We start from the raw sequence: 282,230 nt of genomic DNA on the forward strand, positions 1-282,230 counted from the left end.
GAAACAAGTCAACAACAACCCGACAGTTACGAAGTTACCGATTTCCGTCACTTCGGAAACTCAGCCGAAGCAAGTGAACGAAGTAGTACCGAAATCTGACACGCACACTGCAAAATCACAAAAAAACCAAAAACAAACGGTGACTGACTCCTCTCGGAGATACAAATCTGACGATATAACATTTAAGTCCCCCAGCCTCCAAGCACTACCAATTAGTTCTGGAGACTCACAACGCAGACCAGCACCCAATGATATCAAAAATGATGGTAATGACACAGATCGATCAACGACCTCCACTGGTAGCCGACGCTCTCTCCGTCGTCCACCAGGAAAAAAACCACGGCAAGACGATGGCGACGAATCGCCTGAAGATGATATAGCACTGTGATGGAGAACAACAGTTACAACGTCGCAACTATAAACATAAACACAATAACCAATCCCACCAAACTAAACGCACTTCATAGTTTTCTACGAACGTTGGATATCGACATTGTTTTCCTACAGGAGGTTGAAAACGAGCAACTCTCGCTACCTGGTTATAATGTAATATGCAATGTTGACCACGCGAAAAGAGGGACAGCTATTGCCTTAAAAGAACACATTCAGTTCTCCAACGTTGAAAAAAGCCTCGACAGTCGCCTCACATCGCTGCGTATAAATAACACAACCTTGTGCAATATATACGCCCCATCTGGTACGGCTATGAGAGCTGAACGAGAAAGGTTTTACAACAACACACTAGCATACTACCTTCGGCACCCGACTGAGCACGTGATCCTGGCAGGAGATTTTAACTGCGTACTTCGGCAATGTGACGCAACTGGTAGCAACACGAGTCCCGCTCTGCAAGCTACCATACAACAGATGCAGCTACATGATGTGTGGGTAAAGCTATGTCCACAAGTACCCGGTTACACATACGTAACACACAACTCGTCTTCAAGGCTCGATCGTTTTTACATCAGCCCGAGTCTTCTTAACCATCTGAGGAACGCAAATACTCACGTGTGCTCGTTCACGAACCACAAGGCTGTCACGGTGAGAATATGTCTCCCTCATCTCGGGAGAGAACCTGGTCGCGGCTATTGGTCTCTCCGCCCACACCTTCTGACGACTGAAAACATTGACGAATTCAAAATCAAATGGCAGTACTGGACTCGCCAACGTCGGAATTTCCAATCATGGACAGAATGGTGGCTAAAAATCGCCAAGCCAAAAATAAAATCATTTTTTCGATGGTTATCGAAGCTGGCGTTTGACGACTTTCATCGTGAACACCAGCGATTATACAATCAACTTCGCAGAGCGTACGATTGTTACTACCAAAATCCGAGTATGTTAAAAACGATCAACCAGCTTAAAGCACAAATGTTGGTGCATCAGCGGAAATTCACTCACATGTTCGTCCGCAACAACGAAACGTACATTGCAGGAGAACCGATGTCTACATTCCAATTAGGTGAGAGAAGAAAAAAAAGAACGATCATCACGAAACTGCAGACTGAGAACGATAATATGCTAGAACGCTCCGAAGACATCGAGCAGCACATGTTGGAATACTTCCGAAAAATGTACGCAACGGACGAAACACCAAACGATCGTGACACAGACTTCGTTAGCAACAGGGTGATACCTGAAAACGATGAAGCGAACAATGTTAGCATGAGAGAGATAACGACGGCAGAAATTTTAGCAGCAATTAAAACGAGCGCCCCGAAAAAATCTCCAGGTTCCGACGGACTACCGAGAGAGTTTTACTTGCGAACGTTTAATGTGATACATAGAGAACTCAATCTCGTGATGAACGAGGTTTTACAAGCAAACTTCACGGCCGAATTCGTGGACAGTGTCATAGTGCTCGTCAAGAAAAAAAAGACAGGTAACTACGCATACTCATATAGACCGATATCTCTTATAAATTATGACTATAAGCTCCTGTGCCGTATTCTCAAAACAAGACTAGAACGAATAGTAAACTCTCATCGGATTTTGGGAAGTGTACAAAAATGCTCCAATTCAGACGGTAACATTTTTCAAGCTACTCTCTCATTGAAAGACCGAATCGCACAGCTGATCGTTCGTAAACAGAGAGCCAAATTAATCTCGTTCGACTTAGACCACGCGTTCGATCGGGTGAACCGAAAATTCCTATTCGGTAACATGTGCTCACTCGGTATCAACCCAAGATTAGTAGCATTACTCGAACGTTTAGCTGAATTGACGTCGTGTCGGCTAATAGTAAACGGACATATTTCGGTACCCTTCCCAATACAACGATCTGTCGCCCAAGGAAACCCCCTGTCGTCTCTATGTTTCTCGCTCTACATTGCCCCACTACTACTGCAACTCGAACGTATCTGTGGAACTGATCTAATTGTAGCTTATGCCGATGATATTACTGTCATTGCTACTAGTGTGGAAAAAATCGAGAGAATACGCAATGTGTTTACACGTTTCTCTCAAGTGTCTGGAGCAGTACTCAACCTCGCGAAAACAGCATCTATTGATGTAGGGCTTATTGATGGAAGATGTCTGGCCGTACCATGGCTACGGACAGAGAATACGGTAAAGGTACTGGGTGTGACGTACGCCAATTCGATCCGACTGATGACTAAACTTAACTGGGATGACGCGGTGAAAAAACTTACACAACTCCTGTGGTTACATTCGATGCGAACTCTTACACTACTACAAAAAGTAGCATTACTGAATACGTTCGGTACATCCCGAATTTGGTATCTTGCGTCCACCCTACATCCGTCAAATGCGCACATAGCTAAGATAACCTCAATCATGGGCACATTCCTGTGGCGAGGATACATAGCCAGGATACCAATGCAGCAGCTCGCTCGTGATCGTAACCAAGGCGGGCTAAAACTTCAGCTTCCGGTGTTCAAATGCAAATCGCTTTTGATTAATCGTCATCTAAAAGAGATCGATTGTATGCCGTTTTACAAATCTTTTCTAGAAAACATATCTCGACCAAACACTTCACCTGCCGACTGCCCCTGTCTCAAACTGATTCAACAGCAACTGCAAAACCTACCCTTAGAAATTCAGCAAAATTCATCCACCGATAGTATACACAAACTTTTCATAAATAGCACTGATGAACCGAAAGTAGAACGAGAAAACCCAGAAGTTGATTGGCGACGGATATGGAACAACATTCACCGCACACATGAACTATCATCACAGCAACGGAGCGATATATACCTAATCGTCAACAGAAAAATCCCTCATCGACATCTGCTTTTCAACATGCGACGAGTAGATGGAGAAAGCTGTCTTCATTGTAATGTAGCTGTGGAAACAATACAACATAAATACTGCGAATGTCGGCGAGTAGCGGCAGCATGGACAACACTTCAAAGAGTGTATACAAGACTATGTAGGGGCTGGAGAAGATTCTCGTTTTCTACACTGATCAAACCAACACTGGAAGGAGTGTCGAGAAACATGAAAGCAATAGTTCTGAAATTATTTGTAGCATATATAAATTTTATTAATCAAAGTGAAAATGATGTGAATATCTCAGCTTTAGAATTCAATTTGAAATTAGAATTGTAAATCTTTAATTTTAAATAAACATGACAATATCAATTAAAAAAAAAAAAAAAAAAAAAAAAAAAAAAAAAAATCAACCGTTCGAACACATTGAAAAAAGTTTAACCGATTTCTAACAAAATTATTTTCGAATCTAAAGTTGATTTGTATTCAAATCATAAATTTGTGTTTTGCATAAAACATTTAGAAAGCATAGCAGTATAGTAAAATGCTGTTTTTTTTTTCTGGGGAGCCCTATGAATATATGTGAGGTTCAAAGTTTTTACGCATCAATTTTACATCTATTCAGTACTTCATAAAAAAAACGCCATGGGTTAACATGCTTTATTGTATATTAAATGCATGATTTTACCAATGTAATATATATGTAGGCTATCGAAAACATGATAAAATTGCAAGAAAAATGCAACATATTTTTCGCAGATAGTACTGATCGGACTGCTTTTTTTACTTTGCAGGAAGTTTAATTTGAAATTTTCATTTACGACTTGAATAAAATTGGTCCTGAGTACGACATTTATTTATTATGTAGCATTCGTCCTTTCCTTGATGCTTGGAATCTTCCTATCAGAGATCATGAACTTTCTACAAATGACATAAAAATTTCAAGAACTGATAGTTTAAAGTTGGATGAGCGTTGTTTTTATGCATGTCCGATGTTTAAAATAGTGATTGATTCGAACGTAAACGGGAATACGAATTTGATATAATTTCGAACGTATCGCATACGGCCGTAAACAAGAATGAGGGTGTATAAAAGAAACAGTACAGAAAATTTTCTTCAAAAAGACTTCTTCACTTATACACTGATGATGAGTGCAAATAGCATTCGAAATACTAGTATCTGTCTGTTACTATTAATTTAGTACTAAACGAAATAGTCAAAACCTTTCAGTGTGAAATTTTAGTGAACTTATTTTTTTTGTTTTCAAAAACGGTATATTCGGTGAGTTTGAGAATAGATGCTATAAACCAAGTCCCTGCTAGGCCGCCATGTTTTCGTGACCATCATCTTTTCCGCAAAGAAGAAAACAACGAAGAAGTATATAAGTTCGTTGTTGCTGAATATCTGTGATATTTAGCTGTGAAAGATGATTTTTTTATGTTTGATTATAAATGTGATATCGTTATGAAACGTGCGCTGCCAAATTGTAATACTGACTTTCACAATCAATGAAGTGTTGTATTTTACTTCATTTTGTTTACTTTGCTCTCACTGACTTGCTAGCTTTGATGGCCCCAAAGGACTGAGATGTTGGTTACGATAGCACTAGCTGGAGCGCCTTATTGTTGCCACCGCGCTGCTATAAACCGATGGCGACTTTCGGTTTATCGATATGCTTTGAAAATGGTTAAATATGAGTATTTCTAAACTGAATTAGACTGTTAGATATCAGAAAACAACATTGGAAGTCATTTCAGAAACAAAATGATTGTTTCCGATATTCTTTCAAACTCGTATATATTGAGTATTTTCGAAACGAGTAGTGCTTAATTAGGAACAATATGTATTTTAAGTCGTTACAAAATTCGATGTTCTGAGTTCTGGGCTATCGATATTCTTTGATTCGGAAATCATACCGAACTAAACATGTAACTGGAAGATTGTGTTTCTGCTGAAAGTGTAAAACCAGAGCGTTGCACGAAACCAGTATTTTTCAGTTTCCGCCGTAATTAAAATCAGTTGAGAAAATTTTGATAATCGGTTATGATTCAATTTGACCAGAACCTTCGAGGCCCTGTATAGAGGAATTAAATAATCAATGGGACTCCCAATTTAAAACAATAAATCATAAACATATCAAAAGTATTATTTATTATTCTTAGAAATTCAAAATACAGAAACAGCGTAAATAAGAAGTATGGCTGTGAGAATATTTTATATATCTACAAAAAAAAACGAACAACACTAAATCACCATCTGGCGAGATGGGCCCATTGTGGCCGTAGCCAGTCATCTAATGACAGAGCAAAGAAAAAAAAAATAAATCACCATAATTTATATCGTTACATTGAATGGAATCATATAAATCCTTTCATCTGCATACAATTTACAAAACATCTAATTCCGGTGGAAGCGGAATTTTGTTGCTAATAGCAAACTTTCGCAGTGCTTCATATTTACTGCGCATAGTTTCCACTTCATCCTTCAGCTTGAGATTATTCTCGTGCATATCTTCCATATCACGCCACTCTTGTGATTTTTCCGTTTCAAGCTCGTCTTTCTGTTCGATTCGCTTGATTCTGCAACTAGCCGCATAACCCCGGTTTTTGAGAGTCCTTCTGCGTTGTTTCATACGAACGATCTCGTCTCGCGTGAGGCCTCGCAGCTTCAGTGTGCGGTTTAGATCTCGCACGGAAATCGATACCAGTTCGTCATCACTAATATCCGGAATTGGGCACGGCGATAAAGGAACCTATAATGATACAAACGAACACTGCGATGTATTTCTGTATCTTGACTCTAACTGGCAAATAATTACTTCATTCCAGTGACTTCTTTTTGAAGACATCATCGACTACAAGAATAGAGAGGGAAACTTTATTCTATCGCCACTGATCAACTTGCAATAGTAAATGACAGTGTAACACAGTGAAGTGACCATGATAAGTTTACCCCAAATATTGCACTTCTTCAAGGACATTCAGGAACACAATGCAAACCCCGTATCTGTGTTACGACGGTACTGAATAAATATGCTTACCTGGGTACTTTTTCGTTCCCGTTTGATTTCCTGAGGCATATTGATGACTGCTTTTGTAAATATGTTCGTGCAGAGCTATTCAAGGGGAGTTCTGAAAATGCACACAAAGTAAAAAGAAAAATGCAAGTCATTTTCGATCAATTAACTGAATTCTAGAAATTTACCTCCCGTTTGCGAGGACAGCAGATAGTTTTACGAAACTTTTGAAATTTGATATCAATGTTCAAATTGTATATTGCAAGAATAGTATATCAGATTCCTAACACAGTTTATTATTGTTTTCACTGGAAATGAATTATTAATGACAAATATTACGCGTTTCTTGTTTCGTTCGCACAAATGCAACTATCTCCTTTAGGAGGAATGAAATTCAGAGTAAATGGTGTATAAAGTGGTGCCAGGTCGAATTTTAGGAACTCGTATGTGACCTATTTTAATGAATGTGTTATTATCAATGGATTTCTAGATCAAATATAGTGGTCCACGAAAATCTTTTTTTTTAATATTGGAGAATGTACTAGTATTCGAAATTATCTGTTAAGTGAAAAAATAAACATTGCAACACTTTGTAGAAATATTTGAATATCTATCAAATCTGCAAAAGTGGCCTCCCTGCCTCGTTTGTATAAAAATCACTGCTCACATCTTTTTGAGTGGTGAAAACGGTGCAATTTATTTTACACTTCAAGGGGTAGGCGAATATAATTTCACATTAGAGAAGCTTTTTTATGTTATATGAAACATAAAATCTTCTATTTTTATACCAATGTACAATAAATTCAATTGTAGAATCGTAGAAACAATATATTAGCGGCCCTTACACGATCATTAAAAGTGTCATTACTAAAAAGTAATGACACTTTTAATGATCGTGTAAGGTCTACGAGTTCAGTAATGACACGAGTAATGATGGAATTCCGGATTTTCCATCATTACCAACATTATTTCTCTCTTCTTATTTTTTGTGTGGAAGTGCTGAATATCTTTAGAACTATACGTGAAAAAATGACAAAGTGTAGATTTAAATTGTTAATATTTCATTAACCTTAACGTTTCAATGGCAAATCAAATTTATTTTCAGCTAAACGAAAATAAAAATATTGCTATTGCTATTGCTGGAGTAGTTACAAATACTCATCATTAATAATGAACGTGTAATGCTAAAAAGTAATGATGTATAGTAATGCAGTAATGACGAGCGTTTGAGCAGAAGTATTATTACTTAGTAATGACACTTTTAATGATCGTGTAAGGGCCGCTATTGAATCGTTGGAAATGAAAAAAATCTTGTCAAGATACAATAAAATGTATTGTAACCCATAGATCTAGTTGTGAATCAATCAATTGGCTAGAGTATTGAAGTAATTAATAATGATAAAAGAATTTTATTCCTTATGTTATTTACACACGCTCACACGCCTGGGTCGATTTACCAAGCAATGATGTAGGGAATGCATTAGTGAACATGTGTGCCATGTAACTCGTTTCTAACTTCAACATCTTGCGGGATAGTCTGGAGGTTTCGAGGTTAGCTATTAGCAGTCCTAAGAAATACTATAAACCAGATAGAAATCAAGTCTAACGTGTCGAATTTCATCAGCGTACGAACCAAAGATAAACTCAAGATGGAATACTCTATGGTTTTTCATATACTTAGTTACAGTACAATTCTTATTTAATCCGTTATGTCCTATAGCGTATGATACATCGTACGAAGAAATATCTATTTTAAAAAATGTTTACTGTGGAACTGCTTATATCTTATGAGAAAACGTTAACAGAGGCTCTAAAAAGGTTATATCTATGAAAAATCCCAAATAATGTGCTAAAAAATGTAAAATTGGACTCGATGCGTTTCACCACAAAAGGGGGAAAAAAGAGAGAGAAAAAAAGAAGAGAGTTAGATTTCGATCGTCTGAGCGGGAATCGGAGAGTTGCGTAATTCTTTGGACTACTTTCACGAAGGCACGACGTGATATTGGTTATTCCATAATTTGGACACGACAGCTAAGAGACCTTTTTTTTGCTCACCTAAATGAGCTTTGGTGACATTTCCGTAACCTTATGCTGACGGGATTCTGATACCGAATACCGATATGGTACAAATAGATTTTTGTGCGAACACAGATTTTTGGAAAAAATGACCTGGCAACGCTGAGTGACGGTTTACCGTCACTGCTAACCTCAATCGGATGAACACATTTTGACAGTTCAGCGGTACTGATTGTAAACAGACTATTTTTTGTTTGTCTGTTGACAAACGGATGAGACCGTTCACGATCCATATCGCCTAAATAGAGTTTAAAAACCTTTGTTAACGATTCGATACTGTTAGTTTCAAAGATTCATTAAATAAAAGTGGATAGTTGTGAAGTGTAAAGATGATTGTTTGAGATATATTCCTCGATTTTATTCAAGCTTGTTTGCAAACAGTACGCTGAACGGTCAAGGATGAATTTTTGTTCATTTGTGACGCCACGATAAAAAATCTAATTGTAATCTTCACGCTCGTTCAATGTTACTCTAAAGTGAGTACAATTTCACTCACTTTCGTTAAAAGTGGAACTACTCTATAGTGAGTAAAGCTTGTGTACTCACTTTTGAGTCAATATGTCATTTGTCAAATTCTGAGTAACATTTACTTAGTGCTACAAATAGGAAAATCAGCTCGAGTGAGTAAATATTATTCAACATCATTCGAAATGAATAAAGAATTCTAATAAGGAATTCTTTGCTTTAAACAAATACTGACTCACTTCCATCCAACGAATGAAGGAAGCCGCTACCTGTTCATCGGTCATAGGAAATGATCCGTCTGCTTTCCTACGTTGCCCACGTACTGGCATTTTGTACAGCATTCGTAGAAATGCTGATATATTCTTGAATAGAAAATATAAATAAAATACTTGCTATATGACTGAACACTTTCTTACCGTCTTCTACCTGCGTGAATTGCTTTGAGGTGTATAGTAAGCATTTCGATAATCTGGTTCCGTCTCCGACAAATTTTCACACAACATTTTCAAAACACTGTGAGTAAAACTAGTTGTCAATTTAAAAACTGAGTAGAAGTTACTCAATCTTCTAAATCAATATTACTCACTTTCTGACATTTGAATTAAATAAGCAAAAGTGAGTACAAATTGCTCACTTGAGAGTAACATTGAATGAGCGTGTTGAGTTTATCTTTGTATGAACGGAACGGCATATTAGGTTTTTTACCGTCACTGCTAACCTCAATCGGATGAACACATTTTGACAGTTCAGCAGTACTGTTTGTAAACTGAAATTTCTTTTGTTTGTTTATTGACAAATTGGATCAGACCATTTACGGTCCGTATCGCCTAAATAATGTTTTAAAACATTTGTTCACGATTGAATACGGTTTGTTTTTGATATTTATTAAATAAAAGTGACTAATTGCAAAATGTGAAGATGATTGTTTTAGATGTGCTCTTCGATTTTTGTTTAAGCTTGTTTGTAAACAGTACCGCTGAACTGTCAAGGATGAATACTTGTTCATTTGTGTCGTCACGATAAAAAACCTAATTAGGTCATCATCTTTACACTTTGCAACTAGTCACTTTTATTTAATAAATATTAAAAACGAACCGTATTCAATCGTGAACAAATGTTTTAAAACTTTAGTTAGGCGATACGGACCGTAAATGGTCTGATCCAATTTGTCAATAAACAAACAAAAGAAATTTCTGTTTACAAACAGTACTGCTGAACTGTCAAAATGTGTTCATCCGATTGAGGTTAGCAGCAGAGATGCCAGATATTTTCATAGAAAATCTGTATTGCTTTGAATAAAAATCTGTATTTATCTGTAGTTACTAATGAAACGAGATCTCTACAATAAAATGATTTTTAAAGATGTTATACCAATAGATTGTTGTTATAGAATGGTAGATTCAATGAACATTCCTTCATATACTTGTCCGTAATTGACGCATCCACAAGAACATTCCACGACGGAATTTAATAGTTTTTGTTATCAACCACAATTGAATTGTAATTCCATAATCCTTTTTTCGTTTGAAAATATTGACTTTAAAATTCAATTCAAGTCAGGTCATACAATTTCTGTCTGAAAAAAATTTCATGATGCCATGACTTCCTTGAACATCTGTTCAAATTGGTTCAAAATTACAATAAAAATGTATTTCAGTGTTCATCATCAAATAGCTACACGAAAGATTTCAATTTTATTGTGTGCAATCAAACACTAATAGATAGCTCAGATGGAAAAATTTCATTATTTCTTGCTTCTTTTTGTGGTATCTGTACAAATCTGTATTAAACTTGGGAAATCTGTATAAAATCTGTACACTGTATTTAATCTGTATGCGCATGTAAAAATCTGTATAATACAGATAAACCTGTATAAATGGCATCACTGGTTAGCAGTGACGGTAAAAAACCTAATACTATATATGGTGTATCTAATAAACGGTGTAATAGCCAAACCCAGGTGAACAAGACATTAGCTGTCACAATTAACCATCGTTAATCCTCTTGTAAAAAATGTCTCCACTGTTTTGATGTCTCCTCCCATGTTAGGTAAATTAGTGAAAAAACTGTTTCTAACTTTGCATTTTAATTATTTTACTCGATTGTGTTCAATATTTAACAATTAACTCTTCGGCAGTTGCATTTACGAGGGACTGTGTGCCAACATCCGGAATCGACGCGTAGATAACGTAGTTTCAGCAGCCATTCGTGTTTGCAAGAACAATGACAAAATGAGCTCCAGCGAAGCCCACTGGGAACCTCTGGCGGAAATTTATTTATCTTTTCCCAGTACGCAAGTTTCGCCCCCATCAAATACAGGCCAGGGAAGAGAAAGGGAAAAGAAGAACTGCACCTACTGCTTATGCAGCCGTGTGTTCATTCGAAACTACTATGATGTCTATGTGTCGACCCTGGAACGGGGAGAACCAAGTAAGTTCAGTTGATATTAAGATTTGTTATATACTAAAGTTGCTTGTTGTTTAGGTATGTCTGAAGCATCCGGATTTGATCAACAACAGCAGCAGACTTTGACGGATGCTCCTAAAGAAGAAATTGTGAAACAACCGCCTGGAAGTACTGTCGATGCTAGTGAAGAGATCGAGGATGACGTGTTTAGCGAGGAACCAGTGCGGAAGCAACTTAGTTTCGGGAGAGGGGTAGCTAAATGGGAGAGAGATGGAACAGGAAGTGAGGCTAGCTGTTACTTTAGTGCAAGCGCTTCCCATTCGGACACCAATTACTGCAGCACCGATGAACATGAGCACATTTTGCACGGATCTGTTATGGCCCAGCATGGATTACATTCTAGTGATAGTGGAGCGGATCTATCGGAGAAAAATTTTGAACGTAAAGGTGGTTCTAAGGATGATTTCTTTAGTGAGATTAAAGAGGTACTGAGAGATGACGCAAAGACTGTTTCGAATATTCACGGAGAGCGTAACAATAGTCTTCCGGAGGTGTTTGGACGTGAAGATCTGCAAGAAGCGTGGGAAACTTTTTGGAGTAAGCATGGTGAATCAATTATATGGGCTTCGTGGATCGAGAAATACAGCGATTATATCAATCCGGAATATATGGAAGAGGCTTGCCAGCACGAAACAAATGAAAACTCATCACATTCCAAGAGTGGAACAACTCCGGACACTACTTATAATGCCTCGAAACACTTTTCATTCGACACTATGGATGCCGATTCGACTGATCCAAAAGCGACCATGGAGATCGTGGTATCGACTTGTTCACCACACCATTTCAATCGTAGTGAAACTTGGAATCCTATGAACACTATCAGCGGCGAAATGTGGACGTCTCATCGATCCGCATCCGGTGAAAATGATGCATTGTTGAGTCCTCGGTGTGATTCGGTCACTTCAAGCATTCCTTTGACCATCGGTACAACCGACTCGATGACGAATGTGACAAGAATGACAATTTCTAGCTACGATTTTTGCAGCTCCAAAGTCAGCTCTGAGTCTTCTAATTTAAGCGAGACAAGCATTAGCGAGCAGAATTCATCCAATAGTTCCAATAGTTCCGATATGTTGGAAACAGAGTATCTTGTAGGAGGCAGTGGTGGACAAGCTTCGAAATTGGCCACTCTCGCCGCTGCAGCAGATGCAATTCAAGATGACGAAGCTGCTATGGATGGGGAACAGTACTGGCAGATATTGTGGCAGAAGCATTTCCAGGAGCTGTATGCCAAGCATTATAATACTTTCATGGTTGACCGAGTTGAGCAGCAGAACGTCGGAGGGCTGCGATCGAAGCTATACAAACGAAAACGCAACAGCAGTAGTGGATCGAGTGGATTTCATAAGTATGTACTGATTTTGTTAACTTTGAAGCCTTTTTATTGGAATATGTTTGTTATACACTAAGAATTTGTTTCCTTTCAATTACATTACATTAATTAGCTATTGATATGATTTCCTAACTGGTTCCAACAACCCAGTACTAGACGCTAGCGAAATTGAGTGAATTGATTTGAGTTCGACAAGTGCAAGTGATCACTAAATAGACGTTTTTCAAGCTGCTTGGTTGTCCGAGCAGAAACAAATTCGTTTAACAAAGATACCTTGTTGATGAGAGCTGTCTGTATTGCTCAGAAAATCCCAAAGATTTCTGCTTGAAATACGGTACGGTTTACACAAGCAAATAACTTTAGTACAAAATTCAGGGTGGTGCTAACTCAATCGAATTTCGATTACCCATTTCGAATACAGAGTAAATCGTGTTCCGAGGTCATCGTTCGATCGACCACTGTTTTCTAAATATTATACCACTAACGCAGGATGGAATAACATCCAGTCGACGTCGTGCTGTTGACTAAATGTTATCAGTAACACACGGGGAGGCCTGAAATAGGAACTGGTGAGTACTTATTCACCCCGATTCTGCAATCCAATGGATTTGTGATACGAACGAATCTACACTTTCGTTCGAGTTCGAATTTTGCATTCTTTATTCCGTTCGACTTGTATGATTCGATCGACTCTCGTTCGGGAACACTTGAAATTTCGAACACTAACCATCAAAGCTGTCAACACTACTTACACGTTCTATATTATTTATATTATTCATTTCTTAGTAAACGAAACTGTCAGACTTGTATAAACAAATTAGAGCGATTCTAAACCGAACAGAAGTAATACGTACACAAGTACGAGTATTGTTCGAAAATATAACAACTCGAACGAATGATATTCGAGTTCATACCCAACTCGAATGGAATGCAGAATGAAAATTGAATTTCATTCGATCGGAATACTTGGAATCGATCGGCGTACAGAATAGGGGTAATCATCTCTCTCTCTGTGGACCGGCACTTGTCTTATGGAGCATTGTTGCAAAAATCGTTATTGTGTGTCCTTCATACTTTGTCAAACAAAGATTCAGTGCCGGTTTAAATTTGGTTACCAAACAGAGAAATAACTTAAATATTAGGGGAAGGGAATGAACTAAATGACGTGAACACGCATAAAATTATCATTAAACAACGTGTTTTGGCATTACATTTCTTTTGTGGAATTTGGCCTTTCTGTTTCAACAGACAGATCATTGCATAGCTATTACTACGATTCTACTGACACTAAGAATCCTTGGAGGTCGGGGCTCGAACATACGACCACTGGCTTGTTATATACCAGCACCCTGTGCATTGAACCGCCAACAGGAACAGGTGGGGCAGAGCATCAGGTATGCTACTGTTGGTGACCGAAAAAAAAAACAAAAAACAATCTAGTCTTTGAAAGGAATTACGTCATACATGAAAAACAGATTTGTGCTTGACGAATATAGCACAATAGATTGCGTGAGTTCGTGGTTTTCCCGTACTAGAAACTGATGAAATGCAAATAATTTGTGATCGGGTATTGAAAGTTGGCTAGCACCAAAAAGCATTCAAAAGCGTGTAGTATTAAATTAAAAATTTCTAGCAAGACTTTTTACATGACGGCAAACTTTTCAAATGAATTTGTGAATTTCATTTTGTATTTGTGAATTTTTGTTTCCTCCAACATTTTGCGCATGAGCCTTATCCAGGTGTGACGATGAGGTGTGCAGATTTTGGACGATGTTCAAGGTCGTTTGCAGCTCTCGAAGGTAACAAAGGCGATATGATTCGGTCAACATATGGTCAAAAACCGAACCTGCCGAGTTTTGCATTTGCGAGCGAATTCTGTTAACCTTTGTCTAGTGACCTATGAATCAACCGGCTTGGATAAATCATTTCCACTCGTTTCTACTATATTTTTTAATTTGGTAAGTTTTTGGAAGTCCATTTTTGTTTCGCGATAGCATTAAAATATTTTATGATACAAATATCTTCCTCCCGTGACTCGAGCAGTCCGCATATATGGTGTGGAGTAACAGCCCTTTATTTACCCGTTCTATTTTCGGACCTGGTGGGCGCCGTTAATGATCTTTCAATTCCGGCGATACCAGAAGATGTACATTGAAAGATGATTTGTCAATCCCAGAACGAATCATCTAGAAATTCTTTGTACAAGTTCAGCTGATCCCGACCAGTAACCGAGTGGCAACCAGGGTGGTCGGTAAAGTTCAAAATATCCATGACTCTTTATTTTATGTTTAAAAATCACTGAAAAAAGGTTAAACATAGAACGTTGAAATAGTTTTACTCGGTGGGTAGTGGAAATGATAATATAATAATGGGAAATATGATTAAGCTATACTAGTCACATTCTACCTATACATACATACTCGATCACTGATGAAAGCCATAAGTAGTGGAAAACAAAGCCTTAGTATGAAATAAGTATGCACAACGTTTACTCAATCACTATTAATTCATACATTTATTACACCGATGTTAAATTATTATCTATAATCGATTCTTGGTCTTCCAGGGCAACCGGCAGTGATCAGCTTCCGGAAATGGTTGCCCAATTGAAACTTGAGCTTTCTGCTTCTATCGAGAAAGAGCAACCAAAAATCGTTCCCGTTGATGGTGATTGTGATAAACAAAAGTCGACTGAAACAGATACAGGTTCCAACCAAAAACAGGAAAAACAGCAATCATCATGCGATCACATTGTAGAAGATATTACCAGTGCATTGGAGGCCTACGGTTTGCCAACGACTTTCGGTAAATCCGGCAAAAAATTATCCGCTCGTGCAAATAGTGAAGACGATGAGAATGATCCACCGGACGACCGTCCGGTCAACCTGAAACGTAGTCATGAAAGTGACACCGAAGAAACACCAAACGATCGACTGAAGGCTGCTTTCGAATTGATGGGCTATGCTTTCTCCGATCCTATCCCACGGGCTCTAGATCTAGGAAGTGATAACGAGCAACCAAAAACCAGTTCGACAATTATCAACATTACTGGTGAGGTTGTGTACCGAAAAAAACACATAAGACTGCACAATAGGGTGCTGAAGATGAAACACCATAAGCCTAAGCATACATACTTCGATGATGATGGGAACGAACTACTAGGATCGGAAAAGGACGAAGCACCCGCACAAGAAGCTCTAATGCACACATCATCGGACGACGAAGATCGTAGTGCCACCGTTCCTCCGCGCAGTGTTTCGTCCAGCGTTAGATCCAGCACGATACTGGAATATAATCAATTACAAGGAAAAGAGTCTCAAGATGAGGAGAATCCAAATGAAGATGAGCACAAAGCTGAGGAGATTCCGACATCTGCAGAGGTAATCGGAGAGGTTGATATTATTCCGGTGAGTAAAATTATTTGTGCTTTTCATAAGCAATTTGCAGATCATTTCTATTTGATTTAATCATTTAAACTTCACATTTGTCATTTGGATATTCACTACTAAAATTAGCTTGCAGTAATCCTATTTCAATCTGAAAACCAACATTTTTATTGCAGGGCCCTACCAAAAAAGAGAAAAAAAAGAAACGCAAACCCAAATTCGTGGCCAGTCTGCCACCGGAGATCGCCAACGATAAATCATTGCTCAAATATTGGTATAAGCGGTTTTCGCTATTTTCCCTGTTCGATGTCGGAATTAAATTGGATCGTGAGAGTTGGTTCTCCGTCACCCCAGAAAAGGTGGCCTCGCACACGGCCGAACGCTGTCGATCGGACCTAATCGTAGATGCGTTTTGTGGTTGCGGTGGAAACACCATTCAGTTTGCATTCACTTGCAACAAGGTGATAGCGATTGATATCGATCCGAAGAAGATCGAAATGGCCAAGCACAATGCCATGGTTTATGGTGTTGCTGATCGCATCGAGTTCATAATAGGTGACTTTCTGCAGCTGGCGGATCAACTTCGAGCGGACGTTGTATTTCTGTCACCTCCGTGGGGAGGGCCAAGTTATTTGAAGGAAGAAGTTTACGATCTGGAAAGCTCTTTGATTCCTGTGCCAGCATCGGAGATGATGAGTAAGGCTCGTCAGGTGAGTCATAATATTGCCATCTATCTGCCACGAAATTCCAACACACAGCAACTAACAATGCTGGCCGGGCCGAACAATGCGGTGGAAATCGAGCAGAGTTTCCTCGATCGGAAGCTGATTGCCCTGACCGCGTACTACGGAGATCTCATCAACGGATGAGTGGGAAACGATGAGCACTCAAAAGTTACTTAAACGGAACGGAAGTTTTAGACTATCGTAATTGTAAGATTTTCTTCTCTTGTGTTATTACAGTGTACTGTATTTTTTTACAGAGAAAGGAAACTTGTTTCCTTTTCCATCAAATCAATAGCAATAATATCGATAAATTTTATTTTTATAGTATAAATATTTTAGCAAACGCACGGCATCGTTTAACACCACTAATTTCCGATTATTCACTAACTAATAGTCAATTATTTAGTTGAAGATAACGCATTTAACCGCTGAGTTGTTTTAGTTTCTTATATTTGCTTTGTCAGTTTCCAATAAACATGTTTTCAAAAACAATATAGTTACTTGTGTGGTATTCAAAATTGAATGGTTCTTTGCAGCAATAAAGTGCAACAGGATATAAACGAACGAACACTAATTTGTAAACATGCGCGTATTGATAGGGCTAAGAATGAAAAATAAAGGATTACACTAACCGAAACTGTCGTTTAATTTAGTCACTATTATAAACTAGTTTGCAATGTACTTTAAGATCAATATTATAGAAAAAGATGGGGAAATGAAGAAATGAAGACCCTTTAGTATTTGTCAAACTAATCTAACGCTCAACGAATTCGAGAAATCAAAGAACACTCTGATTCGATACGTCATTCCGTTTGTTGTTCGTCAGACAAATTATTAAAAAAATGCCGTCTTGTACTGTTAAAGGTTGTGGTTTAAGCTTTTGCGAAGTACGAAAAAATGGTTTATCAGTTAGTTTCCACCAATTGTCAGGAAAAAAGGAATTAAGAACAAATGGTTACACTTCAGCGGAATCAAGAAAGCCAAGAAAGTATTTGTTTACTCCTTTACTCCTTTGTATATTCATAGAAGGTGCTCGAAAAAAGCTAAAATCAACTGGTGAATGAAATTGATTTTTGCTTTACGCACTTATACTAAATGAAAGATAATGTTTAATGATTTCTCAGCGATTCTAACGATACCTAATTTTTCGGAGAGCAAGAGAACAGATCGAACTAAGCGGTTCGAATCTGAAGCTCGATCGGAACGTGTATTCCAATTGATTCAAGAATATAGTGAACAAACTGATCTTGTATCTCTACAGAGTGCAGGGTATGCGGCCAGTAGCATATCTCAAGGCACGTATGAAAAATCTGAAACGATTTTTGAAAACGAGATAAATGGAGTGTATATCCTGTGTGAAGCGATCGATCTTAGAGATGAGGGAAACGTTTCGTTTTCATTACTTCAAGAAGTTTTATTTTCTGTTCAGAATGTTGTAAGTTTTCCCTGAAACAACATAAAATAGGAGAGCTAAGGAAGGATATCAATGCTTAGAAGAAAGATTCAAAGGTCGAATCAATCGGTGGCTCTGAAGCTTTCGATGAGGAAGAATTTTGGAGTTACATGCCAAAAAGAACGATCGCTCGAGGAAGAAGATGGGGCCGAATATGTATCTGGTTACATTACTCGTAGCCTTATGAATGATTTTCCAACAATCGCAAAACGAACGGAAGAAGTTCTCAAAAATTCTAAAGAAGTAGCTAGTAACGAAACCTATATGAAGGAACTTTCTTTCGGGAGACTACTTCAACCTTCTCAGTAATTGATGGATGTAACCAATAAAATGTATAGTTATTTTCAACTATCTACATAACATCAAATGTGGTGTTCCTGAATTCATTGGGTTTAGAAATCCTAGAAGCGAATTTTTGAACATTTAAAAAAAAACAATTTCCTTACACTCCTGATAAGATTTTGCACACCTATGTTTCTAAAAGAATAAATATTATAATAAGGCTCATGCGCAAAATGTTGGAGGAAAGAAAAATTCACTAATACAAAATGAAATTCACAAATTCATTTGAAAACTTTGCCGTCATGTTCAGTTTCGATTCTTGGTAAAAAGTCTTACTAGAAATTTTTAATTCAATACTACGCGCTTTTGAATGCTTTTTGGTGCTAGCCATAGATTTCAACTTTCAATATCCGATCACAAATTAAATGCATTTCATCAGTTTCTAGTACGGGAAAACCACGAACTCACGCAATCTATTGTGCTATATTCGTCAAGCACAAATCTGTTTTTCATATATGACGTCATTCATTTCGAAGACTAGATTGTTTTTGTTTCGGTCACCAACAGCAGCATACCTCATGCTCTGCCCCACCTGTTTCTATCACATTGCCTTAAGATGGAGATGACTTCCCTGTTCATTCATCATTGAAAAATCGTGGGTTAGTATTGGATTTCGGAGTAACGTCTTTTGCTCATGAATAGAATAACAGATCGGCTGAAAAGTTCGTATCGTTTCTATGAGAGGGCGCCACTAGAATTAAATCCATACCATTTTCAGTTAGTACCAACCTTCAAAAGATACGTGTATAAATTTGACAGCTGTCTGATTATTAGTTTGTGAGATATTGCATTTTGAGTGAAGCTACTTTTGTTATTGTGAAAAAAATGGAAAAAAAGGAATTTCGTGTGTTGATGAAACACTACTTTTTGATGAAAAAAAGTGCCGCTGATACCAGAAAAATGGCTTGATGAGTGTTATCCAGACTCTGCACCGGGCGAAGCAACAATTCGTAAGTGGTTTGCAAAATTTCGTACTGGTCATATGAGCACCGAAGACGATGAACGCAGTGGACGTCCAAAAGAGGCTGTTACCGATGAAAACGTGAAAAAAATCCACAAAATGATTTTCAATGACCGTAAAGTGAAGTTGATCGAGATAGCTGACACCCTAAAGATATCAAAGGAACGTGTTGGACATATTAATCACGAATATTTGGATATGAGAAAGCTTTGTGCAAAATGGGTGCCGCGTGAGCTCACAATCAATCAAAAACAACAACGAAAAACCATGCTGAAATTGAACGAATTGGGCTTCGAATTGCTCCCTCATCCACCGTATTCTCCAGATTTGGCCCCCAGTGACTTTTTCCTGTTCTCAGACCTCCAGAGAATGCTCGCTGGTAAAAAATTTAGAAGCAATGAAGAGGTAATCGCTGAAACTGAGGCCTATTTTGAGGCAAAGGACAAATCGTACTACAAAAATGGTATCGAAAAGTTGGAAGATCGCTATAATCGCTGTATCGCCTCTGATGGCAATTATGTTGAATAATAAAAACGAATTTTGGCAAAAAAATGTGTGTTTCTATTAAACGATACGAACTTTTCAGCCGAACTGTTAGATGTTGTCTGGGGGTTACCGAACTTCATATTAAGGACAGCTTTGCGTAACAGCAGACCCTGTCAGCTTGGAACGAAATCAATCTTCAGTTCAGCAACGCCATCGCACGGCATCACATTCAACATATCATGTCAATTGTATGGGTGCGCAGTGCTGCTATTTTCGCGCGCACGTGTTTGACATTTCTCTCCCCTACTTCTATGTACGAGATTCGATGCGGGCACGGCTGAGGGCGCCATACTCGCAAAAAAGGATGTTGCCAATCATTTGTTCGGGAAATGTGAGAGCTGGATATCTTGTTAATGTGGTGTCTTTGGTAACAGATACGCAATTGCCTTTAATTTGTGCCTTTCGATTTTCTATCCTACAAGAAGAAAAGGTATCTAAAAATAATGGAGTAGCAAAATATTGAATCAAAATATAACAATTTTAGCTGGAGCAGTTTTTCCCCAAAGTATTAGAGCACATTCAGCAGCTTCAAGCTTCATATGGGTGGTATATAATATAACTGAAACTAACACAAACGTATCCCCAGCAAGTCGTTAGAGCAAATTCATCAGCTGGAAGTTTCATATGGAAGATTTATAATAGAAATGAAACTGGAACACGATTACATTAAAAATGAAATAATTCTAAGGTATCCGTAATAAACACAAAAATAAAGATGATGGTGGATGCACTAAACAGTGACAAATTACAAACTTACTTTACTTTAATGTTTAGATTTTTTGCGAACAATTGATTCTACTCCATTTTGATGCCTTCAACAAATTTTAACATTTGAAAATTTTACGAAAATATCCTTTTAATTGAAGGTATGATTATGATGATTTCAAAGTTACTTATGCCGTTTTTCATTGAAAAACACTGGTGGCGTGGATTGGTGTTTCATTGCGATTTCTGCTCGAAAGTGCAAAACCAGAGCAATCCACGCCACCAGTGTTTTTCAATGAAAAACGCCATTAGAAGATCAATTTTGGATACGAACAACCTCAAGATATAAATGTGGACAAATGAAACGATTTTATATCATAATAATTTTCAAGACAGAGAACGTACAAACTTAATCATTTTATGAACAGCGATTAAAAAAGATTTTATATATGTGAATGTGAAAAATGTGAATAACCGTCAACCAATAAACTCAGTAATAGTGTAATTTTAATGATCCTTCGTTAAAAAGCGTTCATAATCTTCGGAAAGTGTCTGAAAATAGAAAGGCAACAATACAAGGTAGAAAATATGTGACACAGTCCGCAGAACATATTTTGATTTTCACTTTTGCATATTAAGGAACCAATGCATACGCAACAAAATTCCTTAATTTTTTATATTGTAACTTGATTTAATTAATACATGAACGAACATTGTCATAGTTACAACGCACGTAGTGATAAGACACTTGTTCATGCGTTGTTTGATGTAAATGATAATTTAACTGAAACTGGCAGTGACCCGAGTTTAGTGAGGATTCAAATTATACATGCAAAATCGCAGATCAGCTTATATTGAGTTTAATTCTAATACTACATTTTATTGCATCTGATTATTTTATATATGTGAGTCTGTGCAACTTATTTGTACAAAGTTCCGAATCTTTTGAAACGTTTCCTGGTGGGACAACAGCTTGTTCAAATTGATACTGCATAGAGATTTGCATTGCATTGCATTGTTTTTGTGACACTTAATCTGGAAATCTTCTATGAGATTCTTGGAAACAAGATTAGACCAAAATATTACGCTTTTTAAGACTAAATCAATTTCTAACTATTCAATTAGGTTACACGATTATTGTTTGGTTCAATAATCGGGTCTGAGGGATTATGCTGAGAGATAGTTCATTGTGTTTAGCCACATTTAATGAAAAAGAAGTACCTATGATTATCATCATAACACAACTTTATACTGAATCTCTACCGTGTTGTTCGTATGTAAATGGAGATTTCAGTATGCACACTACCCGTTAACAAATTAAAACATTTTTTAACTTTTTCAAATCAAGTTAAATGAGAAAAATCCATCAACAAATCACAGAGATACAAGCGCTTCAAATTAGGTTCGAAAAATCTATCACCGATAGTTCTAAATTGGTTACTGGAGAATCAAGATAAACAGCTAACTTGTATTCAATACCAGTGAATACGGTATCAACATACCGCACACATACAAAAGCAACAATCCATTGAGCGAATGAATGTAACTTTCAGTTTTGTCGTCCACTCATCTCGCAGGCAGCCATGGGTAAACTAAAGCAGAAATGTATTCGGGCATATATAGATTCCCTTTTGTGCTATAGTTCATACTGCGTAAATCGGACAAAAGTTTGACATCATTCACTGCGTCTGTCATTGGCTTGTGAAAACATAGGTCAATTCAAAACCAATTTTTCAATGGTATGCAATTGAAATACTTAAACGACGTTACCGCATAAGTTTAAGTTAAAAGTTTCCGAATCGATGGGTTGTTAAATTATATCAATCCATAAACAAATGACTGAGTTATTAACGGTAAAAATTATGACACAAAAAGATTACGGGGCTATTTTTGTAACTTTAAATTGATCCCGGCCCCGTATAGTGAAAAGTAAGGCATTTTTAATGCCAAAAGATTTGGTTTACGTTTGCTTAGCGGTTTCTGATGAACCGCGAGATGGCAATAATAATCCAACATAAATGTTCCAACTGCTAAAAAACTTAAACTGGTGTACAGACTAAATAATATATGATATTGATTCGTCCGCACAAACGTCAATGCGATCGGGATTTGTATTATATGTGTATTTGAATATTAACTACACTTTTTGGGATAAATTTCTTTTACTCCGGATATCTGTTGTTTGAACTTTTCGATAGTTATAAGTGGAAACAACTCTTGGCGTTGTGTTGGAGGCTAGGCTCTCCGGTGCCAAAACGACAATACCATTGCACCTACAATTCATTGCAATGCCGATTTTATATCTTGATATACAATACAATGTTTGCAATAAGTAACCCTTTATTCTGACGATGACAATCGTTTGCTGATTTCAGTCGCCCTCGTGTGTGATCAATGAGCCGTATAAACGTGCACAGGGGAGGATAAAATTGAGATTGATTCGCGCTCCAGCCGTAGCGATCTCACGAGTTTACTAACCTACACTTACCTTTACCTGCTGTAACGAATCGCACGACTCTTAATAGCGTTCCAACGGTCAACTACGCTTGGAGCACTTCGTACACAGCCTCCTTAGTAATCAGTGGTTTCGTTGCAAATCTGACGTGAGCAGAACAGTGCATTAGTTGCAACGGTATGGTATAGATACTTGTTGTTTATCAACTTGCGATCAAAGTGTGCCCAGGAGCTCCACCACCAGTTCTTGTGTCAACCGAAGTTGTATTTGAAGTTCGCGAAAAGAATCAATAAGGTAAAACAGGGTAAACAAAAGTAGTTTCTCCTTTCGATTGGCACTCGCGCCTGTAGGAGGCAGTGGAAGTGTTTGTGTGGAAAGAACATTCAAAACCGGCCCCATTGCATTGCTTCCGTTTAGGGAAAAGCGTTGGCGGTGGCTGTTGTGCGCTAGCAGGTTCCCACTTGAATTACACTTGGTGAGAAAAAGGGTGGAAATGAGGCTCAATTCCTCATCGCGTTCACCAGCTGAACAGTTAGTACTGTCGTTCACGTTGCTTTGGTAACGTCAAAAATAACACATACCTTTGATTACGAAAGGGTGCCATGTTTTGGGCGATTATCGTCGTCGGTTGTCCTGTGTTTTACTGTGATCAATTAAAATTCGTGTGAATTTGATCGATCTTTACGCGTTCTGAGTAATCATACAAATGAATCAAATAAACAAGTTTATCTTACTCAACTGCTGCTAAATAATTGCGAACGTGAGAAGTATGAACAGAAGAGAAAAGCTATATATGCGCCAATAATTACGACGAACGAGATAACAGGTAAAGTCTTCGGAACAATTTGATTGCACTTCCAATGACTTGATGCTATACAGGTTTTTGAGTAAAACAAAGTGAGTGTTGAAACAACAACAAAAAACTGCTTGTCAAGTCAGGTTACGAAGTAGTTCAAGACAAGAAGTGTTCCTACTCTCAGCAGCTGTGATTATTGATTGTTCAAATCGTTCAATGAATGTCGAATGGATAATCGGCAGCAAACTCAGGAAACAGTGTCGATCTGAATCGGAAATCGATTACCACTCAGGTAATAATTGTTCTTTTAATAAAAAAACAGTAGAGAATCTTTGAATTTCGTGGTAATATTCTGGATCACGTGACCTTTTAATTTTAATCTCAACATTTTGCGGAAGTATTGTCATGCACATATTCTTCTAGTAAAACTGATGTTATACTTGAATTGCTTTAGTTCAATTAACTACCGTTTATTTGTTATCAACATCACGATATCTTGTATTGAAAGTCTTGATATGGGTCATTGTATCAATGTTGATTATTTGATCAGCAATTTACGCTGTAAAGTTTGCGAAAATGTGGAATAGTTGTTATTCATTAGAAGTAGTAAAACTGATATCGAACACATCGCTTGTCACCGCTATTACATCTAAAGCTGGATAAGTGCGATGTTTAGGTACGAAAAAATATTTTTTTAGCGGTTTTGAATTTAAAATAAATAATTGTTCTTATATCCATTGCTATGTCTACTCGATGAAATAGGTTTTGGAATCATCATACAACAGATAAAAGTTTTAATATGAAATAATTTTACTTGCAAAAGTTTACATATTTTATATTTCCAGAGATCCACAGTCGATGATAATCATTTACCCACAGACATATTCTACTAGAAAAAAAACAAACCCTCCAGCATCGTCAACCGTTAAACGTCCTTTCGGCCTTGCCCCAAGCGCATAATGAAGGAATATGAAAAAAAATCGATGGCGTGGTCACGTTTTTGTTGGCCCATCCATCTATGATTATCGTGTAGAAGTTGACTGCTCATTTCGATTAATATACTCTCGAGCAGAAAAAAAACCTGCCAGACACAGTAGTTCTGATGATGGCTGGCTGTGTAATGTAACTTGCGAATAAAAAATGACACATGAATTTATGATGATTAGATCGGAATGACCAAGAAATAAGGTAGGAATTTCGACTGTGCCCAAAAATCAAACCCAAATGAACTGGGACAATGATTCAACGATTCCATCAACAGTATGTTTTGACTAACAGGTTTCTATTGAGAATTATTGATCAAACGATTCTCGGTTCTACCATACGAACTGTAAACAAATTCAAGAGTCTGTCGGTGTCCAGGTTTGGCATGGAAACACAATAATATGAAACTACTTTGCTGTGGGGAGTTCGTCGAGTCTTAGTTTTATTGATTTAATATTCCTTCAATAAGCTTGAGATTTCTCCCTCCCATGGTTGGTGGGATTGACGGTATTGCAAACATCATCAGATACAATCAATTAGCGTTACAATTTGATAAAGATATGTGTTAGGGCTTTTAGTTTCATAAGATGGATAATGGAATGAGGTTACACTCCAACTCCGGGGCTGGAGCGGCCGGTAAGGCTTAACTAGGCTCTGTTGTATGTTTCACTTTCATACTACCGGCCCTTATTACCAGTATGAAGTGGAAATTAACTGCAGAGAACGAGTCCCAATTGGGTTTTACACGATGACAACAAATGAACGGTAAATCGAGTCCATCTTTGACGTTTATTGGTGGTTTGTGCAATGATTCTGTACCTTATAAAAATCGACTGCGAAGTCTGTTGAAACAGAAAGGCCAAATTCCACAAAAGGAATGTAATGTCTAGACTTTGCTTTGCTGTTGTCTATGTTCGGTAGATTAACTTCAAGTGTAAGATGAAATTAGGAGCATTCTATTTGAGATTTCGTGTCGCTATAACAGCATTATTGAACAATTTTCGAACTACTTTTTCGTCAGTATTACTTCACAGAACCGAAGCAAAGTATTCCATTTTGTCACAATTAATTGATATTCTCGAGTATTCTGTAAAATAATATGGTGATGAGATAACTATTGGTACATTAATCCTAGTTAGAATCTATTAGAATAGAAATAGTAATCTAATGTGTGTATGTATGTATGAGTGTATGTATATATATATATATATATATATATATATATATATATATATATATATATATATATATATATATATATATATATATATATATATATATATATATATATATATATATATATATATATATATATATATATATATATATATATATATATATATGAATGTTTGTATGTATGTATGTATGCAGAGCTTTTTTTCACTTCTCTCTAAGGGACATGCTAATGCACAATTTTTCGTATCTCCTCCATCATGTTTTAAAACAAAATATTGAAGTCATTTCTTGTTTCATACCTTAAAAATATAATATTTGAGTAAAATATAATTGCAGAATCAGATTTTATTTTTTGTAAAATAATCAGTCATCATCAAGTTAATCAATTTTTATTGGTAATTTGATAATTATGTTGATCCGGGGGTTTGCGTCAGCAGTTCAACATAATCTGCTGACGCACTGATGAGTCGAAGACGAAACGTAAACTTAAGCAATTTTTATTGTTGTAAAATAGTAGCTTTTGTTTACAACATACGTAATAAATTTTGAAGCAGCCTCCAAAATCGGGTGTTGAAAATCTTAACCTCAATATGGTTGAAGACGCAAAACAGGGAGGATGTCATCAAGATTGATATCAATATTATTCCGATTTGTTGTTCTGGTCAGTTGATGATCAAAGCATTTACGAATTGATAAGCATGATATGCTTCAAAATGCCCAGATGAGTCACGGTGATATTTTCAAAATTTTCTTTAGGGGCACTGCGTGTCCTCGTGTGCTTCCACAAAAAAGCCCTGTATGTGTATATGTATGTATGTATGTATGTATGTATGTATGTATGTATGTATGTAAGTATATGTTTATGTATGTATGTTTGTGTGGATGTATATATGTATGTATGTGCAATATACATTATATGAAAAACAACAAATACTCGATGATGATGCAAACTACAACTAAATTCATAAGACACAAACATGAACACACTTTACAACAATTTTATAAAATCTGTTTCAATCAGCACAAAAAACAGTGACCAAGTGGGAACAATAGCCTAAGAACACCTGTGTGTTGATTTAAAATAGAAGCTCATAGAAGAAAATTTATCTTGCCAAGTTAACATTTGCATCAATAAGGCCGGGGACTAACTAATAAACCACTTTTTGGGAAAAATAGAAGCAAAGCCTTAAAGGTTTTTATTAAATTAAATGAACTAAAACTCTGGATAGATCAAAGGCAATAGAAAAATAAACCTGTCTTAATCCACCTAGTGGTGTAATGATGCCTTTCTCATGTACATATAATATTGTGGTATTCTATTCAAAAATTTTCTCTTCGATTTTTGAAAGAAACCAAGTGATTGTTTATGCATAACATACAGAATAAAACAGTGCTTTGATTGCGTAAGCCATCCTTAAGAGAACGAAATGGGTTCACTATTATATGCACTTCCGGCACCGGAACCCGAGAACCGGTATAGTCAAAGTCGGTTCGTACGGCCACCAACTAACATGACACACAAACTCTTCTAGTACGCACTCTATAACTCCGGATTCGGAAGTCGGATCCGGATGAAATTCAGGAATTCCGTATGGGACCAGAAGACCTTTCATTTGCATATTAGTTTGTGGAAATTGGTCAAACCATCGATGAGAAAAGTGAGTGAGAACCATTTTGGTATATATGACCACTATTTCCGGTACTTTCGGAACCGGATACCGGGAACCAGGATAGCCGGAATCGGTTTGTTTAGTTGCCTACTGATAATGACTATCGATTTGTGTAGTTTTGAGACCAGTTTAGAAAAATTTTCACGTTTTTTGTTTCGCCGGTTTAAGTGACGGTGTACAATATTGAACACACTTTACCCTATAATTCCGGAACCGGAAGTCGGATCCAGATGAAATTCAGGAATTCCGTATGGGACAGGAAGATCTTTCGTTTGAATCTAAGTTTGTGGAAATCGGTCAAACCATCGCTGAGAAAAGTGAGTGAGATCCATTTTGGTATATATGACCACTATTTCTGGTACTTCCGGAACCGGATACCGGGAACCAGGATAGCCGGAATCGGTTTGATTAGTTGCCTACTGATGATGACTATCGATTTGTGTAGTTTTGAGACCAGTTTAGAAAATTTTTTACGTTTTTTGTTTCGCCGGTTTAAGTGACGGTGAACAATATTGAACACACTTTACCCTATAATTCCGGAACCGGAAGTCGGATCCAGATGAAATTCAGGAATTCCGTATGGGACCACGAGACCTTCCATTTGAATCTAAGTTTGTGGAAATCGGTCAAACCATCGCTTAGAAAAGTGAGTGAGAACCATTTTGGTATATATGACCACTATTTCCGGTACTTCCGGAACCGGATACCGGGAACCAGGATAGCCGGAATCGGTTTGTTTAGTTGCCTAATGATAATGACTATCGATTTGTGTAGTTTTGAGACCAGTTTAGAAAAATTTTCACGTTTTTTGCTTCGCCGGTTTAAGTGACGGTGTACAATATTGAACACACTTTACCCTATAATTTCGGAACCAGAAGTCGGATCCGGATGAAATTCAGGAATTCCGTATGGGACCACAAGACCTTTCATTTGAATCTAAGTTTGTGGAAATCGGTCAAACCATCGCTGAGAAAAGTGAGTGAGATCCATTTTGGTATATATGACCACTATTTCTGGTACTTCCGGAACCGGATACCGGGAACCAGGATAGCCGGAATCGGTTTGATTAGTTGCCTACTGATGATGACTATCGATTTGTGTAGTTTTGAGACCAGTTTAGAAAATTTTTTACGTGTTTTGTTTCGCCGGTTTAAGTGACGGTGAACAATATTGAACACACTTTACCCTATAATTCCGGAACCGGAAGTCGGATCCAGATGAAATTCAGGAATTCCGTATGGGACCACGAGACCTTCCCTTTGAATTCAAGTTTGTGGAAATCGGTCAAACCATCGCTTAGAAAAGTAAGTGAGAACCATTTTGGTATATATGACCACTATTTCCGGTACTTCCGGAACCGGATACCGGGAACCAGGATAGCCGGAATCGGTTTGATTAGTTGCCTACTGATAATGACTATCGATTTGTGTAGTTTTGAGACCAGTTTAGAAAAATTTTTACGTTTTTTGTTTCGCCGGTTTAAGTGACGGTGAACAATATTGAACACACTTTACCCTATAATTCCGGAACCGGAAGTCGGATCCGGATGAAATTCAGGAATTCCGTATGGGACCACGAGACCTTTCATTTGAATCCTAGTTTGTCAAAATCGGTTCAGCCATCTCCGAGAAAACCTAGTGAGATTATTTGACACATACACACACACACATACATACACACACACACAGACATTGCTCAGCTCGATGAACTGAGTCGAATGGTATATGACACTTGGCCCTCCGGGCCAATTTTCACTAGTCGGTTTTTCAAGTGATTGCATAACCTTTCTATATGAGAAAGGCAAAACATAAAGGGTTTTTTCCTTTCTCATATAGAAAGGTTATGCAACCACTGTGAAAACCGACTTTTGAACCGAGGCTCGGAGGGCCGAGTGTCATACCATTCGAGTCAGCTACGCAAAATGTCTGTGTGTGTATGTGCGTAACGTTTTTTTGCACTAACTTTTCTCGGAGATGGCTAAACCGATTTTCACAAACTTAGTTTCAAATGAAAGGTCTTGTGGTCCCATACAAAATTCCTGAATATTATTTGGATTCGACATTCAGTTCCGGAATTATGGGGTAAAATGTGCAAAAATTCAATTAGTTTCAATAAGTGCACCAACTTTTTTCGGAGATGGCAAAACCGATTTTCACAATCTAAGATTCAAATGAAAGCTCTTTAGGTCCCATAATAAATTCCTGAATTTCATTTCGATCTGATTTCCAGTTCCGGAGTTATGGGGTAAAATGTGCAAAAACATGAAAATATGTTTTCTAACTTTTCTCATAGATGGCGCGACCGATTTTCACAAACTCAGGTTCAAATGAAAGGTCCTGCGGTCCCATACGAAATTCTTAAATTTCATCCAGATCTGACTTCCGGATCCGGCAATATAAGGTAAAATGTGTTAAAAATTTTATACCATCGCTGAAAAAGGTGAAAAACTGTACAAAATTTTCTAAATCGACCTCAAATCTTCTCCAATTGATAGTCAAACAAATCGATTTCAGTTATTCTTTCAAGAATCGAAGAAAATTATTTTCAAGAATACCGCAGTACTATATATGATAGTATGATTGAAATGAGAAAGGCATCATTGCACCACTAGGTGGATTAAAACAGGTTTTTAAAATAAATATTGATTAAAGTATGAGTTAAACCTAAATCATTAAGATTTCTATTCGGTGGTGACTTTTCAGCCCTATTATGTACATGATTTGGTTATTATTATTAAGACAGGAAGGACCGCAATTCTGTGATTTTTGTGTAGGGAAAATTGTAAACCTACTTGTATTGTGTAATGGGAAAAAGGAGCTTATATACTAACTTACTAACTAATACAGAGAGCGAATCGATTCAATTGAAGATTGCATCGATTTTTGTCGGAATTTGCTTATAATATTATGTGACATTACATCTAATGATTCTATATTTGTGAGTCTGTGTAACTCATTTGTACTAAACCATACACTTAGAAATATTTACATCTTAATAGATGCACATAAAAGAAGCGTCGCGATTCACTTACATTCACAATTCAAAGCATGTAAATACATGCTTGGAGATGTAATATTTTGTCATCACCGAAGAATTTGCGGTATGCTTGAATTTAAATCAAGCGTAAATTTAATTTTTTCTAAGAGTGCAGGGAGGACGCTTCAAAATCATTTTCAGAATTTTATTCTGAATCCTTTGAAGCGTTTTCTTCCTGATGGAACAACAACTTGGATGGTTGGTCTGAAAATTTGTTTATAAATTAATAATTTGTTTTTTAGACAGAGCTTAGAATTTCAGTTTTTAAGAAGATATGAACATTTAATATATTTATTACACTTTGCCTGGATTCCTTCAATGTGATCCTTAAAAGTGAGTTTTTTTATCATACGTTAAACCTAAGTATTTTGCTTCTTGCTCCATTTGGTTAATTTTCCATTTCGACAGATAATCGCTGAAAATATTGATAAAGGAGTTTAATTAGCAAAAGGACTTCAAGCCGAATTACTTGACCTATCAAAATAGTTTTCAATATTTTTTTGCGTTTCAAACGAGTGATTATATACAAACAAAGACATCATATTAACAAGATACCCAGCTGTCGCATTCCCAGAACAAATCATAGGCAACCTTCTTTTTTTGCGAGCATGGCGCCCTCAGGCGAGTCCGCATCGAATCGATCCCTCCAGAGATGGAGTTGAGGAACCTTTTATTGCTTACTAAACTAACGATGGGGTCGGCAAATCCAGGTGTGCCCCGGGCGCAAATTTTCCTAGTTACGCCACTGGCAACTTATCAAAAACTTCGTTGTTTATGAGTAGTACGTTCTGAAAACGAAATCCAGAATGCTGCTGTAAATAAAATGTACTCTTAAGGTAAATTAGACAAAGCAGCATTTCTTAATACCTACTGAATTATTTATTTTTTATTTATGTCTTTCATTTAACCGCCGAAAATACACGATCTCTGCGTTAAGTATCCATGCAGAGATCGTGTATTTTTACGGGGGCTGCAGCAAATCAATTACTTGTACCGTTTTTGTTGATTTACTGAATTTCAGTTGTATATAGGGTTTTTTACCGATTATCCGGTATATTTATATCTGTGTTAAGCTAATTTCGGTGAAACGGACGATTACTGTCAAACCCGACAATTTAAAAATCCTTATATTGGTAATTCTGATTATAATACTCAATCAACGGAATATTTTTGAAAATGTTGTTTTCGCTGCTATTTCGGTTAAATATCGCTGCACCGTAATTAATTGGAACGATTTTCCACCGAGATCAAAATAAATTTTCGAATGTGTGTAGGACGAAAATTGGAAACACATCAATATCAATACTATATCCTTTTTATGCTCAAATGCTGATGACTTGGCGCACCAACAGTAAAATGTTGGTTGTGCAAATCTCGATACTGTTTTTATGTTTATTGTGTGAAATTCGTTTGATCGACTTCACTGGCATGCAGTTCAGTTATTGACCCAAAGTTTCAACACGACGTTAATTTTGATCATACTTTTTCAATTGGAGAACATATTAAGAACTATAGTTGAAACGATCATCAAAAAAGAAGGAAAAGGATTCCATTTCTTATCAAATATTGCAAGCTATATCATTTAATTAATTAACTTGAACGCCTGATTGCAAAAATCGGACAGGTGTACCATTGTTTGGAAAATTAAATGTTTTTGAATGCAATATTCGGATTAAGCATTGAGTGCAAAAAACATACTTATATTCTGATTGTGTGTTTGATTTGGCAGATGAAGTTCAAACTCATAAATTGAATGCTATGAAATCGGTCATTAATTGAAACAGCTGTTGAATGATAAGGAGAACGTTTCGCAATAGCGAAAAGAATACCAACGCGATTTACTTTTGATAAACATTGTAAATTGAATAATAGTACATTACACCGCATCCGCGTTCATCAATTATATCACTTTTTTGGTTACCGAAAAGACAAATCAGAGCTCGAAGTATTTATTGAAAGCTAGATTTCATTCGTTCCAGTGAACGCCTAAACAAAATATCGAATAATGCTATTTATGGCATAATACAATTCAAAATATTTTTGATAGATATGGAAATATTCAATCAGATCTGTCACAAGATTTGTGTGCGTATCAGAGGACTCATTTTTCATTAGCCAAAAGTATCATTGTTTTTTCTAGACTGTTGCGATGATTTGTTGTCAGCAAAACACCCACAAGCTCAACACACACCCGAGTCCATTAGAATCAAGTAATACAAACATTGAACGGTGCTCTAAAATTACCCGAATTCGATTGGATACAAGTGTTTCCTGATACTACGTTACAATACAACAATAAAATTAAAAACTGCGTAAAAGTTACCACAGGGACGGAACTCGAACCCGTAACTTTCTCCTAAATCAAGAAATCGGCAACTTTAGAGCACAGAACAGTAGTTAATGCTTCAAGTTTAAAATTTTAGATTGGCCTAGAAATTCTAGGCTATGGGACGTTGGGCGGGCTCGCCGACTTGGGTACCACATCGATATTCAGCCGGTCCATCTCCTCCCACGATCGCTTCGAGTAGTGGGTCGACGCCAGATTCGGCCAGAACACCGCGTTTTCGCCCTTATGGTTTTGCTTGATGAACGACGCAACTTCCGACAGACATTTCGTACTATAAATTTCACCGTTCACGGTCAGTCCGGAGCGAAACCCGCATAGCGTTTTGGCTACCTGGGCAGCCATGGCCACCAGGCGGCTACCAAAATTGATTCAGTAACGGTTGTCAAATCCTATTTGACAAAACAATGTCGCCTGTATCTAAGTTAGCCGAGCGTTTTCATCTTCTCACCTTCGCTGAAAATGTCAAAGATTTCAATGTGGAAAAATCCTGGTGGATACGGTTGTATCGTTTGAGTTGTATAACTGCCAGCGGTGAGGCAGTCGGTCACCAGAATGTCTGCCAGCTATATTTTACCAGCTGGCAGCGTTTAGTCAGCCGTCTGACAGCCATGCATATGCGGGAAGAAGAGCGGCCGGGTGGTTAATCGGCGTTCACAAAGTGCCGCAAGATGTCCGTTTTCAACGTGGCGGGGTGGCGTTCTTTGGACGCGCACATTTCTGAACAGAGTTGAATCACTGTTTTTGCCATCATGGTTAGAGTTCGACTGATAGAGCTGTCAAATTTTGTCAGCTGACTCATGGGTTACTATGATTGATACTACATGGGTAGTTTCGTCAGTGCGGGTTACGGTTAACCTATGAAAAATCGACTATTTTTGATCATATTTATTTTAAAATCAAGCGTGATTGACTGGTATGTTTAATTTCAACGTTGTTGTGTGAACATCGATGATGTATTAGGCTCTGGTCGTAAAAGTAAGGCTGTCATTTCGAAAAATTTCTGAAAAATTCACCATATTGTTATAGAAAATCGAAAGACAAAGTGGCAACGTAAAGATTTCACAATTTTGCGCGAACATTTAAAAATGAATATAATTGGTTGCCGCGTTTCCTTCCACCTGAATTGCTCCCGTATTAAAATTGAAATTTTCCAAAAGAAGTGTTGTTTTTTTGGTAAGAGTCATAGTGTCACAGGTGACAATGGAGCATTGTTGGAAATATACAAAAATGAGAACAATTTTTTAAATAGTAAATACCTTTTGTGATTTCATATAGAATGATCTACACTAATAATTTCCAGTTAACTAGATTTCTACACAATAAGTAACATTCCGTCATTAATTTTTCGTTCAGAAATTTTTGTTTTTAAGCTTTACTACTAATATATTCCTCTACTCGGACAGCAATATCTCATGACAATGGTTCGCAACCTGTTGTTGGGTGGTTCGCAGAACGCACCTTATGTTGGCTTGACTGTTAAACCACCTCGGCGCCGATGCCGGCACAGCCCGCACCGCTTTGCCCCGCGGCAGGTCATCGCATCGCATCACATATCGGGGTGGTTCCTCCTATGCGATCCTGCTTACACCACAGCTTTTTGCCACAACTCTGACTCTGATACGTGATGATATCATTCTCATCGGGGACGTTGGTTTGATTCTCTCTTTACAGCCCGTGCGCGCGGATTCGATCGATTCGTGGCCTACCAGGGCTGCCTACCTGTTTTCGTGCACTATTATGGAATATGGCGCGGCGGAGCGGTAATGATGACAGTGCTGTTGTAGCGAGGACTCGCCGCGCATCGCTGTTCGGGGAAGGTGTGTGGAAGTCGGATTGAAGTTACGGCTCCTGCGAGGTCGTTGGTACACAGTCAGTCATTTAACTCATCTGCTAGTGGAAGGAATTATCGTCGCGAGTGAGCCTTGCTATAGAATAGGGCTTAAACGGAAAGTGACGGGTTCTTACTATATCTTATCTCGAACGTCCGGAACGTGAATGCACACATGTGACCGGTTGTGCCACCGCGGGGAAACGTGTCGGAATTTAACGAGCACCGATTTAATTTCGAGTGATAAAAATTGGTACCAGATACTGAGAGTTTCGTTTCTCGATGACCGAGTGAGGGTGATAAAATAATTTAATTTTTTATCGTATTCGTGCGGTCCTGTTTGTCCAGAGGAGTGAAAGGTTTGATCGAATTGAGTGAATGTGATTGTTGTTGAAGCCATATTTAAAAAAAAATCAAATTGAATGCAGTCTTGATTGGTTTGTTGATAACAAGTGAAGTGAAATGTGAATAAAAAAAAAATAATTACATAGAATAACATAGCAAAGTGAGGAGAAGAATATATTTATATAATCAATCATTCGCAATGTCGATGGAACGTGACGAGTATCTACCGAACATGGAACAAAGTCAGACCATAATAATGGATAACGATGGAGCTGATACGGATACGACCAGCATAATGCAGAACAAGGTAGACTATGATCGGCCACAATCAACGGCCAGATATACTGAAGGGGAAGACAGCGAGGAGGACATAGCCGGTGACTTCAAAGAACATAACTATGAATGTAAGTGATTTGCTAATTTGTTTTTAATCGTCTCTTATCCACATCGCCGAAGACTTTGCTGTTGCTGTCATATTCCTTCAGAATAATGACGTGTTGATGAAACGTATAAGTAATTTAATCAAACCGACCTGAGTTGAGCCTGATTGAATTGCGTCGCGTGAAAGGGAGAAGTGCCAGAGAAACAACCAACTATTTGTCAGATATGTGTAGCGTTTTGTGCGTTTCAATATCTTATCTTGTGTTGGGACACATATAAACAGAGGTGCCTATGAAATTATTTCTTATCTTAAATTGTTGATCTTGTATGTTAGTATCTAATAATAACATCCACGTTCGTTTCAGCTCCTTCATTAATTTTAATCATTCGAAACCCTCAATTCAAGCTGCTCTGATAGAATGGTAATCTGGGCTCTACATTTTTTTTCTTTTTTTAAGATTACTCACTGTTACAGAGGGACTATAGGTAATACAAACATAATAAACAATTTCGATCAACGCTTTGTCGTTAGCAACACAAATGGTACAGATGCATTATCTAACATATTTGTGATAGCTTTATAGATGACACTCTCATAACAGAACATATTGGGCTGCTGGGATAAAACATTACAAGCTTAAGTTTCAGTAGTAACTGTGTGAAAAACATTTGGCATTCACTATCGAAACTCAAGCCTGCTAGGTTTTATTTATTAGGCCGATTGTCCAACTATCATGTTTATTGCCAATGAATAACATAGCCACATTTAATGCATGCTGTCATTTTAAAATCTCAAACAGAGTTTGGATGAACGAGGCAGTGAAGATGAGTAAACATGCTTCACGGCGTGTGATATTCATGAATATATCTGCTTTATGAACGAAGTCGCTTTTGAGGAAGCGTAAGCCTTGTTGTTTCATTGGAATGGAAGAGAACGAAAAATGTTCAGCCATACCACTGTTGCTCCTTCTCTCGGTAACAGAGAATGTCTAACCCCACAATTCATGGCAAGCAACTATCTTCACTAGACCGGATTGTGCTGAAGATTATCAGTTTTTGTCAACAGACTGATGACTGGCTCTTAACTGTCGAATGTTTCTCCAAGGTTCGAACGCGCTTCACTTTTCACACTTTGTGCACTGTCACCTCTAGCGTGTTTATTCGAGTAAAGGTTTTGCTGTAATGAGGACATGCGTTTCTGAAGCTCTCAACAAGCCATAGTAATACGCAATGAAAATTCAATGAAAAAATACTCCATGTTGGATATTGATTACAAGACTTATTTTCTATCGAGCTGGTTAATTTGCTCTCATGCACTATTTCGATTAAATCCAATTTAATGCTATCTAGCAGGAATTTGATATTTAGAAGTACCAAGAGTTACTTTTTCTTGAGCAGCCAACAAACGGAGCGCTTGTTTGTTCGCAGTATTTGCTGAGATCGCCAAATCGCCATCACTAATCCTGCGCTCCTACTACTTTTGTTTATAATATTCATGTATCACAAAGAATGCTTACCCTCCGTCAACTTGACACGAATTAAATAAATGATATACAAAAATTTCCGTGGCATAAAGTCATCATCAAGGGGAAAGACACCTTGCAAGCGTATAGGTAATGTCAATAATGATAATACTATAAACAATAATCATAATTGTTTATTCATTCACACATTCGAAAAACAAAATAGAGTTATTTCCAGAGTTCGTGCAATTGTTTCTGTAAGTTTTATTGAAATGGTACGTTTTTTGAAAGGTTTATTTTAAATCACACATATTCATTCTGATTTTAATTTGTCATGATATGTAATCTCTGTGTAAAAACAGATACATGGTAAATAAGATGTAATGCTTTGTTGTTCCCAAAACCTGTTGGGAGGTGTAAAAATGTTCCTTCATTATACCCATCTGAAACAAATGATAACATATGATTCTAAAATAAAACAATAACTGGCAGATAAAAATTGATTTGTTACGACACTTATATCATCATATCTCTGTAACCGGAAAGGATAGCTACTTGATCTTCGAACTTCATTCAAAGTAGCTTTCAAACGAGTCTAAGTTTAATGCAATTGGTTCAGTCATTTCCAAGATAATTGAGTGATAATCTTTCTAACCCACACAAACAAATACAAACACACACACATAAACATTTTCCGATATCGTCGAGCTGGTCGTCTGGACGATTAATTGTGGTTAATTGTTTTTGTACGCGAGTTTCCTTAATTGGGAAGAAGTAAAGATATTCAAAAACAGGCCCGTGCGGCCGGCGGGGGAGGGGGGGTTGATGGTTTTAACCCCCCATGTAAGATTTATCAACATTAAATTCCATGAACATTAGTACTTATTATATAAAGGTGCAAATAACTTGACAATTCATACTTCAGAATTTGTTTTACAATGTCAATTCCTCCACCCCCCCACCCCCCCCCCCCCCCCCCCCCACCCTCATCCCTTACAAGAAGTCGCTTTAATCATTATTTTGAGATGTGCAGTTAGCACAACGAGTTCCGTTCTACCTATCTCCAATTCTCATTTCCGGAGTTGTGGTTAGAATCTTCAAAATGTAACTCATTTCGTTCTCCCATAGACTACAAGAAATCTTCAATATTGGCTCCTAAACTATTATTATTTGCTGATTCCCAAACATATTTTGTGGCTTCATTTACGAATCCAAAAAATTGTTTCCGTTAATCCTACAGTACTATTTATGAGAATATGAATAATATCAGAAAGGAATCGTTATACCACCAAATGATTTAAAACAGATTTTTAAGGCACATATTGATTATTTTTCACCTTTTCTGTTGAATAAAACGAATTTTTAATATTTCATACGTTAAACTTAAAAGAATCGGAAAAGGCCAGTCAATGTGTTTAGTTCAAAATCCAGAATAATGAAAATTCAAAATAATTAAATTCAAAAGATGATGAATGTTGGATCAAGTAGATATTTTGATGTAGCTAGAATCAACAATCGATTTTCAAATTATGGAAGAATTGATAAAGCGACAAAATTAATTAACCACAAACCCATGATGCAAACAAAACAAAACATTTCAAGTGCACTCTTGCAATTATCGTAGTGTTTAATGTTTATTGCTTGAAGTTCATTGCTCTCACTAACAAGCAACTAGCAAAGAACTGTTGATTATAAAGCCGACCTTTACTGACTATCGTAAATATGTACATCTGCTACGACATCAAGACATATGTCACCGGTATGGAAGTATCATACTTGTGTAGTAAATTCACTCCATTCGAGAAATCGTGTGATCAGATACAGAACTTGGAGCTGCTTTGAGTGACGAGAAGACAACCTGCAAACGATGATAAGTCGGAAAAGGCCACGAGAATGTCGAAGTGACTGATCTGGATAGACTGAGGTCCGTTCCAAGGTAGAATGAAATTAACAAACAATGCATTGGCCACTATGGTCGACCTTTTGTCGATTTGTTTAACTTGGCATAACCTACTTGGTATAATCTACGGTCTTGGTTCAAGGTGCGATGAGCTTGTAATGTTCAATCCCACCCGGAAAGCTTTTGCTGGGTGCTTTAGATACTAGTATAGAAACGCATAACATAAAACGTGAGCCATGAAGCAAGCTCTATTTACGGTGGCGTTTATATCCTGTAGCAATGTTCAAAGTCACGTTACTATTGGAAGTGGATGCCCTACATTCCTCGCCCGTCTCGCACAGCGCTGACGAGGATCTAATATGACGTTATGGTAGGCACTTAAGAATGTACAAATTTTTTGCCTTTGGCAAACTTTAATCATGAGACAACGCATACCAGTCAATCTCATAGCGACAGCTTGGATGCTACACATAATCTTTTCGTGATTTACATCATACAAATTACGTTAGTATATATAATTGCACAGCAATTAAAAAAATATCGTTGTTTTATCCGTCGTTCTTGGTTTGAGAAGCGGAAAGAATTAGAACTACCGGCAAAAATTCAAAATTAGATACAAGTTTTCGTTTCGATAAGATATGTCATCGTGCTTATTTCGATCAGTGTATTCCATGTCTTTGTAGGATCATTCCTAATTATTTAATAATTTTGACATTTCCAGTACATTTTGCAATAAGTGACTCCTCAATAAGTTAGAATTGGGATTCCAAAACTCTTGTAATGCTTTTTAACACCTATAACTTACAAAAAGTTACACATATAACGCTTTTAAAATAAAATACATACGCCTTTAACTAACAAAATAGTAACGCCTCTAACTTACAAAAATGTAACGCATGTAACACTTCGTAATGCCTGTAATTAACAAAAGAATAACGCATGCGTTTCGTAACACCTGTAACTTACAAAAAGTAACACTTCGTAACGCTCGTAACTTACAAAAGGTAATGCTTCATAAAGCCTAAAACTTACTAAAAAGTAACACATGTAAAGCATCATAAGGATTGTTACTTACAAACAAGTAACGCTTGCAACTTCGAAAACAGTAACGCTTGTAACACTTCGTAACGTTTATAACTCATAAAAAGTAACGCATGTAACGCTTTCTAACGTTTATAACTCCCGGAAAAGTAACGCATGAAACCCTATGTAACCCTCAAAACTTATAAAAGTACCGCTTGTAACGTCCTAACTCAAAAAAGTAACGCATGTAACGCTTTGTAGCGCCAATAATTTACAATAAAGCATTGAACGTAACGTCTATAACTTACAAAAAGTAACACTTCGTAACGCCTATGATTCACAAAAAAGTAACGCTTCGTTACGATTATAAAATACAAAAAAGTAACACATATATCGCTTCGTAACGCTTATGATTCACAAAAAAGTAACACATGTAATGCTTCGTAACGCCTATAACTTACAAAAAAAATAACGCATGTAACGCTTCGTAATACCTATAACTTACAAAAAAGTGGCACATGATGCGTTTCGTAACGTTATATACCACTTCGTAACAGCTGTAACTTCCTTAAAAGTAACGCATCGTAACTTGTTTACCGCAAAAACCTAGCTCTTGTAACGGTTTTTAACGTTCATAATTTCCACAAGATAACATATGATTTGTAATCCTCAATTTAAGAAAACTATCGTATGCAACACTAATAATATCGAGTGAAACGCTTCGTCAAATGGAACCTTTTTCCATATTGGGTACGAGTATAGCGTGATGGGTAAGTCGATGCCTTTCACGAAATCCGCCTGGGTTTGATTCCCAGCCCCGCACATAGGGTTTAGAACACCGAACTTCCGAAAATTCGCATTAAACTGATATATCAGCACAAATAAACAACTGTTGACAATCAGTACCATAAGGTACCGCTGTGATGAAATGATATTTTTACTGAAAAAATCAGCTACCGAGGTTTGAACAGCTGATATCGGTAATCCAATTTAAGTGTGTATGTAACGTAAAATGGCAGCTTTGGTTTTTGTCATGCTAATTTGTCAAGCCTGGAGAAAACACAGCGCTTATCAGTTCCTTTTCGTGCGAACAAAACGAATGTTAATTAGTCAACTCCAAGCCCTCGGCTTCGTCCTAGGGCTGATGAAGTACACAAACCCTATAATCTGACAGATGGTGCCGACTCGGATCAGGTTCGATGCGGTGAAACACGTATACGTGTGACAAATTATATAATCACTTTTATTCATAAGATCATTTCTAACAATTCCGTTAAGAACAGTGTGGCTAATGATCCCCAGAGGATGATGATGTCATACCTAAATGGTGATTATATGCGACCGAGAATGAGCGTTAGTGATCCGGTTGCAAACTTATATCATGCCTTCGCTGATGACTGCGGGTAAGACGTAGTTTCCCATATCGCTCTCTCTAGAGCTTTGCCGAACTGCGTGAATAAACAACTGACAGTTAGTGTTGCGATGCAAGGTCTTCAAATGTTTGACTTGTTTAATAAGCTAAATAAACTCAACCGCACACGACCTCGAAAGAGTATTTGTGCACTGGCAACTGATGTTGTTCGCGGGTTTACTTCCATCAATGGAATAGTTTATGGCAAAAGCAGATGATTAAGAATAGCATGCGAAAAATCCCAACTTGTTCGCTAGAACTGGTCAGAGGTTTGTAGTGACAGCAATTTATTTTCTTTGGGATTAGTATAGGATTGTTTTGCACGCTGGTCGTAGTAGCATTTATCTATTCGATTTCTCAACTTATTTTCAATAGACTGTCCTATTAAATTAAGTTCAATTCAATTAAACTAGGAAATGTCACACCGTACTCTTATCTGTAAAGAGGGCAGCACTAATGAGATCTTAAATTTCTTGAAACGCTGGACATTCGACCCTGTTTCATTTACCAAGAGCTTACGCAGTCGCACTCAACGTTCCATGCTAGTGCCAACAAGTCTGAAATTTCGATAATCTAAATTTCAATGTTTTGTAGAACAGGATTGAATGTTTTGGTGACTTTATTCACCAAACTTCCTAAACGATTCCACCATAGCGGCTGGGGTTCACTAGGAGATTGATAATACATATTATATTTCTCCGGACAGGACCAGCCTAGATGTCGTGTGGAATCCGGTGAAAATTTTTTACCAAGATCCACTGCGACAATTTCAGGAGTTTCTTCTTTCCTTAAGTTATTCGATTTTTTTTCAACGTTTCACATCTGATTACTCTATTCTACTAAATTATCTCTTCATTCAACAAACAGTTTTTTTCAAAAATACTTTCTCGTTTTTGATTTAAAATGATTTGAATATGTCAGTTCAATGATTCAACTGAAAGGACAACCGAAATCGGTTTGTTTGGCCGTCTACTGATAAAAACAATCAATTGGAGTAGTTTTGAGCCCGTTTTGGAAAATTTTGTACGTTTTTTCGCCATTTTACGTGATGGTATAAAATTTTTAACACACTTTACCCGTTACTATTGCCGGAACCTAAAGTAAGTAAGATTTTTACGGTGGAAAATGCCAATTGTATACGTTTTATCGGTTTTTATGGTTTGTAGATAGAGGACGCTTCATTTTTTATGTTTTTTTTGAGAATTTATCCTGTGAAAATCGACTTTTGAACCGCCAAGGGCCGAGTGTCATATATCATTCGACTTAGTTCGTCAAGTACGAAAAATGTATGTGTGTATTCGTGTGAGAAAAATGTGCACTCATTTTTCTCCGAGATGGATGAACCGATTTTCACAATCTTAGACTCAAATGAATGGTACTATTGTCCCATAGATTTTTTTTTTAATTTGGGCTGGATCTGAAGTCCGGTTCCAGAATTGCAAAGATAAATGTACAAATAATTGCATAAAATATGCTCTCACTTTTCTCCGAAGTGGTTGAATAGATTTTAACAAACCTAGGCTCAAATGAAAGGCACTACTGCATCAGAGATATATTATTTAATTTCAGATCGATCTTACTTTCGATTCCGGAATTACAGGGGGATGAGTGGAAGAACTGCAAATTTAAGAGTTTGCCTTTATAGAAGAAGATATAAAGATGATCTAGTTTTCAAAAATAGTCTTACAAGTCTTGTAAGTTGAAGGCCAAACAAACTCAAAACGCACGTGTCTTTACAGTAAGTTTCGGAACATGGTTTTTTACTTAAGAAGAATCTTCATACTAAGCTGAGTAATAATTGTGAAGACATCGTGAAATTTTTAAACACGAAAATAACACATGCACTGATTTTTAAAGTTTATAGGGTGATCGCCAGCAAATTTTTTGTAAAAGGTTCATTTTCCCATATTAAATCCAATACAAATTTTAAATTTCGGGCGCGAAAATATAGTTTCACCGATCGAGCTAAAATTTTGTATAGTTCTGATGGGACCCAAAAGGAACACGAAAAGTTTGGTGGTGGTGAAATCAAAATGTTGTCCCACCCTAATATATATCCTTCTTTAAACGCTTGCGAAATAAACGCAAGTGCAATAATTCACTTGATATAATCATTGTTGTTTATAAACAAATCAATAGCTTTACTTCCCTTTAAGAAATGAATCTATGTAACACTGTTTATTTTATTCAATAGAAGCCAATTCACTTATTTTTATCCGCTTTGACGTCAACAACGATAGTAGCTGGCAAAAAATTCTTTAATTTCAGTTTTTCCATTTCAGTCGTTCATATGATGAAGGATGTTTATTAAAACTATAATCATTCATGCCAAATGAAGTTCGTTCTTCCATATATGGAAATACAATGGTTCCTTTTTGTGTTGCATCCCACTGTTTATTAAACGTTATTAGCTGCCTCAAATAGCACCTGTTTAAGACTAAACAAACGATCAATCAGACGAGGGTCATTGCCGTTTCAACCTTCCGAGCGAACGGACGTGATTTGGATTTACTGCGAAAGCATTGAAAACCAGTTGTGTGTGTGTGATAAAGTGGTCGGACGATATTGTGTGATAGACAATAGTGCTTTTTCCTCTGATAGGTTTTTTTTTCGTATTATATAATAGAACAGTGCCTTATTGCGAGCGGTCGATCGAAACGGTACCGTTAGCCGATTATTGTTTCGCCGATCAAGGCCAAGTGTGAGGATTATAAACAAGCGGCCATTGTGTGAGGATTATAAATAAGTGTGCCTTTTCCTCTCGGAGGTTTTTTGCACATCATCAAAGCGGCGATACGCCGATCGACGAAGTCCAGCTTGGTGTCCCCCGTTGGATCTTTGTTAAGTACCTTTACTTCGTTTATTTTTATTTCTTTATTTGACCATTATATTTCCCCCCGAATCATTTGTTTTTGCGCGGAAGTAGTTCCGCTATGTCTAATTTAAAACCTGCCCCCCCCGCTCCCGATGTTCAAATGGAGACTTCCCTTGTCAGTAAAAAGTCCCGCATAAAGAGCTATCCTGATGGGCTCGCACTACCGGCCGGGCCTTACGCGGTCTATTTCCGGACCAAATCAAAGGAAAAAAAACTGAATATTTTAAAAATATCGCGGGACCTGAATTCGCGATATAATACCATAAAAAGTATAGATAGAATACGGCCAGACAAGCTCAGGGTCCTGTTTACCAGCTCAAAACAGGCTAATGAGCTTGTTCAAAATGATCCTTTTACGCTGGAGTACCGCGTCTACGTGCCAGCTCGTGAAGTCGAAATCGACGGTGTGGTCACCGATTCGAGTTTGACTTGCGAGGATATTCTTAAGTACGGGGCGGGTTGTTTTAAAGACCCCTCACTTAAGAATGTCAAGATACTGGATTGCAAGCGATTGCATTCAGTATCGATCGCCGGGGATGGAACAAAGTCTTATCCCCAATCAGACTCTTATCGTGTGACCTTCGCCGGCTCGGCATTGCCCAACTACATCCTCTTGGACCGGGTTCGTTTGCCTGTTCGTTTATTTGTACCCCGGATAATGAATTGTACCAATTGCAAACAACTGGGGCATACAGCTACCCATTGCAGCAATAAGCCACGTTGTGCTAACTGTGGGGAAGCTCATGCGGACGGCTCTTGCGGTAAGGATGCTGAAAAGTGTCTCTACTGTAAGGAGGGTCCGCATGACCTCTCTGACTGTCCCGCTTACAAACTGCGAGGAGATCGGATGAAGCGTTTTCTGAAGGAACACTCCAAGCGTTCCTTTGCCGAGATGGTTAAGAGTGCCACCCCTCCTAAACAGGCAACGAATCCATATGCCTGCTTGTCAACTGACGAGAGCGATTCTGACGACCCTTTGGAAGGTCCATCTTCAGCGGTCCCTCGTAGCTGTAGGAAAAGAATGAATAAATCTTCTCATAAGCTACCTAGTAAGGGTTCGAAGGTGTCTTCCGAAGGGCTTCGAAAAGTTACAGCTAACGGGAATCGGGAAAAATCACCGAAGCAAAAAGCTCCTGGTCTCGGAAAACTCAATTCCGAGATGGAATTCCCACCGCTTCCAGGGACTAAAAAATCCCCAAGCGTCCCTGAAAATCCACCAGAGAACCAACTAGGTGCTGGACTTATAAAGTTCTCTGATGTTGTGGACTGGATTTTTACAACTTTCAATATTTCAGACCCTCTTAGAAGCATTTTAATTGCTTTCATGCCAACAGTAAAAACATATTTGAAGCAGTTGACTGCAAATTGGCCCCTTCTTTCAGCGATTGTATCTTTCGATGGCTAAATCATCCACCGAGGTCACGGATCTAATCACTGTTTTACAGTGGAATTGCAGAAGTATTATCCCAAAAATAGATTCATTTAAATTTCTAGTAAACAATCTGAAATGTGACGCATTTGCATTGTGCGAAACTTGGCTAACTTCTGAAATATTCTTAAACTTTCACGATTTTAACATTATTCGTCTGGATCGAGATAATCCCTATGGAGGAGTACTTTTGGGGATCAAAAAGTGCTATTCTTTCTATCGCATTAACCTCCCCTCGATACCAGGTATTGAAGTTGTCGCATGTCATGTTACAATCAAAGGTAAGAACCTTTGCATTGCTTCCATCTACATTCCCCCAAGAGCCTCGGTTGGGCATCGGTGGCTCAGTGATATCGTAGAGCTCCTTCCTGCACCGACGTTGGTTTTAGGAGACTTTAACTCACACGGTACGGGATGGGGCTGTCTTCACGATGATAACAGATCAACTATGATCCATGATATCTGCGACAACTTCAATATGGCAATCTTGAATACGGGAGAAATGACACGGATTCCTGCACCACCAGCAAGACCAAGTGCGCTGGATTTATCCCTTTGCTCGACATCGCTACGGTTGGATTGCACGTGGGAGGTAATTCCTGATCCCCACGGTAGCGATCATCTACCGATCGTAATATCAATCACCAGCGGCTCAAAACCATCGAAGACAATCAATGTTTCGTATGATCTCACACGAAATATTGATTGGAATAGCTATGCGACCTCGATATCTGAGAAACTTGAAAGAACTCAACAACTTCCTCCGGAGGAAGAGTACACGTTTTTGGCTGGCTTGATTCTCGACACCGCGACTCAAGCTCAGACGAAACGTGTACCCGGCGCGAAAACTAACATCCGTCCTCCCAACCCGTGGTGGGACAAAGAGTGCACAAATTTAAACGCGGAGAGAGCCTCCGCGTATAAAATATTCAGAAAAAATGGAACACCTGATAGTTACCGGAATTACGCGGCGTTAGACGTTAAAACTAAGAACTTGATTAGAGCCAAGAAACGCGGTTACTGGCGTCGGTTTATAGACGGCTTAACGAAAGAAACATCTATGAGTACTCTTTGGAACACAGCCCGACGAATGCGCAATCATAACACCACGAATGAAAGCGAGGAATATTCCAACCGCTGGATATTCGATTTCGCTAAAAAAGTATGCCCAGACTCTGTTCCGGAACAGAAGATCACCCGCGCCGCGACACCAAATACAAACGAAACACCGTTTTCGATGGTAGAGCTCTCACTTGCACTCTTGTCATGTAACAATAAAGCCCCGGGATTAGACAGAATAAAATTCAACTTGTTGAAAAATCTGCCAGACCCCGCCAAAAGGCGCTTGTTGAGTTTATTCAATAAGTTCCTTGAGGACAACATTGTTCCACATGACTGGAGACAAGTGAAAGTGATCGCCATTCAAAAACCAGGAAAATCAGCCTCCGATCACAATTCGTATCGGCCGATTGCTATGCTTTCCTGTATCCGGAAATTGTTCGAAAAAATGATTCTCTTCCGTCTAGACAATTGGGTCGAAACTAATGGCTTACTTTCAGATACACAATTTGGTTTCCGCAGGGGTAAAGGAACGAACGATTGTCTTGCGTTGCTCTCAACAGAAATTCAAATGGCATTTGCTCGTAAAGAACAAATGGCGTCAGTTTTCCTAGACATTAAGGGGGCTTTTGACTCAGTTTCTATAAATATCTTATCTGAGAAGCTGCATCAGCATGGTCTTTCGCCAGTTTTGAACAACTTTTTACATAATCTATTGTCTGAGAAACACATGTATTTCGCGCATGGTGATTTGTCGACAATACGATTCAGTTACATGGGTCTTCCTCAGGGCTCATGCTTAAGCCCCCTTCTATACAATTTTTACGTAAACGACATCGATAAATGTATCAACACATCTTGCACGCTAAGGCAACTTGCCGATGACAGCGTTGTGTCTATTATAGGACCCAAAGCTGGCGATCTGCAAGGGCCGTTACAAGATACTCTTGCCAACTTATCCACATGGGCTCTTCAAATGGGTATCGAGTTCTCTACGGAGAAAACTGAGCTGGTTGTATTTTCGAGAAAGCGAGAACCAGCACAATTACAGCTTCAACTAGGGGGTGAAACCATAGCTCAGGTCTTCACATTTAAATATCTCGGGGTCTGGTTCGACTCCAAAGGCACCTGGGGATGTCACATTAGGTATCTGAAAAGAAAATGCCAACAAAGAATCAACTTTCTTCGTACAATAACCGGGTCGTGGTGGGGTGCCCATCCAGGAGACCTGATCAGGCTGTACCAAACAACGATATTGTCCGTGATGGAATACGGATGCTTTTGCTTCCGATCCGCGGCGAACACTCATTTCATCATGCTGGAAAGAATTCAGTATCGTTGTTTGCGTATTGCCTTGGGTTGCATGCAATCGACTCATACGATGAGCCTCGAAGTGCTGGCGGGTGTTCTCCCATTGAAAAACCGGTTCTGGGATCTCTCATATCGTTTGCTCATTCGATGCGACATTTTGAATCCTCTGGTGATTGAAAATTTCGAAAGGTTAGTTGAGCTTAATTCTCAAACCCGTTTTATGTCCTTGTATTTTGATTACATGGCTCAGAATATTAATCCTTCTTCGTTTGTTTCCAACCGTGCTCATTTCTTGGATACTTCTGATTCTACTGTGTTTTTCGACACATCCCTGAGAGAAGAAATTCGTGGAATTCCGGCTCACGTGCGCCCTCAAGTGGCCCCAAATATTTTTTATAATAAATTTAGAACAGTCAACTGTGAAAAGGTGTTTTACACTGACGGATCAAACATTAACAAGTCCACAGGCTTCGGCATCTTCAATCAAAACATCACCGCTTCTTACAAACTCAGTGATCCGGCTTCAGTTTACGTCGCAGAATTAGCTGCTATTCAGTACACCCTCGAGATCATTGAAACCTTGCCCAAAGACCATTACTTCATTGTCACGGACAGTCTAAGCTCAATAGAAGCTCTCCGGGCAATGAAGCCAGGATAGTGTCCCCCATATTTCCTGGGGAAAATACGGGAACATTTGAGTACTTTATCTGAACGGTCTTATTTAATATCGTTAGTCTGGGTCCCTTCGCATTGTTCCATTCCGGGCAATGAAAAGGCAGACTCATTGGCTAAAGTGGGCGCATTAGAAGGTGATATTTATGAAAGACCAATCTGCTTCAATGAATTTTTCAGTATCTCTCGTCAGAAAACTCTCGAAAGTTGGCAAACTTCATGGAGCAATGACGAACTGGGACGATGGCTACACTCCATTATCCCTAAGGTATCGACGAAACCTTGGTTCAAGGGGATGAACGTGAGTCGTGATTTCATTCGCGTTATGTCACGACTCATGTCAAATCACTATACATTCAACGCACATCTCCGGCGTATCGGGATCGTGGAGAACGGGCTCTGCACCTGTGGCGACGGTTATCAGGACATCGAGCATGTCGTGTGGTCGTGCGTAGAGTATCGCGACGCCAGGTCGAAGCTACTGGAATCCCTCAGGGCCCGAGGTAGACCGCCTGAGGTTCCGGTTCGGGATGTGTTGGCGAGTCGGGATAGTTCATATATGCTTCTCATATACCAGTTTCTCAAACACATTAATATACAAGTGTAATCTGTTACATCTGGCTTAGAAAGTTCCTCCTATTTATCGACGTTGTTTCAACTGTGGCTAAGAATTATTTCTCAACTGCAGGTTCGACACTAACTTCCGCCGATTATCCCGATTCCTCATCTGTCCACCATCTTCATCGGAACTAACAAGATCTTTTTGCTGTCACTAACCTTCGCTTCCCCCCTCCCCGTCTTTTCACCATCTCGATGTCAACTAATTAGATCTCTGTCGTTTTAGTCATTTCATTCCCATATCCCCATTTTACTTCGTTTTCCGCAATATTTACTTCGCTATCTTTTTTTTTTCATTTTCTTCTGTAACAACACCATCATCGCCCACGGAAACTTATCAACAGCATGCGGGCCACCCGCCGGGTATTCGTAACCTGGGGGTGTTTCCCGCGGACCCACACGGACCGAAGAATGCGGCCAACATGAATATTCACCAACGCCATATGGAAGACTCTCATGAAATATTCAGATCACCGGCCGATCACCACATGAAGGCTGGATCTGCCAAAGTCAACCACTGCGACCCAAATATGACATTACTTAATGATACAACCCTAGTTTTAAGTTAGTCGTAAATTTTAAATTAGTAAAAGCCCTTGGCATCTTAGAGCTTAAGCAGTGTGCCTTAAACATTATATTCTTGAATAAAAAAAAAAAAAAAAAAATCAGACGAGGGAATGATTATTGCTACGTCTTTGTCATTCGAAGCCGAACCTGTCTGTTTCCATGTCATTTGTACTATATTAAAACCAAAGCTTGGAACATCATGTTAGGCTTAGTAAAGGTACGATTACATTAGCCAGTTTATCTGCACAAACTTGTGCATTTTGACTGTATAATAGTGTAATCGGTTCGCAGTTGTCTGCAAGCAGTCAAAATCGGCTTGACTGTCCATCTGTATACAGTCAAAGTGTGCAGATTATCTGTGACAATGTAATCACAGTGTGATCATAGTCGACAGACAAACAGTTGATGACTGTACAGACAAATTTGACTGTTTCTGAAACTGTTGTGCAGAAGTTGTCTGCCACAGATTCTATGACAACCAAAAACTTGTTTATTTCATCCAAACACAAAGCAAAACGTTCCAGCACCAGTATAAGAAGTGAGTACACGAGGTTTTCCCCCAAGAGGGTTGGTTTCGTTATCAATTATTTTCTAATGTGTAGAAACCAGATAGTAATAAAAACCCTGTTTTAATCCACCTAGTGGTGTATTGATGACTTTCTCGTATCACTCATACTGTCACATTCTTATATATATATATATATGGTATTCTTCGAAATGATGTTTACTTTTTGAAAGAAAACAAAAAAAAAATCAATTAGCACAACCAACAACCAATAAAATGAAACAGTTTTGTTATTGCAGGTACTTCTGCAACCGGTGTAAATGAGGTTTGTTCGAATGACCATCTGTTAACATGACTTACAAGCTGTATTGATTTTAGTCAATTTTATAAGATTTTATATGATTCGGCCATCGTACTTTAAACGAGGGTTTAAATTTTAAATTCTTATAATTTTAGAAATGGCAAAAATGAAATTTTAAACACTTGCATCCGCGCAAAGTTCAGAGGCTCAGGAGTTTTGGCCTTTTATTCGAACCTGAATTTGTGAATATCGGTCAAGCGACCTCTACGAAATGTGAGTGAGTTCCATTTTTGAGTATATGACCACTATTTCAGGAACAGGAAGCCGGAAATAGCCCAAGGCTCTTTGTATATGGTGCTGTGGCTCTTTAGTTTTATATACAACTATTGTTTATTTTACAAAAAAGTACTTAAAATCGATCGAAATCGATTAACCCCAATTCTATCGCTTAACCACGTGTACTAACTTCTCACCGAACTGCGTTGTCACTGTCGTCATTTCCTGTCGAAATAATGAAGCTTATCGCATATTTCGTAGAATTCTTATCTCCAGAAGCATAGTACTGGAACGTTTTGCTTTGTGCTTGGATGAAATAATTATGAAAAATTAAATAATGAATTAATGAAAAAAGTATTAACTACTCCAAATTAAAAAATGCTGAACGGTAACAGAAAATGTATTTATTTGAATTTTTTTCTAGATTTTGTAAATATTTACCGAATTTCCAATAGCTTATCGTCCGTTCATTAGTTCGATAATTGAATTGATTACAAAGCGTTTGGTAATAAAATTGTGGATCTGTCAAAATCTGAACTCTGCCCAGAACGAATTCATACCGTTATACCATATTTGAAAGAGCTTGGACTTGAAACAACCTTCCCAAAATTTCAACTCTTTAATTGTCATATTTACGGAGGTAGGATGATTCTATCGATTTTCATTGTATTTGATTTTTGAATCTACCACTCCATTTACAATTGATTGAAAATGTATTTGTTGCGTGAAAAATACTCAACAATTTCGAAACATCTTTTTTCACGCTTTCGATCTCGGTGCCACTCTGGATTTTTTAGTAATAGAAGATATACCCGTATGATGTTAGCATTAAGACACAAACGTGTAGATAACGAACATATGATGTGAAAGAATCTCAATTTTTTTGTGGTTATGACATCTGCTAAACATATCAAATATACAACATCGTATATTTTCATCATTTAAAAATTGTCGAATTTTGTATTAGAAAGAGATGATTTGGGGAAAGCATTAGAATTATGTTTGCATTTGAAGAAAAATATTGCAGAGTCAAATCAAAATCAGTTTCAAATTCAGGAAGGATACAATCAAACCACTTGACTGGGAGCTTCTACCTCACCGTCGTATTCATTTATTTCCGAATACTATTTGTATCAAATGACACTAAATCAGTGAACACCAAGTTACAGATAGGAAATAAGAAACAGAACAACCAAAGTACTGTAACAAAGATGAAATATTTTATTATAGAATCACTTGAAATGTAAATCATTCAGAGATAAAAAAGTAAGGAAAACAAATATGAATTTAAATTAAATGACTACCATTTGTTTTCATCGAATAGCCACGCATTGACTTTGCACCATTTCAATTCCTACGAAGAAGTCGAAAATGAGATGTCTGGTTCTCGAGGTATACATAAATTTCCAGAAAGATGATCACTATTTCGACTATTTTTTTCTCATTCAAAATAAACTTTTCATTTTAACAAAAACACGCTCACTTCATATTTGGTTAATAAATGATTTTTAGATACATCGAAGAGCTTCAGTTTCATATTTTTAAAAACTGTGGAAAAGTTCAGTATTTGAAATTGTCTAAAATAATAACCAATCCACCTTGCGTCTCCGGGCCTCGGAAAAATTGTCTAAAGTTCGAGCGATTTCTATACCTATTTTTGATATTGATAAAAAAGGTAAAAAAAAACGGAGAACATTTATATTCCTTCTTTAATTGCTTCGAAACACAACACACCAAGTAGCAACGCAACGAACTTCCGTTTGTGAGATCAGATCGACATTTTATCATAATGCAATATTCCGTGAAAAGTTCTCTGCTCCACAAACTATCTTCAAATGTGATCACTTTGTGCAGAAAAACTGCAATAAACAGCCCACTCCCTATATTTAAGTCTGTAACCAGTTTGATTTGTCTGATCAATGTAATCACAATACAGACATGCTCAAAAAGTCTGTCACAGTCAAACAAAACAACTGTCAAAGTATTGACTGTCGGCAGACAAACTTGACTGTTGCAGTCATTTAACTGTGAATAGTGTAATCACATTGCCAGACCAAATATAAACTGAAGAAAAATTACTTGTCTGTGGCAGATAAACTGTGCCAGATAAACTGGCTAGTCTGATCGTAGCTTAAGAATAATAAAATCTATATTCGCTGGTGCTACCAGCACCTAAGATTTGAACTCACAACTGGTTCATGGAAGGATCAACACTGAAATTCTCTATGCATTTTATTATAATGCAGATACAGCTAATCCAATAAATCAATAAACCCATGCAGTTTTTTTTCACTTTTTAGAAGAGCAGAAGAACACATCAATTTCTCCAATAAATTTCTCGTATAATACTTCGATTCATTTCGTAGCCCGACTACAACTTTAAGACTCCCACGTGCAGTGCAGCAAAGTGAGCTTGCGACGTAAGCCCACTTCTACAGGATGGTATAATTTAATCTAGAAACGATACGTTCATTCATGCATTTGATTGCTCATTCGTGTCATGCAGGAAAGGTGTCATTGAGGTTGCAGTCGAGTACATCACGGTGTAACCTACGCAAACATTTTCCATTTTTTTCCCTACAGACATCGATGACTTGCTTACGATGGGAATGTCGGCATTGAATCTATAATCGAGTCACTAAACATAGTGCTCTAACAGATCGGATAGTGCGATAAAACTCTAGCCCGAGTCGGGCTTTGAATAACAAACTGAGCGCACTTGGAAGGTCTTCAATTAAGTGTGTTGTTTCCGTAATGTAAACTCAGTTTGCATTGTTGTTGTTGTTGTTTTGACCCGCAGGATATGTCGCGCACCACAAACATCCGGTTTCAATGGATTTACATATTTTCACATTGCTTTATTGTCTTTTATGGTAAAGAATTTCTTCTGAGAATATCTACTTTCCAACAGTTGCAGTTATGTAATCTAACCAGTAGGTGTCTACGTAAAAATGTCATTTGCAATAATCTCAGAAAAACAATCCAAGCGCTTTTCATTGCGATTGAAAGTAGTTGACGAACATGCATAATAAACATTCACTTCCTTAGATCCCTAAAGAAGTCAACCACTTTATTTGTATTCATTCATCTTATTAATTCAAAATCACATTTAACGATGTCAAAGATATTTTTTGATCATGTTGATGATATTTTGATTGGGGACGGGTATAGCGTGATGGATGAGTCGATGCCTTTCACGCAGCCCGCCTGGGTTTGATTTCCAATCCGGCACATAGGGTCAGAAAGTTTTTCTTGCCCGAACAGGCGAAGGAATGATCTCAAGGTTTTTTATCTAGATGTGGAGAATCCATTTGCGAACGGTCCAAAAGAACGAGTTCTGGAAGAATGAGTGAACAACAGTTCTTTGTTGAAGAACGATAGTTCTCAAATCTTTTCGAAAAAAAGTGATTGAATTCTAAAAGAAAAAGAATATTTCGAAACGGCCATAATTTTTAAGAATGCACTATAAATTGTATATATTAGCGACATTCAAAATTTCTGAAGAACGAAATAACGGTTCCGGAAAACTAGTTACTTCGGTAGACCTAGCAAGTTCTGAACGGTTCTTTGAAATGAACTGTTTTGCCCATCTCTAGTTTTAACCACTATAATGAAACAAAAAATCGATATTTAGGCATTACTTCTTTCACCTAATTGATAGAATTTGATTTAAGATTTAAGATTAGATAATAAGTGACCCAAAGAGGAATGATATTTAAATACTAAATGTCTTGTTTTAAACTCAAAGATGACTTAATCTCATGTTATTATTGTATGGTTTTGGTTTAAGAGCCGTTCATGAGACTCAGTTCTTAGGAACTCGATGAACATTTTGTACACTAAACAAGACCATAAAAATCATATATAATAAAATACATATATACTAATAAGTAAATTAATTTAGAGTTTCTCTTGCTTTTTGAGAAACTGAACAAAATTGTAGATACTCAGATACACTACATGATTTTTAGAAAAGAGTGTATTTTTATGTTAAAAAAAACATCATGCAAAATATATCTCGTATCATAAACTATTCGAACTTAACACGGCTAATAAGTCCGCGTTCTGACAGGCAGATGGCTTTACTAATAAAAACGTGCTTAATCCACCTGCTTAATTGCTTAATGATACCTTTTTTATCAATCAGCATGTGTTTTTCGCGTGAATATTCTTCATTGTTTTTAACTTTCATGATATTATTTTAATGACCGTCGTTTTAAATGCATTGTAATTAAAATTTTGAAACTACAAGACGAATTGAAGATAGAAATCGTATGAAATCTTAAAATTATCGGTTCAGTGACATTATTTTTATTTCATTACATATATCATCCAGTTGATCCGGAACCAGGATTCGGATTCAAATAAAATTCAGAAACCTTATATGGGAGCATAGTACTGTTCATATGAGTCAACGTTTGTGGAAATCAGTTAGGCCGAGAAAAATTAATGAGATTATTTTTCACACACTGATTATCTCGACGAACTTCTTCGAATGGTATAAGAACTTCTTCGAATGATATAAGTGTAAGAATTTGTGTTCTTCCAGCAATTATTATTGCAAGCAGCATAAATCAATATAAATATCAAATTGTTTTTAATTTCAAAATACTGTCATCTCTCTAAAACATATGTCATGTCCGAACGATTATGTTGCCAAAAACGAGCCGTGCCAAAATCGAAACGTCATAAAAAAGGGTACTGTGCATAGTCTTTGGGGTTCTGAGAAACAATAGCATAAAACAGTATTGAAAATGGATAGCTATTGCCGTAAGGAATCTAAGTCTAAGAACAGATTCTGTTTTCAAGGTGGATTGTGACAAAAAAACGGCAAATTTTGACATAAACATTCGTATAACTCAGAAAGTAATCATCAGCTCTAAGAGCAAAAACAATAGCGTAAATACTTTAAGAAACATCTTTCATGTGCAACGAGTTTAGTCAAAATCGAGTCAAAATGATTTTTCAAACATGACTACGACACCAGATTTCTTGACGTGTACAATAAATTAACAGAGAAGTAGTGTGACTACAAAATGATCCCCCATTTCTAAAATTATTATCATATCTTTTGTATCTTCAATTGTGTCATTTAGTATATGGAACTTGTAAGACATTTATCATACTCCTAATTTAAATCTATACCGCCAGTGTCGATGAGCTGGTATTGCTGTACACTTTTTCCGACTCAAGAAAATTCAAAATACATCAATAACTGCACCAGCCGGCATCTCTATTGAATGTCGATATTCAGTTGCAACACACAAGCAAATGAAACCGCTTGTTCACATCAAACAGAAAATTATTTATCTACCTTGGTGTGACTACTCGTAGGATGGGGTCAAATAAACCTCTGAGATACGAACTAGAAGTTTTTTAAAAACTTGCTGAAGATTTGTTTTTATCAAGCTCAAAGCTTATTAAGAATTATTTTTATTAGAATATTAAATCACAAAAAAATAACAGACTGTGTAATGTAAAATGAAATTCGTTCATTTCACGCAAAATGTTTGAGTCTTTATTCAAGATTATAGAATCAGCGTGTTTCAATCAATGCTCAGAAAATTTGTTTGAGTTGTATTTTTGTATTCAATATATAGCAATATATTTCATTTGGGATGCATTTTACCCCCTATTTCTTCTCCTGTCTATCGTTTGATTGCACAAATTCACCAACAATCGATTCATTTAACAGCCAACTGATGGGCACCGTAGTTTACTCCTGTCGGAGATCGTGATTTCTCAAGGTGACGTTCGCATTCGATCGTATCTATGAGCTTAATTAGATTCTAACTGGTAGTCAATTTGCAAACACGTCGTGATTTGTTTGCTTTAGCTTTGAATGATATTCCATGCAACTCGCAGTTAGTATTCTACACGCATCGGGTTTTTACGATTTTAAACTGAGGATTTTTTGGGAGGGTGACTACTGCCGAGTGTAATGTGTTTTTTAACACACAGTAGCTCATAATCTGTTTTTTTTTGCATTTTACAGATTCGATATCTGCTGCTTGAGAGTATCTCACCCGATTTTTTTTACATTTCCTGCATATTCGAGGCTCGTTCATAACGTAGGTCCAACTTTTTTGTCTTTCTCTATAGAAAAGTATTAAAATTACTGGAATACCCGACTATCGAACGGAGCCTCGGAGACCCATAGTGTTATATACCATTCGACTTCAGTATGTATGTGACGTACCGACAAAACGCGTTGTATTTCTACGCGCTCAATTGAAAGCTACTATTAGACCATTGATCAAGTTCGAAGATCAAAAGGCTGTGACTTTTGGTTCAGAAGATATGATGGTATAAATGGCGTAACCGACAAAACGTGTAGTTTTTTACCGCGCTAGTTTCTCGGAGATAGCTTAACCGATTTTAACAAGTCTAGGCCCGTTTGAACGCGTTTATATAAAAGGGTGCCAATATTTTGGGATCACCTTTAATTTCGTAAAGCTCTAGTGCTCAAAAGTTTGAGCACGTCGAAAAAAGTCCTTATGCGAAATTTGAGCCAAATCGGACATGGTTAAGGGGTGCTGCCCAGTGGTTAAAGTTTGAAAATGTTCGATCTTGAAAAAGCACCATAGGGGTACATGAAATTTCCGAAATCGAAAATTTTTTTTGATACCGAAAATCTTAAAATTGCATGAAACGTCGAGATTTAGTGTTATCTCAAAAAAAAATCGAAAAATTCGACTTTCTGGGGTTTTGATATTTTTTCCCATAGTCCCAGAAAGTCGATTTAAAGAAAAAAAAATTTCTCGAGATGACACTAAATTTCAACGTTTCATGCAATTCTAAGACTTTTGGCATCAAAAATATTTGTTCGATTTTAGAAAATTAATTGGTTGGAAGAATGATGCCGACTACGTGACATAAACACTGTAGCATGCTTTTGTGAACTACTCGAATCAATCTGAATCAATTGGTGTCAAAAGTGAGTCCAAAATAGTGTCCGAAATTATTAAATAAAAAGTAAAAAAATATTTTCATGAGACTGTGAAGAAAGAGAAAGGCATTATTACACCACTAGCTGAATTAAGAATGATTTTCTTTTTATCGTAGAAAGAAACGCATAGCATACAACGAAAAAGAAAGCCCGGGGGCAAGATTTATTTGTGTGCCCTTAACTAACTTAAAGACCTTTTTTTGGTCAGTGGTTCCCATCAAGGGCCCTTTAAACCCATGGGCCCGGGGGCACATGACTCTACTGCCCCTCGATATAAGAGGCCCTAGTATATATTTCTGTGAAATACAGCTTGTTTCAATGCGTCAGCCATTTTATCTACTTTAGTTTCCTGGTATTTGAAATACAATTTAACAAAATGTATGCGACAACGGGAAGGAATCCCGTCTTACATGACATGTCATTAGAGCGAGAGGCATCCTTGTAAATCTCAGGTAACCTATGTAAAGGGTAATTCGGAATTAAATTTCTAGTTCTAGGTATTGAAACAGTTTCAAATAACTACCGTTTTTTTGCACAGTCATTCTTAACGAAGGCTTTACATTTTTTGAACTCATCATCCTACAATACTAGAACCGGATACGGATGCAATTGACCAGTCACGTATGGGATATAGGATATTTTATTTGAATTTAAGTTAATAGAAAATGCATAAGCTATCTCTGAGAATTCGAGGTGAGTTTCATTTCGGAACATTGATCACTATTTCCGGTACTTTCGAAAACGTTAACGAGAAACCGGTTTAGCCAAAGTCGGTTTGTTTGACCATCATCCACCGAAAAACACAAATTGGTACTGGAACAGTTTACGTTCTTTGCCCCGTCATTTTTAATGACATCATTTGGAGTATCGAGCGCATATTTTATTCATATCAACCTGTAATTACGGTATCGGAAGTCAGATCCATATGAAAATCCAAAGCTTTGTACATGATTATAAGACATTTTGTTTGAAACTATGTTGTAGAAAAGCGGTACTGACATGCTGAAGAAAATTGAGTACATATTTAATATATCACTCTATAATTCCGAAACCGGAAATGGATGACAATTTACTCAGGGAAAACGAGACCATATGAATTTAAGTTTAGAACCAGTTTAGTTTTTACCGAGAAAATGAGTTAATAAAAAAATGAGTTTCACAAACTCGTATCATTAGCGATCCCAACAAACTAAGTCGAATGGTATATGAAATTCGGCCATCCGTACTTCGATTCAAAATCACAGGGGTTCGATACTGACCGCAATTAATGCGTTTGAGCCGAGCACTGAATAACAATACAATAACCGGTAATAACAATGGAAAGAATGATACGATAGTAGTTCTCCTGCATGACCATACTTTGCAAAAGTGATTAGATAGAATTTGTTTCGATTGATGGCACCCAATAAACACTGTGTGGTTTCATAAACATTGGTTATGTAAATGTAAACAAAATTACGCCCCTGGAAAAGTATCGCATTAAGTGATATTAGTCACCCTGTTCATTAGTGCTACTGAGCTGGGTGGATTTATTAATATCCGGGGAAATTTTACAATGGCTTGGAAGACATTTTGTACGACAAGGATCAATAGCTCGATAAACATTACAATTTGTTGTTATTTTCGGGTTTGATACAAGAATATTCAAATGCTTTCTGAATAGAAATGGATTCTATTTTGTTTTCATTTTTTCGATGTAGAAGTACTGTCAGCACGATACTCGAATTCGGTCGTACTAATATTTAACCATTTGAGACAAGCGTAATACAATATTAGGTGGACAATTGTATTGTTTTCTGTGGAAAAAGAGTCTGAACATAAAATTTAAACGAGATAAGCATTCCTCTTTAGAAGAAATCTGTACTCCTTTAATATGCTTGTAATAAATCACGATTGCCATTTGGAATAATAAATCACAAATAGCCTGATCATTAACACTAGGGAAGTGATTTGCTAGGCTACTCATAAACTTATATGAAAGAATCAAAACTGAAAGTTAGAAATCTGTCCATTTCAACAAACACTTTCGTATTCATGCCGGTGCTAATCGGATCGGTAAATCACCAGTCAGGGAATTAATGAATGGCCCTCGTTTCACTAATTTATTTGGTTGAAAAGCGCAAAGTGCATCATTTTCAATCCCGGAAATCGCTGATAGATGAATGTTGCTTTGCTCATGTCTTCATTTTTATTTGACTTCCTTCTCCGAACACTATACAGCTGAGATAAATCACTACTAACTATTCACCGCCAGCCGAGGTCTCCGCAGGCATGTGATTTTGAAGTGTAAATACAATTTCAGAGATGTGAATATTTGGAAGTGCAAATTTGAACACTCTTTAGATGCTGTCCATAACTTCGAGGCAGGTCGCTAGTTTTTCTCACTATAGAAATAGTTGAGTTTAATTGTCTTACGATGGAGGAAAACATCAACCTTAGTTAGAGACTTACCAGATGACATTTTCATTAAAAATTTATTTATGTATTGTTTACTTTTTCAAATAGTACCAGCTTAGAAAGGAATATGCTTGGAGCTGCATTGTACAACAAAGTAATTAAGTAATTAAAGCACTTCCTACAAGATAACTTTGAAATAATTTTATTATTTCTAGAAGATAATTAATGTTTGTTCTCCTTTTTTATATAAAAACGTTATGAAAACACTTTTTACGGAGAATCTAGTATATCTTACCGGAATTGCAGCGCCTGAAGTTTTGAAAGATACTATTTCGATTTATTTGAAAACACGCTCGAATGAAATGAATGCTCCATGCATGTCTTTCATTTTGTTTCTTCAAATCAGTAGGCAATATGACTTATCGTTTCTACGATTCAACTTATTCCGACTGTTCCGGTTACTGGTGGCCAAGCGATATCACATTCATACACTAATCGATTTGACAAGGCAAGCACGCCGTAGTCGGTATTTCAGCACTCGTTATAAAGGTAATTGTACCCATTATAGTATATGTATTAGACCAATACGTTAATTGTTTTATTTTCAAGCAACGCACGTATTCGGTGTCAATATTTTTTAACACTATTTTTTCGACATTTTGAAGCAATGTAATATTTCAAGTTTCCTAAAAAAAATACAAGTAAACGTATGAATAGCATTGTAGCTGATGAGCTCAATCCCACCGCATCCCTTCCATATGTGGACTTGTAAGTTGTACTATGTCAGAAGAATTTCGCAAAAATATGTGCGATAGATCTATAATAATTTAGTTTATGTAATATCACAAACTTGAAATCTATTACTCTAAAGGTCTAGATGAAAGGCTGTTACTGCTTAGCGATTTAAGTTGAACTGTTAGGCGGAGATTGCGGTTCAATTTTAAATGCTTCAAGCACTGATGAGCCGAAGGCGAAACACGAAGAAATCGAAACGAATTATGTACATTTTGCACATAACAAAAAAAACCCTATACGTTCATGTTATTTGTCATCTTGACCTAATTATTATGGAATAAACCTTTCATGATAAATATATTAAATATTCTCATCAGCCACATGAATCTGGACAACACACGAATGAAGTCCCTACTCACATCCAGCCCCCTGAACCATGCCTTTGTCGATATTTTAGGAATAATTGAGTGCATCCACCGACCCAGATCATCTCAAGATCCCAAGAAGCTTGCCAGCTGGCAAGTGTTCTTTGGCGAGACGCGCTATAGAATTCGTTGAAAGCAATCGGTCGCTCATAAATTTCACTCTCAATAGCACCACGTTTGGCTAAACTATCGGCTCTTTCATTGCCTGGAATGGAGCAATGAGCCGGGACCCAAACTATTGTGATTTGATAATTATTATTCAATATGTCGTTCAGACACTGTTTTATTTTGCCCAAGAAAAACGGTTCATTTTTACCAGCAGCATTTGAGCGAATGGCTTCAATTGCACTCGGACTATCTGTGAAGAGAAAATAATGGTTTGGAGATAATGTGATTATCCCGGGTTGGCGGTTCAATGCATAGGACGCTGGTCTTACAAGCAAGTTGTCGTATGTTCGAGCCCCGACCTGGAAGGATTCTTATACCGTTTTCGTTTATTGATCAGAGCAGCCCGAGAGCTGACCCAGAGTCGCCAAAACAACTTTTGATGAGTTTTTTTAGCAACCTGGTGTCGTTCTAGATCGGACTCCAATCGCGTAGTTTCGCTCTGAAAATTTTCTCGGGTCGCACCACGCATCCATGCGAGTTTGTTTATTTTTTCTTTTTTGTATGAGTTGTTGTCTAGGGCGCGTAACACGTGTTCGTTTTACTCGGATTCAGAGTTACCCGCGTGTAGGTTCTAAAACGAAAACGGTATTAGTGTCAGTAGGATCCATAGTACTAGCCATGCAATGATTCTGTACACTAAAAATCGACTGCGAAGTCTGTTGAAACAGAAAGGCCAAATTCCACCACAGGAATGTAATGCCAGGACTTTACTTTGCTTAGATAATGTGACGATTACACTCAAACTATAATGAACCGCTGCTAACTCTGCTACATAAACAGATGCGGGTTCTTGAAGCCTAAATGATGCCGAAATATTATTGTTGAATATACCAAACCCAGTAGCCTCTTCAATTCGTGATCCGCCCGTGTAAAATATTTTCTCAGAGTCAATATGCCTGAACTTACTTGTAAATATTTTAGGGATTTCCATCAAGCGTAGGTGTTCCGGGATTTCACGCACTTCGCGCTGCATGGATGTGTCGAAAAATAAAGTTGAGTCAGGGACATTTAGGAGGCTGACACGGATAGGAATATATCTTGAAGGGTTGATTTCCTGTGGCATATGGTTGAAATGAATCTTGTTTGAGATTAAAGCTCAACTAGCCTTTCGATGTTATTAATAACCAGAGGATTCAGTACCTCACATCTTATTAGCAGTCGCGATGAAAGCTCCCAGAACCGATCTTTCAATGGAAGAACTCCCACCAGAACTTCAAGACTCTTTGCATGTGTCGAATGCATGCAGCCTAAGGCAATTCGTAAACAACGAACCTGAATTCGCTCAGGTTTGATAATATGAGAGTTTGCACCGGAACGAAATCAAACGCATCCATATTCCATCACTGGAAGTATCGTTGTCTGACACAATTTTAATAGACCTTCCGGATGAGCACCCCACCAAGATCCTGTTATTGTTCTTTGTTGGCATTTTGTTATCAGATACCTAATGTGTCCTCCCCACGTGCATTTGGAATCAAATCACACCCCGAGATATTTGAAAGTCAAAACCTGTTGGGTCATATGGAGCTGAAGCTGGGCGGGATCATGTTTTTTGAAAAGACGACCAGCTCTGTTTTCTCCGCAGAGAATTCGATACCCAGATGAACATCCCAAACGGACAAGTTATCGAAGGTGGTTTTTGCAGATCAATAGCTTTAGGTCCAGTAACTGAAACCACGCAATTATCTGCCAATTGTCTTAGTGTACATGGGGTTACTAGACAGCTGTCAATGTCATTCACGTAAAAATTATAGAGGAGCGGACTGAGGCATGAGCCTTGCGGGAGACCCATGTAGCTAATTCTGAAAGTTGCCAAATCGCTCTCTTTCGATCCTACGCAGCGTGCAAATCCTGGTACCTACATCGGAAATTTGTGAAAAGAACACACACACACACAAGATACAACAATTCCACACAATAGAAACTTAGATGAATATAGGTACGGTTACCTTGTGAATTCGGAAACGCCACTATTGCCAATCGGCCTTCAGTTGCTAATCTTTTAATTCAATTAATAAACAAATTCGCTCGTCTAACGAATGCACAGTGGTCCGGATCCACAATTTAGGGGGACACAAACATTTGTGGCTTTGCCTTATATTTTAGAGCTATAATGTCTTCAGAACAAATGATCAGTGGATGATAAGCCATGTTTTGAAGCATATGGTATTAGGGTGGTTGTAATTATTAGGGTGATTCAAAAATTATTTTCCGTATGTGTTGAGATAGAGGCTGCATCCTTCGGCAAAATTGTAGGAAAACTTATATCAAGCAACTTTGCCGAAAACACTATTGTAGTATCTCTAACGGTTTTAGTGTTACAGCTATTTTAATAGAGCAACTTAGGGTGTTCCTAAAAAAAATCAGATTTTTTGCTCTAGCTTTCTTAATTTTCACTTCTCGATTTTGGTGTCTTTGAATATCTTTTAGAGTTTGTTGAAACCAATTTTTTCATGACTAGCGCATTCAGGTAGCATTTTCTGAACCGAAGTTATGAGCAAAACTAGTTCAAAAACAGATCATTTTTAAAATGCTATATCTACATTAGAGCAAATGAAAAAATATCGGTTTCTTTCATTTGATAGAAAATACTTTCGAGCATGTTTATAAAAAAATGGCGGAGGAGATATTTTTTTAAATTCTTTAAATTGTGTTCAAACATTGGGTTTTTTCATTGAAAAATGCTCTTTTATGTAAGACATTTATTAGCTATATATATCAAAATAATGTATTGCTTCTTCTAGCGTGTTAAAACTAATTCAGCTGCATAATCGGGAAGATGGAGTACACTCACGTTGGTTGTTACTCTATTCGATAATGCTATTACAGGATCAGACGTTAAAATAAATCGTTTGAATACATCCTATAGATTCACTAAACGATTGAATTTCTGCGGATGGAACTGCCTATACTTGCGAATTGATATATTTCGACTCTCTTGCGCTTCCTTACTGTACATACCAATAGGAAGCAAACGATGTTTTATAATTGCAGTTCAATGCACCAGAAGTTTATGCACGGTTGGCGACAGAGCATACCATCCATACAGCTTCACAAAACGAATTCTTGTTTGTTCAGCAAACTCCTGGAAAGCAGGTACCGAAATCTTCACATTGCTGTTTATCAACGTTAAGATTATGAATAACCGTTCAAGTATATTTCCATTCAACTCGATGATTTGCGCTACTGTGTTATATTCTTTGAAAAATCTACGGGCCAAGATACCAACATTCGAGTTGCCGCCTCCAGGTGATGGCTCACCAATGCCAGACCCTGTCAGCTTGGAGCAAAATCAATCTTCAGTATAGGAACGCCATCGCACGGCATCACATTCAACATTTCATGTCAATTGTGTGGGTGCGCAGTGCTGCTATTTTGACGCGCAAGAATTTGACATTTCTCTTCCCTATTTCTATGTACGAGATTCGATACGGACTCAACTGAGGGCACCATGCTCGCAAAAAAGGATGTTGTCAATGATTTATTCTGGAAATGTGAGAGCTGGATATCTTGTAAATATGATGTCTTTGCCAATACGTAACCCTAGCTGCTCTTTTAATGCCGTTAGTATGTTTGTCTCTTGCTCCTTGACATGCTGATTTTGTCGGGACACGCGCCATGTCGGTTTTTCAATGTGCAAACCATAACTCACTTTTAGCAAAAGTTCCATAGATCAAATCATTGCGTGTAGAGGCGAAATTTCAAATTGATATTTGTTTGGATTATTCTCATTTGTTTCAATTCTTGAAAAATTCAGAGCTTTTCCTGAGCGCTTGCATTTGTACCAAGCTTGGGAGTGTATGCCTGTTATGTCGTTTAACACTTTCGTATCGTTCAGGCAGAACACTAGCCTCGTTGATACAAATACTTTCCCCAGTACTGTGGGAGAAAGTTCTGCAATTTCTGCATTTACTTTGTCCACTTCCTGCTGTTAGTTCCGTGTTTTCCTTTTGAAAGATTATTATTTTGGGCAGCAAAGGGAAACAGATGAAGGATAATTGTTGTTCCAGATTATCCAGCCTTCTTGCTCAAGAATTAATCGCAAGGGAACCAAACAGATAGCAAATAATGTACAGTAAGGAAGCGCAAGAGAGTCGAAATAAATCAATTCGCAAGTATAGGCAGTTCCATCCGCAGAAACTCAATCGTTTAGTGAATCTATAGGATGTATTCAAACGATTTCTTTTAACGTCTGATCCTGTAATAGCATTATCGAATAGAGTAACAACCAACGTGAGTGTACTCCATCTTTCCGATTATGCAGCTGAATTAGTTTTAACACGCTAGAAGAAGCAATACATCATTTTAATATATATAGCTAATAAATGTCTTACATAAAAGAGCATTTTTCAATGAAAAAACCCAATGTTTGAACACAATTTAAAAATTTAAAAAAAATATCTCCTCCGCCATTTTTTTTATAAACATGCTCGAAAGTATTTTCAATCAAATGAAAGAAACCGATTTTTTTTCATTTGCTCCAATGTTAGATATAGCATTTTAAAAATGATCTGTTTTTGAACTAGTTTTGCTCATAACTTCGGTTCAGAAAATGCTACCTGAATGCGCTAGTCATGAAAAAATTGGTTTCAACAAACTCTAAAAGATATTCGAAGACACCAAAATCGAGAAGTGAAAATTAAGAAAGCTAGAGCAAAAAATCTGATTTTTTTAGGAACACCCTAAGTTGCTCTATTAAAATAGCTGTAACACTAAAACCGTTAGAGATACTACAATAGTGTTTTCGGCAAAGTTGCTTGATATAAGTTTTCCTACAATTTTGCCGAAGGATGCAGTCCTCTATCTCAACACATACGGAAAATAATTTTTCGATCACCCTAATAATTACAACCACCCTAATACCATATGCTTCAAAACATGGCTTATCATCCACTGATCATTTGTTCTGAAGACATCGTAGCTCTACAGTATAAGGCTAAGCCACAAATGTTTTTGTCCCCCTAAATTGTGGATCCGGACCACTGTGGAATGGTCTAGCCTCCGCTTCTTCGTTGTTCTTCATGCTACCGATTAGCAAAACAAAACAATAGGTATCTGCGAAATGAAATGGAAAAGCATTTGAAATGTGGATTAAATGAAGAAACTAAATGGTGTTACTCCGCCAAAATGTTGGTGTCAATATCGGTTGTAAAGCATTATGAGATGGGGGAAAGTTGAGGTTAGAGAATACATGTCCAGTTGGTTGCTAGGTAGTGGGAGTAAAAACTAAAAGTGTGTAACTCGTACAAACAAAACAGACACTCATGCCTACGCCTAAAACCGCACACCGGATTTGCCTGCCCGTCTCGTCTCACTCTCCATCCGACTCATACGCAGGTTTAGCGATGATGTACAATTATCGGAAAGCTGAAACCAGGCCTTTCCTTATTGGGTTGCATCGGGCGTAGGATCAATTATTATTATTTCTGCTCGGAGGCACTTCGGATATGGCACTCTACATGTAGTGTGGCTGTGATCAAGAGAGCAGCGTTTGGTAGTTGAGATTAAATGTGTTTTACAACCGATTGAAAAATTTTCAACGAGCGGAAACGAACCCACGCTGTAAATTCTTCGGAACAGAATATCTTCAATATCAGAACAGACGAATCAGTTGTAGTAAGGTCGAATCTCAGTCCGGCATAATAGAATTGAAATATAGACATCAATATTTAGGTGTGTTTCAAGAATATGTTAACAATTTCAAACCGAAGTTTATGTATCTTTTTTGTTCGGTTTAGCCCCGCACAGACAATTCATTTTCGAGACATAATAGTAATTTTGTTTTCCATGTTAACAGAAGCACTCAGTAATCACTGGATTCAGCACGAAATGAACATTTGAAAACAGTAACCAGACTGTCATTACAATTCACAGAAATCAAATACACCAAAAAAATTAGAAAATTAAAAAAAAATCAGTAAAAAACGTTTACTTTTTGACACAAATACGATTGACACCAAGCTGAATTGACTCAGCGTCACCTAGCTAAGTGTTTGTCTGTCACATAAAAGCGCGTTTACAAAGTCAATCCATGGATCGAAACAATTGCTGATTTATAAGATACTTAAGCTGTCCGGTTTAACCCCGTGTCCGAACTAGCCCCGGTCTCCCCTATACACAAACTAACGGCAAGTGTTTTTTTTATATCTGGGTAAAAAATTCTATCATTCAGAAAAGACTTTCCGAGTTGATCCCATTTCAACCAGAATATTAGTTGATTTTCTGAATTCGATTGGTTAAAATTGGTTAACAACTAATCGAATGTTGTTTTAACTAAGCTGTCATTTTTGTTTTTCGATTAGCAGAAACGATGGTTGAAACAACTAATTCAACTGTTTGAAAAAAATGCTGTCAATTAGTGAGGACACATACCTTTCATTTTCAACAAATATTTTAGTTGAAATAACTGGTGTTGTTATTGAAACAAAATTCTGTTAGTTGAAAAATGAATCGGTTTTATTTGTTTGTTTGTTTTGAGATCAGTAAAGATCTAAATTCTAAAAAAATACTTCTGATTCTATCGGAAATGATTGATGTAGAAAAACGTTTTTAATCAGCAAAAGTGCCCGGAGGGGCGAGTAAATTAGCGAAATTATTAAATTTACCTAAAATGATGCCATCAAACGGTTGAACTAAAGTTATGCACTGATAATTTTAGTCAATTTATGAGAGCTTGGGTGCATCAACCGCTGGGAATTGGAATTTGGCGACGGCAATTCAAACGCGCCATTCAATCGCAGCGCGTTCTGTGTGTTTGAAACCCTTCGCTCTTGTTACTTTTATAAATTAAATTCATGTCAAAAAGCGTTTTATTGCTAATGCATGAACATCATCATCGGTATCAAACAGCTGGAAGTAAAATAGTCTGCTGGAAGTAAATCAATGATCGAATTTGAAGCATAAATTTTTGCGCATACCTGAAAGAATACGAGATGATCAATCATTAACATTATCTAATTTGTCACCAAATCTTTTTCATCTTAAACAAGGTTAACGTTACCACAACACCGCTGTTAGATAAATATTTGTTATCATAAATTTCTCAAATCGAATGAACACAATTTCACCAAACGCTTCAACCATCGATGTGGTTTTCATTGACATTTTGAAGAGACGCGAACAGATTTCAACTAAAAAAGTTGTTGATTTTGCATTGCGATTATTGTTTTGCTTTCAACTGTCTCCGGCATTTGACAGCATTCAAAACAACATATTTTTCAACTACTTTTTTTTTTTTTTTTATTCAATAATATAATTATTTTTTTTTAAGGCACACTGCTTTAGCTCTAAGGTGCCAAGGACTTTTTCTAATTTTATTAACGACTAACTTAAAACTAGGATAGTATGATTGGATAATGTTGTATTGGGGTCGCAGTGGTCGACTTTGGCTGATCCAACCTTCAGCTGGCGGTCGGCACCGGCCGGTGGATGGAATATGTCATGAGTCTTCCAGATGACGTTGGCCGCATCCCTCGGTCCGTGTGGGTCCGCGGGAAACACCCCCAGGCTACGAATACCCGGCGGGTGGCCCGCATGACTAGAGCGACCTTCCGTGGGCGATGATGGTGATGTAAATATAACGAAAAAATATAGAGAAGTAAATATTGCGGAAAACGAAGTAAAATGGGGATATGGGAACGAAATGACTAAGAACGACAGAGATCTAATTAGTTGACATCGAGATGGAGAAGAGACGGGGAGGGGGGAAGCGAAAAGGTTAGTGACAGCAAGAAGATCTTGTTAGTTCCGATGAAGATGGTGGACAGATGAGGAATCGGGATAATCGGCGGAAGTTAGTGTCGAACCTGCAGGTGAAAATAATTCTTAGCCACAGTTGAAATAACGTCGATAAATAGGAGGAACTTTCTAAGCAAGATGTAACAGATTACACTTGTATATTAATGTGTTTGAGGAACTGGTATATCAGAAGCATATATGAACTATCCCGACTCGCCAACACATCCCGAACCGGAACCTCAGTCGGTCTACCTCGGGCCCTGAGGGATTCCAATAGCTCCGATCTGGCGTCGCGATACTCTACGCACGACCACACGACATGCTCGATGTCCTGATAACCGTCGCCACAGGTGCAGAGCCCGTTCTCCACGATCCCGATACGCCGGAGATGTGCGTTGAATGTATAGTGATTTGACATGAGTCGTGACATAACGCGAATGAAATCACGACTCACGTTCATCCCCTTGAACCAAGGTTTCGTCGATACCTTAGGGATAATGGAGTGTAGCCATCGTCCCAGTTCGTCATTCGTCCATGAAGTTTGCCAACTTTCGAGAGTTTTCTGACGAGAAATACTGAAAAATTCATTGAAGCAGATTGGTCTTTCATAAATGTCACCTTGTAATGCGCCCACCTTAGCCAATGAGTCTGCCTTTTCATTGCCCGGAATGGAACAATGCGAAGGGACCCAGACTAACGATATTGAATAAGACCGTTCAGATAAAGTTCGCAAGTGTTCCCGTATTTTCCCCAGGAAATATGGGGGATACTTTCCTGGCTTCATTGCCCGGAGAGCTTCTATTGAGCTTAGACTGTCCGTGACAATGAAGTAATGGTCTTTGGGCAATGTTTCAATGATCTCGAGGGTGTACTGAATGGCAGCTAATTCTGCGACGTAAACTGAAGCCGGATCACTGAGTTTGTAAGAAGCGGTGATGTTTTGATTGAAGATGCCGAAGCCTGTGGACCTGTCGATGTTTGATCCATCAGTGTAAAACACCTTTTCACAGTTGACTGTTCTAAATTTATTATAAAATATATTAGGGGCCACTCGAGGGCGTACGTGTTCCGGAATTCCACGAATCTCTTCTCTCATGGATGTGTCGAAAAACACAGTAGAATCAGAAGTATCCAAGAAATGAGCACGGTTGGAAGCAAACGAAGAAGGATTAATATTCTGAGCCATGTAATCAAAATACAAGGACATAAAACGGGTTTGAGAATTAAGCTCAACTAACCTTTCGAAGTTTTCAATCACCAGAGGATTCAAAATGTCGCATCGAATGAGCAAACGATATGAGAGATCCCAGAACCGGTTTTTCAACGGTAAGACGCCCGCCAACACTTCAAGACTCATCGTATGAGTTGATTGCATGCAACCCAAGGCAATACGCAAACAACGATACTGAATTCTTTCCAGCTTAATGGAATGGGTGTTCGCGGCGGATCGGAAGCAGAAGCATCCATATTCCATAACGGACAATATCGTTGTTTGGTACAACCTGATCAGGTCTCCTGGGTGGGCACCCCACCAAGTTCCGGTTATTGTACGAAGAAAATTGATTCTCTGCTGGCATTTTTGTTTCAGATACCTAATGTGACATCCCCAGGTGCCTTTGGAGTCGAACCAGACCCCGAGATATTTGAATGTGAAGACCTGAGCTATGTTTCCACCCCCTAGTTGAAGCTGTAGTTGTGCTGGTTCTCGCTTCCTTGAAAATACAACCAGCTCAGTTTTCTCCGTAGAGAACTCGATACCCATTTGAAGAGCCCATGTGGATAAGTTGGCAAGAGTATCTTGTAACGGCCCTTGCAGATCGCCAGCTTTGGGTCCTATAATGGACACAACGCTGTCGTCGGCAAGTTGTCTCAGCGTGCAAGATGTGTTGATACATTTATCGATGTCGTTTACGTAAAAATTGTATAAAAGGGGGCTTAAGCATGAGCCCTGAGGAAGACCCATGTAACTGAATCGTATTGTCGACAAATCACCATGCGCGAAATACATGTGTTTCTCAGACAATAGATTATGTAAAAAGTTGTTCAAAACTGGCGAAAGACCATGCTGATGCAGCTTCTCAGATAGGATATTTATAGAAACTGAGTCAAAAGCCCCCTTAATGTCTAGGAAAACTGACGCCATTTGTTCCTTACGAGCAAATGCCATTTGAATTTCTGTTGAGAGCAACGCAAGACAATCGTTCGTTCCTTTGCCCCTGTGGAAACCAAATTGTGTATCTGAAAGTAAGCCATTAGTCTCGACCCAATTGTCTAGACGAAACAGAATCATTTTTTCGAACAATTTCCGGATACAGGAAAGCATAGCAATCGGCCGATACGAATTGTGATCGGAGGCTGGTTTTCCTGGTTTTTGAATGGATATCACTTTCACTTGTCTCCAGTCATGTGGAACAATGTTGTCCTCAAGGAACTTATTGAATAAACTCAGCAAGCGTCTTTTGGCGGGGTCAGGCAGATTTTTCAACAAGTTGAATTTTATTCTGTCTAATCCCGGGGCTTTATTGTTACATGACAAGAGCGCAAGTGAGAGCTCTACCATCGAAAACGGTGTTTCGTTTATATTTGGTGTCGCGGCGCGGGTGATCTTCTGTTCCGGAACAGAGTCAGGACATACTTTTTTAGCGAAATCGAATATCCAGCGGTTAGAATATTCCTCGCTTTCATTCGTTGTGTTATGATTGCGCATTCGTCGGGCTGTGTTCCAAAGAGTGCTCATAGATGTTTCTTTTGTTAGGCCGTCTACGAACCGACGCCAGTAACCGCGTTTCTTAGCTCTAATCAAGTTCTTAATTTTAACGTCTAACGCCGCGTAATTCCGTTAATTATCAGGTGTTCCATTTTTTCTGAATATTTTATACGCGGAGGCTCTCTCCGCGTTTAAATTTGTGCACTCTTTGTCCCACCACGGGTTGGGAGGACGGATGTTAGTTTTCGCGCCGGGTACACGTTTCGTCTGAGCTTGAGTCGCGGTGTCGAGAATCAAGCCAGCCAAAAACGTGTACTCTTCCTCCGGAGGAAGTTGTTGAGTTCTTTCAAGTTTCTCAGATATCGCGGTCGCATAGCTATTCCAATCAATATTTCGTGTGAGGTCATACGAAACATTGATTGTCTTCGATGGTTTTGAGCCGCTGGTGATTGATATTACGATCGCTACCGTGGGGATCAGGAATTACCTCCCACGTGCAATCCAACCGTAGCGATGTCGAGCAAAGTGATAAATCCAGCGCACTTGGTCTTGCTGGTGGTGCAGGAATCCGTGTCATTTCTCCCGTATTCAAGATTGTCATATTGAAGTTGTCGCAGATATCATGGATCATAGCTGATCTGTTATCGTCGTGAAGACAGCCCCATCCCGTACCGTGTGAGTTAAAGTCCCCTAAAACCAACGTCGGTGCGGGAAGGAGCTCAATGATATCACTGAGCCACCGATGCCCAACCGAGGCTCTTGGGGGAATATAGATTGAAGCAATGCAAAGATCCTTGCCTTTGATTGTAACATGACATGCGACAACTTCAATACCTGATATCGAGGGGAGGTTAATTCGATAAAAAGAATAGCACTTTTTGATCCCCAAAAGTACTCCTCCGTAGGGATCATCTCGATCCAGGCGAATAATGTTAAAATCGTGGAAGTTTAAGGATATTTCAGAAGTTAGCCAAGTTTCGCACAATGCAAATGCGTCACATTTCAGATTATTTACTAAAAATTTAAAAGAATCTATTTTTGGAATGATACTTCTGCAATTCCACTGTAAAACAGTGATTAGATCCGTGACCTCGATGGATGATTTAGCCATCGAAGGATACAATCGCTGAGAGAAGGGGCCAATTTGCAGTCAACTGCTTTAAATATGTTTTTACTGTTGGCATGAAAGCAATTAAAATGCTTTTAAGAGGGTCAGAAATATTAAAAGTTGTAAAAATCCAGTCCACAACATCAGAGAACTTGATAAGTCCAGCACCTAGTTGTTTCTCTGGTAGATTTTCAGGGACGTTTGGGGATTTTGTTGTCCCGGGAAGTGGTGGGAATTCCATCTCGGAACTGAGTTTTCCGAGACCAGGAGCCTTTTGCTTCGGTGGTTTGTCCCGATTCCCGTTAGCTGTAACTTTTCGAAGCCCTTCAGAAGACACCTTCGAACCCTTACTAGGTAGCTTATGAGAGGATTTATTCATTCTTTTCCTACAGCTATGAGGGACCGCCGATGATGGACCTTCCAAAGGGTCGTCAGAATCGCTCTCGTCAGTTGACAAGCAGGCATATGGGTTCGTTGTCAGTTTAGGAGGGGTGGCACTCTTAAGCATCTCGGCAAAGGAACGCTTGGAGTGTGCCTTCAGGGAACGCTTCATCCGATCTCCTCGCAGCTTATACGCAGGACATGCCATTAAATCATGCGGACCCTCCTTGCAGTAGAGACACTTTTCAGCATCCTTACCGCAAGAGCCATCCGCATGAGCCTCCCCACAGTTAGCACACCGGGGCTTATTGCAGCAATGAGAAGCTGTATGCCCCAATTGTTTGCAATTGGTACAATTCATTACTCGAAGTACAAAAAGACGAACAGGCAGACGAACCCGGTCCAAGAGGATGTAGTTGGGCAAAGCAGAGCCGGCGAAGGTCACACGATAAGAGTCAGATTGGGGATAAGACTTTGTTCCATCCCCGGCGATCGATACTGAATGCAATCGCTTGCAGTCCAGTATCTTGACGTTCTTAAGTGAGGGGTCCTTAAAACAGCCCTCTCCGTACTTAAGAACGTCCTCGCAAGTCAAACTCGAATCGGTGACCACACCGTCGATTTCTACTTCGCGAGCTGGCACGTAGACGCGGTACTCCCGCGTAAAATGATCATTTTGAACGAGCTCATTAGCCTGCTTTGAGCTGGTGAGCAGAACCCTGAGCTTATCTGGGCGTATTTTATCAATACTTTTTATAGTATTGTATCGCGAGGACAGATCCCGCGATATTTTCAAAACATTCAATTTTTTTTCTTTAGCCTTGGTCCGGAAATAAACCGAGTAAGGCCCGGCCGAGAGTGCAAGCCCATCGGGATAACTCTTTATGCGAGACTTATTGCTGCCAACAGAAGTCTCCATCTGATCATCGATAACGGAGGGGTCGGGATTCAAATTTAACATGTCGCGGAGCTACCTCCGCGCAGAAATAAATGATTCGGGGGGGTAATGAACGGTCGAATGAAGAAGAAAAAAAAATATACAAAATAATAGTACTTAACTTTTAATCCAACGGGGGCCACCAAGGCCAAGCCCTCGTCGATCGGCGTATCGCCGCTTCGAGGGTGTGCAAAAAACCTCCGAGAGGAAAAAGCACACTCACTTATAATCCGCACAGTATAATCACAATGGCCACTGAAATCTGGTTTTCAACTACTTGAATGTATGCAAATCAAAAACCATATTGGTTGAATCAAAAAGAAATTAGTTAAATCAACTATCGCAAAACTCAAAAACTGCGATATCGCAATTTTATGATCGAAGGGTTCTCCGTGTATAAGCTTGTGAAATTCGATTTGGCCATCTTAAAGAAAACTGAGTGAGATCCTTTGGCAGTTTCTAATCACTATTTCCAATTCTTCCGAAACCGAATTCAGATGAACGGTATAGCCAAAGTTGGTTCGTTTGCTACCAACAAATATGACCTGCAAATTGGAACAGTTTTGAACGTAGTTAAACTTATACTTACTATCTCATGCTCTATTTCGATTAAACTAATTAAACGAAATCTAACAAACGAAACGAACCTGCGTTTCTGTTACTTCTGCATATGTAAGTCAAGCTAAACAGCAGGAATCAGCAGCATAAAACATGTAGTAGGATTATTATTAATATTATTATTATTATTATTATTATCATTATTACTATTATTACTATTATTATTATTATTATTATTATTATTATTATTATTATTATTATTATTATTATTATTATAATTATTATTATTATTATTATTATTGACATTACATGTGAAGTGAAATTATACGTTGTGTACGTGTACGAAATAGAACAAAGCACGCTCTGTTCGTTTTGTGTTTTCTTCTTCTTTCGGTGTTGTACATATTGTCACTCTATATGGCGATTTGAAAACTTTGACACTCATCGCCCTGTAACTGCGGAACCGGAAGTCGGATCCGGATGAAATTTCACAGTAGCTTTAAAGACAGTATGAACTTTAACTCAAAACAAGATTTGTGAGAATCGGTTCAAGCATCGCAGAGAAATCGTAGTGAATTTAGTTTTAGGAGTTTTTATTCTCCAGTTTCAGTGCTCTCGGAACAGGAAAAGAGGGGACCAGTAGTGCCGAATTAAGTTTTCATGCCCACAAACTAACAAGCTCTGCAAACTAGAAAAATTTATCAGACAGTTTTATGGGATTTGATCCTGTTTTTAACCATCGTTCGTGGAAAAAATACTAATAAAAGTGATAATTTTCCACTTATCACGCTTTAGTTCCGGAATACCTTTTATTTGAATCTTAGTTTGTGAAAATCGGTTCAGTCATCTCTGAAAAAAGTGAGTGCATATATTTTTACATTTTTTTTGGTACATATCATCCCTTATTTCCGGAACCGGAAGTCGGATCGAAATGCAATTCAATAGCAGGCTATAGGACAATTAGACCTTTCATTTCAATCTTTGTTTGTGAAAATCGGTGCAACCATCTCTAAGAAAAGTAAGTGCATATTTTTGACTCACACACACACATACACTCACACACACACACACACACACACACTCACACTCACACACACACACACACACACACACACACACACACACACACACACACACACACACACACACACACACACACACACACACACACACACACACACACACACACACACACACACAGAGAGAGAGAGAGAGAGAGAGAGAGAGAGAGAGAGAGAGAAATGGTATATGACATTCGGCCCTCCGGGCCTCGGTTAAAAAGTCAATTATCACAGTGAATGCATAGACTTTCAATATGAGAAAAACAAAAAGAATTGTAGCAATCTCAATGTGATTATCAATCGTTGTGAAAAAATATTAGACGTACTGAACATCAAATGCAATAGTTTTCTGTTCTAAAGAAATATCGCAGATAAATCACACGTTATTAAATCGAAACAACATATTGAGTTGGTTACATCAGCTCGAGTGAATATTGTATATGACTCTACTCTGTACTATTACAACCTTTAGAGTGACACCAACACTTTTGTGATATTACATCAAAATTGTGCACATCACTACTCACTACTGATGTACCGCGATTACGATATAATATTACAACAATCTTGGTGTCGTTTTAAAGGTTGTAATATCACACGAAAAGATGCATAATTTTATATCAGAATCATATACAGTATTCAGTTAAGGTGGTGTAATGTACTCAATACATTGTTTCGATGTAACAACGTGTGATTTATCTGCAATATTTCTTGAAAACAGAAAATTATTGTATTTGATGTTCAGTACGTCTAATTTTTTTTTACATCAATTGATAATCGCATCAAGATTGTTACATTTCTTTTTTTTGCTGTGCATGAATTTGTTATGCCACCAGTATACGTATATTCCTTGCCACATAAATTGCACTTCGCCTTTCGCGACTTTTGGTCAACGTCAAAGAATTTCCGCACGCGTGTGTTGATTTCTCATTTCACTTATTTTTTCAACAATTTTCACTAAAAGCCAGTTCCTATTGCTATTATTTCATCACTATTAGGCGCACTGAAAAAGAGATTGTAATGACTATGAAAAATTTAAATGATTGAATCCTCTGAAAGTATGACTCTAATTGCACTCTCTTTCAGCGCACCTGTGGGACGAAGCGAGATTGTCGAGAATGAATTTCAACGACGGCTAGTCCACGCCGTACCAATACACGAGCGAGCTTGGCGCTACGCCGAAACCGAAGAAATAAAAATATTCCATTGGGGACGGGTACAGCGTGATGCCTTTCACGCAGCCCACCTGGGTTCGATTCCCAACCCTGCACATAGGGCTAGAAAGTTTTCTGGCTTAAAGAGGCGAATGACCTTAAGGGAAAAGCCTCTATAATTGAAACAAAACAAAATGTTCCGTCGTAATGGGAATTGACTCCAATCTGTTGCGATACTGTAAGTATTGAAACCAAAAGTATCGATACTAACAGTATCGCTTTAATGCGATATCGTTTCCAAAAATACCCGATTCTTGAAAAAAAAGTATCGAAACCTCAAAGTATGGACGCGGTATCGGACATCCCTACTACCTAATACATTTGTTATTCAACTACGGGAAATCGGCGCCAAATAGTGCCGTCATTTGGTAGTATTTATTTAAACAAAATTAAGAGCGCACCTCCCGGTTTCTTCGTCTACCGTTGATTGAGTATATTTTGTCACACGGGAAGTGTGAGTCAAGTGTCGAGTAACATCCCAATGCAGCACTTAAAAGTGGCAATCCGGAACAACTGATTTCAAGGGGAAAAGCAATGGAGAAGTACGTATAATGGGAAAACCAAAGGAAATACTCTCCAGTGAGCATCGATGAAACATCCCGTATATGATTTTAAAATCGTTAAAACTAACTCTTCCGTATCGAAGTGTCATTCATTCCAGCCATTTGCACTGTCTTGTCTAGAAGTTTAAGTTAGTATACAATTTCTCGGAAACGAAAAAAGAACGAAATATATACAGGACTAATTATCCGGTTGTGATTTTTGACGGTACACTTTTGAAAGTGACTCGCCACACAGAGTGGTAGGGATGTCCTTGATTCAATATTCCTCTCACACGAATAACCATTAATCGGAATAATTGTTTCGAACGGTATCATAAATGGTGTAATTACGCTTGATTAATCTGTTAATTAATCAATTAATGTATGCTTCTGTGTATGACTGATCATTCAGTAATCGGAAATGTTCATATTGCTTGAGCCATGTAGAATTAAGGTTGACATCGGCTTGATTTTAATACCGTATCGATACCAAAATAAGTTTTTGCAAATCTTCAAACCTTTCCTAGTCCATGGGACTACTTTTCCAATTAACTACCATGCAGATATGGGTTGCAACAGCAGCCCAACATATCGAAATCACGAAAAAATATAATTATTTTCCATACAACCAATATGCTAAAATGAAAAATCTCAGACAAAAAGTTGTTATCTTTGTTTGCAAAAAGAAGTAATGTCAAATAAATAATTTCCTCAGAAATGTGTGGCTTACTACATTATAATGATTGTCACTTGAAACTGTTAAAACTTAAGACACGGTAACTTGGCAGCAAAAAAAATTGATGCATCTCCTCTTTCAGTTTCACTGGTCCTATCGCACTCATTATGAATAATCGATTCCGTAACATTATTTATCTGTAACTACGAGCAAATTAGCAAATGTTCATTTTAAAACTTTTGCACTTAATGTCTACTTAATATCAACAAGCAAGCATCCAATACAATAGCGAAAACCATAACGGTATTACCGAAAATATATGCAAGTTTTTCAAATGCCCACCACATTCCCAAAGCGTTTTTTTTGAACATCTCAATATCGATTCAAAACGCAACGCAACGCACAAAGTAGAACGAGCAATCATTTAGTTTCGTCAAATAGGGGATCTTATTTTTAGTTCCTTATTCGTTGCCGCGGGAAATGAATGATCACTCAAAACTGAAATGCATCATCTTCTCGTGTTCTACTTTCGATGTCTGTACAAGTGCATTACTGCATCTGTGTAATTCTTGTATCATAGTTTCGTGGCAAACACCAAAATAGAGATCAATTTTGCGAGTCACATGACTTGGCGAGTAAGCATTACTATTTACATTTTGGTTGTTACCCAGACGATTTCTTCTCAGAATTTTTAACTGAATAAAGGGTGGTACGCAAGGGGAGAGTCGCTTAACACAAACTATATTGTGCCTCTAAAAAAACACGTGATATACTGTGAGTCTAAGTGTGCCACGCTGTTCCCCATGAAACAGGTACTTGTCAAAACTGAGCCCTTTGTGTGCCGCAACTGTGCAACTGTATGAAAACGAAAGTGCCAATATTGATAAATGCGCCAACGCATTGTGTTAATGTGTGATTGGCACATTGTTCTAAGCGTCCTCCCCTTGGTGGTACGACTTCAACTTGACGTGGGTGGTCAACTTCAACTTGACGCATTTTTTCCAACGTGCATTAGATAAATTTGCACATCCCTCTCATTCTGAAAACAGTTGTGTAATACCATGCCTATTGTTTGATTTTTACATCTGCTCTGCAGTTGTGAAAACGTCATCGAAACTAGAGGAGCGAGGTGTCATCATTTTGCTGGCGCATCTTTTAAATCCGAGCTACTCACCAAAATAATGAATGTGATCAAACCAACTATCAGCATCGTAATGAAAGTAAAAAAGTTATGATTCAAATTCGAGACGATAATCAAAGCAGTTTGACCAGAGTACGATTGTGGTAGCTTTTGATGAAACGTGTTTCTAATCAGTTTTCTTGCTAGGCAACTGGAGGAGAGAAGATTTTTTGTGCAGGAGTTTGTGTAAAATCGCGTTTTCTTACGCGACGCAAGTAGTCCTTTTTATTATGGTAGGATTTGGCATCTTGCCATTACAGAAAATGACAATGGAACGGTATGCCGCGGAAATGGTGCACAATCACATGAATCAGGAAGTTACGTTCTGCGACGAGGAAAGCGACCAAGAACACCTAATTAAAATGTTCTACCAAGAAGACTTAATGAAAAGGTTCAACTTAAAGCCCATCAATTCGCATTCTCAACAAAAGGAAACTTGAGTGATTTTTTTATATTCAGCATAAATTGAACTAATAATAAACAGTTAGACTGATTTACACATATTATTGTTTGACAAATTTTAAATCGTAACAAGTCACGGTTTTTCTTGTCTCGTAGTTTTAGAGCCACTAACGATAATTCAACGGAACGATTTTCATTAACTTAAATTCAAATGTAGTATTTAAATGTAGTGTATTATGCAAATGGAGTCTTTAAAACTAAAATGCTTTTTTGAATTATAGTATTTTGATTATTCTTGATGTAATGTATAGGAGATAATATATAATATAAGAAAGGGATCTTTACACCACTAGGTTTACTAGATATATTTTGGTTCTGAGAAAAACGCTTTTAATGTTTTATCTAAGTTTTTACTATCTTATCTATTACTTACTATCAGTCTGCAATTCTTGCACCAGACAATAATCCTTCTGACTTCTCGTAGAAGTCTTATGCTGCTTTTTTCGATTATTTTGAACCGAAAGTCCCTGTTCAGGATAATTTAATGTCGTCTGAAACAATCGTTACAATAAGAATCGCTAGATGCCACAAAACGAACTTTAGACAATAGGCTGGTTGCATACACACTTGGAAAAAATGGTGTAAATTTATATCATCTAAAACCGACATATTCGCACATCTAAAGTGACACATTTTTCAATGGATTCAACTCATGATTCATGAACTGTATGGATGTATGTATTTTTAATTTAATTTTACGTATGTGCGTGAAAAAATGTGTATGCCATTTAATGAAAACAGTGGTTATGATTTGCGTCACATGTAAAATTCATATTTTTACCTTTTACCTTTTTAAAAAATAAGTAAAGAATTGGCTCAAACTCTAGAAAATTTTTCCGATGCCCGGAGGACGGAGTGCCATATACCAATCAATTCAGCTCGACGAACTGAGCAAATGTCCGTGTATGTGTGGTCAACAAAGAGGTCGAGATCTCAGAGATGACTGGACCGATGTAGATCAAACTAGTCGCAAATGCAAGGTCTTCCCGCAATTTTTCTCGGAGATGGAATGATCATATGGGTCTAAGTTTGTAAAAGTCAGTTATCTTTTACAAACTTAGACCCATATGATAATTCCTATGCTCCCGTATATGGTTTCTGAATTTCATTTGGATCCGACTTTGTTACGTATTGCTTTGTACATACACTACTGGTGGCTGCTTTTCAGCTCCGGACCACCAGTTCAGGGTCGTTTACCTTTTTGGTCTCCGAAGAAATTTCACTTCACTACTCGGTTTTGGGCGGACTTTCTTCCCAAACTGTGGTCACTGAGTAAATCGTTTATTCGGCGGAAACAACAGGCGGAAACACACAAAAATAAACAAAATGGACGACACAGCTTGTGAAAAAAAGACCGTACAATTTTTAACTTTTTAAACACTATATTGTATCTATTCACTAATTTTTTTACTTGCGCCAGTTTATTTTCTGGTAACCTCTCATCGACACTCCGTTGCGGCCGTGATGATCGTTGGTCGACTTGATGATCTCGGCGAACGACGACGGGCGGGACGGCACTGGCTTCGGGGCGGTGGGACAGCAACTCGTCTTCAGATGAAGCAGCAACTGTCTGTAGCGGAGGCCTTCGTTCCGAGGATAATACCCGGAGAGTGTTACTGCACGTACTATTTTCTTCGTTTCACCGCAAAGGCACACACGGCTAACAGCAAACGAACTTATCCGGCAAACTTAACCGGTCTATTGCACTCGTCCCGAAAAAAAAACGTTCGTGGGATACCTTCGGTACTTAATACTGATCCCTTTGGATCCACTTAGACCAGAATTCAGAATTCAGAATTTGTCACTTTTGGGTAGGTGACACGCTGCTGCAACCAATACTCTCCCGGGTCTACAAAATACTAGCTGCCGCTCAAGGGTTTTCCCGCGGTTTTATCGGCTTGCTGTCCATTTTCCATCCCAATCCCACCGCCACCTTCAAAGCATGCCATCGCGCATATTATGTGCAGGTTACAATATTTTATAAGTTTATTATGGTTGGTGTCATGAATTTTGTATTTGAATTTTAGTACTTGCAATTTTATATGTGTATTTGCCATTTTGTTTCCTTTTGCCGAAATAATCATAATTTATTAAATAAATTTGTATAAAGAAATATATGAATCTACGAATGTAAATAAATGAATAATATAAATAAATAAATAGTGTAAATAAATGATTGTAAATATATAAATAAACAATAAATAAATGTAAATAAATAAATAGTAAATAGGATAAATAACTAATAAATAAATAAATGGAAATAAATAAATCAGCAAAACCCTACTTTTGACACCAACCTAGGCTATTAAGCAGATTGACATTTAAATTCTACTTAGACATTCACTGACAATTGATATAAACAAAAATATTACAAAATTTGACATATAGTTATGGACTAAGTTCATGCAAACTAAGCATCTCACGCACTTGCCAACAGACGACGTGGCGTGAGACAGGAAACAACGTAAGCACTATCCCGGTTAACAACGAAACCAGAGACCAGGCACATTATCTGCATCATCAGCACCCTTGGTCCAAACAGGTTAGGTTAGCGGCAGGTAGCTTAGGCAGTTTTCAGTTAGTCTTTTATCAGAAGTGTACAAAGAAGGTTCCTTTGTAAATAATAATAATAAAATAAGTTTTTTAAAACTCGCTCCCGCGAACCAATAACGTAATTATATATATATATATATATATATATATATATATATATATATATATATATATATATATATATATATATATATATATATATATATATATATATATATATATATATATATATATATATATATATATATATATATATATATATATATATATATATATATATATATATATATATATATATATATATATATATATATATATATATATATATATATATATATATATATACAAGCTGGACTCAGTGACCAAAGGAACAACATTGTGACCAAAGAATAACAGGTCACAACTTCTGGTTCCGGAACTACAGGATCTTATATGTAATGAAATTGAAATAATGTCACTCATTATGCTAGTAGATGGCTGAACCGATTTCGTCCATCTAACATTTAAATAAAATCTATTTCGTATCTAATGAAATGGTTACACCGATTTCCGTTTCCGAAAGTATCAAGAATAGCGTTTAGCTTCTCTTTAGGCCAAAACGAATTTAATGAACAAAAATCCAAATAAAAAAACTTATGACCCCATACGAAATTTATGAATTTTATCCGATTCCGACTATCAATTTTGAAATTACAGGGTGATAAGTTTTTAAAATTCAAACCGTCATAGACAATACAAAAAATCTTCAAAGTTGGTCTCGAAACTATTTCAAATTATTCGTCATACTAATTCATGGACATACGAACTATTTTTGGTTATGCTGGTCTCTGAATAACGTTTCTGAAAGTACCATAAATAATGATAAAAACTTTAAAGAACTTAAACTAAAAACTTTAAAGAACTTAAACTACATCTCATGGAATGCTTAATCGATTGTCAGACGTTTAGATTGAAAGGCATAATTTTAAGGTTTCATACAATTTCTATCTTCGATTCGTCTTGCAATTCCAAAATTTTAATTACAATTCATTTAAAACGACGGTCATTAAAATAATTTCAGAAAAACTAAACACAATGAAGAATATTCATGCTAAAACACATGCTGATTGATAAAAAAGTATCATCTCACTGCTAGGCGGAGGTGCGTTTTTTACTGGGAAGGTGTTCTATTGTTGAAGATTTGAATCTAGTTTGGAATAAACTGAACATAATTTCATTTGACTTACGCATCGTCACAGAACAAATATCGTTTGACTAAATGTAAAACATGATCATTCAGTAATAGCCGTTCAACCGAGAAGGTTGTGTATAGAAGCGTACAGTTTAATAACGCTGGTTAGTTTACACGCGTTAAATACGACAACGGTTGAACTACAGGTAGAGACCTGTTGGCAGCAGCCGTTAAAACGTAAAATCGTGCTGCATAAGAGAGCCCTAGTGCTGGGCCAAGCTGGTGAAGGAAACAACAAAGGGCGTTTCCCAAGCTCTACCCAGGCCACAATATACAGCCACAAGTGCTGAGCAGGAGAGTGCAAAGGCACATTGAAGAAGAAGAGTGCAAAGGCACACAGAAGCAGGAGAGTGCAAAGGCACACCGGTGCGAAGGCACTTCGGTGCAGAAGCATATCGGTGCGGAGCACAAGGAAGAAGGAGACAAGACAACTCGGTCTTTCCACTGCCATACAACACGCAGGTATACACCGGTGACCTGCGCTGGTTGCAGCTGGCGAAGACAAAAGTAAATCGGAAATCGAGTGGTGCTGGATGTCAGGTAGCAGTAGCATCACATCCAACAAGAACATCTAGAGCAACGAGGATCTACACGGCAGTGCAACGGAGATAGACAACAATTTCAAGGTAGAAGTTTTTTCTTTTCCTTTTGATTGAGTACTGTGTAGTGTTGGTTTCATTTTTTATTTTAAAGTTTGATTAAAAATTTTAATGTGATGGATGAATCCATGGACGTAAATCCTAGCATGAATCCTATACCCCCACGAACGAAAAAATATCAGGAGAGCTCTTCTGGGCCTTGGATAGTCTTTTTTAGACGTATATCAAAGCCATTAAACATTTACCAAATTTCTAAAGGTTTGACATCACGATTCTCTTCAATCAAAGAGATCATAAAAGTAAATAACGATAAAATTCGTGTTGTGGTAAATAATTTGAAACACGCGAATGATATTGTCTCTTCGGAACATTTCAATAAAGAGTATAAAGTTTACATACCCTCCAAAGATGTCGAAATTGACGGTGTTGTTACCGAAGCGAGTCTTTCGGTAGATGATTTACTCAAGCATGGTGTTGGTCGTTTCAAGAACTCTATGCTTGAGGGTGTGAAAATACTGGAGTGCAAACAACTGTACTCAGTAGTTTATGAAGAGGGAAAAAAAGTTTATCGCCCATCAGACTCGTTTCGAGTGACATTTGCCGGGTCTGCGTTGCCGTCCTATGTCTATGTCGATAAAATTCGCCTCCCTGTTCGGCTTTTTGTTCCAAATGTAATGAATTGTACGAACTGCAAAAAATTCGGACACACAGCTACTTACTGTAGTAATAAACCAAAATGTATTAAGTGTGAAGGACCTCATAAAGATAATGATTGCAACAAGAAAATTGAAAAATGTATTTATTGTGGGGAAAGTCCTCATGAGGATATTTCAGTATGCACTGCATTTAAAGTGCACAAAGACAAAATTAAGCTTTCTTTAAAAGCACGGTCTAAGCGCACATATGCAGAAATGCTTAAAACGGTCATTGATGTCCCCCCTTTGGAAACCGAAAACAGGTTTTCAAATCTAGAGGAACCAGAGGACTCTGACTCTGACGAAAATAGTGAAGGTAATTCGTTTATCACTACCCAAGGGTCAGTTAAGAGAAAGAAGTCTTCTTCCAAATTACCAAAAAAGACACCTAAAGTTTCATCTTCAAAAAAAGATCCCCGTGTTAAACAAAAAAAGTCAAAACCAAAGACTGTGCCTCCTGGTTTGTCAAATTCACAAACCAATCCAGGATCTAGCACAGAAAAAGGTAATAATCCTGTGGGCTCTATTTCACAGCCACCAACAGGATTACTGAAGTTTTCGGAAATTGTTGAATGGATTTTCTCAGCATTCAATATATCTGAACCCTTAAAGACCCTCATAATGGCATTCCTTCCAATAGCTAGAAATTTTTTGAAGCAGTTATCAGCTCAATGGCCAATTGTCTCAGGTTTTGTATCTTTTGATGGATAATTTATCACCCGCCGCAAATGATACAATCACTGTCCTGCAGTGGAATTGTCGAAGCATCATGCCAAAACTTGATTCATTTAAAATTTTATTGCATAGTCAAAAATGTGATGTATTTGCTTTATGCGAAACATGGCTTACTTCAAACATAGCTTTAAATTTTAATGATTTTAACATTATACGTCTCGATAGAGACTCTCCGTATGGTGGAGTGCTTTTGGGAATTAAGAAATGCTGTTCCTTTTATAGATTAAACATCCCTTCAACTTCTAGTATAGAAGTTGTTGCTTGCCAAATAAACATTAAAGGCAAAGATATTTGCATAGCTTCGGTTTATATTCCTCCAAAAGCACAAGTTGGACAGCGACAGCTTAATGAAATGGTTGAAGCCCTTCCTGCTCCACGATTGATTCTGGGGGATTTAAATTCGCACGGAATGATGTGGGGTTCCGTTTACAATGATAGCAGATCATCTTTAATACAAAACATTTGTGACAATTTTAGCATGACGGTATTAAATATGGGTAGCATGACACGGATCCCAAGACCTCCTGCACGCCCAAGTGCATTAGATCTATCTCTTTGCTCAACATCAATTCGACTAGATTGCACCTGGAAAATATTGCCTGATTTACACGGTAGCGATCATTTACCAATCATCATCTCAATTAGCTGTAACAAATGTATTGCTAATTCAGCTAGTATTCCATATGATTTGACAAAAAATATCGACTGGATTAAATACCAAAGTAGAATCTCTAGTATTTTGAATTCAATGGAAGAGCTCCCTCCACTTGAAGAATATGACTTCCTCGTTTGTTCGATTCTGGAGGCCGCAGAACAATCCCAAACTAAACGCTTTCCTGGGCCAACGACTAACAGAAGGCCTCCCAACCCCTGGTGGGACAAAGAGTGCTCAGAGGCTAAACTCGCAAAACAAAATGCTTGCAAGACGTTTCTAAAACGGGGAGGAGGAACTCCTCAGAATTTTGAAAAACTTATGGTTTTAGAAACCAAGTACAAGAGCATACTTCGAGCCAAAAAATGTAGCTATTGGAGACATTTTGTCGAAGGTTTGTCAAGAGAAACCTCAATGAGCACTCTTTGGAATACGGCCAGACGAATGAGGAATCGTAACGTGGGCAATGAGAGTGATGAATACTCGAACCGTTGGATATTTGACTTTGCTAGGAAAGTTTGCCCAGATTCTGTTCCTACGCAGAGCATTATACGGGAATCTCCTCCAAATAATGGTTTTATTAATAACCCATTTTCAATGATGGAATTTTCTATAGCACTCTTGTCTTGTAACAATAACGCCCCTGGGTTGGACAGAATTAAATTCAACTTGGTGAAGAATCTGCCCGACCTCGCAAAAAGACGTTTGTTGGAATTGTTCAACAAGTTTCTTGAGCAAAATATTGTTCCACCTGACTGGAGACAAGTGAAAGTAATCGCCATTCAAAAGCCGGGGAAACCAGCTTCCAATCACAACTCATATAGACCCATTGCGATGTTGTCCTGCATCAGAAAATTGTTCGAAAAAATTATTCTACGACGTCTCGACACTTGGGTCGAGACGAACGGTTTGTTGTCAGATACTCAGTTTGGCTTCCGTAGAAATAAAGGGACGAATGATTGCCTTGCATTACTTTCGTCTGACATCCAAATTGCCTTCGCTCAAAAGCAACAAATGGCATCTGTATTTTTAGACATTAAAGGAGCATTTGATTCAGTTTCCATTGATGTTCTTTCAGACAAGCTCCACCAACATGGACTTCCAGCGGTTATAAATAATTATTTGCACAACCTTTTGTCAGAGAAGTGCATGTATTTTTCACATGGCGATTTGGCAACATTCAGAATTAGCTACATGGATCTCCCGCAAGGCTCATGCCTCAGTCCGCTCCTCTATAATTTTTACGTGAATGACATTGACAGCTGTCTAGTAACCCCATGTACACTAAGACAATTGGCAGATGATGGCGTGGTTTCAGTTACTGGGCCCAAAGCTATTGATCTGCATAAACCATTGCAAGATACCTTAGATAACTTGTCCGTTTGGGCTGTTCATCTTGGTATCGAATTCTCTGCGGAGAAAACAGAGTTAGTCGTCTTTTCAAGAAAGCATGATCCCGCGCAGCTTCAGCTCCATATGATGGGAAGAATGATCCAACAGGTTTTAACTTTTAAATACCTCGGGGTGTGGTTCGATTCCAAATGCACGTGGGGAGGACACATTAGGTATCTGATAACGAAATGCCAACAAAGAGTAAATTTTCTTCGAACAATAACAGGATCTTGGTGGGGTTCTCATCCGCAAGATCTAATAAAATTGTATCAAACAACGATACTTTCATTGATGGAATATGGATGCGTTTGTTTTCGTTCCGCTGCAAACTCTCATATTATCAAACTTGAGCGAATTCAGTACCGTTGTTTGCGAATTGCCTTAGGCTGCATGCATTCGACACATACAATGAGTCTTGAAGTTCTGGCGGGAGTTCTTCCATTAAAAGATCGATTTTGGGAACTTTCATCACGCCTGCTAATAAGATGTGAGGTGCTGAATCCCATAGTAATTAATAATTTCGAACGACTAGTCGAGCTTCGATCTCAAACAAAATTTATGACAGTATATTTTAACCATATGTCACAGGAAATCAACCCTTCAAGATATATTCCTATCCGTGTCAGCATCCTAAGTGCCCCTGACTCAACTTTATTTTTCGATACATCCATGCAGCGTGAAGTGCGTGGAATCCCGGATCATCTACGCTCGACGGAAATCCCAAAAATATTTTCAAGTAAGTTCAGGCATATTGACTCTGAGAAAATGTTTTATACGGACGGATCGCGAATTGAAGAAGCGACAGGGTTTGGTATGTTCAACAATAATGTTTCGGCCTCATTTAGGCTTCAAGAACCTGCATCTGTTTATATAGCAGAGCTAGCAGCAGTTCATTATAGTTTGAGTGTAATCGTCACATTATCTCCAAACCATTATTTCCTCTTCACAGATAGTCTGAGTGCAATTGAAGCCATTCGCTCAAACGCTGCTGGCAAAAATGAACCGTTTTTCCTGGGCAAAATAAAACAGTGCCTGAACGACATATTGAACAATAATTATCTAATCACTATAGTCTGGGTCCCGGCTCATTGCTCCATTCCTGGCAATGAAAGAGCCGATATTTTAGCCAAACGTGGTGCTATTGAGGGTGAAATTTATGAGCGACCGATTGCTTTCAACGAATTCTATAGCTCGTCTCGCCAAAGAACACTTGCCAGCTGGCAAGCATCTTGGGATAGAGATGATCTGGGTCGGTGGATGCACTCAATTATTCCGAAAATATCGACAAAGGCATGGTTCAGGGGACTGGATGTGAGTAGGGATTTCATTCGTGTGATGTCCAGACTCATGTCCAATCACTACACGTTAGATGCACATCTCCTTCGAATTGGGCTCTCCGAGACTAATCATTGTGCTTGCGGAGAAGGTTATCGGGATATTGATCATGTCGTTTGGACATGCGTGGAGTATCGTGATGTCAGATCTCAACTAATAAATTCTTTGCGTACCCAAGGTAGACTATCCAATATCCCAGTTCGAGACATTCTTGCTTGTCGTGACCTTTCATACATGAAACTTATTTATCATTTCATAAAGAAAATTGGAGTTTCAATTTAATAAAGGCCCCTTCAAGACTTAGTTCTGATCCCAGCTGCGTCCATGAGTTCAACCAATAGCTAAATTAGAATAAAAATTGTGTAATGATACAAACAAACTCGAAACAGTTTATGAAATTATCAACAAAATGTCTGAAAATAACAGCTTATTTTATAATTTATAGAAGTTAATCGTTTGGTTCAAATAATATTTCCGAGTAGATTTCATAATTAATGACGAGTTACCTAAGATGATATTTAAGCTATAAGAGAATATGTTTTAATAAATTCAAAACGTTGTGACTATGTTAGAATTAAATTAGGATAAGAATATTATGTAAAAGTGATGCTACGGCGAAGAAAAACTTATGTAAACTGCCTTAAGAAATAAACGAATTTATGGAAAAAAAAAATGTAAAACATGATTTTTTTTCAAAAAAAATAGCGGTTTCTCTTATTTTATACTATATTAATTACCGATAGATACATAGAGAGCATTTGACAGTATTTGACAGCCTCCCACTTATTCGCTCAGTACAGCTTGCATCAAGAAACGGACGACAAACTTAAAATAGAAACATAAATATACCCACGATTCCACCTTTAGGTCCACTCATGAAATCTGACTGAGTGCCTGACTGATGTTATATGGTTTGTTTGGATTGCGTCTCATTAGGAAAATGTAAATTAATGCACGCACTGCGGTGCAATGTTAGTTTAACCGTTCGACAATCTCGAGAAAAGCCGTTCCCTTTCCCTCAGTACAGATCGGTGGTACCTTGAAGTGTGCTACTTTTGGGGTCGATTTTCGATTGGTACCGTTCGAATTGCGTCGGGTCGTGAGATAGATGTCCGCGCTTGTGTGGCAGTTTATTTTTAACAACAAATTGACAGTTTTTGGCCTAATGAGGTTGTTTTTGTCACTCGGTTACAGTTGGCTGGGTTTTTGCTCTTTAAGGTGAAGGGAACAAATTGGTGGTAATAAACATGGGAGTAGGTTTAAGTGAACGAGTGTCTCGTTTGGAAAGATTTGCTGTTGAATTTGACGTATTGAATTCAATTGCACCCTAATAAGAACCACACCTGCAAGTATAATCGCTTTCAACCAGGAATGGGACGCACTTGGATGCTGCAAACCTTCGCTCGGGTGTCGGTGGTTCAGAGTTTGAATTGAGTCTCGACCTGGAAGGATTCTTTTTTGTACGTAGGATCAGTAGTCGACTGCGAAGTCTGTGGAAATAGACGGTCAAGTTTCACATCGGAGTGTAGTATCCTGATTTTTCCTTGTTAATCTAAAAAAAACATTAACGTTACTACAAAATCGTTGCAGTTTCAAACGATTTTCCAGAATATGTTTGAGCATATATTAAACCTGTCGTCTTCGAAATATTGTTTTTGAAACCACTTTCACTATTGCATGCAATATAAGTATCTTTTAGCAATTTGGACAGTTTTTTCGACCAATAGTGTTCCACATCCACATGGGTTTCCTCTATGCTACACGGTGTTAGATTCTAGTCGTAAAACATATCTGTAATCAGTGATCAAACTACTAACCATTTGTGGTGGTGTAGTGATGCCTTTCATATAATACTAATATATCATACTATAAAAATATTCTCAAATTTAAACAATATCATCTATTTGAACATCAAACTACAAGACATACAAATTAAAGTAGACCTGTTTTTCAAGTGACCTATTTTTATGTGACGACGCAAAAACTTACGAATTAATTACGAAACTTCCGGATGAATGAATGATGAATGTATTTATACTCGGTTTCAACCGTTAGATCCCTCTCCGAGGAATAATACTGCTGGGACCTATGGGGCAATAGTACGTTTCATTTGATTTTAAGTTTGTTCAGCCATCTCGATTAAGGGGGGAGTATGGTATAAATGATGAAAAAAAAAATTTTCACGAATTTTTTTCAGAATTATCGTTTAACAAAATAAATTCGAATGTTTTGCATGATAAAAAGCATAAATCGAACAACATTTTGTAATTTGTTCGTGGCAAAATATTGAGAGATAAATCGGTGAAGAGGTATTTTTGAGGACGTTTCCTGAAAATCATGATTTGTGGTGTCCACTGTATCTCAGCGCAGATTAATCAGAAGTGAACAAATCAAAGCAGCATAGCTATAGTAGAAGTTTTTCTAGACCCCAAGGTTTCAGTATGATTTATTTTTATTTTTTTTTAATTTTTGGTGGTTACTACGATTTTTCACAAAAAACACCATTTTGTACACTCTAAGAAAAAAATAAATTTTCGCTTGACATAACTTAAAACATGCCGTAATTTTTTCGCTGACATAATATTACATCTACTAACATGTAAAAAAAAAATTTGCGTCTGTACCGCCGTAAGCTTCAGCTTAATTAACTGTGAAGTTAATTATATGACTTGTCTTTACATGCATTGAATAGTGATTGTAAGTGAATCGCGACGCTCCTTTTATGTGCATCTAGAAGGAGGTATTTTTTTCTAAGTGTGTAGTTATAAAACCTCCCCAAAGTAACAAACAGCAAAAAGGAAAACGTTGGGGTCTGGTTTTTATATGTAGAAAGCGTGTGCAAAATATGAAAACAAAAATGGTGCAGTAGGTTTTGAATGACGATGGACATGGATTTTCAAAACCTGCTTTCGAGTAAACGCGTTTAAAATTTGTTGTCTATAAAATCAATGGACACAATTTTTTACTCAAGGAAGCCCGTAGGGTCTAACATTTTACAAAAAAAATCATATTTTTTCTTTTATAATTTTTTATAATGAAACATTTCAAGAATGTTTTGTCAAGTTTTTAAGTCAATCGAAGTAGAAATCTTGGGCTTGGGCGCCGAGCTCTTACTTCTTCGCAGTATGAGCAAAGCCATCTAACACCGGTTTGAAAGTATACGTATTACATTGAGCCCTTCGCGTTTCGAGCCCCAAACACTGCGATGTTTTGATACTCATCGCGACTCTCAAATTGTGAAAATTATCTCCACTTGATGTCCCAAAACACTGTCTGCTATATTATAGGTAAATCGACAAGTTATTGTGAGAGAGTCGACCCAAAATTCACTAATTTTTGTGCACTAAACAAGGTAAACGCGTTAAACAAATGCCTTACTGTTTGTTTGTTTACGTTGCAATCAGCTGATTTTGAAGTTCCGATTTTTATCTCATCAAGATGGCGTCGTGACAGGAGGCCGATAAAGACCCATAACTTGCTAAGTTTTGTTTCGATAGGCTTGATAATTTCACAGAATATTCTTGAAATGTTTTACTACAGGAGAATACATAGAAAAAAAACCCGCACCTTATTAGCGTAATAATTTCATATAAATATGTGTTATAATTTCTAGCTTCATTCTTGAATTTAATGAATGAGATATGGAACGACTTGAATAAGATGTTAAATATATATATATATTCTTGTTTACAGACGAATAGACGAAATGTCGTGGTTTCGTCAGTTTTTTGTTGCGAATCAACCGTTCGAACACATTGAGAAAAGTTTAACCGATTTCCAACAAATTTACTTTCGAATCTAAAGGTGATTTGTAATTAAATCATAAATTTGTGATTTGATCAAAACATCTAGAAAGCATAGCAGTCATAGTGAATTGCTGTTTTTTCTGGCGAGCCTTCGAATATATGCGCGGTTCCAAGTTTTTAAGCATCAAATTTTACATCTATAGTACTTTATGGAAAATATGCCATGGGTAAACATGCTTTATTTTATATTAAATGCATGATTTTACCAATGTAATAAATATGTAGACTATCGTAAACATGACAAAATTGCAAGAAAATGCAACATATTTTTCGCAGATACACGGATAAAAATCTAATGCTAGTACCATGATTTTTTAATAATGAAATCATGAGCCATGTCTTCACATGAAATTTTATGAGCAGAATGATTGGTATCATGAAAATTTTCATGAAAGATGTGTTATTGTTCATGATATCATGAAATCATGACTTATTATTCATGATAGTCATTATTCATGATTTCATGATTTTTAATCATGGTACTGGTAATGGATTTTTATCCGTGTACTGATCGGGCTGCGATTTTCAATGCTTTTTTAATTTGCATGAAGTTCAATTTCAAAATTTTGTTTATTGACTCGAATATAATTGATCTTGAGTACGGTATTCATTTATTATGTAGCATTTGTCACCTCTTTGATGCTTGGAATCTTCCAAATAAATTACATGCGGTGCCGATCCATTTTGTTGCACAGGAATCCATACATATTCGAGTGAAAACAAGAATGGCTTATCCGTTCGAAAATATGTGTTTGTCGTATAGTCGATACGGACGTAAGCAAGCATGATGATACAAAATCAACGAAAAAACAAGTTAAATAACAAATGATATCAAATATTTTTCATTACAACTTAAGTCTCTACCAGAACTGATAGTTTAAAGTTGTTCTTACGCATGTACCATGTTTGAAAGTGTGATTGATTCGAACGTAAACGGTAATACGAATTTGGCATACTTTCGAACATATCGCATACGGCCGTAAACAAGAATGAGAATTGATACTTAAATATGAGTACTCAGAGTACTCCATAAAGGGAAAAAAATTAAATCTGTCGAAATTCGGCGTTCGATAGGAAACATTCTAGGCTTATTTACTTCAAATAACATCTTCAAAGACGATTTGCTGCTAAGCACCTGATAAATACACGTTTTGGATTGCACAGTTGAATTATTTGTCGCGTTTTATGGGATTTTTCTTCAGCAACTGGTTAAGTCTCTCAGACTTACCCAATCTTCGAATCGTTATAATACTGCGAAAATCCGCATAATCAACACAAAATCAGACACCCAGCAATCAATTCGATACAGATATCAACCAACTTCACAACAGTGACCGAAAGCAGATATATGTACAATTATCGTTCATTCTTACACTTTAAGAGTAGAAGCCGACTCAACAAACTGCTTCAACTTGAAGTTCACATTTACAAATCCAGAAATGTACAGTGTAAAAAGGCCTTGCTGAACAACGACATTCATTTCTGCATTCCTCCGACCAAATTGGGTCACACTGAAATGTTAATCACGTCATAGATCTTTATGGTTCACCTTGAAACTTGTTAGTAACGACTTGTCGAATCTGATACTGACTGTGGCTATCGGTACTGTCTCCAGTATCTCATCATGTTTGTGTCATTGGTTCCGTACAGCTTCATGGTGGACTAACTCGCATTATCTGCACCGACAACGCGCTGGGTTTAGTTTTAATTGAATTGCAAATCGGTAACTAATTGAGTTTAATTGTCGGCAGTTTTAAGCAATAATTAACCTTTACTGGAGCTACCTCCGCTGCGGAACTCTCTCAGACATATACATAGCATTATAAAATCGTCTTTCAAAGGGACCGCCACTGATTATGGCTCGGGTCGCAGGAATTAAAAAAAAAACTTAAACCAACATCTTTGATCTCTCGACCGATCCTAAACTAGAAGTGATGTTTCCGATCAAATATTATGCATATGGAAGAAAAACAACAATCCTTACTATCTATTTCAATTCTGCGTCCATGACTATGCAAAATTAGGCGATATTTTACGGGTATGCCAATCGTTGATCCGTTGTTGAACCGTTTATGGGTTTCTGATTTAAATTTGACGGTCAAACGGGCGGACGGCATTTCAATGGGCTTTCGGTTAGTAGCTTTGCATCTCATGGCACCAATTTGTCCTCCAGCTTTATTGCCCCGTCTCAATGGTGGACTGGTAGCGAAACAGCCACAGACATGACATGGTTTATTGACTTTAGATGAAAGATTTGACATCGAGCGTTGAATAAGTTTAGTGCAGATTATCTGCTATATTGATATTCAGTACACATTCATTAATTTATGTTTTTTTATTATCCTTTTCGCAGGTCGATACGATGGCAGCTGGTCTGGTAAGTGATATAAGATCATCTGTCGTACCATTTTTGTCTAACTTGTTTCTGGAGAAAATGAAATTGTCATTAAAATCACTTCGAATAAGAAAAACGCGAGGTGATGTCATAAACTTAACCGGATGACGTAAATTCTAATAGAAAGAATTGTTTAAGTTATTTGATGGTAAACACTGTTGAGTGCATTTACCTCATATACGATTAAACTGTTGAGCCTGGACTTACCATATTAGTGGTTGCAGTCCAGATCAAGATTCTGAAACTAGTCTCACTACATATGATACTAGATCTGCTCTAGTCATATGGCAAGTCCTGGTACACTCCCGGTTTCAGTGCTAGGATCTGTTTTTTGTCCGATTATATAGTAAGTCCAGATCCTGATCTACTTACAGGTTCAAGTTTTAGATTACTGTCCCAGATCCAGGGTTCAAGTTCATGACCAGGATCTAGATCAATAATATGATAGGTCTAGGTTCACTTTCAGGCCCAAGATCTGGATCAAGATTATAGCCTGGAACTGGACTAGATATATGGTAAGCCCAGGTTCAGACCCAGATCCATAGTACCTTGAAATTAATTTCTGAACCTTTATTCTCAAATTAAATTTTGGAACTGAATTCTCTACCTAGACTTTGGTCTTATTCTGATTTTAAGGTCCGGAATCCAAATTTAGAATTCAATTCCCGGGTCCAGTTTATGAATCCTGAGTTTAAAATATCATGGATTCTGGAACTGAAACTGGCAGAGTCAGAATTCCGGAATTCGTGTATCCGATTGCATGGAACTAAAATTGTGTATCAACATCGAGTACAACCAGAGACATCCATGATTAAGAACTTTTCATCATAGTGAAATAAAATCAAACAATTCTTCAATTTCTACTACTCTCTTGTTCTGGACCAATGCGGAATTCGCCTACTACTTGTAAGTTCAGTGTCTGCATGCGAATTCTAAATAAAAACTAATTCAAGATTTGGTGTGTTATTTGATTTATATATTATCCCTATCTTAATTTCATTTTTATCTTTTTGCAGGGGAACTTGGGTTGAACGGTACTTTCTCCGAAGTTACCATTTTTTAACGCAGAAATTTGAATGAAGTTGAAAAACCATCATCATGGCAAGATATTACTATAAAATTTTGGTATCTATGAAATTATCATATCTGGAAAAACAATTATGTCTCTGTTATATGCATGCATTTTTGTTGGTGGTTCCAGAATAATTTGCAAGTGTTGTGAAGAAGATTTTATTGAAGTTACCTGTGAACTTTTTTGCCAATCCTTCGTTTTTTTTTAATTTATTTCTAATGCAGATGATGTATTTGTAATTTAATTGAACAATACCCAAAATTATGGTGTCATGTTTACGAGGCAAAATGACCCAAATTGTGTGGGACAAATTGCGTAGGAATTCGTTTAAGAAAATGATGTATAAGTGATCAATTCAAGGAATAATATTAAATAATTGAAAATTCTCCCTGTTAGCCAGAACACTATTAAATGTTTTTAGATTTAATGTTTACTTTTTGAGTTATATACAGTTTTAAGTCAAAATTTTCATTTTCTTGACAAGGTCAACAAAATATGTTTCGAGACTTAAATTCCACATGGTAACACATATCCATCAGGCCATATGTTGTAAAAATCGGTTTTATGAGTAGGAATCGACATTTACGCCTCATCGTAGTGTAGGAGTAGTGCAGTAAAATTTTATTTTCGAATGAAATTAAGTAATAAAAATGAAATTTCTTACCTTTCACTGTCAGTATATTTCCTACTCATTCGATTGACTTTTGTTGTCATACTCAAATGAGAGACTCACTAGATTCATTGTCAATTGAACATCCATGACTAGTCATTTGAAGTTTTGATTGCTCCGTTTCCGTGCCAATGAATCTTTCTGTTTCACTGTCTCAGGCGTCGACAGTGAGCAAGTTCGAATGAATGAGCGGTAACATCAATACGATTAAATTATTTAAAAAATTATTTTAGCGGGTCTAACAAATAAAGGATGGATGTTTACATTCATGTTTCCAATTATCTCAAGCTTAATAATTCTCGATTTTTTTGAAATGTATTGAGGCGTGTATTAAAGTATTCAACATTAGAATTGAAAGAGAAAGCAATAAGTTCAAGTTTAGGCGTTATTTCACGGGAGCATCTGACGACGGTTGAACTGAGTTTCGAGTAGCAGTACAACGGATAAAGAACTGAGTGCTGCCCATTAAATGCATCAGCGTACGGCGTACGTATTGAGTGTGAACAGTACCGTACCGAGAAAATTTGCCGCCCCCGTCGTTGGTTTTTATTGAGTAAAAAAGTAGAAAAAAATGCTGAACTCCGGAAAGATGCCACTTGGACTTGGACTAACTTTCCTCGGAGATGGGTGAGCCAATTTACACAAACTTCGATTTAAATGAATTTAAATAATCTTCTGAATTTCCACTGGATTCGACTTCCGGTTCTGAGATTACAGCATTAAGAGTGTTGAACATTTCAAGCAGTTACACAGAGCAGTGATGCAAAACACGGGAAAATGAGGTTGCTGGGAGCTCAAATCAGTTCTAATCGATAGGCAATGCCAGTTGACGGCCAAACGTATCCAGCCACTGAGGTACGGGAAATAGTGCCCAAAAACTCTTAAATGGAACTAACTTACTTTTCTCAGCGATGTCTTGACAGATTTTACAAACTTAAGTTCAACTGAAAAGTCTTGCGATTCCATACATAACTCCTGAATTTAATCCGGATCTGACATTCGGTTCTTGGCTTACAAGGTGATGAGTGTCCAAAATTTCAATCCGTCTTAAAAATGTATGGGTCGGAATTGCATGCTTCACGATGTACATGAAATGTTTACAACCGGTTGTACTGTAATATCGTATCAGTGAGTGGTGTAGTGATGTCAATGAAAACTGTAAATAATATTTATTAGAGTGCTTATAACCAGAGTGACGACATCCCATTCGTATTGATGGCTAGTTTCGTTAGCTCTACATTGTATTTGACAAGTCGTCTGCAGCACGCTTAAAAATAGTTACTCAAAAATGAGTAGGATCCCACTGATTTACAGAAAAAGTGGAACAACTCTAATTTATAATAACTCCTTAGTAACTCAAATTTGAGTTTTTCAACTAAAAACGATGTTTGAATAAAATCTTTTCATTTACTGAGTAATGCTTTATTTGTACATGAGCCAAAAATTGAGTAATTAGCACTTAAATTTTTAGTGAAATTCGATTTCACAAATATCAAATTTACGTAAAATTGTCTTTTTCGGAGTATATTGTATCTGAATATTAAGTAATTGACACTGAATACTTAAAGTGATCCTACTGTGTTCATTTATTATTCAGTTCACAACAATTTCTAACTTCGAGACATCATATCAAATGGTGGTCGCTTGGAGTAATGTGTACATCGCAGCTTAACACACATGTCAGTAATGCTCAGGCACCAAGACACTTATTCCTCATGAATGAGCACACATGACACACACGTTTCCATTCTGAAGCACAATATGGAGCACTCCTGGCGTCTCTTGCTACAAATCGTTATTATGACTATTAGACTGATCTCTCGAATAGTAACCTAAAAACAAGTTCTTGCGTTCAACTCATATTTAGAGTAAGAGTTACTCATTACCATTGATGGTAACTACTCAATTTTTTATGTTTCCATGTATCATTTGAAAATGAGTAACTAGTACTCAAACTTTGAGTAACTTTTTATAAGCGTGAGGTTTGAACAAAGCTATCATTCCAAACGAACAGCTGTCGTCACTATTTGGTTATCAGAGTTACCATGTTATTTTTTTCAAAAATCTGTCTCTGACTCAAAAATTTAGAAAAGGTACAAAGAAAATTTTGACCGGGCTTCATTTTCAGTGAGCAAAAATAAGGTGTCACCACCTATCGATATGGTGAAATCTGACAAAATCTGGTAAAATTTGTAAAATCTGGCTAAAGATCTGGTTTGCTAGCGTGTCTGTCGAAACGAGAAAAATCTGGTATTTGCCAGATAAATCTGGAATAATGGTAACGTTGTTAGTTATAAACAATCTCATATTTACATACTAAAATTGGTTGAAAATTCGGTCACAAAATAGGTTTTATGAAACTGATTAAAAAATAAAACCCGTTTAGCTCGATTTTTCTATACAAAAGAAACAGAAGCTCAGGATTTTACTTTGTTTTTGAATAATTGGTTTAATCGAGAGGTTAGAGGTGATAGATGAGCAAACCAACTGGAATTAAAACAAAGACTTTATAGAACATTCATTCATTCTGAAAGACTTTTTTGAAAAGTCGCAAAAATGTTGTGTAACCGGTTTCAGTACCCTCTGGAATGGTTGGCCAAATGATTAGTTTATTCAAATTGATGCGTTTTAGTAAATCTTGCACATTTCAGATTGTTCCAGAACTGTTCCCATATACATTTTTAGTTTTTTAGATAGAATACCCCAAATGGCAAAACCGACTTACCCCAAGGCGATCTGGAATAACACCGGTGTTTTTGGACCATATCAACACCGATTAAGGCAGAATGAAATTAAAGAATACCCGGTTTTTCTGACACCAAATGCATCAAGATCGGTCAATTTATTCAGTAGTTACAGATTCTTGAAAAGATGAAAATCCCAACCCGAGCGTTTGAGTGTTATTGATGCGGAAATTATGCGGTATGTTTAAAAAAAGTAACATTTCCCAATTAGAGGCATACAATGAAACGGAAGAATTCATAATTTACAATGCTATCTATCAGCTGCTCAAAAAATATAATTAATATTAGTAGGACTCATTTTAAAGAATAGCTAGCACACATACATAGAATTTTTACCGAATTTCCAACAGCTGAAGGTTCGGTAATCAGTTCGGTAATTCAATTGATTACTGTTGAACTGTAATCCAAATGGAATCATCTAACGAATGGTCCGGTAAACATTTTGTTTTTGTTTTTATTTTTTGATAAAATTCTGAATTTAAATGGATTGTAGTATTAAAAAAAACAACACAAATTTTCAAGTTACGATTGTGTTTTTCGGGTTTGGATATTTTTCACAGGAACGAGTGAAGCAAATTAGAACCAGTGGTTACTAAGTGGTAGCCAAAAAAAAAATGTTTATCTGTAGCAGCCGGTGAAAATTAGGAAAAAATGGCGACTTACTGTCATGGTTGAATTATGAGCGTTTTCCAGAATACCGCACAATCCGTCGAGTCCACCGTAAGTTACCCTCGAACGATATGTGTTGACAGCAAGTGGACACAGTGATATGAAGTTACATTTTGTCTATAAGCAAAAAATAGCTTTAAAGAGCTCTAATGTTTTGAAAACTTGTGTACCGGACCTACCGGTACCTCAATCCATTCGACGAACCCCTTAAAATTTATTTAACGTTTGGTCAATAGAAATACACTTATTGAAAATTTTAATAACTGTTTGACAGCTAGTTTTAACGACAGCCGGTATTCACAGAAGTTCGGTAATTGGAAGACAATTTTATCATACGGACAGTATAGTTTTTACCGCACTCGGAGACTATTCCGATTCACTGTATGAATTGTAATATTATTAAAAGAATTTTACAATGAAAACATGCGTAAAACTGATTGTCCGGTAAACATTTGCATAATTTTTGTAAAATGAAATTCATGTACCGAAACATCGGTTATTTCTAATGATTACCGTAAGTTTTGTGAGCTGACAGCTCACAGCTCTTTTCAAAGGAACCGCAGCTCACCAGCTCACTCATTTGCTACCCAGTTCACTGCATTATGACGCAGGAACACGCTACGAGCTGATCGGATCTTCGGCTCTTTAAGAGATTCAATTTAGTCGACATCAATTAAAGATAAATTATTTCGCATGGCATTCATTGCATCATTGCAAATCAATGATTCAATTTCGATCATGCATTTGAAAAAAAAACGGTGCATAAGAAACACGGCGCACAAAATGAACCTTAAGTTCAAAATAAAAGAGCTGATGAGCTGATACATCGAATCGATTCACTTTGATGAGCTGATCGGTTCGGAGCTGTTCACCAAAATGAGCTGTTTTGCACGCCTCTAATTCACGGCTTTTACCGTCTGGTATCGGAGTACAATATTTTGTTCTCTATTTCCGTGTATCATCAGTTATTGTCATGACAACTCTACTTTTGCCAATTTTCATTTATGCTGTGCAATAATTTTGCCAACATCTATTGTTCACTTGATGTGGGTAAATTATTTTCACTGAGTTCATTGTGAATAGAACGGCGTAGAAAAAATGTCGCGTCATTTCTACGTTCATGTACCATGCTGCCCACCAGACGATTTCGTCAGCTGCAATCCAATAAAACTGAGCCCATGAACATACATAAACCGCAAAATACGTTGATTTCTATAAAACTAGACCAATGTTTGACACGAATGATCGATGATGGGAAGTTTTACATGCATAAAAGCGATTGCATCAGAATGTCAGCGTTTCTGTCATAAAATATTAAGTATGCGGGACTATTCGGGCTGAAATATTGATGGACCAATTTTCCGAAAGCATTTGCCATACGTAATAAAAAAGGCATGAAGAGCCAGGATGATAAATAAAGGGTGGGAGCGTAACGAATTTTTAGCTGTGTTAGTGAACGGCGAGAAAAGAGCCAAATGATATGACGTCATATAATTTTAAGGATTGAAGTAAGTTTTCGAAGAGGAATTGAAAAATACCAATTGCTCATTTTTAAAATTTGAAACAGTTCGTTTTGCATCATATAAAGCATTTATTTTAAATTGTTTTGTCATTAGGTTCGAAAATGTTTCAATTTTTCTATATTTTTACGAACCACTGCACTTCGTTTATCCGTTTGCTTTCGATTCATTTTTGATTTAAGAAACTTTTGTTCTTTGATATTACGTTTCAAATTTCTTACACGAATGTTAATCTTAGTTTTAGTAAACTGCTTGATGACCTGGTTATTAACATTGGGAAATCTTGCTTGCAAAACTTTAGCACTAACTTGCCTAACATTTTTCTTTTGCCGAAATACTGAATTTTGAGAGTCGTGTAAATTGTTAAATACTGAATCCATATTTCTTGCTAATTCTAGCCAGTTTTCTGTTGGTTGTGTCAGCCCACCGTGGGACAGATCAGTTACGTAAGAGTTTTTGAAGCCATTCACAATCGATTCGCCTTGTGATTCTTCTATTTTGTACGTGTATGATCCAATCTGAGGATGGGTATGTTTGAGCGAACGAGCTACGAAACCCATAGCATATGTAAACCCATCTTCTTCTTCGAGTGTACGATGTTTAGTTTTTTCTACTTGGCTGCAATTATGAAGATAACTTGAAATATCGACATCGTCTGATTCCCCATTTTCTGAAAAAATACGAGCTTCTTTGAATATTCGACAAATGGCGAAATCTTCTTGAATGCGTATTTCCTGGGAATTTTGATTATTACTAAGTTGATACTTTAAGCCTCTCCCTAATATTATGAGTCTTAAGCGGTTTAATGCGTCCAACGGTGATGGATGATTATTTGGTCCTCCATTTTGACGTATTTGTCCAAACAAATTTTCCAAACAATCTTGATTGACTTTGTAGGTCATGATGAAACGTATTCCATACCGATATTTCATATCGCTAAAAAGACATTTAATTGAGTTGATCGACATTAGCACTGCTTATTGAAAAACCTGCTTGAATATAAAATGATTAGAGTTACATATAAATCGAATAGTTTGTCTCTACCTGAACAGATCGTTGTGCTTGTTTATGAGATTTTAACACTCTCATTGAAGATATAAAATATGCCATATTATTCAGTATTTTTTGTTGTTCTTGAATAGCTTCCCCAAAACATTTCTTAGAAATTATGGACTCATTTAAACTATACGAGTTCATTGTATTAAACCACGAATCGATAAGATCGATTACGTTTGATAGTAATGAAGCATCTTCATGCTGTGGGAAATGTCGTCTGACATTAACGGCGGTAGTGTGGCTAAGAAGCTCGACAGCGAGTCTCTCTGTTCCGATGCAATGAACATGGCGCATAGACAGTTTAAACAGAGAATTATAATCTGACGTATGCGAGACGGATGGATTCGTATCAGTCGCCTTAGATATGAGTTTATCCAGTAACCCTCTAGTAATTAATTTACCTAAAATTAAAGATAATTAATTGATTGGTTTTCATAAATGAATACTCATTGTAATGTTTTTCGGGGAAATTCATTGTTTAATTACCATTATAAACAAAACCGTGATCTAACAACCAATTTCGTATCAGTTTGAGTAAATGAGGAACATCCGGAAAAAAATATATGTCTTCACCGTTGATAGGATGTTTGATCGACGTATGTGTATGATCTCTCATTATATCAATACCACATTCTCTCCAGAGGCCTTGATTTGATCCACTGCAGTCAGATACACATCCTACAACTGTATATCCTAGTTTATGTAACTCAATTATCGCATTATTCAGTATTTCACGAGTCATTTTTGTATCAAAAGCAGCAAATATTGGTTGCTTCCAGTTTGCAAACAAACCGCGGGCCATTTTAACTTGCAAGTTTTTGTATGGACCTACGATACGATCGTTTCTAGAATCGTACTCAACAGTTTCTTCAACGGACATTTCATCAAATAATAAAACTGTTATTTTTTCCACTGAGCTCATTTTTCCTGCAGCAACCTTCATCAGTTTCAAAACGTCATCCAATAATCCGATGTCCATACGAATTCTACTACTCCACTTACGAAGCGTTTGAATACACGGTAGAGGTATTTTCAATTCTTTTTTAAGTAGATTCCATACATTTATTCCATGGTATCTGAAAATAGATAGTAAATTTCTACAAAAAATTTAAAAATCATCTTGAAGAGTGTACCTAATTGTAAACGATAGCGCGATTTCTTCGGACGACCAATGAACTTTTTGCTTGCGTCCCATCAATAAATCGATTTGATTCGCAGTAAATACTTTACTCAGCTCAAGCCTAATTCGCCTTATAATTTCTTCCTCTTTCATTTCTTGAAGCGAATCGCAAGCTTGACGAAGATCTAGGATCGCCTTATTCTTTTCATGTACTTCCAGGCGAACTGCTTTCATAGAAAGTTGATGACTTTTTTGTTCCTGATAATAGCTCGTATTCAGTTCCTTCAGTTGTTTCTGAAGCTGGAATATTTCTGTACGTTGCATTGCTAGCTGAGCTTGTAAACGGTTTGTTGGATGCTGCGAATAGTCCCTACTCTCCTTTTCTGATTGATCGGGCGCTTTCACTGAATATGTGTGATCAGATTTTTGGGGCGAACAGAATGATGCAATGGAGGTGATGCTAGTGTTTGAAGGATACTCATGTAGAAGCTCACTAGTGTCCTTTTCTTCATTGGTGAATGTAAACTCTTCACTTTTTTCACTACCGTAAATTGTCAATGGAAATCTTTCAAAAGTATGACTGAAATTTGAGTCATCAAAACCAGCAAAAGGTTGTGATGGAGGTGGTAATGCATTAACGGATAATTGAATATTAGTTTCTTTATTCTCCTTACACGATGCATTCAAAAGATCTGCAATCAATAATTTCTTATGTCTTCTTTCAGCACGCTTAGTGCGCATCGAAACAAGATCCGGTACTCGGATGGTAGGAAGAACTGAAAACGTAAACATTATCTGGGTTTCGTGAAAAAGAACAGAATAATATACATACCTCCTTTTCTTAAAATACGACGAAAATTTACTTGTCCCATTGCTAGTTGCAGTTCTGAGTTCCGTTCGAAGAATCTTCACTAAAATGCTTGGAGCAAATGAAAATTTGCCTTTTCGTGTACGAAGGAAGACGACAGAAACGCAACCAAATATTTCTTTGATTGTTTTCCTTCGGGGCCCGGTGAAACGAAACGGAGGTAGAAGCTGTTTCTTTTCCATTGGATGCACATTTTGGCACAAAACATTTCATTTTGTCAGTGGTATTATCTCACGTTTTTGAACTTTTAATCATCATTTAGATATGAACACTTCTGTGATGAAAATTTGTTGTGACGACACATTTTTTGTTGTATTTTTTTAATTTTGCCGAAAAATTGACAACCACACCACCACATACGCATATGCTCCCACCCTTTATTTATCATCCTGATGAAGAGCTATGTTTTTGAGCTGAATTCTAACACACACACTATCGTTCAAATCGTACATTGAAATTGTGTGGTGCATAATGAACCGTTCAAATATAAACAATTGTATGCGTGTGAGATGCTGCATTATAAACCATAATCAAATATTGCAGCACTCGCATACGGCAACTTGCAGATGACTATTATTTGATAAAAAACCATCACTTTGAACTATGAATTTTAGGTTTATTTATTATTTTCATTTGTTACACAAAACTCTATTGAATTTATATATTTTGTTTGAATGATTAGCAGGATATTTTCACGAAAAGATCATTTTCCCTTAAATTTTCGTATGTCACTATCCTATCACTGAAGCCGTCATGAACATAGTATGACTTTTGTCAGTACCTAACGAAAACATTAAGTAAATTTTCATTCTCTTTATTTCGTAATCTAATCATCAATCTGATATTCGTTGGGTACGTTTTTTAAATGCCTAGGGCGCTGGTCTGGATGAATTTTTAGTGTCGAGGCTAGTGCGCCTTGGTTCCTTATATCAGATCAAAACCTTTTATATACCATATTAAAGGTTATTCATCTGTGTAACTTTCTATGTGTTATACCATTTTATTCATCAAAGTCAAAGTCCTGGCATTACATTCCTTCCGTGGAATTTGGCCTTTCTGTTTCAACAGACTTCGCAGCCGATTCATAGCGTACAAAATCATTGCATGACTAGTGCTACGATCCTAATGACACTAAGAATCCTTCCAGGCCCAGACTCAAACATTCGACAACTGGCTTGTGAGACCAGTGTCCTATACTTTGAACCACCAACCCGGGCATACTTATATACTTTTAATAAATATTCAATTTATTGCTTCTTAGCTGTAAAATCATGTATTTGTTGAAAAGATTTTTCCAGTGGTGTTATGATGCTTTTCTCATGTATAATATTGTGGTATTCTATGCAAAAATTTTCTCTTCGATTTTTTAAAGAAAGCAAGGGATTGTTTGTGCATTAACTAGTATAACATACAAAATGAAACAGTGCTTTGCTCGCGTAGGTCATCCTCAATAAAACAAAGCGGGTTCACTATTATTCACCCGAGAACCGGTATAATCGAAGTCGGTTCGTGCGGCCACCAACTAACATGACCATAAGACCTTTCATTTTACTCTAAGATTGGGAATAACGGTTTTGAATCCAGTTTACAACATTTTTTTACGGTTTTTGTTTTATCCAATTCTGACTACCGATTCTGGAATTACAGGGTAATGAGTTTTTAAAATTCAAACCGTCATAGAAAATGACAATCACAAAAAGCTTCAAAGTTGGATTCAAACTATTGCAGTTTATTTGTCATATCAATTTATGGCCATACGAATCGTTTTGGGTTATACTGGTTCCTGAATACCGGCTCTGGAAGTACCGTAAATAATGACGAAAAAAATCTAAAGTGCAACTTACATCGACATCTCATGGAATGTTCAATGGATCGTGACACGTTTACATCCAAATTCGATCCGATTTGCAGTTTCGACATTACAGTGTAATAAGTGATTTAAATCTCAAATTGCCGCTTAAAACGACGGTTATTTAAAATGTATCATGAAAACTAAAATACGAAAGAATATTCATGCAAAAAACACAAGCGGAAAAAAGGTGTGATCTCCCTGCTAGGTGGATTGAGCACGATTTTCACTTACGATTCACAGGAAGATAATTAATTTCGCCTACAACCAAAGACACTAAGTTTCAGATGTAAACATTACAATGGAACAACAAAATCAAGTCAAGTCAAGGTTGTTAAGTCACTAATTGTTTCTGAACATGTAAAATAAACACAAAAAATTGATTTGTAATGTAAGTTGATTCACAAAACGCTTAAAAAAGAACATGCGAACTGAAAACATTTGAAAATACTGATTCAATGAATATGTAAGAGACGGATATTGCGTGTTGGGTTTTAAGATGCATTCTACGAAATTTGCCTGAGTACTAAATGTAATTTCTGTGAATTTATTTCTTGAAATTTAGTTAAGTCAAAACGTGCATTACCTCGGCTCGATCGATTCTTGATAACGCCCAAGGGCAGCTGTAACGTTTCAGTGAAGACTCACATCAGGATTGAGCAAATCATTCTTCGTCAGTGATTCGCATCATAAACTAGTAGCTGCAACGGCCACATTTCCGCCCCCGGGGTCTTCACCCACCTAAATCCTATTATAGACCATTCACGTCGGCATCATCCATCATCACTTCTCGGAGGCACATCGCATAATGAATAGGTTACTGCGCAAGAAAGCTAATTGCTAATTCCACCTCCGCTGGCTGATGACTTTACACAAGAAGCCGTTCATTTAGCATATGTGTGCTGTTCTGCATGCATCCCTGCATTCCGCGGCAGATGATGAGAACGATCCGACTATAGAGATGATTATTGTTATTACCATTATTATTGTTATTATTATTGTACTTATTATTAGTATATTAGTGGAAAGAACACAAGTCTTGCGAACTAATATCGTACGCTAGGTGATATCAGATCTTCGATTTGATCTCTTCCAAGTAAATCTGCCGAAGTTGTCTGAATGATGATGGGTCCCGGCGGGATTTCATCGTTGCCGTTCCGCTCGATGTTGGTCACGCATTGCTGGTCTCAGCTACATATAGGTTTAGCGGATCTTCTAGTAAAAGCTTGGCAGATTTATTGCACCAGGCCCTTACAGGCCGTGCACTTCCACTTGGGTGCGCGGTAGCAACTATTGGCAGATTATTTTTGGTTTTGAAGAGAGGAAAAATAAGACGACGACGGGTACGGGAACGTGTGTATGTAAGAATATGCCAACTTGCGTTCCGAAACTCATTCAGTGGAGTTGCAAGTAGTTGTAATTGAAGATTTGTACTCAAAGAGAGAAAAAGATTTCTGGCGTTGAAACTATTGATAGATCATAATAAATTATTAGTATATAGAAATCGATATAATATTATTGAAACGGCTATTGAGTTATACAAATGTTAACTAAATCTCCACCTAGCGACGCTCCTGAACAGAGCGTAGGTCTATTTGTACTACTTGACGGCAAAGTCGCTACAGTAGCTACCGATGCCGATGCTAATGCAATTGGATGCTTTTTGCTGCATTTTCACACTCTTCTTTTTCCTAGTTTCAATACCCACCCACCATTCTACTCGATCTGCTTAGCTTCACTTTATGCAATCTATTGAAGTGAAACCGACTGAAAACGAAGAACAATACCCACAGGAAGCCAAATCGACATATCGTAGGGTGCTGAAATCGGAGAGCATATATGATTCACGGTATGCTTTCCAGCTCACTAACTTCCGTCGTTGCGATCACCCGCTATTGCAAATACATGCCGATAAATGGCAAAGTTTCAAAGAAATCCAATCTTGGACTGACGGAATGATGGATAGCTTTTCATGCATGTTTCGGCTCTGATTGCAATTTTGAAAAATATCACTCCGACCTTAATTTCGCAATGTAACCAAAATCAATAGCAACTCCAAACTGCATTCACTTCGACAAACTGATTTTATTTATGTTCAGAAACTTTTCTATTGAATTCTATTGCTGAGATTTTTCAGTAATTATAAAATTCCAAAATGAATGGTAGGATAATTAAAATAAAATTTGTTATAATTCAAGTAGTATATATGTCAATATGACAAAATTGGACCAATTCACCTAGTGGTGGAATGACGCCTCAGATCGCATAGTATATGAAGTTTTAATCCATAGACAATTTATAAAAATGACAATTTTCTTTTACATTTCAACTTTCCCTGAGAGAAACGATAATGTGCAGTTTTTTTTTCAGATTGAGTATCATGTACGCAACGAAAAAATATCGCAATCAAAGTAACTTGTAATACACCGTTTATTTCATTTTAATTTTGTTGATACATTTTATATATCAGAAGTGATCTGCCAAAAATCGCTCTCATAGGCTAGGCTTCTTTTCAGCACTATTCATAACAGCAAAGTTGAATACTGCTTCATAACTCTTGAAAGTAAAGATGATAGGTCTAAAAAGCGTAATTCTACTTTATTTAAAGGCGATATTTACTTTCGACAGAAAAAACACACTTCAATATAAAAAAGTTCACACCTCTATATGGTCATCATGCTCAATTATTTTTGACATTTCACTTCTAGGTGCACGCTAAACGCAAACTGTTTAATATGACTGAACTAATATTAAGCCTTTTTCGTCACGAGATGGTGTTACAGTTATGTTTTTTTTCGATTTGTATTGGATTCGTTAAAGTGATCCATATTGATATATAATATATTAGGTTGCACGCTTTTTGGCCACAAAGTTTTGCTACATGTTCTGAACCGGCTTTGTACAAATTGTATTTTTCTTTGGCAAGAATGTTCCGTTCCGTTTGACAGTTGGTATTGTATCATCTTTCAATACCTTGCTGCGGAATGGCACCTCAATACCTTGACGATCCCAGTTTTTTCGTAGGTCCGCTGATTTCTTTCTACATTTAGGGTTTCCTTGTAGGTTTTGAGCACTCCATACGTTGTTATGCTTTGAATCGGACCACTTCGGAGTTTCAAGATTTTTATGCACAATATTTTTTCTTCTTCCGAGCTTCGTTTTACGTTATTTCTGAACGCGATCGACTACTTTGATCTAACATCTACCAGTTGTTCTCTATAGAAGTGTAAACTAACTAACTAACTGTCAATGATTTTCGATTCCCAACTCTAACAGCACGCAAGGGGCGTACCAAGTTACCTTTAAGGAGCAAGACTCTTTGCAAGCGTATGAGTAATGTCAACAATGTGTGCGTAAAAACAAATTCCGGCGCTTCTTTCCCTGATTTTAATCAATAAATCTTCCATATGATTGAAAAATAAACCAATCAGTTCATTCTGCTTAAAATTGTAATACAAGAAAAGCGAAATTCTTAGTTTAAAACTTTTCCGTTTTCCTTAAAACTGCATTCGTCCAGGGCGCAACAATTTTAGGGGAGCGGCAAAGTAATCCTTGGGACTTATTTTTTTTCCTCACTCAAGTCAGCTTCCGGAGATGAAGTTCAGCTTTGTTTTATTTGCTCACTAAACCAACGATGGGGGCGGCAAATATCTTATTTTGCCCCGGGCGCCAAATTTTCTCGGTGCGCCACTGCTTCCACTAACACATTTGATTAGCAACAAACACATTTTTATATGGATTTCCTCTTGCAGAAATTCTTTTGATATAAAGATTTACGTACCTTCTATAAGCAAACCCGCTAAATAGGACCTTTAATTTAACACACGAAAGGCAATGGATATACAATGTTGTCGTAAAACTATTTATTTTCCCGGAAAACTGCTTATGTAACAGAAAATATTTAGTTTTGTTAAGTTTGTGTAGGCGCAATATAATACAAATGAATTGAAGCAGTGTTGCTAACGTTTTTATTAAGACATTAAAATCTACATTCATAAAATGTAAGCAATTTTCCATAGAACGTTGGTAAAAAATTGATCAAAACTTATATGTCATCCAAAAAGTCAGGCTTAACATTCATTTAAGAATAAATTATTGTTAAAAAGATTGTTTGAAACTCCATCGTGCAAGTCACTTTGATGAACTGGTTGCACTACATATATGAATACATAGATCTATGACCTACGTATCAAATAAAATGTAATGTAATACACAAATTACCAACACAAGTAAACTTGGTTTACTCTTGATCCTTAATCAGCCTTTATTAGATTTTAAGTGATGAAGTGGTGAAATTGATTCGATAGTTTTCATAAAATCCAGTTCATTCTACACATTCAACACCCTAAAGTTCCATCTTCATGATAGCCTAAAAATTTATAATTTGAAACAGTCGGAACCTAAGCCATGGAACTCACCACAAATCACAACAGACTTTTTTAATTGTTCAATCGCAATGTGAACAAGCGCTCGAAATTTGTCGTAGGAGTGCAGTTCTGGTTGTGTTGAACAAAAGGAAAAATGCCTCGCGGAAGCGAAGGAATCGGTTTTCACAGTTTCGAGTCGACTGCAACATTTAGCGTAGGCATGATCTAGCACAGCTGCACAATACGAATGAATAATTCATGTAAATCAATCCATTCATTCATTCATTCATAAGTCCGCGAATGTTCGCCTTCGACTATGCGAAGTGATCTGTGTCTCTTGTGCCGTGCATTACCGGTCCAACACTCCAAATTGTTTTGAATAAACAAGCCGTAAATCTACGAACCGTTCCCATAACTTCATCAGACTTTTGGTGGGTTTATAATGAATTGGCGTGGACAAAGGTACAGAAAACCAAAAATTATGTTTTCAGCATTCAATACCTGAATATAAGACATAAGTGTGTAATTATCTGTTAATGCTTTTTAAATAACCTCTTTATTCATTTTCAGTTCAGAAAATTTCGAGTTCAGCTTCACTAATCTCAGCGTAAAAACCGATCGGATGTGTCGTACTTTAAAAACAGAAAACCCCGTCAAAACAAAATGTAACCAATATAACACCTACACATACGAAAAGTTCATCTTTTGCTTTTGGTTTGCGACACGAGCCGCAAGAAAGTATCAAATTATCCAATTCTTTGTCATCATTTGTTGTTTTCGTAAAAATGAATGACGCAACCTACGCACCGTTTGATCGGTGTTTCCGCTTTTTGAAAGGCTCCTCGTTATCCCCGTAGTCTTTTAGTGTCCACATATTGCTTCAAACATGACTACAAAATAAAGCAATAAATTCGCTTCTAGAAACTTCAAATACGCAACTGTTTAGAAGACTACTAACTACTACTTCTTGGATAAATTTGACGTTAAGCAACATTGATAGCTGCACTTGACTAACTTTTGTCAATCACTGAATCGGTTTTCGTTTAAAGTTCTACTTACAATCTTAGGAAAACAGCAATTGTTTAAAGAAATGCAAAGTAGTCCGTTATTATTTGATGAATAATCAAGAGAAAAACATCATTTTATGTAGAAAAATATACCAAACCAACTGACATTGGCAGGCGCGTAGCCAGAGAAAATTTTCGGGGGGGGGGGGGGGGGGGGTTTAGAACATGGTGATAAATCAACACATGTACAATTTATATCACAATGTTTCCCATGGGTTATAATTTTTTGTTTCGGGGGGGGTTTGAACCCCTAAACCCCCCCCCCCTGTGTACGCGCCTGGACATTGGTCTTTTTTTTAAATTTCCGTTCATCGATAACGAAGAAAATTGCATTTGCGTTGTGCAACAATGGCCGTTTTCCTAAGAACGTAAATTACTCTTTAAGGGTCAACTATATCAAACAAAAACAAGGAAAACAACACTATTTGTTCAGTAGAAAATTTTCTCTAGATTTAATCATGAAGTATTTTTCTTTGGCAAGAATGTTCCGTTCCGTTTGAAAGTTGGCATTGTATCATCTTTCAATATCTCGAATCGAAAGACTGGGAATGGTACCTCAATACCTTGATGCGCAGCTGACGATCCCAGTTTTTTCGTAGGTCCGCTGATTCCATTGAGGGTTTCCTTGTAGATTTTCAGCATTCCATACGCTGTTATGCTTTGAATCGGACCATTCCGGAGTTTCAAGATTTTTATGCACAATAGTTTTTCTTCTTCCGAGCTCCGTTTTACGTTATTTCTGAACGCGATCGACTACTTTTATCTAACATCCACCAGTTGTTCTCTATAGAAGTGTAAACTAACTAGCTAACTGTCAATGATTTTCGATTCCCAACTCTAACAGCGCGCAAGGGGCGTACCAATTTACCTTTAAGGAGCAAGACTCTTTGCAAGCGTATGAGTAATGTCAACAATGTGTGCGTAAAAACAAATTCCGGCGTTTCTTATCCTGATTTTAATCAATAAATCTTCCATATGATTGAAAAATAAACCAATCAGTTCATTCTGCTTGAAATTGCAATTTAAGAAAAGCGAAAGTCGTAGTTTAAAACTTTTTCGTTTTCCTTCAAACTGCATTCGCCCCAGGCGCAACAATGGGACTTTTTTTTTCTCGCCCAACTCAGCTTCCGTTTTATTTTGCTCACTAAACCAACGATAGGGGCGGCAAATCTCTTATTTTGCCCCGGGCGCCAAATTTCCTCGGTACACCATTGCTTCCACTAACACATTTGATTAGCAACAAACACATTCTTATATGGATTTCCTCTTGCAGAAATTATTTCGATATAAAGATATATAAAGATTTGTAAACCCGCTAAATAGGACCTTTAATTTAACACACGAAAGGCAATGGATAAACGATGTTGTCGTAAAGGTGCAATATAATACAAATGCATTGAAGCAGTGTTGCTAACGTTTTTATTAGGAAATTAAAATCTACATTCATAAAATGTAAGCAATTTTCAATCAAACGTTAGTAAAAAAATTGATCAAAACTGAAATATCATCCAAAAAGTCAGGCTTACCATTCATTTAAGAACAAATTGTTCTTAAAGATTGTTTGAAACTCCATCGTGCAAGTCACTTTGATGAACTGGTTGCACTGCATGCATGAATACATAGATCTGTGACACACGTACCAAATAAAATATACGTATAAACTCGTGTGAAAAAGAGTTGACTGTACTGTGGAACAAACGCATCATCGAGTCGACATCAAGAAGCAGCACCAATCTGTGGCAACTATTTTGAGTGATGTAAATATAAAACACGCATTTCACAGCGTGATCACCGAATACCCTACTGTCTATTGCAACCAACCATCCTACCTTGTGCTTGTGGACACGATTAATGGTGATGCATGCGCCGGCTATAAACAGAATCAGTGTGTAAAGTGCGAGTTGATTCCCGTTCCTCCGAAATAGCACTGCACTCTGATCCGTCCCATTGAATGATGAACCACAATGACGACGATCTTCAGCAGGGTTCGTGAAAGAGGTTCCTATCTAAGAGCCCCTTTCTCTCAAATGTAACAATGTTAGTGTGGTGCTTTCGAAAGATTCTACATGAGAGTTTGTGATCCGATCACTGAACGATAACAAAATTGTAGTCTTTTAAATATTCACAGTAGGTCAAGGATATGAGGTGTTATCGATTGAAAAACTAAAATTACAATAAAACTAAGCTAAAATGTTCATTTGATTTTGTGAAAATCGTGATCTCGACGAACTGAGTCGAATGGTATACGACACTCGGCCCTCCGTTCAAAAGTCGATTTTCACAGTGATTGCATACCCTTTCTATATACGAAAGGCAAAACCACAAAAATATCATATTCCGATTTCTGCAGATAAAGAAGAGGTAATTTTTAAACTGTTATGATAGTAAAAATTGGAAGTGTTAAGAACCAATACAAGAAATCTAACTCTCTATCATTGACTTAATATGAAATTCATTTAGAACTCTTTTTAAGCATCTTATATCAATCTTATCTTACCGTGTAGGTACACGGTTATGTAAAATTGAGTGTAGTAAATCAAATGTCATCACTAAAAAAATAAAATGTACTCGTTGTGTACTAGCATCACATATGGTTGTTCTAAGCATCTATATATTGTATATCTGTAAAACAAGTATGAAACGAGTTTTGGAGTTCATTTACCCTACTGTTTGTTTTAGCGTTATTGTATGATTTAGTCTTCTATAGCACGCTTCCCGGTGAACGACCATAGTTAGGTTGAAACCGGGTAAAATGAACGATATAATAGTAATGATTTTATAACAAGTTTTATTATCTCTGAAAATAAATAATTTCGCGCCAACTCTAACAAATGTTGGCAGCACCTTTTCAGATTTGAATGAAACTTTCTTGACATGTAGACTTTGTCACAAAATGCCACTTTCCATACTTTATTTCAACAAAATTGATCTAGACTGTCTTTTGAAAAGGGCCAAACCTTTTTACCATTTTTTTTCAAATGATTATAGTGAAAAAACGACAAATTCTACCTAAAAGGTTTGTACTAGTGATTTTCACAAAATGAGTCAAATCTTCGAGTAAAAATACTGAGCAAACCATTATCAAGGCCCACACTGGAAAAAAATGACTTTAAAAATTTAATACCGATTGGGAGAACAAACTATTTTGATTTCGATAAAATTTTGTCCGAAGATAGGTGATTGTGTTGCCTACCAACCGTTCATACATTGCCAGATGCGCTTCGAAGGAAAAAAATTGTTTTCTAACCAAGACTATTTCTTGTCCAAACTGCATTTTTTATTCAATGGCTTTTTATCGAAAACTAAACTAAACTCAACTGAAAGTCATTATCACCAAACTCAATTCGTGCAAAAATCATATCGAATACTCTATTGCTAGTTGCCCGGATTTAGCTAAAAGTATCAGTGCTGGATAAGAAAAAGTTTTTGTCAGAAAAACCTTTTTTCCATAAATAATTGTTTTCAGTATATTTATTCAAAAATTAGACTACTTTTGAGAACATCACTTGTTGAAAAAATTGTTTTTTTTTTGCAAAAAAAATATAGTTGAAGTTCTTCTAGCCCATTTCAGATTAATTATGGAAAAACAAAGTAAGCAAATTGGCTTTTTGTGATAAAATCTATATGTGGAGAAAGTTTCATTCAAATCTGAGATACAATTCAAATACAATTTAGCGCGAAATTCATCTATTCGAATCCTCCACTGAAAAAATAAACGATTTTCTAAATTTAAAGTCGGTTTACAAGAAAACCCACATTCGATTTCAATGGAATGTTGTCCCATCGTTTTTGTTAGAAAAATTTTTTTTCCATAAAAGTGCCCATCTTGCAATGTATGAACGGTTGAAAGGGAACGTAATCACCTATCTTGGGACAAAACTTTATCAGAATCAAAAATGTTTTTGTCTTTTTTATATAGAAAGGCTATGCGATGACTGTGAAAGCCGACTTTTGAACGAAGAGCCGGGTGTCGTATACCATTCGACGTCGAGATCATAAAATGTCGTGTATATGTGTGTGTATGTGACAAATAATGTCACTCGATTTTCTCAGAGATGGCTACCCGATTTTCACAAACTCAGATTCGAATGAAGGACCCTATGGTCTCATACACCGCCGGTTTCGGATTTACAGGGTGATATGCACCAAAAAATGAAAAAAAATATCACTCACTTTTCTCAGAGATGGCGTGACCGATTTTCGCCAAACTTAGATTCAAACGAAAGGTCCCATGATATCCCATAGCTAACTATTGAATTTAAATCTATGAGAAAATGTGCACTTAATTTTCTCGAAAATTTCTCAACTGATTTTTACAAACTAATATGCAAATGAAAGGTGTTGAAATTCCCAAAAAGTTGATATATATATATATATATATATATATATATATATATATATATATATATATATATATATATATATATATATATATATATATATATATATATATATATATATATATATAATATATATATATATATATATATATATATATATATATATATATATATATATATATATATATATATATATATATATATATATATATATATATATATATATATATATGGGGCATTTCACGCAAAATCATATATCTTTCTATGTGCGGGGTCCAGCCAGATACCATTAGTCAGACCGAGGGTAATGTTTCAAACCATCCGTTTTTCGTCCTTTTCGAGGACACTGTCTATAGCCAAACTAAATTTTAGGAAGCCTCACGTCGATAGATAAATTATGAATATGTAAAATTGATGGTAAAAAACGAAAAAGGTTTGGCTGGACCCATTAGTCAGACGGAGGGTTAATAAAGGTTTTTTTTGTGAATCTATTTTAAATTGTTGAAAACAATTTTTTCACAGTGTATGCCTGGAGAAAATTTTTTTTATTGTATTTTTATTCCAAAATTTGACAGGTTTTGTAAAAATCACTACACTTTCTTTGAACATAACTCATGGTTTGAGTTGCGACTACTCAGATTCATAAACTGGAACAATGTCAAAAATTGAGTTTGGATTTAAGTAAAATTTAATCAGGCCATGAGTTCTCTCGTATTTATTCATACATTTGAGTAAACGTTTAGTTTTCAAACATTTGAGTGAAAAAACGCTTCTTGCAGTTCAGTGCGTTTTCATTATCGGACTATTCTAATCGAATTTAGGAATGCAAGAATACGCCGTTTTTCATTGTCGTTTCTAGATCTGGTTTTTGAAACCAGGAATCATCAATCATAGTTGTTTTCAGTAGAAATTTTGTGATTTCAATTATGCTAAGTGAGACGTCCAACATAAATACATATCAAAATCATTCAATTTTGACTCCAAACCAGTCAAAAGAAAATGGTTTTAAATCACTTTTTTACGCTTCCCATTTAAAAGAAAGAAGAATGACTTTAACTAGAAATCCATGTATATAAACATAAGCGAAGAATAATTTCTTTATTTTGAATTCAAGGAACTCAAATTTTGAGTTAAGCTCACTCAAATTAAAAAAAAATATTTTATATTTATTTTGTGTAAAAAATACTCACATTTTGACAGCTTCGTCCTGGTAGGTGGTAAATCAAGGTTAGAGTACGTGCACTTTTTATGAATTTGGGTGGTGTGTTACTCTATTTTGAGTAAATCAATTCAATGAGGGAATAAAACAACGCTTTTTGTAGGGTTTGTCAGTTTTCGACAACAGCTATTTGAAAAAAAAATGGTTGAAAAAGTTTGGCCCTTTCCAAAAGACAGTCTAGATCAATTTTGGAAAAACAAATTATACAAAGTGGCTTTCGGAGACAAAGTCTACATGTTCAGGAAGTTTTATTCAAATCTGGGAGAGTGTTGCCAACTGGGATTAGATTTGTCGCTAAATTCGTCAAAAAGTGATTTATATTATTTATCAGTACTTCACATTTATTTTACAATTACAATCAATTTACATTTATATCAATTACATTACTTATGTCATCTTGATCGTATCTGCTCAGTACCGTACAAATATGACATCTCTTGCCAGTTTTACTCTCAATTCATCTTCATTTGATGATCTTTTACTTCACGGGGCACATCATACCATCACCAGCAGGGATTTCTCAAACAAAAATAAATAAACTGTTTTATCGCGCGGCACATTACAAACAAACGCACAATCTCCGCGTACCGGTCCCATTAGTTGAGGAGTATCTTCGTATGCATACATTGAGCAGCATCATTGGAGAGCACCAGCAGTATCAAACCACTCAACGAACTCATCGCTCGCCTGGATACTTCCTCAGCAGCATCATCGTTGTAGTCATCATCATCATCATCATCATCGTCGCCACAATCACAAACACGTACGTAAATCGCCGACCCCCCCTCAGCATATCTGCTCGAAAAGTAAATCGGGTGATGGAAGCGGAGCTCTACGAATACAGCATAAAGTTTTTGAGTCCCGCTCCCACTTGAAGTTGAAGACGGACGGACGGACAGACGGATGACGGCCGGAGCTCGCCTATAGCAGATGAAGTTGGCTCAGTAATCTCGCGACTTCAACACTGTCAAGATCACCGCGCCCAGGATCTTGGGTGCGCAAAACAAACGAACGAAACGAATCGAATGTAACCAAGTAATCCCCGGGCCGTGTGCTTCGGAATGCAGCAGCCGGTCGGAGTTTGTTTTTTGAGCTGAATGTGCAAGTTTCATTGCGTTTTTCTTCCGAAATCGCGCGTTCGTTCTATTCTAGTTCTTGCTCTAATGGCAAAGTGTCGTGTGACTAAGATTAGAACGAATCGCTTTTATTTTGTTTTGCCGGTTCGTGTGTAGGACACGGTTCAACTGTTTCGATTGCCGTATTTTTTGTTTGTGCATTGAAGAACTGGTGGTTCATGATCCGAATCGAAATAGTGATTTGATGGTGCGTTCCGATGGAGTACGGGACAGTACGAGACAGTGGCAATTTGTGAAATCACTAAACTTGCTATTAGGCACGAGTTTGTGTGTGTTTGTGTGGTTGGTTCCGGTGGGCGGTAGTTCGAAATGTTAAGGCACGACTTAGCGACGGCCGTTTCCGTCCATTGAATGATGATTGATGAACTGGATGTTCCTTGGACGGTGGATTGTCTTGCAACTCCTCGTTGTAGCCTTCTGAGTAGTAAAATCAATGACAAAACCGTGTTTTGGTGTTTTGTTCTGCGCGTGGAAATGATCTTAATCAACGTCAACATATGTGAGCAACCCTTCTGTATTTTGGAATCTTATAAGGCCCAGCATAAATGTAAGCAGCACATGTTTGGACTTGGCGCGCAATAAAGGAATAATTTACGATTTTTTTTTCTGTTAATACCAAATGCACATGATGGCTGACGGCCTTCCATTTCGCACTGTTCTCGTTGGGAATCATGATCAGCAACATTCATGTTCATTTGCTACAATGTACAGTGGATTCGGAGAAAGGCGTGCTCAAACCGGAGATGCCTTCGAGCATAACACTTCGACTTTGACACAGGCTTAAGGAAATGGGAGGCTGGCCGGTTGATGGAACGCATTAAGAAAATCACTATGGGCCGAGATCGCAAACACATTGAAATGAGGCTAACAGATATGTTCATGTACAACATACAGATCGAACAATTATAATGTTCACTAGAGCGAAGTGGCTACGTTGTTTTCATCATTCCATACTGAGAGAATCTAACACGGTGATAGAGCCAAACCACTATTACCGTAAATTATCTCACATCTTTTTTTTTTGGTATGCAGTTTCATTGGCCGTGAAAATATGGCCGTAAACATAGATATACTCCACGTGAGATACTGTCGAATTGTTAGGTTCCGACAGTACTTTTTCATGGTGAATTGTACTGTCAATGAACTTTGATTTTTATATAATTAGGTCATCATTGCAATTATTAGTAGTTTGCTTTTGCTTACGTAACAATTTACTTTCCTTCTAGTGAAATACGAAAAAGATCAGCGAATCTGATGGGAATCAAAAGCAGCTCTTAACTTGGAAATAAATCTTACCGATGCGTTCAGTGGCAAGTTTGGGTTTTGGTGAAACAGAAAACCATGTTTTTTTCGCGGCTCTGAAATTGATTTCTGAGATAGAGAGAGCCATTGATGCGAAATAATCAAGCTTGTGAAATTGGCACTTTAAATCGAAACTTTAAATAAAACACGCCGAATATGCAACAGATTAGATGATTGTGCACTTTTGCCTACCAATTTTTCGACAGTGAAAGTAAACAATTTTCCATCGCTTCTCTTCTTCTGTGTGATATTTCCGATCCGTGAATAATGGAGCTAAGGTGATTGAGCCTTTGTTTAGTTTATAGACTTACGGTGTGATGGTGAAGGGCTTGTTATGTTTTGTTCGTCACATACGTGAAAGGTATCCAGAATATTTATGCGTTTCAGACAAACAGCATTTTAAAAATAACTTGCACTATTCGACTGGAATGAAATAGCCTAAATCAAGGTGATCCTTCCGTATTACCGGCGAACCCATAGCATCGCTTATTTTTCGACCATACCATTCATTGTACAATTCAAAAATTATACACCGCAAAGCTCAGTCTTTCGTTTCACATACCAATAAAAAATATTTGAACACGAAAGAAGAAGACGCAAATTTTATGCAGAAGCGAAAGTGAACATGAATTTCATGTGATTCGCGGATGCCATGCAGGATGTATTCCTTCAATAAGACAATATTAACAAAGCCCAGTTATTAAAATTCGATGTAAAATTTTATGTTCTTTTTCGACCGACTTCGTCGCCGTTTCTTAGTGTTCATGACAATTGGGTGACTAGCGATTTTTAGATCCAGTTAATGCTAGGATTTCTAGAAGTAAGGGCGAACTAACGACATTTGTCTATCGAGACTAACACTCTACCTCCTGAGCCTACAACTCAGCCAATATTATCGAGTTCTTTTTTTTACGTGAATACGTCTTACTTTACTATGGGGTATCTTTTCGAAATTCGTTCAGTGAAAGAATGGGTAGAACTTAATATCTCGAGGTGTACTAAACGCTACAACATAATTCTTTCGCCATACCATCAGAAGTATAATCAACAATTTATAATTATCTTTACTATAGCGTGAAATAACCATAATAAACTTAGAAGTGTAGTTTTTTCGAACTTTTGGAAATAATGAAGAAACGCTTGTTTGCATCTTTCGCACCATGGTCTAAAATCAATTAGCCAACACTTGGATTGTGGCCCACCTGAATTCTAAGTTTAATTTAAGGTTTGAAATTTAGTGTCATATTTCAGTTTCGGAATACAAGCTCAAAAGATAGAGCTGAAACTCTGGAACTGAATCCTAATTCAGGATCTAAATTTTTGGAACTGGTTTCCTGACTAGATTTTGAAACTGAATTCGTATCCAGAATTCTGATTCAGGAATTCAGCTTCAGAGTTCTGGAAAAAATTCAAAATATGAATACTAGATCTGAATTCTAGAACAAAATTATAGATCTGAACTCCATAGCAGAATTTTGGAACTAGCTTATGAACCATAACTTGATTTCTGAATTAGGTTTCAGAATTTACTACCTGAAATCAATTTCAGAATTTAATTCCTTAATTCAGTTACATAATTCATTTTCCAGAAGAACCTGCATGCTGGAAATGGGAACTTGGGTTCTGAAACGAGATTTTGTAAATGAATTCAGTTCTTTATTTCAGGTTCGAAATTCTACACACTTAGAAAACGTTACATCTTTATAGATGCACATAAAAAAGGAGCGTCGCGATACACTTACATTGGCAATACAAAGTATGTGAATATAAGTCATATCATTAGCTTCACAGGTTATTTAACTGAAGCTTACATCGATACAGACGCAGCATTTAAATTTTCATGATAGTAGATGTAATATAGTGTCATCACCGGAGGAATTACGACACACTTTAATTTACGTCAAATGTAAATTTAATTTTTCCTAAGAGCGTAATTCTAGAATTAAATTCAGAGCTTAGATTTTAAAATGAGCTCAGTTCCAGAATTCTGGAACTGGAATGCAAACATGAATTTTGTAACTTCAGTTCCTAAATTCTGGCGTACACCGATAAAAATATTTTGTGAATTTAGGTCTATTTTCATGAACATATTTGGAGTAGAAAATTAAATTAAATTAAAACTAATTACTTTACAATTCTGTATGTTTCAATATAACTTGAACACAAAACTGAGCGTTGATTGAATGATACAGTTTTATTCATGGAAAATTCAAAGCAATCCAATTTAGTTTCACATCGATGATAGTTTTCATTCAAACTTTCGTTTCAATCGATGTCTATTCCATAATACTATTGATTCACACTTTCTGTGTACATAAATAAATGGGGGCGAAATCCTTTTCAATTGCGAAACTTTCCTTTACTGAGTATGCGAATCTACAAAAAAAAACAACAATAACATTGCTTTTTATAATGTTTAACTCTCATTGGTTCAGCATATTTGTGTGGTAGAATATGTTTGTCGTCAATAAGCCATACTTTAGTATAGATGCCCCATTACAGTTCTGAAAGCGAAGTAGTAAAGTGGCAAAATTCACAGAATCGATCAACTAATACGAACGATTATTGATATTCGGAAGTGCTAGAAAAGCATGTCAGTTTTATTCTGCTTCACGTCCTTCAGTTATGTCTCTGACATTACCCTCCGGCCTTTTTGAACTATTCTCATATTATTAGGTGTACAACTTTGCTTCCGCCGTTTTGTTTTCCAAAATTTAAAGCTTTATTGCGAAAAAGTGCTTACAGATGTATTATTCAAAGTATTGTCCGTCGCTAGCGACAACTTTCTCCCATCTTTCCGGAAATTTTCGGATCCCGGCTAGAAAAATGGAGTCCTTTTTTGACGCTATCCATGAAGCAATCCATTTTTACATCTCTTCGAAGGATTGAAAATGTTGATCTGCAAGGCCGTGTGCCATCGAACGGAATAGGTGGAAGTCAGAAGGGACGACATCTGGGAAATACGGCTTGTGGGGCAAGACTTCCCATTTCAGCGTTTCCAGGTACTTTTTGACCACTTTTGCGACGTGAGGCCGAGCATTGTCGTGTTGGAGGATGACTTTGCCATGTCGCTCTTGATACTGTGGCCGCTTTTCTTTTAGCGCGCGACTAAGGCGCATCAGTTGCGTTCGGTAGCGATCTCCTGTGATGGTTTCACCCGGTTTTAAGAGCTCGTAGTAAATTGTTATTCATCTTTGAAGGTTTTTTCTCTTCCACCATCATGTTTGTCTTCGACATCGAAATCACCATTTTTAAAACGTTGATACCACTCCCGACACGTTCTTTTACTCAGAGCAGCATCACCGTAAGTTTCTGAAAGCATTCGATGCGCTTCAGTTGCATTTTTTTTTAATTGTAACAGAAAAGTAAAACTTCCCGCAAATAGCGAGAATTGGGTATATAAACAGACATTTTCGAGCGTGAATAATACGAAAACAAGAACAACTGTCACTGAAACGGCGATTACAATTCGTTAGGCACTGTACACACTCACTTTAAAGGCATTATCATCTATGTATGTTAACCAGCCTTAGCCGGTACAGCCACCTATCGGAAAACGGGGGAAGCAAAGTTGTACACCTTATAATAAAAGCAAACTGTTTTGCGTGAAGAAAAAATGGCGATTTTTTTTTAATTTTCGTGTATAACGAAAGTAAATTGATAATATTCCGTGTCATTGAAAACATTCACACCAAACATTCTGAAGTAAATGTTTTTTTTTTGCCTTCTTTAAAATGATTTTACTGTTCATGTTCAGTACATTGTTACACGGAAAATCTCCTGATTACAATATGGCAATTGTTGTTTCCTTATTTTTAAATAAAAAATTTATTCAGGCCTATTCGCGTACCAGCTTTACCTGGCCAATTGAGCTTTAGCTATGATATAATAATTTCTTTATTATTGGATCTCATTGTCAGCCTTTTTTCTTGGGGGAAAGCAGGATTTTGAAGCACATCGTTTGTACCTCGTCTTATCATCAATTGCTTAATCGTTGCTATTATTGTCTAACGTATTATTGTGGGTGGTTTCCGCATTGTAGCTTTCAACAAACCTCGCAGCCGATTATTAACGTACAGAGTCATTGCATGATCCTATTGACACTAATAATCCTTCGAGGTCGGGTGTCGAATAGACGACAGCTGGCTTGTAAGACCAGTGCCCTATGCATTGAACCACCAACCCAGGTCTCTACCTCCAGCTTACTGACGTCTGTTTGTCACACAAAAGCGCGTTTAGAAAGTCAGTTCATGGATCGATATAATAGCTGGTTTATAAAATATTTTAACTGTCCGGTTCAACCCTGTGTCCGATCCGAAAATTCAATAATAAAAATTACCGCATTGGGCAGGGTACACTCTTAGAACTCCACCATTTTTCAACCGGTTTTGAAAAAAAAACAAAATTTATTTATGGTATACAATGTCGTTTATTAACAATTTACTAACCTCCTCCGACCCTGTATCGACCCTTTTTTGGGAATTTTGCATCGTTTGTGGCAAAATTCGGGCGCAATAGCAGCAATTTCTGTTGTAATAGTTTATAACCTTTTAGTTCTTCAATAGTCGCCGTTAAACGATTGTTTTTAATGTACTTCGAACCAATATATCTTCTGATATTTTTTTAATAATTATTTAGTAAACTCAATGGTGATCGTGCGTGCAGATAAATCTTTGATTAAAAAGTTTGATTAAAAAGTTTAAAGTTTAAATACGATTATTATCGTATGCATGTGACCAGTTAATGCTCGTAGGTTACAAGCGATTTACATGGATTCTAACCGAAAGTTACTCAAAAAGATACATATAAGCTTCTTTAAGTACATGCTTAATAAACGTATGCCGTTGAAGATACCGAAGAAAATTTTTCGACACGTATTTTTCGATGGAATGAATTTCTGATAGATAGTTCAGATCATGCACAAGTACTTCTAAATGGTCTGTTCCTAAAAAAAATCAAAACCCGTTACACCCCTCCCCCCCACCCCTCCATAAAAAAGTCTTCATCCGTACCCGTCCCGAATCCGACAAAATTTCATTTCGAAACCCGAATCGGACCCGAACCCGTAACCCGTAACCCGACCGAATTAAAATTTCAATGTTTAAACCGTAATCTGATCCGTTCACGTTTGAAAATAAAAAAAAAACGAAACCCGTACGCGAAAAAAAATGTTTCTCACTAAACCGTACCGGACCCGTACCTGTCGGTCTCGGGTTACGGATAAAAATACTCGAAACTCGACCGTATCTGTTCTAACTTCTAAATCACAATCATTCACATCCACTGGTATGGTGTATTTCGTGTATTCATATCATGTTGGCATATTGTTGTTGTCATTATCACATCCCATTGCCTAGCACTCTTTATAGAATATAATGAATAGAAATAGATAACACTATTTGTTTTATTCTTTTGAAGCAAATGCACATGTTTTAGATCGAGGTGTATTTACTACTTAACGGGTTGTATCTATTTGTAAATTTATATATTTTATTATGAATATTAAATTGCATACTATAAGAAACGAAATGATCTGGAATATTCATTACAGTAAAATTTCAGCTACAACAACGTACTATGTGGGGTGAACTATAACACTTTCTAAGTAGACGGAGCGAGCTTTGTAACCATTTGCTTTCCTTAAATCGTTTTCTATTATTAAATACAGAAGCATTGACAATCATTTGAATATTCTATGCATCCGACTGGGTTGGTTTTGAGCCCTAAGAGCCCGTATTGTTGAAGCGCTATGTCTTTCCGTGAGATTAATAAAAATTTATCGTAATTTCAAGATTTAAATTTTACTGTCATTCGTTTTTTAGATCAGAAAAAAACAGACGTGTTGCGTAAAAAACGTTTTTCGTATTAATCACGCTATGCTAATTCCATACCCGCTTTGTTTGATTCACCCGGGTTGGCGGTTCAATGCATAGGGCACAGGTCGTATGTTCGAACCCCGACCTGAAGGATTCGTAGTGTCAGTAGAATTGTAGCACCAACCATGCAATGGTTCTGTACACTCTGAATCGGCTGCGAAGTCTGTTGAAACAGAAGGTCAAATTCCACTACAGGAATGTAATACCAAGGCTTTGCTTTTTATTCGATTTGCGGTTCACGATTGTGGAAAAAATGAAATTTATAATTTCTGTTGCAAAAATGTTAGAGTATTCCGCTTCTCTCAAAGAAGTTATTGGTTAGTGGGTGTTTTTCCTAATCTTCACAATGTGATAAAAAAATGTTTTATGTGATATCGGTTCGTCATTTCTCCTTACAAGGTTTGTATTTTTCGAATGTGTTTGAGGAATACATGTCAACAATTATAATTATAATCAAATATGTGTATTTTGCACAAGCCAAAGAGCGGATGTTAATAGTTTTTTCAAACGTGGATTTTAATTATACTCTTCTATTTAGTGTGTTCGAGGCTGAAAAGTGGTTCGTTAATTTCGTACAAACCTTAGGAAAACCACAAGACTCCTTATTGGTTTTATTCTACAATTTCGATACACCAAACAACATATCCAAATTTGAATTCATTCACCGATCGAACATAGGAAGACAAGGTGACTCAATATGATTCCGAGATCTGTGATTTATTTTGCTGTCAAACGAGACTAACGATTAGACCAACCCTTGTTAAACTTCGAAAACCTCATCTGACAGTTTTTGTCAATTTCAAAATCAGCGTAACATGCACCGCAACTTGTAAGCTTGACCCGTGCCTGAGCATCGATCGAAATGGCCGGCGGCTGGACTTCAAAACAGTCCTATTAGCGTGGCATGTTATTCGATTACAACACATCTATTTACATGTTCACGATTGAAAGATTGAAAGCACGCCGAACCAAGGTTTTTTTTGGAGAAGGAAAAATATCAACAAGTGGCAAATGTGTACAACAAGAGCTATCGACCTTTGTCTTTTACATCTTACATCTTCAGTCGTTTCCCGATCGGTACTTATTTAAAACTGAAGATTCGACATTCACCTTTTACAACCAAATTGAGTTTCGATTGAGTAACCATGTATATTATCCATGCACAGCGTTTGCCAGCAACAATACAATGTAAAAACAAAGCTAATTTCCTGAACCCTATCCGGTTACGCCTGCTGCAGTCTGTTTTGAGGTTGGTTGGTTGGTTGGAACTGCATTAGCGATTGCCGTCTGTCACATGTACGACCGATCAGTCAACAATAAATCTGTAATTAAATATTTCCCTTCATTCGTACATTCTTGGCCGCCTCCGGTGTATCTCCCACGCATTTTATATTGTGCTTTCCTCGGTAATTCATGATCGACGTACTAACCTATATAGGAAAAGTTTTCCTGCGGGTGAAGCGGAAAGTGGGCGCAAGATTGTAGATTCCAAGCGATTTGATGCCAATCAGCTGTAGTCAACGTAAAACACAGATGTCAATCCAGATTGCGTAATCTGCCTCGTTTTATTATCGAGTACTGATGTTTTTTAATGGATAGATACAGGGAATACTTCGGTTGACTGATTGTGTATGTAAAACGGCCTGACCACACGCGATCATTTACCTGTGGTACAACTTTTCTAAGCGGCAAAAATTATGAAATGCGGACTCAATGGACGTTTGTTGATACTGATCGCAACGATTGTGATCCGCGATAGATATATGGAACAGGATTCCATATTGAGGCAGAAGAATATTAAAGAAATATCAAATATCATGAACATACGGCGTTTGAATTATTGGATTGTTGCAATAAGAAACATACAACGGAACATGGTAAATTTCCCAGTTTAAAGGAAAAGGCTAAGGTATGGTAATACTTTCTGAAGCGGAACATAACCTTCTTCTACAACAATTTGCGAAACCAACGCCTTATTCTTAAAACATTTGGGAGTTTCAGCAGTAGATTTCGCATTCTTAAGCAAAATTGATCGTGGAATCCCAACTTGAATTAAAGTAAGAAACTCCAACATTGACTTCACCCTTTATATATTATTCAATGAAGAGAAATATTCATGATATTATTCTATTTTAATTATTTTTTGTTTTCGGATTTATAATTCAATTACAAAATTTGTCATTTAGTTGTTATTTTGTAGTCTACTAATTGTTATTGTTATTGTTATTTTTGATATTCTCTTATTTCTTACTTCAAAAAATGAAAGGTAATATTCTACTATTGGGATATTTTATTGTAATGATAAAATTTGCAATTGTTTTGTAATTTTCTTCGACTCGGTGGTTTTATGCTATACATGTAACGTTTTGTGAATTGCGAACATTTTTTTAATATATACATAAAAACAAAATATATAATTAATCTCATAGAATCGCATTCGAATAAAAATTGTCATAATATTTATTACTTTGAATATTTTAATGGTTTGCGTCTGGGCTAAATACCATAATTTTAAAGGCGGCTTTCTAAGGCTACTCGCAACGCTGTGATGGATATTTGTTCTAAAATATAGCTTGAATTTATGGAACTTCACTCATCGTAGGATAATCACAGGAGCTCGTCCGTTGCAGTTCTTTGGTTCAGAGGTGACTGTGGTCGAACAAGTTAAATACGTCGAGGTTATTCTTGACTCAAAACTGAATTGGTCTGCTCACATTGACTTCAGAATTAAAAGAGCTTGCATGGCTTTCGGCCAATGCAGACGAGCTTTTGGAAAATCATGGGGACTCAAACCCAGATATATTCATTGGATCTACACAACTATTGTTAGACCAATTTTAGCATATGGATGTCTTGTATGGTGGCAGAAAGGAGAAGTCGCGACAGTTCAGTCAAAGCTAAATCATCTCCAAAGGATGGTCCTAATGGCGATGACAGGAGCATTCACGACAACTCCTACTGCTGCTCTAGAGGCGCTACTGTGCATTAAACCACTACATGTGTTCCTAAAACAAGAAGCATTATCTTGTGCATATCGTCTTAAGGTTACAGGGCTTTGGAACAGTAACCCATTAGATTATGCTACCAGCCACACTCGCTTGTGGTCTCAAATGGTTACGTGGGATGAGTATTTATTCGCTCCTAGTGACCTAACTCTCACATGCAGTTTTCCTTTCAAAACATTCAATGTGAGCTATCCTCTTCGTGAGGAATGGTTGTCTGGTTGTCAGGAACGACAACTTGATGAACACGTAGTTTGTTATACGGACGGTTCTCTGTTGAATGGTCGTGCTGGTGCTGGTGTCTACTGTCGTGAAATGAGGCTGGAGCAGTCTCATTCACTTGGTAGATACTGTACTGTGTTTCAAGCAGAAATCTACGCGATTCTGTGTGGAGTACAATCGGCACTTCAGCAGAGGATCTGTGGTAAGCGAATTTATTTTTGTTCCGACAGTCAGGTAGCCTTAAAAGCACTCAGTTCGAATGACTCACGGTCGAATCTAGTGATCGCATGTCGAACTCAAATTGAAGACCTCAGCATTTTAAATGCTGTTTACTTCTTATGGGTACCCGGTCATTCTGGTATTACTGGAAATGAATGGGCTGATGAGTTGGCTAGAGCTGGTGCAACGAATGATTTCGTTGGTCCTGAACCAGCTTTACCACTTTCAACTAGTTGGATAAAGCACAAGATTCGTTCTTGGGCTGTATCCAAACATGCCAGCTACTGGCGCAGCTTGCAAACTTGCGCTCAGACAAAAGCATTTCTACCAGATTTAAATCTGAAAATGTCAAAGTGTCTACTGCATTTCTCCAAGCATCATTGCAGTATTCTGGTCAGAGCTCTGACTGGACATTGCAAACTCAATTATCACATGGCTACTATTCAACGTGCTGAGTATTATTCGTGTGATTTGTGTGAATGCGATTATGGTACTTCATATCATCTGATATGTAACTGTCCCGCATTGACGCAGCTACGTATCCGGGTTTTTGGTTCTCCATACATGGTTGAGTCTGTGTATGCGGAGCTAAAATTGAAGGATATTCTCTCGTTTCTTACCCAATGTGGTAAGGAGCTATAGTCAGAAGGGTTCATCGTTCTTCCTGTAGTGAATGAATCCCTTCTGTATTCACCTTAAATAGGGTTTAGCAGATTGTTTGGCATCCTTTAGGGGGTGCCGAATTTACTTCTGCTCGTACATACTGCGAATCGTTCTGCATTCTTCCGGGAGTGCAGAATGGTGTCGCTTTTGTAAGATCTTCAAATCCTCTCGGGGGTTGGAGGTTTTATTAACAGCAGACTGTTCGGGACCTCGTAGAGGTTCAGAATTTACTTCTGCTTCCACTAAATGTGATCCTCAGCAGATTGTTCAGCATCCCTTAGGTATGCAGAATTTACTTCTGCTTTTATGTGTTTTTGTGTCGTCAATTTTTCCCATCCTCCTAGTCCAACCCTTACCATTTCCTTTCAATCCTTCCCTCTTATATATCGGGAAAATGATGCTAAAAACAAATTGATGGCAAGGCACAAATCTCCAAATATCAAGGGGAACGTGCCATTTGAGCCAATTTGTCCTGATTCCTGATTCCTGAAGGCTACTCGCAACGCTGTGATGGATATTTGTTCTAAAATATAGCTTGAATTTATGGAAAATAAAGCTCGCGAAAAATTTTTTTCTATATTTTTCTGTTTATTTTTTTATTGGAATGGTGTGAACTCACTGTGATGCTACAAATCAGAAACAAACAAACAAAATAAATGATTTTGAAAACGATGTGAATTTTTACCACGAACTTCTAGAAAAGTTTCTGGATGATTATGAACTTGAGTGCTTTTGAAGGAAACTGGATTATTCAGGGCAAAACATTCAAAGCTTATTTTGACAATTTCTGATTTCTGAAATCGAGTCCGACGCTTTGATATTTCTTCTGTCAGATTTCGTTACACCACTCACACAAGAAATACAACACATTGATCTATTCGTGTTTCAAATTTTCATTAATTTGAAACAAATTTGTCAAGCAGCTTTAAATTAGTTTCTAATTCGTACTCGAAAAAAGAACTAGATCTCAGCGTTGCGATTAACATGTTTTAGTCGTAAATCTGGAAAAGATCAGCCCACATGAAACAAAAGAGCTTTGCGAACAAACGTAGAAATCTGAAATGTTTCACAGCAAAATGTGAGGTTAACATAGTATACATTTTCCCGCCAATTTCGTATGAAAACGTCATATCAAATCAATCGCCATCTCTAAACGAATTGGCCACGATCCTCGTGGATAGAAGGTTGCGTGGATGATGGAACGAACGCTGGTTAATTTCGTCAATGGTTAGGCTGACAACCAGAAGATCTGGGTACCATTGCAGTATTGTATAACAGAGTTACCATATTCACAGATTATTTGTAAATCCACATATTTCTTTCCATTTTGCTACACAGATCACAGATTTTATCAAAGTTCATAGATATTTACAATTTTTTATGAATATTTCATCGAAATGGGAGATTTTCGAAACATTTTTCACAGATTTTTACATATTATGAGTTTCCTTGTCTTGTTGTGTTGCTTTTCACAATGAATGACGGTCTTGTGGTTTCTCTGAAATTATGCCATCACATAGGAACCGTAGATATAAGACTTCTTGATTATTCTGCGTGACAGGACTTACTATACGCGCCCCAGCAGAGTTGAAATTTGCCAGTCACATCAAATGATCTTGACAGACTGACTAAAATCATCGTCAACTGTAATCTGTACTGTGAAAGTGACTGTCAAATCAGCTGTTTTTCAAAGAAGGGCGAATCTTACGAAAGTGAATTAATCGAGTTTCTCTCTCCTACGTATAAATGCTTCAAAATCCTAAACATATTCCTAAAAAATCGGTTTCTGCAAAAATCTCAAACTTAGTAATACTATGAACTATAAAGGGCGAAACTTTATGTTCCATGATAACAAACAGGGCGATACTTCAATTGCTGGCAAGGAAGGGCGAAACTATTAATTTCCGTTATTTTAGATGGTTTCCACAAATAGAGAATGATACGATAAAATTACCCACAGATTTGTCTTAGTCGCGGAAACCAGACACTTTCACGAAAAATGCCTGAGAGCGTAACTTCATAGTTCACACTGGGAGCATAGAAGTGAACAAATAAAAAAAAGGCCAATCTCTTTGTTGTTTTATTCAATGGATATAGTGGAAAAGTGGAAAAAATGCATATCTTTTAAAGATAAACCAACAGATCATCGTTCATAAAAAAATGATCTTCTAAATAGGAAATGAAACCAAAGTCGAAACATTAAAAAAAATTGACCTAAATAACCAAGTACATTGGAAAACAAAAAAAGTAGTACATATTGTGTAAATTGAGAATATAATTGAAAAGCAAAGAATCAACCTAACGATAGCTTCGCGTCGTGAATAAATTTTAGAATCACTAGAAAAACTGAAACCAACTGCTTGCACGCATTACGATTTTTTTAGTTATCGCTGCCAATTAGTTGTGATAGCGCAAAATAAGATAGCGGCAGATAGATAACGAAACCTTTTCTGCACCAAATGATTCAAATGATCGTGCTCTCCATATTTCTGTGTCAGTGTCAAACTAAGAATTTGTATGAAACCATTACAGAACTCAAATTAGTATATAAATTTGCATTAATAATGAAAAAATTACCATACACACTTAGAAAATTTCGCAGAATTCGGTAATTTTTTACTGAATTTTCAACAGCGGAGCCTTCGGTAATTAAATTGATTACCGATCGTTGAAAAAATTACCATACACACTTAGCAAATTTCACAGAACTCGGCAATTTTTTACCGAATTTTCAACAGCTGAGCCTTCGGTAATCAGTTCGGTAATTAAATTTATTACCGATCGTGCGGTAATTGCTGAACTGTCAAACAACTACCGTACACTGTAAACCAATAGGATCTAACTAATTGTTCGGTAATTTATTGTTTGTTTGTTTGTTTTCCTTTGGAGAAAATTCTGTATTTTCGGATTTCAAAAAACTACACAAATTCACAAAAACGAATGAAGGTAATTACAACCTGTTGTGGCTATGGTTTTATTCCACAAAAAAGGGTCAAATGTTCCAGCTGACCGGAATTATGAGCGCCTTTCAAAACACTGCACAATCCGTCGACTCCACTAGAAATTACCCTCGAACGATTTGTGTAGGCAGCAAGTGGACAAGTGATACAAAATTATTTTCTGCCTATAACTAAACAAAAAGCTTTTAGTGGTTCAAATGTTTTAAAACCTTTTGCGCCTGTACCTCAATTCATTCGATGAACTCTTCAAGACACTTACTAAAAACTGTTTGACAGTTAGTTTCATGACAATCAGTTTTCACAGAAGTTCGGTTATTGGAAGATAATTTTACCATACGGACAGTATGGTTTTTACCGGCGACTATTCAGATTGACCGTATGAATTGTATATCTATTTACAAAATTCTGTAATGAAAATTTACGTAAGACTGATCGTCCGGTAAAAATTTGCATAATTATTGTAAAAGAAAACTCATGTACCGAAATATCGGTCATTTCTATAGATTACCGAAATTTCTCGTCAAAAATATTACCGAACAAAGGAATTAAATCTTAGTTTGTAGAGAGTAAACCAGAAATGTCGTTTACTTTTCGGTTGGTAGTGAAGAGCTGATCAAGTCGATAGCTTCGAACAAATCAAGCAGAGTTTAAAAGGTGTTACGATCAAAACTCGGTCAAACACATAACTCGGACAAACTATATTTCACGACTTCCGACTTTTGATTTCCCAACCTAATCTTCCTGGATATGAACAGACGTTATCCGGTGAATTCTATTAAGTTGATGGCAGTTGATTTAACCATTTATTTTCGTCGATTTCGCGAGTAGTTTGGATTTTCGCAACGCACAAGCAAAATTCTGATGCATTGCTTCTTTTGATTCTATACCACCTTCACGACTGAAGGGCAAATGGCAAATCTTCAATTTCATGATCTTCAATTTCATGATCTGATTTTCCAACTAGTCATCGGTAGCGGCTGGTCGGTTGGAACTTGTATGCTGAATTGGTGACGTTGGTACGCATCGATGGTTCTCTTTATCTGTAAAATAAAAAGATTATCTTTATTTGTAATAAACAAGAAAACTGTGAATAATTTTTTACATTCTTGAACCTAATGTTTTATGTGGAAACAGATATTTGTATTACGAACCTTCTCCTCATTTGGACTACCACCAATTATAATCATTTTTTCTTCAAAAAACAAGCACAGAAAGAAATAATGTAATTTACACGAGATGTAAATCAATAGTAACATGGAATAGACATGAGTTGAATCGAAATTTTGATTGAAAACCTTCATCGATGTAAAACTAAATTGAATTTCATTGAATTTTCAATGAATATAACTGTATCTTTCAATTAACGCTTATTTTGCGATTAAATTATATTGAAACGTACAGAATTGTAAAGTATTTTTATGTTTAATTACCTGCTCCAAATATGTGCATGAAAATAGATGTAAATTCACAAAATATTTTTATCTGTGAGACATTATAATATACATTTGTACGAATTCAAACGCACCTGTACTATATGTGTATCTACTGCCCTAGCTTAATTTTAATTATTCCTCTCATTATGGTTATGGTACCTTAATCTTTAGAGCGATAAGAGTTCAGTTTGAGAATACGCTTATCTAATGGAATTCAAACTATTTATTGATTGTTGTCGAAATTTCAGTTGTTTTGAGTACTGTTCGATAAAGTACTATTTTATAAAGACAACCGAACAAGAAACACATTCATCAGGCTTCACATACACAATCATTTGTTTTTTACGGATAGAGAAACCAATTTGACCCAAGACTGATGTTTAAAAAAGGCGCATGTACTTTTGACACCACGCTTTTCACATAGTTAAAACTCGGAACCTATTTCTTGTGCCAAAACAGTGTCTATCGGTTTCATGTCTTGCGTTAATTTTAGGAGAAACGTCGCTATGATTATTTTATGCTTTTAATTATATTTAATCATAGTTTTAGAATCATATTCTTTTATTTGAATGGTTATTATGTATAAATAACTTAACATTTTGCAAATACTTTCAGATTTTTTAGTACCTAATTTTGGTCGTCGCCGGGTTGAAAAATTAAGAGTAAATATTAAAACAAAAATTGTTAGTTGAACGAAATGATAGTTTAATAAAAAGAGTCTCCAGATTTGAAGTGTCTGTCATTGAAAGAATCTAGTAATCGAACGAAAGAAAAAAGGAACTCCTGCAATTGTCACCTTCAATCAAATTAAAGCAGGAACCCAGTGAATCTTTTCTTGGCTATCTTCTCTGCTGGATTTCGCTATTAATGTAATTTCGTCGGATACGAGATAAATACTAAAAAGGCAAACAGAGTCTGGCTTCGCGTGTTCGATGATGGTTCCTAATACACTGAGGTCTTTTTTTACGCGGGGGATACGTACCGCAAAAAACGCGTAACTTCGGGAATCCGCATACAAACCACGTAGCTTCGGAAATCCCCATGAGAAAGGCCGCGTAACAAACGCATATAAAAAACCGCGATCAATCGAAGGAGACTCTCGTTCAATCGCGTATTCAAAAGCATGGCGATTGGTTGACCTGTTCGATTGAAAATATCGATCATTACAAATTTTGGTTGCCTTGTTACACGTCAATAGATCGAACAACCCCATGGGGCTGATCCTTGTAGCATTTTTTATTTATTTCAAAAAATCGTTTGTAAAATTGTCTTATTTAAATTATTAAGGTGAATCAATACAGCCTGTGCTGTATCTGTATACATGGAACAAATTAAACAAAGTGGTCGAACAAGGTAATGGTGTCCCAAATTTATAGTCAAATTAATTTTTCGAATTACGCTAGCTCTCGCAATATTCTAACAATGGCCAAATGAAATATATAAGAATACATTCAGATATATTCATACAAATTGTAACGTGGATTTTTATAAAATGAAGGGCGTAACCGTGCTTATTCATTTACAATATCAACTCTCTGTTCATTATCTTTATGTTGTCAAAAAACACTTATTATAAAATTAATATGCCTCCGGATCAAGTAAACATTTTAAATAGTTCTTGTTTTTCAATGCTTACTCTGTACCTTACCATTAATTTATTAAACAATACATCGAATCACTTGAGGCAGTAGGTGCTATCCGGGCAGAACCGGTTAACAGCGTGTATGGTTTCCGGTTATATTCAAACCGTAATCCAAAATACATCTGCTGGTGTTAAAATTTCACAATAACTTTTATCGTATTCAGCAGAATAACTTCTCATGTTTGAACTATTTGAAGCATTGAAAAAGTTGCAAATAATGAAAAAAAAATTATTTCATTACAATAAAAGCGAAGACAGATTTCTGAACAGTTCACAACTTCCAAATCTGTTTCAGTTTATTTCGTGCTACCTAAGACTTAGCTCACCAAATGATGCCACCAAACGTTATCTTATGGCAAAAATAAATACATACACAATTTTTGTCTGCAGAATGTGTTATCGCAGTAAATATTGACCACATGGTCTTTCTGTGCTATGCGGCTCTTTCACTCAGTTGGACATCATGCCTTGTGAAGACCGGATTTCGCTATTTTGTGTTTTCACGTACGCCGGTCGCACATCCGTATCTAAGTACAATCCGTCATTCGCGGAAGCTGCTTCCGGTGCTGTAATCCAGTTACTTAGATGAATTATTCATAACCAGAACGAACTAAGATGGTGAATTTTGGTGTATCACAGCGTGATTTCTAAGTTTGTTTATTGATAACAGTTCGTATACCCGCTGATGAGATCTCACAAAGTAAAAGAAAAGCTGGAGGCCAACTAGAATTACCACCCGCTGATTGTCCGTGTCAACCACATACACACAAACACAGACCTTCGAAATCAACAGTCCACGCTTGGTCCGATGCGTATTTACCTCAACAACGTAATTTCATTTAGGTCAGCTCTCCGTGTTTTGTCTTGTTCAATCGATTTTAAACAATGATTCACGATGGTTACCCAGCGATTACGAAGAAAAGTGAAATAAAATTTATCGAAATTGGACGTTAATTAAGCAAAATTGTGGGCAGATAGCATAAATCGAGCGATTCGAAACTGCCACCACAGTGAGTGAATGAGTGTATAGTGGATAAAAATTTGCAATCGAAAAAAAATCATACAAATAATGTGGAATAAATTGTTCAAAAGTAAATCGAAATCTTCGAAAAATCTTTCCAGTAATGGGTCAACTTCCACGGCACCGTTTTCTCCGGTGACTCAGGAACAGGAAAAGCCCATCAACAACGTAAACAACAATGATCTCAAAAATCACTACAACGAATATCCTCCGGATTCGGTTGTTTTCCGGTACGACGATCATGCCATGAGGTTCGAGCAGAACAGGGATTCCGTCGGTACTCAGATGTGTGGGATTCCTATGCGCAAATCCAAGTTTTCCAATGCATTCAAAAGTCTTAGCTTACGTCGTGGCAGTACCAAGAATCAGCTAAAACTCTACCCGGCCGGAACGAGCGGCGATATTCAGATCGCGACCAACGAAATCAGCTTTAGCACCAGCAGTAAACGAGCCTCACTGAGGCCCACCAAATCAGGTATGTCTTTAGGGAATGGCGTATTTTCTTTCTCTGCTGGCACACACTCTAACTGTTCCTGTGCACAGCTCTTATCGTTAATTAATCGAAAAGACCGCTCCAAGTTCGTGTACCGATACTGTTATGGACGTTGCGGTGAAAAAAAAATCTCACCCCGAATGTTGTTGGACACCACTGGCACCAGAAAACCGCGAGAGAGCCGACATTAAGGTTTCGTTCTGCAGGTGCCACTTGAATAATTGAGACCTGTGTGGTTTTCATGAGTGTAGTTATTTAAGGTAACAGTACAATCGGTGGTGGTGTTTCATGTGGAGATAATAACTTAATCCAAATGTTTGTATTTTACGTTTTTCTGGACATGTTCAATAAGATTCGTTGCTAAAGATAAGGAAACAAGTTTACCGCTGTGTGAGTACCTAATGGGTCAGTGACATCCAACAACAAGCGCCGAAATGTTCAAATGTTCAAGTAATATGGAGACTTGAATAACATTTATAAGAATAAATTTCATTTCGGTATATTTAAGGGAGAGTGGTCGGTTTACGTCACCCTTTTATTTTAAGCTCATAACGTCTGACTTACTGCACATTATGCGGACATCTATACATCAATGGAAAGCTGAAGTCCCTAGGGGCTGTCCATAAAAGACGTCACGCCGCAAGGGGGAGGGGGGTGTTTCATAAAACGTGACCTTTTGTGTCCAATATTTTCAATATTCCACAATAGTCGTTTACATTCTATAGGAAAACGTGTATTTGTTGATGTAAAAGCTTCTTCTTGTAAATTCGGAAATGAATGATGCAGGAAATCATTTCTGTTGTGATCAGCAAAAGTAAATTAGCGAAATTGATAAATTTTGCCTAATATGAGTAAAAAAGAAAAAGATGCCTTCAAACGGTTTAACTTAAGTTATGCACTGACAATTTTTTCAGTAATTTGATTTTCTTGCGTTGATAAAAGTATATCATAATAATTTATTAATTTATCTGATTCTGATGCAGTTTATTAAATTGTACTCCATTATAAAAAGGGCGGGAGATCAACGATTTCAGACGTAGATCATGTCATGTCTTATCTTGATCATATGTGATTTTCCTCCATCAACATCAAAGCTTATCGAATCGTTCAATGATTGAACTTACATAAATCAAGAATCATTTTAGCTCAAAATCACTACCCATTGTGTGACGGAAGATCAGTACCGATATTGATCGATGTGATTTAAAATTCACTGATCAACTGATCATGAAAAGATTCTCCGGCAGTGATCTCGTTTTGATGAGGTTATGGTCTTTATTTTTTCAGTCCTGTATGCTACACTAAGGAAATATTATTCTTTTCCTAAAACAATAATATATCTGTGTACCCCTAAGAGGAATGAAACAGATGATTTAAATGTTTCATCAATTCCAACCAAATACTTTTGTTAATTTATATAATTGATATTATATTAGTAGTTTTAGGGATATTTTTTAATCTAATGACAGCATGTAATAAATCGATTTTTCCCTCATATTTGTATGGTTTGTCATACATATTGAGAATGTATTGAGATGAATTTTATTTATTTTGAATTCGTGACATGTGACATACGGTGGGTGGGGTGTCTTTGCATCTGTGACAATTTGTGACAAAGGGGGGATGGGGAGTCAAAAAACGTCAAAAAATGTCTGACGTCTTTTATGGACAGCCCCCTAGCTAATAACTGATTAATAAACTAAGTTGATTGATTTGATTGAAAAAAAATTATTATCAGTAAAGTAAAGTGATAAATTTTTGCAATTTCATAAAAGGTGTTCGTTTACCGTCACCCCAAGAAATTTAGGAAAAATGTAAGTAAAGAATGCAGTTATTCAAAGGAAAACCAAAATTTATTCCTTTCGAAGGCGTTTTGGACAAAAGTCTTCATTGTCTAATTGGTGACTTCGCCTTGGTCTCTTGGTCGATGGTTTGGATGGTGGCGTCTTTGGTATTGATTTGGCCGGTCTTCCACGTTTTTTTCTTAGCCGGAGCATCTGTTGTATGAGCAGCTAGATGTTTGGCCAAAACATTGCACAGTGGAAAAATCTATGAAAACCCGCAAAGAATTCTGTAACTCATGAAGTAATTGAGGTAGGTCAACAAACTAAAGCGTTTCTTATGTAAAAATGGAAGAACTTACACTGGCCGCACGAAACGTTTTGATGACTATTTTACCCAATTTCCTTTATTTTATGGTATTTTATTGAAAATTGGTCTTAAATCATGGTAAAACTTATTGGAAGTTTACTAAATCTAGCTTATCTTAAAGAAAAAAGTCTGTAGAACCGAATGGAAGAACACTGGCCGCACGAAACGTTTTGGTGACTATTTTACCCCATTCTCTAAGCAGGAATCGATTTCTTCCGAATTTCCTTTCAAAGTGAATAATGACAGGTGGGTTAAAAACGCAACAAATGTACAAAGTTCTTTCGAGTGCTTTGCATTTCACAGATAATAAGGATTTTTACCTGCATCTTTGCTTTGTGATAAAATAGTCGTATAAGTGACGTAACTAACAAACTGGGTTTATAAAGGGTGATTTTTAACTGGTATCTTTTTGGCAACACTGTTTTTGACAGATCACGCGTGAACCGTGTCTTGTGGCATTGTCAAGCTTGTTCAGTTTGGTATATAATTTAATCATGAATCGTCGTTTGGTCTATAATTTAACCATGAATGGGCACTGGCAAAGTTGTAGGAAGATACACTTTTTATCGAACATTGTGTTCTGCGACGAAGCTCATTTCTGGTTGAATGGATACGTAAACAAGCAAGATTGCCGCATCTGGAGTGAAGACCAGTCAGAAGCATTTCAAGAGCTACCAATGCATCCCAAAAAGTCATTATGGTATTATGGATTATGGGCCGATGGCATTATTCGTGAAATATCGGCCAATATGTAGTCAACCAACTGCACTCTTTTCTTTCAGCACAAAGATTATCACACTTTGATATCGCGTGTAGTACTAAAATAAACTTATATTTGCACCGTAACCCGTCGGTATAATAAAATCGCGCCTCTGTGCCCGAAAATTTAAAATTTCAAAAGCTTGCTTTAAAGAAGTGTGAAAATGACTACTAAATGATAATATTTTATTTTCTGCTTATCAAATTTCATTGAAAACAGGCCAGTTTCCAGAAATTGGCATAATATTGCAAATAGAACAGATAATTCAAACTATCATTGAACAAGGTAATGTACCCCAAAAATAGTTTCAATTGTTGTATGCTAAGTGCAATCCATATTTTTGAAATTTTGTCTGATAATAATTCGATATCTTCCGTAACATTACCTTTACATTCCAACTTGCTGAAGACACCGTTACGTTGCATCAATTATTGGCTTGACAATTTTACTTTGATGAGGCTGTAATTTAATTATCGGTTGTACTATACGCACAGATAGGCAAATGCCTGCTAAACCAAACCAATATCTGACATAACTGTACGAGTAGCGCACGTACAGAAATGCATCGGCTAGAGCGTATTACAACCTGTCGAACCTGCTGAAGTATAAGCGAACGATACACATTGAAATCTCTACTTGAATGTGCTATAGAATACAAATATTTTTTTCATACAGTGTTCGTAAATTAAACACTTGTTATCTAAAAAGCATTGTCTGAATGTGTCGACTTGAGCGTTAGTATCAGAGTGAGTAGATTTTTTTTTCTTTTTCATATTTCTAATCTAATATACCTAAAATATTTTTTTAAATATGATATCTGAAATAACATTAACGTCCCGGAGACCAAAATTGTGATTTATGCTATTTCACTAATCCCTTTCATTATTTCATATCTCAAATCAATTTGAAACCAAAGCAAGTTCCGTAATAAATTATCTTATTTCGAATTGACATGATTGGTATTCTTGGAGGTTGTTTTAGTATCTCATATTTTATGAGCTAATCCATATGTAAAACATATCTGAACATGTCGAATTGAGAGTTAGTGTCAGAATGAATAAGTTCATTTTTATTTAAAGAGGGAGAAATCGTGTACCAACAAATTGTTTTTTGTTTTTTTTTCTCATTCAGATGTACCTAAAATAATTTATTCTTTTTGACATAATTATTCCTCAGTTCAAGCATGTTATTCATTAATATGCCAAAAATCTTGCATCGAATGCATGTTTTATTGCTATTTGACCTTCCAACGAATGAAACTCAAAACTTGCATAATTTGCCAATCATTTGATTTGGTCTCTCCACGTCTTCGGTTGTAGACGGCAGTCCAGCAAAACCAACCGGGCTCGTGTTGTGTTGATTAGCGATATGGAAAATTAATGACGGCATCTATCCCGTTCAATTAGCATAAGTGATGGCGATCTGTTTGCGTTTGCTCTTCACGAAGCCGAACGCTTCGTTTTATTTTTTATTTTTTTTAGTTTTGCTACTCAAGTATTCTTCTTTTGATTTTTCTGCCACTTTAGTTGTTATTCGTGTCGAGCTGGCCGCAAATGTCACACCGGCTGGTGGAACTGACTTCACGTTGATATTATTCTAAACGACAACAGGTTGCGGTGCGTTCATAATCGAAGTGGCAAATAAGTCTGGAACCGGTTTTGTTCAAGCATAGTGATAGTGAGCTGCGGTATTTGATGTTATTTGCCAAATTTTAAATACTCGATAAAGTTGGAAATGGCTTTAAAAAAGCGAATAATTTGTTGGGGTTTTGAAATACTTCGAATCAGGCTTATAACGCACACATTGTACTGAATATTCAGCAAGAATTTCCGTTTCACTAATAGTAGAGTTAGAAGAATTAGAAGGAAGATTTTTCCAGATTTTTGGTTACTAAGACAACTTTTTACCTCATGAATACTTGGATACAATTTATTTAATACAATTAAATTGGAAGATATTACCTAAGTAGCAATTGAAACCTGTTATAATTGGCATGTTTCACAATTGCTTCAGATCGGTTATTTTTGTTAGATATGTTAGACAATTAACGGGTGGCAACTAAAATTTTGGAATTACTTTCTCAAGCTGTCAAAAAAAGACAAACATACTTGAAGATGATCTGATTGATTGAAATTAAACATACATTGTCCATTGTTGAAAAAAAATAGTGAACATTTGAAAACGGTCCGTAATCGGATGTTCGGCGAAGCTTCCGTTTGATGTCGGAACAGGAGCGTTGTACGGCCTTCATGTCAACTTTGCGAATGCATCTCTTGATTCTACCAATCAACTGTTAGCAATTCGTGGCTCTCCAGTTATTTTTGTACACCAAGGTACTCAAAACCCTGAAGAAATCTTCGATTAGGCGACACTGAGGTAGATTTATCGGGTTGTGGTTTTTGGGTACAAATGCGATCGAATGGGTATTCAAGAACGATTGTGATTTTTGGCGCAATGCGATGATGCTTTACCCGGCCAAAACACGTATTGTCCATCAGCATGATGTTTTTGAAAAAAACGGGATCAAAACTTTCTACAAACATTCGTTCTGGTACACATCTTGATTGATTGCCAACCCAGATGGTTTGAACCATGGCTTATAAATGCCTTTCTCGGAAATGACAGTGTACAGCATCACTTTCTGTTCAAACTTATGTTTAAACTAATATTTTTTGTTCGGATGTACAGTAGAACTATCCGTTGAATAGTATCGATCGTTTGCGGGAAGTAACTTTCGTCGTCTAAAACAAAACTTTTTCCGGAAAAATTTTTAATCAACCAGCGGCATTGGGAATTCAGCGTTGAAATCTGTGCGTCAGTATATCCCGGGGCTCGTGTCTTCTTTCGGTACTTTATTCCGAGTCTTTTCAATGTTTTGCAGATGTACTGGTGAGAACAGTTGAACTTTTTTGCGGCATCCCTTTGACTTAGTGAATCCATGTTGTTGAAGGCACGAGAAAGAGAACGAAGTCCTTTTGCGTCCATAATTTTGGCTGGTCTTCCACTACCTTCCTTACGAGCAGTAGTTGGGCATCTTAGGATATTGTAAACTGTCGAAGCCGCAACATTTTTGCTTTTAAAACGTTGTACCGTATACTATTTGCCGAGATTTCTGTGCAGTTCGTAGAACTGTACAATGCGCTCGTGAAATACTTCTTGTTTCGACGGCATTTTGAGCAAAACTGAGCAAGCATGAACAAACCAGAAAATACTAGCAGAAAGAGAAGAAGGAGAGCTAACACATACACACTCTTAGTTCTTTCTGAGCACGTTTGTTGTTGAGCATACAGGCCTCGAAAAAAATCCAAAATTTTAGTTGCCACCCGTTAATTCAACACGTTTTTGTAAGGGATGTAAAACTCATTCATATTACTGCTTGTGAAACCAACTCAAACCCCTGAATGGTTTAAGTTCTACATCCAGTTTTTCAACTAACTGTACGAAAAGATCATTTGAGCAGTTTCAATGCCGGTTTCCACTTAGCAAATATTACTGTTGTGAAACATATGAAACAAGAAACTTGTTGCACATCATACAAGAAAAGTACGCTTTTCCAATCGCATAATCGTTGCGAGAAGAGTTAATAAATTCAGTACTAGAACAATGTTTGCTACTTGAGTAACTGGTCTGTTGTACTTTTTATGCTATAATTATTTTTGTTGTTCTTAGCTAATTCTATTGCTTTGCACTTCTTAGCGAGTGGAATGTTGAATGTATAACATAATTTGCTTTGTTCAATTGAACGAAACACTTTTTTACCTTTTTTATAAATTCAAAAAAAAAACAGGTATAGAATTCATTTAAACTTTAGAAAAATTTCCCGGAGGGCAGAGTGTCATATACCAATCGATTCGTAGGGCGTAGATCTCAGAGATGCCTGGGCTGGTTTTGGTTGGACTAGTTGCAAATGAAAACTATTCAAATACATTAGTCATAATAATTCATCGCCATACGAGTCGTTTTGGGTTATCCCTGAATACCGGTTCTGGAAGTACCGAAAATAATGACCAAAAGCTCTAAAGTGGAACTCATTTCGCCATTTCATGGAATGCTCAGATTCAAAGGAAGTATACAATTTCTCTTTTCGATCCGACTTGTAGTTACGAAATTACAGGGTTAAAACTGTCATTTGCCATAGACCGAATGTGCAGAGATACCAGAAGGTTACCTCTCACGAACGAATGTGAGGTGATCGATGGGTGAAAACATTACTACGACAAGCATCTGAATGGCGAAACACAAGATGCAGAGAACGACACAGAACTCAATCTGGGTGCACGCTCAGCCGATGACAGATTCCCAGCACCTGACCTATCGGAGATAGGTTTAGTTTTATTTTTAGTTTAGTTTACTTTATTCATTAAGATCATTGTTCTAATGATGATGTTTTGAACAAAATCTTGAAGAACGAATTAATAATTCTCGGAAAGTTACAAATTATTGGATATACAAATCAATTCGGTCCGTTTTTTTTGGGTCAAAAATGCATTTATTTCACAATAAAAAGGATTTAAAGATTATTCAAACTATCGTCCATCGTTAGTTACTAATTTTTCCCATCTCTTAAGCAATTTTCAAATTCCATCTCGAAACAATGTCTCTTTTTTTCGAGATGATTCAAGTTTTGGAAGCTAACAAATTCTTTAAAAAAGATATATTTGAGACTTGAATAAAAACTTTGTTTATTTGGGAGTAAACTAATATAAAATTTCCAATTTGTTAATTGTTATGAATTAAATTTAGAATTTTCCCCTTTTGTGTATCGCAAATGATTTTTTCAGCACATTTCACCTTGTACTTTCGGAACCGGAAACGTTCTATGGGAAAAAAGACCTTTCATTTGAGTTGTGAAGATCGGTTCAATATGGGAAGGGAAGGCCCATTATATTGGTTAGAATCTTCGTGATCTTTTCTCAACTCTGGAATACGTTATCAGAATGTGCTGCAAAGTCTAAAATTACAACATGTCACTTTTTCAACAAAGTTCGTTCTGTCTTTATTAGATGGCGCAGTGATATATGGGATTACCCACAACTCACCGCTTAGCCCATCTCTCCATTTTAGCCCGCATTCCCCTATTCTTTTTATTTAAAGATATTTTTATTTAGGCCTATTTGCGTACAAGCTTTACGTGGCCGATTGAGCCGATTTTTAAAATAACTTTTTTTTAGTTGGATCTCGCTGTCACCCTTTTTCTTCTAGGTTCTAGGGGGAGAGGAGCTTCCATTTCCCTCCTGCGAGGATTGAGGGGCACTTCGTTCGTGGTTCGTCTCGTCATCCATTGCCGCATCGGTTAAGTTGTTAACTGCAGCTGGTGTACTTTGTTCTATAGGGGATGCGTTGGATGGTTTCGTTGAAGAGGATGCTTCACTGTTGTTGGTGACTGTCATAGGTGTAATGGGGTTGCTTGGGGTTGGTGTAAAGAAAGCACCGTTGTTCTTTGGTGTAGTTGTCTCCTTGTCCAGTTTATCACATGGCTTACCGTAGTGAACTGCTTTTTGGCAGTATTGACATGTGGCCATCTGATTGTCATAGGTAACAAGTGATTTGCACGGAATTCTTGTATCTTGACCGAAAATCACATAAGAAGGTATAGGCCTCTTCAAGTGTATGCGTAATAAACGTACGCCATTTAGAATACCGGGGAAAAAATTCTTCCACTTTTCTTTTTCGATAGAGAGAATCTCTCCGTATTGGGACATAGTTTTGCGAATATAAGGATCGATGACGCTTGAGGGAAGATCATGCACACGCACTTCTATAGCACTATCTTCCATACATACTGGAATGTTGTACTTAATGTTCTCGTGCTCCACATAGTGCACATTGTTATTGTCTTTTGTGAATTGAGTTGCATCCAACTCATTATAAAACTGGATGTAAACAACATTATTCGTCTTATTGCATTGAAGTAAATGCACACGTTTAATGTCAAGATGCATTTGCTCCTTAAGCAAACCTTCAAGTTCTCGTATCGAAGGTCGAATTTTGCACTGCCTGAAGTCAACAACAATTGTATTCTTTTGTGTCGGCGGTAGCTTTTGTTCGTTTGGTTCACTCATTTCGAGGTCGTTCTATTGCTCACTACACAATACTGTACTTGGTTTCTTCTGTCCCGAACGTAAGCGGTTTTGTTTTATCGACTGACTTGGATGAGATGTGAAATCGAACTCACCGCATTCCCCTATGTTATTTATTTAAGAGACCGTCCGAGACGTCAGTTTAGGCATTACACTCCAGTGAAATAGCAAAAAGTGTTTTGCATAAAGCATTAACTTCACGTCTCCCTAGCGGTTTATGTTGAGCCGTCAGGTCGCACTAGCAGTTCAACATAAACTGCTACGCACTGACGAGTCAAAGAAGAAACTTAAAATAAATCAATCACAAATAAAAAAAAGTATTTTATTGCTCGAATCCCTAGGATTTCTGCAGTCTTCAACGGTTGAAATTTTCCGCTCTATTTGCATTGATCGTGACAAAAATACAAACACGGCCAGTGTTTCTAAGACTGTGATATGAATTTAGAATTCCTCTCAACAAATTTTTGCTTCATACTCTTGACTATTGACTGAAATTGTTGATATTGTTAATTTATAAACAAAAAATCGATCAACGAAAAGCATGTCGACAGGCGGAAGAAAAACTTTGAATGCAGGAACTGGATTAAATCATTTGATTCGGAAACCGGCTAACTTTTTGTCCGATTTTTGCATTTAAAATTTTATTTTGTCCGGTTCTTATAGAAAATATGTTTTAAACGGTTTTTTTTTGTCATTCCAAACTACTTTTGACTCATCTGACTTTTGCATTCAATCGTTCATATAAGGGTAGAGTTTATCCAACGGACATACCCCATTCTTCTATTCATCCAATTTTCTCGGACTGATACTTTCACTTCCGGGAAGTCGTCTTTCGTCTTTGATTCATCAGTGCGTAGCAGTTTATGTTGCACTGCTAGCGCGACCTGGCGGCTCAACGGTGGTCCCGTAGTCCCGTAGTCAGTTACTGAAACCAGAAGTGTTCCCCACTGGCCTTCCGAATTTGATTGAATATTCGATGATAGCTTTGAAACGTGCGTAGAATTGTTCACTTGAACAAGCATACATAACCTCAAAATATCAATAGTGTCATTCCATATTATTTTATTGATATATTACTATTTTTGAAATACTTAATTTTTAAACATCGGCCATTTTATTCTACCGGTTCTCAACCTATGAAGAACTTTTTTTTTATTAACTCACTGGTAGGGAAGGCCGGGAGTAAGCGGGACATTTTATGGAATAGAAAAAAAGTATCCATTATAACTAAGTTTTTATCCAAGTTGTTTATACCGTTGTGTAGCTGAAACCGTGTTCGAATGGGTTATTGGTTTCATCCTAGCGTGAGACATAATCCTGCTCGCTGGGAATTTAGGTATTGTCTCGAAGCTTTACGCCCTGTAGTACCAAATAATTGATGTTGAAACTGACTTAAGAGTCTATATTAAAGACTATTTGATTATTTCGCTACATACAATGAACGTTTTACTCAAATTCAAGTAAATTCAGTTTAAATAAGTGATAAGAAGTAGAATGGAAATATAGATATCAATGTTTAGGTATGTTTCAAGAACCCGTTAGGAATTTCAAGTCGATAATTTTGTGCCCTGTCCGAGCCGTAGTGAGCATTTCTGGCACCTGAGACGAACTCAAAAATAGTCGCCCCGCCAATTTTCTAACAAACGCCATGAATACAAGCACACATTATTTCATTTATCTGTGAGGTTATCTCAAGTAATATTTGCAATTTTAGTAAATACTAGTAGCTCTCTTGATCATAAAGCTTGCATTGAAACTGTAAAGTCCACAAAAGCCATCTGAAAACTATAATAAAATCATATTGCAGCCAACTTTCTATTTCGAAATGATTCAAAATTGAAGAAAATTTTCAAATCTGATTTACGATCAACATCAAAATTCCATGGTTTTCCATAGTAAGAATATTTTAGATTTTATTCACGACTTTAAGGCTTTTTCAGAGTTAAAAAATACGCTATAACTAATACTATCACGTATACATAGCTAAAAATAAGCATTATAACTAATAAGAATTATTGTTTGCCTTTCTCATATAGAAAGGCTATGCAATCACTGTGAAAATCGACTTTTTAACCGAGGCCCGGATGGCCGAATGTTATATACCATTCGACTCAGCTCAAGGAACTCGAGCAAATGTGTGTGTGTGTGTGTGTGTGTATGTAACAAAAATATGCACTGACTTTTCTCAGAGATGGTTAAACCGATTTTCACAAACAAAGATTCAAATGAAAGGTCTCATAGTCCTATAGCTTGCTATAGAATTTCATTCCGATCCGACTTCCGGTTCCGGAGATATAAGATGAAATGTACCAAAAAAGTGTAAAAAAATATGCACTCACTTTTTTCAGAGATGGCTGAACCGATTTTCACAAACTAAGATTCAAATAAAAGGTATTATGATTCCATAGCTTGCTTTTGAATTTCATTTGAATGTGACTTCCGGTTCCGGAGTTATATGGTAATATGTGAAAATTTGAGAAAAAGTTTACACTCTATTATCTCCGGAACAACTCAACCGATTTTCGCAAACTAAGATTCAAATGAAAGGTCTTATAATATCCTAAAAATTTGTAAAACATTTTATCAGGATCTGACTTCCGGTTTCGGAACTAAAGCGTGATAAGTGGAAAATTACCAATTTTATTATTATTTTTCCACGAACGATGGTTAAAAACAGGTACAAATCCCATAAAACTGTCTGATAAATTCTTCTAGTTTGCAGAGCTTGTTAGTTTGTGGGCATGAAAACTTAATTCGGCACTACTGGTCCCCACTTTTCCTGTTCCGTGACCACCGAAAGTGGAAAAGAAAACTCCTAAAACTAAATTCACTTCGATTTCTCTGCGATGCTTGAACCGATTTTCACAAATCTTGATTTGAATTAAAGTTCATACTGTCTTTAAACCTACAGTGAAATTTCATCCGGATCCGACTTTCGGTTCCGCAGTTGCAGGGCACTCATCACCAAAGTTTTCAAATCGCCATATAGGGTGACAATATGTACAACACCGAAAGAAGAAGAAAACACGAAACGAACAAGGAGTGCTTTGTTTTATTTCGTACACGTTGTGTAGTGATGTCAATAATAATAATAATAATAATAATAATAATAATAATAATAATAATAATAATAATAATAATAATAATAATAATAATAATAATAATAATAATAATAATAATAATAATAATAATAATAATAATAATAATAATAATAATAATAATAATAATAATAATAATAATAATAATAATAATAATAATAATAATAATAATAATAATAATAATAATAATAATAATAATAATAATAATAATAATAATAATAATCCTATTACATGTTTTATGCTGTTTAGCTTGACTTACATATGCAGAAGTAACAAAAACGCAGGTTCGTTTCGTTTGTTAGATTTCGTTTAATTGGTTTAATCGAAATAGAGCATGAGATAGTAAGTATAAGTTCAACTACGTTCAAAACTGTTCCAATTTGTAAGTCATATTTGTTGGTAACAATCGAACCAACTTCGGCTATTCCGTTTATCGTTCATCTGAATCCGGTTTCGGAAGAATTAGAAATAGTGATTAAAAACTGCAAAGAGGATCTCACTCACTTGTCTTGCAGATGGCCAAATCGATTTTCACAAACTTAACATATAGGTTCAAAAGAAAAGTCTTACAGTTTCATACGGAATTCCTTAATTTGTTGTGGATACTACAGGGTAAACAAATTTTATAGAGTTTGTGTGATTAGATCCGAACAAATTATCCTATTTTTTTTTTCAATAAACAGTTGTTTTTGCGAATTTTACGATTATATTTATGATGTAATGAGTAATATGAGAAAGGCATCATTACACCACTAGGTGGATTGAAATAGTTTTTGTCATTTATCTTCATTTTGATATAAATCAGCAACGTTGCGTCAAACCTAGTGTAAGCGTTCTGAAAGTGAAACATAAAACAATCGTAATCTTTTTGCCTTTCTCATATACAGAGGTTATGCAATCACTTGAAAAACCAACTATTAAAAATTGATGTCAAATACCATTCGACTCAGTTCATCGAGCTGAGCAATCTCTCTCTCTCTCTCTCTCTCTCTCTGTGTGTGTATGTGTGTGTGTGTGTGTCAAATAATCTCACTAGGTTTTCTCGGAGATGGCTGAACCGATTTTGACAATTTTGGTCTTCAGGTCCCATACGGAATTCCTGAATTTCACCCGGATCCGACTTCCGGTTCCGGAGTTATAGGGTAAAGTGTGTTCAATATTGTACACCGTCACTTAAACCGGCGAAACAAAAAACTTAAAAAAAATTATAAACTCTTCCCAAAACTACACACATTGATAGTCATTATCAGTAGGCAACTAAACAAACCGATTCCGGCTATCATGATTCCCGGTACCCGGTTCCGGAAGCACCGGAAATAGTGGTCATATATTCCAAAATGGATCTCACTCACCTGGACTCAAAACCGTTATTCCCAATCTTAGGGTCAAATGAAAGGTCTTAACATCCTACCAAAAATTACTGCATACTTTCGGATACAACAAACATTTAAATCGTCATTTAGAGTACGATGACGAAATCGTATGAAAATTTCAAAATGTGAATAAAAAGTAGTAGAGTTTGTACTTCATGTTCGTTGGTAGCCGTACGAACCGACTTCGATTATACTGGTTCTCGGGCCGGTGCCGGAAGTGCATATAATAGTGAACCCACTTCGTTTTTTCAAGGATGACCTACGCGAGCAAAGCACTGTTTCATTCTGTATGTTATACTAGTCCATTGGTTTCTTTCAAAAATCGAAGAACAAAATTTTGAATAGAATACCACAGTATTATACATGAGAAGGGCATCAGAACACCACTAGGTGAATTAAAACAAATTTTTGTATTTTGAAATTTATTTGATGTCAATGGCGCACATATCAAAACGGAGCAGATGGAATTTTTCTTAATGCTAATTACACTTAACCAAAAAGTATAAATCCTATATACTTTAAACCACTAATTGACACGAAAGTATTTTTGTAACAGAATTGAATTAACAATGTTTAATTGTTTAGTTGAGGGTGGAGGGGGTGTTATTTATTTGGAATGTCTAGGAGGACGGAAGAGGGGGTTAAAATATCAGATTTTTTTCTACGTATTTGATGAATGGTCCTAAACCTGTAATTTTCACTCTTATTTTGTCGAGTCGTTTATTTAAAGTTTCCAAACACTCCCGAGAGGTAAGGTTTTTCATCTCAAGGTCATCTCAGGTTTTTTAAGGCAATGAATTTTCGAATCGAAAAATACCGTATGATTCCGACAATAAGCATTACCAAAAATGTTTAATGGCAGTGTACATGATTCATTAGCATCTTCTAGCCAGTATTACCGACGATTATGTTTCCACATCCATGTTCATAGTGTTAGTGTGCCTCGAACGAACTCGACACTAGCACGAAGTGGAATGCACTCCATCAAGTTCTCCCGATTCGAAGACCCGCACCTAATCAGTAAACCCTTTCTGAGTGCTGACTCGTACTTCTCTCCATGAGTTTTTTTTCAATATTCTCATGTTGCTTTTCCAATGTCTGTATATTTATCTGTCTGCCTACCACCATATCTGAAATGTGAGTGTACATTTTTTATTACTTCTTATGTTTGGTTGATTCGCCGTCCCTACGACACATGCTCGAGCCATACAGGGCAGATCAATGGCACAACCCGAAGACTTGGGCGGTCAAATTATGCTATGCTCTGCTCACACTGACGTTCCAGTGAATGTTGCGCCCGGAGTAATACAGCCGTGGTTGGCTTCGGTGGAGCTCGCGCAACATCATGATGTACGCGATCCCACTTTGTTGAGAAGCGGTGCGGCAAACGAACTTCTCCGCTCGAGGAACAACACTCTTTGGTTTTGACTGCGCTGGTGGCTGAGCTGCTAATCCAAGCGAAATCAAGTCAACACGTTTCGAAACGGGCAAGTTAGTGCCGTGTAGACCTTCGGCGAGTTGCGATCAAAAATGATGATATAGTGTGTAGAGGCGGAAAAAAATCGCGCAATTTTGTGAAAAAGCCGGTTGTGAGAACGCTCTTGGGAAAAAAAACAGCCAAGATGGTTAGTTGGTTTTCAAGTGAAATTGTCTGCGGCATGTCTGAGTGATATAATTGATGGAACGTGACCCAACGCAACGGTTTGATCGGATCTACAGGTCGCCATCGTAGTTGAAGTATAAACAAGAATGTCTGCCCTCCAAAATTCATACTGAACTTGTCTGCAGACAATCTCTGGCAAAACTGGAAGAAGATGGTAGCATCTAATATGTAAAAATAAAACAAGTAACATGGTTTCATAAGGCCTAGATTATCGTGGTTGATGTTGCGTGCCACAGATTGATGCATTGTTTTGTCGAAAAATAAACATCTTCTTCCGGCTGGAGATTTGTTCATGGGAGTACTACAAAGTATTTACACTTTTGCTGTTAGTTCAGATCCGGAAAGTTGTGCACTTTTTTCAGCATTCACGAACAAACGGATTTATAGTTTGTGTACCGGAGAGACGGTGAGTGCCGGGATACACAAACCTATTGCCAACAATTGGAATGAATGCGCTCTGTGCATTGCCCCACGGTGGAACCATTGTCTGTATAAAGGAATCAAGATATAGAGAGGGAAAACTCGCGTGACAACATTTCATATCAACTTCTATAAAAGGTGTTTTAATACGAGCACATTTATATCAACCGTCTTCTCCAGCCTAAGCACCGAAGCAGTCACCGGCGGGTGGTTCATTGCATCCACACCGTCCGGGGAGCTATACGAAGGCACGGCAAACCATTGTGGGCTGGAGAGATAGAAGCCACACCATAGTCATATTAGGAATTATTAAAAATGTGGCTATCTTTGCATGACGAGTTTCGTGAACTAAATTACAGTTACGGATAGAAGTGAGTGATGGATTTTAAGCTTCGCTTTCCTAGTTGGAATGCTACAATGGATTAATCGAATGTAGTGATGAGTGAATCGAATAAAGGATTCATTAAAGTTCATCTAACTTACTGCACAATATTTATAATTTTTTTTTTCATGAATGCTTTTAGCTTTTCTCATACAGAAATATTATTTAATCACGTCATTTTCCATTCGATTCAATTCGTCGAGATCAGCAAATGTCGGTATGTGCTTGTGAATGTATGTATGTATGTATGTATGTATGTATGTATGTATGTATGTATGTATGTATGTATGTATGTATGTATGTATGTATCTATGTATGTATACAACAAAAATTTGCACTCGATTTGTTCGGAATGGGTTGAACCGATTTCGATACATTCATATTCAGATTTAGTCGTGTAGTCTCATAGCCTGCTATAGAATATTATCCAGATCCGACTTCCGGTTCCGGAGAAACGGGATGAAATGTGCTAAAAATGAAAAACTAAATGCACTTGATTTTTTCATAGACCCCTCAACAGGTCTCAATAAATGTAGTGATAAATGTAAGTTCTACGTTATCATAGCAAAATGTGTGTATCAGGGTAAAATCTGAAAATTAAAAAATTTCACACGAATTTGTCGTTCTCAGAGACCGCCCAACCAATTTCCATAAACTTGAATTCAAATGAAAGGTCCCGTAGTCCTATAGTCTGCTGTCATTTTTTATCCAGATCCAACATCCGGTTGTGGAATAAAGAGGTAAAATGTAAAAAATTGCACTAGATTTTCTCAAAAACGACTGACTGTAACCAGAATAACTTTCCCTCAGCAATTAAAGAATATTAGCAATATTCTTTATCTTCGTTTAGCTGAAAATAAATTTGATTTGCCATTGAAACGTTAAGGTTAATGAAACATCAATAATTTTAATCTACACTATGTCATTTCCAGAATTTTTTTCACGTATAGTTCCGAAGAGAATGTTTCCCACTTATACGCGGCGGGCAGATTTCCCCCCAGACGGCTAGCTATGTCTGCCAGCCATTTTTGCCGGAATTCAGCCAGAATTCTACAAAAAAAGAAGAAGAAATAATGTTGGTAATGATGGAAAATCCGGAATTCCATCATTACCCGTGTCATTACTGAACTCGCAGATCTTATACGATCATTAAAAGTGTCATTACTTTTTAGTAATGACACTTTTAATGATCGTGTAAGGGCCGCTATTCGATTTCTCCAGGACAGTCACACCGTTTTTCACTGAAATGAAAGGTCTCATGGCCTCATAGGTTGCTTCGAAATTTTATCCAGATCCGGAATTAAAGGGCGAAATGTATTAAAAATGGCCAACAAAAATCGTTCAAACTGATTCAACAAATCAACTCCATCGTCGATGGAATATTTTCTGTTAGGAGAATTCAAAAATTGATGAAATTTCTTACAGTGAATATTATTCATCCCAACCTAATTCCATATAAAATTACTATATTTTAGAATTACTACAAGCATAGAAGTAAAACATTATCCTTCAATAAAAATTTCTTCCAAACTTATAAGACTCGGCAAAAAACTGAACAAACTGACTGAAAACGGTAGCATTTAGAAATATTTAGATTTCGATTGAAAACTTTTTTTCACAAAATCGTGTCGGAAAACATTTTTGAACAATTTTCAAAAATTTGACTATATTTGAAGGACTAAAACTTTTTGGTCCATTGTCCATCTTGAGTTGTGGTGCAATAAACTTCATCAGCTGTCAGCTAAAACATATCAAAAAGTAAAAAAAATTCTTTTTTGAGAAAATTGATTCTTAGGTTTTATTATCAGAACAAAATAAAAACACAACATTTTTCTTCACAGTGCATACTTTCTCCATATAGTTTTAATAGTTACCTTAAACATTGCCGATAATACGAAATAAATCAAACAAACTCATTGGGCCCATATGAGTTATGATTGGAAACTGGACTCCACGGCTTTTGAGTGGTGATTTGAGTTGATTGGAACATTATTTTGCTCAAGAAAGTTGTTGAAACAATTGCAACAAGTGTCGTTTTACCAGGTCAGGCAAATTTTTCACCCAAATAAGTTGAATTCTGTCCAACCTGTGATCATTATTGATACAAGGCAAAAGTACTATTGAAAATTCCGGCATTGAAAAGGGGCTCCTAAGCGAATAATTAGACTCTCAGACAATTCTCGACGTAGAAACATAATTTGGGAAAACTTTCCTAGTTAAGCAAATACTCGAATCGATGGATTTTTGACTTTACTAGAAAAAAGGAGTCTTAGCATTACATTTGGTGAAATTTGGCCTTTCTGTTTTAATCAGACTTCGAAGTCAATTCATAGCACACAGAATCATTGAATTGCTAGTACTACGATCTTACTGCCACTAAGAATCCTTCCAGGTTCGGGGCTCGAACATACGACAACTAGCTTGTAAGAGCAGCGCTTTATGCATTATTACTTTCCAGACACAATCTAGACGAATGGAAATCAAGCAAGAGGATAAATCTAATGCCCTTGAACGTGCAGGTTGCCTTGGGATCAATACTACTCAAATTGCAAGCGTCGCAAATATTATATGCACAGAAAAAATTTATAACATTTGCAAGTGACGCAAATCCACGTATGACTCAATTCATAACAACATAATTCGTAAAATTACTGAATTTTACAAGCATGATTAAAATATGTGTCAAAAAACTACACCTTACAGGCAGGTGAGTAGTTTTGTATGAGTCATCTTTTAGAAAGAAGTCTTAATTCATTAAATATGTGTAAGATCAACTATAAAAATGGGTCATTTTTGACGCTCGTATAAGTCGATCTCAGAAGGCATATATTTACATGATTTTTTCTAGGTTTGTCTTCAAAAATGTGATGTATTTGCTTTGTGCGAATCACGGCTTACTCAAAACATGACACTAAATTCAAATGATTTAACATGATTTGACTCTCCCCAAGATGAATGGTTGCCAAGAAATAAAAATTGTTATCTTTGACAATCAACAGCTTCAATGCTAGACCGATTATTCTACAAAAGAAGTAACAGGGTTTCGATCGAGTCGAGTTAAATTATTAGAATTTAGTGTCATGCTTGAAGAAAACCATGTTTCGCACAAACCAAATACATCACATTTTTTATACACACCTATGCCGTTTTTCATTGAAAAACACTGGTGGCGTGGATTGCTCTGGTTTTGCACTTTTGAGCAGAAATGGCAATGAAACACCGTCAGAATGTTGCATTTCTGCTCGAATTTGCAAAACCAGAGCAATCCACGCCACCAGTGTTTTTCAATGAAAAACGGTACTAGAAAAAATCCCTAAAATTTACGTCTTCTAAGGCCGACATAATCAAGTAACAAAAATGACTCATTTATACGGTGTTCAATGCATTCTGGCATACTTTAAAATGCAAAAACATGTAAATTCACATGTATAATTGAAAAGTGGGGTATGTTTGACACATATTTTTAATAATTCTTGTAAAATTCAGTCATTTTACGAATTACGCTCTTATAAATTTAATCTTGCGTAATCTTTCATGCTTTTGTTGTTGTGTATGTAATAAAACTCATTCATTGATTAAATAATTTGGGGCGTATAATTGAACGTTCATAGCTTGATTGGCTTTTTGCAAAAGACTGTTATCACACTCATCCGAACTTCAAAAATATTGAATACTTTGCAATTTATCTATAGAATTTCAAAAATCTTCAATAATCGATTTTATCGATGTAGACATGGCTGTTATAATTATCTTACGCCGTACAAGTTCACAGATAAAAATATTTTCATCTATTTTCATGCACATATTTGGAGCAGCGAATTGAATATAAAGTTACTTCTCAGGTATTTTTTTTTTCAATATACTGTAAAAGCAAGACTAAGCGTAAATTGAAATATGCTATGATTTATGATGATTATCTTTGAAAAATTAAGGCATTTCCATTACTTTTACATCGATGATTGATTTCAATCAAATTTTTTATTCTATTGGTGTCTATCATTGATTTACATGCCGTGTAATTTTCATTATTTCTTTCTGTGTTGTTCCCGACCTACATTTCGAACTGTACTTTTCTGATTTTGCCCGTGGATTTTCACTTGAGGGTAAAGTTTTAAGTTCTTTGTTCGGTAATTTGGGAAGGACTTCTTTCTTTTGCATTGACCCTCTAGAAGAGGTAAACAATGTGCCTTCAATATTTTCATCAGAGTTAGATTCCTCTGAAGTCACAGTTAGATCTCCTAAAATCTGAAATGAAAGAATTTCTAAGTCGATATAGATAGATAGATAGATTATAAGAATGCCACTTACTGTTTCAACAACATTTCAAAATCATACTTTTCACAGACTATTTGATCTTTGAACTTGATCAATGGCTCGACAGTAGCTTTTAAACGAGCCTAAGTTTGTTAAAATCGGCTCAGCCATCTCTGAGAAAATTGAGCGGTAAAAATATCTTTGCACACACACATATATATACACAGACATTTTCCAATCTCGTCGAACTGAGTCGAATGGTATGTAACACTACTATAGGTCTTCGAGGCTCCGTTCGATAGTCGGTTTTTGCCTTTCTCACAGAGATGCCATTTATACAGATTTATCTGTATTATACAGATTTTTACATGCACATACAGATTTCATACAGAATACAGATTTTGTACAGGTTTTTCAAACTCAATACAGATTTATACAGATTTTTCAAAAAAAAAAAAAGAAAAGAATAAAATAATTTTGTTCGTCTGAGCTCTCTTTGGAAGTAGTGACGAGATGAGAGTTTTTTTAATCAATCGACGAATCACAAATTGATCTAAAAATCTTTAAATGGTGTTGATAGTTTAAGTTGAGCGCTGAGATCCTACATCAACTCACCAAGCCAACATTTTGAAAGTATATGAAATTGAAATTATGTTTTGTTGATTCCGATTGGTGATGAAAATTTGAAAGCATTTAATGTCGTCGTTGTAGAATAATACGAATATTGAGCGCTCATTCAATTTCTCATTATAAAATCATAAATTTTTGGAATAACATTACCTCAACAAATTTTCTTTCTAAATATTTCGATTTTATAGTGGATACAGATAAATACAGATTTTTCATTCTGGGTAATAAAGATTTTCTATGAAAATATCTGGCATCTCTGCTTTCTCATATAGAAAGGTTATGCAATCACTGTGAAAACCGACTTTTGAACCGAGGCTCGGAGAGCCGAGTTTCATATACCATTCGACTCTGTTCGTCGAGTACGCAAAATGCCTGTGTGTGTGGATGTGTGTGTGTATGTGCGTATGTGTGTATGTGACGTTTTTTTGCACTAAGTTTTCTAGGAGATGGCTGAACCGATTTTCACAAACTTAGATTCAAACGAAAGGTCTTGTGGTCCCATACAAAATTCCTGAACATTATTTGGATCCAACTTCCGGTTCCGGAATTATGGGGTAAAATGTGCAAAAAATTGTGAAAATAAGTGCACTAACTTTTCTCAGAGATGGCTGAACCGATTTTCACAAACTTAGATTCAAATGAAAGGTCTTGAGGTCCCATAAAAAATTCCTGAATATTATTTGGATCTGACTTCCGGTTCGGGAGTTATGGGGTAAAATGTGCAAAAAATTGTGAAAATAAGTGCACTAACTTTTCTCATAGATGGCGCTACCGATTTTCACAAACTTAGGTTTAAATGAAAGGTCCTGTGGTCCCATGCGTAATTCCTGAATTTCATGCGGATCCCACTTCCGGATCCGGCAATATAGGGTAAAGTGGGTTAAAAATTGTATACTATCACTGAAAATGGGGAAAAACCTTAAAAAAAATTCTAAATCGACCTCAAATCTTTTCCAATTGATAGTTTTTATCAGTAGACGGTCAAACAAACCGATTTCGGTTATTTTGTTAAGAATCGAAGAAAATTATTTTAAAGAATACCACAGTATTATATATGATAGTATGATTGATATGAGAAAGGCATCATTACACCACTAGGTGATTAAAACAGGTTTTTCAGCAATTCTAGCACCTTACTATAGAGAAAAGCAGAAACGTGGTTCCAAAATAAAACCGATCATAGTTCCCAAGTTACCACAACGAATTATATACCTACAATAATTTCACCTTATATAAATTCAGTGCGAATCTCTTTAAATGCCATAAAACATTAAGAACAATTATAATGTAAATATAGAGTAAAAATGAGCACTTATACGACTTATTAAAGATTATATTTGTACAACGTGTTAATTTCATTCATAATGCTGAAATACAGTATACAATTCCTTTTTATTGATTTAATCATTGCATCCCAAATAACAATCAAACTTTTTATATACACTTCGAATGAACGCAAGACAGCTATTAAACCACTAAGTCGTGTGTCTGATTTATATTTGTTCATGTTATGTATGTAGGACTTGTAACTTAAGATGTTATGAAACATCAGCAATTCATTGAAAAACTTGAAAAATAATTTAGAATTTGTGAAATAAAATATGTGAATTTAAAAAAAAATCAACGGCGCATATTTTTCTTCCCATTACACATGTGAAGTATTTTTTGGAATCGAACATTTGACCTGGGTCACGGTAACATGCATTTATATGTCTGTAGCCTATACACTCTTCTCTGTAAATAAATCTCAATTTAGACACGCTTTAAGTTGAAATTTTTTTCTATTTTTTTCAATCCTAATGAATTGATTTAATGTGGGAATTCAATTTCTATGCACTGTTATCGATAATGTTTGATTGCAACAAAATATAGCATTAAATGCCAATATATAGCATGACAAAAAGCTGTTGTAAGAAAATGCTTCATTATATTTAGATTGCAAATTTAATGCACGCTGATTTAAAGCATGTCGAATTAATGTGCTTCTACATTAACGATGTTATGCTAAAGTTGTTAAAGTGTAATGATATAATGCATATGGTTACTTGGGTTTTTATTAGCGACTAATCGTGTCTAAGCGCACCCCGTTTTTTCACCAATTTCTCCTTCGCGTTTACCCTCGGGACTAATTCTATATAATTTCTATGGGTATTTTCTATCAATATAAGGAAAAAAATTGTCGATTTTTTGCAAATTTTTAGAAGGAACCTGGCCTTAAGCATTTCTGAATATGTGCGTTTAGACTGTTCCTTCAAAAAACGATTCATGTTGTCTTTGCACATGCATAAAGGTCATGCGGTTTTTCACACAATAGACAAAACTTTGAACATTTATTTTGCATGCTTCGTCTGAATGGTTTCTGCATTTCCCACATTTATGCCTGTTACCACAGTAACTAGCACTGTGAACGAATTGTTCACAGTTCGAAAAATTCATAACATACGGTATGAATATTCGAACACTGAGCCGAATTTTATCGATGCAGACATGGCTGGGCAATGCAGATCCGGTGAATGTGACTCGAAACAAACTTGAGGTATAAATCAAATAAACATAGATTTCCAACAGTACGGTGACACTAACAGCACCTCTAGTGAGAAACGGGTGTACTTTTTTCCATTAGCTACTGCGGTTGTATTAAATGCGCAGGCAACTTTATGCATGCATTTTAGGAGCATTTACGCACCCATTCTTCACCAGACGGTGCTTTTGGTGTCACGAGTTGCTCAACTACATTACTATTACATTGGGAAATCTATGTTTATTTGATTTATGCTTGAGGGGTGAATGATCTCGTTTCTCCCTTAGAAAAAAATAATACATTCTTCCTGCTGAAATTCATTCATGAAATACTTTAAAAAATGACTACGATGAATAATTTAACATGTTTAATATTATCGTTTGTTCGAACAAATAGATCATTTTACATAGGCTTGCTTCGCTTACGCAAGATACACCTTTTTGACAGCGAACCGAAATCAAATCGTCAGTATCAATTCCATCGGCATTATTCAATGCCAGTGCTCACCGAAATTTTCGCGCCCGTTTGACAACCTGTTAAAACTTTGAGTCGGATTACTGTCCTTTACTGTGCATATGATTTCAAAATACGATTTGACGACAAACATAAATCGGATTAGACAAACGCGAATCGCAAAAACCGGCGCACAGTCTTTTGCAATGCCCAGTCAAGCGTATGTATGAATATGTTCAACCCATTGATCACATCACGAAGTGAAGTTTATTGTGCATCCACGTCATCCACCCTCAATGCACCGAATGTACTAAAAATATCCACATTCATATGAATGATGCCATTTGTGAGAGAAGCGTGACTTTTTTCCCCGGCGATGGATGTGTTGACAAGTGAGTTGGAAAAGTTGCATCTCATGATTCGTATGTTTCATATTAAGTCAATTTGACGGATCAGGCCGTCTAGGACCGTATAAGTTTTCGTCTTGCTGACTCAGTGAAGGTGACGGGTACTGTCGTATATTCCCCAACGATTTGCTAGTTTTAGCAAAGTATCTTTTGTTAAACAGAGGCATTTTCATATGAAATTTGAATTTGGATACTGTTTAAAAAAAAACAAATTGTTGCGAATATGCCAAATACTACTTTGATAGTGCTTATTCAACGATTTATGTCAAACATCTGTTAGCAAGTCTTTTTTTCAATCACTACGACTTATAATACAATTGAAACTAATAATAATATATCAAACACACACCCAGTTCACTAGAGTATTATTCATTAATAGTAAAATTCTGCCCGCTGGACGATGGCAACTGCTCTCTCAAGTTTCTTCCATCTGCCACGCGTTGCCGGGAGTCTTCAAATGCGAATAAAGAGTAAAATCATCAGTCGCAATTGCAGTAGCTTTTATGACCAATAATTTAATGTCTCAAAGGCTAGTCATGAGTTTATAGACCTCTGCTGATGCGTATAAAAATTCCAGTCAGGTAGTGAAATTGGTTTCGAAATCTACTATATTGAAGTTCGGACACGTTTCACTACATCAAAACACAAGTATTTGTACCATTAGCCGATTTTTAAACTGTGTAGCGTGGGCAGGGTCTAACACACTTGAAAAATCATTTATTTTTTTCTTTGTATTTTCTTATAGTAAAACATTTCAAGAATATTCTGAAAAACTTTCATGCCTAGAGGAATAAAACTCTGGAATCTATGGGGCTTTATCTTTTCTTATCTCATACTGCGATGATGTGTCTATCGTTATTCAGAAACTGTTAAAAATTTCAATTAGATAAGAACAATGAGGTAGTTTACTATTATTGATAGTACCTTTTACTGCGGATTCCGAACGATACATATTTGCAGTGTTTGTTTAATGGCAATATTAAATTCTTAGGTGTTTAAAAATAATTTTTAATTTGAATCAATGACCAAACATATTTAATTCAAATACAGAAACAGAAAATTTGAATAAAATGACTTTTCAATTAGATCCAATAAAACTATTAAATTTGAATCCGAACCTCAATATATTTAATTCTATTAACATCACCTCACCAAATTCAATTCAAAGATAATTTTATTCGATTCAAATTTAAATTCAAAGATAGTTTTTTTCAATTCAAACAAATGTTTGAAGTTGACTTAAAGAATTAATATATTCAAATCTAATATGTTCAACTTCTTCAAATCTAATATGATTCTCATATTATTTTCGATGACAAATACAAAGTTTCAGAAGAACAAAGAACGGTTGAACAGAACTAGTTCTTTCGGTTGAACTATCAAGCTCTGAGTGTTCGTAGAATATACAATACGTATATTGTTAAAGCTTATGTTTCCACGAAGTAAAAAATTTGTCTACTTTACTTCATTTTGAATTTACTTTGTAAAACGAATTACGTAAATAGAGGTCAAGACAAAAAAGATCACGTAAACAGAGGTTTGGTAGAAAAAATTTCCTTCTACTTTCGCGTCGTTTTCCTTCGAATAATTTCATGCTAGCCAGGCGAGAGATGCATCTATGCCTAGTAACCCTAAGCTTATCGAAACAAATCTTTCGAAGAGTTCTGCTGTACAATTTTGGTCGTAAATACAATTTGCTTTACTTTTGCTGTTATATTCAACTCAGCAACATAATTTTTTCTCCATATCATCGAAAATGTGGTCAGCAATTTATGATAAAGTTTTCTGTAGTATAAGATAATCCCAAACAACTCAAAATTGAAGTTTTCTAAAATGTATGGTATGAACGAGCGAGTGAAATTCAGTATCAAAATAAGGCGCAAAAAAAAATTAAACAGAATGAATTTAATGAATCATCGCACAGAACGTATCGTGCAAAACGGACACATAGAATACGGAATATTTTCAGTGGTGTTTTGTAAAACAGGCATTAACTATGTATGCTTATAAACCATGAGTATTTTCAATTGACTAATATGAGGGAGACACATTTGTGCATGTTATTTAAGACGATCAATTTCATAATTTAATTTATAACCTAAATGCTCTTATAATTGATTTTCTCACCTATTGAGAAATTGTTCATTTTTTGGCGTCATTATAATACTTCACCAAACTGATTTCAACTATGTATTATTTTAAAAAGAACTAAAAGATATCGAACAAGATCTTTTTTATATGGAATTACAACTGGCTTGTAAGAAGTTCCCTAAAAATATCTAGTTTGTGAAGCGCATATCATATCAGTGTATAAGTGAATAATATTTTTACATTTTTCATGAATTCTTGAAGGAACTATAGATACTTGTGGTTCACGCTTGGCTTATTCTTTCAAATCGCTATACAATTTGTATTTTCGATATGGGTTTGACAAGTAACTTAAACTCACAATTCCAAATTTTTATGAAAAATTCCTGAATGTGGATTTTTCAATTATAAATGAATTTGAACATTAGCCCTGCACAACCCCGCAACTTTTTGCTCTCGTGTGCTCCGCTACATAATTGTACCGTTACAATGATGCAAGTGACGCATTGAAAGTTTGCCAAAATCACACAATCAATCAACTAGTACATGCGACTATCGATATTCGAATGTGTGAAAAAGCATGTCAGTTTAATTCGTATCCACGTCATCCAGCTTTGTATCCGACATTACCCTCTCGCCTTTTATATTTTTCGAATACCACGCTACGATCATTGGGGTCACCAAAGCAGAAAATCGTTTGTACGTACATTATTCTTAGATAGCCGGATAAGCGAGCTTCGATAAAACGAAAGCTCTCATATCGATGTTGCAACATCTAATCATAATTAATCCCACGTTCCCTCGGAGCTTAGCTGTTTGACACACATTCGGACAAACTGCAGTCAAGCGAGTGAATGATCACGATTGAAGATTCCGTTTATGTATTACTACGGTCTAGTTAAAAACGGCGTAAAGAAAATAATACGGATGGGTCTCAGTCATAGATCAAAGTAGATATTTCACTATTGTACTGATAAAATCGATATTGATGACAGTATTTATTTTTACCAGAAGCACAAATACGTTGTTATCACAGTTCTCGACAACCACTCATGAAAAATAATATTCAAATTAAACAAGCTCTTTTTAAAGTTTCTTTCATTTTTTTAATTAGCCGATTGAATACATACCCCATTCAGGCAAGTGAACAAGCCGTCATCACAATCACTTGTCTAGGAAGTTGTGCATCCAGCAGCATTCAATAGAAAGGCAGCCGACCATCGTGCAGACACTGTATATCCCATTATTTGAAAAATAATTAATCTCAATCAAATTTTCCGCTCCATGCCATCTGCGCGGTGGATTCCTCTCCGCCACTTTGTTTGCGGGAGAAAGTAACTTAAATTGAATAGAATTAACTAGAAAATGCGACATTGTAAAGTGTCTCGATCGAACTAGAGGAAGTCTGTTGCAAGTTGCAACCTTCCCGAGTAGTCGCGATAGATCTGCGCTACTGTTTTTGTGTGCTGACCCCAGTTGGCTATAGTTAAGAAGCTGCATCGAATGGATTACGGCGATGCTTCAGTGGGTAGTGAGATGAGTCGCCGTTGTCGTCGTCGTCGTCGTCGTCATCACAATTGCCGCCGCTGTCAGTTTTTGTAATGGTTTAGTCTGCTTCCAATTGGCTTGGATCACGAATGTTAGCTTTTCGCTACACTACGATGACGACTAATAGTGACTTCCGAGTGGACTTTGTATTTGAAAGAAGAGAGCTTGTCGCGATACATGATTGTCAGCTCAATGAGAGATAGTGACCGGGAATTAATCTTATTTCCTTTTCGGTGTAGAAACCGCTAATAAAGTTGTTCGTTTTAGATGGGTATCACAATTGTTAATGTATGTTACTGAGGCGTCTAACATACAAATATAACACGAGAACTGATAATTGATGATTAAGGCACGAACAAGAAGTAAATAAAAAAAATGCCAAATTTTGAAGAAAATGACTATGAATGGGGACTATAGATTGGAGCTGATTATAAATATTCATAATTTCTTCTTTTATCTTTATCTCAATACATTTTGGTTTTATTTGAGAAGTGCATTATGAAGATTGGAGTATGAATCCTCATTGAAAAGTGGTCAAGTTCCAATCTTCAACAAATTTTTTATTTCGTTTTGCCTTTCTCATATAGAAAGCCTATGCAATCGCTGTGAAAACTGGGGCGTGGAGAGCCGAGTGTCATATACCATTCCACTCAGTTCGCAAAATGTCTATGTGTGTATATGTATGTGTATGTGACAAATAATTTCACTAAATTTTCTCAGAGAAAGCCTAACCGATTTTTACAAAGTCACTTTCAAATGAAAGGTCTTACGGTCCCATAGACAGGTGAATATGCACCAAAAAAAGAAAGTAAATAGTCACACACGTTTCTCAGATATAACCAAACCGGTTCTCACAAACTTAGAATCAAATGAAAGGACTTATGACTACATACAAAGTTGCTGAATTTCATTTGGATCCGACTTCCGGTTCCGGAATTACAAAGAAACATGTGCAAATATATGAAAAAATGCGCACTCAATTTCTCGGAAATTTCATAACCGATTTTCACAAATTAAGATGCCAATAAAAGGTCATGAAATTCTTTAAATAACCCCCGAAAAGTTGATCCAGATCCGACTTTCGGTTCCGGTATTACAGCACGATAAGTGAAGAATTTTCAATTGCATGAGTATTTTTTCAAAATTGATGACGAAACGAGGTGCAAATTTTTATAAAACTTTCTGATAAATCCATCTTGTTGGCAGATCTTAATAGTTAGTGGATATATAAATCTACTTTGGGACTACTATTCCCCGGTTTCCACTTCCGAAGGCACCAGTAATAATGAAAATAGCTCCTAAACGGAACTTCGATTTCTCAGCAACGGATAAACCGATTTTCACTAATCACGATTCAAATTAAAACTCTCATTGTCTTAAAAGATACTGTGCAATTCCATCCGAAATGATAGGCTGGTACGGAGGAAGAAAATACCACCGCCTAGCACACAACTTGCTTTGTTCAATTTTTTATAGTATTTAATCCTTCTCTCGTCTTTCGTGTACTTTCAATTCGTAGTTTGGTCGATATTCATTTTCGAATTTTTTTTTGAACGACTGATTATTCTAATATAACCCTCTATCGTTCTGTCAATATGTGGATCGCGAAAGTCTCTTTAATTTTTATGTTTACAGCAATACTGAGTTTTCTTAAACTAGAATCAAATGACGCTGCATTAACATAATTATATCATACGAGTAGACTTATTCGGAACTTTTACATTAAAAGGTGGTAGGTTACAGACATGGCAATGATTTGTAACACCATGAGAATGGCATAATAACTCCATTAGGTTAGGTTTTCTTTTCATTTCCGTCCGAAGCCGAACGTGACATGCAAAAGTATAAGTACAACTTCTCACGTATCATATCTTATACATCTTTACTTATATCAGCAAACTCATGTACTCATCAACAACACAAGCGAAAATACCTTAGCAAATCAGTAGCCCTTCCATGGTGCAATGACCATGCTGAAGAGAACATCTACTTTTCGCATTATGTCTGATGTTCTGGACTGCGAAATCTACCAGCTCACTACTTCGATTGTAAACAAAAGAAAATAAACCGCACTTAAGATAAACGAGTTGCACTTTTCTACATCGTGCTTGACGTAACCGAGCTTCTACTGCTAAAATCAATGCACTATCCCAGCATGCTTCTTTATGAAAGAAACTCCGTGTCGAGATGAATCCATTCATGCGCACTTAAATATCGATAATATTTCATTCCATGACTTACAAAAACTGTTCAACAGAAGTGTGGATCCATGTTGTTGCCAGAGCGCTATGTTTTTATGGTAGGGTATTGTGTTTTGTGATGTAGGATCCCGTTACTAGCGTTTTATGCGCTTTCTGATGTTTTGAATAGCACTAAAGCTTTAAGTGTTTCCGAAAGACACACAAAGAGCATCCCAGAATAGGCTTTGTTGAACATTGAGACTACCATTGCTTATAACGTAATATGTTGATTTGAAGAAGATTCTTTGTGACTACACAAGCAAAACCTACAATTCATGATTGATTAAGGGGTATTTTTTTACAAATTTGATCTCACGATTCTTTTTGTTTATTTGTATACGTCCAAGTTTTTTTTTCAAAATTTCAAACTATTCTGAATTTATGTCCACTTCATAAACAAACGGTACGACTGTGTCAGTTCACACTCGACTCTACTTAAATTCATCCACCGGATAGAAAAAGAAAACACAACGCTGCCACCGTCAATCACCATCAACAGCCAAGCCAATATAATAAGTGTGAGAAAAATCATAAACTTTATAAATAATTATTGTCCTGCTCGAAGCCAACAATTGAACGGCGACTTCGGTGCATACAGTGATGAGGTATGAAATTACTCAAACAAGATAATTCACTATAAGCTTTAAGAAAATTTATGGTCAGTAAAATAACAATCCGAAAATGGAGTGTGCACGGTTTCTGGTTTTTCGAACAGTTCCTCAAAATTATAGACTCTAAATCAAATCAAACCGACCGTCGAAGCAAGATGTTAATTTTTTTTTCTTCTTTCTCGTTCTTTCACAGATAACAACCTGAACGAAAAAGAGCTACAGTACGACGACCAAGACGAGAAGGGCGATCCGGTCTACGGTGAGCAGTACCAACCGGCCGTCGATCCGTTTCTGCAAATCCCCGATCCGCCACCGAATCTCGAACTTCACCAATGTCCGATTTGTTCTCGCAACTTCGTCCCGACATCGCTGTCCAAACACATCTCCATCTGTGAGCGGATGCAGTCGAAAAAGCGAAAACCCTTCGATTCTTCACGCCAGCGACGCGAGGGAACCGAGTTGGCATCGTACCTGCCGAAAAACTTCGGACTACCCCAGAATCACCCGCAAACCAGAGTTTCGCCTCCAAAAACGGTAAGTTGATTATGATTTTGAGAAATGATTAATTGGTGCAGACAATGGCAAGGGCAGTCGCTGGTTATCAGGTCACAAGGTCGTTGTTTCTTTAGCATAACATATTTGCTCTATTTTTTTTTCTGCTGTGAGGCAAGGATCACGCTATAGCAAAAATAAAATGTCGCACGACCAGGTCGACTCAAATTGGTCACTACGTTATTATAGTTAAGCATAAGTAAACGATTTGTAGAGCAATGGACAGCCAAGTTACGTAATTCGCCGGCCATGGTTTGCCATTCCTCAATGTAAATGCTGCCTTTAAAACCGGTCCTATCTTCAATCGCTAGATTAATCCCAAAATGGTCAAAAGTCACCACAACGAATGTTAGCCCACATTTATGTCGAGACACAATTGATTCCATAATGTGCTATAGCGCTAGTAAATCGTGATACCGGCAACCGGTGGAAAATCAAAACCAAACAATTCGCTATGATGTTAGATATTTACCAATTTGAAAGGGAGCAGTACTTATTCTGACCATTTTCCGAGAGGTTCGTATTTCACGTCATTAATTAGTTTCACTTCCGTTCTTTTCGTTTCGTTACGAAACAGCTACTTTTTTCATCCGGCTCTCGCTAGGATTTTTAAACTTAAAACTTGTCTAAGTAATATGTTACAGCTAGTCGTGTTATGACACCCTTTCTTGCATGAGAAATCAATGTAAGTCCAATTGTCAAGTGTGTCAAACACTACTTCAAGGATTACAAATTGCAAAACATTCTAGACTTGGTCTGAAGTTGTCACTTATTAGTTTGATGATTTGATAACTCTTGCGTTTTTCATCGTAAGATTACTGATACCAATGCTTTCGAAACCGAAAACCGGGATCCCATATAGCCGAAGTGAACTTGTATGACCATCTACTAACGAGACCTTCAAATTGGAATAATACACGGAACGACCGAAATTAGCTCTGCGCCTAATTTGTATTACTGTTTTTGAATTAGTTGATTTTAATAACGGGGAATTCCTATTACTATTAAATTAGTAGAAATTCAGAATTTACTTTGCTGAAAAAAAAAACTCTTGTTTTAAGAGAATGTGTTTAGTTGGCGAATATACTGGACACAAACCAGCAAAATTTCAATCCAACACGAAATTCTCATTGGCAGTCTTGTTGAAACTGCTAGCAAATTGTTTTGCTGTTTTCCGCATGCGTTTTTTTAGTTGTCTCAAAAAATAACTAACTAAAAACAGAAAATCAACTAAGCTGATTTCGGTGTTTTCGTGCATAGGTGAAATTTGGAATAAAATAAATTTACTGCTAGTTCAATCCAAACTGCTTTTCTTATTCATTTAATAATGCGTTGTCAGTCATCTTAAAACTAATTACAGTTGATCAATATATAATGAGGAAAACAGATTGAAAAAATGACCTGTGAATAGAACTATGAAATGAACACCGCGAAATGTTACCAACAGACGGGATTCGAACCGACAGCTATACAAAGTCATGCAGAGAACATGATGAGTGAAGTTTTTCTGTTGGATGTGTTTTCATAGAGATAGGACTATAACTTAATGCTGTTGTGGCCAAGTAAAGTGAAGTATGCATGATTCTTCCAGTCAATTGAGCAGTTTCTTAACGTGTTTTCAAATACAAGGTAGTTTAATTGATATAACAATGTCCCCGGTTAAGAGCTATCTACGGGTTCGAGTCCCGTCTCTGCGGTAGCGCTTTCGCGGTCTTCATTACATAGTTGCATTTTCATGTCATTTTCCAGTCTGTTTTCCCCGTTAGATGCTGATCAAATTTAAAATTAGCTCAAGACGTCTGTTGGCTTGCGCCAACGTTTGATGAAAGCAAGTACTCAACGGATACCTACTGGAATACTTGCATCTCTTGGAGCACCACAGGGAGGACGGCGAACGATTTGTTTAATGACTTTCAGTAAGGTGCATCTGAATATCGAAGAACTCTTTGCAGGGGATGCAACGACTGTACTGACGCATTAAAACAATATCAATCGGAGAAAGGTCACTGGAAGAAATCGAAAGCAAGCGGAAGACAAACCCGCTCTGGCCGAGAGCGTTTCCACCGGCAGTCACTTGTATCCTGGCTGTAGACCATTCGAAAGCACCAGAAGAATTGTTCGGATGAATGATTAGTTCACTTGCTTTTGCTTTTGATGTTTTCTATTCGAAGGTTAAAAAAATACTGATTTTACATCTATTGAAAATGTGTATTTATAGCTGAATCGGCTGTATTGTCTGATGTATCCTGGCTTCCCATTGGCTGCAGTGGGAGAATGAGCGGGAGTGATGGTATTGCTATTTGTTGCTTTGCGTAGTTGACGGGCGAGAAACGCGGCATTTCCCTCCACTGAATGGATCATTCTCGAACGTTCCTCATTGATGTGTTGGTGTGTGAGTGAATTGAATGAAAGGTTGACGCTTCGCTGTTACGAATGAGAAGTTGACGCTTCGCTTGCTGCGAATGGAAGATTAACGCTTCGCTGTTGCGAACAACGTCTTAACAAGACTAAAACAATAAATCATTAATTGCAGTAACTTAATTAGGCTGCATGAAGATTCTACGAACTTTTAAGTTTATTCCAGCCATCAAGGTCTGTCATCAAGACTTCTCTGCAACCGATTCAGCCGTTTTTGTCCAAAATTTTCGACATTTTTTCTATAGTTGTAACTAGCTGTTTGTATTTAGAGAGTTCTCTCTTCACAAGAGTCCAATACCGTTCGATAGGTCGCAACTCCTGGTAGTTAGATGGATTCGCCTCTTTCGGTACAACATGGACTCTATTCGCATGATACCTTTCCAGTGGTTTGATGGTGGAAGAGAAAAAACCTTCAAAGATGAATAACAATTTACTACGAGCTCTTAAAACCGGATGAAACCATCACAGGAGATCGCTACCGAACGCAACTGATGCGCCTTAGTCGCGCGCTAAAAGAAAAGCGGCCACAGTATCAAGAGCGACATGGCAAAGTCATCCTCCAACACGACAATGCTCGGCCTCACATCGCAAAAGTGGTCAAAAAGTACCTGGAAACGCTGAAATGGGAAGTCTTGCCCCACCCGCCGTATTCCCCAGATGTCGCCCCTTCTGACTTCCACCTATTCCGTTCGATGGCACACGGCCTGGCAGATCAACATTTTCAATCCTTCGAAGAGTTGGAAAAATGGATTGCTTCATGGATAGCGTCAAAAAAGAACTCCTTTTTTCGAGCCGTGATCTGAAAATTTCCGGAAAGATGGGAGAAAGTTGTCGCTAGCGACGGACAATACTTTGAATAATACATCTGTAAGCACTTTTTCGCAATAAAGCTTTAAATTTTGGAAAAAAACGGCGGAAGCAAAGTTGTTCCTGGCTGTTGTCAAACGTTTATCGAAAGATTCTTGAACGTTATGGACAGTACTTGCAGGGAAACTTTTTTGCAAGCTTTCTTACTGGCAGATCCAGATTTTCATTGCGACAGCACATAATCGCTATTCGCACTTGCTCTTCTTTCGACGCCACCTTTGATCTAAAAGATTGTAGTATCACTAAAATTGAGTTCACACAATGAACAGACACACGTTCATCAGTCTACGATAAATTTCACGTGTTGATGAAGTATTTGAAGAAATACACGTATTGAGGGGTGTTCAGATTTTGTCGCGAACAAACCTTGGTTGACATGTACAACAATTCCAAATGATTCGAAACGATGAGATTAAAATTTTTTAGATTTCCCATTTTTTTGGGTCGTGACAGAAATTGATATTTTTTATTCGATCGGATAAAATTAAACAGCAGGAGGTCACAGTAGGCCTTGCCAAAACAGGACATTAAAAATTGTTGTGTCAGAAGTTTTATAACAATATCTGTCTGAATAATATTTGGAATGGTTGTATTCCAACTCCACTGGCTGGTGTAGTGCAGAGAGCTTTTTTTCTTTTTGTGACTTTTTCGCTTAGTAGCGCTCCGTTTTTGAAGCTCGAATGAACGTATTAATAGGCTTAAAAGATAAGTATGTTAATCACTTTTTTAACGCACTTTTCAATGCTACTTTTATTATGTTGGTCCTTTATATTACGTTTTTGACGATAGTTTCCCATATATAGGACATACACAGATAAAAATATTTCGTGAATTTACATATATTTTCATGCAAATATTTGAAGCAGGAAATCAAACATGAAGTTACTTTACAATTCTTTACGTTTCGATGTAATTTGAGCACGAAACTAAACATTAATTGATAGATACAGTTCTATTCATTGAAAAATCAATGCAATCTAGTTTTGCATCGATGATGGTTTTCAATATTTATTGAAAAATCAATGCAATCTAATTCTGTTTTGCATCGATAATGGTTTTCAATCAAATTTTCGATTCAACTGATGTACATTCCATATTACTATTGTTTTACATGTCGTGTAATTTTCAGATGTCTTTCGTATATGGGAAGAATGGTGGAGCTGAGATGATTAAGGGTGCAGTTACCTTATGTTGTATTGATAAGGAAGTATGTCAAATTTGGGACGACATGTATTCTATTGAATTTATGACGGATTTTTAAATAAAATGTAAGTGCACTTACTTAACTTTGAACTATAATATTTCAAATTTTCTGACTATGCTTCATACAATACAAAACAAAAAGCTTTACAGTCGTCACTTGTTTATAATCGTAAAGTATTTATGTTTTTGAATTATTAGTCAAAAGATCACAACTTCTTGAACTCGTCAATGAAAATATTAAGAGTCTCAAAGTCTTAGCTATGGATCCAGTTTTATTTTCTACAAACTTAATGAAGTACCTACTAAGGCTTCAAGTGAGTTGTTCAAAGAAAAATATTTTACGATGTCAGAAACTGATGCAGAGGATTAATTTCAATATGTAAACCATTAAATATTATTTACTTTAGCTCAAATAACAGTGCACTCGAATTCTAAACACAATATAGAAAACAATTTTTTTATGATCGCTTGCTTAGAGTGAATCCCAGACCTTATACCCATCTAAGATACCAATTCCGGGAAACCCATGGAAGAGAGTAATCAGTCGACGTCCTTCTGTAAAGTAGGTTAATCACTCACCTTGTGGATTGTGCAACCCTTGCCCTAAAACGGTTTTTTATCAGATATTATCTATATATGTTTGAAAACAGCGTCGACCCGGGGCGAGCGGCTAAAAAAGAAATGTAATATACATATCGTCAGCTATAACTAAGGTGGGTTCCACATTAGATATTGTTTTGCGATCAAAATAGTCGTGTGCACATTAGCACAAACCGGTACCTGGTACCGGTATTAAATCCTAAACGACTACATTAGAGATGTTTTGGAACCCAGGTCAGGCATATTTTAAAACAAACTCAATTTCAGGGTGAATTGAAATAGGAATTCAGGTCAAATCAGTCTACAATCGGTACAGTCCACACAAGGACTTAGTTCTCAATCTGGGCGTTCTTCGCGCAATACCACATTACCTTTCTGCCGTAATGGCGTAATGTTAGATCCAGCCAACGCGAAACGGATCAATTGTGTTGCATGATGAAATACATACATTCCAGCCTGGTTGATAATTCTGTTCGGGATGTAAATATCGCTCTTCACACCAGAGAAAGTAATAGTCTGCCAAACGATATACCTTTTGCGATCTGCCACTTCTTTACTCAGAAAGCTGTTTAAAATCTGTATTGGCGTAGGTCCTAAGTTAGATGTGATGCCGCGCGATGGCGTTGTTGAATCGTTGCTGATACCACTCAACTGTAGGAACAGCTTGCTACATCTAGCAACAAATTTGTAGAAGGTACTCTAAATTCTAAACCAAGTAGCATTTTCCAAATACTATTCCTTGTCAAGCTCAGGGCTGGCAATAATCAACTCCCTACTTCATCATCACCGAGTTCAGCTCACCTGCAAATCGGTTTCAGAAGCATCGCTGAGCGAGTTGAGTAACTGGGTAACCATTTGTGTAGAGAAAACATCGTCTCAACATCGTAGTGTCAAGCAATCAGCAGATGAGCGCTGAGTGCACATCAAATATTAGAACCCACTGAGAGACGATTTGTGAGTTGTGATTTGATGTGTTTGTACATCAACACATTGAATCAGATTCTTGTGAGACTGTCTCGCTTGTATTCCCCATCCAACAGAGTTGCCATGGGCGGCCAACGTTCGAATCGATGCCATTTCAATCCAATTCTCAAGACATGTTTTCGTATGCTGGAAAACGAATTCGGTTTTAGTAGCCAGTTGTGTTTAGCTCGAGACATGAAATTCAATCGCTACGGAACATCACGCTACGATTCGACTTTTGTTTTCGTACATTAATGCACGTGCTCGTTTTGAGTACCAGCAAAAACAAAACCGAAAAGCTGGGTCGTGTTGGCAGCTCTGTGGTTTAGGCATACACTCACCGGTGTAGCTCGTACGGTGATGCCAAACTCAGTACTCACTTTTTAAAACTAGGAATGAGAGTTAAATGCTATGAAATCAAAACTGAGAACCATCAATACCATCATAATTTGATGTCAGCGGTGCTCTGTATAGGTGAGTGTGTTTGCTTAGATCAGCGATGAGTTTCATCTTTACCATCATTTTACGGATTGCATCGTAAATCATGAGGTGAGCTGATTAATAGAAAAAATCGAATCTTATGAGCGAGTTTTTGCCACCCTTGGTCAAGCTTCATCTTTAGAGACTCATTTGTAACAAAAAACTGAGTCGTTTTCCACAACTGCAAACTGCTTCCTAATTCAAAAATTTTAACATCGAATTCATCAGCAAAAATGAAGTCACTTGAGATGATGGCTGCTTAGGATATATTGTGAGTTAGTGTTCTTTCATAGTCATCACGGTGTTGCAACATCGAGTCGCCAAAATGCGGCTGAAAAAACTTTCTTTCATGCGAAATATTCGAATTTTCCCCGCACTACCACGAGACAATGTGCTCATTTATTGAGAGTTCGTCCGGTAGTTGCAGTATTTTTCCAGGTTCGAATTCGTCCTCTGGGAAAACTGTTTCCGAAAACATCATTTTCATTTTATTTCTCATCTATGTTTCTCAATTTGTTTCTCGTTATGTATTTATCCAAAAAAAAGTCTGATTATTCATTATTCTGTGGTCGAAGAGTACAGTAAGTAAAATTAACTTGCATTTATTTTTATCGAGGATCAGAAAGATTAAAGTTATTACTACTCCGATCTTAATTTATTTTCTTCAAAAAGGAACAGATGTTGAGCGAGCCTACTTATTATATGCATTAGATATTAGAAAGAACTAATTTTCTTGTTCATTTTTCCTTTAAGTAAGCTATGATAGCCAATTTGATCACAGCCAATTGACTGATAACCATCGCTTTCTTAACTACTTTCAGACGAATCCCGTCCGAAAACTGAGTACAAGTAAAACACCCACCATGGAACGTAAAGATTATATGAGTCACACAAACAACAATATGTCCAAATCCCAGACATTGCCAAGCACAACGTCAACCGGAGACAGTTCGAACGCGTCGGTGACGACTCCCCGGCCAACACTGAAACGGAGTCTGTCTCAACAGAACGAACCGTGTCCGTATTGCGAGCGATGTTTCGGCTTCAAAGCGTACGACCGACACGTGGAATGGTGCCGTGAAAAGGCACTACTCAGCAAAAATATCAACAACACCCAAACGATTTCCGCTGCCAAAGAACGGCTCAACGCTCGGATTCAGTACAAAGCACCTCAGATTAGGTAAGTTCCGGTTGGCCTCATTAAATATCATAGAAAGCGGTGTATTTTACATAGGAAATTCAGGTTTATCAATGTAACTACATGTGCTTTAAACATTTTGCTAAATGAAACAACTAATGAGAGTTTTTAATTTTTTCAAGGTCGAAACGTGCCTTAAACCGGGAGAAATACTCGGGCAGTCTCAGCTGTGGTGGTTCTACCAACAGTCTCGCAGATTTGGATCTTCCATTCCCGAGGCATCGAAGCCATCTAAATTCTATGAGTTCTTCCATTTCCAGTGATAAGTAAGTGCCCGTTCGGCGGTCAGAGAGTTGAACCATCAGCTGTGTCTATCATCCCAGAGCACCAGCCTGAGAAGCTCCTGTCGCACTGTGTTGTTTGTATTTCATTTGGTTCCCCCTAACAATTCATTTTCGATTTCCATTCCAAACCCAACTAACCACGGTCAATCGTCGTCACGTGTTCCCATACTCGGTTAACATCACCACTTGAAGTAAATCCGATCAATCGGGACCGTTGAAGAAAGTTTCTTCCATCGGTCAGATCAATACGGCCAGCACGTTGAAACCGACGAAAAAGCGTGAAATTCGAGCCAACCTGATGGATAATGAGAACTTTAGAAACGACAATCAGGGACACGGCACCAAAATATTTAGCAATAATTTGATCATCAGGCCGTCACAGGATGTCCGACGAGAAAAGGAACAATCCGTTGGCAAGCTGGAAATGATTGGGCGCGGGGAGCACCGAGTTCCGCTGAAGCGAGGTGCCAACAACAGCGTAAAATGCAATAAGAGGTATAAGACTTGGGCTTGGGCCTGTACTCGCGTACTGCTCTGATTGGCTGAATTTTATTTTTTTACGTTGTTGCACTTGTGTGAAATTTAGATATTTTTTTTTGATTAGTAAATAAGTGGTGTATGATTTATAATCAAAATGTGGTCGGTAGGGTGGTCAAACAGATTTGTGAATTCGTCGAACCATTTTATTATTTGTATATCTGATGTCCGCCTTATGGTTCTTGTTGTCACTGTACGGATGGACGATTTCAATTCTATCGAATAACGATACAATCAATTTTGTACCTAGTATCACAAGCCAGTTGATATATTTTTGAGCCTCAGTCTGGAGAGCTTCTTAGTATCAAAGGAATAGTTCGTTAGCCAAACATTTCCACTTGTTACTTGATTTCTAAAGTACTATTAAAAAACCTAACACGGGATCTTTAGTTTCATCGTTTTTTTTTTCTTTGACCACTCTAATGACCAAAAAAACGAATTGATTTGGATGAGACAAGTTGTTGAATTTGTACAAATTAAACTGCACTATGTAAAGATTTTGCACTATAGAAAGTAAGATTGTATTGTTGTTTGATCAGCGCACGACATATTCCCCTAAGATGGAATGCGGACATCGAAATTGAACATCTACCGAATTTGAATGAATAATAATCCTCACACTCGAATCAAAGAATTTGATAGCTTCAATTTTTTTAAAACAAATCATTAAGTTACTAGTTAATCCGTAGAAACTCGTCCCGCTCAACGCTTATTTTGTACAGAAACACATTCGCATATTCAAAACATTGCCAGACAACTTATGTGGTTGATATGTTCCACTAAACTTATTGCATGCATCAATAGTAAGTACACCTTGGAACGCAGTTACGTTTGTTTGAAGTTGAAATTTTCAATCTTCAGACAACAAACTGCTAACATAACCCTGGGCGTAAATCACTCTAAACTCTGGACCTATTCCGACAAATAAACTCCGTTTGATTTAACTTCACGATGCAGATCGCCATTGCACGACAGTATCATTCATTCAACAGGTGCATCATTAACTTCCTGGAGAATTCCAAATCATCGCACATTTGATCTTCCGATGGGTCCGATTTTCCGATCATTTGATTTTCCGATCGGTTGTAAAGCGGGATTAGAACAAATTTGCTCAAGTCGCATGCTCCCCTAGTATTGTTTTTTCTCCAATGAAAAAATGCTGAACCACCCGTTTCACGCCAAACGTGTATCGAAGATCAAGCAAGCGTAGAGTGGCTTACTTAGTAGAAAACATTTAATCCCATACAAATTAGAACAAATTAAACTTTTTCCACTTTTTATAAGTATGATATACAAACCTGACGGGAGCTGAGGCTGACAGAAGACGACAAGAATCATGTAAATTCGTCCATCCGTTCTGAAGTGATACGAAAATAAAGAAAGGTCAATATTCATTTATAGATAAAGACAGTATTTCTTCATTGATCAAGAGCGTACTACCTTGGTCAAAAAGTTCTCGGAATTACCACCGTGTGGCTCTCTCAGTCACCCGATTAGTTTCTTTTAGAGTGCCACATCTGTCATTGATATTCCATCAAATTTCCAGCTCGTTATGAGACGTTTGTTTGACAGATTTATGGGCAAACAACTCGTGGATCATGCACCACGATAACGCACCGTCACACAATGCCATCGTTATTCGTAAACATTTGGCTAAAAACGAAACAAATACCATCCACCAACCACCGAATTCACCTGATTTGACTTCCTGTGACTTTTGCCCAATTTGGTTGACTTAAGAAACCGCTCCGTGGAACGCGTTTCAGCATCCGAGATGAGATTATGAAAAAATCGCAGATAGCTTTGATGGTCATACAGAAAACTGAATACAAAAAATGTCTCGAAGCTCTGAGTGTTCAAAGATTATTTATCCACACAAATTTCCCGGAGAGAACTAAACCAATTTTACAAGCTTGGGCTCATTTAACAGCTACTATTAGTTCATTGATCGAGTTCGAAGATCAAATGATTGTCACTTCCGCCGATTCCAATCCCAACAAGCTTTGACTCACTTGAAAGCTACAGTTGAGTCATTGATCAAGCTCGAAGATCAAATGCAGGACACTTCCGGTTCCGGTGATTTTTTTTTGTTTCGATTATAGAGGTTTTAACCTTGAAGTCATTCGCCTCTTCGGGCCAGAAAAACTTTCTAACCCTATGTCCGGGGGTTGGTAATCGAACCCAGGCGGGCTGCATGAAAGGCATCGACTTACCCATCACGCTATAACCGTTCCCCCGGGAGATGTTATTGTATAAGTGACAAACCGCAATTTTTTTTCTTCTATCGGCTCAATTTCGGTCAAATTTCTCAAAGTCTGGGTGGCAATTACTTGAAACTTGTTTAAAACGTCGTCAGTTTTGCCTTTGAAATCACAAATATCTCTTTCAATTAATTGAGAAAGCGCCACTCAATTCCGGGTTCGAGGTAATAGAAGGACGGTAAACTAGTCTTCATAGCTGAAATGTCTACCATCAAATACTACATTGATCAAAACGTTTCCGGAATATATTCAGAAAATTAGAAATACAAGATTACTCATCAAAACCGACATTGTTCCCTTCAATGTACTCCCCTTCGACTGCAACACACTTATGCCAGCTTCGAAACATCAGAACCATCTTAGATTTTTCCATAATCTCACCGCGGGTACTGAAACGAGGAAGCCAAATCAGGGGAATGCGGTGGTTGCTGAATACTATTCGTTTCATTTTTAGCCAATTGTTCACAGATAACGATGGCATTGTGTGACGGTGCTTTATCGTGGTGCAAGATCCACGAGTTGTTTGCCCACAAATCTGGTCTTTTTCGGCGAATTGCTTCACGCAAACGTCTCATAGCGCCCAAATAATTCTTCTTGTTGACGGTCTGGCCTTGTACAAGGAATTCATAATACATTCATGATTTTTTGCATGAAAATTGTACAAAATCGAGGACACGCATAATCGCAGATGTACTCAATACAGCGTTACCTTTACAAATGTCCAGGTATCAAGCAGAGAATTTGATATAATACCAATCACAGATGTGGCAACCTAAAAAAACTTGTAGTAGGTAATGTTAGTGACATAACCGCGAGATTGACGTAGGACTGCTGTCCACAAGAGTCAGATCACTTTAAAAATGCACATATATTACGGTACATTGTTCTACTAATAAATTATCCATTTCAAGTAAAATCTCATTAGATCTTTGTAAAATGCTTTGGAGTTTCCATGAAGCACTTGACAAAATATACTGGAAAGTGAGTTGTATCTACTTATCAGTAAATTATACATATTTACTCAACGGCTGAGTTATGTTGATTCAATTTCAGGTTGAATGCCCAGCCCATCGGCATGCCCATTATGACATGCCCAGCCCATCGTAGACGTCCGATTTTAGCTGTCCGCACGATGGGTGGATCTCCTAGCATCTGTTGCAATTCATGATTCATACGCCGTCTCCACGTTCCGTCTTCCATCTGCACTCCGCCATAGATGGTCCTCAGTACCTTTCTCTCGAAAACACTAAAGACGCGTTGGTTCTTTGCCAACATAGTCCAGGTCTCGTGACCATATAGAACAACCGGTCTAATGAGCGTTTTGTAGATGGTCAATTTCGTGCGGTGGCGTACTTTTCTCGATCGAAGGGTTTTTCTGAGACCAAAGTATGCACGATTTCCCGCCAAAATACGTCTCTAAATTTCTCTGCTGGTGTCATTATCGGCGGTTACCAGTGAGCCAAAATACACGAACTCGTCAACCACCCCAATATCGTCACCTTCTATCAATATTCGTGGTGGAAGGCGTAGTGTTTCTTCTCTAGAGCCTCTTCCTCGCATGTGTTTTGTTTTTGACGCATTTATGGCTAGTCCGACACGCCTAGCTTCAGCTTTCAGTTCGATGTATGTTTCCATCATCTTCTCCAGGTTACGTGTCACAATATCAATATCGTCAGCGAAGCCAAAAAGTTGTACGGACTTTCGGAAGATCGTGCCACTCGCGTCGATCATCGCTCTTCGAATCACACCTTCCAAAGCAATATTGAACAAAATACAAGAGAGTCCATCACCTTGCCGTAGTCCTCTCCGAGATTCGAAAGGGCTCGAGAGCGTCCCAGATACTCGGACGTAGCACATCACTCTATCCATCGTTGCTTTGACCAATCGCGTCAGTTTATCAGGGAAACCGTATTCGTGCATTATCTGCCATAGCTGTTCTCGATCGATTGTGTCGTATGCCGCTTTGAAGTCAATAAATAGGTGATGCGTGGGTACGTTGTATTCACAACACTTCTGGAGTACTTGTCTTATCGCGAATATGTGATCCGTAGTGGCGCGGGATCCAGTAAATCCCGCTTGGTACGGCCCTACGAATTCCTTAGCTATTGGTGATAGAAAACGACAAAGGATTTGGGAGAGTACCTTGTAGGCGGCGTTCAGCAATGTGATTGCGCGGTAATTGCAACAATCTAGCTTATCACCCTTTTTGTAGACGAGACATACCACTCCTTCCATCCATTCCTGCGGTAGAATCTCCTCCTCTCAAATTTTAGAAATCATCCAGTCCAGCGCTCTAGCCAGTGTCTCTCCTCCACGCTTGAGCAGCTCGACTGGTCAGGTTGAATGCGGTTTACTTAATTTAAGCTTATTGAGCGAAACTCTCGTTGTTGGGTGATTTTGCTCCTTGTGTTTTGACAACAAACGAAAAAATGGAAGAAAAAAATCAAAACGAGTCAAAATTAAGTCAAAAGAAGTCAACGTATAGGTAGTTTTTGTTTTTCGTGTACGTTGATTAAGATACATAATGTGTAGCATTTTGGCATCTCTGATACACCAGTTATGTCAGTCGCACACATTTTCTAAAGAACCTTGTATTGCCATGAGTTAATTCTAATTTATCTCGATAGAGAAGATCTCTGAAATGAAAAGAATTGCTATACCACAATACCTTATCATCTTCGAACACACAAGACTGGTTTGTCTGTGATTTGACGGCTACGTTGCTTGATATTCGAAAAATCAAATTATAAGGCATTAAACTACAACAGTTCCTAAAACCTGGTAGAAATAAACAAAAAAGTAAAGTGCAACTAAGAGATAAGAAAAGAACGATAACTCCTGATTTTGTTACCTTTCACGATATGGAAGCACTGAACCAGTGTATTAATACTGGCCATAGTATTTTTATTGAACATCGCGGAACAGCGGTTAGAAAAGTACGTTGTCAGCGCACATCGGATCGATGAATGCAATCCGCAACGGAAGTTTTAAACCTAGTTGTTAAATAAATTGTAAACGCTTTTTGATACAACGGAAATACTTTTGGTGTGATGGGTCACATGATGCAGAGTGTGTAAATAAGACTACCAGTCGTTCACAGTGTACATGTACAGTGTGCTGTGTAGTCGGTTGGTTTTATGAGATGTGTTTCTCAGAACCAGGCCTTCCGAATGCTCATGCGTGCAAAAATGCGACAGCGAGAGCGCACCGAAAATGTGTGTGTCGCATATTTATCCTGTGAGCGTGAGCACCGACTCAAAGAGCAAACCAAAAGCAAGTAAGAGACGCGTAGCGGGCACATAGAAACGGGATGTGCTGCTTGAAATTTCAGAGCATCGCATTTTCTTCTGCGCGCGACTCGTGCGCTTTGGTCTCAAGAGACAGCGCACGAGATTTTTTATGAGCGCAGCTTGTGTGCTATGTGAGCCACAGTAAAAGCTGCTGTTATTATTATTTGTTCGTGCCTAGAGCGGTTCGTGCGACTTGTGTCCTATCCTAAAGGAAGAGATGAAGAGGATGAAAATAACGTACAAACCACTCGTAGATCGCATGAAGCGAGCGCGCCGCGCTATCTCATGCGACGAAAGCGCTTGAGCCTCGCTCTTGGCAGAATGCGATGAGACTTTACAACGAAGCGTGCATCAGTTTCTGGTGCGGTACGTAAATGTGCCAAAGAGTTCTCTTGAGAGCGGCAAAAGTACGTCGCATGCGCGTGGTTGTCTTATGAGAATGAGAATTTATTTGTCTCAGCGCAAAATAAAGAGCGCGCGTGCATAAGGCCTGCTCAGAACTCAAGAGTAGCCCAATAACATATCAGTTCGAAATAATTGTATTGCAGTTTCGAGTCATGTCAGTCATGGATTATATTTCAATGCAAACTTTCATTTTCGTTACTCCGTTCATTTGTTTTCGGGTAAGCATCTTTTTTAATGGGCAAATTGCGGGAAAAAATGTTCCTCTTGTACTTTTTTTGGCGAAAATTGTCTTTTCTGGTGCCAATTATCTTGAGTAATGTTGGTTCGATACACAATTTCGCACATTAATAAAAATTTGCACTTATTCGCCCTTATTCTGAGTAACGACGTATAGATTTTTCGATCGAATGTAGTTCGATCGAATGCTAGCTACCTTTGATTTTGCTAGCGTTATTAGGAATACAAATGGAATACGATCGTAAAATCGATACGACGTTATTCAGAATAAGGGCAATTAAAACACTCTGCGGTGTGAAAATCTAGAACTAATACAAAATTTGTTGAAAAGAGAATCAGAATGCTGAACATAAAATTTGACAGGAAACAATACCACGAGCACTTACTTCGTTTCCAATCCATTCTTAACGTTGACCCTTACCATTCATCCCCTTTCCTTCCAGTGACGACTCCTTCTTTACTCCTAATCAAAAGTCGCATGTTCCGGATATGGTCAAACGAAGCTCACTGAGCTATAGTATAGATGCTGCAAGTATTGCGGAAGGAATTGAGGAAGAGGAATTGGAAATTCATATTACCAACACTTTCGAAAGTCTTAGAAATTCCGGAAATCGACGATTTTATCGTTTTGGCAAGGGATGCTTTGAAGAGGGAAATGTACAAGGGAATGAAGATTTTGTACCTCCATTTTACGATATCAATGAAATTGAATTCATTACACCTAGTGGTAGTGGTGCTGGTGGTGATGGTGATACTGGAATAATAGAAGAGGAACAAATGCAGGGACACTTCAACAGAAAAAAAGGTTCCCGTATTCCCAGAAAGATCGGCAAAGAAAAACGGTTGTTCCAAATACATAATTCAGATCCCGGGCAGCAACAGGACGACTCCGGGATCATGGCCGAAAGTTCTAATAATTTTAATGGCAGTAGTGACCACAATTACTATAAACATACGCTTCCTCAGTGGTTCTGTATGGAACGGGTAGAATGCTTTGACTTCGCACGTGACCGGAATGAAATCATCCAGTACCATGATGCTCATAAGTAACTTGCAATTGATTTGTTTTCATTTGTGTTTTTTTCTCTTCTTTCTTTTTCTGTCTCTTGTTTTTGAAAATTTTGTTTCAGTGGATACAGTCCGGACCGATACGATCCATTCCTGTCCGCTAAAAGACAACTCGAGGAATTGTTCTCACCCACATCCAACTACAATACATCAACTCCACGACAACATACGCCAAACAGTCAAACGACAACTCCAGTGACTCCCAGTCTTGCTATGAGTAAATCCGTAACCACCGCTACGAATAAAACATCTCCGATAAACTCCAACTTCCGACGGGCTTCATCGCTCCGAATGCCTCGAAAAGTCTCCCGACCGATGTACATAGAGAAAGCGAAGTCTAACATTCAGAAAGGTATAACAGATGATGGTCCAGTTTCACCGAATTTTCTCAAGTCATCTGAGTACGATGAAATACCGATCAAATCGGCATTCAATGCGCTTCAAATGGCGGAAAAACCGAAAATGAGAGATTCAAGTACGACACGCAAAAATCTTAAGCTGGAAATCAAAGATCCCAATCGACCAGCAAACGATCTTCAACTGTCGAAGACAGACTCGCTGGCCGCTTTTTTGAAATACGAACACGAACTGAACCTAGCTGCTATGAGCGAGAAAGACAAAAAAGACAAAAGCAACAGTCTGAGCAAGCGATCCTCTTCACTCAGTGGACAAGAGCGGAAAGAATCTATACTGTGCACAAGCGCTACCGGTAATGGGCCAAAGGGTGAACAAACACCACGGGATGAGAAAGAAAAATCAGAGAAAATACTTCAAGAAATTCAACCGATCAAGAAACATCCGCAGAAACTTGTACCCATTAAATTAGAACCAATTAACATAGCTTACAACAATAACAACAGTCACCATCACAACAATGATGTTAAAAATAATATTAACCTGAACAGTAACAACAATGATAGTAGTAATAGTAATAGTCGTAACGTCAAAAATAAACCAACGGTAATCTCCCTGGATACGATATTAGGTAAAAAACCGATGCCTCTGCCAGAGAATAGAGACAATCGCAAAGAATCGATCCCCATCGATCCGAAGTTGATAAACAAATGCGATAATCTCACGGTAGTTGCTACTAAAATATCTTCCTCAGAGTCCGACTCCAGTGTGAAGACCATAGAAGTTAAAAAACCGTCACCCATACCGCGTCAGTTGACAGCGTTATCGAACAGTGCTACAGAAACGTCTGCCAATGGCATCAAACGCGAAGAAGTTCCGTCGAAGATCGATAACAGACTAAAAGACAACAGTACAAACAGCTCGGACGAAACACGACCGACTTTGACCAGACAGAACGGTACTGCTAGCGCCAATAGCAGTAGAGACGCTAGTCGAGAGAAGAGTCCCGAGGAACAACAAACAAGTAGTTTACTGAAACGAAACCAAAGTCTTGCTAACAATTCGAAACCGCAGGCAACCGATGTTTCAGGGTCGGTGCCGATAATTTCCAAACCATCTACTCCGATAACGGTACAAAAGAAACCCGAGCGACCTCCTCTTCCATCTTTTGACGACTTCGACTTTGACGAGTTCATTTCCTCCTTCGAAGAGGAACGACGCTCCTTCCGAAACGCTTTCTACTCTTGTAATGCAAAACATAGCAGTAGCAGTAGTAATAGTAGTAAAACCAACATTCAACATGCCAACATTACGAACAACGATAGTCCTACCAATGTGAAGAGTGTGACTAGGTTGAACAGTAGTAATAGTAGTACTAGTAGTCCTAGCCACTTCACTTCCCCAAACAGTCACTTTCACTACAAAAGTCTCGATAATCATGGTAGATCGGAAGGAGTGGACCCGATACGCCATATGACGCAACAGCAGCCGTTGAAGAATTCTCCACAAGTACCACGGCGTCAGTTTTCAGCGGAACAAATACCGGCGGCCGCAAACCACACTAATCGGAATCTACCCAGCATTATGGCTAACAGTGGACCGTTCCCGGTGGACACATCGCCATCTGATCCAAAGTCACCTAACACAAATCGTAGAGGTCCTCTAGTAGTTTACGGAGCACATAACGATACCAATAACAACATTAACGGTAGTCCGCTCACCGTTCGGACCAATCCATTTGTGTCGCGTCACGGAAACGGTAACATTTTTAACCATCATCCACCAATCGTCACAAATCAGCAACACCAACAACAGTCTTCGCCAGTAAACAATAACAACAACAACACGATTTCAACACGACTTGTACCACAGCCATATACCACTTTGTCTCCACTTCTCGATCACACAGCCAACCGCCAGTCACCGCTAAGTACAGTCAACGGTATCGGTAATGCTGTCGGTGGGAATGGCGTTGGTGGTGGAGGAGCTGGCGGAGACGGTATCATGTTCGACGATCTCTCTCCAACAGAGCGTGACCTGATGAAGAGTGTTCAAGAGCTGGATCGGATGTGCGAGTCATCGTCTTCGATGTATCCAGCCGACTCCGACGAAGTATCTAGCGTCGAGGGATATCCAGTGTCCAACTCATCGCGAAGTCATCACCACGACGCTGACGCCCGATCCCATCAGCGACCTAGTGCGGAAGGATCAAAGTTCAGTGCCGACTCGGCCTACGGCAGGTGGGTGCTTAACTTTCACTAATCGTGCACGATATCCGGGTAGTAAGTTGTTCATAAATAGCTTGTTCCATTTTTATTAGAGTTATTAGCCGATATTTTTTGACGTGAATACGTCTTATTTTACTATGAGACACCTTTTCAAAGTTTGCCCTCTGGGAGAGTTTTTAATCTGATCGTTTGATCCTTAATATCGCTTATTGAAGTGTCAACATAAGTTTTGCTACATGCCTTCGAAAATATGAACATCAATTTATGATGAAACTTTCCGTCGCATGGCTTAATCACAAATAATTCAGAAACTAAAGTTTTCTGAAATGTTTGGTATTAAGCAGGAAAACTCATGAAGGGTGTTTGCTTTTCTCAATCCAGCGACGATGGTTTTGATGTAGTTACCAACATTTCGTTTCAGAGTTACCTACTGAGTAAAAGGTTAACACATGATATATTTGATTCATGCACATTAGACTAAGCCGGAAGTAAAGCAAGTGCACCTTAAGCACCTCATTCCGGTTGGTTCAGGTTCAGAGCTCTGTTCTAGTATTAAGAATTCAGTTCCTCAATATATTATCAGGTTCAGAATTCAGTTTCAGATACAGAATCAAGCATTCAGTTTCAGATTTCAATTTCAAATGAAGAAGGAATATTCTGCTGTTTCTACGTTGTATATTCCAGGGAAATTCGAGGGAATATTGTGGAGCATCGAAGTGATTTGTGCGCATTTTCTTTGTGCGCCGTTCGCAGTTCACGTAGTGCTTGCTCTGATGAGAGAAAATTTACACATTTAGCTGCTGGTCATTTGCATTGAAACAAAATAGCGACAGAGAAAATTCGACAATTCTGCCCTTTTAAGGGCTATAAATGTTTACAAAAGAGCTATAGGAATTATTCAACTGTTAAAATATGCATATCGCGAGTGAAAATAATATATTTAATGAACCGCTTGTAATGCGTATTTAGTTCCAAACGAGCGCAAATAAAAGTTTGCGTCGTCGCTAACACATTCAATGACAGGCAACGCTCACACGCAATGCATAAATAAATGTATTGATGTATGAAGCCTTGAAAAAGTAACACATGGAACTTTCATAACACCTATCACTCACCAAAAAAGTTACGCATGTAACGCTTCGTAAGACCTATAAATACGAAAAAATAATCCTTGTCACGGTTTGTAACACCTATATTTTACAAAAATTTAACGAATGTATAGCTTATAATTTACATAAAAAACGCTTATAGTTTACAAAAAGTAACGCATATAACGTTTCATAACACCTATAACTTACGAGAAAGTGATGCATGTTACTATAACTCAACTAAATTAACGTGTGTAACGCTTATAATTTTCTAAAAAGTAACACATGTAACAACTATAACTTACAAATAAATAAAACGTAATGCTTCATGACGCCTATATCTATTAAAAAGTGACGCATGTAAAGGTTCGTAATGCCTATAGCATACAAAAAATAACAAATGTAACGTTTATAATTTACTAAAAAGTAACACATGTAACGTCTCATAATACCTTTATCTTCAAAATGCAACGGCAATAACTTACAAAAGAGTTGCGTATGTAACACGTTGTAACACTTTTAACTTATGCAAAAGTAACGCATGTAAGGCTTCGTAACACCTATAACTTTTTCCTAGCCTCACGATGAGCCCAACGTTCCACGGGTTGCTTGTAATTTCAAGGTTATAAATAAAATGAATTCATAATCTTTACAGTACTCCGTTAATTTTCACAATTCCAACTGGGCAAAAATTTGCTAGTCGTTTCTGTTTCTGTTTCTACCGGCATATCCACGCAAGCCAATTGTGACAATGTTAACTGCGTTTGCTTTCTTTTCGTTTAATTCGGTAATTTTGAATTAGGATAGGTACATTATTTCGCCGATATATCGCTTTCTTACTGGGTTCCCACTAGAGTTTCCGGTTAGAAATTTCCTCCATCATCCTGCGTTCCATTCGAGAGATGTTTTCAATGATTATACAACATTTAGGAAAATGTTGCTTCATAACGCTAATGTATTCTATGTAACATTTTTTTCCATAAATACGTTTATTTCTTAAGGCAGTTTACATAATTTTTTCTTTGCCGATGCATCATTTTTACATAGAATGCTTTTCCAAATATAATTCTAATGTAGTCACAAGGATTTGAATTTAATAATACATATTCCTTTTATATTTTAAATATCATATTAGGTATTTCGTCATTCATTATTAAATCTGATTAGGAATATTATTTGAACCAAACGATTAACTGCTATAAATTATGAAATAAGCTGTTATTGTTATACATTTTGTTGGTTATTTCATAAAGTATTCCAAGTTTGTTGGTATCAGTACATCATTTCTATTCAAATTTAGCTATTGGTTCAACTAATGGACGCAGTTGGAGTCAAAACTAAGTCTTAAAAAGGTCTTTATGAAATGATAAATAAGTTTCATGTAAGGAAGGTCATGACAAGCAAGAATTTCGCGAACTAGCACATTGGATATTCTACCTTGAGTATGCAAGGAATTTATTAGTTGAAATCTGATATCACGATACTCCACGTATGTCCAAACGGCATGATCAATATCGCGATAACCTTCGCCACAAGCACAATGATTAGTCTCGAGAAGTCCAATTCGAAGGAGATGTGCACCTAACGTGTAGTGATTGGACATGAGTCTGTACATCACACGAATGAAGTCCCTACTCACATCCAGCCCCCTGAACCATGCCTTTGTCGATATTTTAGAAATGTCGTAGTGTACATGGGGTTACTATACAGCTGTCAATGTCATTCACGTAAAAATTATAGAGGAGCGGACTGAGGCATGAGCCTTGCGGGAGACCCATGTAGCTCATTCTGAATGTTGCCAAATCGCCATGTGAAAAATAAGGAGTGTATCGAAAAGTAGTTAGTTGATTATTGAATAAAAAAACGAAAAAAAAAACATATTTTGACATCAGTTTTCGATATATTGTAGAAAAATTACATTTTTTGCATTTCACTGATTATATTGAAGAAAATCCTAGTTTCTGTGAAACGCTCGCACTTTGGACTTGACATTCTTCATTAAATTCTGCACAGTTACTTTTGTGACTTTCCTGGTGGCAGCTGTCCAGTTTTTTTAGCTCCTGCATGTTTTTTGTCCCAGGTTGGCGGTTCAATACATAGGACGCTGGTCTTACAAGCCAGTTGTCGTATGTTCGAGCCCCGACCTGGAAGGATTCTTAGTGTCAGTAGGATCCATAGTACTAGCCATGCAATGATTCTGTACACTAAGAATCGGCTGCGAAGTCTGTTGAAACAGAAAGGCCGAATTTTACAAAAGGAATGTAAAGCCAAGACTTTGCTTTATGTTTTGGGACACTGTACCTTCTTTCCGAAAGTGCCGTTTGACTATTGCCTAATACCTTTCAATTGGCCGAAGATCCGGGCAGTTCGGTGGGTTGATGTCCTTTTCCACGAAATGTACATTATTTTTTGACAACCACTGTAGAACATAGTTGGCGTAGTGGGCAGAAGCCAAATCCGGCCAGAAGAGAGGAGGAGCCTTATGCTTTCTGTACAGTGGCAGCATTCTCTTCTTCAAACATTCTTTCTCGTACACCTTGGCGTTAATTGTGCCCTTCGTGAAGAAAATCGACGACCGCAAACCACAGGTACAAATTGCTTGCCAGACCAACACCTTCTGCCCAAACTTTTCCATCGCCACCGTGGTGTCAGCGTCATCCATGTCCTGGTACACCGGTTTCGTATAATTTTGCGGTCCGGGCAGTGCTCGAGAGTCTTCCTTGGTGTAGGTTTCATCGTCGATCAGGATGCATCCGTCTTTATTCTGTAGAATCCGGTTATACAGTTTTCGCGCTCTTGTTTTGGCCTGAACTTGCTGTACCAGGGACTTTTTCGGGACCTTCTGTTTCTTATACGTTTTCAGGGAGCTCCGAACTTTGAACGTCTTTTCGCGAGGTCAGAAAGATTCTTCACCAAGTTGAATTTAACCCAGGAGTGTTCTTGTTACAAGACAGTGAGTGCTATGGAAAACTCCATCATTGAAAAGGGGCTATCAATGGAACCATTATTTGGAAATTTTGACTCCCGAATTTTGCTCTGCGTAGGAACAGAATCTGAGCACACTTTCTTAGCAAAGTCAAATATCCATTGCTTCGAGTTTTCCTCACTCTCATTTTCTACATTACGGTTCGTCATTCATCTGGCCGTGTTCCAAAGGGGGAGTTCTTCCTTTGAATTTAGGACTTTTTGAAATATTACTTTGATATTTAATCCAGTCAATATTTGTTGTCAAATGATAAAAAAAATATTTACTGAATTAGCAATGCATTTGTTACTGCTGATTGAGATGAAAATTGGTGAATGATCGCTACCGTGTAAATCACCGTGCAATATAGTCAAATTGAAGTCGAACAAAGAGATAAATCTAATGCACTTGAGCGTGCAGGAGATCTTGGGATCCGTGTCATACTACCCATATTTAATACTGTCATGCTGAAATTGTCGCAAATATTATATATTAAAGATGATCTGTTATCATTATAAACGGAACCCCACATAATTCCGTGCGAATTAAAACCTCCCAGGATCAACCGTGAAGCAGGAAGGGCTTCAACCATTTCATTAAGCTGTCGTTGTCCAACTTGAACTCTTAGAGGAATATAAACCGAAGCTATACAAATATCTTTCCCTTCAACGTTTATTTGACAAGCAACAACTTCTGAACTAGAATCGAAGGAAAGTTTAATCTATAAAAGGAGTATACGGAGAGTCTCTATCGAGACGTATAATGTTCAAGTCATTAAAATTTAAAGCTATGTTTGATGTAAGCCATGTTTCGCACAAAGTAAATACATCACATTTTACTATGCAATAAAACTTTAAATGAATTAAGTTTTGGCATGATGCTTCGACAATTCCACTGCAGGACAGTGATTAAATCATTTGCGGCGGATGATAAATTATCCATCAAATGATACAAACTCAGAGAGAACTGGTCATTGAGCTGATAACTGCTGCATAAAAGCTCTAGCTATTGGGAGAAATGCCGTTATGAGGGGTTCAGAAATATTGAATACTGCGGAAATCCATTCTACAATTTCTGATAACTTCAGTAATCCTGTTGGTGAATGTGAAACGGAGCCCACTGGATTGTTGGCTTTTGATGTGCTAGTTCCTGAAATGGTTTGTGAATTTGACAAATCTGGAGGCACAGTTTTTGGCTTTTTAGATTTAACACGGGGATCTTTTTTGAAGGTGTAATTTTAGGTGTCTATTTGGTAATTTGGAAGAGGACATCTTCCTCTTAACAGATCCTTGAGGAGTGACAAACGAAGTACCTTCACTCCTCAAGATTTTCATCAGTCAGATTCCTATGGCTCTAGATTTGAAAAGCCGTTTTCTGTTTCAAGTGGGGGGACATCAATAATTGTTTTAAGCAATTCTACATATGTGCGCTTAGACCGTGCTTTTAAAGAAAGCTTCATTTTATCTTTACGCAACTTAAATGCAGCGCATACTGAAAGATCATTAGGACTCTCCCCACAATAAACACATTTTTCAACGTCTTTATCGCAAATACTATCCAATTCATAACACGCGGAACGAAAAGCCGACCAGGGAGACGAACTTTATTTATTCCCATGTAGCCATGGCTAGGCAAAGCAGATCCGGAAAATGTCACTGGAAATGAATCTCAGGGACGATAAGACTTGTTCCCATCGTTAATAGATGCTGTGTACAACTCCCTCAAGCATAGAATTTTTGAAACGACCAACTCCATTTTAATTAAGTCATCGACTGACAGATTTACTTCAGTGCCAACACCGTCAGTTTCCACCTCCTTCGTGTTATATCCGATATTACGCTGGTTCTCTACCAGTGATATTTACTACTAAGTAAACTACGCGAGGTGTACGCTGTGACAGACAACTATCGACTCTGTATTCTTTTAAACACTGAACGCTGAGCCAGCAGCTGTTCAGTCAGGGTTGTAGTACCGGGTGGTCACCACACTTCGATGGCATGTAAACTCGATATTCAATAGCGAATAATTCACAGGTTACTATATCGTTAGTCTGTTTCAAATCGTAAACAACAACTCGAATTTTATCCCTATTAACTCTTGAATTTTTTACTACTTCAGAGAAATGTGATGTCAAATCTTTTTTAATTTGCATCAAGTTCAATGGCTTTAATTTTCGCCGAAAATAAACTATCCATGGCCCAGAAGTACCCTCTGAATAAAGTTTAGCCCTGGGCGTATTTAAGGTCTCACTAGTATCCGGATGATCGTCCATTACATTAACTGATTTTTTTTGTAAATTATTAATATCAAAATGAAAAGTTATGAATAGTAAAATTTCAGTTATAATAAAAATATTAAAATTAAATCTACCTTGTTGCTGTTGTCTACGTTGCTGTGTCGTGAAGAACGACGTGAAGCTCACCCAACGATTTCCAATTGGCAGTCTTCTGGTATCGTTGTTTGCTATCTCCTTTACTCTGCCGTCATGGTCACCGAACTTGATGTGTGCTGCCTGTACCTAGCCACAGGTACAGCGCTATAGCTCTTGGTGGCGATTAAATGTGATACGGCAACACGCGATATATATCGTCCTTTTCGATCCACCGCACCGTACAAAGTCTGGTACCTGGCGGATCAGCAATGGGTTGCCTTAGCACCTCTGTACCTTTGCACTCCTTCATCTTCGCACCTTTATGCGATGGCACCTCTGTGACACTACACTTCTATGCGCTCGCACCTCTGTGCGCATGAATGAGATGGCCTTCCTTGTTAGCTTTCCAGTCGGGAAACGCCCCGAATATTGGCATTGCGGCAGGCTTTGTGATTAGCACCGTTAGCAGGTTATTTACCTGCAGCTTAGAGTTGCATCGGTAGCAGCCGTTAACTCACGAGCCAGTATAATCGAAACACAACCTCTCCGCTTCAATGCTTTTTACTCAATGATCTATGTAATGTGTAAGATGTAATAGCTCGTCGTCAAGAACACGCAGTCTGGTAACAGGGCGGCGGAAACCCTATTAGGGGTATACTGAACTGCACACCTCGAAATGCGGTTGTTTATCAATTTCCTTCAACATCCATACCAACTTACCTCCCACAATTTTTCATTCCATACCTGGGAGAAATCTGTCCCCCCACCTCTGTCTGGGAATAAATGCCACATGAGCGAAATGAAGCCTGTCCTTAGTAAACTAGATTCTATGAACAACTCCTCGGATATTTAGCTTTGGTCATACATAATTCGCGTAGCTGAACTAGTACTAGCAATGCACGCAATCCATAAATAGCAGAAAAATCGGATGACCTGCAGTCACATTCCATCTGCCCTCATCGCTAACCACTAATCGCTCATTCGGTATCATTCAGCAGCTTGTCCCGTCAGTCACCACCCGAGCCGCAGCACCACACAACGATTCGACGGGTGTACCATCATCGGGGCGGTAAGTCCACAACTACTAGTCAGCAGCAAGACCCGTTCGATAACTCGAGCGGTTCCGAGTCGTCTCTGCCACCAATTACGGCCACACTTAAAACGCAAAAGATCGAGCTACATTCGCATAAGGAACCGAAAGGTCCCGGAGCTGCCCTGCCAATGTCGAAGTTTTGCCACGAATGTGGTTCACGTTTTACAATAAATACAGCCAAATTCTGCATGGAATGTGGCATCCGGAGGATTACGTTGGATTAATTAACTATTTGTATCAAATGTTAGGTGAAGTTTGCACACTGTTTTTACCCGTTGGTTTGCATGATTATTGTTAGGATCATTTGGAATTGCGAACAATAAAATTCTAGTGACAACTATTTTCATCCAGTTCATATAGGACCTAACATTATCTAGTTTTGGTTTCCTTTTCTTACACTGTAGTTTTCATTATAGTATATCCATTTTTAAGTTACCAAACCAGTCGTAATTAACAATTTGATTGAAAAAGGAGAAAATCGAACGAAAAAAAATTAACAAAGACTGAATATATGAGCATCAAACTTCAAGTGTTTTTACACCAGTAGAGAACTAACCACTATGCATCAGATACTATTTTCAGCGAGAATTACTTTCTTCGGTAATTTCCAATTAATTCAATTTAATTAATTTGTTTCAAGTACCACTAGTGGGAGTCGAGTCGCGTATAATCAAAAATGTATAGATGCAGGTAAAAACAAGTTCTTCAACACGAACATTTCTGTAATACATATGTAATATAACAAAAACCCGGTGTTTAACGATGCATTTTAACTCAGTTTAACAGAATCCAATATAATATAAAATGAAAATATCTTCAAACACGTTGTTTCGTCTACTATCCGAAAGCCTTTTGTAGCATTTGTATTTAAAGATAGGATAATGTTTGTGTATCAAATCAATTTCTTGCAATTTTTTTCCGGGAAAACTATTTAAACTATATTAGGATCCAGATTAGTACCATACTGTAACCAAAATCCGATTAAATTTCGCGTAATCATTATCATTCATTCATATGAAATATGAGGATTATAATGCGCCGTTCACCTTGCATGAGAGGCAATGATTTTTGTCGGAGTTCTGCTGATTTTTCGCATTTGAACAACCTCGATCATCGAGTGCTGGATCAGTGGCGACATTATGAATCCAACTCGAAACGACTTGTCCGGACAAGCGCTTGTACTCATCTCCAAATTAAACCAACTAACAGTACATTTTAAGGAAATTCAAAACTCTGAAAGAATTTATCGAAAGTATATTTCGCAGTGATATGAGGAACACAGATGATAACTGCTACCCAAATGTTCAAAACAGATGTAACAGTGCTTTTAACAATGGTTATGTAGTCCGACGTCAACAGTTCGAACAAACTCAAAGGACTATCCTTTGTAGTGTTTCATGCTATATACATATATCATATACCCGAGTAACAATTCGAATCCCTTTAAGTTTTAATTAAAATTAATGAGGGAGCGAAAACTAAACAATGCATGCATTCTCAATATTGCTTTCAAACATCCTCTTTTAAACGTTGTTAATTCAATTCCTTCACAAAACTAGTTTTGTGTCAATGTGCGTATGTTCGTTAGACGACAGTTTTACTTAGTTATTTGACACATTTGCTTTGGGCTATAGAATTTATTACATTTTTAGGTAGAAGTACAATTTACTGACATTAAATGAATATCAAAAACCAGAAGGGAGAAAATACGATTGCATTTTATGTTTCATGTTCAGAACTCCTGCACAAGTTTTGACGCAACGAAGCTGGTTTATGACGACTATGAATCACAAAAAAAAATGTATAAATCACACTTTTGTGAGAAGCGCATTTATTTCAAAACCCATTTTTTGTCTATACATTCACGATAAAAATGAGAGCGCATATTTTTTTTTAAATCAGAGAAAGACTTAAATTCGTAAATAAAATCTAAGATATTCTTATACTATGGAATTCGTCCGAATAAACTTAATGTTGGTTGTACAGCAAGTTTTAGAACTTGCTTGATGTTTTAATCATTTCTAAACATATTTAAATATCGACTTTGGCTCAAATATGACCTTAAAATGGTTTTCAGTAGGCAGTAGCAAGTTTTAGAACTAGCTTGATTTTCGAATCATTTCTAAATATATTTAAATATTAATTTTGGCTTCAAAATGATCTTAAAATGGTTTTCAGTTGACTTTTGTTCAGTTTACAGCTTCGATGCAAGATTTATGATGTAACATTCAAGACTGCAACAACTGTTCACTAAAATAAAAAAGTTCCTTCGAATAACCTTTAGCTTTTTTCAAAGCCCTCAGCTTTCTTCGTTTTTGGCGCTCAGTCATGAATTTGAGACTTTCGTATGTTTCAAAAACTTGTTTCTTTTGTTCCAGGAAATAGACAAGAATCTTTCGACTTGCATCGTCGATAAACGTCATCAAATAACGACTGCCACCGTGAGAGGGAATTTCGATGGGCTCGAACAGGTCCGAGTGAACTAAATCCAGTAGCTCTTTGGCTCGCGATACACTGGAAGGAAATGGGCTACGTGCATGCTTACTTTCAATGCAAACGAAGAACTCTGGTGTGACGTCAATTGCCATTTTGATACCTTCTATTATCGTCACCAGTTTCCTCATACTTTGACGATTGAGATGTCCGAGTTGCTTCGCATTTTGATTGGAATAAAACGCTCCGTTTCCACCAGTAATTTTTGTTTCTTTTTCCTTATAGTTTCCTTATATTACATTTTGGTGGGGAAAGGGTTCCAATCAGCTTTTTACAGCCCTGTCCAAAACGTATTGCTCTCCCCGTTAATTTGTATCAGGCCAAATTAGCGCATGCGCGCCATATAAATGCCTCTTTCAATATGAGGAAATTACATTGTTACCCAGCATTTTTTTAATAATGTTGATTTCCTTACCTTTAGTTTTGTGTTACCTTATCCCCAATTGTTCAATTCAACTGAGTTTCGTTGTATTTTTTCCTTCTACATTATTTCCACTCCGTCCTTTGATGGCATGTTATTTTGTTCCTTGAATGTAAAAGTTAGTTGTATGCAATAATATTATTTTTCTTACCAACATTTCCAATATTAACTATATTATCCAATATTCCATTCCATTCCATATCAATATCTCTTCTTTTTTTCTCTTCCTTCTTTCTTTTTCCTTTTCCTTCTTTTTTTGATGCGCTTTGCTTGTTCTGAACGAGTATGGTAATTTTTCTCTTTTCTTCTTCCTTCCTTCCTTCTTTTTTTTATTCCTTTCTTTCTTCTTCATTCCATTCTGTTCTCTCCTCTTGTTCTGTTCAGTTTTAGAAGGGCTTCTGCTTCATCTGATTCTTTCTCTCTTTGTCGGCGTGTCATGCAAGCAAGAAAGAGAAATCAAGGGTTAGTGTACTGTACTGTGTACATTATGTGTGTTTTGCCACTCAGAATGGTTCAACGGATAAGGAAATGTAAACATGACGCTAACGCTCAGTGATATTTGACTATTACGAAATATAATTTTACTCTTTAATTATTTAGCTATCACCCCTAGAACATGTTTCCATTTCATTATCTTCGATTGTTCATTATTTGTGTTTACCATAAACTCAGGCTTTTTGAGCAGCAAGTAAACCTAAACTCCCAATCGAAATTTATCACTACCAATTTGATACAACGCAATCAAAGGCACGGTAAAATGTATATTGTACATACATACATACACACACAGTTACACACATTCACACATGCATACATACCCACATGTATTTCACACGCAAGCATTACAATATTGAGTAACTATTTCCACTCTAATAGATCTAAAACTAGTGTGCCAATAGTCATCTCATTAGTAGAGTCACCATGTTATTTTAGCGATCACTCGACTTTTAATAAATGAATTGTGATAAAACCGAATACAAAGTCTTTGCCTCTTCTCTAAGAAGCAATAACGCATAGTAGTAGCTCGGAAATGGTTCAATGCTGCTGTTTTAGCAAAGCAAAATGTTCCAAATTTCATGTTACTTCTGAAGTTAATCTATCAAGCAGAGATGGGGGTACCGTTACCCAATTTATATCTCTTCTAATGGTCGATCGCTAATCCTGAGCTGAAACGGTGACCTTTATTACCATTCTTGCATGCAGTTACTCTTACACTTCACTCACACATCATCCCACCCATCAGGTCCCAAACGATACATCCTCACAATACAAACTGGATGAACATCGTTTGACAGCTATCAGTGGTTTGTCCATTGGTTAAGTCATTATTATTTCGTTCTATTTTACAATATTCTATCTCATTCCACAGTAATCCATTGTACACAAACCACCAATAAACGTCAAATATGGACTCGATTCACCGTTCACCTGTTGTCATCGTGTGAAACCCAATTGGGATACGTTCACTCCATTTAACTTACACTTCACACTGGTAATAGGGACCGTGTGGAACATAAAAAGAACTCAGTTAAGCCCTACCGGTCTCTTCAACCCCGGATGTTGGAGCGTATTGCAATCAACATCTTATTCAAATCATGCCTCACTCAATAAGCTCAATAATTAAACTAAAAGATATGACACATATTTATATTAAATTGTAACAATAATTAATCGTATCTGATGATGTTTGCAATACCGTCAAGCCCATCAACCACGGGAGGGAATTTTTGTTTCTTTTTGTAGCTTTATGTCTTGTAATTTCTTGGCGTTCACCGCGTCCAACGTCAACGCAGTGCCCGATGCCTTGAGTTCCATTATCATGGGTTCATAATGTTCCGGAAGCCTCATTAGTAACAACGCAGCTAGTCATGAGTCGTCGACCTTGAAACCAATTCCCGCAAGTTTGTGGACCGGGAACATCAGTTCATAACGTACGCTTCTGCGCTGCCGCATTCGTTCAAACTCGTTTCTTCATGGATATGAATTTAGTAGATTTTTGATTGAGTTAACACCTCCCTGAGTCCGGGACTAAAAATATATGCATGTATAAGCAAAACACGTGGCAACATTCTTTTTGTGAACCGCTGCCAGGCAGTGGGGCTTATGATAGGGTAAACACACAAAATACACTTGTGTAAAGCGTAGTTTAGATTTATTATATTGTTCTTATGAATCGTGCCATCTCAACAATTCTCTAAACGACTACTTGTGTTTGCTCAGTCAAAAAACAGACCGACTTTAAGCTTGATCCCTGTTATCTCTCAATTGATTGGTACGATAGGTACTAAGCATTATTCAACGAACTAGTTATTAATCGAAATCTGCTTTTCTAAGTAAAAGTTTATTCATGTTTAAGGAATAATAATCATGTTTCATTCTTCTTCAACGCTAAAAACTACCTTCAATAGGTGATAAGCGATATAATTATTTTCGTTTAATTCTATGCGATAAATTTCCTATTACAGTTATTCTATATTAAGTTAAAACGGCATCTTCCGAATATATAAAAAAAGATAGTAGTTCGATGGATTATGTTGATTCAATGCATAAACTAGTCAAATCATTATGAAAAATTTCCTGGTTTCGTTGACCGGATTTTCTCTGCAAATAACATCTCGTAAAAAGTTGCACAAAAAAATTCAGATATTTGGAATACTATTCATACGCAAAATTTGAACAATTGTATTGATCGCATTTTTTTAATACATCGTGTATTGTGACGATTTTGTCAGTATGTCTGTTTGTGAATGTGAATATATTGCGTGACAAATTACGCTGTTGCTAGAACTCTTCTCGCCACTTGCTGAAGAATTCGGAATGCATCATCAATATCGGCATCCGTCAGAAGTCGGTTTACCGTCAACCGAATGCTAGGCCGCGGGTTGTTTTTCTCCATGTGGTCCAGATATTCGGGAGTGATAACAGCCAAGCCGGTATCAATACACTTTAACAGTAAGCAAATTTAAATAGCATAAAAAAATCAATCGTAAATTAAATTACCTCTTTGGAAATTTGATCCAGTAAAAATTTTTCCTTTCGAAAATCTGTCTCATTCTTCAGGTACAAATGCTTCACTGGTGATAACAGATCGCCTCGAAAGGTAAAATCTTCAAGAGAAGGTAACTTTCTGCAAGAAAAACGATAAATTTTTAGTGGTACTACAAACACTCATCGATACTAGAGTTCAACTTACTGAGAAACCTTTCGACAGCACTCCCTCAGCTCATCAAAAATACTTGGTTCACTTTCAAACTTATCGAGCGCACAGATTGCAGCTTGTGTTAGCAGTGGTGGAAGTGAAGCGGAAAAGCAATACCCCAGACCAGATAACCGTTGATGCTCGACAATGAATGATGATCCAGCACAGAAACCACCTATCGTACCAGCAGCCCACTCCAAACCGGCTGACCGCAGATCAACCTCGGTTTTCTAAGCAAAACAAAAATGACAAAGCAATTGATAGTGCTTTGGTGCTGTGATCCCCCAGTCGTTTCATGTAAAACTTACGTCAATGTTAAAATGTTCGACCAGACCTCGTCCATTCTTTCCCAGTACACCAAACGAAATACTTTCATCCAGAAACATCCGCAGTTTGTATCGCTTTCTTAATTCCACTAGCTGAGGCAGTGGACACAATTCTCCAGTGTTCATGTAAATAGCTTCTGCAACAAGAAACCGTCTCCGTTTCATTGCCTTCTTCACATTCCGTCTATCCTCCGTCGCTTGCTCTTCCAGAAGACGTTCCAAATCTGTTACGTCATTGTGTTTGAAGAACACTATTTTGCTACGGGAAGCATCCAAACCCTTTTGAATGGCAAAGTTAACAAATTCATCACTATTGAAAATAGAGAAAATGTTAGAAAATTGGTGAAGGGACATTTAATTTGAAACACCGCACTCACACAAAGATTATATCACCTCGCTTAGAATAGGCCGGTATGGCGCTCGCAATAGTAGAAAAAGCGTATGAGTAAACGACTGCCTCTTCTACCTGCATAAACTTTGCCAACCGTTCCTCCAATTCCAAATGAACATCTACGGTGCCGTAAAATCCTCTTGGTCCACACGAACCGACCCCATACTTCCGTAGGCTCTTAACAGCTGCCTGTTCAACATGTTTATCTCCGAGCAATCCCAGATAGTTGTGTGACGCTAAATTCAGACACTGTTTCCCATCGATGTTAATCACTTTGCCCACCCTTCCGTAAACAACGTGCGTATGCAACGAGGGATGATTCGCTGGAACATCGCCGACAAGAGGCTCGGGGACCCATTCTTCTATTAATTTAGCTCTCTGCTCCACCGATAGGGGCTTCTCCCGTCTTGCATTGGCTCGCTTGTAGAACACTATCCATATCACACCAAGCGCCAGCAGGGCTTCCAGTGTCAATTCAAACGCCGTTGACTGAAAAATAATTGAATGGTCAACTGCTAGATCAGCACAATCGAATGTTATTACCTTCTGTATGATGTCATAAATTTCATTTATGATATAGGGTGTCGTTACCATTTTCCAGTCCAGATTGATCGTTTCGCTGTCAGCCAATGGAAAGCCGATGGTAGTATGAATCTCAGAAATAGGTACAACCACACTTTACCGAATCGCCTTAGATAGAAATCCGTGTAGTTGGTGACTTGATGTTAATGAATCTGAAAACAAAATACTTGAGTATATGGTTCACTCATATGAAATCAATTATCATTTTTATTATTGTCATTATGTACTCTTAAAACATTTGAGTGTTCAACACTCGATCTGGCAGGCGTAAAATGATTTAATAAACTACCATGTAGGTACTTTCAATTGATTTTTTCAATTCAGTTTCAGCCTGTCCCCAATGTGACATTATTTCGCATCAAGCAACTATAAGGTCGGATGTACTTTTCTTCTGAATAAGCTCTATAGGACAATGTTCCGGTGTTTTCTAACACTATTGAAATTTTATCTTTATACGTTATTACCTGGAGATAAGCGTCGAACACATACTCATAACTCCTTGATTACACAGCTTAAAGCCATGACTCATTCAACCTTTACGCTATAAAATCGCAGTAGTCAAATTACCTAAATAGAGGTTACGGTCTTCACAATATTAAAAAATCCGGCTGGTGTTACACTTGTAAATTTGTGTCGTTTACAGATATTAAACAAATCGATTTGTTTAAAAACCGAACGCACAGCATCGGTAACACAATTCACTCAGTATTAGCGAATTATATACGGCGCCAAACTACAATACCACTCCCTTATTAGTAGTCTTATCCGAAGAGAAATTTTCGTGACACAAATTTCTTCAATTCTTTACCAAACAATATAAATATCGATCGCTTGTATCAATCGAACATATTAATTTAGTTTTATTCAAACGCAACGTTTACCATATTTCTTCAGTTTCCGTAACATTAAGCAGAGAATATATTAGCACATTAAAAAGATATTACCGTAACTTCGATCAGGATAAGTCATAGGAATAATATAACACCTGAGCTGCATATGCGAAACGAAAATTTTATGAATTTCGCGTGCGTTTCACTGTGCCAAATATTTTTAACGTTTCGATGATATGACGAGCCAGGGGTCCTTGAAGCTTCACTTTCCAGAGATATACACTAAAAATAATTTGCTCGCAAGCACCATGCGTAAAGCATTTGAACTATCCAACCCATACACAACCTGACAGAAATGAGCCTGTTTCATATGTATTCCACTGAATTCGTGACGGCGCTAGTGTACCTAAACAATACGGGTACAATGAATCACGAAACAAAAAGATTACAAGAGAAACCAGTACTTCATTACGTTATTTACGGTCACTGTGTATGCGTTCAGCACAGAGATGCCAGATATTTTGATAGGAAATCTGTATTACTCTTTTAAAAAATCTGTATTTATCTGTATTCACTAACAAAATTAACTTTCAACAATAAAATGATGTTAAAAGATGTTATTTCAACACATTATTGCTGTACAATGGTAGATTCAATGATACCAAGACTTTGCTTCTCGTCACTGCCATCAAATACTAATAGATTGCTCATACGAACAAGTTTTTATTTTGCTTTTTGGGAGATTCGTATTGAATTTATGAAATCTGTATCAAATCTGTATTCTGTATGCGTGTGTAAAAATCTGTATAATACAGATAAATCTGTGTAAATGGCATCTCTGGTTCAGCATTACATTTCTCGGTTGATTTTTCATTAGGGCGTATATGCAAGTGACACTTATTCTTTAATCACTCTCTCCCGCATAGCGTTTTGGCTACCTGGGCAGCCATGGCCACCAGACGGCTACCAAAATTGATTCAGTGACGGTTGTCAAATCCAATTTGACAAAACAAAGTCGCCTGTATCTAAGTTAGCCGAGCGTTTTCATCTTTTCACCTTCGCTGAAAATGTCAAAGATTTCAATGTGGAAAAATCCTGGTGGATACGGTTGTATCGTTTGAGTTGTATATCTGGCAGCGGTGAGGCAACCGGTCACCAGAATGTCTGCCAGCCATATTTTTCCAGCTGGCAGCGTTTAGTCGGCCATCCGGCAGCCATGCATATTAGGGCTCTTTCCATTATTGTGATGTAATTAAAAAGTTTTTTATTGATATCATTATTCTGTTTGAAAGTCGAAAGTTTCGGGTATCATTTCATGCAAAGAGTTGAGTGATAAACGTGGAAACCGCTTGGTAATTAATAGAAGAGAAAGTAAATAAAGAGAAACTGTCACTTGCTTATACGCCCTTTTGAAAAATTAACCGAGATTTAAAAGAAGCATAATATCAGACCCTGTCAGCTTGGAGCGAAATCAATATTCAGTTCAGCAACGCCATCGCACGGCATCTCATTCAACATATCATGTCAATTGTATGGGTGCGCAGCCCTACTATTTTGGCGCGCACGAATTTGACATACATTTCATACATTTCTCTCCTACTTCTATGTATGAGATTCGATGCGGACTCACCTGAGGGCGACATGCGCGCACAAAATGATTTGTTCGGGAAATGTGAGAGTTGGATATCTTGTTGATATGATGTCTTTGATAATATTCATATTGTAACTCACGCAAGAACTCCTGCATGAAATCAAAATATTGCGAATTTTTCTAACAGCGCTGTCTAGCAACAAATTCATCAACAACACACGTCATAAATATCCAAACATGCGTATTTTGTAATATTTCTATCTTTTAATTCACTCTGCCCAACTTCTTCTCTTAGTTCTGAAAAGATATCTATTTATAGTAATTTATAGAATAAAGTGTTTTTTGAAATGTGGTGCGTGACTAGAGTAACATACCTAACGTATTTAGTCGTATCATTGAAAACGCAAGTAATTAGTAGCCATTTGTAGGAGTATTTGTTATCATTGGATGATCTTCTAACGACTCGGATAAAGATAAGGGAACCATAAATTTAATCTTAATTTGCAAATTAGTAATATTGTTCTTCAAGATTCAGTAGAATACCTTATTTCACGTTCATTGTTCATTGAAATGTGATGAACTATTTTTAAACCTTCTATTGATGAAAAGAGAGAAATTATACTTGTACTAAACCATAGTAACTTATCATCATAATTATTTTATAAATGTCAAGAAATGCTAGCAAAATTTATTTTACTAATTTAAATATAAAAAATTAAACCGCAGATTGTCGAAAAACAGAAACGTTATTTCCAAATTTTATTCTATTTACGACGCCATTGTGGAACCAAAGAACCAAAACTTTTACTTATATTCTCGATGTATGGGAGCTGTAAGTTGTCCACGGGTTGGAACTATCACTAAACTGAGCCAGCGATGCCAGATAGCAGTAGTGTCATTTCCGTAGATTGGCTTTTTTCTCGGAAGCTCTAGCGGTGATTTCCGAAGAAAATTCCAAGTTCCGTAGATTTTGTCTACGGATCCGTAGATCCGTAGAAAATATTCGAATCCGTAGATCTGACATCGCTGCTGATCTAAAATGACCCATTGGTTTTACGCAGCGTTGCCAGGTTGCCAGATTTGTCTGGCAAATGCCAGATTTTTCTCGTTTCGTCAGACACTCAAACTAACCAGATCTTTTGCCAGATTTTCCCAGACTTTCCATTTTTTCCTAATCAGATCATACTAGATCTTTACGGTTTTGTCGTCTATACGATAGGTGTGAAGACCTTTTTTATTTTTTTGCTTACTGAAAATGAAGCCTGGCAAAAATTTCCTTGTATATAGTAGACCCAGACAAATCTAGATAAATTTTTGAGTTTTGACAGATTTTTGGAAAAATAACCTGCACTGAGCCAAACCCTCACATTAGTTTCATGTGAAAAACTGCATAAATATTAAAAACAGCCTACCACATAACATTCATATGCATCATATACACGCTGCCAAAAAAAAAAAAACCAACGGTTGACTTAAATTCACCTAACATGAAGTAATCAAGCATGTTTTTAATTGTTGGGTGAAAAATACTGTATCGGTTGAGTAGTTTTCACTCAACAGTGTAGTTTACTTCAATAAGTTGCTGTTGGGTGAAAAAATTTTGTGTGTTGCATTGCAGAAACTATCGGTCAGATTTGAAGTGAGTGAAATTATTTTGAAATTGCCGGTTTTGGGAGAATAATTCATTGATTGTCATCAATCGCAGTGTGAGTAGCTTTGTATAATTTCTTTTTAAATAATAATTACACCGCAATATCATTTCAGGCGATGGAAGATATTGAGATGCGTTCGATCGCTCAACGGTGCAGTTTCAGCAGCTGAATAGAACAGCCTTGGTAGTTCAATGATATAGTTACATTGTTGAAATATGTAAAAAGATTAATATTAAATAAATAAAGTAATCATAGTTGACTTTATTGTTTGCGTTTTATTTTTCAAACCATCGAACGAAAACTGAAATCAAATTACCCAAGTTGATTTATATATCGCTTGCGTAGTTTCTACCTAATCAATACTATTGATGCTTTTACTCAAAAATAAGTAAAACCCATTTTACCCAAAATTGGCTTGCTGTACACAACCCCACATTATCAGATCCGAATGGATTCCGAATGAATTCCGAATCAATTCCGAATCGGCGAGAAATTTTCATTCGGAATTTCATGTGGAAATCATAATGAATTCCGAATCAATTCCAACTCCAGTGCAACAACCGATTCCGAATGAATTTCGCCTACAACCGGTTGATTCGGAAATCAGTCGGAATTGAGTGAGAAGATGCGGACTGAATTGTCAATTTGTCTTCTTCTTCTTCTTCTTTCCCGATTTTGCACGTTTTCGTGCTGACTTTCAGTTTATTTTTAAATGAAAACATTACATAACTGATTATACACATTGAAATTTTCATGTTTTTCGGATATACAGAACTAGTAAATAACCAGTTCTTCTTAGAATTCCAACATAAACTGTTGAAATTCGCTGGAAATTAACAAAACGGCCTACCTTAGTCAGCATCATCCATTCCTCTAGCTGGAGTGTAATGAAATGGCTTAAGTCGCCTAAATTTTACACTAACACATTCATAAAATGAGCGAATATTCAATGACATTTATAATGTCACTGTCAATCAGGTTGATCGAGCAGCCAACTCAGGCGAAAATTCTAGCACTGAACCGATCGAGCACTGAAAAATCTTGCAGTCGAGTAAGAATTCATTACGCATTCCGTCATTTCGATAATGTGGGACCCCTCTATTGAGCGAAAAGTACTTAAAATTAGGTAATTTTTTGGCAGCGTGTAGAATACAAATATACATTTATAATTTTTAAATGGATGGTCGATAACTTTTAAGTGTGCAGCACTTTCTCTTTATATGTGCAGCACTCAAGCAGATTTTGTTTCAGGTGTAAAGCACATACATATTATGTGATTGTAAGCTGTGAAAAAAGTCTTCAAAATAGCAATGGCGGTAATTAGCAAGACAGAAGTTAGCTTTAGCAGGCTTGAGATTCTCGAACTGAGGTAAATTACTTGAGTTCTGGAAGGTAAATTAATACTTGTAATCGAATATCATAATACAAATTATTAGATTATGTTTTACAATACCAAATATTGCCTAATTATTCACGATAACGGTCGAACATACTGGAAACCTACAAAAACTACGTGGAATTACGATGACTTCTTTTGAAGTATAATGGAGGCAATGAAATGTTTTGTTTCAATGTTTCAACAATGTGCATTTCATCATAATCATTTATGGAGTGTTCATAAGATTTACAATAAGAATAATGAGCTCTTTGGGAAATATATGTCTCACTGAATGAAATGTTAAATAATTCTCCTTTAGTCATTTATAACGATAGAATCATTTCCTTACTATTAAATCAACATATACAGGATAACTGAGATTCCGATAAAAGGTATATCGGCTTCAAATAGAATGCATGTGAAATTCACATAAACCATACGTGTTTCCAACAATGATTTTTATTTTATGAGTCCATTGATTATTATATATGAACTAAGTAGTATCTACGTATAAAGTATTATGGAAAATATTTATATGTTTTTGCATTTGGATACTAAGTGATAATTTTTTTGAGTGTGGCAACGCTGGTGTTACGTGAAAAACACTCAAAAAAATTATCACTTAGTAAAAAACATTCTAAACATTCTAAAAATAATTATATTTCACATTTTTTAGAATGCGATATACTTTCAACTGCGAACAATATGGTCGAACAACAGCGACTTTTTCGTTTCGTATAGGCAACGGAATGCTACCAAAGATAAATAATAAAGACATGTATGTGCTTGCAAATATTTTTAAAAAATGTGGCTCGTTCCCGGTACTTTCTGAAATGGCCGCACTCACCGCTTGGTGGAGCGCGAGATTAATTGCATTGTTATCATTTCAACCAAAGTGTGCCAAAAAATCTTAATATATACAAATTAGCTAACGAATCGAAAGGGTTCTCACGGTTTGACATTTGCATTATGAATGTGATGATGGTAACTCAGCAGTACAACCAATTTATCACCATTGGTGCCAGTTTCACGGAGGACCGTAGATGTGCGCCAAAAAAAGATCGTGACTGTCATGTCTGGAAATTCGTTTGTGATGCTACTTTGATATGAACGCTACAGTGTACCAGTCATTATAGGTATCAATTTTGCTTACATATTTGTTATTATAAAAAGACGAAAAATTCTCATTTTTATATGTCACATATAAAGGAAACGTTTAATCATTTTTATTTAATAAATACCATCCATACTTATAATAAATCATTAGGTTAGCATTTGATTACCATTGGAAAAATACATGGAAATTCAATTAAATTCAGATAAATAATATATGGACACATGTGATATACCAATAATAGGTAAGTGAAATTCACATAAAACATACGAATTTCATTTCAGTTCTTGGGCTTGATCTTCTATTAAACATAGAGTTCGGAGGTCGGGCATGTCTCCTCTTATCAAATTGATTGTTTAAAATAGTTAATACAAATAAAATATTATTAATCCGATGTACGGATTCAGAAAGGTTTTGAATTCATTGAATCAAGAGGCAATATACAATCCTAGAGAAATAGAATTGACCAGAATAATTGTTTGTCTAAAGCAGAAGTTGCCCTTACATTACGTTAATTCTATAAGTCTACTACAGACTCTTACTTCACTGAATACTCACCAAATTACTCTGACACCAGTTTTTCTAATATTTCCATCGAGCACTCTTCCTAATCACTGATTTCATATCACCACCACAATACATATCAAATAAAAACCTTAAACGTATAAATTCGGTTAGAAAACGCGTTTTGTTTACATTCTGTCATTGGATTTTATGACAAGTTTTCCAAAAATATTTCAACAATTGGAAAAAACGCACTGATAATTATTAATAAAATCATGCTATGTTATGTTTTCTTCAACATTGCGAATTATCAGTTTCATTCAAATTTCGGAAGAAGAAATCCTTCTGTGTTCGATTGTGTAATATTGCTGTTAAGAGAATGATATAAGATGCTAAACTTTTTTTTAACTTACGGGCCAACATTACTTTCGAACAAAGTATTTGCAGAATTTGTCATGTTGGTCGTTATTAAGGGCCTTGACTTAAACTTTATATAACATTGCGATCTTGATTTTTTTTAATTCCACTAAGTTTTCGTTAGTTTTTAAATTTCTACGCTCAATTTCTATGGTCTAGAATATTTTTGCTGTTTTCCGTATTTTTTTAAATCGTTTGTTTATTTATGTTGAGGTTCCATGGAAACGAGTTCACGGCAACTAAAAGTGTTGCTAGAGAACATTATTTTTGTCATAAGCAAGGGGTCACTAGAATTGTGGTAACTGGCGGTAAATCGTTTATGGTCACTTTTATTTTCGATTTTTCTTCGGAGTGTCTGGTCGTGTCGTCGAATAAGCTCTTCTCAAGGAATAAAATGATAATGGGTAACAAACATTCAGTCTAATTCATTATGATTAACACACAGCTCACTAAAATTTCAAACCTAACTGACAGTCATATATTATATGAACGATAATCACACATATAAAAAGTAAAACTCACTGAATATTGATCATATGATCATGCAAGTTGTTGTATCGTTCAATAGTCGGAATACTCAGTTATTTATCGCATTGAAGTTTCATTCAAAATGCGGCTGGCATTTTCTTTCAGTGTAGGTTGCATTACGCGTTTTTTTTTAAACGGCCAATAATCACCTGTCAACTTCCACTTTCGAAAGAAATTGCAAGCGACCTATGAAAGATAGAGTATTAAATTTAACACCAGACGAAAGAGAAAACTTTTGTCGTGAATACGACTTACTTTACTATGGGGCGCCTTTTCAAAATTTACCCTCTGAGAGAGTGATAAGTTTTTGATCGTGAATATCTCCTGTTATATCTAACGAATCAACATAATTCTTGCTACATGCCATCGGAAATATGATCACAATTTTATGATAAAACTTTCAGTTGTGTGACATATTCTTAAATAGTTCACAATTAAACTTTTCTGAAATGTTTGGTATAAACGAGTATCAAAGAGGATAATTCATATGGCGCGTTTGCCTTTCTCGTATTTTGAAAGCTCATAGCTCAGTGATCTGTAGAAGGATTTATATAATCTAACTACCAATAGAATCGAAAATATTCAACTTGAACGTGTATTACAACAATATTGAAGTTTTTCAATAGTACACTATTGAAAAACCTGTTTGATTTAACCCATGACAGCACCAGCCAATCAGAACGCGAGATGTCTGTATCTATACAAGAGCATCCATATAAAAGTTGAATGGTTCACTTTTCCTATCATTTGCTGAGCAACTCTCCCCGAAACAAGACACACGACAGCAACATCGAGGACCTGTCGTCTCATTGTTTCCCGATATGAATGCACGAGACACCGTCAGCACAATGAAACCGAAAAAGGCAGCCAAAATTTCCAGCAAGGCCCATTGCCGAAACAAGACACACACGAGAACCATCTCAGATCTCAATATTTGCTACCAAAAGATTCATCAAGATGGGAGTTAAAATAATTTGCACCGTCACTAACACATTCAATTACGAACGGCAATGCGAAAGCGAAAGTGATGATTTTGAACACATCTTTATACTAGTTTACAAATATGCCGTGTGAAACAGAGTTGCCACAGATCAATATGTATTTTTGTCGCGAGTACTTTAGTATGCGGCCGAAAACAAAAATTGTTAGAACAAATGTTTCCACTTGATTTGCGCATTCTACTTTCCAGGCGTATCAGAACTGGCTAAACTTAAAGCAATTCTAAATATTTCTTTATCACAGTGATGTGGTCATCCTGAAAAGGACGGGGTTTTCAACGGATGGCCAGCTGCAGATGACGAGGGAAGATTTTCGTTTTCGTTGTCATGGGCAGCGTTACCGGTCAACTCCAACACTTCGGCAACCAAGTACTCCATCACTGCCGCCAGATAGACCGATGCACCAGCACTGACACGCTCGGCGTAGTTCCCCTTCCGAGGCAAACGATGGATTCTGCCGCCAACTGGGCACTTCAGACCAGCAAGCACGGTTTGAGCGGGACTTTGCCTTGCCCTTAATTGTTCCTCCACAGCTCGACGACCCATTCAGTATTACTGGCTGCCGCTCTGCTAACTCTCTCTTTTATATCGTTTCACTGTTTCCCGTTCTGCGTATAGGAAAGGAATTCTAACAAAGGGGACGTCCTACCGTGCTACCACTAGCACGTATAAAAGGAAATGTGATGTGAGAAATAGCGTCATTTAAGTTAAAGCAGCTACTCTGTACGTACGAGACACCGTCAGAACGATGGCTCCGAAGACAGGTAGAAAAGCAGATTTGTACCGTCACTAACACATTCAATTACGAACGGCAATGCGAAAGCGAAAATGATGATGTTGAACACATCTTTATACTAGTATGGGGTCGTGTGAAAATATGCCTTGCGAAACAGGGTTGCCATATATACAGATTAATCTGTATTATCATTATTATTATTATTATTATTATTATTATTATTATTATTATTATTATTATTATTATTATTATTATTATTATCATTATTATTATTATTATTATTATTATTATTATTACCATTATTATTATTATTATTAGAATCACTCTTGCATACCGAAGATCGTAGATACATTTCAGACCAGGCCATTGCAATTGTCCCGTACTGAAATTTCGAGAAGAATCAGATATCTTCGAACTTCATAGCTTCAATAAAAATAAACTACAAATTTGTCGTACCTAGCTTCCTATATTAGCAAATTAAAAAGGAATTGTTTCAAGTTTGGAATATATAGTTGTAGAATAGTAGCTGTTTAATGTAACTAAACTGTACTTTAATGTAGGTGTATCGCTTCAAATTCTATTAGTGAAAAAGAGGAAAGCTTGCACAATTCATACAATCAATCAACTAACTGATATTCGGAAAAGTGATGGGAGCGTGTCAGTTTTTTCGTATTCACGACATCCAGTTATGTCTCTGACATTACTCACCCGCCTTTTCTCTGCCGTTTACTATTATGACTTACTCTCAGCGAGTGCCGAGTCATTCGAAATTACTCTCCAAAGTGAATGTTGATGGATGGCTCAAAGATAAATAATAAAGATATGTATGTGCTTATAAATATTTTTAAAAAATGTGGTTCGTTCCCGGTACCTTCTGAAATGACCGCACTCATCGCTTGGTGGAGCGCGAGATTAATTGCATTGTTATCATTTCAACCAAAGTGTGCCATAAAATCTCAATATATACAAATGAGCTATACCGAATCGAAAGGGTTCTCACGGTTTGACATTTGCATTATGAATGTATGATGGGAACTCAGCAGTACAACCAATTTATCACCATTGGTGCCAGTTTCACGGAGGACCGTAGATTTGCGCCAAAAAAAGATCGTGACTGTCATGTCTGGAAATTCGTTTGTGGATGGCTTATTGGTCGTTATAAAAAAGGTGGGTGGGTAATCTCAGAGACATAACTGGATGTCGTGAATACGAATATTTGGAGCCAAATGCTAGAATTGAATTCTGAAACCTAAATTTGATGCTAGATTCTGGTGCTGAGCTCCAAACCTAAACTGGGGAAATGAATTCTAAAATTGATTGTTGAACCGATCACTGAACCTGTGTTCTGGAACTGAATCCCAGTATACAATTCTGATTCGAAACGGAATTCTGAATCTGAATTCTAGTACTGAAATATGTACATGGATTCTGGTACGCAGCTGAATTTTAACTTCAGAATTACGGTCCAGGATTCAGTTTTCAAATTCGGATCCAAAATTCAGCCTTGAAATTCAGTTCTAGAATCCAGAACCTGGATTCTGGCATGTGTTTTAGAATATAACACTGGAAATACAATTGAATTTTGATTCTAAATTCTGGTCCTGAATTCCGAATAGGAATTTTGGAACTGAATTCTGACCTCAATTTCAGTACCAGGATTCGGTGTCAATATTCAGATTCTAGTCAAGAACTCATTTCCGAAATTTAGTTCCAAAGTGCTGGTCTAGAATCAAGATTTTGATCTCAATTCCAGATTTCGGTTCCAAAACCCAGGCTTAAAGTCAAGTTCTGGAATTTTGCTCAGTTCCAGAACTCTGCAATTCGAATCTGGCCTTGGATTCTGGATGAGGAACTGAATTTTAGATCTGGATTCTGGAAATCTGGTCTTGGGTTCTGAAATTTAATTCTAGACCCTGAAGCCAACAAACGCATTTAAACTAAAACACAAAAATCTAATTAATGAAAAAGGGGAAAAGTTTTCTAATTGGCGGCTATCATACCTTCACTAAACTTATTACTTTTGCTTCTAATTTGCATATTTCAACGGATAAGTAATTAAAATAGTACTTTAGTGAGCTTATTTGTTAAATTTTCACGGTTGTTGTTTACTTTTCGGTGTGTTTCGCTCCAATGCGAAGGATCAACAGCTGAATGCCGATGTAATTTCCCTTTTTACCTTTTTTTTATAAATATACAAAATAGGTATAGAATTCGTTCAAACTTTAGAAAATTTTTCCAAGGCTTGGAGGATCGAGTGACATATACCAATCGATTCAACTCGCCGAACTGAGCAAATGTCCGTGTGTGTGCATGTGTGTGGGTCTGAAGCTATCCAAAAAGCCATAGAATGTTAAAATCCGTCAATTTTAAACTAAGATATCGATATTTTTGTGTAAGCGATTTTTCGCTTGATGATAAAGCGATGTTTCGGAGCAAAGTGAAACACGATTTTCAACACGGTTTTATGCTATTGTTTCTTAGCACCTAAAAGACTATGCTTTTTTCATGACGTTCCGATTTTAGCACGGTTCGTTTTTGGCAACATAAACGTTCGAACATGGCATATCAGAAAGATTTGATGACAGCATTTTCAAACTCAAAACAGATTCATATTTATATTGATTCATACTGCTTGCAACAATAATTACTGGAAGAACACAACTTCTTACACCCTTTTACCATTCGAAGAGGTTCGTCGAGATAAGAAAATTTGTTTGTGGAAAATAATTTCATTAATTTTTCTCAAAGATGGCTTAACTGATATCTACGAACTTCGACTCATATAAACAGTCCTATGCTCCTATATAACGATTCTAAATATCATTTGAATCTGACTTCTGGCTCCAGAACAACAGGATGATATGTGTAATAAAATTAAAATAATGCCACTCATTTTGCTCAAACCTCGAACTGGCTGAGCCAATTTTGTCCATCTAACATTAAAGGTCTTAAGGTCGTATAAAAACTGCTTGTATTTTATTCAGATTCGACTTTCAGTTCAGGAGATACAGGGTGATTAGTGTAAAAGTTTCATATAAATTTATCAATTTTTTCGTCATACGATCTTTTTTGGGTTATGCTGGTCTTTGAATACCATTTCTGAAAGTACCATAAATAATGATAAAAACTTTAAAGAGGAACTCACTTCTGCATCTCATGGATTGCTTGATCGATTGTCACACGTTCAGATTTAAGGGAATAATTTTAGGGTTTTTTACTATTTCTATCTTCGATTCGTCGATTGGTCATGAAAATTATCTAAATGAAATCTAAAACCATCAGAGAATATTCACGCAAAAAAAAAACATGCGGATTGATAAAAAAAAGGTATCATTTCACTCTTAGGTGGACTAGGCACGTTTTTCAGACGAAACTCACACTGCGAACTTAATTCTGAAACCAAATTATTGATACTGGAACTGGAACTAAGCTCTGTACCGGAACCAATCGAAATGATGCACTTCTTTACTTCCTGCTCAATCAACTGCGCAGGCTAAAATGAACGTAATATAAGTGTTAACCTTTTACAGCTAGCTAACGCAAAAATGAAATCTCACGTATTACATGAAAACCGTCGGCTCGGGTACGAGAAACGCGTCATAAGTTTTCTTTGATACGCGTTGATACACGAATATTTCAGAAAACTTTAATTTTGAATTATTCGTGATTATGTCATACAACTGAAAATGTTATCATAAATTGATGATCATATTTCCGATGGTATGTAGTGAAAATTATGATGATACGTTAAATACAACAAGAGATATTTACCCTAAAAAACTTATCACTCTCTCAGAGGGTAAGTTTTGAAAAGGCACCCCATAGTAAAGTAAGTCGTATTCACGACAAAAGTGAGCAGCAAACTTGCTCTATACAAGTCGTTGATACTACCTGTTGTTCTATACGGCCACGAAGCATGGTCGTTGAAAGAAACAGATGTTTGAGTAGTCGGCGTCTTTGAGAGAAAAATCCTGCGCTCAATACTCGGTGGTAAAGAAGAGAATGGAGAATGGCGCAGACTCATGAGTACCATGTATACAAAAATGCGGACATTGGAAGGCTTATAAAACACGGAAGACTGTGGGCTGGACATGTAGCAAGAATGCCGGAAGAGAGAATGGCTCACGTGATGTTCAGCAGAGAACCTGGGAGAGGTCGTCAACTGCGGGGTAGACCTCGCACTCGCTGGCTGTGCGCAATCGAAGAGGATGAATGCTTAGCGGCCAAAAATCAGTGCGAGTTGTGCCCACAATAACGCATCACTACACTCAAATAAAATTTCACGTTCGATTCACTTGAAAAATCACGTAAATTGGTTTCAAATGTCAAATTGAATATTTTAAGTGACGAAAATGAATGTTATACGAACATCCCCTAAAATGAATAGAGTCATCACATAAGGTTTAAGTGAATTGACCAAACGTCAAACAATCTACGTGAATTTCCAGTGTGAAAAACTCGATTTTGAAAATGGCGAACAGTGGCTCTCAAATTGTAAGTAGTGTAAATGTTATTTAATTACAATTTTTTACTACATCGAATGGTCCGTCCAGTATGAAAGTTTCCATGTGTTTAACTGGACCAAGTGCCTGCGTGAGTTCGGAAGTTTGCCGCACCTTCCGAATGCTTCAAACATGTCGTTGGTCCGCCGAAAAACGAGTTCTAAATCGGTATGAAGCTAGAGACACTGGAACCATGTATTGCGAGTTCAACCTGCATCGGTAGTGTTGTGAGGGTTCTCGTATCTCGACTTCGGCTTCGGTTGGATGGTAGTGACAACACGATTTCTGAAGGCTTGCCGATTCGAGATCCCACGTTATTAGTTGCTTTTTATTTTCAGCCATTAAAATTCTATGCTAATTTTCTGAAATAAATGTTTTATTTTACATTTCCTAGATTTATATAAGAATCTGAAATCTCCCTTTTGACTTTAACCAATATATAAAATAATAATTCTCTGGTATCTAAATTTGATATGAATTGATAGGTAAATGTGATATGAGCAGTACATTACATTTTACCTATGAAACACGTAACTTTTACTGGATTATGCATTAAACAGCTTTTAAATGTCAGTCCATTAAAACCTACGTGAAAAGTAGGGTGGAAAATATTCACATAACTTTTCACGTAACTATAACATGATTATTATTTTGAGTGTACACCAATGATGCGTGATACTTGCGACATCAAATATTCCACATCGAATAATGATAATAATGATTGTCACTGGAAATATTTCCTACTTTTCAACTGCAAGGGGAATACTTTTGGCTTCGCTTGATCCACAGGTTATAACAGGAGATACTATAGTCTATAATCTATAGATTCTACTAGGTATATCTTTTTGTGTTTCCATACAATATTGCTGGTAGTGTGTACGCACGATGTAAAATACCCTGGTGATCACGTTTTTCTATGTGTTAGTGCGGTTGTCATTTTATTTTTTGCGGACTAGAGTACAATAGTGCAAAGAACTGGCGCGTATGTTCTGCACATTTCGGGACTAAAGATTATCAGTCGAGCGAGAAGCAGCGTAAACTTTGTGGATTTGAGCCCTTCGTACTGTGTGTGAGTTAACAGGCGTACTGAAGCCTGTATCGTAGAGTAGAGCAGCGTATGACCAACTCGCTCGTAGTTAACCTCGAACGGATGTATCCAGTAAACATTCAGAATCTCAAACTTCGGCTGGTAACATTCTCCACCGATGGATTTCAGTGTAATTCGAGCGAACAACTGCATCGATTCGCTCGACCTCCATATGAACATCGGTAGTCTGGAATGATTTCATTTGGTCATCTTCGGTGTTTCACGATGGATTGATGTCTCCTTGTGCTGTTGACAAAACATCATTTTCGCCAAATACCTATTTAGTGAGAACGCAGAACCGATGACAATAACTTGTGTCAGAAAAAAATGTAATAAGTCAAATAAAACCATACTTAAGAGTCTGAAGAGCTACAGGCAGATATTTTTTAATCGATTAGGAACTGTAAAACCAAGATGTAAACATTCAGAATCTCAAACTTCGGCTGGAACATTCTCCACCGATGGATTTCAGTGTAATTCCAGCGAAGAATTGTATCGATTCGCTCGGCCTCCATATGAACATCGTTAGTCTGGAATGATTTGATTTGGTCATCTTCGGTGTTTCATGATGGAATTATGTCTCCTTGTGCTGTTGACAAAACATCATTTTCGCCAAATACCTATTTAGTGAGAACGCTGAATCGATGGCAATAACTTGTGTCAGAAACAAAATATAATAAGTCAAATAAAACCATACTTAAGAGTCTGAAGAGCTACAGGCAGATATTTTTTGATCGATTAGGAACTGTAAAACCAAGATGTAAACCAAATATATTATATATCAATATGGATCACTTTAACGAATTCAATACAAATCGAAAAGGACATCACAGTAACACCATCTCGTGACGCTCAAGGCTATTAGTTCAGTCAAATTTAATAGTCTGCGTTTATCGTGCACCCAGAAGTGAAATGTCACAACTAATTGAGCATGATGCCCAAATAGAGGTGTGAACATTTTCATGTGTTTTTCTGACGAAAGTAAATATTGCCTATAAATAATGTAGAATTACGTTCTTTAAGACCTATCGTCTTAATCACCAATGAAAATGAAAATTTTCGGAGGATGTTTCACTTTCTTCAATTTCATTTGTAATAAATGTTCATAGTGGCAGCACTGTGTAATTAAAATCAGCCGTTCTTCTTTCTAGTGAATTAATGTGTAAGCAAAAAAGATTTGTTAACTGTAAACTTACTATGATTTCGACCTGTTTGTCTCACGGATAAACAGTAAATTAAAGACATAGAGCAATACCAGTAGTGCCAACAGCATTACAAACAATAATATACCGTAGTATTACATATCTGCTGTTCAATGATATGCTCTGAACAAACTGGACTGGAATCGGGAATCATTATCACAGTAAACCTGAATACAAATGGATTAAATTTTCAAATCAAGAAATTGCAATACTTAATTCGGAAATGTTGGTAAAATTTTGGAATTAGCATTAAGATTAATTCGTTTAGTTCTGCGTTTACATTTCACACTCATTTATATAAATAGGGAATTTTTATATAACAATGTGTTCTCTTCCGAGTTAGTATCAGATTGCAATTCTAAACCGTATTTACAGCTTATTTCTTCGTGCAGTGTATATCGAGAAATATTCCATATATTTGGGTTTGTTTGATTCAGTGTACTGAATCCATGGCTGTCATATGTGCATTAAAAAATTTGTAGTGTATTAGTAACCTTTTTTACCACCGCACTTTACTGTGATGTCCCTCGTGAATCGCAAGAGTGATGCATATTGATATATAATATATTTGTGTAAACATTCAGAATCTCAAACTTCGGCTGGAACATTCTCCACCGATGAATTTCAGTGTAATTCGAGCGAAGAAATGCATCGATTCGCTCGGCCTCCATATGAACATCGTTAGTCGTTGATTTCATTTGGTCATCTTCGGTGTTTCATGATGGAATTATGTCTCCTTGTGCTGTTGACAGAACATCATTTTCGCCAAATACCTATTTAGTGAGAACGCTGAACCGATGGCAATAACTTGTGTCAGAAACAAAATATAATAAGTATAATAACCACAAACGAATTTCCAGACATGACAGTCACGATCTTTTTTTGGCGCACATCTACGGTCCTCCGTGAAACTGGCACCAATGGTGATAAATTGGTTGCACTGCTGAGTTCCCATCATACATTTATAATGCAAATGTCAAACCGTGAGAACCCTTTCGATTCGTGAGCTCATTTGTATATATTGAGATTTTATGGCACACTTTGGTTGAAATTAGAGTGACTATAATCAGAGTGGCGACAGCTGTTCGTTTGGAATGACAACTACCAGTTCCAAACGAGTAAACGACCTGTCAATTCAATGTAAAGCTAATGGAATGTTTTGAATTGTTGCCAACATTACGGATGAGATGTCGTCACTCTGGTTATAGGCACTCTAGTTGAAATAATAACAATGCAATTAATCTCGCGCTTCACCAAGCGGTGAGTGCGATCAGTTCAGAAGGTACCGGGAACGAACCACATTTTTTAAAAATATTTATTAGCACATACATATCTTTATTATTTATCTTTGCTAAAACCATACTTAAGAGTCTGAAGAGCTACAGGCAGATATTGTTTGATCGATTAGGAACTGTAACACCAAGATGTATTCATTATCGGTCAACCGATCGGTTAAGCGACAATTATCCATTTCGGAATCATCTAGAGCATCGCCTGCATTTGAAATGCCAGCCACAGCACAATCACTCCATTATTCATGATAACTGTAATAGATGTGGAAACTGTAATAGATGTGCGATCCGCCAAATCCTTCCTCCAACGAAATGAACAGAATTGGATGTGTGTACAATTTTCTATATTTCGACGTTACCTTGCAAGCCCTTGAAGCAAAATGTCCAGCTTTTCAATTAGTGCCAAAGATTCGCCAACACAACCAAAATTGTCTTATCATGCCACCAGTGTAGTTTACATCGTGGTGTGTACGGACATGTCACGGTAACTCAACAATGAGTTACTGATTGTTTACTTATTTAAATACCGATATATCGGTATAGGGATCCCTATAGGGACGCTCTAGGCCTATAACTTCACTCAAAAATACCGGTCGAGTGACATTTAGCACTAACACATCTTTAGTGCACTGTTATATTATTACTGATTACCGGGTGAATTGACGTTTGTTTATACTCAGATGATTATTCGTGTTTTTAACTTTATATGGATGAGATAGATTGCATTTCTCTCGAACCAGTCGAATAAGCAGTGTCGGATCGATCGGTTGTTAGTTGGAATGTTTACCGATTAACATCAAAGGAGCAAATTTCTAACGCGGAAGTGTGGTTGCTTACACTAAAAGCTATATATCTAGGTATATAAAGTTCTGACGTTCGAGGATTGACTTGCTTCATTCATTAGTCGCAACTGCGTTTTACGTTCAGTAACAGGTAAAAATCTGCTTCATTTAGTTCGTTATACACTGGCATAAGAAACGATGGATAATCAAAAGGCATCCGGAATCGACAAACTGTTAGAACTTGATCCCTACCTCAAACTGCATGAAACGGAAATTCGTCGAAGGTAAGTTAAATCAAAATACAACAATTTTGGATCGGCTGTGGCTAGCACAAGTGTGTTTGAAATAACGGATTGTAGCGGTTTTGTTCCGCTTTTTGTAATTTGAGACTGACCATCGCTTGGAGACACAAATGTTTAATGTGCTGCAAAACTCAGGTTTCATGAATGTGTGAGATAAAGAAAATCGTTCAGCTGTTGTTCATATTAAATCCATAACCAGTATTCTGTTTGAATGTCACAGCAAGGTCATTGCCTGATGGAAAAAGTGATTACAAATGAAGATCATAAGAAATGTATTATTTCTTTTGAATAGTAGTTTCTAAGCAATAAGTAATATTAGCTATACATGCTGTTATCTGAGGGTCACCGTTTGAATATTGTTGATTGTTTTGAGTTGACTTCTTTATTATGCAATGACAACAACAACAACAACCGGGCGACATATTTCTAATGCTGACACGATGAATGTGACTTTGATCATTAAAATCTATTACTTTTTAGAAACAAAGAGCTTCACAATTGGACAGTGAAACTGAACCAGTTGGAAGGAGGTCTGGAAGAATTCACCCAAGGCTATAAATACTATGGATTGCATATTGCACCGGACAACAGCCTAGTAGCACGTGAGTGGGCTCCCGGCGCACAACAGCTCTACTTGACCGGAGATTTCAGTAAATATACGACTAATGAGATGTCATTCATTTCATTCAATGGTAACATGTTTTCATTTACACAGATAACTGGCAGTGGGAAGCTACCCCATACAAGAAACTTCCTTTTGGTAAATGGGAACTGATACTGCCACCGAATGCAGACGGTTCGTGTGCCATAAAACATTTGTCCGAAATAAAAGTAATTGTGCGCAAACAAGACGGTCAACTTGTAGATCGTCTTTCACCGTGGGCAAAGTATGTCGTCCCACCACCGAAGACATTGGGCGTTAACTATCAGCAGCGAGTATGGCACCCTCCGGCTCACGAAAAGTATATGTTCCGGTATAACAAACCCGTCAGACCGCGGGCTCTCCGTATATATGAGTGTCACGTGGGTATTGCCACCGAAGAGCTTGGAGTTGGAACATATAGAAATTTTGCAGATAACATTGTACCTCGTATCAAAAATCTAGGTTATAACACTATTCAGGTGATGGCCATTATGGAACATGCCTATTATGCTAGCTTTGGATATCAAATAACGAGTTTCTTCGCTGCCAGCAGTCGCTATGGAACACCAGAAGAGTTGAAATACATGGTTGACAAAGCTCACGAGCATGGCCTTTTCGTACTACTAGATGTAGTGCATTCACATGCCAGCAAAAACACCCAGGACGGATTGAACCAATTTGATGGTACCAATTCATGCTACTTCCACGATGGATCGAGAGGTGAACACACGCTGTGGGATAGCCGTTTATTCAACTATTCAGAGTAAGTACCCACGTTAACAGACAATTTTTTCAAATCAATCAGAATTGAAACTAATACATTTTTTTTTGTCCAGATATGAAGTTCTTCGCTTCTTGCTCTCCAATCTTCGCTGGTGGCATGATGAGTACAACTTCGATGGTTACCGATTTGATGGGGTCACCTCAATGTTGTACCACTCGCGTGGTATTGGTGAAGGGTTTTCCGGTGATTATAACGAGTACTTTGGGTTAAACGTGGACACCGAGGCATTGATCTATCTAGCTATTGCCAATGAGTTCCTGCACAAATTAGATCCCAATGTGATCACTATTGCGGAAGATGTGAGTGGTATGCCAACACTTTGTCGTCCCACAGACGAAGGAGGCATAGGATTCGACTATCGTCTGGGTATGGCAATTCCCGATAAGTGGATTGAGCTTCTCAAAACGAAGAAGGACGAGGATTGGAATATTGGAAACCTGGTGCACACATTAACCAATCGACGCTGGAAGGAAAACACCGTGTCATACGCTGAGTCGCACGATCAAGCATTGGTTGGTGATAAAACGATTGCTTTCTGGTTGATGGACAAGGAGATGTATACGCATATGTCTGTAACTTCGGAACCCAACATGATCATCGATCGCGGCATAAGTCTACACAAGATGATCCGATTGATCACTCATGCTTTGGGTGGGGAAGCCTATCTGAACTTCATAGGAAATGAATTTGGCCACCCGGAGTGGTTAGATTTTCCTAGGATCGGAAACAACCAATCATATCACTACGCACGCCGTCAGTGGCATTTAGTTGATGATAAGTTGTTGAAATACCAATTCCTAAATGAATTTGATCGTGCTATGCACCTAACGGAGGAGCGTTATCATTGGTTAGATTGCTTGCCGGCATATGTAAGCTGCAAACACGAGGACGACAAAGTAATTGCTTTCGAACGAAACAATTTATTGTTCGTATTCAATTTTCATTACAGCAAGAGCTTCACCGATTACCGCATCGGCGTTGATCTAGCAGGCAAGTACAAGACCGTTCTCAGCTCAGACGATACACAGTTTGGGGGGTTCGATAGGATTGATAAGAATGTAGAGCATTGTACATTCCCAGAAGGTTGGGCGGGTAGAAGAAATTATTTGCAGCTTTATATTCCGTCTCGAGTTGCGGTCATTTTGGCAGCGCAGTAAGATTTATAGTGATCGTTTTTCTAGTTCAAAACTGCAGGAAATAATAAATAGGTAGCAAGTAGAAGACTGCATTGGCCATAATATTAATTGTTTTTATAAGTTAGATTGTTATTTCCATTATCACAGAAATCATTATTAGAATGCATTGAATAAAAATTGCCACAAATTGTTTCCAACTATTTGAATCCGAAGTTCACAAAAAAACTAAGTAATAAAACACATGAGACAAACTAAAATTAAAACACTCGACAGACTCGTTTTCCCGTAAGCAAATGAATCTAAAGGGCTCATGCTGTCCGTATGTGTTACGAGTTCCCAAAAGAAGTTCGAGAAAAGCAGGGCTGGTAACATCATCCATAAGCACTTTCACTGCAAATGAGCTTGAGAAAAGATCTTCTCAATTCCATAGATTCGAGGTGTGGCGAACGGACATGGTCCTCAAATGACTAACTGCGTTGGAAGACTTATTTGGATTTTGATCTGAGTAGCTTAGCGATGACAATACTGTTATTAAACAGTGTGAAAAGGAACCTTTAGAAATTCGCAACTAATGATATTTTATAAAAAAAAACAAAAACCTATTGGCGATTCGGAATTCGCAACAAATCAAATATTAATCGAACAACGTTTATATCTCGATGTAATCATACAAATATTTTCTCGCCAACTCGTAGTTCTTATTACTTTTGTAAATACAGCTTAGATTAAATGCAATCTCCGCCCGCAAATCCAAATGTTCCGGATTCTGTTCGACCACTTCACTTCTGGCTTCCAGTGCTCGCTTGTAATGCTCCACAGCCAAGCTTTGCAATCCCAGCTGATGGTACATTCTTCCGATGTTATAGTGAATTTCGTTTGCCAGTTCCCCCGGCCGTGTTTTGCGATACTTTTCGATGAAACCAATGGCTTGTGAGGCCAACGCTTGCTTTTTATTGCTAAATTTCTGACAAGCTACTTGCGTTAACGTAACTGCAATGAGCATCGCGTGGATGGGATCTCCGGTTTTCTGGTAGATTTTGCTATAGTCATTCAGGGCGTATCTGTACGTTCCTGCATTCAGGTGGTAATTGGCTTGAAGTGTTCTTATATTTATGTCAATGTTTGTAACTCGTTCAAACAGTCTTGTCAGATACCGATTATAACGTATGTCCCCGGTCACCGAGATTACCAAATTGAAAAGGTTCCATAGCCGGGGATTATTACATTTCTTCTCTCGATTAACATGCTCACGCACCAAGTTATAGGCAAATAAAGGATCGCGATTGTACAGACAAGCAAATAGAGCGAGACACAATAACTCGGAGCGATAAATTTGAAACCGCTTTGCAGTGCACAATGTGAAAACTAGCTTTTGGAAGTACGCAAAGTTCTTCATGTAATCTGCCACTTCAAGTAAGCTGAGAACCAGTTCCCACTCGGTCTCTACCGATGGTTCGTTTTCGGAGCGTGAAAATTCTGGCATAGCTTCATCTAACGGTTCCCGACGTGAAACTTTAATCTCCTGTATACCGCGAATCATTTCATTATACCTCATAATGGATATAGCTGCACCCATTTCAAGTCGACTTTTTAGGGGAATACAGTGACGCATCAACAGCATGAATCCGGCCGCCAGAAATTCTTCGTATTTCTCAACTTCTTTTAACATGAGGCATCTTTCATAAAGCAGTTCGGCGTCCATTATTTCATTTTCCGGATTCTGCTCAAGTGCTTTGAGAGCTTCCTCGTAGTTTCCTTGTTGTTTTAGCAGAGCAGAAAGTGTTAGTCGAGCATCTAAGTGCTGAGCTAATGAAACAACCTGTAAAGTATTGATAAGTTTGTTTAGATATACGCAATGCTAAGATTTAAAATTGAACAAAATGAAAAACCGCCATCGAATCAGAATTTAAAAATAATTTCAAAAATTATCAAAACTCACCTTTCTATAAGCATTTATCGATTCATCGTAGTTTCCAATAGCTCGCAAGCAGTCAGCATACCGTAACCAAACAGCAGCTAGAGAAAAATTTTCACTTCCGACCAGTGGAACGAGTAGTTTAAGAGCATAACAGTACTGATCTTCTTTCATTAGTGCTTCAGCAATATCCAGATAACAGTCGCCAGCTTCTTCCACCTGTATATGAGCCAGAATGTCGCCTACCACCATATCTAACAAATGGTCACACTTCAAATGTACCAGAATTACTGCAAGTTTCGTTCGAAAATCCAGCATCATGTGTTCTGGAATTACAACCGTGTAAATGGAAGGATTCTCCTGATTTTCGTTCAACACTTCATGCACTTCTACGTTTGCGTGAGCCATTAAAACATCCAAAGCTCGCCGATAGCTACCGTTGGCGATTAATAACTCCAATAGTAAGTTTACATCTTCTATGCTGAACAGTTCTGGCACTGTCCGGTAAGCACGTTCCATAACATCCATGGCAAACATAACATTATTATCCTCGTGGAACTTTTTTGCCAACCGCTTTGCTGTTTGAACCAGAAATTCTCCTCGCTCTTTCGGTATATAAGGAAGCATTGCAAAGTAACATTTGAAAGCCTGTTTTTCCTCGCCTTTTTTCTCCAACAATTCTACGCGCTTCATTCGAAGATCGAAGTTCTGCGAGTCAGTTTTAATCGCCTTTGCATAACACATCAAGGCCTGGTCAAGGTTTCCTCGTTCTTCGGAAATTTCGGCAATTCTAACCCATTGCTCCACATCGGAAGGATTCAGATGAGCGGCAATTAAAGAAAATTGTAAAAACTTTTCGGGATCTTCCGTTTCGTATATTTGAGCTAGTGTTATGAACGGTTCGTGTGCCAACGGAACTTGACGAACGATTTCCAAACAAAGCTGTTTGGCCATTTCGGTATCACCCCTAGCATAGCATAAATTCGCCTGCCCCATTAAACCTTGTAAGGCCGGTGGTAAACATCTTTTGTGACGTTTCATGGAAGCTTTCCCTTCGACTTTCACCTGTTGAGGTCCTTGAAGGTTACCTTTTAATACATCTCGTCGTGAAGAAGTATAGTCCTTCTCAAATCCAACAGATTTTCGAGATGATCTTTTACGAATGCCGATCTCTTCGTCCTCCAGATCTAGCTCACCTCCCTGTTGCATTTTGGCTTGGTATTCGGTGTAACTAATCTCTCCCGCCACAAATTTTTTAATCCATAACTCATTCTGCTGTGGATTATCATCGTCCGTTTCCGATTCCGACGGCGCCGAAGTAGAGGTTGTCGTAGAGGTACGTAACCGGCGACGCGGTTGTATTATAATAGATGCACCAGGTTCTCCGGGCAGCGGAATTGAACTTGCTTCCACAAATTGGGATAATTCCTGGGGATCAACTTGCATCTCATCTAGTTCTTCAATCACGACACCACCCGCATCCGATGTGCTTCCTTCAGACATTGTAACTGATTCAAATGTAGTGTTGAGATTCTTCACGCTACTTGTACATAATTATACTGAATTTTTAATTCAATTCAATTACATTCTGGGTGAATTATAAATTGTTGAATATTATTTTTGCAAATTACGGATGTACACAATTCCAACACACTAAACCAAAATATTAAGATTTGTGTTACATTCCAATTAATTTAGAGACAATTTGGTATGCCATAACTTTGGTGATGATTACTAAATCACCATGCTGATTGAATTTGTATTTTGAAACGGTAGTGTCAACATTTTAAATTAACAGTATGTAGTTTTTGCATAATATAAACAAATTTCTCCAGTAATGGATTTGAAAAATTATCAACTTCGATTTTGTGTTATGTCGGTAAAGCGTGTATGGATTTGAGTTATTTATCACTCAAACAATGAGTTACGCTAAGGCATGATGGAGCTTCTTGAGTGAAAACGAATATGATGAACATCGAATGTTCCCACCTTCCGTCATCACAAATGATTCATTTTGTTCAAGGTCGTGATTGAACAAATTTTGCTTGACAGTTTTGTGAGTGTGACGATTGTGATCATTCTGTCGTACGGTTGTCTGCGATACGCGCTACTTGCTCAGTGCTTAGCGGAACTTTTCTGCATCACCAGTAGTGAGCATAAGCACACGAGCGTTGCTTCATCTCTTACGCGAGTATTACTGGGTGGCAACGGGAGTGGATAATTTTAGTTCCTTGGAAATCGAGAAAACCCCTCATTTTATTCGGTTTGTTTTGTTACTGTGGCTGATATGAGTGGAATGCTAAGACTACCATCGGTTCTGGCCAGGAGCGCACTATCCGCGGTGAGTACCGGCAATGTTTAATGTATTTTATGTCCCAAATTCGAGTTCGCAAAAAGTTGAAAAAATTATGTTGGTATAAGACGAAGCCTGCTATTGTGGCTCAACCTGAGTTACACAACGTTCGGCAAGCAAATGGATAGAAAATTATTTTTTCTCACTGCGTATTCGCCGAACTTGTGATAAATTATGTAATCATCCTATTATTTGGATCCCCTAATTTTCATGGGAACCGAGATTTCACGATAATACGCTAAATGATCAAAAGCTCTCTTGTGATGTTGGTTAAGCATAAAAACTAATTTGTTTGCAATGAAATTAAAGATCAATCTGTAAGGTTAGGATATAAATAATTTGGACATTTTCACATTTTGAATTGACTCAAATGAAGTTAAATATAAAACGGAATGGAATATAACAAATATCAGATTCTGATATTATTCTTTATTGTGTTTGATATGAGTGAAATTTTGTGAAAATATATCATTGGATGAGAAAGATTGTCTAGAGATGATAGATCTCGTTTTTTCCACTGGTGCTCTTTGCTAAATCGGCGTAAGGTAGAAATGAGTTACTTGATTATATATAAACTCGATTAGCGGTCATTTTGGTGGGGTTATTGGCTTTTGTCCCTCCCGCTATAAGCGGCCCTTTCACAAGCCCAGATCGTATGGTGAAAATTTTGCCGGTTTAACAAAAATATTATCTAATATTATCAATATGTCAATATTGATAAACGGTGCGATTATCGGCTTACAACGGTCATTCAATCGAGTGTCATCTGAGTTCGACTTCAATCTTTCACGGCATAAAACTAGGACCAAATTCTTACATAGTATAAGAATTTTTCATTAGGACCACATCGTGTCTGTTGACTTTACAATAAATAAATAAATGAATATTTTCTTTCCAGTCAGAAAAAACTGTTCCATAAGCGGCCCTTACACGAGCATTATTTTTGTCATTTTTAATGATGACTAAGTAATAATGTATTTCAAATTTGATAGAAATCTCGTCATTACTGCACCATTACACGTTCATTAAAATGGTATTATTTTTTAGTAATGACATTTCTAATGATTCGTATAAGGGCCGCTATAGAGCTTTCTTTAAAGACGATCCGGCTCCTTCCGTCACAGTCAGCCTCCGTCACCGTCACCATCAACATTAATTACATGCATTTTTATGGAACCATTCACACATAACGTCACCGTCACGGAACGACATGACGGACGGAGCGTGTGAATATTCCGGCAAAGAAAGTATTAAACTAACTTCAACGGAAGCTGACGTTCCGATGACGGTTACGGAAGGAGACGGATCGTCTGAATCGTACATTACTCAGTACTAAATATTTGAAAAGTGTGAAATATTTCGTGATGAAAACAAAAAAAAAATTAGTTCGGTTAAAACCGGTTGAGATTAGGCTTTTCGTAATGAAAACAAACCTCATTGAGGCGGTCTGGCATTTTTAATTGAAATGCGTACTAGGTTTATTATGTGTCGATTGCAAGTTTATATGATATGAAAGCTTGATATTCTTGAAAAAATAAGGTTCTGGTTGCTCCTTTGATTGGTCTATTGAAGCAGTATAATTGTACTTACACCGGTTCCCATTTTCTGATTGCGGAAATACCGAAAATAGTAGTCAAAACTCCTAAAATTGAACTCAATTCGATTTCTCAGAAATTATTAGTTCGATTTTCATAAACTTTAATTCAAATGAAAGGACTTAAAACTTGGTGGTCCGATTTCTCAGTGATTAACCAATTTTCATTACCTTCAAATAAACGGTATTATGGTCCCATACTAAACTTCCAATTGTATCGAGATCCAGGTTCCGGTTCCGGAATTAAGAGGTAATGTGAGCTCATGGTGAAATTCAGCGTAATGCGCATGACGCGTTTTTGATCAACTATTCAAAAACTAGACAGAATTTCGAAAAAAAAACTTAAAAATTTTTAAATTTATCACAACTAAATCTTTCTTAGAATTTTGAAATTTTACTTTGTTGAGCCGTAATTAGTTTTTGAATTGTATAAACGGTTGTTCTGTTCCACGGGAATGATTTAAAAATACAAAAATTTGAAGCAAAATTTTACAAATAATCTGAAAAGGTAACTAAGAATCATTTAACTTTAGCCGAAATAATCGAAATTTGAACTAGTTTCGATTGAATTTCATAAATTTCTCATTAGAATTATTAGGGTATTATTAGAAATCTTCCATTTTCTAATGTAACTGACGTTTATAATGCTACTTATGTCGTACTCTGTTGCGCTCAATGCATGGATTTTGCTGAAGAAATAATGCTTTGTTGTGTAATATTATATAATAGATATTACTTCAGATTGTAGCAAAACTAAAAATTTTACCTAGACAAGGCTACTGAATGAAATCAATACAAGCCAAGTATTATAGTTCATATAGAACAATGAAACATATAACATTCATATAACTTGGTGTCAGAATCACAATTCAAAAATATATACGTTTGTGGAAAGTGTATTTATCTGGTTCAATTATTTTGGTTGTCTAGTGAATGTCCAGTAATTTCATATTTTAATCGTTCATTAATCGATAATGAAATTCTACTAAATACCAAAGATACCAAGAATATTTGAGCGTTTGCTTGTTTTCAACCGTTCTTTAGAAGGAGAATCTATGCTTGCTACTAAACTCAGGCGTATACATTGCTAGCATGTTAGTCAATTATAGATACTAATGGTTCATAGTTCTAGTGAAATAGGAATCAATAACGATAAAGATTAAAAGAATATATTCAAATTGTGAAATATTCAAAAATCCATTACGAATCCATAAGAGTCTCTTTTTACAAGGCAACAAACGTGTGGTGCTCAATCACTGAAATTATGTTTGCTTTCTAAGTGTCGGTTTTGCCTGTTATTCTTTATGCGACGATTCGTTGATATCTTGTGGTCCAGTCCGATTTTTCAGTGACTCGTGCAAACACAAAGGATATTAAAGCTGATCATTCTATATTTGTTGTGCGCTTTAATTGAATAATATGGCTCAAAATTCTCAGAGATGGCTGAACCGAATTCAACAATCGCAGACTCGTTTTAATGCTACTGTTGGATAATTGATCAACTTCGAAGATCAAATTGCTGATACTTCCGGTTCCGGAGATATAATCGTAATAGTGGCGTAACCGACAAACAATGTTTTTTTTTCTCTATTCGCTCATGTTCAATTATATTATTGCTGATACTTTTGAGTTTAAGAATATTGTCGAGCATACTTTTGTGAACTAAACGAATCAATCTGAATGAATTTATGTTGAAAAAAAGTTTTAATGAGATTGTTTGAATGACTAGAGAAAAGCATGATCACACCACTATTTAGATTTAAAAAAAGGTTTTTTTCTGCCTTTCTCATATAGAAAGGTTATGCAATCATTTTGAAACCCGAGTTTTTATAATGTCATTCTATTTTGCAGGTATATAGCCATTTGAGGATTAATTTATTTATACGTACATGAATTTGATTTTTGACATGACATTTTCCTATTATTATAAATTTCCACTTTCATGGATATAAATTTCAATATTTATCGATAATATCTATATCGGATGGTGAAACATCGATAACCGATTTTAGTCGATATTTCCCATCAATAAATAATATATTTTAGGTTCTCTTCAAGTAACAGTCGGGCAAGTAATTACTGCAACAGACAAGTATCTGCTGGGAGAATTTGCAGCCATGTTCCAGTTTTGAAACCCATCTTCTCTCTATTTTTCTTTTCTGTGCTAACTACCGCCTTTGAAATAGATCCGATTGTTTACAAAAACGACCTATTTGAATAAAATTCATTTCTATTCGCATTTATTGGTAGATGGGGTAAAATGCACCCCCTAAGGGAATGTAGCTATATCTTAACTATAGAGAATAACAAGGAAGAGTTTCATGCATGACCATCTTCCGTAATCATTATTTCTCAAAATTACGTACAAATAATCGCTGAATACATTGAAAAATACATGAAATATCTTATTTTCTAAAACCCTTAAAAATTGTCTATTGAAATATATGCGGGGCATGACGCGCGATCGTGGAAAACATAAAAAATATACATTCTAAATTACGTGAAGTGACGATTATCTGAACATAGAGGCAGAATGATCTTAAACAACAAGTAAACATCCATCAAAATAACTGATTAAAGCTCATGACAACCACGGGGCAATATGCACCCTCATAAAGACTTTTCGTTGACGAAATATTTGCCAGGTGGAAGATTGTTCACTATTATTCATTGAATTGATAACTTATGGATAATTGTTGTAAGCGAATTCTTGAGCATTTTGCTTCACACAATTCGGGTCGTTTTGCCCCTAAAAATATGAGACGATAAATTTGACGATTTTTCTATAAAATTGCAAATACATCGTCTGTATTAGAACTAATTTTAAAATCCCGAATGATAGGCAAAGAAGTTCACTGGTTACAAAATTAAAACTCGTTTTCCTCACCCTAGAAAATTACTATGGAACGAACATCAAAAATTACTTATAACAGAGACACAATTGGTTTTATAAAAGTTTTCCAGATATGATTGAACCATCGCTACCAAAATTTTATAGTAATCTGTTGTTATGGCGGACTTTCAGTTTCATTAAAATTTCAGTGAAAAAAATTGGTAACTTTTGAGAAAAGCAAAAGGTGCGTTATGCCTCGGGGGTACGTTTTACCCCATCTTCTCCTACGTTCCTTCGACGAGAAAGAGATAAAGTTACGCAAAGAGAAAATATAGTTTCAACGATTGTTCGCTGGAATAGATTTTTTTCCTCTAGGACTAACTAGGACTAGAATCCGCAATATAAGCAATACAAATAAAGTTTGGATAATTAGCCGTCAGCCGGTGGAGAAAAATATGCCTAATGTGGCTTCCCTTTCATTTCATTTGTTCATTCTTAACTAAGGTAAATGTACCTAGCTGAGGTAAAGGCACCTAATTTTCGGTAGACCGAGCAAACGGAGACGAATCCTTCAAAAATCTACGCTGGTGAAGCAGCTTAATTCTCTCTAGCCGGCGGTACCACTGTTTCTTTTGTCGATACTATTACATATGTAATACCTCCATTGCTCCAACGTAATAACTTTTTAATAATTTTGCTACAAGAGTTGTCTGTCTTAATTTCTTTAGAAAAAATTTTACAAAGAATATTTCCTTTTTCCGTTTATTCAGATATAACAAATTTTGAGGTAACCCGAAAAATTCAAGCATCTTGACAAGTTTTTTTCATCTTTTATGAAAAATCAATTCAACAGTTTAAATTTCACATTATGCGATGTATACTATAAAGAATTTGAATCTCTGAGTCTTGGTTTTAGACTCACTTCAGAGGACTGTATACAAATTATCATTATTCACTTATCGAGAGCATTCGTGTTTGATTCTATTTTACAGGCTCGAGGGCTATCAGCCAACTCCACCCAACGGGGTCTGCACTTCACCGTCGGGCATAACAATGCCAAATCGAATCCGGATGCAATTTCAAGCGAGTACCCGGTGGTCGATCACACGTACGATGCAGTGGTGGTCGGTGCCGGCGGAGCAGGACTTCGAGCTGCTTTCGGTTTGGTAGCGGAGGGTTTCAAAACCGCCGTCATCACGAAACTGTTCCCGACGCGTTCGCACACCGTTGCAGCACAGGGGGGAATCAATGCTGCACTCGGAAATATGGAAGAAGACGATTGGAAGTGGCACATGTATGATACAGTGAAGGGATCCGATTGGTTGGGTGATCAGGATGCTATTCACTACATGACACGGGAGGCACCGAAGGCTGTTATTGAGTTAGAAAATTACGGAATGCCATTTTCCCGCACGACCGATGGTAAGATTTACCAGCGTGCATTCGGAGGTCAAAGTTTGAAATATGGAAAAGGTGGTCAAGCACATAGATGCTGTTGTGTAGCAGATCGTACTGGACATTCTCTGTTGCATACCTTGTACGGCCAGTCTCTGAGCTACGATTGTAACTACTTCATCGAGTATTTTGCTATGGATCTGTTGATGGAGAACGGACAGTGTGTAGGTGTGATTGCCCTAAATTTGGAAGATGGCAGCATTCACCGTTTCCGTGCTAAGAACACTGTTCTAGCTACAGGTGGCTACGGTCGAGCTTACTTCTCGTGTACTTCTGCACACACATGCACTGGAGATGGAACTGCTATGGTTGCTCGTGCCGGTTTACCTTCTGAAGATCTTGAATTTGTTCAGTTTCACCCGACGGGAATTTATGGTGCTGGTTGTTTGATCACAGAAGGCTGTCGCGGAGAAGGTGGCTATTTGGTTAACTCACAGGGTGAACGATTTATGGAGCGGTACGCTCCTGTGGCCAAGGATTTGGCCTCCCGTGACGTCGTGTCTCGCTCGATGACTATTGAAATCCGTGAAGGACGAGGTTGTGGTCCGGAAAAGGATCACGTATACCTACAGCTTCATCATCTGCCACCAGATCAGCTTGCTCAGCGTCTCCCTGGTATTTCGGAAACTGCAATGATTTTCGCCGGTGTTGATGTAACCCGTGAGCCAATTCCTGTTCTGCCTACGGTCCACTACAACATGGGCGGTGTTCCCACCAACTACAAAGGACAAGTGCTTACCGTTGACGCTAGTGGAAACGATCAGGTTGTTCCCGGTTTGTACGCTTGCGGTGAAGCTGCGTGTTCCTCGGTGCATGGTGCCAACCGTTTGGGAGCCAATTCACTGCTAGACTTGGTTGTGTTTGGTCGAGCTTGTGCTAAAACGATTGCAGCCGAAAATCGTCCTGGTGAAAAAATTCCTAGTTTGCCATCAAACGCAGGAGAATTCTCGGTTTCGAATCTAGACTCTGTCCGTTATTCCAACGGCAAAGTTCCAACTTCGACTCTTCGGCTGAATATGCAGAAAACTATGCAAACACATGCGGCCGTATTCCGTGAAGAAAAAACCCTGCAGGAAGGCGTTCGCAAAATGGCCGAAATCTACAAGTCATTTAAGGATGTTAAGGTTTCCGACCGGTCACTTGTATGGAATTCCGATCTGGTCGAAACGCTCGAGTTGCAAAATCTACTGCTTAATGCCAACATGACCATCGTGGCCGCAGAAAACCGAAAGGAGTCCCGTGGTGCCCACGCAAGAGAAGATTACAAAGTTCGAATTGATGAATATGTAAGCATTCCAATTGACATTATTTGTTGTTCATTCGATTACCATTATATTGTGTTTTTTTATTTAAGGACTTCTCGAAACCTTTGGAGGGCCAACAGAAAAAGTTGATGGAAGAGCACTGGCGTAAACACACGCTCTTGTGGATTGATCCGCAAACTGGTAATGTCAAAATCAACTATCGCCCGGTGATCGATCATACTCTCAGTGAGGAATGCAGCACCGTGCCACCGGCGATTAGGTCGTATTAAACAAGTATTGATCCCCCACAAACCAAGCTATTATCAATTTAAAACAAAAGAATGAACATCACAGCTATAGATCGAGAGCAGAAACAGTTTTTGATAAAAAGAAAAATGGAAGAAAGGCTACAAAGTTGACGATAGCCGGCGAGACTCACATAAGAGTATTAAATCTAGTATTTGGGTACCTATTTTTGCTTGACGAGTGGAAAATTGATAACGAGTTGCAGATTGATAACGCGACGTGAAGGTGTGTTTTATTTGGACAACATGACTTCAACAGGTCACACATCATCAGTAGGGTAATGATTCGCACGTGTTGTCCCCGCTCAAACGAGATAACTAATATATTGGTGTTGTTTCAGATTGCAAATTGTCATTGAGTTCAACTATTTCTATTCATCGGCGATGATTTTCTCATTGGTAGAACACTGTCAAAATTGTACTTAAAACTAGAATAACATGAATGGCTTACATAGTTTTCGAAAAAATTATTTATTTTAATCCTAATGTAAAATTGAAACCCTGTAGTGATGAGCAGATCTTCAGTCCATTATATATGATATGTGAATTTTCAAAATTAATTACACATCTGACACGCTACGATTAATTTAACTCTGCAAACAATTGTTCTTGTTTTGCCGATCTTTTCCGCAATCTTTCATATTAGATTTAAGCAAGAAAACATGAGAAAATAAATGTGCTGAACACAATTTTACTCTAATTTTATTCTAGCCGTTTCATTGGAAATTAAGTTTTAGTGATTGTTGACCTTTTTAAATTACTCCGCGGTCACCTTATACTCAATAAAAAAAATAATTGCTTTATTCGAGCCCCTCGGTAAAGTTCTTAATGGCATTTTCGCTTGAAGAATAGTCGAACCCTAGGACAGGACCAGACCCGGCCACCTGTCACGACGCCATCTTGATGAGATCTAAATCGGAACTTCAAAATCAGCTGATCACAGCGTAAATATACAATCAGTAATGCAGTTGTTTTCTAAAATTCAACTGAGCGTTTTGTGACATCAATTGGAGGTAATTTTCACAATTTGAGAGTCGCGATGAGTATCAAAACATCGCAGTGTTTGGGGCTCAAAACACGATGGGCTCAACGTAATCGGAATACTTTCAAATGGCTGATGCTAACATACCAGTGTCAGATGGCTGACCAGACCTAAGACAAGACCTGACAACTGGCTTCTTATTCTTCCTTCCGAATCATCCTCTCGTCATTTTCGCCCTGTAGAATAAATACCAACGTATCGGCTACAGTGTAGCCATATTTACAGATTTTTTTTAATAACTATGCTAGGAAAAAAATATTACATTTAAATTTTTAGACTTTAGGTTTTTGATTTGAAATAAACATAAAACATGTTTTAATGAATGCATTTCTTTATTATATATTAATGCTTAAAAACAATTAATTGAGCTTTGATGACAAAACACGAAATATCTCATGTTGAACGAAAAATCGAATCCATTGTTGATCTATTACCGGATCTTTTGGAAACCGGAAAAAAGTCAGGTTTGGATAGAAATGCTTAATGCGACCACAGTGTGGAACACAACAGTTCATTCTTCTCGTAAAACTAAACACACATTCGAGTTTACACTAATTTAACAAATCTTTTATGGTTACACTTTAATTCACTAAAAAGAAAAACGGCTTGATGCCTATTTTAATTACACAGTCCTGTCACTATAAACATTTATTACCAATGAAATTGAAAAAAAAGTGAAGCATTCTCCGAAAATTTTCATTTTCATTGGTGAGCTAAAATTATACATTTTAATAAATTTGTTTTCTGATTTTCTTTATACTTGGCATCATTGCTCGCGTACCCTGCAAAAGTTTTTCCTTTTCACAATGTGCAGGTAGCAACATCAAAATCAGCCAATCAGAAACTGGTCCATTTTGGAACAAAAGCAGCCCCCCCAGATGTCAGGTCTTGTCTTAGGACCAGACAACTGGCTTCTTTTTCCAGAAAAATATTTCTCTTCTTATTCCGGTTGCTCCCTGCTGTAAATAATAAATGCCTCGCGATCACTGTTGCCAGTAGAGATAATTATTCATTCTGAAAACTTTCTCCCCCTATAACATGCAATTATTTATCATTTGAAAACACTTAGACAAATGTTATATCGGTCAAAAATATAGCTCTGGATTCATTTTGATCAGATGTTTGTTTTGAAGAAAACGTTTAGTTGAAACAGCTTAATAAAATTTTTCTAAAACACTCAATTTTGGGTAATTAATTTTTGCAGCTTTATTAACTAAAGTATTCAACATATTCTATTTGAGAAAAATAATAACATACAGAAGTATCCAAAGATTCGGTGCTATTCTCAACCAACATAATCAATATTCTCGTCAATATGACACTCCGTGATTTCAGGCTTTCTCTTTGTATCATCCAGTGATTGTTAAATGTACTCGTATACTTTCCGCATTGACAGGACTTAAAAACAAATTGAACTTAAATCCTATTGAAATTAATAATTTTGAAAAGATGACCCGAAAAATAAAATATCCAATATCAAGCTACATTGTTACGGACGATACTGACAACACTTTTTCTACCACCCTGCAGTAATATTGATTTCAACAACTTGTACTTGCTTATGCCAATTTCAACCAATCACGAGCTGGTCCGAAATTGGTCCTAAAAGTGGATTAACAATTGTCAGGTCCTGTCCTAGGTCGAACCTAGTTTCGACTCCAATTACATACTGCCAAATGTATGGATTTGACAGTATATGGGGTAGGAACTGGGTTAGATTTGACTTCAATCGAAGATGACATTAGTCTGCTTATTTTAATTTTACTATGCTCTCCCATATTGTCAATAAGTATTTTGTCTACAACTGCACAGGTTAATTTCTTTGCTGAATCTAGGCAAAAAAAATGCCGAGATTTGCACAGCCGAGTGCTCGTCAATCGTCTCGGCCAAATATATAATTACTGAGAATCTCGGCAATTCAAAATTTATTAACTGTCAATTATTGCCGAACTTGTCCGCAGAAATTTTATTGTTAGTTCGGCCGACGACACGACCAGGCACTCAAGTTGCTACGAACAAGTTACTAAGGAGCTCCAAGGAAATAAACAAAAATTTTGAAGAAGTGTCAATTGAAATAATTCAATTTTTGCGGCCTCAGCGCCACTTTATAGTAGCAACTTAAGAAAGTTAAGCATCCAAATTCTACAGCCATAATCAGTGCAAGATATAGTAAAGGTGAGTGCTTAAATTTTATTTGTGAGCTATGAATATAGGAATGTTTTGTTTTTGCTCCTAGAGTTGGACATATACAGCCAGTAAGAGTCACACCAGATATCTTGTCCATACCCAGAAACTAGCATCTGCCTTCCAGCAACATCTGCCTGAATCACGTGGAATCTCGGTGCACGTGCGCAAAGTAGCTGATCTTGAATGTATTTTTTTCAATAATGCAACGAATTTTAAGGACCGTTATCTTGCTGAAACCAAACCCAAATCGATAGCGCCTCGCTGATGTATCCGGTGAGGGTAAAGTAAAAATAACCAGATTGAAAAGCTAACGAAACTGCCAACATTTCGGATTAAATTTTTTGAATTGTCACTTTGGGTGAGATCATCATTTAACGTTCGTATACGAATCTTTTTTCATTGTTCAATTTTATGTTGATTTACCCGTTTGAATCGTTTACAAACGTTAATTGGTGACATGTATCATTGTACATTTAATAAAATATTAAAAATTGACATATTTCAATGCATTGAACAAATGAGAATGGAAAGAAAACGCTCATAAATTATTGACTAAATTTATTTTATACGAATACGGGGCAGGGCAGTACATTTGATCATTTCAAGATCAGTTCACTGCTTTTTGAATATCCTATTCCTACTAGTAGAATTTATCGTTAGTAGCATGGAATAAGTGAGTTCCAAGTCCGTTAGAGTATATTCTTTCCAAACACAGCAGTACTCTGTAGTCGTAAAAATCGACTAATTTGTAGTCGCAAATGTGATTTGATAAAAGGAACACGCAATATGGTGCATCTCTTTATGCATACATCACGCATCAAGACCGACTGATTGGTCCACTTCTATGACAGGTAATGATGCTGGAGAACTTGCAATTTACTGAACAGAAGGGATCTTCCACTCGAGGCAGCCGTTGAATCCATTTTAAGTTTTCGTAATAAAATATCCATTTTGCAGTTTGTTTTGTTTACATTGCTCAAACGACGACACGACCAGGCCGACGACACGACCAGGCACTCCGTAGAAAAATCAGAATAAAAAGTGTTCGTGAGCGATTTACCGCCAGTTACCAAAAATATAGCGACCCCTTGTTAATCATTGAAAAAAATGTTTCCAGCAACACTTTTCTTGTTGCTATAAACTAGTTACCAAGGAACTTTTGCAACACAAATGAACAAATACAAAGTCTTCAGATTAATGAAGTATTCGCAGGGCTTTGCACGCAATTTTTGTCAATATGATTAAATAGGTGAGTAAAAAATTCCATTGTTTAATACTGATCAATGAAGTCTACGTGATGGCTTTCTCAATACTTAGCAGAGAACTGACTGTTGAGTCGATGACTGACGTTTTACAAAGAGGGTTTATTCAATTAAGTCGAGTGCTTTTATAGCGACTGAAATCTGGCAACTCATTCGAGGTTTATATCTTTTTACCGTATCATTTAAGCCGACTGAAAGGGTGCTATATACATATTACGAACTACTACAATTCTTGCCTCTTCAGTTAATTAATACAATCCTAAACTTTTAATACATTATGTACATTATATAATGAAACGATTCATTTTATATACAAAATTTGATAATATGAATTCATTGGTAAACAAAATTTTTATCTTTTTTCTTAACTTTTAATCTACTCGAACGCCTAATGTTAGGCAATGATTTTTGATCACTGGATAAGCAGTTCTTCTGCTGGCCATGTTCGACCTCAACTGGAACTTGTGATTTCCGAGTTTCGATGATCTCCTCCGACGAATCAAATCCATCAAAAATGAACGAATCCATAAAAATCTTCATCATTTTGCTTGTTGCGCTGCTTTGCGTTGTGTTGGTTGATATCGTCATCCTCACGTCTTCGCTTGCTCAGACGGACTGGCGGAAAATCGCCAAAAATAACTGACGCTCTCGACCGATGCTTTCCTTCCGCCAAACGGAGTTGATGCCTGTGAGCTGTCACCAAACGACCACCGAGCGAGATCTTAAACAAAATTTTGCGCAATCCAGACAAAAAAAAATTTCCTCAAAAAAAATATCTCAGCTCGGGGTAGCAGCGAAAACGGCACCGCAGCAGCAGCAACCAACAAGCAGATTGTCGTGTATCCAAAATCTGGCTTTGGGAACGGTTTTTCCCAGTATCCAAAAATCAGAATATTTCCAGAGCAATTTGCGCTCAAAATCCTCCAATGCCGGTCACGCAGACAAATCCGCAACGCAGCGGCCAAATTTCCGCGCTCTGCCTGGTGACAAAAGAACAAACAATAAGTTCTTTGAATTTGATACAATTGTGAATAAAATACGTTTACAGATATCACAAACAAATTTAGCGATATTATAAAATTCAACAGAACAAAGAAAATCTACCTCTTTGTATTAAAAATTTTAAATAAAAAAATTGATTTCCAATATAATTTGCCAACTGGTATAATGGAATCCAAAATGGCTTACAAAAGAGGCAAATAAAACCGACGCCACCGACTCACCTGCAAACAAAATGTCCAGCACCCCAAGCGTTTTAAACACTATTTTATCACCAGCGCACTACCGGGCAAAATTATACCCCCGGATTTTATATATCTTTTTCGCTTACTCACTACCGGGTAAAAACTCCCCCCGGATTTTATTAAAAAATTACTTTTTCTCGTCGCCACTGAAGTCTACGTGATGGCTTTCTCAATACTTAGCAGAGAACTGACTGTTGAGTCGATGACTGACGTTTTACAAAGAGGGTTTATTCAATTAAGTCGAGTGCTTTTATAGCGACTGAAATCTGGCAACTCATTCGAGGTTTATATCTTTTTACCGTATCATTTAAGCCGACTGAAAGGGTGCTATATACATATTACGAACTACTACAATCAACATTACATTCTTGTAAAAAAGTAGAAATAATAAAAACCATATTTTTTCTTTGTATGTTTGCGTCAGTGCTCTATAGTCATACCACGAGTTACCAAGCGATCGAATAAACTGAAGCAAATAGCCTTTACCGTCAGATACGATTATCTGCTAGAAAGCACATGCAATAAATCGAACAGAATGCAGACTACGACCATGGCAAGACACCGTTTTTTTCTGATACGTACAAATACTACATATCCACGATAACAGCTACTCAAGCCGGAGAAATTCACTATTCAAGAACCCATTTTCAAGTATAAAACATCATAGACCCAAGACAATTCCTGCGTAACATACACACATTGGGGTTCGGACTGAAATTTTTCACAAAAAAGTACAAACACCAAACACAACTCTGTGGCACAAAGAACCAGATACGATGGTCATTCGCTGAGATGAAATCTACCTTACAATTCTTTGTGATTTTTTAAGAAATTTTTATTTTATTAAATGACTAACAATAACAATTGAGAGTTTCTTATTGTTTACTGTCTTGTGTATTGATTACTAAGCCGTTTATGTTGAATGATATCCGGAGAGCTCAGTTTCGTAAAACTGATAAAAACCGTTTAAATTGTGCCGCAATAATTCGAACTTTCATTGAAAAGAGTAAATTTGTTTAGTTTCACAATAATAATTAATTATATTCTTCAAATGATGATAAACAATTATAGGTTGTATTAAATTTAGCAATTTAAAAAGGCTTCTTCCAATATTTATTTGCATTACTATGAAAAAACGTTTTTGATTTCGTATAAATTCACGGGATCAATATTATGCTTCGCATTATCGTACATAGGAACCCGATCAGTTCGACTACTGGGCCGTAGTTGAGGATTTATTTCCCGAGCAAAGCTAGAATTCCAAGTTTAACAAATTTACTTTCCCGCACATGGATTTCTCCTGCTCTCCTCCGTGGACAAGATGAGACCTACTACTTCTTTCATACCAAAGTGTATGATCTACAATATAAAAAAATCGAGTTAAGGTCCGTAGCAAAATGGTAGTTCAAAGCTAATATCTACGAATGTGCCATTTTGGTTATATTTTTGTGATAATTCTGGGCCCCGGTGATAATATTGAATATTGAATATTTTCTACCGCTTCTGATTCACAAAAATCTTATCTCCTTATGATTCTTAAAAATTACGTGTTGTTTTTCTTCTGAGATTTTTTTAAATATACTCCAATGAAACAACATACATACGTAACCATGGATAACTGTTATTTTAAATCAACAGTTTTCGACAATTGTTGCCAGTTTCAATAAATTTTCAAGCAATTTCGTTTTGACATTACCAGTTACTGGGGGGTAGTTAAATTTGCGATACAGTTTTTATAGACGAGTGGCAGGTCGTGTCGTCGGCTCAAATCTTCAATGTGCAGTAACCAAGGATATGGTTACTGTTATTCAAAATCAATAATTTAGCAACTTGTGTAGCCAGTTTCAATTTTTTTCAAGCGATTTCATTTTGACATTACCAGTTACTGAGGGGTGGTTAAATTTGCGATACAGTTTCGATAGACGAGTGGCAGGTCGTGTCGTCGGCGACGTGATGCTTTGCAAAATTGAAAAGAGACATTAGATGACAAGTGTCTCACCGAGTTTCTGTTCGAAATCTCGGCAAACGGATTTGCTGATTTCGGTATATTTGTTGTTTACTGTTATAATATTATGCCAAACTTCGGCAAAAGTACGAGTTTTACTGAGATACCAGCACATTATCTTAACGAATCTCGGAAAAGAGCATGTGAATTACTGAAAAATCAGTAAAATGTCATGTTGCCGATGTACTTCGGCATTTCAAAATGCCGAGCTCGAGAAGCGGTTTGAGTGTGTGTGTGTGAGTGTGTGTGTGTGTGTTTTGATTTGAATTCGATTTAACTAGCTCCAAGCCCCTTCAAATATGAGTGAATAGAGTCCTTTGAATCAAGATTGTACGTATGAATTTGCTTGTGAGCCTTATTTTGAATTACGTCCTATTCGTACTTTTTCTATCGAATTTCATTAATATTCGCAAAAGTGCTAGTAAAATCAAAGAACATTTCAATAAAAGCTTCAATAAAAAAACAATACGCCGTTATAGTTTTGCTTCGATTAAAGATGCTTTATTCACCCCGATTCTGCAATCCAATAATGTCACTCACTTTTCTCGAAGATGGATGAACCGATTTCCGCAAAATTAGATTCAAATGAAAGGTCTCATAGTCCCATACAATATTCCTGAATATCATTTGGATATCGACTTCCGTTTCCGAAATTACAGGGTGATATGCACCAAAAATGTGGAAATAATGCATTGGAAATGTGAAAATAATGTCACTCAATTTTCTAGGAGATGGCTAAACCGATTTTCACAAACTTAGATTCAAATTAAAGGTCTCACGATCCCATACAAAGTTCCTGGATTTTATTTGGATTCGATTTCTGATTCCGGAGTTACAGGGTAATATACACCAAAAATGTGAAAATAATGTCACTAACTTTTCTTGGAGATGGCGTAACCGATTTTTACAAACTTATATTCAAATGAAAGGTCTCACGGTCCCATATAATGTTCCCGAATTTCATTTGGATCCGACTTCCGCTTCCGGATTTACAGGGTGATATAAACTAAAAATGTGAAAATAATGCATTAAAAATGTGAAAATAATGTAACTCACTTCTCTCGAAGATGGCTAAACCGATTTTCACAAACTTAAATTCAAATGAAAGGTCTTCCGGTCCCATACAATGTTCCCGAATTTCATTTGGATCCGACTTCTGCTTCCGGAATTAGAGGGTGATTTGACGAAAAAATGTGAAAATAATGCATTAAAAATGTGAAAATAATGTCGCTCACTTTTCTCGGAGATGGCTAAACCGAGTTTCACATACTTAGATTCAAATTAAAGATCTCATGGTTCCAAACAAAATTCCGGAATTTCATATGTATCCAACTTGATACGGTGACATGCACTAAAATATGGAAATAGTGCATTCAAAATGTCAATATAATGTCACTCACTTTTCTCGGAGATGGCAGAACCCATTTTCACAAACTTAGATTCATATAAAATGTCAATTTTCATTCGGATCAAACCCCTGGTTCCGAAGATAGGGTGCTCAGTATGAGAACGTCAATTTTAGGAATACTTTGTTCATAAGCTACCTCTTTATATTGGCTAGTGTCTTTCTCTAGTTTGCAGATCATGAGACTCTGTAACCAAATAAACCATTGATAGTCCCATAAATGATTTGCTGAATTTTATCACATTTTTTTCCAAAATTAAAATCATCATAGAGAATCGTAAAAACATGTGTAGCTCATATTAGTACACCCGGGTAGATGGCAAACAAAGATCAAAATAATAACAAATTTTACCAGCATATCTTGTCTTGACGTTTCTTTGCTATCATAGCGATATTTGATATTTTCTTGATATTTCTTCTAGAGAATCAAGAAATTGTACAATATCTGTTTAGCATCTAAATTAATTATTATATCTTATTTCGTTATTGATGAGTTATTACAATTTTATTAAGTACCATTGATCCAGTAGTTCTATCTTCAAATAAAATACAATTGAATAAACTGCATCAGAATCAGATAAGAGAAATTCTTATATTATTTTATTCTGAATGCTAGAATATAAAATAACTGAAAAATTCTTCTTCTCTAAATATTTTGTTTTTGGTTTGATATTACAATGATAGAATTTTATATTTTGTTGACTTTTTCCCATGTAGACTTTGTTATGAATTTTGAAATTTTAACTCATATCAAACGTAATAATGTTAATTTCTACCATTGAGATGTTCTGTTTTAATAATAAAATTTATTATTGGTTTGCAACCCGGGCATGGTTGAATGAACCGAATATCACTATGCCGATATCCAGCTTTTGGTTGTGGAAATACCAATAGTAGTAATCAAATATAATAAAATGTAGCTCACTTTACTTTCTCACATATGATTGAATAGATTATTACTAACTTAAATTCAAATGTAGTATATCAATGTAGCAACAATTATGCAACAGAAATCTTCAAAACTAGTTCCTAAACTTTTTTACCTTGTTGTATTTCGTGGAATACAGGAGAAAATGAAAATGAGAAAGGCATCATTATACCACTAGGTGGATTAAAACAGGTTTTCTTTATTTATGTCGGTTTTTCTTACCTTTGGTCATAGTCTATATCGTGTTTTACCTTCATTCCAGTGGTTCTATTCAACTGTGTTTTGTAAGTGTCTTTTGTTGTCATTCTACTTTATTTCCACTACGTACTTTCGCTGACATGTTATTCCTGAAATGTAAAAGTTAGTTGTACGCAGTGTTGTTTGTGTCTTATTCTTATTCTTGTCTTGTTCTTATTAATAAATATTGTTTGTTCATCATGTTTCGTGTGCTCAGTCATCCACATAAAAAAAGAAAAGAAAAGAAGACAAAAAAGGATTAGTGGTTTTTTAATGACATCTTTTTAAGGCCGCTCATCATGGTTTGACGGATGAGAACTGAATATATACGTTTTTATTTAAATGATATTAACACTTGAGTTTTTAATTTTTGATATTTTTCAACATTATCTTAGTATTTCTATATATGTAATCAATTATTAGTATTACCAAATACAAATAATAATACCCCTAAGTCCCATATAAACGAATCGCCAATGTTTGGTTCACAGCATGAACAAGTAAGCCTAGCAAATATCTCCCTTTCGTTGCGATAGTGTGAAAATGTGAAAGGAGATCGTTTCTGGCAACGCTTTATGCTAGTTGCTACGGTGCAAAACTAACTTGTTTGTTTATCGCTGCTGTATTAAACTGCAACAATCAGTCTAAATATCGCCGGCTAATAAACCGAGAAGCCTTCGAAATGGTGAGAAGTTGCTTAGTAGAGGGATGTGACACACGAACAGGGTCGTCCGAAATTTCGCTCCATAGTTTTCCTAAGGATAAAAATATGTAAGTAATATGTTTACATATTTTTCACTATAATAAACAGTAACTATAGTGAACTTGTTCTTACCCTTCAGTGTTGCTAGTTTTATAGAAAATTCGTTAAAGTACATTGTCACTCTGACAGTGTATCATGACAATGTACCGCACGATGCAAAATGTGTCCTTGAAAATTTGTCGGAGTACTCCGTATTATAATTTGTATTTGGTATTACTACAGCATGTTCACATTTCGTTACCTTTGGTGGATCCTTGACAGTGTTATCGACGACACGACCTGCCACTCGTCTATTAAAACTGTATCGCAAATCTGACTACCCCTCAGTAACTCGAAATGTCAGAACGAAATTACTTGAAAATTTGTTAAAACTGGCAACTCGATTTGATAAATTATTGATTTCGAATAACAGATACCTTGGATACTGTTATTCAAAAACAAGTTTATGTAGATAAACAAAACTAACTCCGAATCGATATATACCAGTCGCGCATTTTACTACTTTGCCTAAAAACAAGAATCGGCCCTTAAAAGTTATGTGAAACGCTATGTTTTTGCGATACGGATAAGTTATATTATTTTATTTGCACCACCAGTGCACCATGCACCGGAAATTTGATACCAAAGCAGTTACCAATCAACTACATCATCATCTCACACCATTAGAAAAATTCAATAATGAATTGAAACTTTTGCATAGTTTTCATAAAATCTTTAAATTATGCGACTAAGAATTTCTCCTAAGATCGTATCATCAGCATTACTATTTTTTCGCGCCATTGAGACAAACTTTTGTTTTCTGACTTTTGCTAACCCTAGAATAGTTTTAGTATGACATCTGGATAATTCTTGGAAAATTCTCTTGAGAAGACTTGAAACGCATCTCCAATAAAGATCTTCATGGAAAACAATCAAGCTTTCTAGCATGATTTAGCAGAGAAATAACATAAATGAATGCATTTTATTGTTACTGACTCAATGTATAAAGGATATTTGAAAATAGCTTAAATTTAATACTGGTGTTTGAAATCGACATCACAGAACGCAGCAATTTCATTATCGTTCTTTTCCCATTGATTTAAACTTCTGTAAGGGTTCTTCTAGTGTTACGAAATAATGTTTTTGGTCTCAATTGAATGCATAATAAACGAAATAAACATCCTGCTCCACGTTTATTTTTATTTTTAGAAACAGTAATTTTTCTTGATTATTAGCAAATACACATTATAATAAATTCAGTTTCGTCTTGTGTCCATTTTATTGCAACAGATTTGGAAATATGTGGCTGCACACAAGAGAATAGATCGCTTTATTCCTAAATTAATCCTTTTTTTCTTGCATTTTCGTGGCTTCTGACAATGGAACGGGATAGTTTTCAATTTGGTTTGTTTATTTCTATATATGCGGTTCCTTGACAAATAACGCATAGCAACCAGAACAGTGTTGCCTAAAAAGAATAATTTTATCATTATCAAGGGGCCGCTATATTTGTGGTAACTGACGGAAAATCACTCACAGACACTTTTTATTTCGATTTTTCTTCGGAGTGCCTGGTCGTGTCGTCGGTGTTATCATCCTTAGGCCCTTTTCAACATCTGGTGTACACTGACTCACAATCGAAATGTATCACGACCAGAGATGCCAGATCTGCAGATTTGTCTGTACGTCTGCAGATTTCGTACAAAGTGCTGCAGACATTTTATGTTGTGCAGACTTTTGCAGACTTAAGAAAATCGAGTTTTTCGCCGACTTTCGTCAAAATTTACAGACTTTTGAAAATGTCGCGACCTTTTTTTTAGCTGTTTCAAAATCGGCAAACTAAAGTCCCGAATCGGTTTCACGTTGGACGATTTTTTGGACATTCATGGGAAGGATTATAACAATAGAATGTCAGGATTATAACAATAGAATGTCGAAATTGCTCTTTATTAGATCCGTGTAGAACCACTGATGGTCCAAAGATAAACTTAAGAGATAGTTATCTGTGATTATTCATATATGGTGCATTCATCAGTCAGTTTAGCGTATCATACTTTATAGAGAAATTGCGGCCAGCAATTTTTTGGGATATAAAGAATTTGCAATTTTTACCTGTTATCACGACCAATTTAATACAACGCACCCAAGGGCACGATACAATGTATATTGTACATACACACAAAAACACATACATACATACACACAGATACACATACATACATACCTACATGTATTCCACAAGCAAGTATCATAACATTGAGTTTCAATTTCTATTCTAATAGTTTCCAACTAAAATTAGTGTGCCAATTAGAGATGGGCAATTCGCTCCTGAGCTGTTCCAGTGAATCGAATCTTTAAAGTGAGCTGACAGCTCACAGCTCTTTTTAAAAGAACCGCAGCTCACCAGTTCACAGCACTGGTAAGGTGGTAACAAGCTACGAGCTGAACGGATCTTCGGCTCTTGAAGAGCGATTTCTAAATGAGAAGAAATGTTCTACCAAATGTGCATCTATCCTTCTTTAACAGATTGAATGAGATATTGTCAATAAGAAATCTTACCTCTCACTCAGTAGGGTAAGGTACATTCAGGGATGCCAACAAATGTGACATAATAATGATTCACACACAAATTAGTTCGCATAGCATTGTTCTTTGTGCATTAATGATTTCGATCATGCATATGAAAGAAAAACGGAGTAAGAGAAACGGCGCAAGAAAAACGGTGCAAGAAAAACGGCGCTCAAAACTAACCTTCAGTTCAATCTAAATGAGCTGAAGAGCTGATGCATTGAATCGATTCACTTTAGTGAGCTGATCGGTTCGGAGCTGCTCACCGGTATGAGCTGTTTCGCACATCTACTGCCAATAGTCATCTCATCAGTCGAGTCCAGCGCTGCCAACTATACCGATTTTTGGACTCGATACAGGAATCAGCGCTGCCAACTATACCGATTTCTCGGTATTTATACCGATTTTTGGACTCGAAACAGGAATACAGATATGCTCTCTCAAAATACCGATATTTCAATTTTCATACAGATAAATACCGATTTTCAGTTTTTGTGTTGGATTTCATAGGGGTAAACCAGGTTTTTTTGGTCGCAAAATCAGTTTCCGCACTAAATCGATGTTTGATATTTTTCGAGAAAGATATTGTACAGATAGATTTTTCCGCCAAATACAGATTTTTGGAAAAAACAGTTGACAGCAATGACAGGAATACAGATATACTCTTATTTCAATTTTCATACAGATAAATACCGATTTTTTGTTTTTGTGTTGGATTCCATAGGGGTAAACCAGGTCGAGCGACCTTTTTTTTTTTGGTCGCAAAATCAGTTTCCGCACTAAATCGATTTTTGATTTTTCGAGAAAGATATTGTACAGGTAGATTTTTCCGCCAAATACAGATTTTTGGAAAAAACAGTTAACAGCACTGGTCGAGTCACCATGTTATTTTACCGATTACTCGACTTTCAATAAAAGAAAAAGCGCATAAAAGTAGTTAGGAAATTATTCAATATTGCTGTTTTAGTTACGCAAAATGCTCCAAATTATATGTTACTCTTGAAGTTAATCTATCAAACAGAGATAACAAATCTCACTCTAACTAATGGTTTTCGTATATGAAATGTCTAATGGTTTTGAGATGAATAGGGGTGCCGTTACCCAATTTCTATCTCTTCTATTGGTCGATTGTTAGTCCTGAGCTGAAACGATAGCTTTTATTACCGTTCTTGCATGTACTTACTCTTATATTTCACTCACACATCAGGCCTAAACGACACATCCTCACAATATACATCCCTCTTCTGTATTTCGATCGAATCGGATTTTTTGAACGAATGTAAAATGTTGCATTCTGTAATTCGATCGAGTTACAGAATGCAAAATTTCGTATTCGATCGAATCAATCCGATTCGAACGAAATACAGAATCGAGGTGATAAACTGGATGAACTATATTATTTTATTCTGTTCTACAGTATTCCATGGTACACACACCACCAACAAACGTCAAAGATGAACCTTATTCACCGTTCAACTGTTCCGTTATCGTATGAAACCTGACTTGGGTACGTTCATTTCATTGATTCTTCGCTTCATACTAGTAATAAGGACCGGTAGCTCATTTAAGCCCTACCGGCCTCTCCTACCCCGGATGTTGGAGCGTAATGCAATCAACATCTTATCCAAGTTGTTTCATATCTCATTTGATAAACTCGATAGTTAAAATATTAGTAATGGTATCTGATGTTTGCAATACCGTCAAGCCAACCAACCATGGGAGGGATTTGATGAAACCTGCATCTTCTCTTTTTTCTTTGCTGTCACTAACTAACTAACGTGACAGACTTTGGCCAGCGATGGCCCATCTTGCCCAAACCTGCATCTTCTGTAACGAAAACAAAAACTGACAGGGTACAGTTTGTAAAATATTTTATTTTAAACTAAATTCTGCAGTGTATTTCTTTCGTTATTTTTTAGATGCAGCTACCGGGCAGCAAAAAATTCAACAAGGTGAGTATTTTTCACCATTTATTCATAAATATCTTCCTTGTCGGCGACATATTGCACTACATCAGCCGGTCTGAAAAGTTTCTCTGCATCACTATCGGGAATCTCGAAACCAAACTCATCTTCCATGGCCATTATTACTTCCACATGATCCAACGAATCCAGACCAAGGTCGTTGATAAAATGCGATTCCAGTGTCAACTGCAATGAAGGAAGTTTTAAAGTTAAAAGAGATTTCTTATCTCTCCTCATGGCAAATCGGTCGGCAACCGAAGAAACACTAAAATGAAGCTGCAGGTATTACAGTAACATCCTGAACACTCCACACGTACCTTCTCCGGGTTGATTTTGTCGTATAGTTTCAACACAAGTAGAACGCGTTCCTTAATCAGCTGCAATGTAAGCGGTTCCTTAGCGCTGTAGTTTCTAGTGAATTCTAGTTGCCTACAACCGATTTGCTATGTTGGGAAGAGATTGAAAGAAAAACAAAAACATTAGCGCACCTTATCGGCAGTAACTTTATCGTAAGCAGCAACAACTTTAAGAACTCGCTCCCGAACCTCAGCTAACTTGGGCTTAGAGGAATAAAATCGCAAAACATTTTTGCTTTCCTGCTGTTGAAACAATACCAGACGGTAAAAGGAATAAAAATACAGATCATTACATAAAACGTTCTTGATCCAATCTAATCAAAATTTGCCTACTAACCTCAAAGCGACAGAGAAGCTGCCGTGGCTGCACCAAGAATCTTTGGCTGTTATTTGACTGCTGCAACGCAGATGTAGAGATAGAGCGAATCGCAAGTGATGGGACCAGTTTTGAATTTCGACGAATTAAACCACGGACAGTATGTATTAGAGATGCCATTATGTATAGCTAATCTTCCCGGTGGTCTGCAGAGCTTCAGAACTACTGAATGCACGGATTCACACTCGACAAGAAAACTTCGCGAGACTCGAAGAAAATATTCTTCCAGAAATACGGGTCAGAGTGGTCTAGACAAGTTATATAATTTTTGATCAGTGACAGTTTACGAAGATGCCGGTTTGGCTGAGTACTGTCATCAACGTTTTATTCGATAACTAGTGTTGTCTTGTTCAGTCCAAGTAAAAATTCATACTGAGATTAGGGATTCTTGTGCGTTTGTTGAACGGCATATTGGACGAAATACTCATTCAGTTTGTTGGAATGGTTTGTTAATTTTTTCTACAAATTAAATATGAAAATGGCGTATTTTCTACATATAAAACGAAATTGTGTTTATTGTTTTTATTCGAAGTAGAAGTCAGTAATTTTCTAAATTCTCCAAAAAAAACTAGGCTAGCTCAACTCAAACCCCTCACATTTTAAATGGCTCAACAATGGACTCCTGCCTGTCGAGTTCATTGAACGAAAAAAAAATATGACGTGCTTCAATGGACTGTTTCAAAATCGGCAAAGTCCCGAATCGGTTTCACGTTGGACGATTTTTGGACATTCATGGGAATAACGATCGAATGGATGATTTTTTTTACAGGATTATAACAATAGAATGTCGAAATTGCTCTTTATTAGATCCGTGTAGAACCACTGATGGACAAAAGATAAACTCAAGAGAAAGTTATCTGTGATTATTCATACATGGTGCGTTCATCATGATACATTTGAATAGAACGAAAAATAACGCCACCAGTCCAGGAAAAATAACGCTGATGTCGAATCATTCGAAAAATTTTAGGTCCAGTTTAACGCACGGATGTGTTAATAATTTACTCCCCCATTCATCGAATAGAATGTTCATTCACCAATGAGGACGACTAATTTGTTTATTTCAGCAGCATTAGCCATAGAAAATTCCCATAATATTTACAAAAACAAAAATTTGCTATAGTTGGAAAACAATGTTTATTCAGTGTTTGTTTTTCTCTTTTTCGATTTTTTCAGCTTCGACGGATTCTGAAATTCAGAGTCGTTTTTGCGCTTTTTGGTAGTTTCGTTTTCCCTGCAATTATACATAAATAACAATTACTTGAATGAAATTGACAAATATTTTCCAATATTCATACTCACTTCACGGTTTGCATTTTGGCAAACAAATCTTCATATTCTGAATCGACTTGATCGTTTTCATTTTCTTCAATCATTATCAAATCATCATCGTCCGTTTCCACGACAGCCTTTTCTTTGTAGTCTGTGCCCAAGATTTGAGTCGGTTTTGATTTAACATAACATTGATATACCATCGCCGTTTTGTGAGCATGGTGAATCCGAACATATCTATCCAAACATGATGTGAAAAGATAACTTCCAGTGGCATCTATGTCAACACTAGTGATTGTTCCGGTGAATCCTTTGTACACGTGGATATGATTTTTCATTTTTCGTATATCAAAAGCACGCATTCCTACAGTGGTCGTTCCCGCATACAGATACCCTCCGTTGCCAGCTAGACATGTGAAAGATAGTTGATCATCTGGAGGACTATAAGCCTGCACTGGACGACGTTGCACTCCTCTTAGATCATACACACGTACATATCCATGCCGTGAACATGATGCAATAGTGTTCCGATCCAAAAACAAAACATCGTTTTCCCAAACTGGTTGCTCCAGCTCCAACATATCTTTCCTAACGTTTTTGGCAGCAAAGATTACTTTTTGATTCTCTAAATCCCACACTTTAATAATTTGTTTAAGATTCTTTCCGCCGGTCACCATCAAATTTTGATCTTCACAACAGATTCTAAGCTTGGCGAGGTTTTCACCAACAGAGAATTCGGTAGTTTCTGGATACCTGACGATTTTCACTATGCCTTTGTCTATACCAGTAACTATACAACTAACAAACGATGAAACGGTATTAGGAACAAAAGATTTTATCTTTTCTATGATCAACATACCCATCTGACCTGCCGAGCCCAACCACTTCTCCATCGCCTGCCTCAAAACTGGACGCAGCGACCTCGCTATCAGAGTTGAATACCTTCACGTAGTGATTAGCTCTACCAAGCAAAATTTCAGTTTGCTCCTTGTTACCGAATGACATGCACGTTACCTTAGATGTCTTATCCAACGTTTCGATCTGTTGAAGATTTGTTTGGAGGTATGGATTTTCTTGGAAAGGTTCTAGTTCTGAAACAGACATTATCATAAACATGCACGTGGTCAGCAGATTATACTTACTTTTGAATGAACCTGTGTGAGTTCCAACGTAAATAACATGTTTCCCACTGTATGAAGAACATTTCGCGTTGCTCGTAGAAAATTTCATTGTGCTCACTTGACTATAAATCGGTGAAACAATTCTAAACTAAATTAATTTTTACTGAATTCAATATAAACAAAAATACAGCATTTTCTGATAGATTGCAACCAGAGATGACAGGTTTTATTTTAAAATATAAACTGAATTTGACAGATGAAACTGTAGGCTCCGTTCGAAATCTCCAAAAGTGGGTAATATTATGTCAACTGTGATTACTATATGCTACACTGAGAAAAATACTATAGTAGCCGTAAACTGTTTGTCATGATCATTTCAATTATATGCTTAAATAGTAGCAACGGCCATGATATGAGATTATTCACCATCTATATTGTATGAAGTACTAGATAACAAAAACTATAACTTGAGAAGACTATTTGTATTTATGACTTTTCTGGTATGGTCATTCTAACAATGGTTGTACAAATATTACCATGAGTACATACCCAAGTAACCATATGCATTATATCACTGCACATTTACAACTCTATTTTTACATTGTTAATGTATAATTACACTAATACTACATACTTTAAAGCAATGTGCATTAAATTTGCATTCAAAACGTAACTGAGCATTTTTTATTATATTACCTTCCGTCGTGCTATATATCGACATTCAAAGCTATATTTCGGAGCAACGAAACTTTAATAATAACTATAAGAGAAATAATCTTATAAGAGTCTAATAATCGCCCTTTCCAGCTTTATAACAGCATTGTAAAAACATTTGTAACTCCGTTGCATTTAATCAAATTTTACGCGAATTTTTAAAGTTGAATTAATGTGAAGTTATAATGCGTCGTGGTTACTTGGGTATATAGCTGGCTGGAAGATTGTGAAGTTTGAAAACACTATTTGACCCGTCCCTTGGGCCAACAGTTTCTTGGAAGTCCTGGATCTACTACGAGGACGACATCGTTGACCTGAATCGGCTTGACATCTCCAAACCACTTTGCACGTTTAGTCAGCTCCGGAAGTGGAGGCTCCGGCGAGATCCCTGGAGCACCAGTTGTTGGCAGTCGAAATAGAAGTTTTCCGGATTTCAAATAAGTGTATTTCACTAATATTAAAAATTTCCTACAAGCGCAATATAAGTATGAGTTTCAACATAGTTCAGATTAGTTCAAAGTTACTCACGTTTAGTACTCCTATTTCAAATTACTTATCATCAACGGTAGTACCGTACTGTACTGCGCTTAAGGTTAACTGACAAATGAAATTTTTATGGTAGCTTAAATTTTGATTTAAAGTACTACTAATGATTCTTACCCTGCACGTAGATACTAATTGTATCCCAACCTAAAAAACTCAGATCAGGCTTGAAATTAAACACACGTGTAATAAACTCTAATGGTGTAACTGCCGCCATTCAATTCCACTGTTCTCCTGTACTTGCTGAAACTGCAGTCTCACTAACTTTGACGTCTAGTTCCTGACCGAGAACTAGTGTCGGAGAATGTAGAAAACACTGCAAACGTAGACCGAGCAATACACAGTGAGATGCGCCGACCGAGGGGTCGTGACAACCTGAGCCAGCATTCCAAGGCAAGTTCACTAAGGTTCACCAAGCAGAAACAGTTAAAGGTGCGGTTGCAGATTCTGGAAGAAGAACGGAAACAACAAGAGGCGGAAGAGGCCAGTAGGCGCGAGTATATAAGTAATCGTCATCAGTTACCTAAGGAATTGGCCGAAGAAGAAGAAGAAGATGAGATTGAGACAGAGCTAGAAGATGACCGTGTTTCTCAGTGGTTAAATGAGACCGCTGCTAACGACGACGTTGTTCCGCAGGGTTCAAATTTATTACAGCCATCCGAATCAGTTGATGCCTCACACGTTACCAGTGTAGTAGAATCAGTCGAACGAATGCAAGTTTCTGATCAGTTTTCGTTTAGAAGTTGTGGAACCAAGCAATCGGGCGTGTACCAGCGACAACCGGATAAACACTCCAAATTCATTCCCAATCAGCGGTCCACTCCGAGACAAGACACCTTCGGTACGAATAACGGTAACGGTATGAAGCTTACGCAAAACCAAGTTGCAGCCCGACAAGCCGTGTCGCGAGAACTTCCAATATTCAGCGGATCACCGGAAGAATGGCCGTTATTTTACTCTACGTTCACGACAACTACTGATATGTGCGGGTACACTGCGGAGGAGAATCTGATACGCTTGCAGAAGTGTCTAAAAGGTAAAGCGCATGAAGCCGTTAAGTGCCGTTTGATGCATCCGACAAATGTTCCTGGAATCTTATCTACATTGAAAATGTTATTTGGCAACCCTGAAACTGCAGTCTCACTAACTTTGACGTCTAGTTCCTGACCGAGAGCTAGTGTCGGAGAATGTAGAAAACACTGCAATGTAGAATGTAGAAAATCCGCAAATGTACAAAACGGAAAAATATATAAATTAAGTGAGGGAAGAGATCTCGATATGATATAATATGATATGTTCAATGTGATGGCGTTGCTGAACTGAAGATTGATTTTGCTCCAAGCTGACCAAAGTGTAGAATTGTAATTGTAAAATTCACTGTTATTGTAATTATTTTTTTAATTTATTTAGTTTTTCGACAGACGTACTTACAAACGGAACATTCTCTGTAAAAATATAAATAAATCATTTTCCAACGATCAGTTAGCTTTAGCATCGTTATGAGATTTTAGAAAGTACTCCGCTCTTCACCCTACATAGGACAAAGCGGAGGAAAAAAGTTTTGGTCTAGTTATTCAGTAAACAGCGCATAAGATAATTCTACCAAATACTATTTGTGTGCGAGTGACTTTTTACATGTTCATGTTTGTTTGCTTGTATCAAAGCAAAAAATTAAGTGTATCCATCATTTCCACTCACATACAAAAAGAAAACAGCATTTAGACTTATAAAAAGGTGAAATAAGTCTAAATGATGTTTTCTTATCATATACCATCTTTTTGAAAAAAAAATCCGATGAATATTTCGAATTTGGTTTCGATTCCGTTTTAGGAAGTGTATTCTCAGATCAATATTTGATGACTCCGCTGTTGACTGATTCTGATTTTTGTTTCCTAACTACAAACGAAAGAGTGAATGAAAGGTATTATCACAGACTAACAGACATGACAGTATGAGTAAATTCTTATAAAAATAATTTTTCGTGATGCACTAGTTCCACCTATATTGTACTGCGCGAACTATTTACTATCGGTACACCCCTTGTGTTACGTAAAAGTTTTTTCACTAGTTGGTTTCCCCTCGTTTGTCAACACCGATCAGCTGCTTGCAGGGATGCCTAATTTCATCAAAATTTTTGAAAATGAATCGTCACAATAAATTATTGGATTACGTTGATAATATATTTAACTTTTTCGCGATGTTGGAAGGTAACCATTTATTTGACTCAACGTTGTTCATCTAGACTATTTTTTATTGTGTTGGTAGTTTTCACCCGAAATTAAGTGGCGGCAGACCAGAAGCAAGTAAATATTGTAACAAAACGGGTTCGATTTTGTATTGCGTTGGATGATGAGAAGTAGGCATAATTCTGTATATAGTTTTGGCAATATGTATTAAATCTGTATCCTGCATGAAATTCGCATGGACGTATACAAATCAATACATTACAGGTAATTCTGCATGAATGGCAACTCTGTTGGTAAATGAAAAAAATAAACACAGTATAACAGATCGGCTGAAAAGTTCGTATCGTTTCTATAAGAGGGCGCCACTAGAATTAAATCCATACCATTTTCAGTTAGTACCAACCTTCAAAAGATACGTGTATAAATTTGACAGCTGTCTGATTATTAGTTTGTGAGATATTGCATTTTGAGTGAAGCTACTTTTGTTATTGTGAAAAAAATGGAAAAAAAAGGAATTTCGTGTGTTGATGAAACACTACTTTTTGATGAAAAAAAAGTGCCGCCGATACCAAAAAATGGCTTGATGAGTGTTATCCAGACTCTGCACCGGGCGAAGCAACAATTCGTAAGTGGTTTGCAAAATTTCGTACTGGTCATATGAGCACCGAAGACGATGAACGCAGTGGACGTCCAAAAGCGGCTGTTACCGATGAAAACGTGAAAAAAATCCACAAAATGATTTTCAATGACCGTAAAGTGAAGTTGATCGAGATAGCTGACACCCTAAAGATATCAAAGGAACGTGTTGGACATATTATTCACGAATATTTGTATATGAGAAAGCTTTGCGCAAAATGCGTGCCGCGTGAGCTCACAATCGATCAAAAACAACAACGAAAAACCATGCTGAAATTGAACGAATTGGGCTTCGAATTGCTCCCTCATCCATCGTATTCTCCAGATTTGGCCCCCAGTGACTTTTTCCTGTTCTCAGACCTCAAGTAAATGCTTGCTGGTAAAAAATTTAGAAGCAATGAAGAGATAATCGCTGAAACTGAGGCCTATTTTGAGGCAAAGGACAAATCGTACTACAAAAATGGTATCGAAAAGTTGGAAGATCGCTATAATCGCTGTATCGCCTCTGATGGCAATTATGTTGAATAATAAAAACGAATTTTGGAAAAAAAATGTGTCTTTCTATTAAACGATACGAATTTTTCAGCCGAACTGATAGATGACAGACAGGATGTTTTTGATAGGGTAACGTGGCGCCATCATGACACATGTGAGTACTGTCCCAAATAAAGAAATATTCGAAATGACCGTTAAAATGATTGAAGAATCTAATTTGAGTATCCTGTCTGTTAGTCTGTGGTATTATCATAAATAGCTAGTAATGTCATTTTCGCTTAATGCTAAACTTAAGTTCAGAGCTCGGACAGCTGTCATACCGTTTGTATGAATCCTGTTTGGGACCTAGTCAGTTTCGAAAGTTTTCTATAACCCCTTATACCATGTTCACATTAGCGCTGATATCACTGGATATACCGAGATGACATGCATAATGCATATCATGTCGAAGTGTTCACATGTGATCGAAATGATATCGTTTGACAATCAAGTTCATATTGAATGTTCTCATTAGAAATAAGATCAATAATATTGCCTCCCAACGCCAATATTCGTTGAAAAAAATCAAAATTATAATGATTTTGTTTTAGACTGTTAAGACGTAAAGCCGCCTTGAGCTAGTTTTAATATGATCAGTATCTAACGGGGAAACAGATTGGAAAACCGACATGTGAACACAATGATGTAATGAAAACCGCGAAAATGTTACCGCAGAGACGGGACTCGAACCCGTAGCTAACTCCTAACCGGGGGAATTGTTTTACCAATTAAACTTCCCTGCATATGAAAACACATGAAGAGAAAGTCCAATTGATTGGACGAAACTAAGCATGCTTCGCTCTACTTAGCCACTACGGTATTCACTTACAGTCCCGTATCGACGGAAACAAATTCAACAGAAACACATACAATGATCACGAGTCTATTTCTACCCATCTGTTTTTGCCGCACGATACTGATTTGAGACTTTTGTTTTTGTCTATTTCGCTATCTACGGGATAACACACGATAGTTTCATCCATCGATTTAATGGATCTCCACTAGTGTGTGGTAGCAGCAGTGACGATTGTGTGATCTCAAACACAATGGTAAAGGTAGACAAACCTTTTATTGTCCTTCAACGATTTTGTTTTAGACTGTTAAGACGTAAAGCCGCCTTGAGCTAGTTTTAATATGATCAGTATCTAACGGGGAAACAGATTGGAAAACCGACATGTGAACACAATGATGTACTGAAAACCGCGAAAATGTTACCGCAGAGACGGGACTCGAACCCGTAGCTAACTAACCGGGGAAATTGTTTTACCAATTAAACTACCCTGCATATGAAAACACATGAAGAGAAAGTCCAATTGATTGGACGAAACTAAGCATGCTTCGCTCTACTTAGCCACTACGGTATTCACTTACAGTCCCGTATCGACGGAAACAAATTCAACAGAAACACATACAATGATCACGAGTCTATTTCTACCCATCTTGTGTTATCCCGTACCCATCGTGTGTTATCCCATATTAATTATTTCTACCCATCGTCTCAAATCAGTATCGTGCGGCAAAAACAGATGGGTAGAAATAGACTCGTGATCATTGTATGTGTTTCTGTTGAATTTGTTTCCGTCGATACGGGACTGTAAGTGAATACCGTAGTGGCTAAGTAGAGCGAAGCATGCTTAGTTTCGTGCAATCAATTGGACTTTCTCTTCATGTGTTTTCATATGCAGGGTAGTTTAATTGGTAAAACAATTTCCCCGGTTAGGAGTTAGCTACGGGTTCGAGTCCCGTTTCTGCGGTAACATTTTCGCGGTTTTCAGTACATCATTGTGTTCACATGTCGGTTTTCCAATCTGTTTCCCCGTTAGATACTGATCATATTAAAACTAGCTCAAGGCGGCTTTACGTCTTAACAGTCTAAAACAAAATCGTTGAAGGACAATAAAAGGTTTGTCTACCTTTACCATTGTGTTTGAGATCACACAATCGTCACTGCTGCTACCACACACTAGTGGAGATCCATTGAATCGATGGATGAAACTATCGTGTGTTATCCCGTAGATAGCGAAATAGACAAAAACAAAAGTCTCAAATCAGTATCGTGCGGCAAAAACAGATGGGTAGAAATAGACTCGTGATCATTGTATGTGTTTCTGTTGAATTTGTTTCCGTCGATACGGGACTGTAAGTGAATACCGTAGTGGCTAAGTAGAGCGAAGCATGCTTAGTTTCGTCCAATCAATTGGACTTTCTCTTCATGTGTTTTCATATGCAGGGTAGTTTAATTGGTAAAACAATTTCCCCGGTTAGGAGTTAGCTACGGGTTCGAGTCCCGTCTCTGCGGTAACATTTTCGCGGTTTTCATTACATCATTGTGTTCACATGTCGGTTTTCCAATCTGTTTCCCCGTTACATACTGATCATATTAAAACTAGCTCAAGGCGGCTTTACGTCTTAACAGTCTAAAACAAAATCGTTGAAGGACAATAAAAGGTTTGTCTACCTTTACCATTGTGTTTGAGATCACACAATCGTCACTGCTGCTACCACACACTAGTGGAGATCCATTAAATCGATGGATGAAACTATCATGTGTTATCCCGTAGATAGCGAAATAGACAAAAACAAAAGTCTCAAATCAGTATCGTGCGGCAAAAACAGATGGGTAGAAATAGACTCGTGATCATTGTATGTGTTTCTGTTGAATTTGTTTCCGTCGATACGGGACTGTAAGTGAATACCGTAGTGGCTAAGTAGAGCGAAGCATGCTTAGTTTCGTCCAATCAATTGGACTTTCTCTTCATGTGTTTTCATATGCAGGGTAGTTTAATTTGTAAAACAATTTCCCCGGTTAGGAGTTAGCTACGGGTTCGAGTCCCGTCTCTGCGGTAACATTTTCGCGGTTTTCATTACATCATTGTGTTCACATGTCGGTTTTCCAATCTGTTTCCCCGTTAGATACTGATCATATTAAAATTATAATGATTGTTTATTGTCACTCTCAAAGTGACGTTCATAAATGAGTGCGTTCAATGCCATTATCCGTATTGCTAGTTGCGATTTTTGACAGCTCGACATGATATCGTACATGATATCCCGGATATCATGCCAAAATGTTCAAAAAACTTATTTCCAAGGTGACATATGTGTTTCTGAACGGATGAAAAAAAAAGAACTGCCAGTCTTTATTGCACTAAATAGGTTTGTGCAAAACGACGTATAGAAAATAGATCACATAATAAGTGAGAAGTATTTGATGAAACTACCTAAAGTCAGTGTCAGTTTTCTCCATTCTCTAACGCGAAAATACAGAAGTGAACCGTTTACTTTTTCTGAACGACAACTGTGATCTGAGTATGTTTTGTCGAGCGTGTAAACATCATCATCGTTAAATAATGCCCCCTGTCAGCTTGGAGCGATCTCAATCTTCAGTTCAGCAACGCCATCGCACGGCGTCTCATTCAACATGTCATGTCAATTGTATGGATGTGCAGCCCTGCTATTTTGGCGCGTACGAATTTGACATTTCTCTCCCCTATTTCTATGTATGAGATTCGATGCGGACTCACCTGAGGGCGACATGCTCGCAAAAAAGGATGTTGCCAATTATTTGTTCGGGAAATGTGAGAGCTGGATATCTTGTTAATATGATGTCTTTGATAATGCTCAATCTATAGTTTTGCGAAGTTCTGCGTTATATCTGGTACTATCTCAAAATTTGTGAATAATTTTTAGATATTTCTAAAGTTTGCACTAGATATTCTGCGAGCAGATAGTGAAGATGGCAGAACCGAAAAAAAGAAATAAAAAATCGGTAAACTAATTCAACTTCGACGAATAAAATAATAATGTGGAATTTGTATTTGTTTTCTTCCAGAAAGAAGAAATTGCACGAGAGTTTGATCTTCCGGAGAGAAAAAGCAAAATTGCTACAATTCTGAAGCAGGATGGTCAAGCATATTGCATTTGTCGCTCATCTGATTCATCTCGGTTTATGATGTGGGTTTTGATATAAATTCATTCTGATCCATGATAATTAACCTAAACATTTTGTATATACAGTGCTTGTGATGCTTGCGAGGAATGGTACCATGGCGATTGTATTAACGTTTCGGAAAAGGAAGCCAAACACATCAAACAGTACTATTGTCAACGTTGCAAGGAGGAGGATCCTTCACTGCAGACAGTTTTTCGACTCGTTCCAGCTCAGATACCAATGCCAAACCCGGATGACAAGAAATCAAAAAAGACGAAAGAAAAAGGAATCAGCAAGTCGGAAAAGCGTTGTGGGCAATGTGAAGGATGCAAAGCGATAAATTGTGGGAATTGTGATGCCTGTTTAGGATATCAAAACAATGGCAGAAAACAGCGTTGCGAGATGAGAATCTGTACTAACAGTGTTAGTAGAAAGAAAGATCGCGAATCCAAAGCTGCTTCTAGGGCTAAAAAAAGGAAACGTTCATTGACTCCAGAGCGCATATTAAATCCTGCCTTAGAAGGAGATCGACAGTGTTATGGACCAGGCTGTATTATGACTGCACGGCCACAATCTAAGTATTGTTCAGATCATTGTGGCATGAAGTTGGCTACCAGTAGAATATACCAAGTTCTTCCACAGCGCATTCAGGAATGGTCGCTCAGTCCAGCGATATGCGAGGAACAAAACAAGAAAGCTTTGGAGTCCATTCGAACGAAGCAAACAATTGTTCGAGCCACCTTGGCTGAGTTGGATAAGCGACATGCGGAACTGGACTTACTCGTTGATCGTGCTAAAAGGTGTACACTGGATCCAAACGCATTGGACAGTAACGACGTAGAGGACGAAATGTCTACGTACTGTATAACCTGTGGTCACGAGATTCACTCCAAAACGGCTATTCGTCATATGGAGAAATGTTTCAATAAGTACGAAAGCCAGGCTAGTTTTGGTAGTATATTCAAAACACGAATCGAAGGTAATTCGATGTTTTGTGATTTCTACAATCCGGCTAGTAAGACGTACTGCAAGCGGCTGCGGGTCCTATGTCCGGAGCACTGTAAAGACCCTAAGGTGAGCGATGCGGACGTTTGTGGATGTCCACTGGTGAGGAATGTCTTTCAACTGACGGGAGAGTTTTGTCGGTGAGTGTCATTATATTGAAACGCATGAAATAAACTACGTTCATTGAGTGACGGATTATAACATAAAAAATAATCTTTCAGTGCGCCGAAGAAATCTTGCTTCAAGCACTATGTATGGGAAAAGATTCGCAGAGCAGAAATTGACTTGGAACGGGTCCGGCAGTGGTTAAAGATGGATGAATTGGTTGAACAAGAACGTCAAGTTCGTCAAGCGATGGCCTCACGGGCAGGTGTTCTAGGATTGATGTTACACTCAACGTACAATCACGAAATTATGGAAAAGCTGTGCAGTGGAAAGTTACAGTGAAAAGTGATGTTTCTATCTAAAATCCCACTCACTTTATCTGTCTTCAAGACAGTCTTGTTTATTTCAGATGTAACATGGTGTTCACAATAAATATTTCTCTTGCAAAAGTTTAAAACCTACGTCAAGACATGTTGAAAATGGGTTCTACTACTTCCTCTAATGTAGTGTCTCTATGATAGTGAATCAATTTGAAAAGACCTGTTCCAATAGCCGCTGGCATTCCTAAAATAATTCTTTCCGATACTCCATCTATTGAATCAGTCTGTCCGTAATAAGCTGCGTCAAACAAATGATCGGCTGTTTTCTCAAACTAGAAATTCAAACAAAGCATAATAATTGAAACTGTTGGCGAAACATTTTTTGAAACAACTCACCGAAGCCAAATTGAACACCGATTCACGCATCTTAGCTAAACCGTGTCGGGTGATACCAAGCACCTCACCTCGCGATGTCATCTGACTCGCCAGCAACATGATGTGTCGATGATCCACGCTCATGCCGTGTCCCTCCATGACATCAGTGATTTCATTCATTATTGTTGTTCGAGCCGCTTCGATACCCAGCGTTGTATAAACTTCCAGAATATTATTACTTTTAGTTTTACTGCCAAGCACTCCGTAGGTAGCCATTACATCACGCAGTCCGTACCCTTCGACGCACAGCTTATAAGTCGGTGCACCCCGTGAATCATCTACGGCAATAACAGCACGCGAAACCTGAGGCAGTCCTGCTATTACCACATTCGGAATTGCAGTTAATAACCGTTGCAATTCTGCGTTTAGTGCGTGACTGTGTTTGGCTGGATCCGGTCGAATGATTACTAATGAAGGCCCATACACTTCAACGTTCTCCTGCTTCAGTTTCAGTTTAGAGGTGCAGATACTGAAAATAACAACGGATGGATCAGAAACTTTAGTGATTTTTCCACCCAGAATCAACCTAACTTACGAGTAACGTATTGTTTCAGCATTGACTTCTAAACCGAGAACTCGAATTCTTTCCAAATCCAGTTTGATTAACAAAAAGCAATCATCAGATTTGTACGCTTCCTCAATGTAGGACGATATTTCACCTAAAGTAGTTTTTTCTATTCTCGCTTTTACTTTTCGGGCAAACTCCATACTTGTGTTATCCTCAATTTCTGCGGTAATAATTGGCGTCGAGATGGCTTTTGTTGCGTTAATAATTTCCACGATACGTGGGACACCCTGAGTGATGTTCATCGAAGCAACACCGGCGAAGTGGAAAGTCTTTAGGGTCATCTGTGTTCCGGGTTCACCGATACTTTGAGCGGCCAGCGCTCCAACAGCGGTGCCAGGTTCGGTGATGGCTTTATTATATTTGTTTCGCACTTGCTTAAGGAACATTTCCAGCTGACCTACTGTTGTTCTTTCTACCTCCGTGGCCACCTTGGAATGGTCGCTGTATCGTCCTTGGATTTCCGATAATCGAAGACCAAATTTATTCAAAAATTCCCTGCAAGAAAAAAAAGAACATTCATCGAAACAACATATTTTAATCAAAACAAACTTACAAACTTTCTTTCCGAAAATCAGCCCGACAACCATCAAATTCTGGCTTTCCAAGAATTTTCTCACCAGCAGGAAGTATTTCTTCTCCCTTCAAAGGGATCTCATCCCGGCAAGGAAATACGCTTCGTGCGTGCATGAACTGACGCTCAATATCAACTGGCTTATTCTTGACCTCCATAAACACCGGATCCAGTCCGTCACCACCGTAGGTGAACTCCACAACCTCGCCTATTGCATTACGTACAGTGCCGTCATATTGAACAACTAGATCTTCTAAACATTTGACCAACCGACGCTGCAGGTATCCTGTTTCAGCTGTCTTGACCGCCGTATCGACCAAACCTTCGCGACCGGCCATTGTATGGAAGAAAAACTCTGTTGGTGTAAGACCTGAATAGAAGCTGTTTTGCACGAAACCGCGAGCTGCCGGTATTTTTGCTGAAAATACACGTTTAGGGGGTGTAAATGTTTATTCTAATAGCAATTCAGAAAGAAATGACATATTTTCTTTCCATTACATTCCTTTTGTGGAATTTGGACTTCGCAGCCGACTCATAGCGTACAGAATCATTGCATGGCTAGTACGACGATTGTTCTGACTCTAAGAATTCAGTCTAAATTGAATTTTCGTTATCTTCTCTAATGAAACTTTAAATTTACGTGGCATTTGATTTGAACATATTAATAGAAATTGATCGAAAGCCTGGATCTGGCGGCAAGCAGATCTTTAAGCTGATAAAGCGAAATTCTTCTTTTTCCATCCGTGCAAGCTCTACGACAAATCGCTGGCTACATTTGACTCCGAGCTGCAAAGGCAAAAAAGTTGCCAATTTCAAATAAAACAAGTTCTCAAAGTTTTCTAAAAATACTTGGTTTGGTTAGCTCGCGCACCTCGAGCACCGTATGCACGCCTCTCCACTGAAAATAATTTGCACGCTAGCATCATATGCAAAGCATTTCAACTATCACTACTTGTACATGAAATTTATGAAAATATACACTTAACTCATAAAATGAGTATGAAAACTGTTGATATTTAGTGTAAATCATGCTACATTTATCTGAAATGTTCATCAAAGCGATAAAATATATCGTTACCTCTAGTTTCTATATGAATTTCATACGAATGTAACATTGTTTTCCACATAGATTTCAATTAAAACACAGTTAACCGAATTAAGTGTTTTGCACATACATTTGTATTTTACTAATTTCCTTTAGAAAATGAAGTGTTTAACACGTGTAGTTCAAATCAATAGCAAAAAACATCACATCCAAAGGAAAAACACATTAAATCTAAGTGAAAAATAATCTAATTTTGCATCTGATAGTGAATTTACACATGAAATCTTAAAACAAATCACTTCGATTATAAAAAAGCATATTAAATTTAAATCCTGTTTACATATGAAACGATCGTGCAAATTTTTATCGTGTGTAGTATTGGGAATCGAAGATTTTTGAGAGTGGTGAAAGTTTGATCAAAGTAGTCGATCGAGTTCAGAAATAACGTCAAATGGAGCTCGAAGGAAGAAAAAATATTCTGCTCAAACACCTGGGAAATTCGGAGTGACCTGGTTCTTGTTCTACGCTGATTAAATTGCTGAAGATGATTGTAAAGACTGTCCCAGAAAATATGGACGCAACCGAAAACCGCTGCCATTTCGCAATGGTTCAGAAATTTTATGGCTGCGTCCTGTTGTTTACACTCTTCTCTAACCATTTGTGCAGTTGTTTATTCGTTTTCATTAGTTTGTTTCGAAATGCGTGGACTTTCAGCAGAACAACGTCGAAAAATTGTGTACAAATGATGCACAGAACGCGGACTGAGAAAGATAGCAAAAATGAAAGGAGTAAGTGAAAAAGCCGTGCGAAATGCAATCAGGAAGTTCGGTGAGGATAACACCCATGAGGATAAACCGAAAACGGGTCGAAAAAAAGGTCCTGCTAACCCTCAGTTTGATAAACGTATACTGAAGGCGTTCGTGCAAACGAAGGAGGTTTCAGTTCGGGATGTGGCCAAAAAAGTGGGTACTTCGAAGTCAAATGTTCTTCGTGCTAAAGAACGTTTGAATCTTCGAACCTATATAAAGCAGAAACAACCAAAGCGTAGTCCGAAACAAGAAGTATCGATCAAGGCGAGGCTGGAAATTTGAACTGCATTATCATGGACGACGAAACCTACGTGAAACTCGATTACAAATCCTTGCCGGGACCACAATATTATACGGTGCGAGAAGGGCAAGTGTTAAACCAGTACGAGACATCGAATGAAGTCGAAAAATTTGGTAAGAAAGCTATGGTCTGGCAAGCAATTCGTAGCTGCGGTAAGAATTCGAAACCCTTCATCACCACTGCTTCAATGAACAGCGAAATATACATCAACGAATGTTTACAAAAACGACTTCTACCCATGATTCGAAGCCATATGGATCCTGTTGTCTTCTGGCCAGGTCTTGCTTCTTGCCACTACTCGAAATCAACGGTAGAATGGTATACTACCAAAAATGTCACTTTCGTCCCAAAAGACATGAATCCACCAAATTGCCCACAACTTCGACCAATTAAGGAATTTTGGGCATTAACGAAGGTACATCTTAGAAAACATGTCTCGGCAGCCGAAACCATTCAATAGTTCGAAAAAGATTGAAAAAAAGTGTCAAAATTTGTCGCCAAGTCTGTACGGAATTTAATAAGGAACGTTCGTAAGAAGGTGCGCCAGCTAGTCTACAATGGCTAAGTAGCAAATGTTGAGAATAATATTCTGTTGTTGTAGTCTAATATTATCAGTATATCGAATAAAATTTGAATATCTAACACTTATGAATTATTTACAGCGAAATGCGTCCATACTTTCTGGGACAGTCTTTAGAGTGCTCAAAACCTAAAAGGTAACTCTGAGTGTGGAAAGTAATTAGCGAACCTAGGAAAAAACTGAAACCAGGGATCATCAACTGTGTAACAAGCTGTTGAGGTGGTATATATGGGACAATTATGCATAGAACGACAGAAGCCAGTAAACATCGAAACCGACGCATGAAGCAGAACTCTGTGGCCAAAATGCGTGCAAAGTTTTGTAAGACTGTGTTTTGATGAAAGACAAGAGCTGCACTTTAATCGATGATGAAATTTACGTCAAACTCGATTTTAAAAAAATTTACTCCGTGACTGGACCTGGGGACATGTCGGGAAGATTCGAAGTTTGCTAAAAATGCTATTATTTGGTAAGCGATTAGCTGTTGTGACTTGAAAACGAAACTATCCGTCACATGTTTGACACATGAAATCCCAAGTTTGCATTGGAGTCTGAAAAAAAATGTATTGCCATTCAACCGCAAGCATAAGGGCAAAATCATCTTTGGTACGATGTGGCCTGCTGTCATTACTCCAAGATGGCCTAAGCTTCTAATGGTTTGACTTTGAAGTTTAAAAAAAATTAAATTCATAGCACATTCCACATTGCAGTAAGTTAGTTTAAAAATTGTAATAACTAAGTTAAGAAATATGAATTATTATTATTAATATCATTTATTTTACCCCGGCTTTAACCTTTTGGTCGTTCACCGGGGGAAGAAATATGAACGATTACGGAGACGAACTACGGAGATAACAGAAAAAAGTATTATAACCCTCATTCTTGTTTACGGCCGTATGCGATACGTTAGAAAGTATATCAAATTTGTATTATCGTTTACGTTCGAATCAATCACTTTTTTAAACATCGTACATGCATAAAAACAACGCCCATCCAACTCAGTTCTGTAACAGATTTGAGTTGCAATTAAAAATAGTTGATATAATTTGTTATTTGACTTGTTTTTTTCGCTGATTTTGTATCATCATGCTTGCTTACGTCCGTATCGATTATTCGACGAACGCATGCTTTCGAACGAATGCGAACAGCCATTCTTGTTTTCATTCGAACGTGTACGTGCGCGACTCCTGTGCAAAAGAAGGGTCGGCAGCGCAGGCAGTTTTTTCAGGAAGATTCCAAGCATCAAGGAAGTGACGAATGCTACATAAGAAATAAATATCGTATTCAGGACCAATTTCATTCATGTCGAAAAATGAAATTTTCAAATTAAATTTCATGCAAAGTAAAAAAAAAGCTTTTAAAATAGCAGTCCGATCAATAGTATCGGCGAAAAATATGTTGCATTTTTCTTGCAAATCACCTTCAGGTTCGAAAATAAATTTGTTGGAAATCTGTTAAACTTTTTTCAATGTTTTCGAACGGTTGATTCGCAACATTAAACTGACGAACCACGGCATTTCGTCTATTCGTCCGTAAACGAGAATGGGATTTTTCGTTCGTACGAATGATGTTCGAATACACGTATCGTTTGAAGCTAAACTGGCATACATTCTAGTGTTTCGTATATGTTTAATCACAAGAATTGAACTGATTTCATCAAGGCTTAGCATCCATTTTAAGATGTTTACTGATATTTGAATATTTTTTGGCAAACGAGTCGCGTTCGAATTAATTCGAGTAAAAACGAGAATGGCTTATTCGTATTCGTTCGAAAGCATCCGTTCGTTGAATGGTCGATACGGACGTAAACAAGAATGAGGGTGTATATCATAAGATATTTCTAGCAAATTGTCAAATATTCTTTCCAGTTGCCACTCCAATAAATCTTTTGGAGGATCAAAAAGTGCTTCTTCACACCCTTCTTCTTTTTCTTGCTGGTGATAATTGAACACTCAAATGAGAACCGCCACCCTCTATTTATTATTATGGTTGGAGAGAATTTTGTTTTATCGAGTTGATGTTTAGGCCTATTCACTCGCACTTGTTCACTATTCACAGTGAAGACAATGAAACAGGTAGACTACTTGGCACTATAAACTGAGGAAGCAAAACTCCGAGTGCACTGAGCCAAAATCTCCCATTGGTTTTATGTGAAAAATCACATGCTTATTGAAATATGCCTATCACATTATATTCATATGCAGCATGTAACATTTATATGTTCATTTATAATTCTTAATTTGATTCTGGATAACTGTTAAGTATACAGCACTTGCACCTTATGTGTGAAACACGTAAGCAGATTTCATTTCATGTGTAAAGCACATAACAATTACGTGATTGTAAGCTGTGAAAAAATGTTCGAATTGAAAATGGTGGCAAGTAACATAGACGAGAGTGCTCGCAGATTTAAAATTGCAAGTTTTTTGCTTGAGTTTTTGTGCGTAAGTTTATACGAGTTATCGAAGAACATAATGAAAATAATATACTTAACATTCTTTAGAATGCGAAATAGGCTCAACTGTGAACAGGACGGTCGAACAACAGCGACATTTTCGCTTCATATATGCAACGGAACGCAAATTTGATATGAACGCAACAGTGTGTAAGGAATAATAACTTTTAATTTTGCTTAGATATTTGTTATTATAAAAATAAGTAAAACGCACTCAAGACGAAACGTAAAAGTATACTTTTAAAGCAATATATACTTACAAAACTTTTCGAAATGTGGCAACGCTCGATCTTCGAATCCGTTCGGCACTCGTTTTCCATTGATAGCCTGTTGACCTACGCACGCAATCATCTGGGAGATGTTAATATTGGAACCCTTTGACCCGGATTGAGCCATAATTAGTGCACTGTTGGTTGGATGCAGCTCGCGGAAACAGGCCTTAGCCGCTAGTTCTCGAATACTGGAAAGCTCCTTAAGCATCATCGCTTCCAATGTTTGCTCCGCCGTACAACCAGGTTGACACTGGAGCGTACCTTTCTTCATTTCAGCAATGTACTCATCGCATCGTTTGTAACCGTTTTCTAAGAGGTGCTGTTTTTGCTCCAACAGCTTCCGACTAGGTGTAACGTCGCCAATGCCGAAGGAAAAACCATGATTCATCATGAAGTAGGAAGCCATTCGTGCCAATCGCCACATTGATCGAATGGCAAATTCTTCACCGAAATCACGCAGCAGTACATAGAAAATGCAATTTTTTGTTCCCGAACCCATGGTGCCTTTGTCCATTGCTCCGCACATTAGCTCAGAATTGCGAACAACCACCCAGGAGTCCTTAATGCACATATCTTTGCCGCTGGTATAGTTGCGCCCTTTCGTGGAAAGGTTAGCATTCACTATACACTGTCTGTTCGGTTTAAGGATTAAACTAAAAATCTGTTTTCCGGTCCACATTTTGCGCGGTTTGATGATTGCAGGTTTTGGTAAATCAATTTCCATATTTGCATCCGGACCCGATAGCATACAAGCTGCCAATTGCATTACTTGTTCACGAGTGAGGAACTGATCTTTTTGCGTGAGTAAATAACCACCAGTTATGAAATCTTGTGTAGCCGCAATCAATAATTCACCATTACGCGGAGTTACTAAATTAGATTTGTTCTGAAAAAAGTGAAATAGCTATTATTTAACAAAATACATAGCCACAAACAGACTCACTCCCATAAGCACTAAGGCTTCGGCTCGTGCCTCCTCCGTTTGAGGCAAATGCAGATTCATTTCGTCTCCATCGAAATCAGCATTGTAGGGAGTGCAGGCGCACTCGTTGAATCGAAAAGTACGTTGAGGTTGAACTTTTGCCACGTGACACATAATACTGAGCTTATGCAAACTTGGTTGTCGATTAAACAGCACGACGTCATCATCCATCAAATGCCGTTCCACAATGTCGCCACATTTTAAATCCTGAGCAACTTTGTCACGGTTGCCATATGCGAGATACTTCTTGAAAGCACTGCCTTTCTGTTGGACATAGTTAGCACCGGGATGTTTTTCTGTTCCATTTTTGATTAGCTGGCGCATTTTCTATTACAGAGAAAAAATTAACAACTGAGAAGTAATGACAACCGTATGAGCTCACATTGATGTTGGCGGTATTCACACGCTCTGGAAAAGTTAGAATCTTAGCAACACGATCTGGAACTCCCACCTGATGGATCATCAAATTAGGATCGGGCGAAATCACAGTACGGGCCGAGAAATCTACACGTTTACCGGATAGATTGCCTCGAAAACGACCTTGCTTTCCCTTTAATCGTTGAACAATTCCTCGAGTCGGCTTTTTGGGCTACACAAAAAAATAACAATCGCAAATGCTTATAAATTGAAAACTAAACACTTACCATCAGTGACAAAGGAATGCCCGACAGTTCACTGTTGAAATACAACGCACAATGTAACTGCAAATAGTCCCAGTCTTCTTGAATAAGTTCAATTTTACCACCCGACATCATGTGCTTTGCTATTACATCGCTGATCAAAAGAATCTCGCTTTGTTTCATAGTTAAATCGTCCTCGGTTGTACCAGCCTTTACCTCAGACACCACTGAAGGACGAATACAAACCGGAGGAACAAAAACTCGCGTAACAATCAAATCTGCCGGATTGGCTTGCTTCGAAGTCATGCCTAGCAGAGGAATATCACTCTTCGGGATATTTCGAAAGAGATCCAACACTTCTACTGGGTTAAGCTCTTTAATCAAAGACGAGGGTCCAACCGTCTGAGAGAGTTCTCGATTTCCCTCAATAGCTGTCATCATTTCATCCAATGCGTTTGTCACTAGCGGGTCTGTAGGTTTTTTTCCTCTGAAAGGTTCATGAACAATTTTCATCAAACCAGCACCTTTTTTAACTGGACCGTTTAAGCTTCCACAGCAAGGGCATTTAGTGTTTTTCTTTGCTTTTTTTAACACTTGACTGTGAATAGACTTCTTCGCTAAATACGACAAATTCGGATTCGTAAGTCGAGTGCTAAATTGTTTCTTTTCCTCTTCTTTTAGCATAACCCGAGAGCAAATTTTACAGATCGACTGCAGAATTGTAATAGTCGCACGAAAATGACCGACATGAAAAACTGGCAGAGCCAGATCAATGTAACCAAAGTGCCCAACACAATCGTTTAAACCTTTCTTACAGGTTTCGCAAGTAGCGTCCTTTTGGCTTACGCCCATTCGTCGGTCCAACACTCCATAGGATACTGGTGTTCGATTGGTATCTTGGTTGTACAAATTCTTCGCAACAACGTGCAAATGTGCCTCCTGCTGAATTAATTCAGCACTATCGATACCAAACGAAACGTGCGAGCTGGAAAATACGATTGAAGCGATTTTGACCACTTAAAAAATGTTATACTTACATCTTTTTGATGACATCCGCTTCACGAAACTGCTCTTTCGGCATTTTACCAATTTCTTAGTTAAAATAATGTGAATATTTAAGAAGAATAGTGAATTTATTTAAGACACCGGACACACTATTTGGTAAACATTGTGCGGTTAGTTCTATCCTAAGACAAGACCTGACAACTGGCTTCTTATTCTTCCTTCCGAATCATCCTTCTCGTCATTTTCGCCCTGTGGAATAAATACCAACGTATCGGCTACAGTGTAGCCATATTCACAGATTTTTTAACAACTCTGCTAGGAAAAAAATATTTATTTATAGACTCGGTTTTTGATTTGAAATAAACATGAAAATTGTTTTGGTAAATGCATTTCTCTATTATATATTAATGCTTAAAAACAATTAATTGAGCTTTGATGACAAAACACGAACTATCTCATGTTGAACGTCATGTTGACGTATTACCGGATCTTTTGGAAACCGGAAAAAGTCAGGCTTGGATAGAAATGCTTAGTGCGACCACAGTGTGAAACACAACAGTTCATTCTTCTCGTAAAAGTAAACACACTTTCGAGTTTACACTAATTTAACAAATCTTTTTTGGTTACAATTTAATTCACTAAAAAGAAGAACGGCTTGATGCTTATTTTAATTACACAGTGATACCACTATAAACATTTATTACCAACGAGATTAAAAAAAAAGTGAAACATTTTCCGAAAATTTTCATTTTCATTGGTGAGCTAAAATTATACATTTTAATAAACTTGTTTTCTGATTATCTTTATACCTGGCATCATTGCTCGCGTACCCTGCAAAAGTTTTTTCTTTTCACAATGTGCAGGTAGCAACATCAAAATCAGCCAATCAGAAACTGGTCCATTTTGGAACAAAAGCAGCTCCCCCAGATGTCAGGTCTTGTCATAGGTTCTATCGCTTTCAATCAGGGATGCCAGGTCATTTTTCCAAAAATCTGTGATCAAGCCAAAAACCTGTCTGTGAAAATCTGTGCACGGTTCCCGTACCATAATAGCTGATCAGAATAATTTTGGTGAGCAAAAAAAAGGTCTCACTACCGAACCGCTCTGTACCTTTTTACTCAACCGCTCTGTACTTTTTGGTGCTAAACTGTAATCGATTTAAAAAATCTGTGAAAATATGTGAATTATTTCAGAATATGTGAAAATTTGTAATCTTTTTCAGAAATCTGTGAAAACCTGAACCATTTTTGAAATCTGTGCAGAAAGTTGAAAATCTGTGAAACACAGATTAATCTGTAAACCTGGCATCCCTGCTTTCAATATAAACATAACTGTCAGAGACCAAGAACGCCACAAAAAATCCGTCCCGCTTGTATGCTCATAACAGATTTCTGTCTATTAGGCTTTCTGACAGTTCACTTTAGCCGAATATTGCTCCCGCACCCGACGTTAAAATGTTCCGTGAACTTGACGGTGGGTCCTTTCGTATGAATTGCTTAAAATAATTGTTGTTGTTCCGCAACCGTTTCATGCCGGTGATTGTCACCTGATGCAACGTATGAATCGCTCTTACATATTGTTTTGTTTTCATAAGGAAATTAGGCTCTCTGACAGCTCACTTACAACCACAAATGCAAATGAGATTGGTTTGTTTTCATCAGGAAACGTATGCATTAAACACGATTCAGACGATCAATCAACTTTCGTCGACGTCCAGATTATTTTTATTAATTTTTTTAGCCGAATATTGCTCACGTATCCGACGTTAAAATTTTCCGTGAACTTGACATAGTGTCCTTTCATATGAATGTCTTACAATTAATGTTGTTGTTCCGTAACCGTTCCATGCAGGCGATAGTCGCTTGATGCTGCGTGTGAATCGCTTTTACATATTGTTTTGTTTTCATCAGAAAACGTGTTGGCCACCCATTTTTCAGTAGGGCCGCCGTTCATTTTTCACCGGGCATAGAAACCTCAATAGCGGCCCTTACACGAGTCATTAAAAATGTCATTAGTTAAAAATAATATCATTTTAATGAACGTGTAATAGTGCAGTAATGACGAGATTTCTAACAAATTTTAAATACATCATTACTTAGTCATCATTTGAAATGACATTTTTAATGCTCGTGTAAGGGCCGCTAATAGATTGGGTCGCCGTTCATTTTTCACCGGGCATAGAAACCTCAGTACTATACTATAGTGTCGGTCAGGAATTCCTGTCGGTATACTGGTAGAAGCGAGGGGCGGTTCGTTACGGTATTTTGGATGCAGAACAACGTATGGTCTAATCCAAGTGTAAATAAGTTTGATTAGCTACTGAGAATCAGCTGAAACTGTAAATTTTTAGCGGAAAAATGTCGTATATAAGGAATACAATTAATAATGGAACATCAATTCAGGAACTGTTTTTCTGATTGTCTAGCAGATATTTTTGGAAGTTTCACTGCATTTCCGTGAGCTGTGAAATAAAAGGAATTAAAAAAAAGTTTAGATTGGACTCCCAACAACCTCTGCTACGGCTCGCACACATTTTTATTTCGTGTAGAAATATGTCCGTATAGAGACTTCGAATCTATGGTAATCTTGTTTAGAGCTTTCTGCACAGACTAACAGACAGGACACTCAAATTAAATTCTTTAATAATTTTAATGGTCATTTCGAATATTCCTTTAGTTGAGACAGTACTCGCATATGTCATGAAGGCGCCACGTTACCCTACCAAAAACAATCAGTCTGTCATCTAGACTGTGTTTATTTTTTTTATTTGCCAACATAGTTGCCATTCACACAAAACTATCTGTAATGTACTGATTTTTATACGTCCATGCGGATTTCATGCAGGATACAGATTTATTACATATTGCCAAAACTAAATACAGATTTCTGCCTACTTCTCATCCCTTAACGCAATACAAAATCGAACCCATGTTCTGTTACGATATTTACTTGCTTCTGGCCTGCCGCTAGAGTGCCGGGTGAAAATCATCAATACAATCAAAAATAGCCTAGATGACTACAAGTTCATTTTTCATCGGGCCCGATAATGAACGTGTTGTGCGATAACGGCAGGAACAACTCAATTTTATGAATCCCTAATATTTATTGCGATTATAAAATTCATGTTGAATAAACGAGTATCAGTTTCACTCATGCTTACAATATATATAATATATACGTTTCTTACGCTTAATGTTTCTCGTTATCGTACAAAGTTCTTGTGCTAAGCGTGTTTCAATATTCGATATCTATCAGACAATAAACTGTTAGTGAGGTTGATCGTTTGATCACTGTTAATCACGGAGAGCTCACCTAGTTCAGTACTAGACGCTACCTGCACCTTGCACTGAAACTGCGAAAACAAACAAAACAAACAAAAACAAGGACAACCGCTCAACAACGGAAACTAGTGAATGCAGTGCTCCTGTTTCAAAAACACCTTCACCATCTAACCAAACAGCGACTGCAACCAATGTACAACAAGGCGCTTCTACAGTAACTAGCAACGAGATCAAGACTGCGGATAACAAGGAAAACGAAAAGAAGACGGAAATCAACAATGCCACCGATGTGTCAATGGACGACGAGATGAGCCACGAACAAAGTGCCCCTCAATTCTCGCAGGAGGGAAATGGAAGCTCCTCTCCCCCTAGAAAAAGGGTGACAACGAGATCGAATACAAAAAATTTTTTATTCAAAAAATCGGCTCAATCGGCCACGTAAAGCTTGTACGCAAATAGGCCTGAATAAAAATGTCTTTTAAATAAATAAAAAAATAGACGCTACCTGCAGCATATAGTGCAATTGCATGTGCCTAACTTGTGACAGCCTGAGTAAACAGCCTAAGTTTTAACATACCGTATGAAAAGTTCAATAATTGCTCACCCTAGCCAGTGTTCCAATGCCGGTAAATAGCATAGAAGTTTCATGTACTTATCTATCACTGTTATCGATTACTGTAAATTCACATTAGGTTAAGTATGATACAATTCACAACTTTATAGTAATCCATAGTATCTCACCTTTTAATCTACTTTATATCTAGGCAGCTAATAGTTAAGTATAAGTAGGTATAATTAATAATCAGCGGTAAAGGAAGCAAATAAGTTCAATTTCAACACTAAGTTAATTTCCGAAGTGGATGTATCGCAGTGACGTATTGTACTGACTCAGAATATTGTCTTCGATCGTCTTCACACACATGGCGCGGTGAGTCATACAAAGTCACCTTCAAAGATGATAACGATCCTCCGGTGATATGCGGTCTAATCGTTATCTTCCTTTTGATAGGGTAGAGTGGGGATCGTTGCTCGGCGTAGCGCAATTAACAAAACGTTTTTAACATTTCGTGCCAAAAACTAACTAAAAGGAATAAACATTACAGCTATGTATATACCACAAACCAATAATTAGTTTTACCTACCTGAGAAGTCATTTTTTCTGAAGAACGTTGAGAAAAAATGAATCGTTCCTTTCAAACATCGCTGAAAAAAGTTAAATATATAAACGGAATCCCATAACTTGTTGCGACGATTATTTTCAAATATAATACAGAGCTTGATGAAATCTGACATCCCTGCGAGCAGCTGATCTTTGTAGACAAACGGGGGGAAGCCAACTAGTAAAAAACGTGTACATAACACAAGGGGTGTACCGATACCGAGCTGTCTTGTCTTGTTTCAAAAATTACTTAGATGTATTGTTTAGATTTTATTTAGCTTTCAATTGTCTCAATACACGAAGCATTTTAGTCAAGTGAACCAAGAAATCATTATGTGGTGAATATAAATATGTGTTTGATTCTTTTCCAATTTATACTGTTTCCATGGCATTTTCCCGGAGCTAGTCGACGCTCATTAACAAAGGGCCAACAAAATTACATTATTACTGTGCATACCGGTTCACGATTACTGACCCAACATTTTTCAATGAATCGTATAGCGGACCTTACACGATAATTAAAAGTGTCATTACTAAAAAATAATATCATTTTAATGAAGGTGTATGGTGCAGTAATGACGAGTTTTCTATGCAAATTTGAAATATAATTACTAAGTCGGGGAACGGGTATAGCGTGATGGATAAGTCGATGCCTTTCACGCAGCCCACCTGGGTTCGATTCCCAACCCCGCACATAGGATCAGAAAACTTTTCTGGTCCGAAGAGGTGAATGACAACAATGTTAAAACCTCTATAATGGAAACAAAAAAAAAAAAATTACTAAGTCATCATTGAAAAAGACAAAAAATATTCTCGTGTAAGGGCCGCTTATGGGACATTGTAATCTTGAGTTTATCTTTGGTAGAATCTCCTCTTCCTAAATTTTTGGAAATCATCCAGTGCAGAACTCTAGACAGTGCCTCTCCTCCATGTTTGAACAGCTTGTATGGTAATTAGCTAAGACAAGACGAGACAGCTGGCTTCTTACTCTTATTTTGTTTGCTTTCCATGGGCCCTGCGGAATTATTATTGGTAGTTGAATTCTTGCGCACCAAAACACCAGCACTGCGCACTCATACAATTCACATACATTTTCGTAGACACAACTTATACAAAGGTTATATGCACATAGTTAGAATAAGCGGCAATAGTAAAATGATTCTATAGCAATTATCCACTGCCCATACAGAATCGGATCGCGGAACGAGAATAAGCGACCGTTTGTTGCTTCAGAGAGATTCCCCACAACAGCGAACTAACCTTAGATTCTCAGACAGGTCATCGAGAGAAATTCGCTCTCGCACTGGTGTCTATTCTATGTTAAATGAACCATGCCGGTTTTTTGTTGCTGCGATGATATCCGTCTCTCTTTGATGGCACTGATTGAATCGTGTGAAGAGTTGCTAGTGACGTTCTTTGATACGATAAAAGCCATCTTTGAAAGCATCTATAACTTATTGGTATCTTGTAGTATGTTGACTGTTGAGGTTGATTCGCAAGCTGTATTGAATGTTTCAGAATATGAAAACAATTATTGCTTAGTTGAATTTAGTTTATTTTGAGTTTCAATTTCGTTTAGGTATTTTCACTAATCTTGATGCAAACACTGCGAAATACGATGAGATTATTCAACATGAATTTTATAATCGCAATAAATATTAAGGATTCATAAAATTGAGTTGTCCCTGTTGTTATCGCACAACACGTTCATTATCGGGCCCGATGAAAAATGAACTTGTAGTCATCTAGGCTATTTTTGATTGTATTGATGATTTTCACCCGGCACTCTAGCGGCAGTCCAGAAGCAAGTAAATATCGTAACAGAACATGGGTTCGATTTTGTATTGCGTTAAGGGATGAGAAGTAGGCAGAAATCTGTATTTAGTTTTGGCAATATGTAATAAATCTGTATCCTGCATGAAATCCGCATGGACGTATAAAAATCAGTACATTACAGATAGTTTTGTGTGAATGGCAACTCTGTTGGCAAATAAAAAAAAATAAACACAGTCTAGATAATAGACTGATTGTTTTTGGTAGGGTAACGTGGCGCCTTCATGACATATGCGAGTACTGTCTCAACTAAAGGAATATTCGAAATGACCATTAAAATTAATAAAGAATTTAATTTGAGTGTCCTGTCTGTTAGTCCGTGCTGAAAGCTCTAAACAAGATTACCATAGATTCGAAGTCTCTATACGGACATATTCTTACACGAAATAAAAATGTGTGCGAGCCGTAGCAAAGATTGTTGGGAGTCCAATCAAAACTTTATTTTAATTCCTTTTTTTCACAGCTCACGGAAATGCAGTGAAACTTCCAAAAATATCTGCGAGACAAACAGCAAAACAGTTCCTGAATTGATGTTCCATTATTAATTGTATTCCTAATATACGACATTTTTCCGCTAAAAATTTACAGTTTCAGCTGATTCTCAGTAGCTACTCCAACTTATTTACACTTGGATTAGATCATACGTTGTGCTGCATCCAAAATACCGTAACGAACCGCCCCTCGCTTCTACCAGTATACCGACAGGAATTCCTGACCGACACTATAGTATAGTACTGAGGTTTCTATGCCCGGTGAAAAATGAACGGCGACCCAATCTATTTCCTTATGAAAACAAAACAATATGTAAGAGCGATTCATACGTACAATACCAAACACGTCAAATGGGCTCCCAGACATGGAACCAAGCCCGTAACCCGAGCTGTCTTGTCTAGTCATTACCCACGGCTTTATTGTTCCTCAGCTTACTGATCCACTTATCTCCGATATATCAGGTTCGGAGCGTGCACCCAGATTGATTTCTGTGTCGTTCTCTGCACGGAAACGCAATACAACCTAATTTTAAGTACATTCCACCCAATTTGGGGGTTCCGTTCAATAACCTAATTTTAGGTAAAGTGGCTCTAGGTAGGAAACGTGCAAAGAAATAATCAAAGATGAATTACAGTTGAAGCGAATTGATTCAATTCCACGTTGATACAAGTAAAGCCTTGGTATTACATTCCTGTAGTGGAACTTGACCTTCTGTTTCAACAGACTTCGCAGCCGACTCAGAGTGTACAGAACCAGTGCATGGCTAGTGCTACGATTCTACTGACACTACGAATCCTTCCAGGTCGGGGCTCGAACATACGACAACTGGTTTGTAAGACCAGCGCCCTATGCATTGAACCGCCAACCCGGGACATACGGTTTACTTAATTTTAGCGTTGATACGGTTTACTTAATTTTAGCTTATTGAACGAAACTTTCGCTATTGGGTGGTTATAATCTTTGTATTATGACAACAATTGAAGGAGCGAAGGAAAGAAAAGATTCAAAAGAACTCAAAATTAAGTAAAAAGAAGTCATTTCGACTTCCATGTTAGATTTTTTATCGTGACGTCACAAATGAACAAGCATTCATCCATGACAGTTCAGTG

The 282,230-nt window shown here is 37.2% G+C and overlaps 12 protein-coding genes across 32 annotated transcripts; 6 read left to right on the plus strand and 6 right to left on the minus strand.

The window, feature by feature from the left end:
• The first annotated feature begins 387 nt into the window (after positions 1-387).
• Positions 388-1,966, plus strand: LOC131433815 (uncharacterized). The gene is made up of 2 exons (XM_058600418.1): positions 388-1,882; positions 1,962-1,966. Exons 1-2 carry the CDS (start codon positions 388-390, stop codon positions 1,964-1,966), a joined length of 1,500 nt encoding a protein of 499 aa, XP_058456401.1.
• A 3,397-nt stretch (positions 1,967-5,363) lies between these two features.
• LOC131438370 (transcription factor MafK) lies at positions 5,364-6,656 on the minus strand. 2 transcript variants are annotated; one of them, XM_058608368.1, is made up of 4 exons: positions 6,440-6,655; positions 6,276-6,366; positions 6,054-6,089; positions 5,364-5,987 (listed from the first exon to the last, which is right to left on the minus strand). In XM_058608368.1, exons 2-4 carry the CDS (start codon positions 6,312-6,314, stop codon positions 5,622-5,624), a joined length of 441 nt encoding a protein of 146 aa, XP_058464351.1. In that variant the 5' UTR covers positions 6,315-6,366; positions 6,440-6,655; the 3' UTR covers positions 5,364-5,621. The 2 variants fall into 2 exon arrangements, with proteins under 2 accessions (XP_058464351.1, XP_058464352.1); XM_058608369.1 differs by lacking the exon at positions 6,054-6,089 and having other exon boundaries at positions 6,440-6,656.
• Positions 6,657-10,756: 4,100 nt separating this feature from the next.
• Positions 10,757-17,342, plus strand: LOC131435988 (uncharacterized). The gene is made up of 5 exons (XM_058604319.1): positions 10,757-10,841; positions 10,930-11,222; positions 11,277-12,609; positions 15,161-16,001; positions 16,157-17,342. Exons 2-5 carry the CDS (start codon positions 11,024-11,026, stop codon positions 16,847-16,849), a joined length of 3,066 nt encoding a protein of 1,021 aa, XP_058460302.1. The 5' UTR covers positions 10,757-10,841; positions 10,930-11,023; the 3' UTR covers positions 16,850-17,342.
• Positions 17,343-23,260: 5,918 nt separating this feature from the next.
• Positions 23,261-196,262, plus strand: LOC131438789 (putative mediator of RNA polymerase II transcription subunit 26). 14 transcript variants are annotated; one of them, XM_058609060.1, is made up of 9 exons: positions 23,261-24,255; positions 34,848-35,753; positions 95,729-95,752; positions 169,173-169,513; positions 176,884-177,242; positions 177,383-177,526; positions 177,737-178,039; positions 185,405-187,936; positions 195,344-196,262. In XM_058609060.1, the coding sequence occupies exons 2-9, from the start codon at positions 35,549-35,551 to the stop codon at positions 195,663-195,665; spliced, it is 4,230 nt and encodes a 1,409-aa protein (XP_058465043.1). In that variant the 5' UTR covers positions 23,261-24,255; positions 34,848-35,548; the 3' UTR covers positions 195,666-196,262. The 14 variants fall into 14 exon arrangements, with proteins under 14 accessions (XP_058465043.1, XP_058465047.1, XP_058465045.1 ...); XM_058609062.1 differs by lacking the exons at positions 23,261-24,255; positions 34,848-35,753; positions 95,729-95,752 and adding exons at positions 119,265-119,654; positions 137,630-138,282 and having other exon boundaries at positions 185,405-187,455; positions 187,726-187,936; XM_058609064.1 differs by lacking the exon at positions 34,848-35,753 and having other exon boundaries at positions 23,262-24,255.
• Positions 196,263-200,485: 4,223 nt separating this feature from the next.
• On the minus strand, positions 200,486-203,976 carry LOC131436916 (serine palmitoyltransferase 1). 4 transcript variants are annotated; one of them, XM_058605896.1, is made up of 7 exons: positions 203,798-203,976; positions 202,815-203,005; positions 202,258-202,760; positions 201,863-202,190; positions 201,549-201,784; positions 201,356-201,482; positions 200,486-201,299 (listed from the first exon to the last, which is right to left on the minus strand). In XM_058605896.1, exons 2-7 carry the CDS (start codon positions 202,863-202,865, stop codon positions 201,126-201,128), a joined length of 1,419 nt encoding a protein of 472 aa, XP_058461879.1. In that variant the 5' UTR covers positions 202,866-203,005; positions 203,798-203,976; the 3' UTR covers positions 200,486-201,125. The 4 variants fall into 4 exon arrangements, with proteins under 4 accessions (XP_058461879.1, XP_058461880.1, XP_058461881.1 ...); XM_058605897.1 differs by lacking the exon at positions 203,798-203,976 and adding an exon at positions 203,421-203,762; XM_058605898.1 differs by lacking the exon at positions 203,798-203,976 and adding an exon at positions 203,318-203,762.
• A 17,402-nt stretch (positions 203,977-221,378) lies between these two features.
• On the plus strand, positions 221,379-224,518 carry LOC131436521 (1,4-alpha-glucan-branching enzyme). 2 transcript variants are annotated; one of them, XM_058605269.1, is made up of 5 exons: positions 221,379-221,541; positions 221,612-221,750; positions 222,249-222,418; positions 222,484-223,174; positions 223,248-224,518. In XM_058605269.1, exons 2-5 carry the CDS (start codon positions 221,665-221,667, stop codon positions 224,350-224,352), a joined length of 2,052 nt encoding a protein of 683 aa, XP_058461252.1. In that variant the 5' UTR covers positions 221,379-221,541; positions 221,612-221,664; the 3' UTR covers positions 224,353-224,518. The 2 variants fall into 2 exon arrangements, with proteins under 2 accessions (XP_058461252.1, XP_058461253.1); XM_058605270.1 differs by having other exon boundaries at positions 221,639-221,750.
• Positions 224,519-224,965: 447 nt separating this feature from the next.
• On the minus strand, positions 224,966-227,868 carry LOC131437442 (general transcription factor 3C polypeptide 3). The gene is made up of 2 exons (XM_058606796.1): positions 226,271-227,868; positions 224,966-226,150 (listed from the first exon to the last, which is right to left on the minus strand). The coding sequence occupies exons 1-2, from the start codon at positions 227,747-227,749 to the stop codon at positions 224,981-224,983; spliced, it is 2,649 nt and encodes an 882-aa protein (XP_058462779.1). The 5' UTR covers positions 227,750-227,868; the 3' UTR covers positions 224,966-224,980.
• A 447-nt stretch (positions 227,869-228,315) lies between these two features.
• On the plus strand, positions 228,316-236,719 carry LOC131435588 (succinate dehydrogenase [ubiquinone] flavoprotein subunit, mitochondrial). The gene is made up of 4 exons (XM_058603635.1): positions 228,316-228,587; positions 234,019-235,767; positions 235,836-236,308; positions 236,372-236,719. Exons 1-3 carry the CDS (start codon positions 228,534-228,536, stop codon positions 236,013-236,015), a joined length of 1,983 nt encoding a protein of 660 aa, XP_058459618.1. The 5' UTR covers positions 228,316-228,533; the 3' UTR covers positions 236,016-236,308; positions 236,372-236,719.
• Positions 236,720-251,504: 14,785 nt separating this feature from the next.
• LOC131434946 (acyl carrier protein, mitochondrial) lies at positions 251,505-252,618 on the minus strand. 3 transcript variants are annotated; one of them, XM_058602282.1, is made up of 3 exons: positions 252,308-252,618; positions 252,103-252,210; positions 251,505-251,800 (listed from the first exon to the last, which is right to left on the minus strand). In XM_058602282.1, exons 1-3 carry the CDS (start codon positions 252,464-252,466, stop codon positions 251,621-251,623), a joined length of 447 nt encoding a protein of 148 aa, XP_058458265.1. In that variant the 5' UTR covers positions 252,467-252,618; the 3' UTR covers positions 251,505-251,620. The 3 variants fall into 3 exon arrangements, with proteins under 3 accessions (XP_058458265.1, XP_058458264.1, XP_058458263.1); XM_058602281.1 differs by having other exon boundaries at positions 252,103-252,213; XM_058602280.1 differs by lacking the exon at positions 252,103-252,210 and adding an exon at positions 251,932-252,057 and having other exon boundaries at positions 252,308-252,613.
• Positions 252,619-253,463: 845 nt separating this feature from the next.
• Positions 253,464-254,977, minus strand: LOC131434945 (WD repeat-containing protein 74). Its single transcript, XM_058602279.1, has 4 exons — positions 254,761-254,977; positions 254,478-254,709; positions 253,649-254,416; positions 253,464-253,580 (listed from the first exon to the last, which is right to left on the minus strand). The coding sequence occupies exons 1-4, from the start codon at positions 254,846-254,848 to the stop codon at positions 253,484-253,486; spliced, it is 1,185 nt and encodes a 394-aa protein (XP_058458262.1). The 5' UTR covers positions 254,849-254,977; the 3' UTR covers positions 253,464-253,483.
• Positions 254,978-262,797: 7,820 nt separating this feature from the next.
• On the plus strand, positions 262,798-264,854 carry LOC131434944 (CXXC-type zinc finger protein 1-like). Its single transcript, XM_058602278.1, has 4 exons — positions 262,798-263,121; positions 263,185-263,306; positions 263,370-264,428; positions 264,510-264,854. Exons 1-4 carry the CDS (start codon positions 263,089-263,091, stop codon positions 264,733-264,735), a joined length of 1,440 nt encoding a protein of 479 aa, XP_058458261.1. The 5' UTR covers positions 262,798-263,088; the 3' UTR covers positions 264,736-264,854.
• Positions 264,764-274,560, minus strand: LOC131434943 (DNA-directed RNA polymerase III subunit RPC1). Its single transcript, XM_058602277.1, has 9 exons — positions 274,389-274,560; positions 273,376-274,336; positions 273,114-273,320; positions 272,693-273,058; positions 271,738-272,635; positions 266,270-266,705; positions 265,684-266,211; positions 265,110-265,617; positions 264,764-265,045 (listed from the first exon to the last, which is right to left on the minus strand). Exons 1-9 carry the CDS (start codon positions 274,430-274,432, stop codon positions 264,857-264,859), a joined length of 4,137 nt encoding a protein of 1,378 aa, XP_058458260.1. The 5' UTR covers positions 274,433-274,560; the 3' UTR covers positions 264,764-264,856.
• Positions 274,561-282,230: the final 7,670 nt, after the last annotated feature.

Source organism: Malaya genurostris, chromosome 3, assembly GCF_030247185.1.
Source record: "Malaya genurostris strain Urasoe2022 chromosome 3, Malgen_1.1, whole genome shotgun sequence".
Taxonomy (NCBI): Eukaryota; Metazoa; Arthropoda; class Insecta; order Diptera; family Culicidae; genus Malaya; species Malaya genurostris.

Excerpts from the sequence above, each read along its gene's own strand:
- LOC131433815 (XM_058600418.1), top strand. The coding sequence starts at position 388 with ATGGAGAACAACAGTTACAACGTCGCAACTATAAACATAAACACAATA.
- LOC131438370 (XM_058608368.1), bottom strand. The coding sequence starts at position 6,314 with ATGCCTCAGGAAATCAAACGGGAACGAAAAAGTACCCAG. Across the intron at positions 6,090-6,275 it reads GGGAACGAAAAAGTACCCAG|TCGATGATGTCTTCAAAAAG; the intron begins GTAAGCATATTT and ends CTATTCTTGTAG. Across the intron at positions 5,988-6,053 it reads AAAGAAGTCACTGGAATGAA|GTTCCTTTATCGCCGTGCCC; the intron begins GTAATTATTTGC and ends GTATCATTATAG.
- LOC131435988 (XM_058604319.1), top strand. The coding sequence starts at position 11,024 with ATGAGCTCCAGCGAAGCCCACTGGGAACCTCTGGCGGAAATTTATTTA. Across the intron at positions 11,223-11,276 it reads CCTGGAACGGGGAGAACCAA|GTATGTCTGAAGCATCCGGA; the intron begins GTAAGTTCAGTT and ends CTTGTTGTTTAG. Across the intron at positions 16,002-16,156 it reads GAGAGGTTGATATTATTCCG|GGCCCTACCAAAAAAGAGAA; the intron begins GTGAGTAAAATT and ends TTTTTATTGCAG.
- LOC131438789 (XM_058609054.1), top strand. The coding sequence starts at position 137,856 with ATGTGGAATAAATTGTTCAAAAGTAAATCGAAATCTTCGAAAAATCTT. Across the intron at positions 169,514-176,883 it reads GAGTTTCGCCTCCAAAAACG|ACGAATCCCGTCCGAAAACT; the intron begins GTAAGTTGATTA and ends AACTACTTTCAG. Across the intron at positions 177,243-177,382 it reads TACAAAGCACCTCAGATTAG|GTCGAAACGTGCCTTAAACC; the intron begins GTAAGTTCCGGT and ends AATTTTTTCAAG.
- LOC131436916 (XM_058605896.1), bottom strand. The coding sequence starts at position 202,865 with ATGGTAACGACACCCTATATCATAAATGAAATTTATGACATCATACAG. Across the intron at positions 201,785-201,862 it reads TCGAACATTTTAACATTGAC|AAAACCGAGGTTGATCTGCG; the intron begins GTAAGTTTTACA and ends TGTTTTGCTTAG. Across the intron at positions 201,300-201,355 it reads TGGATCAAATTTCCAAAGAG|TGTATTGATACCGGCTTGGC; the intron begins GTAATTTAATTT and ends TTACTGTTAAAG.
- LOC131436521 (XM_058605269.1), top strand. The coding sequence starts at position 221,665 with ATGGATAATCAAAAGGCATCCGGAATCGACAAACTGTTAGAACTTGAT. Across the intron at positions 221,751-222,248 it reads GAAACGGAAATTCGTCGAAG|AAACAAAGAGCTTCACAATT; the intron begins GTAAGTTAAATC and ends ATTACTTTTTAG. Across the intron at positions 222,419-222,483 it reads CTACTTGACCGGAGATTTCA|ATAACTGGCAGTGGGAAGCT; the intron begins GTAAATATACGA and ends TCATTTACACAG.
- LOC131437442 (XM_058606796.1), bottom strand. The coding sequence starts at position 227,749 with ATGTCTGAAGGAAGCACATCGGATGCGGGTGGTGTCGTGATTGAAGAA. Across the intron at positions 226,151-226,270 it reads CGATAAATGCTTATAGAAAG|GTTGTTTCATTAGCTCAGCA; the intron begins GTGAGTTTTGAT and ends AATACTTTACAG.
- LOC131435588 (XM_058603635.1), top strand. The coding sequence starts at position 228,534 with ATGAGTGGAATGCTAAGACTACCATCGGTTCTGGCCAGGAGCGCACTA. Across the intron at positions 228,588-234,018 it reads CCAGGAGCGCACTATCCGCG|GCTCGAGGGCTATCAGCCAA; the intron begins GTGAGTACCGGC and ends TCTATTTTACAG. Across the intron at positions 235,768-235,835 it reads AAGTTCGAATTGATGAATAT|GACTTCTCGAAACCTTTGGA; the intron begins GTAAGCATTCCA and ends TTTTTATTTAAG.
- LOC131434946 (XM_058602280.1), bottom strand. The coding sequence starts at position 252,466 with ATGGCATCTCTAATACATACTGTCCGTGGTTTAATTCGTCGAAATTCA. Across the intron at positions 252,058-252,307 it reads AGCTTCTCTGTCGCTTTGAG|CAAATCGGTTGTAGGCAACT; the intron begins GTTAGTAGGCAA and ends TTCCCAACATAG. Across the intron at positions 251,801-251,931 it reads ACAAAATCAACCCGGAGAAG|TTGACACTGGAATCGCATTT; the intron begins GTACGTGTGGAG and ends CCTTCATTGCAG.
- LOC131434945 (XM_058602279.1), bottom strand. The coding sequence starts at position 254,848 with ATGAAATTTTCTACGAGCAACGCGAAATGTTCTTCATACAGTGGGAAA. Across the intron at positions 254,417-254,477 it reads GGGCTCGGCAGGTCAGATGG|TTGTATAGTTACTGGTATAG; the intron begins GTATGTTGATCA and ends ATCGTTTGTTAG. Across the intron at positions 253,581-253,648 it reads GCCAAAATGCAAACCGTGAA|GGAAAACGAAACTACCAAAA; the intron begins GTGAGTATGAAT and ends GTATAATTGCAG.
- LOC131434944 (XM_058602278.1), top strand. The coding sequence starts at position 263,089 with ATGGCAGAACCGAAAAAAAGAAATAAAAAATCG. Across the intron at positions 263,307-263,369 it reads GATTCATCTCGGTTTATGAT|TGCTTGTGATGCTTGCGAGG; the intron begins GTGGGTTTTGAT and ends TTGTATATACAG. Across the intron at positions 264,429-264,509 it reads CTGACGGGAGAGTTTTGTCG|TGCGCCGAAGAAATCTTGCT; the intron begins GTGAGTGTCATT and ends ATAATCTTTCAG.
- LOC131434943 (XM_058602277.1), bottom strand. The coding sequence starts at position 274,432 with ATGCCGAAAGAGCAGTTTCGTGAAGCGGATGTCATCAAAAAGAT. Across the intron at positions 273,321-273,375 it reads GCATTCCTTTGTCACTGATG|CCCAAAAAGCCGACTCGAGG; the intron begins GTAAGTGTTTAG and ends TTTTTTGTGTAG. Across the intron at positions 266,706-271,737 it reads GCCACATTTCGAAAAGTTTT|CAAAAATACCGGCAGCTCGC; the intron begins GTAAGTATATAT and ends GTGTATTTTCAG.